The sequence below is a fragment of the Schistocerca gregaria genome, chromosome 7 (assembly GCF_023897955.1).
Source record: "Schistocerca gregaria isolate iqSchGreg1 chromosome 7, iqSchGreg1.2, whole genome shotgun sequence".
Taxonomy (NCBI): Eukaryota; Metazoa; Arthropoda; class Insecta; order Orthoptera; family Acrididae; genus Schistocerca; species Schistocerca gregaria.
This window is the reverse complement of record NC_064926.1, coordinates 253,606,374-253,891,898: the sequence shown is the minus strand read 5'-3', so window position 1 is coordinate 253,891,898 and position 285,525 is coordinate 253,606,374. Positions and strand designations below refer to the sequence as shown.

The window sequence follows — 285,525 nt, the reverse complement described above, 5'->3', positions numbered from 1 at the left end:
TATGTTATAAATATTCATTAAAACAATAAAAGCTTTTTCAAAATGTTAATACATAAAGTAATTGATTAGATTAAAATATTTTCGAAAGGTGGACATAAAGTTACCTCCCTCTCCTAGCCATTGGTTTTGCATGGGTTAATTGTTACGAACACGATAACTCTTCCCATCACGCCTCACATGATAAGACGTGTCCAGCCAGAATGTTTAGCCAGCTTTCATTTTGCACAGTTAAAACGTAAGACTTTTTATTTGATTTTAAATATTTGTTTTCAGGTTATCAGTTTATAAATATAATTTCCTACATGGAATGAAAGCTACTGCCCAGGAAAAATGGTAATAGGTTGGATTTAAAACTTGGTTTGGTTCTTTAAGATATTTTATGTTATAGGACAGATGATAAAATGTTTGTTGCTGCTTGCTGAACTCCTTTATGAACCACAAACAACATTTATAACAGGTAATAAAGGTCATTTTTCCTAAAGTGTTATACGTATGAACATCAGCATTTTTCTCAAATTGTGATAGATTATTTATGACGAATTTCATTAGGAAATTTGTTTTGGTCAGAAGGCTCTAGGTCTTTGAACAGTTAACTACATGACGACGGTTGCTGCTCGCTTTTATGGAATCACTACTTTATCTCTGAGTGATGGGTTGCCCCAGAAAAATATTCCATAAATCATTATTGAGTGGAAATATGCAAAATAAGTCAAGAGGTTGATCCACCTGTTTCCAGGACTAGCAATTGCATGAAGAGCAGAAGAACGTGACTTTTATTGTTTAAGAAAGTCAGTAATATGCTCTTTCCGGTTCACTATTTCATCAACATGCACCCGAAAAATGTGGAGCAATTATTGACTCTTGTTCTTGCGGTACATCACCTGTTGGTATGACTATTTTTTGTTATATAGAGGACCACTTCCTTTAAAGGAGATTAACACTATTATTCAGTGCCAATTATTAACCATTGTTATACATCCTTGAGGCTTCACATTTTAATGTACATATGAATTTTTTCCTTAGAATTTCTACTTATTCTGTTTAGTTTTGGTTATGTGACCACGTAACTCGATAACATTCTCTTAAAGTTTTCCAGATGCACCTTTAGATGGGACACTTCTTCCGAAACCGGGTACTGTAGCGATTCTGTTATTGTCAAGTGGAAGGTGATTACATATATAAGGAGCTGGAGTGGCTCAATTCATATGAAAGAACAAACAGCCTCTGCTGCAGAACTGAATTTTTATTTTATTTATCGTCCAATGATGCGTTTCGTCTTATACAATGCATCTTCAGACTGGCTGGCAAAATATAACGTTAAACACATAGGATACCACGCATACAAATGTCCCTTGAGGAAACCGCCTTGGTCAGAATGGAAACGCCTTAGAAGTGGTACAAGTGTTTCTCAAGCAGCACAAATTAGCGTAGAGCCTTGTCTCTATACTATGTTGGTTAATCTTGAAATCATCACGCCAGTCATAAGGTATGTAAGTAGTGCTACTGTAAACAACTGTCCTTAGTGTTTTATCATTTCATTTTCCCCATGACGATATTCTTAATTAGTAAAAGTTTGGAATACTGTAACAGATCTTCGCCTCTAATGGTTCAAATGGCTCTGAGCACTATGGAACTCAACTGCTGTGGTCATCACTCCCCTAGAACTTAGAACTACTTAAAACTAACTAACCTAAGAACATCATACACATCCATGCCCGAGCCAGGATTCGAACCTGCGACCATAGCAGTCGCACGGTTCCGGACTGCGCGCCTAGAACCGCGAGACCACCGCGGCCGGCTCTTCGCCTCTTTTAATAGACTGTACGTAATTCGCAGGGTACGAAAAAAGGCTACCCTTCATGACAGTCAGAAACCACTGGATTTGATATCGAAAACACAAGAAGAATGTATTCAGTATAACGAAATGATACGATGCCAGTCTTACGTCACGAAATAAATTACGAGTAACGTAAGACACGACCGCTTCTGCCCCTGCGATTCCATCACCATCAAACAACGAGTGGTATGCGGGATGCCTCAAAGTAGGCGAAGCGGAGCACATCAAAATAAAATCCACATCTTCCGCCTGGAATATCAATGACTGTAGTAGAATTTCTAAGGCTTTCATTTGTTTTCTGCCATTGTAAATATTTCACCGTTACTGACAGGCGAATGAAAGTTGCGTTTTTAGAGAAAGAGTTTTGGTATTTGTGGATCTGAGAGAAATTACCTGAAATACTTTATTATGGAGGTGAAAACTATGTCATTGATGCTTTTGGTGGCGAGGAATTTTTCTCTTACGCAAGTCACTCAACCTTTTTTTTCCCTGGGAGTGTATTCTGTTCATCATTCACTACACTCTGCTACTCATACAGACTGGGTTTCCTATGAAATTCACCTCCCCCATCAGTGATAGTAACCTTTCCGTGTAGTAGTATCGTGTAATGGTGCTGTCTTGCAGCAGTTCGAGCGCTTGTTTCTTTCAACCGGTGGAGATGTGGTTACCGTCTTTCACGTTTCGGATAACACGTAATTAGAATATATACTTCTAAGTGCTGCTGCTCAATGCTGCGAACTCTTATTTCAATTCAGTCACAAGCGGTCACTATAATAAACTGTGCAGACTGGCACTAGAAGTTTGCTATACATTATAGTAATATCACTCGGAAACTAAAAAAGCGTTGTTTCGGAACTGAAGTGGAAATGCCATTATTTCCCGCTATAAAACGGCAACGGTAGTGTCTGACAACAATCCGACAATATTCTAATGCTACGCTACTCACCAAGCGGCTGTATGTCGTAACGGAATATTAGTCTGCAGTGAAACGAGTGCTCAGTCACCCCTCCCTCTGCCCTCTACTCCATCCTCGATCCCCAACGGAAACGGTAAGAAAAGCCACGGGACAAAGCCGTCTTGATTATTTGACGTTAACAGTGAACGGTACTTACATTATAGTTGTTAATAAACCATGACTTACATATATTTAGCTAGATGTTAAAACGGTCGGATGAGTGGAGAGATCAGTTATAGGTAAAAAAGTGATGATATTACACTATGAGGACTACACCAAGCGATCACTGTGACGAACCATCTGGAGGGGGTCACAACAGTTTATTAAAGTTTCTTTATTCTAAAACTACGCAAAAGAATGTACAGCATACTCTCTGAAGTGGTTTGACACAGGACTTACTTTCTCCATGACACTACGAACCTGCAGTGGTGCAGTCGAAAACTTCCACATTTACGTTTTGGAAGTCTTATCTCATGCACCATATAATCCAGAGGACTTACGTGGTAGCAACAACCTAAGCGCACGTCAATTCTCTTTTCTGGAAGAAATTTTTCGTTGTTGTACATGAGTAATTCAACGGTTGAATGAGGAAGGCTTTTCCCACACGAAGTATCTAGGCCACCAAAATGCCGGTGACTGCCTCCTAGTACTGCAAAAAGTGACCAAAGTAAATAAATGTGACGATAAACAGAAACTAACATTCATTAAACGTGATGATTATTAAAATACACCATGAGCTGCCCTAGAAATGTTTTATTTGCCAAAACAGGTTTTCGCATTTACGAGTATAACCCACCATCAGTGGCATCTGATGGAGAGTAAAACAACTGTATGTGCATCGATTTCTGCAAAATGATAACTGTAATATACAGCAGTAATATAAATCTACTTTACACTATTCGCTTTTAGAACAATGACATGGTTGTAATTTAATACGATAGGATCTGAAATATGTCTTATAACATATACAATTTGTTATGCACGAGGGTGAGTCAAATGAAAATAATTTTTTAAATATTGTTTATTGTGCAGAAGTGGTAAGTAGCTTTATCACTTTTCAACATAATCTCCCCCACGTTCAATTCAAGTCATACAGCGCTTATAAAGTGTATAAATTACTTTAGAATAAAATTATTTTGCTAGTCCGTGCAACCACTCAAGCACCGCGTGGCGTACCTCTTCATCAGAACCGTACTTCTTTCCTCCCATTGCGTCTTTGAGTGGTCCAAACATACAGAAATCACTTGGGGCAAGGTCTGGTGAGTATGGTGAATGAGGAAGACACTCAAAATGCAGGGCTGTGATTGTTGCAACTGTTGCACGGGCAGTGCGGGGCCTTGCATTGTCATGTTACAAAAGGACACCTGCTGACAGCAATCCACGTTCCTTTGATTTGATTGCAAGCTGCAGATGATTTTTTAGGAGATCTGTGTATGTTGCACTGGTGACAGTGGTCGCTCTAGGCATGTAATGCTCCAAAATGACGCCTGTTTCGTCCCAAAAGAGTTAGCATAACCTTAGCTGCTGATGATTCTGTTCGAAATTTCTTTGGTTTTGGTGGTGAGGAATGGCGCCATTCCTTGCTCGCTCTCTTCGTTTTCGGTTGGTGGAAGTAAACCTAGGTTTCGTCCCCAGTAACGATTCTTCCAAGGAAGCCACCACCTTCTCGGTCAAAGCTCAAGTAAGTTCTTCACAAGTATCAACACGTCGTTTCTCATTCCAGGAGTCAGCTGCCGTGGCACCCATCTGGAATACACTTTGTGAAACTGGAGCACATCATGCATGAAGTGGTGTGCTGACCCATGACTAATCTGTAAACATGTTGCAGGGTCATTCAGTGTCACTCAGCGGTTTTATTCCACTATGGCTTCAACTGCTGCAATGTTCTGTGGAGTCACAGCTCGTTGTGCGTGACCCGGACGAGGAGCATCTTCCACTAAAGTCACACTATTTGCGAACTTCCTACTCTATTCGTACACTTGCTACTGTGACAAACATGCATCATTCTTCGATGAATTTCAGTAGGTTTCACACCTTCTCTACGCAAAATCCGAACAACAGAACTCTGTTCTTTCCTGGTGCTAGTCGCAAGTGGGGCGACCATCTTTATACTGATACTACAACGGTATGTGTGCATCTGCACCATACTGCCACCTACATGCCATTTTGCACGCTGTTTGTAGGACTCTTACCAACTTACAGGATAACAGCGTGAAATTATGATTTGTTATTAGAAATTCTTGGTAATGTTTGACATAAATGCCATATAGAGTAGACTGGAACTGACAGGTCCAGAGTCCACATTACTTGTCTTTGTTATTTATGTATGTCTGTGACATGCATTCATATAAATATGTAAATTAAAATTTTTCACAATTGACATGTGGAGGCAGTATACACAAAAAGTGTAAGATTGGTGAATAATTCAACATATAACGTCAAATTAGATAATTTTAGTTTCAGGAAATTGAGTCCAAAACAAAGTTTTTTGATGTACTGCTTCCTCCGTAACTGTTTGTTAATTACGCTGCTTGTTTGTTTTGTGATATGGATGTATATTTGTTGTTCTTCTAGAACATTTAATAATCCGCCTTTTTAGGCCTTTTGGAGAATGGTGATGGTTTTGTTAATGTCATAAGCAGAATGCCTGTATTCTCTTACATGAGCACTGAATGTTAAGGGACAGGTTTCCCTAAAATTAGTAAGTGCTCCAAGTCTCGATTTGAAGTTTCTCCTTGTTTCCCCAACGTAATTTGATTCGTTCCATCCAAAATTTTGACATACGCTACCTGATCAGTAGTATTTGGTCATCTATTAGTAGACATTAATATGAAGTGTGTCTAAACTTCGATATTATGGCAGCTAGAAGCCTGGTGTGGACACTTTTAACGTGTGTTTGAAAGTCTTTGGAGAAATGCTAACACTTTCTTCCTTAAGAGATAAAGCCAGAGGAAGCAGAGATATTAGCCGTTTCGGACTGCTGCGAAGTAGACATTCTAACTTTTTAGAAAACAATTCCATTGCGTGCAGCTCAGGAGCCCATTTCAGGAATATTGTTGAGAAACCGTTGGCCTAGAGATGCTGCTTGATGGCATGGTGTATTCTTATGCTGGTACCAACAGTCGTTGTCTCAGAATGATCCCTGTACTGTACGCAGTACACAATGCTATAGAATGTGTTTATAACCTTCCGAAATTCTTCGCTTGAACACTGTAAGGAGACTATAAAGGATGAAAATCAGTAACACGACTTCCGCCGCAATTCACTGTTGGCACTACACATTCTGGCTGGTAACATTCTCTAATCATTCGCCAAACCCAAACCCTTCCATCGGATTGAAACAGGGTATAGCGCGATTCGTGACTCCAAACTACTCGTCTCTAGTCATCCTACATCTTGTAGCTCTTTACACCACCACAGTTGTCGCTTAGGGTTGACTACAGTACAAGGTGTTGCTCTTCCATTGTACGTCAATTCTTCAAATTCTCTAAGTACAGTCATAGTGCTAGCTGAATTCCTGGGTCCAATTTGCAGTTCACGAATGATTTCTTCCGCTGTTTCCATGCGACGTTTGACAATCACCTTCTGTAAGGCTCTACTTGCCCTGAGTAAATCCTGCGTAGTCTTGCTTTAGCTGTGATTGTTACTTCGTTTTTCCATTTGACAGTAACGCCACTAACAATCGACTGGGGAAGCTTTGGCAGTGTGCACATGTCTATGTGAATCCATCCCTCAGATGACTTCTAATAACTAATCCTCATTCGAAGTCAGTGAACTCTGCTGACCGATCCAGTCTGCTGTTACTGCTGTTTTACTGACAACACAATATTTTCCGCCTTTTTTCATACTGCCGAGTCAGCCTCTCGCTTCATCTAGTAGTCGTTCCGCATTACGCAGAGCTGTACGTATACTTTGGGTCAGATAATGTGTACTCTCTGTTGTTGAAGGGAATGTCAGTACGGTATGGAACCACATTTTTTTAAAAAAGAAGAGAAAAAACAACTTTTCCATAATATTTCATTGCGTAACGGCATTTTAACACTGAGAAAATAAACAACTCGAAAGAGGCGTTGCAACAGCCACTGTAAAACTGTTAGTAATTACAACAATGCAAAATGACACACCGTTTATCAAAAAATTTTAAGTTTGTACAAATGACTTTCAGGAAAGATAAACAGTAAGAGAATCATTGTTAACAAGCTCCCAAGTTTCCACACAGTAACTCACAAAAGAGCTGAAAACAAATGGTATGTCAACACATGGCTACTATAGTTCAACTCTGTTATCTTGGCGGCTCTCGCACGCCCGGCCAGACGTGGGAGATTGCTGTGTTGCCAGTTGCACACGACGCACGCGCCAGTAGAAGCAGCGCCATACTATAGCATAGTTCGCAAGCTTACGTTTAGGGAGGAGCGCGCAGTTCGTGAAGTAAAGCCACCACGACCGCATTAACCCTTTCGCTGCTACCAAGACGTGCTCCCTGCATTCCGCGCTGTGCGCGATTTTGTCACTGCACTGCTCGCCTGTGCAGACACACCGTGTTCCGACTGCTTTGACACACTTATCATTCGATTCCACAAAAACTACTTGGCCCAAAAATTAGATTTTTACACATCTTCTTGACTGATACCTTCCCCCATAAATGACTTAATTGTGTTTCGATGTTCAACGCAGTTATTATGCAGCATTAAATGTAGTAAACCATTGCACGAAATTTTAAAGTGTTTGCAGAGGTAAAAGTCTATAGAGTATACTTCCCGTATGGTCTATTTTGGTTGCCACAATGTTGAGAATGAAATGTGGACAAGATACCTAAATTTCATATAAAATTTTGGTTGCCACAATGTTGAGAATGAAGTGTGGACAAGATGCCTAAATTTCGTATAAAATTTACTGTATAACAATATCTCATTTAAGTACCACATAGGTGTCGTATGTAATATTAAGAAATATTCCGTCTTTCGCGATTGTAACAAAAGTTTTATTTGCGCTGAGCACGTTTGGCTTCATTTTAAAGCACTTCAATCAATCAAAAGGAAGTAGACAAAATACATTAAACAAAACTGTGGACTTGAATATACCGTCTATCAGTGAAGTTCTCTGACCTATGCCAAATATAATTTTTGTGTGTGGCACACACAAACATCATTTATTTGCTAAAACACTGATCAGCCAACACAAACGTTGAATATTGTATTACCGCAGCACAAAACTACGAAAGGTGACTTGGCACAGATGTTGGGAAGGAAAACATAGGTACAAAGAAGGTAGCTGCGAAGAAACCATGGGTAACAGAAGAAATACTTCAGTTGATTGATGAAAGGAGGAAATGCAAACATGTTCCGGGAAAATCAGGAATTCAGAAATACAAGTCGCTGAGGAATGAAATAGATAGGAAGTGCAGGGAAGCTAAGACGAAATGGTTGCAGAAAAAATGTGAAGACATCGAAAAAGATATAACTGTCGGAAGGACAGACTCAGCATACAGGAAAGTCAAAACAACCTTTGGTGACATTAAAAGCAAAGGTGGTAACATTAAGAGTGAAACGGGAATTCCGCTGTTAAATGCAGAGGAGAGAGCAGCTAGGTGGAAAGAATACATTGAAAGCCTCTATGGGGATGAAGATTTGTCTGATGTGATAGAAGAAGAAACAGGAGTCGATATAGAAGAGATAGGGGATCCAGTATTAGAATCGGAATTTAAAAGAGCTTTGGAGGACTTACGGTCAAATGAGGCAGAAGGGATAGATAACATTCCATCAGAATTTCTAAAATCATTAGGGGAAGTGGCAAAAAACGACTATTCACGTTGGTGTGTAGAATATATGAGCCTGGCGACATACCATCTGACTTTCGGAACAGCATCATCCACACAATTCCGAAGACGGCAAGAGCTGACAAGTGCGACAATTATCGCACAATCAGCTTAACAGCTCATGCATCGAAGCTGCTTACAAGAATAATATACGGAAGAATGGAAAAGAAAATTGAGAATGCGGGCTTTAGGAAGAGTAAAGGCACGAGAGAGGTAATTCTGACGTTACGGCTAATAATGAAGCAAGGCTACAGAAAAATCAAGACACGTTCATAGGATTTGTCGACCTGGAAAAAGCGTTCGACAATATAAAATGGTGCAAGCTTTTCAAGATTCTGAAAAAAGTAGGGGTAAGCTATAGGGAGAGACCGGTCATATACAATATGTACAACAACCAAGAGGGAATAATAAGAGTGGACGATCAATAACGAAGTGCTCGTATTAAGAAGGGTGTAAGACAAAGCTGTAGCCTATCACCCCTACTCTTCAATCTGTACATCGAGGAAGCAATGATGGAAATAAAAGAAAGGTTCAGGAGTGGACTTAAAATACAAGGTGAAAGGATATCAATGATACGATTCGCTGATGACATAGCTATCCTGAGTGAAAGAGAAGAAGAATTAAATGATCTGCTGAACGGAATGGACGGTCTAATGAATACATAGTATGGTTTGAGAGTAAATCGGAGAAAGACGAAGGTAATGAGAAGTAGTAGAAATGAGAACAGCGAGAAACTTAACATCAGGATTGATGGTCACGAAGTCAATGAAGTTAAGGAATTCTGCTACCTGGGCAGTAAAATAACCAATGACGGACGGAGCAAGGAGGACATCAAAAGCAGACTCGCTATGGCACAAATGGAATTTCTGGCCAAGAGAAGTCTACTAATATCAAATACCGGCCTTAATTTGAGGAATAAATTTCTGAGGATGTACGTCTGGAGTACAGCATTGTATGGTAGTGAAACATGGACTGTGGGAAATCCGGAACAGAAGGGAATCGAAGTATTTGAGATGTGGTGCTATAGAAGAATGTTGAAAATTAGGTGGACTGATAAGGTAAGGAATGAGGAGGTTCTACGCAGAATCGGAGAGGAAAGGAATATGTGGAAAACACTGATAAGGAGAAGGGACAGGATGATAGGACATCTGCTAGGACATGAGGGAATGACTTCCATGGTACTAGAGGGAGCTGTAGAGGGCAAAAACTGTAGAGGAAAACAGAGATTGGAATACGTCAAGCAAGTACCATTGTGTACGTGCCATACCTTTCATTGAATGAAGTGCTTTAAAAAAAGCCAAACGCGTCCGGTGTAAATAAAACTTTTATTACAGTCGCGAAAGACGGAATATTGCTCAATATTACATACGACACCTATGTGGTACTTAAATTAAATGAGATATTGTTATACAGTAAATTGTATATGAAATTTAGGTATCTTGTCCACTTTTCATTCTCAAAATTGTGGCAACTAAAATCGACCATACGGAAAGTATACGCTATGGACTCCTACCTCAGCAAACTCTTCAAAATTTCGTGCAATGGTTTACTACATTTAATGCTGCATAATAATTGCGTTGAACATCGAAACAAAATTAAGTCATTTATGGGGGAAGGTATCAGTCAAGAAGACGCATAAAAATCAAATTTTTGGGCCAAATACTTTTTGTGAAATCGATTGATAAGTGTGTCAAAGCAGTGGGAACACCGTGTGTCTGCACAGGCGAGCAGTGCAGTCATGTCAAAATCGGGCACAGCGCGGAATGCGGGGAGCACGTGTTTGCAGCAGGGATAGGGTTAATGAAGAGACAAAGCACTAGAAATTAAAAAAAATTGCATTCAAACGAATATAATTTTTTTTTACGTATTTTGTTCGATATAGTTCGTTGCGTTTGGTCGGGGCGGACGTCACAAGACATATGTTCAAATTGATCGTTGGTTCCCTGAGTCAGTTTTTTTTTTATTACAGAGACCACGCAGCCCTCTGACCGAACACGCTGAGCCACCGTGCCGGCATTATATAATTCGTGAAGTAAGGCACTTGTTGTTTTTGAGTAATGAAAGTATTTAGCACCGCACAAGGTTTGAACTCATAACCTTTAGCGTAGAAGCGCAGTACCTTAACCGTTACGCTAACGCAGCTCTCCCGATTATGGTACTTAATGAGGACTCTAACACATCAAGCAAACTACTGACAAACACTGTTGGTATGACTATGAATTACTCACGCTTCGTCGAAGTACAATAGGAAATAGACAATTACGGCTGTTCTTTATTGCGAAAAAGCGGTTCGTGAGATTGATACAAACAAACACCTTTCCTTGCCATCGCCTGAATTAGTAGTCTTATTGGTTGTTTGGTTCAATTAATTAATAGAATATGAAGAAATTGGTATAAAGAATGCTTTTTCCAAACTTTCTATAAAAGAAAGTCTGCTAACAAGACATTGCTTTTGTTCTGTTACTTTATTTATGACTGAACGTTTCTAAAACTGAAGACACTCATCCATGCTCTGCACTGCAGTCGAGATCTGGCAACGCCGTTCTCTGTTCATTGGATGACTGTGTTTTGTGACGTCAGATGCGCAGAACGAACCTAAACTCGGCCGCCAACATAAATGACGCGCACTTTAATAAATCACTCGATCCTTTCAAATCTGAAACAGACATAAAGTAACATTGAAACCAGATAGCAACAAATCGTTACGCCAGAAGGTCCTACAAGACCCTTACAACGTTGAAAAAAGAACTCTAGTTTGCGCACCACGTCATTGTGATTACTGTAGCAATCTAAAGGAAAACATACTGTTTCAACACTTGGGCCGTTAACTGAAAGCACACAATCCCGGTTTGCAGTATTATCAAGTAATGTTGATGCACATACATATCTAAGACAAATTTAACCGTTACCGAAGAAAGATAAGCAATGTTATGCCCGAAAAACTAAGCAAAATTGAGGAAGCAGAAATAAGAATCGTGCTGCCTCCGATGACGTAAACCTGCGACAATGATGACAGAGGGAAGCAATGATTCTTCAGCTGTTGTATGATCACGGTTTCGTTTGTACTCCCATTCTTGGCTGCAAATAAACATTGGCACCAAGGCAACCAAACAGGAAGCTGAGGGAAGCAATATTTCTTCAGCTGCCACACGATCGCCGTCTCCACAGCCATCGATAGTGCGACTTGTCGGCCCTCTGTCTATTGAGAGTGATCTCGTGACCCGAAGGTCAGACTATCAGTGACTCGAGGAAAGAAGGACGATGCTTTTAAGCGAGCCCGCCGAGCGACTCTGCACCTACAAGGGAGACGCTGGCCAACCAGTCGCTTGAGAACGCTGACCAACGAAGTTTCGTGAGCGGCAGGAATAGATTCTAACACACGTATGGCTCAAGAACTTTTGACGATATTGTAAGGTACTCGCGTCTTCACCCCATCCAATGTTCTCGATACATTTTTCTTCGTTTGTTTATTTAGCAGTTTTTAATTCGCTTGACATACTTCGGATGTGGCAAAATAACCAAAAATTTCTGGGAGAATTGCTTTATCATAAAGTGGCATCAGGACGAAATACAACAGATAACGTGCAGGACTTGGCGGTGAGAGCCCGGTGGGATGTGTCAGTTCAGACAGGATGTGTGATAGAGGCGAGAGTACTGTTAGTGAACACTTTAGCAGTTGCAGGAATTCCAGTCTACGGTAAACAGAGAGCTAAGGTACTACTCTGTGGAGATGGAAAATGTTACACCATGAATACCTTGACCAAACCTTACAACAATAGTACTCTTTTTTTTCAGAAATCAAAAAATATGGAAATGGCATGGGGAGTGCTCAGGACTGTATGGAGGATGTGTAAGGGCTTCCCAGCGAAACTTTAGCAGAGTACTCTAAACAAACTTGGCAACTTGAGGGACTTACAAGTCCTCCGGTTTTGGAAATTGAGAAATGTTCCGTCACTACCTTCCCATCATTTTACTTCGCATTCGAAAATGTATTATTGCTGAAGCAGGATTTACTTCATGCATGAAATAATACATCCGAAGATCGCCAGGGTAGCGGAAAACATTTTATACACTGACGGAGAAAAAATTGCAAGAAATAATTAATGTAGAGTAATGAAATTTCTGGAATACATTTGGCTATGTAAGATATTTAATTGATTAACGCTGCACGATCACAGGTTACTGTGCGCCTGAGAGAACACACTGCAAATGTGAAATGCTGGTACATTAATAACCGGTGGAACAGCCAGAATGTTGAATGTAAGCATGCAAATGCGTATGAATTGATTTGTACATGTGCCGGATGTCATCTTGTGGGATAGAGTTCCATACCTGTTGCACTTGGTCAGTAAATACTGGGACGGTTAATGCAGGTTGTGGATAACGCTGGATGGTGGCCCCTGCTCGACTAGAGACAAGTATGGTGATCGATCAGGCCAAGGCAACATGTAGATACTCCGTAGAGCATGTTGGATTACAACAGCGGTGTGAGCGCGAGCATTATCCTGTTGGAAAACATTTTCTAGAATTCTGTTCATGCATGGCTGCACAACAGGCCGAATCATCAATCCGACGTACAAATTTACGGTGAGACTGAGTGGGGTAACCACGAGAGTGTTCCTGCTGACATACGGATTCGCACTGAATACCATAACTATAGGCGTAGGTCCAGTGTTTCTAGCACGTATAGAGGTTGGTAGCAGGCCGTCGACTGGCCTCCTTCCATCCACCACCTGGTCATCAGTTGCTCCGAAGGAGAACCAGCTGTCATCAGAAAACAAAACAGTCCTCTACCCTCCCATTCAATAATCCCTCGCGCGACACCACTGATGTCACGATTAATGGTGGTTTGGGGTCAGTAGAATGCGCCCTACAGGGCGTCTTGCTCGGAACCGTCCTTGAAGAAAGGGCCTGGTTGTGATGCCAAGTGATGCTCACATTCCTGCTGGAGATGTTGTACGATGCTCACGGATATACGCGGAAAACGACGATCTCCTCTTTCGGTAGTGCCATGACTGAGCATGAATTTTTTGTGACCGTACATTCTTGTTACCACCACTGCCAGGAATCGTATACAGAGGCTTCATTCCTGCCAAGTCTTTGCTCAATATCGGAGAAGGAACATCCAGCTTCTGGTAGCCCAATTAGACGATCTCGTTCAAGGTCGTGGGTGCTGATAATGACGTTTTTGTTGTCTTAAAGGCATCTTGACTAAGACGAACTTAGCACTCCCATATCAGAGGTAACCAACGCTCCAGACCGTTACAGGGTGTGCTTAAAGCAAATCTGATATGTATGCCGTTAGTGGCGCTTCTACATCAGTTGGTATAAGAATAGATTTCAGATGTAGAGACGCGCCTACCAACTTTCGTTTACATCGCGTAACTCCTTAGTGTTGCGACTCTTTTTTCGTCTGTGTTTTTTCTGTGTGAACTCACAAACTTCAAGTTGGCTATTGTTCAGATTGTCTGTACTGTAACTCTGCAGTTATTTTGCATATATTCCATGAGGGGTTTTGTTGTTGCCGTTATCGACGCATTCACAAGAGGCTGTAAAATTCATACGGTTAATAATACGTACCTGGATAGTGACTCCTTAAGTACTGTACAGAAAGTTGCACAGTGTTCAACAAGTTTCATTTTCAGTAGGTGTTCGCGAGACCGAAAAAACTGAGAGCTGAACGCACAGGATTCGAGTCGAAGTTGAAAGATTTCCTTGTGGCACACTCTCGCTAATCTGTACAGACGTCCCACGTAGCATTTGGGAACATTTTTCTGTAATATGCTATTTAATCGTGCACTCTTTCACATTTTCTTGCTTTTTATTCTTTCTTTAATTCTTTTATTTATGGTCTGTCTAATCAGTATTCTTCTAACTAAGGACTGACTTGTTCCACGACTGGTACCTTTGGCTCTCCTGGTCTCATTGAACTTCATAACTCGGTCAATAAATAAAATGTATTCATCACTGAGCGTTACAAAGAAATGAAAAGAGTTGTGTGGCAAATCTGGCTTGAAGATCCTAGAGGGATGTTCAGCATCTTAGTGGAATGGACAAGTTTTTTAACTCATATCGGAGCTCTTCGCTATTTGTTGGTATTGTGAAGTTAATGCTACTTTCCGATGCAGATACCTGCAGTCAGCTAGTGTTGAGTGCTGCACGAGTTGTTGACGGAGAGGTTGAAGGCATGAATCGGTGAACAGTCTACTCAGTAATACCAGGGGAGACACAAAGCCTAACGGCGCAATACTATGCACGGAGCTCTATAAAAGGTGTCACATGTTGTCACTCAACGAGACAATGACTTTGTGAATTTAACACAATTCGTTAACTATAAGCTGTATTGTCGGATGAAAACGGATACTTCCATATCGAGCGCCACTGGTGTTCTGGTCTCGGTATATGGAGCAGTTAGTATCCTATTCCACGAAATTTCGGGCGAACTGCGAGATGTCGGAAACTAGCTGCTACGGTATTTTGGCGCAGAATCGTCTGGCCATCTTCAGGCGTGTATTGGCGAACGTAAACTATGCTCCCATATTCAAGACCTACCGGCGCATACACGACATACCCGAATATTGCTGCGCAGGCGTTACTTGTGCGAATACACTTCAACTATAGCACAAAGCGCTGCTCTGAGCGTCCTCTCTGAGTTCGTCTTATCGATATCAAATCGGTTATGATGGAGTTTGAGTATTCCCTTTATAAGATTTTACGGACTCTTATTGAATCTTTAAAGCATCTACCTTGTGCAGCTTTAAGTCATCCATGACCAATGATAGGAACATCGAGATTATGATGGAGGACGAAAGACGACTTTAAACATATGTTTTTTGTAGCATTCTGTTGTCGAGGAAACATATCCATTATATCGGAGGTAATCCTGTCGTCTTGCAGACCTCATCCATGTTTGGTCGTTCATGTACTTTAGTGTATCTGTTGAGACGAGAATCTATTTTATAGTAACGCGATTTCGAATTATTCCAGTTCAACCAGCAGGTTATCGGCATCTGAGATGGTGTGGGCTAGATGAGTGAAAATATTGAAAACGCCCACTGTCTGAGCCGGATGGGGGCAAGTTGGCCTGTAAACAAAGATGCACGGAATGTCCGAGTCTGCCATTGCTTCTACATTTAAAAATAGGAAACTTCCTTCACCATCTCCATAGTAAAAGTTACGTTATCGTGTGGAATTACAATGTTAAAGTACTCATGAGTTCAGGTCATCAATATAGTGTCAACATAACGCCAAAATGCTGTCGGCTTTAAAACTGCTGAGTCGGGGCTCTCCACGCCCATCAATATTCCATATCAATATTGACCATCAGGGGAGGCAAGCAAATGCTCATGATGGTGGGTCAGATGTGGCGAGTCTATCAAACAAACTGCTGTAAAGACGGAAACTACATAAAAAGTAAACAATAAACAGGCATTTTTCCAGATTATGTGACTTCAGTCTGCAGATAAAACCAGTAGCATTATATGTGTGGTGGTAGACGCTTGGCTACAGTACATTTAAGTAAAGACGCCAGGTACTTGGCTAAATCATTGATAGCTGCTCCAGTATTCCGAGATGTTAAAGCCCGCCGCACAATATTATGTTGTGACATGCTGGAACGTGCTATCCAGCTGTTTCAATACAAATACTTACGGTAATATATGTATAACGACACTTCCCACACATCACACTGGGGCGAGCCACGTGGGGAGTAGAAACACTGTATTCCGCTTACATAAAAACAACAGCTTCATTCACACTATACACAGAAACGAATCACTAGTGCGGCCGACGTAGTATCTGGATTACCACCGTTGAACTCATTAACGTACTTCCCTCGTGTCACCAGCGCCTTAAAGTACCTTCATTCGTTTTCTGTTCTATAGTGTCCAGTTCTTCTCTTACCATTATGAGGGCTGCCTCTCCATAAACATATATTACTTTGCATTTGTGAGCAATTCTTCAGCATTCGGCAGGGCTCTTAATGATTTTGCTCTGCTACAAATATTAGACGAGAGCGAATGCCCTTTTCGAAGGAAACGACTGACTCCAATTTTTATGTCCACCACCACGAAATCCTCTCCTGTGGCAACCTTTCCATCTCAGAGTAGCAATTGCAACCTACTTCCTCAGTTATTTGCTCGATGTATTACAACCTCTGTCTTCCCCTACAGTTTTTACCCTCTGAAGCTCTTACTGTTGCCATGGAACTTATTCCCTGGCGTCTTAACAGACGTGCTATCATCCTGGCCTTTTTCTTGTCAGTGTTTTCCGTATATTTCTTTCCTCGCCGATTCTCCGGATAACCTCATTGCTTACCTTATCAGTCAGCCTAATTTTCAAAAATCTTCTTGTGCACCACGTCTCAAATGATTCGATTCTCTTCTGTTCCGGTATTTTCCACAATCCATGTTTCACTACCATACAATGCTGTGTCCCAAATGTACATTCTCAGAAATTTCTTCCTCAAATTAAGTGGACTTCTAGTGACCAGGAATACCCACTTTGTCTGTGCTTGTCTGCTTTTTATGACCGACAGAGTACGACCATCAGTGTTATTTTGCTTCCACAGTAGCAGAACTGCTGCACTTCCTCTACTTCGTGATCACCAATTTTGATATTAAGTTTATCATTATTGTCATTTTTGCTACTTATCATAACTTTTGTCTTTTTCTATTTTACTCTCAGTGCATATTCTGTACTCATTAGACTCATTCCATTCAACACATCTAGCCAATCTTCTTCACTTTCACTGAGGATAGCAATACCATCAGCGAGTCTTGTCACTTATATTCCTTTCAGCTTGAGTTTTAGTCCTGCTCTTGAAACATTCTTTTATTTTCGTCATTGCTTCTTCGACGTATAGATTCAACATTATGGGCGAAAGAATACATCTCTTTCGTACTCCATTACCAGTCCGAGCATTTCATTCTTGGTCTTACAGTCTTATTGTTCCTTCATGGTTCTTGTAATCTGCATATTACCCGTCCTTCCCTGTAGCTTATCGTACTCCTCTTAGAATTTTGAACACCTTGCACACTTTCACATTGTCGGACGCTTTTTACAAGTGGACAAATCCTATGAACGTGTCTTGATTTTGCTTCAGTCTTGCTTCCATTATCAACCTAAACGTGTGAGAACTACCTCTTTTGTGCCTTTACCTTTCCCGAAGCTAATATGTTGGTCATCTAACCGATCACAAATTTTCTTTTTCATTATTATGTATATTATCCTTGTTAGTAGCTTGGAGACACGAGCTGTTAGGCTGATTGTGCGATAATTACCGCACTTGTCGGTTCTTGAAATCTTCGAAATTTTGTGAATGATCTTTTTCTGGAAGTTAGATGATATGGCTCCAGATAATACATTCTGCACAGCAAAATGAATAATGGTTTTGTTGCCATTGACTCCAACGATTTTAGGAATTCCGAATAAATGTTATATATCCCTTTAGCCTTCTAACATTTTAAATAGTTCAAAGCACTTTTAAGTTCTTATTCTACAGGTCATCCATGTCAACTCCTGATGCTTCTTCTATCACGTCAACAAACAAGTCGTCCCCCTTACAGAAGCCTTCACTGTTCCATCTATCCCCTCTGTTCTCTACATTTAACAGTGGAATTTACATTGCACTACTAATATTATTGTCTTTGCCTTCAAGTTATCCGAAGGTTGTTTTGACTTTTCTCTATCTTCTGTCTGTTCTTCGGACAGTCATTTCGCTTTAGATTTCTTCACATTTTTTATGCAGCCATTTCGCCTTAGCTTCCCAGCACTTCCTATTTGTTTCACTCTTAAGTAACTTCCATTTATGTATTCCTGAATCTCCTTGACCATTCTTTTTACTTTCTTCGTTCACCAGATGTTGTACTTCTTCTGTTACCCATGGTTTTTTTCGCAATTATCTTCCTTGTATCCACGCTTTCTTTCCACCTTACGTGACTGCCATTTTTAGAGATATCCATGGCTACTGAGGCATTCATTATGTCAGTATCTACAGCCTTAAAGAACTGCAAGCGTATCTCTTCATTTGTTAGTACTTCCTTATCCCATTTCCTGGCTCACTGATTCTTCCTCACTCTTCGTTACAACTAAATTCCGATCTGAGTCTACATCTCGGTATGTCTCACAATTCAGTATCTGATTTCGAAATATCTGCCTGTTCATGGTGTATTCCGACTGGAAGCTTCCCCTGTCTCCCAGCCTTATCCAAGTATACCTCCACCTCTTGTGAGTATTGAACAGAATATTCGCTATTACTAGCTCAAACGTATTGCGGAACTCAGTCCCTCTACTCTTTAATTCCCACTCTTTTTTTGATTCATCAGTCTTCTGACTGGTTTTATGCGGCTCGCCACGAATTCCTCTCCTGTGAAACCTCTTCTTCTCAGATTAGCATTACGACCTATGTCCTCAATTACTTGCAGGATTTAGTCCAATCTCCGCCTTCCTCTACAGTTTTAGCCCTCTACAGCCCCCTGTAGTACCATGGAAGTCATTCCCTGATCTCTCAACAGATGGCCTATCATCCTGTCCCTTCTCCTGGTCAGTGTTTACCACTTCTTTCTTCCCTCTCCGTTTCTGCGCAGAACCTCCTCATTCCTTACTTTGCTAGTGCACCTAATTTTCAACAATCGTCTGTAGTACCATATCTCAAATGCTTCAATTCTCTTCTGTTCCGCTTTTCCCACAGTCCATGTTTCACTACCATTCAATGTTGTGCTCCTAACGTATATTCTCAGAAATTTCTTCCTCAAATTAAGGCTTTGATACTAGTAGACTTCTCTTCGCTAGAAATGCCTGCTATCCAAGTGCTAGTATGTTTTTGCTGTCGTGCTCGCTCTGTTCATCATCGGTTATTTTGCTGCCGAGGCAGCAGAAATCCTCAGCTTCATCTAAGTTCTTCGCTGTTATAATTTCTGCTGCATCTCATTACATTCATCTTTCTTCGATTTACTCTCATTCCATGTTCTGTACTCATTAGACTTTTAATTCCATTCAGCAGATGATGTGATTCCTCTTCACTTTCACTCACGATAGGAATGTCATCACCGGAACGTATCATTGATATCCTTTCACCTTGAATGTTGATCCCACTCCTCAGTTTTTCTTTAGTTTCCATAACTGTTTCTTCAGATTGAACAGTAGAGGCGAAAGACTACATCCCTGTGTTACACCCTGTTCAAACCGAGCACCACGTTCTTGGTCGTCCACTCGTATTATCCCTATTGGCTCTTATATATATTGTATATTATCGGTTTCTCCCTGTAGCTTTCTCTTATTTATCTCATAATTTCGAACATCTTGCACCATTTTACACTGTTGAACTGTTTCTCAAGGCCCACAAATCCTATGAATGTGTCTTGCTTTTTCTTTAGTCCTGCTTCCATTATTAACCGCAACTCAGAATCTCTGGTACCTTTACCTTTCCTAAAGCGAAACCGATAGCATCTAATACATCCTCAAGTTTCTTTTCCACTCTTCTTTATATTATTCATGGCAGCAATTTAGATGCATAAACTGTTAAACAGATCCTCTGATAAATCTCGCTCTTTTAAGCTCTTGCAGCCCTCGGAATTGTGTGGATTGTATGTTGCTAGACGCATCAACGCAAACCAACGTGAATAATCGTTTTGTTGACACTTCTCCCCAATGATTTTCGAAACTCTGATGGAATGCTATCTATCACTTCTGTCATAATTGATCTTAATTCCTCCAAAGCTCTCTTAAATTCTGTTTCTAATACTGGATTCCCTAACTCTTCTAAGTCGAACCCTGTTTCTTCTTCTGTCATATAATCTTTCCTTCTACCTGCTCTCTCCACTACATTTAAGAGTGGAATTCTCGTTGAACTCTTAATGTTACCACACTTTCACACCTGCTTTTTAATTAACCAAAGGTTATTGTAACTTTCCTATATGCTAAGTCAGTCCTTCCGACAATCACTTCTTTCTCGATATCTTCACATTTTTCATGCATCTATTTCGTCTTAGCTTCCCTGCATTTCCTATTTATTTGATTCCTCAGCGACTTGTATATCTGTATTCCTGATTTTCCATGGACATTTTTTTACTGCCGTCTTCCATCGATGAACTTAAGTATTTCTTCTGTTACCCGTGGTTACTTTGCAGTTACCTTTTTTGTACCCATGTTTTTCTTTCCAGTTTCTGTGATTGCCCTCTTTAGAGATGTCCATTCCTCTTCAACTGTACTGCCTGCTGAGGTGTTCCTTATTGCTGCATCTACATCCTTAGTGAACTTCAAGTGTATTTCGTCATTCCTTATTACTTCTGTATCTCTCTTCTTTGCGTATTGATTCTTCTTGTCTAATCTCTTAAACTTCAGCCTCTCTTCATCACTACTACATTGTGATCTGGATTTACATCTGCTCCTTGGTAGACCTTACAGTCCAATATCTGATTTCGGAATCTTTGTCTGACCATAATGTAATCTATCTGAAATTTGCTCTTATCACCCGGCCTTTTCCAAATATAAGTTCTCCTCTCGTGATTCTTGAACACATTATTCGCTATTACTAGCTAACATTTATTACAGAAAATTAGTCTTTGTCCTCTCTCATTCCTTGTCCCGCGCTCTTATTCTCCAGTAACCTTTTATTCTACTTCTTCCCCTACAACTGTATTCCAATCCCCCATGACAATTAGACTTTTATCTCCCTTTATATACTATACTATACTTTCAAGATCCTCTTATACCTTCTCTATCTTTTCATCTTCAGTTAGCGCCGTCTACGTGTATAACTGATCTATCGTTGTCGGTGTTTGTTGTTGATTCTGTTAAGAACAATCCTCTCTGCCCTACCTTCTTATTCATAACTAATCCTACTCCTGCCATAACATTTTCTGCTGCTGTTGATATCACCATATACTCATCTGACCAGATCCTCATTTTCATTTCGTTTTACTGATCCCTACTGGTTCTAGATTGAGCCTTTGCATTTCCCTTGTCAAATTTACTACCACCCTACCACTTTCAAACTTCTCACACTCCACGTCTCGACTCGTAGAGTGCTATCACTTCTTTGATTACTCAATCTTTGTCTCACAATGATCTCCCCCTAGACAGTCACTTCCCGGAGATCCGAAAGAGGACTATTACTGAATCTTTTGGCAATGGAGGGATCATAATGACACTTTTTCATTTACAGACCACTTGTCCTGTGGACGCACGTTATTTTTCTTTAATGCAGTGGTTTGATGGTTTCAATGGCTCTGAGCACTATGGGACCTAAAATCTGAGGTTATCAGTCACCTAGAACTTAGAACTACTTAAACCTAACTAACCTAAGGACATCACACACATCCATGCCCGAGGCAGGATTCGAACTTGCGACCGCAGCATCAGGGCGGTTCTTGACTGAAGCGCCCAGAACCGCTCGGCCACCGCGACCGATTGTAGTGGTTTCCATTGCCTTTTGCATACTCATGCCTTTGATCATAGCTGATTCTTCCGCTTTTTGGCGCAGTTTCCCACTCTAAGGACAAGAGAGGACCCTTAAACTGTCGGCTCCTCTGCACTCTTAGACAAGGCCGATGTAAGAATGAGCCTTCGGTCGCCATTGTTCATTATTAATGAAAATTTAAGCGATGGCGGGCATTGAACCTGAGACCGATAACGTTCTGATTACTGCCCCTAGACCATGGTGCAATTCCACTACCAAGCCTAGATTCTACTGTACCCCTTTCTATTACTTCTTCCCTTACGACCGAATTCCAGTTCCTCGTTACTATTAGATTTAGATGTTCCTTGAGGTACTGAATTATCCGTTCAGTAGCCTCATATGCTTTCTCAAACTCTTCACCTAATGCTTGCGACTCCGACATGTATACCTGAACTGTTGCTGTTGGGGTTGGCACGCTGTCGATTCCGATGAGAACACTCCTGCCACCGACCTGTTCACAGTAGCTCACTCCCTTCCCGAACTTCCTATTTGTAACGAATAGTACTACCGTGATACCATTTACTGCTACTGCAAATATTACCCTATACCTGTGTGATCAGAAATGCTTGTCTTATTTCCATTTACTTCATTGACCCCCACTATGACCTCCACTCTGTCTAGATTGAGTCTCTACAATTCCCTTTTCAGATTTCGTATCATTCCGACAACGTTTATAATCTGACATGATCATTAGTCAAAAACGTACCTCCTACAGAGGTAGTGGCGATCAAACAGGTGTAAGAGTAAATCATACACCTCATGTCAGCACGAAAAGAGGCGCGTCATACGTAAATTTCCGAGTCAGACTGATACTGGAATTTACAATCATGGATGTGTCATTTGTATGATTTTATTGAATACTTGTTGTAAAATCAGGGCACGTTACTTAAACTTCTTTTGTATTTTAATGAGAAAGCTGTTTTAAAATAGTGTTGAACAATAAAACAGTGTTGACATCCGCGTCCAGAGGAAACAACTACGGAAACCAAGGATATTTACGGAATTTTGTGGATTGGGGAATCGGGAAATGAACTTTCACTGAGGTTCGTTTACTTGCCAGAAATAAAAATTATATTGATTCAACATTACTCATTTTTATTCGAGGTAGAAAGAAAAGGATGGTATTAGGGAAAGTCAGTTGCCCCAATGGGAGCATAGAATGCCTCCACTCAAAAGTAATCACGACACGCGACATGACATTTATCCCACTGGGAGATGAGGCGATCAAATCCTGTTTCGTAGATCGCACCCGGCCTCTAACGGATCCACCACCACACCAACTCTTGCACTTTCTCGTCCGACTGAAACGATATCCACGCATGTATTTCTTCAGATGGCCAAATACGTGAAAACGGCATGGTAAAGAATCCGGGCTGTACGAAGGACGTTTCAGTGTTTTCCAATGGACTCGCTGAAGGGTAGCGTTCTTTCGACTGGCCATTTGTAGGCTGGTGTTATCGTGCAATAGGATGACGCCATCCGATAGCATTCCTGGGCAATTTGACTTTATGGTGTGTCACTTTTCTTGGAAAGTGTCTTCGTAACGCTTTCCACTTATTGCGGTTTCATGACCGAGGAACTCGAAGAACAGAGAGCTTCTGCAGTCGAAGAGGAGCGTTAGAATGACCTTACTGGAACTTGTATGAACAGCTTTGGGTTTCTTTGTCGGGAGGGAGGTGTGATGTTTCCACTGTTGGATTTACCGTTTGCGCTAGGACTATCGGAATGTTGTCGAACGGAATCATCCAGTTGTACGATAACGGATGCCCCAGCATTGCCAACTGGACGATGATTCACCGACCTGGGTAGGAACACAGTGCAGCATCCTCCGAACAGCCGGGATCTTGGACCACGTGATTTTCACTTCTTTGGTTACCTGGAAAATGAAAGGCGTGGAGATCAGTTTCAGATGGACGAGAAAGTGCGAGGTTGAGCGCGGTTGCGGATGCGCCAGCAGCTCATGGCGTTCTATCAAACATGAACTGATTGCCATGTCTCCAAGGTGGATAAATATGTTAAAGAATGTAGGGATTACATTTAAATGGGCTTATTACTTGGCCCTGTTATAGCGGATGTTACGTTTTTATTTGACTGGCCCTTAAAAGTATCGTTAAAAACAAAATGAAAGCAAGAATTGTCAAGCTACAGTACCGTGAACCGAAACCTATCAGCTTCATTTGCACTCGGAGAAGCAAGTAGATCTTCTTCTCTGCAAGATTGAAAGGATAGTTGACAACACAGAATGTGCTCCATAACCACAGTTGGTGGTATCCAGAGGGAACTGCCATTTCTGCAGATTAGCCATAGATCTTCCAACTCCAGAAGGATGACAAACGAGTGACCGGTCGATCCAGTTCTGTTCGTACCCAAGTGGGAGGGTTTCCGTAGGTAGAGACGAGGCACAGTTAATCCGCAGTCGATAAACACGCAAATATTTTCTTGCTTTAGCTGCCGTTATTTGCAAGACGGAAGTGGTCTCGGGGAAACTTCTTCTAGACCTCAACCTTGTGGCAGGCGGAACATGCCCTTATAAAGGATAGCAGTCCCACTGAGCCTGATACGTTCTCTCCACGTTGGCAGCTACTTCACGACTAATTTATGGCGGCGCTATGCCAGCGAGCTGGTAGAGTTTTATAACACGTATTGATTTCAAAGCCTGTAATATGCCTATACATTTCGTTTGGCACATTTCGTTTAGCGTCTTGTCACCTAAGTTCTTGTGCTTCGAGTTGTATCATATTGGGCAGGCATCTTGTGCATCACCGTAATATGCTGCTGGTGCTATCTCTCTCAGGGTTTGCGTCAGAAGCGCCACGTGCTACCAGTGATCTTCTGAAAGTTTTTGTTTCTGGTTTCCACATTCATTCTCGTGTTCTCACAATGTTTCCTCGGTAGGAGTACGATCCATAGTGACTCTCAGGTATTTTGGATGTGTCGTGTTTACTAACTGTAATTTTTGCCATATGTTGATACGTTTTCGACGTGGCCGCATGCTGGTCTAAACGTAACGTTCTGTTCCACCCTTTCATGATCATGGAAGATTGGCTACAAGACTGACGCCAATCGCGCAGCTAGACTATTCAAACGTTCACTCAGTCTTTTGTTCAGTCTTTCGCTCTGTCGTTCCGAAATCGGCATCGAGGAAGAAATGTTTTTAGTAACGACAGCTGCAGTATGTGCTCTTAAACTGAATAAGAACGTAAAGTTAGCATGTCGTTCACGAAGGGCCCGCAATCCCTGAATTGGTTACTGAACAGAAAGATATTCTCCCATCTAAATCTTATATGAGAACTACCTGAAGGTTGGCGCAATTACGTACGTATTGACGTAGAAACTTGCTGTGAACTGTTTGTGCTTGTAACCCCAGAAATTGAAAAAGAAGATGATGGCAGCTGTCAGCCCCCCCCCCCCCCCCCCCCGAGATACTCACACCGCAACGTTAACGTTTTTAGCGACTGGCTGGAGATACAAGAACCTTGAGTTTAAAACTTTTTGAGCCCTCTCATACTAGAAACTGTGACCGTGTGGGTGCTATTCTGTCATTCTGCGCAACGGATTAATCTGAGATGTACCCTTTACCCTGTCGCTCCTGCAAGATGCTATTTCCACCCCCACACTACTACAGAAGTCAGACAGACGCTCCTAACGATCTAAAGAGAAATGCCTGAATAACTTTCAGCAATAAATATCTTCTGGAGTCGTCCGCTGTAAGGAAATGACAAAAAAAAAATTCACAAAATTTCTTATGTAACTAGTGGGATACTTGGGTACTGGAGTAGTGCTAGTTAGTGTAAGAAAAACATGAAACTACCGAAATTTATTATTTATTTTGCAAAATTTCTGAGTAATTACAATGGCACTCTTAGTTATGAACTAAACAAGTTACTTCCTGGTTCTTTTCGGAATGTGAAGTTACCTTTTAAGGATAGGATTCACTAATGAAATTTCTATACAAAGTTTGAGATTGTTATTGACTTGGCAGAATGGCTGAGAGCCGCGCCTACTCAACTTGCATATTTATCCGTTAGAATGTTGCTACTTACGGTCGAGGCTGTCGCATGTGAAATGCAGTGAAGTGTACTGTTGTGGAGGAAATATGGGGCTCGCAAGAGCTGTATCGCACAATACCGTAAGCTGCGATGACTGCTGTCTGATCTGCTCGCTGCTGACACATAAGATAACTCTCGTTCTATCTGGATAGACCTTCGCCAATCAAACTCTCCCTACGCCTTGATGAAATCAAGGACTCCTATTCGCCCCTAATCCAACTATTGGCGTGGTACGTCCGTCAGATAACCAGACCACCGCGATGCCACTCAAAAATTCGCTGGCAGGTGTTTAACTATAACTCTGTCCGTTGACACCACACAATAAGGGTGGTGACCAACACAGTGACCAACACTTAACCGCAAGGACTCAATATAGAGTCGCACCCCGATTCGGTATCGACAGAGCTGCTCTGCCAGTGAAGTACTGAGGAGAGACTTGTTCCTCGCTCTTTGAGTACACGTACGAGCGCACACGCTCTCGTTGAGTGTTCTCGCTCCAAGAGCGACAACGGAACGGCCCCTCTCCACACCAGACGTGAAGGAGTATATCTTTCGGTCTCTTCCATTACTTCTTCAGCTCAAGGCGTCAGGAATATCGTCTGCCAATCAGCATTGCTCTTCAAAAACGGGAAAATGAAGTATCGTTTAAGGCGACCAATCTGGAAATCTGTAGCATCGGCGGTTAGCGTTTGCTCTCTCCCTAAGAAAACCTCTGAAACTGCGTGCTATGTTTGTAAAGAATGCGTAGGCGGGGCGCACCCACACGATGTAGCGGAATTTGCTTCTAAGCCAAACACGGGGGCGTTCTGCCTTTCACTTGGGCAAACGTTGTCTGCTCTACGGGCTGTCGCCGGCCTACGTAGATAAGTTGAATCGCCCTCTGAAGGTACCGGCCTCCTGGCGTGCAGTTTGCTCTCCCGAACTAAAAGCCCCTGCAACCGTCGTGTCTTGAATGTGTGTGTGTACACCATACTCAAGTATTTCAATCTCGGTGCACACTTGCGTTTTACTAATTATTTGCATATCGTTTACATGAATTCATACAACACTGACTTTATCTTATCGAGTTTGGGTTCTAATGAAGCGTCTTGATGTGAGGAATATGATTGTGAGGGCGGAATATATATGCAATGAAGGTCAGGAGACCACAACATCTTACAAAACCTGTGAAGGTATATACAATGTTCTGAGAAAGGAATATGTACAAATGTTTCGCGTTTTTAAAGAAAAGATGTTAATAAATATAAATGGAGATTGTACAAAAACATTTCATAACAACACTTTACGTTTTTAAATAAAATATTAAGTAAACATTAACTGCTCCAAAAATTAAGATATGTAGAAATAAGTAATAAGATACGTAGAAAATATTTTGTGGGTATATTAGGATATACGTAATTCTAGATATCATTCCCGAGATTAATTAAGTTCTTAGATATTCCTGGTAAGCTCGAGACATTATCTACATTTATTAAATTTGTGTTTGAAGTAGTAATAGGCTGAATTGGATCACTGGGTTGTTGATAATCCATCGTACTACTGGGAAAATATGCCTCATAATTGTAAGAAAGCTGAGGTGAATTAAACTCAGGTGGAAGGACCAGCACAGTTAACAACTGCAAAGCTCTAGCAAATGCTTCCAATTCAACTTCAAACATTACATTATTAATGAGCTAACGCGCAAATATAATTTGGTTCCCCATAACATCATCAGATCATATAATTTATTCCCATATTTTATTCGTAAGCATCGGATCCATCATCAGGACGAAAAGTTTTCAGTTTGTCTCCAGGTAGTGTAAGTACTGAGCCGTGGCGCCATTGAATTAGTAGCCTGTTCTGTCTGGCGCCACTGGTTCAGGCGTAGTATCGACTATCCCTCTTGCGGTCCCACTGCCAATATCTATGAGGAAGAGTTGGTATCTGTGCGTTATGTCCTTAGTAAGTCTTTGCTTGCCGATACATATATGGGGTTGGCTGGCCCGAGAGGGAGGCACGAAGTTTGGGGAGTGGCAGTAGCGCCGCGACACGAGGTGGTCACGAGGTCAGAGCGGCCGAAGCCACGAGCTGCGCAAGGAGGGCCTGCACAGAGCGAAGACACTGGCGTACCTGACTGGGGTCAACCTCGACTACAAGCAGCAGGCCGACATACCGTCGGCTGGTTGGAAACATTCATGTTGGACGACCGCTCGTGGCCTGGCTGCCCTCTTCTACCATCGGCACCACTCAGTAACTGCTGCGCCGGAAGGAGTGGCTGAGCGGTTCTAGGCGCTACAGTCAGGAACCGCGTGGCCGCTGCGGTCACAGGTTCGAATCCTACCTCGGACGTGGATGTGTGTGATGTCCTTAGGTTAGTTAGGTTTAAATAGTTCTAAGTTCTAGGGGACTGATGACCTCAGAAGTTAAGTCCCATAGTGCTCAGAGCCATTTTTTAAGTAACACCTGCCACGCGCGGTGGATCCATGGAACTGCTTGCTGATAAAGGGGAGAAATATTCTGTAATCATCATGGTGAATTGTTTCATTGCCTACCGGCCCTCATTATTTTTTGGTTTGTACCCGATCTCAGAATTTTATTCGGTCGGCTCTTTGGTACGAAGATAGGCAGTAGTATTCTACTAAGAGACTATTAGTCTTGCCTTTCCTTTCTGGTTTGTACCCGATCATTAATGTGGTAAATAATCAGCTCTTGGTCGTAAATACAGCCGGAACGGTTGTACTAAGCCACAGATTTTCATTAAACAAAAGAGGGACCTTGTGGTTAGCTTTAGCTGATAAGCGGTTCAGTTTCTTTACTGTAATTGCATTTCTGAGTCATTAGTTATAATCTGAACCACCTGTTGTACTAACCTGTTCGTTTCTATGTTTGAAAGACCAGGTCATTATTGGTATATTTTAGCTGGATCTTGTGGTTCCACCGAGTGAGTTCTCTTGTAATAAGCGCACAAGTAATGTTTTAAGACGTTTCTTCAGAGCGATCTTAATAACTTTGAAAATATTAACAGACAACAGTCGCCGCCGCGCTGGTCTCGCGGTTCTAGGCGCGCAGTCAAGAGCCGTGCGACTGCTGCGGTCGCAGGTTTGAATCCTGCCTCGGGCATGGATGTGTGTGATGTCCTTAGGTTAGTTAGGTTTGGGTAGTTCTAAGTTCTAGGGGACTGATGACCACAGCAGTTGAATACCATAGTGCTCAGAGCCATTTTAACCATTTTGAACAACAGTCACCAGGTCTTTACTCAAAATAAAATTGTCAGAGGGACGGGTTGGCATCCAGTCGCACCTTGGTTAACGATTGAAATTAAGGGGTTGATTGCTTTAAAGTAACCCTTATCAGTGTCATATTGATTGCTAATCTGTTTGACCTTTAAGCACAGGTGCACATCTTAATCCTGAACCTTTCGACATACAGCTTTCAAATTAAAAATTTAGTCATCAGTTTTGAGTAATTGAATCACTCTTGTCATCAATGGTGCTTGTATAGTTTTCATGTGTCGCAGAAGGGCATTTAATAAGACAATGTGTGTCCAGCGCGGTAGTAAACACCGCTGTTTCACCGGATAAAGGGCGGGTTGCAGGACAGGAGGTCTTGTAATCAATCTCGTATTGTTTGCTGTTTTGCAGTGCACCACTTCAGATTTCTTTTGCAAAGATTAAAACCTTATTGAACTTAAGATTTAAGGTAAAAAATTCTACAAATTTTTCATTTTGTTAAAGAAAATTTTATGGTTAAATGCTTCAGTTATTTGTAAAACACGGTTTATATATTGTTTAATAAACAGGTGGTGTCAAAAGAAAGTTATATTAGTGGGTCCTCCTTCCACGTTTTCCATTAAGTAAGTTCCATGTATCAAGTACTTCTGTAGATACATCATTGCCTTTAAAGTGGTTTTTCTTCCGTTTGCTCGAAAACTTGTCACTATACTGTGAGAATTGGGGAGAAGAGGAGTTTGTGGCAGAACTTGACAAGAAGAAGGGACCGGTTGGTAGGACATGTTCTGAGGCATCAAGGGATCACAAATTTAGCATTGGAGGGCAGCGTGGAGAGTAAAAATCGTAGAGGGAGACCAAGAGATGAATACACTAAGCAGGTTCAGAAGGATGTAGGTTGCAGTAAGTATATTGCAAATTCCTCTCTTCCCTCTCGTGGTGTTAGGGACAGAGTTAATAGAACCTCTATATGCGACTCCACCTCCTAAATGAAATAATAAAAACCCGTTTATTTCTATCTATGACACAAAATATAAACGAAAATGATCCAGCCTTTGTTCTTTTCCGTTTACAAAGGGCGAAAAACAATCGACATAGCTGAAGAATTCAGAACGAAATGACGGTTTCTCCAATGTCTTGGTGTAGTAGACGGACTCGCACTACCAGGGCATAAAGGATCATAGTACGCCAATTACAAAAACATCCTCGGCATTGCGCTTTTGGCAATTGACAGTGCTATTTGTGAATTCATCTACTGTGATGCTGGCGAAAATGGCTGGATTTCGGATAGATGTACCACTGCAAACACAAAGTCTTATCATAAACGGAGCAAGGCAGTTTCAAGATTCCTAAAGCAGAGAAATGTTCAAAAAGTCATCAAATACTACTTCCCCCACGTGTTTGTCGGTGATGAAGTCTTTGGACTGCGATCAGATTTTCTTAAATCACATACTAGAACCAGTTTAAACCGAGACACTCAAATTTTTAAGTTTCATTTGTGGAACGTTGAAAACACACATTTGGAATTTTGCAAACTGCCGTAATTTTGATGTAAGAAACGTTGAATGATAAGGACAGTGTGCTGTGTATTGCACAATTTTTGAAGAAGACTGTGTTCTGCAAAACTATTTACCCACTGATATAACCGATGCAGAAAACATAGAGGTGGTTCTTTGGTATTCGGAACGAGATGCAGACCCGAAATTACACATCTTCAACTTGGCATACGTGAGCTAATTCTAGAAAGCACAAAAATAGTGAAGGATACCTTTAAAATATACTCCACGAATGAAGGATCAGATAACCTGGCAAGACAAAGCCATTGCGTAATTTGGATCGTGCTTGAAACAGTGAAATTCAAACGGGCGTTTATATCGTAATATTGAACTTACTACCCTTTCAAAAATTTGTTAATTATTTGACTTCATTGCGCTGTTTACGTTGCATACTATTTCCTTTTTTTAAAAATATAGTAAGAACCTCACTATAACTCACAAATGTTTATACTCCACATAATATTTGTGAGACCACCTCGATAGCTGAGTCGTCAGTGCGGCGGTCTATTATGTAAGTGGCCCGGGTTCGATCCCCGGCTGGATCGGAGAGTTTATCTGCCCCGGAACTGGTTGTTGTCCTCATTATCATTTCATCATCATCAGTGGAAGGTAATTCTGTATTACGAAAAGTAGAATTATTTTTTATTAGTTACCTTCTTTTCATAATCTTCTATGTTTGACAGTGATCTAGACGGTTGTTGATCTTCTACCTCCAAGCAGGAAAGTAAATCAAAGTGCCACAAACAAGGTTTATAAATTTCCTCCCGTTCTAGATCCAGATCTCATGGACGCTTTTATTTTTGCACTTTTTTTTTGGTACACTGTTAGAAATGAGTTGATCTTTTTTAGTGGCCAATTCATTTGTTACTTTACGATCCAATTTCTTGTACGTATTTACCAAGGATGTGTATGCATGGATTTTCTTGTCTCGGTTACTGTAATTCTTAGGTTTACTTGTCAGCGGCGAGGAAAACTTCGATACAGGTCTATCAATTGCTTGAAAAAATTCATGAGTCCAATTTCGTAAGCCAGCCATTTTGTTTCACACTAAAACACTTTGAACCTGTAGCGCCGCCAAGAGTAGACTGCAGGTTGTGCTAAGTTTGAACGATAGGACTGATGTGCGTCTGCATGCATAGACTTTTCGGTAGTCTTGCATGCATACATTAAGCTCGATCCCATCAGTTTTTGAGACTTTGTCAAACTTCATTCAGTTCGTACAAGACAAACTTCTATTCTTTCGTAACATTCTATTTTACAAATGTTTCATGATCGTGCAACGCTGACTACAAAATGTTGCTTGTAGACCAGATGAAATGCCAACAGTTGTGTTTTAGCTGGACTTATGAGAAGCTGATTGTTACAAAAACGCCCAGCTCTCTCAGAGCTTGGGCTTCGACATCTTTAGAAGTTTACTCTTGACTGTCTAAACCCAGATCATCGGTATGAACGAAAAACTGATTTCTATCATGGTGCCCCTGTGATGCCCTTGCATAGATACAAGGTTTAGAAAATCAAGTACCGAGTTGAACATAGGCACTCAATAATCAATTCAGTCGTCAACATTGTAAACATTACTAACAGTGCGCTTTGAGATGTCTGACAGTATAGTTCCATTTTTTTTCTGCTCGATATTTGATGGATGCAATAGTCTTCTTTAAGGACTGCGAGTCGTTTCATTTTGCATACTTCCTGCCCTGACTCCAACCAGACTGTGAGGCAGTGCTAATGGTGCGTCGCTATTTGTACCCACATGACTACACTCTTCGATGCTCAGTTGCTGCTGGCATGTTTTTGGTGCCTGAAGTGGTAGCCCATGAAATATACATTCCCTCAGTGTTTTCATTCTGATGCACGAGATGTCGAAAGAGATTTTAACAAAATGTTTTACCAGATCCTAAGCTTACTATAGATTACACCTTCGCTCTGGTTTTTAAGGTTTTCGAGGTCTCATTTTGAAACTCCTTAATTACACCGTCACAGGACTACAAGGTGCAACAATAAAGTAATGAGACAGATCTTTTTTTTGCAAGATGTGGCAACCCCGCAGGCTTGTGTAGGCAGAATATCTTTGACCTTGGTCTATAAGCTGCTTCTAGTCCAAGCGGCACATCGATGCAACTGCTCAGTCGTGAGTAGTTCTGTAATTAGCAAGTTTTTGTATCTGTTGTCACTGAAATGGAACCGCATAATATTGCGCAACGGTATGCCATTTCTTTCTGCATTAAATTGGGTGAAAACGTGACTAAAACGTACGAAAGGCAGAACGAATGTTGAAGATGAAGACCGCAGTGGACGACCATCACTATCACAGATGGAAGTCAACTTGGCCAGGATGCGTGAACTCATACGGCCTGATAGAAGATTATCCATGCAAATGATTGCACAAGAACTCAGCGTCAATCGAGAAACGGTTCGTCTAATAATAACTGAAGAACTTGGTATGAGAAATATTTGTGCAATAATGCTCCCCACCACACCACTACCGCGAGAAACACGTAAAAATGTGGCAGCCGATCTGATAGAACAAACGGAAACAAATCCAGAATGGTTGAGCCGTATTATCACTGGTGATGAAAGTTGGTTTTTTCAGTACCATACAGAGACAAAACGCCAAAGTTCGCAGTGGTGCTCAAAGGGCTCACCCAGACCAAAAAAGGCTCGCATGTCAAAGTCAAAAATGAAATGCATGCTTGTGTGCTTCTTTGATTAGAAGGGAATTGTTCATAAAGAGTGGGTGCCGCCTGGACAAACAGATAACCAATATTACTACAAAGAAATTTTAGAAAGACTTCGTAAAAGAGTTCTTCGTGTCCGTCCAACGTTGCTAAAACTGGATTCTGCCTCACGATAACGAGCCATGCCATACTGCTCTGTCAGTACAGCAATTTTTTACCTCAAAACAAATTTCAGTACTACCACAGCCACCTTATTCATCATATATCGCTCTGTGTGACGTTTTTCTACTTCCAAGAGTCAAAACGGCAGTCAAGGGACACTATTTTCAAACAACAGATGATGTCCAAAAAGCTATGACGAGGTTCTTGAAGGATATTACAGAAGATGAGATTTCAGAAATGTTAGCATCAAGGGCAGAAGCGCTGGAAAAAATGTGTGCAATCAGAAGGGAACTATTTTGAAGGAGACAACACTAAATTTGACTAAAACGGTAAGCAACTTTTTTTTCACGTCAGCCTCATTTCTTTACTGACGCACCTCGTATGTACCACGATGCTGGTCACGTCGTATCTCATAACTATGCTCTGGACAGTGCTCGAGATCATCGTACATTCTCCATTGCCATGAAATTACACACCGCACACATTTCACTTTTTTTTTCAAAAGCATGCGGAACAGTGAATATCAACAATATTAACTTCCGATCATGTACAACCTATTTTACACTAATACGGTTTCTGCGTATAATGTGGAATTTTAATCTTTCTTGGGAATTTACAACTTCATTTTCACTTACTCACTAACGAATTGAACTGTCACAGCTAAACTGTCATACAATGGCTTGTATAGTTACTAATGAAGTCTGTCATATTTAATAACGTGCAGGGATCTACGCAAAAAGCTTCGTTCGGCTAGATATTGATAACATAACGAAATGGTTCATCGATGTTGAAAGAAGTGCAATGAAGCTTCCCGTTTTTTTTATTTAAATTTGTTTACATTTATCTTTTTTCAGGTAACATATCTGCGTGATGGCAGTCCCCGTGACCGGACACGTCTAACCACTGTGACTCATTGATGTCTGAATACATCTTGGAGATTAATTTCTCAAAGATGCCACAGATATAAAATTTATCGTTAGTAATCCGTCAAAGTCTAAGATGAGCACAGAGAAGCTCATTATCAAAATACTGTGTGCTATCGTTCCAAAGCTATCAAAGCAGTCTTGTGGAGTGAGATACCATTCATAACGATTTTTCTCTTAGATTGAGAGATGAAATACAGCACTCTTGACGTATTTCGATAGATGTCGGTTATTATCTCCACCGGTTCCCATACGTATTATTGTTTAGGACGAAATAACACTTGTCGGCGGTGTAGTGGGGAATTCTTACCGCCGGCCGTTGTGGTCGAGCGGTTCTAGGCCCTTCGGTCTGGAAGCGCGCGACTGCTACGGTCGCAGGTTCGAATCCTGCCTCGGGCATGGATACGTGTGATGTCCTTAGATTAGTTAGGTTTAAGTGGTTCTAAGTTCTAGGGGACTGAGGACCTCAGATGTTAAGTCCCATAGTGCTCAGAGCACTTTTAATTCTTACCTTTACTCCTAGAGGGGGCTGAGACGATACTATAAGGTATAGTGATACCTCATAACGTCGTGTCGGACCTCCTACTGCCCGGTGTACTGCAACAGGTTGACGTGGCATGGACGCAATAAGTCGTTGTAATGAAAACTTAGCCATGTTGTCTCTGTAACCGTCCTTACAATGTCGTTGGTGCAGGATTCTGAGCTTCCGATTACATACCATAAACGGTCGATGGGATTTATGTCGAGCAATTTGGCTGGTCAACTCATTCACCCACATTGTCCAGAAAGTTACTCAAACAAATAGCGAACAACTGTGGAACAATGGCATGGGGCATTGTCATCCACAAAAATTCTATCGTTGTTTGGGAAAATGAGGCCCATGAGTGGCTTCAAATGGTTTCCTAGTAGCCGAACATAGACTGAGGGCGCAGACCACTCCACGTACACTCAGCCCATACCATTATGGAGCCACTACCAACATGCACAGAGCCTTGTTGACGACTTGGGTCCATGGCTTCGTGCGGTCTGCGCCACACTCGGACTCTACCGTCAGCACATGACAACTGAAATCGGGACTCATCGTAGCCGCCGTCCCGAGTCCAAACGATGTGGTCACGAGCCCAGGAGAGGTACTGCAAGGGTGTCATGCAGTTAGTAAAGGCACTCGCGTCGGTCGTCAACTGCCATAGCCCACTAACGCTGAATTTCGCCTGATTGTCCTGAAGGCTAAGATCGGCGTACATCCCACATTGATTTCCGCAGTTATTTCTCTCAGTGTTGCTTTCCTGTTAGCACTGACAAATCTACGCAAAACGTCGCTGCTCTCGGTCTTTAGGTGAAGGCATCGGCCACCATGTTGTCTGTGGTAAGAGTTAATGACAGATATTTCTTATTCTTGGCACACTCGCGATATTGTGGATTTCAGAATATTGAATTCCCTAACGATTTCCGAAATAAGAAGTCCCACGTGTCTAGCTGCAACTACCCTTATGCATTCAAAGTCTTTCAATACCGATTCCTTTACACGCATTCATTATTTCCTGTCGTTAATTCCTGTGAATTCCAGTTAATTCCTGTCGTGTGGTTGTAATTACGTCACAAACATTTTCACATGACTTACCTGAGTACAAATGTCGCCTCCACAAATGCACTGCCATTTCATACCTTCTGTAGACGACACTATCGCCGTCTGTATAAGTGCATATCGCTATCCGATTACGTTCATAACTTGAGTGTTTTAAAATATTAAACTGAAGAGCCAAATATCATGTGGGGACCAAGAAAGCAGGCAGAAGTACCGCAACACGACGTGGCATGAACTCTACCTATGTCTGAAGTAGTGCTGGAGGGAACTGACACCATCAATCCTGCAGCGCTGGCCATAAATCCGTAAAAGTAGAAGTGGTTGAGACCTCTTCTGAACAGCACGTCGCAAGGCATTCCAGATATGCTCAATAATGTTCATACACTCCTGGAAATAGAAATAAGAACACCGTGAATTCATTGTCCCAGGAAGGGGAAACTTTATTGACACATTCCTGGGCTCAGATGCATCACATGATCACACTGACAGAACCACAGGCACATAGACACCGGCAACAGAGCATGCACAATGTCGGCACTAGTACAGTATATATCCACCTATCGCAGCAATGCAGGCTGCTATTCTCCCATGGAGACGATCGTAGAGATGCTGGATGTAGTCCTGTGGAACGGCTTGCCATGCCATTTCCACCTGGCGCCTCAGTTGGACCAGCGTTCGTGCTGGACGTGCAGACCGCGTGAGACGACGCTTCATCCAGTTCCAAACATGCTCAATGGGGGACAGATCCGAAGATCTTGCTGGCCAGGGTAGTTCTAGAGCACGTTGAGTGGCACAGGATACATGCGGACGTGCATTGTCCTGTTGGAACAGGAAGTTCCCTTGCCGGTCTACGAATGGTAGAACGATGGGTTCGATGACGGTTTGGATGTACCGTGCACTATTCAGTGTCCCCTCGACGATCACCAGAGGTGTACGGCCACTGTAGGAGATCGCTCCCCACACCATGATGCCGGGTGTTGGCCCTGTGTGCCTCGGTCGTATGCAGTCCTGATTGTGGCTCTCACCTGCAGCTTGGTGGGCAGCGGAAGTGTTTAAACTCAGATGAGTCACCATGGAGCCACTTTGTAGCTATTATGGACGCGTGTGGTGTCGCAGTGCCCTACTAGTACTGCCCAACTCCGTCGGAATGCACAATGGACATGAATGGATGCAGGCGATCAGGCTGCGTACGTACGTGTCACCTGTCAGAGTCGTTTCTAGATGAGTCAGAGGTCCCACGTCATTCCAACTACACACGACCCACAGCATTACAGAGCCTCCACCTGCTTGAACAATCCGCTGCTGACATGCACGGTCTATGGATTCATGAGGTTGTCTCTATACCCGTAAACGTCCATCCGCTGGACACAATTTTAAACGAGAATCGCCCGACAAGGCTACATGTTTCCAGCCATCAACAGTTCAGTGTCGAAGTTGACGGGCGAAGGCTAGGCGTAAAGCTTTGTGTTGTGAGCTATCAAGGCTACATCAGCGGGCCTTCGGCTCCGGAAGGCCATATCGATGATGTTTCGTTGAATGATTCACACGCCAACATTTGTTGGTAACCCAGCATTCAAACCTGCGACAATTTTCTGTCAAGTTGAACGATTCTCTTCAGTCGTCGTTGTCCCGTACCTGCAGAATCTTTTTCCGGCCGCAGCGATGTTGGAGATGTGATGTTTTACGGGATTCCTGATATAGACGGTACGCCTGTTAAATGGTTGTACTGGAAAACCCCCACTTCATCGCTACCTCGGAGATGGTGTGTCCCATCGATTGTGGGCCGAGTATAGCATCACGTTCAGACTCACTTAAATCTTGATAATTAGCGATTGTAACAGCAGTAAATGATCTAAGAACTGCGTCAGACACTTGTTGTCTTATACATGCGTTGCCGACCGCATCGCCGTATTCTGCCTGTTTACATATCTCTGTATTTGAAGACGCATGCCTATACCAGTTTCTATGGTGCTTCAGTGTCTATCAGATTATGGCAACTTGTTCACAGTGCCGGCCGAAGCGGCCGAGCGGTTCTAGGCGCTGCAGTCTGGAACCGCGAGACCGCTACGGCCGCAGGTTCGAATCCTGCCTCGGGCATGGATGTGTGTGATGTATTTAGGTTAGTTAGGTTTAACTAGTTCTAAGTTCTAGGGAACTGATGACCTCAGAAGTTGAGTCCCATAGTGCTCAGATGAACCATGTACACAGGAATGTAATGAATATATATTGCTGATCGTTATGGATCACATGTTTGCAGAGTTCTGGCTAATATAACTAATGCACTGCTGACGCGGTTCAGAGACGATGCTGTCGTATCCGGCGACAAGTGAGTACTGGACAGAGAGGCATTGCGCTCAGGCGTAAATGAGCGAGCCGATGAGGTGGCTGGTGGAAACTCTGCTGGGTGTGTCTGCACCATAGTCTCTCATTCGTCGTTGTTTATGGCACCGACTATGTTTAGTTGTGGTTCCGTAACGAGGCACTAACCTTCCCTTGGCACGTCGCTCTTTGGAAGACACTATACTCATCATCCCACAAACATTAACCAAACGCCGGTCGGAGTGGCCAAGCCGTTCCACGCGCTACAGTCTGGAACCGCGTGACGCTACGGTCGCTGGTTCGAATCCTACTTCGGGCATGGATGTGTGTGCTGTCCTTAGGTTAGTTAGGTTTAAGTACTTCTAAGTTCTAGGGGAGTGATGACCTGAGAAGTTAAGTCCCATAGTGCTCAGAGCCATTTGAACCATTAACCAAACGTAATAACTTAACAATGACAGGGTAGTCAAAAATTAGGTTAAAAATCGACAAGCTAAATAGAGATTTTTGCGGTGAGGAAGAATACTTCGTTTCTATTATTATAGATAACTTACCATTTATAACAATGACAAGGCTACGAGCTTCAGTGCATGCATTAAAATGGCGCATAAAATTGTGATTTACTAATATCCTCTTGTGTGTAATGTAATAGGCAGCCAGGACCACAGCGAACAGTCCCGTTTCCTTTTCAACTTGGTTTCATAACTCAGATTCATATGACTCCGCCGAAACTCGTATTAATATCATATTGGGATGCTTCACCGTCCTGTGGCAAAATGCCCGTTCACGGAGAAGCCCAACCTCCAAGAAAGTGACAGAAGATCTCTGATGAACACTAAGTAACATAGACGGTTTAAACTAAGTGTCCAGAATTAAGGTTCAGTTAGTTCTCGCACAGTTCCGGACCATGATGTTACAGAGAAGAGATCCTGTTGAGGAGGGCATGGTGCATCGATTTTCATCAGTTGTATACACACACATAAAATGAGTAAATCTTGCGGGTAACTGTAGCCTCTTTCTCCCAAGCTCACTCACGCACACAATCACATCTGGCATCTTTTACGATTGTGTAAATATGGTTAGATATTCTGAAACTGTCCGTTATATTACACAGGGATCTGTGGCTGATCACTTACAAAAACATGAATGAGCCAGTGATGCTGAGAATACCTCATAATTTTCTTCCTAAAACCCAAGGACACAAAGTGGTCACTTCACAGAATGTTGCAATTCATACCACATTCGTGTCCTTGTCAATTAAAATGGAGGGAAAGTCTGTCGGTAAATTAACTGCTGCCCTCTTGTCTGTCTATGAATGCGATCTGTGCGCCAAAAACACCACACACTGATGGCCATACCGCCAGACCAACAATCTATGTGTGTCAGCGCTGTGCCCTGTGCGAAGATTCGGGGTGACCTCATTCTGTATATCTGGCTAGAAAGAGGTACGCCATGGACGAACAATAGACTTCGTTAGGCACAGCACTTCTAGCCACACTTCTTTCCATTTGCGCGTATATCGGTACCTCAACAGTGAGCTGATAGCGTTTCGGGGTACACTGAATTATGTGATTGTTGCGACACATTCCCTGGTGGCTGCTACATCTGCCACTTCATTTCCCTTAATGCTCATGTGACCTTGTACCCAGCAGGAAGAGACCCCCTCTCTTATTCTGTTTCTGCAGATCAGAAGGGCGTCCTGGATATTCTGGGAAACTTTATCTGTTCGATATAACTGATGCAGCGAGGTAAGGGCCCTCAGAAATTTTAAATAGACGGAGAATTTAGCAGTTGCATTATTTTTCATCTGCTCAAGTGCCCTCAAAGTCGGCGTCGAACATAGAGAATTCTTGAGATAGCCAGATGTTGAGGAGACAAGCAGGGTAAACAACTGTAAGTTGCATCTGCTTTTGGTTGAAGAAATTTGTTAGTTATCTGGCTTTCTGAATCATTCGGCATCACATTTGTACAATGCGATAGCACATGAGAGCAGAATCACTCACAAGGCACATGTGCCAATTTTTCAAATTTGCTAACCGTGAGCCTTTTGACACGTGTTCTATCGATACATCCTTTGCTTATAGATCACTGCTGAATGAAAGAATATGTTGAATAGGTTGGAACGATGTTAAAAGCTGTAAAATGAACACTCGATTTATTATTCCTGAAACCCATGAAAGACGCCCCTTTGTGACTTAATCACATTAGCTCTACATACTCAGTCCTACACTACCAGAATAAAAATTAGTACACCTTGAAAGGCGACGTCGATTTAACTCCGATGACGGGATATTCCTCCTCGAGGATGGTAGAGGCCGGCTGATGTGACCGAGCGGTTCTAGGCGCTTCAGTCTGGAACCGGGCGTCCGCTAGGGTCACAGGTTCGAATCCTGCCTGGAACATAGATGTGTGCGATGTCGTTAGTTTGGTTAAGTTTAAGTAGCTCTAAGTTCTAGGGCACTTATGGCCTCAGATTTTAAGTCCCATAGTGCTCAGAGCCATTTGAACCATTTGAGGATGGTAGATTCACTGATAATTGTTTCAACGTCGTTCGCCAACAGCATAGTGGCATAGCTGCCAGAGAGCCACCTGTGGCTACCCATTAAATCGCCAGTGCCCATGTGTGAAGCAAGCAGACAACCATACCACAGAGAGGCACTCGTGATTCCTACAGCCGGCTGAGAGTGTATCAAAGGGGACAAATTGTGCCCTTCCGAGTGGCCTGATGATCCTATACTGCACGAGCTGAATGTTCTGTGTCAGTTGTGTAAAGATACTGGTATCAGTGGTCACGTGAACATTCTCACACCCATATTCGATGTTCTGCGCAGCGCAGACGCCTGCCACGATCATTGTAAGGTCAGCAGTGGCAGATCGTACAGCTACCACAGCACACATAATAGGGCTTGTGAGCCCAGACGTGTCAACGCGAACTGGTTATTAGCAGTGGGCCTATAGGCGAGAACACCTACAGCCAATCTTCCACTGTGCTTGCATGCAGGTGATGGTCTGCGAGTACTACGTAGACCTGTTCAGTGCTGTCTCGTGGAGTCCATTCATCCAAGACACGCTGGCTCCACCCCAGGTAGGTGGTCTGGGCTGTCATAAGCAACAAGTGTCGGTCACCTTCCTGGAGGGGACGCTAACCAGCGGCCGTTACATGCAACTTGAAGGTGGTGTGTTGCTCGAACAGGATAATACTCGCCCACACACTGCCCGTGAACCTCGATGTGCTCTGTAAGAGGTGTAGCAACTTCCCTGGCCAGCACGATGTCCAGAATGGTCTCCAGTCGAGCGTGTGTGGGTGTAATGCGACCAGAAATTACTTGTCCAACTCGTCAGCAAACAATTCTTACGGATCTACGTTTACAGGTTGGGCACGGGTGTTATAACACACGCATCAAAAAAAAGTTTTGCATCACCTCGGTTCCGAGAGTTCCAGAACCTGAACAGAAAATTGGAATAGAGCTCAACATAAACATCATTTCCTTCCTTTTTATTGCTCATGAAAATCACACTTTGCGTGTTGCGTGTTGTACCATCGTACAGCGAGCCCTTAAGAGGTGGTGGTCCAGATTGCTGTATATACCGGTATATCTAATACCTGGTAGCACGTCCTCTAGCATTGATACATGCCGGCATTCGTTATGGCATACTATTCACAAGTTCATCAAGGCACTGTTGATCCAGATTGTCCCACTACTCAATGGCCATTCGGCATAGATCCCTCAGAGTGATTGGTGGGCCACCCCGTCCATAAACACCCCTTTCCAATCTATCCCAGGCATGTTCGATAGGGTTCATGTCTGGAGATCATGCTGGCCATTCTAGTCGAGCGACGTCGTTATCCTGAAGGAGCTCATTCACAAGATGTGCACGTTGGGGGTGCGAATTGTCTTCCAAGAAAGACGAATGCCTCGCCAATATGCTGCCGATTTGGTTGCACTATCGGTCGGATGATGGCATTCACGTATCGTACAGCCTTCCATGACCACCAGTGGCGTACGTTTGCCTCACACAATGCCACCCCAAAACAGCAGGGGACCTGCACTCACTGAACAGTGTCTAAGGCGTTCAGCCTGACTAGGTTGTTTCCATACATGTCTGCGACGATTGTCTGGTTGAAGGCATATGCGACACTCATCAGTGGATAGAACGTGATGCCGATCCTTTTTTTTTTTTTTTTTTTTTGTTCATCAGTCAACTGACTGGTTTGATGTGGCCCGCTACGAATTCCTCTCCTGTGATAACCTCTTCATCTCAGAGTAGCACTTGCAACCTACGTCCTCAATTATTTGCTTGACGTATTCCAATCTCTGTCTTCCTCTACAGCTCCCTCTAGTACCATGGAAGTCATTCCCTCATGTCTTAGCAGATGTCCTACCATCCTGTCCCTTCTCCTTATCAGTGTTTTTCACATATTCCTTTCCTCTCCGATTCTGCGTAGAACCTCCTCCTTCCTTACCTTATCAGTCCACCTAATTTTCAACATTCGTCTATAGCACCACATCTCAAATGCTTCGATTCTCCTCTGTTCCGGTTTTCCCACAGTCCATGTTTCACTACCATACAATGCTGTACTCCAGACGTACATCCTCAGAAATTTCTTCCTCAAATTAAGGCCGGTATTTGATATTAGTAGACCTCTCTTGGCCAGAAATGCCTTTTTTGCCATAGCGAGTCTGCTTTTGATATCCTCCTTGCCCCGTCCATCATTGGTTATTTTACTGCCTAGGTAGCAGAATTCCTTAACTTCACTGACTTCGTGACCATCAATCCTGATGTTACGTTTCTCGCTTTTCCAATTTCTACTACTTCTTATTACCTTCGTCTTTCTCCGATTTACTCTTAAACCATACACTGTACTCATTAGACTGTTCATTCCGTTCAGCAGATAATTTAATTCTTCTTCATTTTCACACAGGATAGCAATGTCATTAGCGAATCCTTAGCGGTCTATTAGGCATGTTGTTGGGCCCATCGGTACCGTGCTGCATGGTGCCGTGGTTTCAAAGGTGGACATCGCCACGAACGATGGAACTGAAGTTGTACTGCGCATCATGCAGCCTATTGCGCTCTGTTTGAATCGTATCACAACGTCCTGCAGCTGCACGAAAAGCATTAGTCAACACGGTGGCGTTGCTGTCAGGGTTCCTCCGAGCCATATTCCTTGGGTGGCCTGAGTGAGGTATGTCATCGACAGTTCGTCTCCATGTCCGAACAACATCGCTTTTGTTCACCCCGAGACCACTGGACACTTCCCTTGTTGAGAGCCCTTCCTGGCACAAAGTGACAATGCGCACGCGAACAAAAGCGATTTATTGACGTTCTAGGCATGGTTGAACTTCAGACAACACGAGCCGTGTACCTCCTTCCTGGTGGAATGACTGTAACTGATCGGCTGTCGGACCCCATCCGTCTAATAGACGCTGATTATGCACGGTTGCTTACATATTTGGACGGGTTTAGGACATCTCGGAACAATAAAAGGGACTGATACAATTTCCAACAGTTCTGGGAACCGGGGTGATGAAAAACTTTGATATGTGTACATTCCACGACAACATTCCCCATCCGTACGATTGGCTAAATGCCAGGGTCAGCACCTGCATTGTCGCCTGTGAAGGCTCTACCGCATACTAAGATGGGTGTGTCAACCTGTGTCGATACCCGGTACCTCAGCATCGCTTGCGTTATTGATTTGCAAATGTAATCATTTCATATACTCTATATGGACTTTTGTAACAATAAATCATGAGAGAATCGGTAACCACTCAAAGTATGTACTTTTTTTATTTCCTGCAGTGTATTCGGGACTGCCATGGTCTTGCTCTTGATGATATAAGATTATGAAATGAAACAGGATCTTTAGTGTGATCACACATGCGCATACACCTGCAACCCATTAGTTATAATGGTATAGGTGGGACTGACTTACTCACGCCCCGAAACTGTAGGTGGACACCCAGCCATGCCGTGCTCGTTGAATGGGGCACCCCTGCGTCATCGATGCTTCTGCATGGGGCGCAAAGGTGGGTAAGCAAAGATGTGAACTGTCAGGCACGGTATCGATACCTGTAACACAAAACAGAAGCTTACGCAATCCCATCTTTACAGTCGCCAGTTTTATAAAAAACTGATGGAGCTGTGCAACCTCACTGTATCGTAATAAACCTAAAATTTTGTGGTTCCAAGCCTGGGTATGGGTTTGTACTTGTCCCATAGCAAATGACTTCAGCTCATGCTTCATTCTGATCCCAAACGGCCCTGCTTCTCGTTCTGAGCAAAGGTTTTCCGTAGCTGGATGATCAGCAGTATGGTAAACTGGTGAATTGGGAGCAGCGCTAAGAGGAATTGGCGGCAGCTGGTGAGTGGCGGTTCCTCAACCTCTTCACACAGAGGATGGGTAAGGGGCTGGTCTTTTAAGCTTGATTAGTGTCAATGGTCTTCAGTCAAGAACGTCTCGCTGATCCATGCATTGTGAGTCTCAGTACCCGGACATGGCGACAGTAGCAGCTCAAAACATTTTGAACTTTGAAAGAGACCTCAACTGGGAACAGTGCCTTCTGTAAATTGTTGAGCATTGTAGTACGGTGCTGCGCAAAACATTCTACATTTACATCTACATTATCACTCTGCAATTCACAACTAAGTGCCGCCAGAGGGTTCATTGATCCACGTTGAAGCCACTTCTCACCCGTTCCGTTACCGAACAATGAGTGGGAAAAACGAACTCTTAAATCTTCTGGTGCGAGGTATATGACCATACTCAGAAAGGAACCTGACTTGCGTTTCGTGTTTTGTGTTCCTTATGATGATCATTTCTCCCTATGAAGGTGAGCGACAACAAGTTATTTTCACACTCTGAGGAGAAATTCGGTGCTTGACATTTCCTAAGAAGGCCCTACAGCTGCGGAAAATGCCTATGTTTTAATGACTGTCACCCCAGTTCATGTATCATATCAGTGGCATTCTGTCCGCTATTCGTGATAATACACTCCAGGAAATGGAAAAAAGAACACATTGACACCGGTGTGTCAGACCCATCATACTTGCTCTGGACACTGCGAGAGGGCTGTACAAGCAATGATCACACGCACGGCACAGCGGACACGCCAGGAACCGCGGTGTTGGCCGTCGAATGGCGCTAGCTGCGCAGCATTTGTGCACCGCCGCCGTCAGTGTCAGCCAGTTTGCCGTGGCATACGGAGCTCCATCGCAGTCTTTAACACTGGTAGCATGCCGCGACAGCGTGGACGTGAACCGTATGTGCAGTTGACGGACTTTGAGCGAGGGCGTATAGTGGGCATGCGGGAGGCCGGGTGGACGTACCGCCGAATTGCTCAACACGTGGGGCGTGAGGTCTCCACAGTACATCGATGTTGTCGCCAGTGGTCGGCGGAAGGTGCACGTGCCCGTCGACCTGGGACCGGACCGCAGCGACGCACGGATGCACGACCAAGACCGTAGGATCCTACGCAGTGCCGTAGGGGACCGCACCGCCACTTGCCAGCAAATTAGGGACACTGTTGCTCCTGGGGTATCGGCGAGGACAATTCGCAACCGTCTCCATGAAGCTGGGCTACGGTCCCGCACACCGTCTTCCGCTCACGCCCCAACATCGTGCAGCCCGCCTCCAGTGGTGTCGCGACAGGCGTGAATGGAGGGACGAATGGAGACGTGTCGTCTTCAGCGATGAGAGTCGCTTCTGCCTTGGTGCCAATGATGGTCGTATGCGTGTTTGGCGCCGTGCAGATGAGCGCCACAATCAGGACTGCATACGACCGAGGCACACAGGGCCAACACCCGGCATCATAGTGTGGGGAGCGATCTCCTACACTGGCCGTACACCTCTGGTGATCGTCGAGGGGACACTGAATAGTGCATGGTACATCCAAACCGTCATCGAACCCATCGTTCTACCATTCCTAGACCGGCAAGGGAACTTGCTGTTCCAACAGGACAATGCACGTCCTCATGTATCCCGTGCCACCCAACGTGCTCTAGAAGGTGTAAGTCAACTACCCTGGCCAGCAAGATCTCCGGATCTGTCCCCCATTGAGCATGTTTGGGACTGGATGAAGCGTCGTCTCACGCGGTGTGCACGTCCAGCACGAACGCTGGTCCAACTGAGGCGCCAGGTGGAAATGGCATGGCAAGCCGTTCCACAGGACTACATCCAGCATCTCTACGATCGTCTCCATGGGAGAATAGCAGCCTGCATTGGTGCGAAAGGTGGATATACACTGTACTAGTGCCGACATTGTGCATGCTCTGTTGCCTGTGTCTATGTGCCTGTGGTTCTGTCAGTGTGATCATGTGATGTATCTGACCCCAGGAATGTGTCAATAAAGTTTCCCCTTCCTAGGACAATGAATTCACGGTGTTCTTATTTCAATTTCCAGGAGTGTACAAAACAAGCTGCCCTTCTCTGAACATTTTAGTTGCTCTTCGTCAATCCTATCTGATGCAGACCCAACACCGTACAGCAGTACTCAAGAAGAGAGTAGACAAGCGCATTGAAAGCAGTCTCTTTGGTAGACCTGTTACTTTTTGTAAGTTTTGCTCCAATAAACCGGAGCCTTTGGTTTCCTCACAGCCTTATCTACGTGATGGTTCCAGTTTATGTTATTTCGTAATTGTAATCATTAGCTATTTAGTTAAATTAACAGCTTTTAGATTTGTGCGATTTATCGTGTAATCCAAATTTAGCAGATTCCTTGTAGTAATCGTGAGGTGTTCAGAGTCACTTACCACTGTTCGCTCCATATAGATATTTTGTGTAAATCGTTGTAAAATTCGTTTTGAACATTTGATGACATTAAAACACAGCATGTGACAGCATCATCTGCAAATAATGTACGAGCGTTGCCCAGATTGCCTTCTAAATCTTTTGTGTAGATCAAGAACAGCAAAGGCCCTATAAGATTTCCTTGGGGAACGCCAAATATTAACTTTGTATTACTCGAAGACTTCTCGTCGGTGTGAACTGACAGAAAATCTCGAATACAGTCACACAATTGAGATGATATTTCGTAGGCAGGCAACGTAATTAGAAGTCGCATGTGAGGAACAGTGTCAGAGGCCTTTTGGAAAACTAAAAATATGCAATCAGTTTCACGTCGCTGTGGTGTAGCACTTATTACTTCGTGAGAAAAATGATCTAATCGTGTTTAGCAAAAACGAAATCCGTATTGGCTACTTGTCAATACATCGTTTCCTTCGAGGTAATTGAAAATGTTCGAACACAGCTAATTTTCCAAAATCATTCTGCAGATCGACGTTAGCAAATAGGTCTGTAATTCAATGGATCATCCGTATTTCCTTTTCTGGGTATTGGTGTGACTTCTGCAACGTTTTACTCTTCGGGTGCGGATCTTTCTGCAAGTGAGCTGTTTATATTAGCGCTAACGATGGAGCTGTTGTATGACTATATTCGGAAACGAACCTGACTTGCTTTTGTGTTTTATGCTGCTTCGCTACACCGAGGGTATTTATTTCTACGTTATGCTGGCAGTTGTTCTTGATTCGAATTCTGGAATATTTATTTCGTCTTCTTTTGTAAAGAAATTTCGGAAAATCGTGTTTAGTAACTCTGCTTCAGTGGTACTATCATCAAGAACATCACCATTGTTATACAGCAGTGAAGGTACTGATTGCGCCTTCCTGCTGGTGTACTTTACATACGACCGCGAGATTTGAAGAGAGAGCTTAAACTATTAAATACATCTCACTTTGAACTTCGTGATTAATTTCGAGCTCTGTAAAACTTCGCCAGTGTTGGAGATTTTGCGTTGTTTTAAATTTGGCTTGATGTTTTTTGTTGGTTCTGCAAACAGTGTTCTGATCAGTTTTGTGTACCATGGGGGAACAGTATGATCTCTTATTTGTTTGGTATTTATATCTCAATTTCCGTCGATACCATATTTTTTATTTTAAACAACATTTGGTCTTCGCATACATAATCAGACTGAAAGGAGTGGATACTGCTTCTTAGGAAGGTAAAAAGCCAATTTTTATTAGATTTAAAACATGTATCTTGCACTTTGGGGGGGGGGGGGGGGGGGGTTTGGCAGTTACGGTATTCAGCCTAGCTACAACGATCTTATTGTCAGTAAACCCCATATCTGCCATGATGCTTATTAAGGATTATTTGTTGCTTAGAGGTAAGTACATGTACATTTTCGCAATCATTGACGCTTCGAGTGGGCTACTATTGTAACTGTTCAAAGTAATATTCTGAGAAAGCATTTAGTACGACTTCGTATGGCGTTTTATACCAATTGCCGACTTTAAACATTTAATTTCGCCAACTTATCTAGGGCAGACTGAAATCAAGACCAACTATAATTGTATGAGTGGGATACCAACTGGAAATGAGACTCAAGTTTTCTTTGAACTGTTCGGCTAGTCTGCCTTGAGAGTATCGGGCCGGTAAAAGGAACCAATTATTAATTTGTTCCGGTTGCCAAGAATAATCTTCCTGTGCGTAGTGGACCCCTCATCTATTTAGCAGAACTAAGACACCGATTACCCTATAATGCAATTCGAAGAATATGCAATCTACACAGTCGCAGAACCGACTGAGCCTCTGATTCAGATCCTCCACTCGGCTCTGTGCGAAACGACCATAGTCGTTTCTGTCGACAGTGCTACACATGGTGAGATCTGCCTTCGTCTCACAAGCAAGACTGGCAGTTTTTTCCACTTCAGCCAGCCGTCCAAATTCAGAGAGAATCTCTACTGAATCAAAGCGACACACATCCTTAGCACTAACAGTAGCCGCCACCTGCAGTTGGCTGCACCATGTGCTCTTCAAGGCAAAACGGATACATCTGTTCCATCCCTCGATTGACTCCTTTCTGTAGGCACACAGAGTGGACACTGGATTTCTCTCTCTCTCCATATGTCCATCACGTACGTAATGCTGGAGCTCCCATCGACCAGTAATCCCATCCTCTGTCAACCCCACAGCCGAAGGGCTTCCTCTGGAACAGAGCGAGCGACTTCATCTGGCTCGTGGGCTTAGTCAGCCACAGATAGGACACGAAAACTATTCGTCAGATGAACTGGAAGGAAACTCCTGTCGGCCACTACATCCACCCCCCCCCCCTCCCCACACACACACAGAGAGTCTTTCACAGCTTATCACACCTTCGAACGACCTCCCACTCGACCACTAAAGTATTCACCTTTTGCGGTAGCGGCGGTTGTAATAAACAGCGGCGAATATACAATCAGCAAGACCACTCGTTTAAGATCGTCACAGAAAATGTAATAAATGTAACCTCAGGTAATATCTGTGGGAGCTGGGAGCGAATGGTCACCAACTCGGCTCACATTTGAATGCAGCAATGACTACTTATACTAAAGACGACCTGATAAATATACAGAGACTCACGGAATACAAAGGCTAAAGAATACATACGAAATTTAAGATAAGTCGCTTCTTATAAGACGCTGTATCAACTCTGATGCACTGCCGCTGCTATGAGAGGTACCATTCGATTGAGGGATCTAACTGCTACAAGTGGCTCTTCAAACACAAAAATGACAGATGCAATGTGATCACTGACACAGCTGACCTGTGGGTTCACAATCGTTTGGCCCCATTGCTTCCACGAGTTACTTATGCCTGGGGTAAAGTAGTGCATCACCACTACTCCGCGCACTGTATTCTTCGAATTTTCATATCACAGGTAAGTTGATTGATGCTTTTTGATTAATCTTCTCTGACAGTCTACAACACGCACAAAATATGCAGTGTAGAACCTTTAACAGCTCACTGTAGCGTGAACGACTCATTTTTTCATAATTTTCAATCCACAATGGTAAAATGTTCCGGTTAAATAATGCCCGTTACGAAACTACAGTCTGTGCTTTTGTTTGAATTTGCAAGTACCATATCTTGAATGCATGATGCCTAATTGTTGCAACGACTAATGCTCCATCTTCAAGACATTAACTATAAACAGTGGTATTCTCCGATGCGGACACGTCGCAGACGATTCTCGTTTTTCACGACACTCGCGTCAAAACTACGTGACGAGCAGTTGTCAGGTTGGTTCTTATAAGCAATTAACATACATGTGATTCTCGCACACTGCTCGTTCAAGATGTTATACGTCATTAAATATTTGATTCCACCCATTGGTTCCTTATGTAAAAATAGGGTATCAGTGTATTATATTCACCTTAAAATTTTTGGACGTTCTGTAGTTACCCAAAGGAAACAGCTTCATATTCCCCATTACATAGATAAGGCTGCTGTTAATCATAGCCAATAGCATGTGTTTCTCATACATAGAGAACGAGGTAACCCCGTTCCAGTGAATCAAAAGTTTCACCCCAGAAGCACTGTTTGTTTATTGTCTGTCACTAATGCTGTACGCATCCACTCAGAGAGAAAGCGAGACCGCTCCCGTTACCGGCGGTGGCACGTACTTGTAACAGGTATGTAGCACACCGCAACAGACCGGAGTGACGTCGTCCTCCGTCACCTCACGTCACGTGGCATGATCCCGTGGCGTCTGGAGCGCGATAAAGCTGTCTCCGCAGCGACCACAAATCAGTGCCGAATTCAGTCCACTTGCTTACAGTATACGTATCAACTACCCTCTTGTTGGTGACCTGCGCTGTGAGCTTCAACTAAATATTGCGTTTGGCTGTGGCTAGATTTCTCTTAGCAAAACAACGGACTTTGGGTTTTTTCACGAACTTGCTGAGTTTCAGTGTTCTTTCTTTGAGCAATCGCAGCAAACCAGGAGTTAGTGTTATGTTAAGCTATCTACCACTCTTTTAACTGGCCGCTTTTTTAATATAAAGGGAACAGAGGCATCGTTCCAACGACTCTGAAACCCTCTGCCATTATCACAGTAAGATGGGAACTGCTGGTACGAAACGCTATTCAAGTATCACTTCAATGCAGGCCTAATATTGTATTTCCATACTAACATTCTAAATGGGCTCCTTAGCGAAAAAGTCTTTCGCTGCATGGCTTAATGCTACACTGATGTACCTAGCAGAGGCCGACATCCTGTTAATGAATTCTATAGGTCTTCTGCAAAATGTTAGCTACATCTTTGACAGCTTATTTGAGTCAGGAGTGTAAGCACTGACCTGAAGTAGAATAATATTTTGTTCGCTTCTTCCTGTATACAGTAAGCTTATGGTAGGATGAATGCCAGCAGTTCTGTTAGAAATTTGATGTAATTTCGAGGCATAAATTTTCCATAGGCAGCAGAAGGATCGCAGCAACGGTCCTCCTCACATTCTCTTTCACAACCGAACTGCGTCACCTAGAAGGGTCACAAGCGCACGAAAATGTTCTTGGAGTACCAGTCTCATCAAAAAACAGTGACATGAGCCCATTTTGCATGAACGGATGCACGGATGCGCGTCTTAACAAGATAAAATTTGAATGATTACCTGTTCGAGGGCTACTGTTGGTACAAACCCCAATAGTTAAAATAACTACGCTACATGAACAACGAACTTGTTTCTGCTGACCTGATAGAGTTCCACAGCTATCCAGGCTTCAGAGTGCTGGTGTGGAATAACAATGAAGTGATCAAGGAAAAGAGGAATAGAACAATGCGTACATAAGACTACAGACACTTTTTCACTTTCAACCTTCCTTTTCCATTCAAGCAGTCCACTGGAAGAGACAAATGTCTGGTAGGCGGCGAGAATCTGGTAGGAATACGAACTTAATGCACTTTGTATTTAAAAAAAGTTTTATTTGAAAAATAATGAAAAATCTTTAAAAGTGTACTTTATCTAATAGTCCAACATTATAAAATCTATGAAAACTCAAATCTAACTCCAAGTTGTTTGTTTTAGCGATATTTGAAAAGTTTACATTTGCGTAGTCTTTGCCGTCTTGTCGGGTAACGCTGAGCAGGATGGTGGTTAATACTGTGTAGTCTGTAAGTTTTAACAAATGCCACCATTGTTGACAATGCTCACACTGGACCTAACGATCTTTAAAGTTTTCACTGTAACCAATGCAATAAAATTCTCCTTCTTTTTGTATCTTGCCGTCGCAGTTGGCATATGAGTTTGATCTGGCAGACATATTCTCGATGTTCTTGCCACCCTCACCCCGCACTTTTTAATTCACAATAATTTCAAAAGACAAGCTTCATTGTATTTCGGACCTTCATTAATTGACTTGCCTTTTTACAAAAATGGTTCAAATGGCTCTGAGCACTATGGGACTTAACTGCTGTGGTCATCAGTCCCCTAGAACTTAGAACTACTTAAACCTAATTAACCTAAGGACATCACACACATCCATGCCCGAAGCAGGATTCGAACCTGCGACCGTAGCAGTCGCGCGGTTCCGAACTGCGCGCCTAGAACCGCGAGACCACCGCGGCCGGCTGCCTTTTTTTTTTTTTTTTTTTTTTTTTTTTTTTACAACTTTAATATGAAAGAAACTGAGTGGTTATTTTCTTCTTTGCACTGTCTTAGCTTTATCAGGCTCTCTTGAATAAACAAACTTCGTTTCCAGGCTTTGGATCGGTTGCGGACATAAAGTAACATCTTATTAATGACGTGGTTAGTACGTTTTCAGTAGATAACCACGGCAGCACAAGGTCAAGAAATTTTACGCGTTATGTAGGAAATGAAATGGGCACAACAGTATGCGCACAGATCAGCTGGAGGAAAATGCGCATATTGCGAGCAAGAAATGGCGTCGACAGTAAACACGTTTAATAATAATGATGGTCCTCCGTAAAAAAAAACAGGGCCCTGAGATTCACACAGTTTAGTCACCTAAATCAGCTAGTAATTTACCTTAAAACTTAGCTAAACACCATCCTCAACATACTAGATTACATAATAGTAAATGGTACAAAAGTATTCACCCTTTTGCGATAACGGCGGTTGTAATAGATTAACAGCCCCGAACATACAATCAGCAAGACCTCTCGTTTAAGATCTCCACAGAAAATGTTTAAGTTAGTAGTTTAATTACAAACAGTAACAAATGTAACCTCACTTCATATATCGCTTTGTGTCCTGCTTCCCGTTTAGATTAAGAATATATACGTACTTTACAGATAGCAGAAAACAGTCTTTATTGCTGAATCACTTACGAGGCATAGAACACCAACTTTTGCAGTGGTTATACTGTATACTGCATAGTTTTTCGCGTTGTTGTCAGCTCTCAAATTAAGCTGTTTGAATCGTGCAAGTCTTAACGATGTTAGAACGATTTATATCAATAGGTAGTTAGGCCTGCTGGCCTTGAAGTTGAGTGAATACGCTTCTTGCTGTAGAATGATGCACCTTATTCGTCAGGTGCTTATTGAGAGTTATTCTTGATTGACAATACTGAATATGTGGTGATGTTTCTAAGTGATATGGGATATATACATAGTGTAGGTGATTCTGGTACTTGAAATATTGTCACCATGTTCTCAAAATATACACTAGCATTCTTATTTAACTAAGAATACATTGTATACAATTTGGTCTTAGCTCTGAGAGTTTTTCTTGCCCTAATGAGAAGACTTAACGTACTTAGCGCTCGCCTAATCTAAAGTTGAATGCATTGCGCCATTTCTTGTTCTACAGGAGTGTAAATATGATTCTGACATGTAAACTTATGATCCACACTGCTGGCCATCCAAAATGCAACGACAACAAGGACAGAAGATATCACAGCAAAATTGATCAGGAGGATAAAACGTACAAAGATCGGATGACTGAAAATACAGCCCCAAGTGAAGTAAGGATGAACTCAGTACTAGGTGAAACTTCCTGACAACATCCTTTCTTTCATGAGTGGTAGTTCTGCAAGGTTCGCAGGAGAGCTTCTGTAAAGTTTGGAAAGTAGGAGACGAGGTACTGGCAGAAGTGAGGCTGTGAGGACGGGGCGTGATTCGTGCTTGGGTAGCTCAGCTGGTAGAGCACTTGCCTGCGAAAGGCAAAGGTCCTGAAACGTCCTGGCAGATTAAAACTGTGTGCATGATCGAGACTCGAACTCGGGACCTTTGCCTTTTCCGAGTTCCAGTCTCGGTCCGGCACACAGTTCTAATCTGCCAGGAAGATCCATATCAGCGCACACTCCACTGATGAGTGAAAATCATATTCTGGCAAAGGTCCTGATTTCGAGTCTTGGCCCGGCACACAGTTTTAATCTGTCAGGAACTTTCATATCAGCGCACACTCCGCTGCAGAGTGAAAATCTCATTCAGTATTAGGTGTTGCCGCCATTGCTGGCTATAACCGCTGCTACGCTCCTCGACACTGAATTAATGGATTTTCTGTTGGGTTATAGGAGTCCATACAGCTTCCATGCTGCTCCCACACATTGCCAAAGTTGATCTGGTGTAGCAGCGGGTGGTACATTCCGGGACAGTCGTTTTCCAATCAGCCATCAGACGTTTATGATAGGCGAGAGATCGAGGGAACAGGGAGGCGAAGGCAGTAACACAATCCGATAGGAGACGAAGAAGTCTTGAACAATGTGTGCGCATTGTCCTGTTGCAATATGGTCATCAGGAAGCTCCGAAGGTATTAGAGGATAACAGACTCCAACATTTATAGCGCTGGCTGGTTAGTATACCAGCAAAGTGTATTGGTGTGGTACAGGCGTCGAATCCAGTGCCACCCCAAGCCATAATACCGGGTGCAGGACCAGTATGGCGACACGCAAAGCAACAGTTCAACAGTCTGACGTCACGCTATCGTCAGGCACTAATTCGACCATCCTGGTCGTGCAGGCGGAATTGGGATTCTTTGGTAAAAAAAAAGTACCGTTCATTCGGTTGTCCAACTCCGTCGTTCGTCGCGCTATTGCCGGCACAAACGTCTGTGCCATTCACTCAATGTAACACGCAGCAAAGAAAGCTTTCCGCACTGTTCACTCAGCTGCAAACGACGTCGAATGTTACACACAGTCACTGCTTGTTGCACAACAGACCGAATTTGTTGTGATATGGTTCGTGATGTAGCAGAGTGATCCATCACTGCGCTGCGCACAATAAGCCTGTCATTACGTCTAGTGGTGCAACGAGGTGGGTGCAGTCGGTCCCGTCGGTCCGTCGTCGCTCCTGGATTCAGCTATTACAGATCAGCATCACACTTGCTTGGCTCCGTCTGACGGGACCACCTACTTCGCATAAGGATAATCCGCAATCCATAAAGGAAACTGTTCTTTGTCGGTCTAAGACTGAAACGTGTTCGAAAGACGCTCGCTGTTTTCCGTGAGGCATACTAAAACTGCTTAGGGAAAACAATGTCGCGAAGCAACAACTCCATTGCCTCCACACGGATGACTGTTGCCCCCTTAACGTAGCACTCGCAGATGGCGCTACAGGCTCTCGTGATGTGAGTTTGCGCTGAAATGCTCAACATATGTGTCTCTCGTCACCGTACACGCATGACGGAAATTTCACCTGATGTGGATGTACCCTTTAGGGTCCTGCATTTTGGGTGGTCAGCACTTTATGATGGTTATCTTACGCTATGATAGTGGTAGCAGGATCCAGGACACGCTTGGCTCCACTAAGGACAGGGTGGACGCATTACACACTGCAGACGTATACAAGGTGAGACTTGCAGGCCAAGAGTAACGTGCATTCCAGAACACGAGCGCTATATTCGTCTAGGGCAAAACAACAAATCTGCAATGGCAGAACGTCAGCAAGATTGAGGAAAAGAAATAAAATTCTGCGAAGCCTGTGTGTTGGCCAAGCAGCCGGTTATGACGAATCGCAAAATTAGAGAGGCCATCGAAATACTTAAACACCCTAAGTACATGAACAGTGAGGATGGACGGCACTGTAAACACGAGGCACGAGCACTACAGGCAAGTAACGCCCCCCCCCCCCTCCCCCCTCAACCGCGTCCGACGATTCAAATGGCTCTGATCACTACAGGACTTAACATCTGAGGTCATCAGTTCCCTATAACTTAGAACTACTTAAACCTAACTAACCTAACCTAAGGCAGGATTCGAACCTGCGACGTAGTGGTCGCGCGGTTCCAGACTGAAGCGCCTAGAACCGCGTCCGACGTCTGGCATTTGGTACACAGAGCCAAATTCTCATTCGACTGTGACCACCAAACATGGCACTTAAGGAGCCAATTGACAACAGAGGTTGCGTTCTCCCTCACCGCAATAACCTTTTAAAATAAAGTTTCCTCTCCTTCTTCCTTAAGAGACCTATGAAACCAACAATCTTTTTAAAATTATGACGCAATGGCATGCGCAGTGAACAGTAACAATAAAACATAAGGGACACTGCATAGCTAGAACTCACCAGTAGACCCAGAAAAAGGCCGCTGCAACCGTGTCCGAAACGGGGGTTTTTCTCCTGCAGTAGTTTTATACATTATGAGTCGGTACCATGCCCAGAATACTTTTTTGTCAATTAAATGTTCAAGTAGTCTGTAAATTCATATGTTTGATTTGTATTTAGTACATGGCTATTGAACTTAATGTTGCTCAGAGTTTGAACTGTTATTTTTGGTTACTTATCATTAGTATTGAACTATTATTTATTATACTTTACATATATATGAAGACGTAAATAATATATTAAATACTTTGTAAGTTGTTTACTAAAGGCTTTTGTCGGTTGTGAAAGTGTTGCGTTAAATCTACCTGAATATTTTTGTCTTATACAGTGTTGTAGTCCATAATAAACGCATCTACATGCAAAATATTTTTAAGATCTTGAAATGATAATACTGATTTAGGATGTCATGTTTCCACTTTCTCCTTCTATAATAGTGTTGTATGTTGTAGGTTGTTCCTCCCCCCCCCCCCCCCCCCCCCCCGCCATAAACCATAGACCTTGGCGTTGGTGGGGAGTCTTGCGTGCCTCAGCGATACAGATAACCGTACCGTAGGTGCAACCACAACGGAGGGGTATCTGTTGAGAGGCTAGACAATGGTACGGTTCCTGAAGAGGGGCAGCGGCCTTTTCAGTAGTTGCAGGGGCAACAGTCTGGATGATTGACTGATCTGACCTTGGAACAATAACCAAAAGCGGCCTTGCTCTGCTGGTACTGCGAACAGCTGAAAGCAAGGGGAAACTACAGCCGTAATTTTTCCGAGGACATGCAGCTTTACTGTATGGATAAATGATGATGGCGTCCTCTTGGGTAAAATATTCCGGAGGTAAAATAGTCCCCCATTCGGATCTCCGGACGGGGATTACTCAAGAGGAGGCCGTTATCAGGAGAAAGAAAACTAGCGTTCTACGGATCGGACCGTGGAATGTCAGATCCCTTAATCGGGCAGGTAGGTTAGAAAATTTAAAAAGGCAAATGGATAGGTTAAAGTTGGATATAGTGGGAATTAGTGAAGTTCAGTGGAAGGAGGAACAAGACATTTGGTCAGGTGAATACAGGGTTATAAATACAAAATCAAATAGGGGTAATGCAGGTGTAGGTTTAATAATGAATAAAACAATAGGAATGCTGGTAAGCTATTACAAACAGCACAGCGAACGCATTGTTGTGGCCAAGATAGAGACGAAGCCCACGCCTACGACAGTAGTACAAGTCTATAAGCCAACTAGCTGTGCAGATGATGGCTGGCCGGAGTGGCCGCCTGATTCTAGGCGCTACAGTCTGGAGCTGAGCCACCGCTGCGGTCGCAGGTTGGAATCCTGCCACAGGCTTGGATGGTGTGATGTCCTTAGGTTAGTTAGGTTTAATTACTTCTAAGTTCTAGGCGACTGATGACCTCAGAAGTTTAGTCTTTAGTGCTCTGAGCAATTTTTGTGCAGATGACGAAGAAATTGAAGAAATGTATGAGGAGGTAAAAGAAATTATTCAGATAGTGAAGGGAGACGAAAATTTAATAGTCATTGGGTGACTGGAGTTAGATAGTAGGAAAAGGAAGCGAAGGAAACGTAGTAGGTGAATATGGATTGGGGGTAAGAAATGAAAGAGGAAGCCACCTGGTGGAATTTTGCACAGAGCACAACTTAATCATAGCTAACACTTTGTTCAAGAATCTTAAAAGAAGGTTATATACACTCCTGGAAATGGAAAAAAGAACACATTGACACCGGTGTGTCAGACCCATCATACTTGCTCCGGACACTGCGAGAGGGCTGTACAAGCAATGATCACACGCACGGCACAGCGGAATCACCAGAAACCGCGGTGTTGGCCGTCGAATGGCGCTAGCTGCGCAGCATTTGTGCACCTCCGCCGTCAGTGTCAGCCAGTTTGCCGTGGCATACGAAGCTCCATCGCAGTCTTTAACACTGGTAGCATGCCGCGACAGCGTGGACGTGAACCGTATGTGCAGTTGACGGACTTTGAGCGAGGGCGTATAGTGGGCATGCGGGAGGCCGGGTGGACGTACCGCCGAATTGCTCAACACGTGGGGCGTGAGGTCTCCACAGTACATCGACGTTGTCGCCAGTGGTCGGCGGAAGGTGCACGTGCCCGTCGACCTGGGACCGGACCGCAACGACGCACGGATGCACGCCAAGACCGTAGGATCCTACGCAGTGCCGTAGGGGACCGCACCGCCACTTCCCAGCAAATTAGGGACACTGTTGCTCCTGGGCCATCGGCGAGGACCATTCGCAACCGTCTCCATGAAGCTGGGCTACGGTCCCGCACACCGTTAGGCCGTCTTCCGCTCACGCCCCAAAATCGTGCAGCCCGCCTCCAGTGGTGTCGCGACAGGCGTGAATGGAGGGACGAATGGAGACGTGTCGTCTTCAGCGATGAGAGTCGCTTCTGCCTTGGTGCCGATGATGGTCGTATGCGTGTTTTGCGCCGTGCAGGTGAGCGCCACAATCAGGACTGCATACGACCGAGGCACACAGGGCCAACACCCAGCATCATGATGTGAGGAGCGATCTCCTACACTGGCCGTACACCTCTGGTGATCGTCGAGGGTACACTGAATAGTGCACGGTACAAACAAACCGTCATCGAACCCATCGTTCTACCATTCCTAGACCGGCAAGGGAACTTGCTGTTCCAACAGGACAATGCACGTCCACATGTATCCCGTGCCACCCAACGTGCTCTAGAAGGTGTAAGTCAACTACCCTGGCCAGCAAGATCTCCGGATCTGTCCCCCATTGAGCATGTTTGGGACTGGATGAAGCGTCGTCTCACGCGGTCTGCACGTCCAGCACGAACGCTGGTCCTACTGAGGCGCCAGGTGGAAATGGCGTGGCAAGCCGTTCCACAGGACTACATCCAGCATCTCTACGATCGTCTCCATGGGAGAATAGCAGCCTGTATTGCTGCGAAAGGTGGATATACACTGTACTACTGCCGACATTGTGCATGCTCTGTTGCCTGTGTCTATGTGCCTGTGGTTCTGTCAGTGTGATCATGTGATGTATCTGACCCCAGGAATGTGTCAATAAAGTTTCCCCTTCCTGGGACAATGAATTCACGGTGTTCTTATTTCAATTTCCAGGAGTGTATATGTGACATACGTTAACCACAAACATTCAATTCAGATTAAAATGTTATTATACTGTAAATACAGGACACACTTCATGTGGATGTATTATTATTACATGAAATAGTAATAACAACAAAGGATATAAAATGTTTTAAAACAATATTAATAATAATAGTAATTTGTTTACATCAGTGGTTAGTAAGCTAACTGAAACTCTAAAGAAATGGAGAATAGTACAGTTTTTGAAGTGCGCTTTCTGAATGTTTGGCAACTCAGATGTTATGCAGTTGATTTTAGAAGTATAATTGCAACAATTTCAGACAACTTTTACAACATAAATATTTACACGATATAAAATCAATGCGTGCATTCACCACTATCAGTATTTCACGCGCCACTATGACTGTGAACCCAGGTCTATAATTACAGCTAAGCGTACACTTGCATGCGGGAAACTGCTACATTTTTCGTTCGTCTCCGACTATGTTAGGTAATACAGGTCTTCTGTTACCTATTCCTTACGCTACTTCCTGTGGTCTGCTCATCTTATTGAACCTTGTAGGACTTGTTGACGTCACCGGGGACGACCAGCATAAGAAAGCGCGCCTTTTGTGGACTGCAATACTTATCTTGTAATTGTTTATAATTCCTGGCCATTTTACATATCGGTAGCATTCATGCTACATATCGTACTAAAATTATCTGAGACATTTGGATACTGATATAAGCAAAAGTATAAACCATTTTACGAAAGCTTTTTTGGTATCATGGTCCACTTGACACCACTGTCCCGTCCCCTCTTGCAATCGCTCTCCCCCCCCCCCCCCACACCGCCCCCACCCCCCCTTCCCGATAACTGTTGGATCCGCTCTTGTTCTACTTCAGATCTTATTGTTAACGAGGATAACTCTCAGTTTATCTTTAAATAAAAAGTATGTCAATGGAAGATTCTTGGCGACCCCCAACATACTGGTCATTTGACTGATATCATAGGGTGCAACCTAACCACGGCACGTGATTCATCCGCCAAATGTTTTGTCTGAAATAGACACAACATCTCGAAGCGACTGACCACTCAGACAACACTAGTTAAATGCTACACTGCAGTACAGTCATACTGCAAGAGTTATAGAAGTTACGATACCGTGGCACATATCTTCGCTTCCTTCACAGTTATCTCGTATCTTACAGCACCTGGAGATATGAAGCCTTAAGTAAATCACTTTTCTGTTAACATTGCTTACCGTTTGATCTACAGCAAAGTGCCTTATCAGAATTCGTAAAGTCTGTTATCCATGTGAGCCTATCTTAGGATTTTATGTGAGTGTCTGACCTTCATTTATCTGTATGACTTGTTTGCCTAACACTGCCATTTTAAAAACACTTGCTACCATCAACGCAGTACTTTACAATGTGCGATCGATTGCCCTGAGGAATTATACAATGACTCTATACTTTTCTCACGCTTCAAAAGCAGTACTATAGCCCATTTCCGGAGTTCACCTTTAAGTTTCCATTACATTTGAGAGACAGAGTGATCGATACTTCAGCTTGAAACATATAGGAATGTGCTGAAAAGTAATGCCTCTGAACTTTTATTATGTTCTCATTATCGATTGAATCATTGCATCTCATGCATATTACTCGGCTGACTTTCCTGCTTTGCTGATGGAAGTTGCAACCCTCTGACGCTAGAGGGCTCCGAAGTGTAGCGTGAAACATTGTTGTGAGTAACGTAAGTATTCGATAGGTGAGAAACAGCTTGCTGTTATCGAGTTTCCAAACTTTTATTTGAAACCCATCGAAGAATGAGGTGATGATAGTATCGACATCAATAACATGCGATGTTGGGTTGTTCGTGCTTCAAATGACCCTGAAAATAAGACAGCATTAATGCAGTTCCACCACGAAGTATCACCGACGGCAAAAGTTTCAAGACCATGCCATCAGCAAACTTAATGAAGCTCACAGTGTTTTGCTTCGTTCAAGGTGTGGTGCATGTGGAATGCTTGCCTAATGTTACCAACATAGCTCCAACAAGGTACTGCGAGACCCTCAGAAAACTAAAACGACGAATTCGAAGGGCTCGTCCACACTGAAGCACCCTCTACTTCAGCATGACAATACCAGACGACACACGATACTTGCAACACCTGCAACAATTCTGCATCTTGGATTCTGTTGTGTACACAGTTCCGCGTAATCAGTGCGTACACAACTTTCCCACTAGAGCGCGCCTCGCTAAGTACAACAGCGCAGGCGCAGCGCTCGTCCATCTCCGCACTACGAGATGGCGCTGTACTAGAGACGGACCAAACTCTGCTTCCGCCGATCCGCGTTTTAATATGTAACGCAGTCAATGAGATTGCTGCTAACGTAGAACCTTTTCTCCTCGTGGATCACCCTCGCGCAGTGATACCTGAACGCTCGATGTATTATAGCGAGTGTACAGACCTCCGATTAGTCAGTCTGCATTAGTCTGGATTTGTCTGCACCAGTCTGTACCAGTCTGTATCAGTCTGTAGCAGTCAAGTTTCAGTCTGCACCTAATAATATTACCATATTCCTATACACCGCCGTGAAGATAAATGTGTAGACACTTTTGTCAAGTATCAGAGATATGTGAGAATAAGATTATAGTACCAAGACCAAAGGACTTCAGATTGTCAATTGTAAACAGTATCCAGAATCAAGTTACGTGAAGTCTATGCTTTTTATTATTTTAATTAATGTGTGTGAAAATTAATCAAGTTCTGTTTAAAGTTGGTGACCGTCAATCTGCTACTCTAAGCGTGCAAGTGGCATTTCTATCGTCTGACCTAACGGCAGAAGATAAACACGCCACGATAAGACCACGAGACATATTTCTCACACTCGCCTACTTCGTTAGAGCGACAAGTCAAATAATCTGATGGTGTGTGTACCGAAGGTCTTACAGTACGCACACCACAGATTCATTGTTATCGATCAGCGTCCATACAGTCCCAACGGCCAAACCCGATTTTCATCTTTTTTCGAAACATAAAGAACACCGTCGAGGATTTCACTTTGACAATAACGAAGTGGTGCAAGCGAAAGTGAGGTTGTGGTTCCGTCAATAAAGTCAAACATTCTACAATCACAGTCTCGTCTCTCAGCAGTCTGGGTGACTATGCTCGGAAATAAATACGTAGACACGAAGAGTGAGGAGATAAACTCTTAAAAACTATTTTTTAAAAAAACCTTTAAGAGGTTTGACTTGAAAAATTCGGAAGAAATAGTTTCAGTATATCACAGTAATTGTAAAAAGTAACGTGTGGCTACACATCTTCATTCGAGAAGACAGGTGATGCTAACTGTGTGTGTGCTGGTCTGAATCTCTTTGGTTATGAATACGTGCAGGTGCAGTATCTCTTGTCTCGCATTTTGTAGCAGACCACCATGACAGAAAATAGTTTAACGCTCCTCTTTTTCTTGTGTCATAGTGCTGCAGATTCGGCTTGGGTATTACGAATTTGGCATGGTCAATTTAACGAGTGGCCGAAAGCTACTACTGTCACCACCCCGTTATCATCCATCCCCACCATCCAGAATGGGTGTTCCCCAACAATTTGCGTGCACAGTCATTCATGTGAAACTGTGCGAAAGTGTTCACAATGTTTGTGAATCGTGTAAATGAGGCGGATTTTTGCTACTACCCTAGTATTCACCTACTGGGATGTGGGAAACCGCCAAAAATCCACAACCCCCATTATTCCGCTCCACTGATTCGATTCGGGCCCGCTGCATCTGTCCATCTCGGAAGCGGGGCCGCTATTCAATGAGGCGGATTTTTGCTACTACCCTGGTATTCACCTAGTGGGATGTGGGAAACCGCCAAAAATCCACAACCCCCATTAATCCGCTCGACTGATTCGATTCGGACCCGGTGCATCTGCCCATCTCGGAAGCGGGGCAGCTATTCAAGGAGTTTATTGTTAGAAGAAGAAAAAAACAGCAGAAACTTTGGTATCGAAGAAGACACTGAACATTCGCAAACTGAACTCATACCCTTCCCAACATTTTCTATGGTTGCTGGATTCTGTATAGGTGCCGAATGACGATATTCACTCTGGTTTAACGAAAAATTTGGTAGTTATAAAGAGGTGAGAGCAATAACAGCTTACCTATTCGCAAATATTGTCTACGACATCCACTAATGAGCGAAAACATCTTGATCGTTACCCACGGCGAAACTGATCGCACCTGCTGGGGTGGCGGGCATATGATCGGGTCAGGAAGCATGTAAGCATAACAGAGACAAATGAGGAATCGTTCAGACGACGACGATACAGGTCTCCAGTGCGAAAGTTTGCAGATGTAAGGGGCTGCTCGTGTCCGCATACGCCACCGTTCAGGCGAATGGCCGACTGATAAATTCCCCATGTGATTTACGCAGACCGGCGGGGGCAGTATAATGATATCGAGAACATTCGCCTGGGCTTTCATGGGACCTATGGTAGAAACTGAAGGCATCTTGACACCTGTGTACTACGTGAACATTATTTTCGATTGCCTGCATTCCTCTATGCTTGATGTTTTTCCAGGTGCCATCTTCCAGCAGCTTAACTGCCCAGCAGAAGGCCATAACAGTGCTAGAGTGCCTGTAGAGGTATGATAGTGAACTCTTTTCGTCCACGTTCGGCTTATCTGAACCCAATGTATGGCGCTACAGGATGCCAGGTCCTGCAACTACAACAAACCAATGACACATAAATTATGGGAAGTGCGTAGCCCGTGCGTAGACAGGCGTCTGCAAATTTACCAAGGATTTTCCTAATATATGTCATGCAGAATGGCTGCTATATTACGCTCCAAAGTGAACAAACACGTTGTTAATTAGATGGAATAATGTCTTGACTCATCGGTGTACGTTGAGTATCGCCCAAGGTTGAGAATATTCAAAGGAAGGAAAGATGTGACTGAAATAACTACTAAGAGATACAGTGTGTACCAGTGCAGCAGCCCCTTCTGGGCAGCTGTCTCAATCGTAATCACGGGGGAAGATGAACGCTATATATCGCTAACATGCCTGAGCTATCATTGAGCCTTATTGATGACAAACGGCGCCTGACGACCAAACTACTCTGCTAAATGTGAGTGAGTGGTTGGCATTAATGAACATGGTTAGCTCTGAAATTAAGATCTGCTGGGTTGTTAAACCGCGTCATATTTCTTCTAATTGACGGACATTTTGACCACTCTGCTAGGATCTTCTACCCTGTGGCGTTCACCGTTGACTGAACGCTGGTAGAGACCATTACCGCCTTTTCTTATAAAGGAGAGTTTTTCCGTGCATGAGCCGTGGGATTATTAGGTAAAATTCTTGTGACCACTATTGGTGGGCCATCAATAGTAAGTGATCTCGCACTAATGCTGAAGAATGGGGTTATTGGCGAAATCTCTTGTGGCTGCTGTTGGTAGGCCATCGTCATTGGTTAGAACGACTGTTTTCCGGCACTTATGCTTTAGAAGAGGTATTGGTTACAATTCATCCTGTTGCAGGTGGTGGGTCATCGTCACTGGCTAGAAGTGAAATGGGTAGACCAAGAGAGAGGAATGATTATTCAAAATATAGTTACCGGAAGGGTAACTTCAAGGGCGACGTGAAGCCGCATATTCATTTCCTTGGTGTTGGGAAGCTACGATGCCAGAAGCCTACAGGTTACATGCGTATTTAGAAATCTGAAACGATTCTTGGACTTTCTTCCATAACTGTTGCTTTCCTTAGTCAGCACACGTACGTTATTGAAACCGATATCAAGGCCACAGTTCTCGTGATGTTCCGATGTTGCAAATTTGAAACTTTGTTTCAACCGCGTGTGGCGTTCTTTAACAATCCCCCATTTGGATCTCCGGCAGGGGACTGCTATGGGGGAGGTGACAATGAGAAAAAGAGTGAATAACCAATGTGAGGATAACGTTTTCCAACTCAGGAGTGGAAACATCAGAAATTTGAACGTGATGTGGACGGTATGAAACCCGAAAAGGAAAATGCTGAGGCTCGATGTGGATACAGTGGGCGTCAGTGAAGTGAAATGGAAAGAAGACAAGTATTTCTGGTCATACGAGTTAGAATAATATCAACAGCAGCAGAATATTGTATAACGGTAGTAAGATTCGTTACGAATGAGAAGTTAAGGCAGAGAGTGAATAACTGTGAACAGTTTAGTGATAAGAATGTTGTCATTAGATTCGATAGCAAGCCGACACCCATAAAATTACGTCAGGTATGCATGCCGACGTCGCAAGCAGAAGACGAAGAGAGAGAGAGAGAGAGAGAGAGAGAGAGAGAGAGAGAGAGAGAGAGAGTGAAAAAAAAGGAGGGTACTGAAAGGTAAATCACTCCATTAAGGAAAGTGAAAATCTATTAGACCTGGGGTTTGGAGGAGAAGGAATAGAAGGATAACGGGAGAATCTGGGATTGGTACTAAGAATGAGGATCGAGGAAGAGTCACTCAGATCAGCAATAAATTTCAGCTAGTAATACCGAATACTCTGTTCAAGAATCACAAGAGGAAGAGGTACACGTGGAAAAGACCGAGAGATACCGGAAGATTACAGTTAGATTACATCACAATCAGGCAGAGAATGGGCTGTAAGATGCACTCAACGGCAGATATAGGCTCACATTACAATTTAGGGATGATGAAGAGCAGCCTAAAGTTAAAGTTACTAATCAGGAAGAATCATTGCGTCAGGTACTAAGGAAAGTAGAGATACACTTGAAGTTCTTTGAACCTATATGTACTGCGATAATAAAGAGCTCATAAGAAATACTTTACTTGATTGACGAAAGAAGAGCGTACAAAAATGGTCAGAAAAATTCAGGAACACAGAAACACGAATCACATACGAATGAAATACAAAGTACGTTTGGGAAACCTAAAGCGAAATGGCTACATGAGAAATGTGATGACATTGAAAATGATGTGACTGTCGAAATATTGCCTCAGCATACAGAAAAATCAAAACAACATTCATTGAAATTAAAGAAAGGGCGGGAGAATTACGAGTACAATGGAAAATCCACCATTAAAGTCAGAGAACAGGATGGGTTGGTGACAAAACAACATTCATTGAAATTAAAGAAAGGGCGGGAGAATTACGAGTACAATGGAAAATCCACCATTAAAGTCAGAGAACAGGATGGGTAGGTGGCAAAACTACACTGAAGACCTCTATGAGGACGAGATCTTATCTGATATGTGATAAAAGAAGAAACAGGACTCGACAGGAGAAAGATAGGGGATCTCGTATTATAATCAGAAATTAACAACAGCTTCGAAAGACGTAAGATCGAACAAGCCGGAAGGGATAGATAACTGTCAACCGGGATTTCTAAAATCACTGACATAAATGGCAACAATGGAGGTATACCATCCGACTTTTGGAAAAACATCATCAACGCAATTACTAAGACTACAAGAGCTGAAAGAATTATCGCTCAGTCAGCATATCTTCTCATGCATTCCAGCTACTGACAAGACTAATTTACAGAAGAGTTGAAAGGAAAGCTGAGGATCTATTAGTTGACAAACAATTTGGTTTTAAGGAAAGTAAAAGCACGAGAGGGGCGGTTGTCATGTTATTGATAATGGAAGAAAGTCTGAAGAAAAATCAAGACACGTTCATACGACTTGTCGACCTGGAAAAAGCGTTTGACAATGTAAAATGGTGCACAATGATCGAGATTCTGAGAAAAATAGGGGTGAGTTATAGGGAAAGACGGGTAATTTACAATATGCACAAGAAACGAGAGGGAACAATGAGAGTGGAAGACCAATGACGAAGTTCTCGGATTATAGAGGGCGTGAGACAGGGACTTGGTCTTTCCCCCTACTGTTCAATCTACAAATGGGAGAAAGTATAACGAAATAAAAGAAAGGTTCAAGAGTCGGATTAAAATACAAGGTGAAAGGATATCAATGATTGAAATCGCTTATAGAATTGCTAACGTCAGTGAAACTGTAGAAAAATTATAAGGTATATGAAACGGTACGAAAAATTATTGAGTACAGAAACTGGAATGAGAGTATATCGAAAAAAGTAATGAGAAGCACCATAAACAGAATAGCGTGAAACTTAACCTCAGAGCCGGGCGCGGTGGCCGAGCGCTTCTAGGCGCTTCACTCCGGAACCGCGCAACTGCTACGGTCGCAGGTTCGTATCCCGCCTCGGGCATGGATGTGTGTGATGTCCTTAGGTTAATTAGGTTTAAGTAGTTCTAAGTTCTACAGGACTGATGACCTCAGATGTTAAGTCCCATAGGGCTCAGAGCCATTTGAACCATTTAACCTCAGAACTGGTGATCACGAAGTAGGTAAAGTTAAAGAATTCTGCAACCTTGGCATCAAAATACCCTATGAAAAACGGAGGAAGGAGGGCACAAAAAGTGCATTCTTGGCCATGAGAAGCCTACTAGTATCAAACATAGGACCTAATTTGATGAAGAAATTTCTGAGACTGTACGTCTGGAGCACAGCAATGCACGGTAGCGAAACATGGACTGTGGAGAAACCGGAACAGAAAGGAATTGAGGTGTTAGAGATGTGATGTTATAGAAGAATGTTGAAAAGTAGGTCGACTGATAAGATAAGGAATGAGGACGTTCACCACAGAATCGACGTAGAAAGGAACATATGGAGAACACTAACAACAGACATTGACGGGATAATGAGGCATCTGTTAAGCCTACAGGGGCTCTAAAGGACCCAATTGTGTTGAGAAAGAAAAGGTTACATATGGTTGGTGGTAGCACGTTATTTTCCTGTTATAATTAGTTTATCTTGTAGCGAAACTGAAGTATGTAAGTTCAGTGAGATAGTGTGTGTTGAGGTTGTACTTGACAAATGGAATAAATTAATGATTGGTTCCTTTTATCGATCCCCGACCCCACGACTCAAATGATGCAGTCGCGGAGGAGGAGGAGGAAATTAGTGTTTAACGTCCCGTCGACAACGAGGCCATTACAGACGGAGCGCAAGCTCGAGTGAGGGAAGGATGGGGAAGGAAATCGGCCGTGCCCTTTCAAAGGATCCTTCCCGGCATTTGCCTGAAGCGATTTAGGGAAATCACGGAAAACCTAAATCAGGATGGCCGGAGACGGGATTGAACCGTCGTCCTCCCGAGTGCGAGTCCAGTGTGCTAACCACTGCGCCACCTCGCTCGGTATGCAGTTGCGGAACAGCTCAATGAATACCTGAGTATTATGTCAATCGTCTGCGAAAGTACCGGTGATAAATGAAAACATCTTTAGAAACTGTACTCAAAGCTTCCTCGGAAAATTATTTACAGCAATTAGTTCCCGACATATTCGAAGCATAAATGATTGTGAGAACATCCTCTCAGCAACAAGTAACCCAGACCAAATTGCAAACAACGTGACGGATACAGGGATTAGTGATCACATGGTCTTTGTAGCGAGACTGACCAACGCAAGTTCGTTTTGTATTATCGCAGAGTTGGGGAGTAAGTGTCACGAATATGACAAGCGACTTGTGGTGACAAACGCGTTTATTAATCTTCTTGTGAAATTTCAAGAGTGGAGAGGTAGAGAAGTTGTCAGAAGGTAATTCGAAGAACCCTCAGTCAGACACTTAAGTGTGAATTGCAAAGAAGTCCCTTCGATGTAGATGCAAATATAGAGCGTTGGTGGTGGCGGTCTGTTTCCCATAAACTTCTAAAAGCGTATAAACTGCAAACTGGGAAGTGTTCCATATCCTGAACAAAAGACAATTGGCAGTTGGAAAATTATTCAATGACAATTGGAAAACTGGTAGGTGCGCTACGATGGGAGTGCTTAAGAGCATGTCAGTTACCACATGGCAATAGTTCCCTTGGATGTACAGCGTGTGTGAGAATCGGCCGACGGCATCCTCTAGTGGTGGCATGAATGTGTATAGTGATGTACGCCTTTCAGCTGCAACCATATATGGATACAGTCTGGTGTCTCCTAGCTACGACCCACTGATCTCCACTGCCCAGAAACCTGTGTACCGAGTGATATCCAAGCTACAATGAAGGATCGCATCGAAGTCTCTACTCTGAAATCAAGCAATGAACCTCATCCTATGGAGGTACTTGTGTAAACATTCTCCAAAGTTTTCAGTGCACATAACCATAAATCTCATTGGACATTTAAGATTATTCTTCTCAAAAATCGGATTATGTAGTAGCAAATTTAATAGCTGTTTCATTACTCTGTATTTTCCAATACCAAAACCGAACACAAACACGATGAAATTTTCCTCTGAATGTTTTCCTTTATAATGGCAAGTTAAATTTCTCTAAAACTTGTAATCTTTATGTCCACCGGAGCTATCCTCTTGTGAGCGTCGTCTCTGAAAAGACCTTCATTCATGTGGCCAGCCAAAATCCGTGCTAGTTCCATCCCATCCTGGAAGACCATGATGCTGCACAGTCCGGCTACGGCGCGGCATTGTAGTGCGACGTGGACTGTGGAAAACCAGAACAGAAGAGAATCGAAGCATATGAGATTTGGTGCTACTGAAGACTCACCATTGTAAACATGACAGCAGAAAAGGAAATTTCTTTGTTGTGGTCTTCAGTCTTGAGACTAGTTTGATGCAGCTCTCCATGCTACTCTATCTTGTGCAAGCTTCTTCATCTCCCAGTACCTACTGCAACCTACATCCTTCTGAATCTGCTTAGCGTATTCATCTCTTGGTCTCCCTCTACGATTTTTACCCTCCACGCTGCCCTCTAATACTAAATTGGTGATCCCTTGATGCCTCAGAACATGTCCTACCAACCGATCCCTTCTTCTGGTCAAGTTGTGTCACAAACTTCTCTTCTCTCCAATCCTATTCAATATTTCCTCATTAGTTATGTGATGTACCCATCTAATCTTCAGCATTCTTCTGTAGCACCACATTTCGAAAGCTTCTATTCTCTTCTTGTCCAAACTAGTTATCGTCCATGTTTCACTTCCATACATGGCTACACTCCATACAAATACTTTCAGGAATGACTTCCTGACACTTAAATCTATACTCGAAGTTAACAAATTTCTCTTCTTCAGAAACGCTTTCCTTGCCGTTGCCAGTCTACATTTTATATCCTCTCTACTTCGACCATCACCAGTTATTTTGCTCCCCTAATTGCAAAACTCCTTTACTACTTTAATTGTCTCATTTCCTAATCTAATTCCCTCAGCATCACCCGACTTTATTTGACTACATTCCATTATCCTCGTTTTGCTTTTGTTGATATTCATCTTATATCCTCCTTTCAAGACACTATCCATTCCGGAAAAGGAAATAAATTTTCTAAATATATAGTATTCAGTTAACCGGTTGCATAAGTTTGATGTAAATACCTTGACCAGGTTTCAATAGTAGTACGAAGGAAGTCACCTATAATGATTTTGAACATACTGAACCGTGGCAGCGTTCATTTTGGCACGCATGCCACTCCACTGGCGCCACTAACCATTTGGGCTGCTGATATTGATCCTAGTCAAATGTCGGAGGCTAGAGTCTTTGGTTGAGAAGTGTGTTGTAGGTTTTTGGCGAGCAGTAGTACTAAAAATTGGCTGGAGGGCTCGTGGCTGTCAAGATCCTGATTCTGCCGGTCTCCCGGTCTCCGGTACGAGCCTCGAGATCGTGCGAGTGGTTAAATCGATCGAAAGCAAGCTTTGATGGCCGGATTAAGGATTGACAGCGGTGATTTGCATAAAGAGCACCAGACGACGTGTGCATCCTGGTCAGAAAGTTCCAGGCCACATCTGCAAGCTTAAATTTTACAACACCTAGAGATCACCTGAATGGATTGGAGGTAATATTACCCTTGCTTGGAATTCTTTAAGTCACGGCTCTTTCACACCTGAGAGGAGTTAAGTGTCGTTTTTTTATCGGTACTTGTTATCGTAAGACTACACCTGTGTTAACGCGCCTCCGGTGTGATTGCGTGGGTCATCATCGATCAGTATAACTGATATTAATATAATCAGGTCACGTGTGTGAAAATTCTCTCTTCTATATTGAATTAATGAATTGAAATTGAAACGTAACCTGTGTCGAAGGCATGGCACCTTTTATAGACGGGTATACCCTAGTGATTGGATTTACAGGCGCTGATATTTCACCTTGTTAATTTTCAAGCCATTTTAAGGACTGTTAAACTTATAACTTGTATGTTTAGTCAATTCCGAAATAAGTTAACATTGCCTACATCCTCTACATTGTGTTGGGCAGATTACTGCTCACCTCGCTTGTGTGTGGCAAGGTAATTCTGGCCGGACACTTCCGTCGTAGCACGACATCTAGGTAAGCCCACAATCAGGCACCTCTACCAGCTGCCTCGTATTGGCTCAAGTTAAGTAAAATTGATCGTTTGATATATGCCACGGCGGAGTGTCTCCAATTAATGCCGGAACTGTACAGCTATTCAGTATTGTGAATTCAGTTAGGACAAAAGCTTTAAAGCCTATTCTGCAATTACGAAGATCCTTGTCATTGTATTTGTGAGGCATCACGTATAAAAAAATAAAATTTCTAACTTACTTATTACTTATACTTACATAAATTACATGACGTTAAAATTGTAAACATACATGACGAGCTAAGGAAAGCAAGTCAAACAGTGAGACTATGGAAAAAAGGGCCTTCGTGGAAACAGTAAAACTTGTTACTGAGGTACAGTTTTTTGAAAGACACTGGTGCGAACGTGAGAGTACCAGCAAACACGGCGTAGAGTACGCTACTTACTGGGCGCTAATAGTGTGATAAACGCTCAGCTGTGAGAAATACGCAACTAGTACAATACTGCATCGATTCGATACATATTTAGTTGTTTTAATAAAACAGGATATATAAAAGATACAAAAGGAATAAAATAATTTTGTTAAAAATAACTACCACAATATGTAGCAAAAATGAATACATGGTAATTACATGTATGTACTGAGAATAAAGAACGTGGGCCCTACTGAACAGCATTTTTATCCAGATGCTACATCAAACGAAAAAAAAAACGAAAAAAAAAACGAAAAAGGGAAAATATTCTTTACACAAAATCTTGAAAATTAGGTGGTCTGATAAGAAATGAGGAGGTTCTCCGTGGTATCGGCCAGGAAAGGTATATCACGTAGAGAGGAAGACAGAAAATGAAAAACATTCACCGAATAATTCAGGACTTCTGTTGCGATTGCTACTCTCAGATGAAAATTTTGGCATAGGAGAGGAATTCGTAGTAGCCCACAGGAAACCACGCAGAAGACTGATGACTCAAAAGTATACTATAGAGCTGAAACTTCCTGGCGGATTAAAACTGTGTGCCGGACCGAGACTCCTCGCATGAGAGCTTCTGCAAAATTTGGAAGGTAGGAGACGAGGTACTGGCAGAAGTACAGCTGTGAGGACGGGGTATGAGTCGTGCTAGGGTTGCTCAGGTTGGTAGAGCACTTGCCCGCGAAAGGCAAAGGTCCCGAGCTCTAGTCTCGGTCCGGCACACAGTTTTAATCTGCCAGGAAGTTTGATATCAGCGCACACTCGACTGCAGAGTGAAAATCTCATTTTGGATACTATAGAGCTGTTTCATTTGGTATGAAGCTTATGCCTATGTTCTGTTAAAGAATTTTGACACCTAACAACTCGTGATTAATCAGGTCATTTTCAAAATATTTCAAGTTTAATTATTTTCTGTCTATGTAATCTTCTTATTCAGGTATATTTTTAATATTCTCAATCCCTATTAATTATTAACGTTCTACTTCATTTAATTTTAGATCTGAAGTTGACGAAGATTAAAAGTAATGAAAACTACTTATCAAGTGTCGCGCTGTGCAACAGAGACTGTTACAATCAAAATATACACTCCTGGAAATGGAAAAAAGAACACACTGACACCGGTGTGTCAGACCCACCATACTTGCTCCGGACACTGCGAGAGGGCTGTACAAGCAATGATCACACGCACGGCACAGCGGACACACCAGGAACCGCGGTGTTGGCCGTCGAATGGCGCTAGCTGCGCAGCATTTGTGCACCGCCGCCGTCAGTATCAGCCAGTTTGCCGTGGCATACGGAGCTCCATCGCAGTCTTTAACACTGGTAGCATGCCGCGACAGCGTGGACGTGGACCGTATGTGCAGTTGACGGACTTTGAGCGAGGGCGTATAGTGGGCATGCGGGAGGCCGGGTGGACGTACCGCCTAATTGCTCAACACGTGGGGCGTGAGGTCTCCACAGTACATCGATGTTGTCGCCAGTGGTCGGCGGAAGGTGCACGTGCCCATCGACCTGGGACCGGACCGCAGCGACGCACGGATGCACGCCAAGACCGTAGGATCCTACGCAGTGCCGTAGGGGACCGCACCGCCACTTCCCAGCAAATTAGGGACACTGTTGCTCCTGGGGTATCGCCGAGGACCATTCGCAACCGTCTCCATGAAGCTGGGCTACGGTCCCACACACCGTTAGGCCGTCTTCCGCTCACGCCCCAACATCGTGCAGCCCGCCTCCAGTGGTGTCGCGACAGGCGTGAATGGAGGGACGAATGGAGACGTGTCGTCTTCAGCGATGAGAGTCGCTTCTGCCTTGGTGCCAATGATGGTCGTATGCGTGTTTGGCGCCGTGCAGGTGAGCGCCACAATCAGGACTGCATACGACCGAAGCACACAGGGCCAACACCCGGCATCATGGTGTGGGGAGCGATCTCCTACACTGGCCGTACACCTCTGGTGATCGTCGAGGGGACACTGAATAGTGCACGGTACATCCAAACCGTCATCGAACCCATCGTTCTACCATTCCTAGACCGGCAAGGGAACTTGCTGTTCCAACAGGACAATGCACGTCCGCATGTATCCCGTGCCACCCAACGTGCTCTAGAAGGTGTAAGTCAACTACCCTGGCCAGCAAGATCTCCGGATCTGTCCCCCATTGAGCATGTTTGGGACAGGATGAAGCGTCGTCTCACGCGGTCTGCAAGTCCAGCACGAACGCTGGTCCAACTGAGGCACCAGGTTGAAATGGCATGGCAAGCCGTTCCACAGGACTACATCCAGCATCTCTACAAACGTCTCCATGGGAGAATAGCAGCCTGTATTGCTGCGAAAGGTGGATATACACTGTACTACTGCCGACATTGTGCATGCTCTGTTGCCTGTGTCTATGTGCCTGTGGTTCTGTCAGTGTGATCATGTGATGTATCTGAGCCCAGGAATGTGTCAATAAAGTTTCCCCTTCCTGGGACAATGAATTCACGGTGTTCTTATTTCAATTTCCAGGAGTGTATATGTGACATACGTTAACCACAAACATTAAATTCAGATTAAAATGTTATTATACTGTAAATACAGGACACACTTCATGTGGATGTATTATTATTACATGAAAACTGTTTGGTCGTGGTGGTCCAGTATAAAAAGTGAAACATACATTTGTTGTGGTGACCTTGTCCCGGGAAAAAGGCGTTGAAATTATAAAGCGAATATCTATACCTTCATGTGTTCGCTTGACATGTAACTCTGGAACTTTTACGTTCTGATGTCGAACATCAAAACTTAACTTCTCTGATCAGTAGTCAACTTTCAAAGCATCGTTTGATATATTGTGTTACTTATACAGAAATTCAGTCTCACCGTGTGATTCACAGCACAAAAAAATCAAAAGCAAACTTTTTGGAAATCCAGTAATTTTCACCCAGAAAGACGCAGAATTTTCAAATTCTGCTAAAATTACTCTGCAATGGTGAAAAATCGTGGAGACCTGTGATATCACCCTCAGGCTCGGTGAGGCTTCTGTCAGCGATCTATCGACACATGCGAAAAAAGGGATATAGCTCAGAAAATCATGTGAGGTTTAAGGTGGGTTTGGCACCACGTTTCGCAACGAATTCTGCCCAATATCACCATGGACGTGACACACGATGGAAGAATCGTCACCCCTCATCTCTCATCCACACCTCACCTATGCTGTTGACCCTTCTTCGATGGAGGTCAAAGTCACCTTGTCCACCGAAGCCATATTGCATCAGGAGGTGACAGAAACGTCCTCAGGGTAAACACCTCTTTCCTTGGGGTTTCTCATTTACACTCATTTCCTGTTGGGAAACGATACTTCGCAGTGCAGCGTGCAACAGAGCGAAATTTTTAACTACCTTTGACACTGTACAGCCATTGATCAAATGCTAGGCGCCTGAGTGCAGGCAAGCCTTAGATACCTCCCAGAATCTGCGTGCACACAAACAGGCGCTATAGAAACAGCGTAATACTGTACCACTCTGCCATAGCGTGTGGGCAAAGTCGCCTGCGCGCAGTCGGTCAAGGTTTGTCTCTATAGAGTAGCATATGTTTTTTAAAATAATTAATAAAGGTGTGCAGATGGAACTGAGGGTGTTACGGCACTGTGGGGGCTGCTTCGGATCAAGTTCAAAATTCGTCCATTGATTTTGATCGGTCTCTAGTAGTTCCGATTTGTACATCAGAGCAGAAATTGCAGTCGTGCTACATTCCAGAGGGATAAGATAAGGTGCAGTGTTGTTGCAGCGCCACAATGGCCTTAGAGAATGGTTGGATGTGAAGGGGGGAGGGGTGGGACGATAGTCAGCCATATCAGCCAGTGGGAGCTGTGGTTTCATTGTTGCTCTTTATACCACCTCCTGAGTCCGTTTCGTCCCGATAGTGAGCAGTGGCGTGCCTGAAAACTTTTCCTCAAGTACCAGTCAGAGAACCGTCTGATTTAAACGCAGGGTATCACTGTTTCGACCTCCATTGAGATAAAAAGTGCATATGGCGTTTGTGACCAGGATCCCCTATCTAGAGAATTTGGCCACCTGGTGCCTACGTATACCTTCCTTTTTAAATTAATTAATTATCTGTACTTTCGTTGTTAAAATCTACAGCTACCGTTCTCTTCTTCCACTTTCGTTTTATTTAAAAAAATTACCTTCTCCATCAACTTAGCATCGGCCATTTGATGGGGCGTATGAGAATCTTCCAAATTAGACACATCAATTGTAAACAGAATTAAAATTTCCGTCAGTGGCATTTCCAGTTTTTTAGTTGGGAAACATTTACTGGTAGAAGCGGAATTGGTATGCGCGGAACAAGAGAATTAAATGGTAATCCTATAATTTTAGCCCCATTCTGACGCGTAAGTATATAATTTGGCTCAAAGGTACTTTCAGCCTTTCGCTGGGACGTCAATTTCGGGTAGGCGAAGCTTCAAATAGCATAGGGTCGACAAAACAAAAAAAAAAAAGGACAGAGGTCAGAAGATCATATGAGGTGTACGGTGCGTTAATGACGTAACATCGTTACCAAATTTCCTCACAATTCTGTACAATGTCACTGTGGACGTGACGCGTGACTGAAGTCAATCACATCCCTCTCTCCCTTTAACAACATCTCACCCCCTTGTATTGTTGCCTTTTGGAGAGAAAGTAAGTAGCTCATGGCCTTGTGGTCAGTGTTGCTGCGTCTCGATTTCCGAGCTGCAAGTTCGATCCCCGGCAGAGTCGGGAATTTTCTTCTCTCGGAACTGGTTGTATATGTTGTCCTCATCATCATGTCATCACTATTAACGCTAAAGTCGTCGAAGTGGCGACGCACAAACCATTTCAGATGGGGATAGTTTGAGGTTCTACGTAGACCTTCTCACCTGAAATAGGTAGAAACAGGCCTTTATCAACCAACATGCTATATTACACATCCAAATACAGTATATCACTTCCCTCCACTCATAGCAAATTATTTTCACCAAACTCATTCTATTAGATTTTCATTTTTTTATTTTTCTTTGACATTTTCATTATATAAATTATATTCTAATCAACTAGGCAGAAACAAATTATATACAACCATTTTTACAATTGTTAAGCATTCAATTCGCTGTAAGCTTAGAGAAATCTTTATATATTATGTTCTTTATATTATTTTATAAAAAGCATTAACAACTGTATATCAATAAGACTGTAATAATGAGAGGTCTTGGCTCTAAGATTTACAAGTCTCCGACCCACCTTACATTTGAAGGCGGTGGGTTACTCGTACTGTTAATGAAATAAATAAATATCAAAGAATTGCCACATTCCCACGGAATACTGTGAACACCTACCTTTCGGAGTTCCAGGTCGTCATTGACAGATCCCCCCCGGCCGGCCGTGGTGGCCGTGCGGTTCTAGGCACTTCAGTCCGGAACCGCATGACTGCTACGGTCGCAGGTTCGAATCCTGCCTCGGGCATGGATGTGTGTGGTGTCCTTAGGTTAGTTAGGTTTAAGTAGTTCTAAGTTCTAGGGGACGGATGACCTCGGATGTTGAGTCCCATAGTGCTCAGAGCCATTTTAAACGTTTGAATAGATCCCCCTCAACAGCGACAAAATTTTTACTCATAGGAAAAAAAATCGTTACTATTGGGATCGGCTAAATACGATCTATAGCTGCTCCAGGCAGGTGTTTACAGGCTTCCGTGCGAATGAGGCAAATCTTACGAGTATATAGGGCAAACGACGCGTACTGTGTAAGATCGCACTATTGAACATCAGAGGCACACTCGCCTCCTTCAGCCTAGTTAGTCTTGACATCGCCGAGCATTGTATTTTCACTGGCCATGTAATGAATTACAGTGAGACAAAAACTGTGCCCTATACATCTTTTGGAGTTATATTGTTAATGAATCCTAGAGAGGCGACTGACAGTGAATATTCTATTAAACGAGACGGCGGTTTTCAATTGAACTCGACATGGAATCCAGTCGTTGAAAAAATTCGTGTCCTCCGTAGGTGGCGTAGCTCTGTGATCGAATTGCGGGAAGGCAATCGAATTGCTATCGATGCGGCGAGTTTTCACCACGGAGGGCGCGTGGCACAGCAGAATCGAACGCGCTCAAGTGACACACGCATATGCCGGTGGGGCCTTAAATACCAGAGCTCAGTGCATTTTCGCCAGTATCACCTGAAGATGGCCAGAAGGCTTTGTGCCGAAATACTGTGGCAGGATGCTACAGACATCCGGCAGTTTCCCGAAATTTTGTGGAACAATAGGTACGCTGGGAAAGTTTTAAATCACAAAATATGTTATTGTTTAAAAGAAAGTGGGAACCAGTTGCTTCAATCCTCATTCCACCTTCCTCATAAAACACGTTGTTATGAAAACGTATTTGCTCTTTTTGGGCTAGAAGAGAGTACCAGAGAGCCAGTAGCAGTAGAAGAGACAGGAGATAGTGGCAATGGGAGAAAAAGAGACAGTGATGGTGTGTGACAAAAATTGGCAGTACAGTAGAAAGAGAGGTGGGCGAAGACAGTAGCACTACGATCCACAGAGACAGGAGATATTGATGGTCAGTGAGAGACAGTGGAGTAAGAATCATGGATGGAGACAGAGGCAGTGGAAGCAAAAGAGAGAATGGAAACGAAAAATATAGATGAGTGACGACGATACATAGGCGTAGGGGGTGTAAACCCTCCAACCCGGCAAATTTCAACAGAATGGTACACGGAAGGGCGTATTTTGGACAGAAATTTTGAGCATGTAGCTACAGTGGAACTTGCCATAGGTGGGAAGGCTTGTTTGCTTCAGGGGTAGCAGCCATTTCAATATTCGCGGGGGCAACAGTCTTGATGACTGACTGATCTGGTCTGGTCAACCTGAACAGCTTTACTGTGCCGGTACTGTGAATAGCTGAAAGAAGGGGAAACTACAGCCATAGCTTTTCCAGAGAGCATGCGCCTCTACTGCACGGTTAAATGATGATAGCGTCGTCTTAGGTAAAATATCCCGGAGGTAGAATAGTCCCCCATTCGGGTCTACGGGCGGGAACTACTCTGGAGGATGTCGTTATCAGGAGAAACAATACTGACGTTCTACGAATCACACAGTGGAATGTTAGATTCCTTAATCAGTCAGGCAGATTAGAAAATTTAGAAAGTGAAACGGATTGGTTAAAGTTATATATAGTGGTAATTAGCGAAGGTAGGTGGCAGGAGGAACACAACTTCTGGTCAGGTGAATACTGCAAAATAAATACAAAATCAAATAGGGGCAATACAGAAGTAGGTTTAATAATGAGTAAGGAAATAGGAGCACTAGGAAGCTACTACAAATAGCATATTGAATCCATTATTGTAACCAAGATAGGAACGAAGCCCACACCCACCACAGTATAGAAGTTCATATGCCAACCAGCATTTATGATGAGATAAAACGAATTATTCAGAAAATTAAGGGAGACGAGAATTTAATAGTCGTGGGTACACGAATTTGATTGTACGGAAAGGAAAAGAAAGAAAAATAATAGGTGAATATGGCCTGGGGGAGGGAATCAAAGACGAATCTGCCTGATAGAATTTTGCGCAGAGTGTAATTTAATCATCCTCAATACTTGGTTTAACAGGCTTCACACTGATTGTATAATGGTAAGATAGAGGTTTCGGAATCAGATTTCGAATTATAAGATGTTTCCAGGGGCAGATGTGGACTCTGACCAAAATTTACTGGTTACGAACTGTACATAAAACTAAATAAATTTCAAAAATGTAGGAAATTAAGGTGATGGGACCTGGATAAACTGAAAGAAACAGAGTTTCAGAAGGAGTATTACATAAAACCTCTGTTTCTCTGTTTCTCTAGAGGTACATTTTTGCAATTTCTTCAGTTTTTATGTACAGTTCGTAACCAACAGGGGAAAGGAATACTGTAGAAGAAGTATGTGTACCTCTGAGAGATGAAATAGTGAAGTCATCAGAGGATCAAATAGGTAAAAAGATTAGGTCTAGCACAAATCATTGGGTAACACAAGAGATATTGAATTTAATTTATGGAAGGAGAATGTTTAATAATGTAGTATATGAAGCAGTGGAAAGGGAAAAGAAACGTCTAAAAAATGAGAATGACAAGGAGCGCAAAATGGCAAAGCAAGAATGGATAGACGACAAATGTAAGGATTTACACGCATATATCTCTAGGTCAGGGATAGATACTGTCTCCAGGACGATCAAAGTGGCCTTCAGAGAAAAGAAGCATCTACACTAATATCAAGAGCTCAGATGGGAACCACTCTTAAGCAAAGAAAGGCAAGCCGGAAGGTGGAAGGAGTATAAGGAAGGTCTATACGAGGGAGATGTACTTGAGGGCAGTGTTAGAGATGAAGAAGAGAAACACTAAGCAGAGCACTGAAAGCCTTAAGTCGAAACAATGCCTCGGGAGTAGACCAGGAGATGAATACATTAAGCATTTCAGAAAGATATAAGTAGCAGTAGTTAATCGGAGACCATAATGAGAACAGGTAGAAATATAATGTAGACATCCAGAATTTTTGCGATGCCGTGATATGGTGGAAACAATGTAGTGGTAAAGGGAGACAAAATTAGACATTGTAAGAGTTCAGAGGAGACAGAGGCAGTGAAATATACCGTAAACATGTGTCAAAATGAGGACGGCACAAGCCGATTCCTCACTTTTCTATCAGAGCACTGTAAACAAGAACTTATTCGCCGTTTTTGTGCTCCGACAAAAGCATTTTACAGCAGGTACTAGTGCTGCCGTGGTCTTCGGTTATCGTCTTTGATTAGTAAGCGAAACATCATTGGTCCCGAGTTCTAAGCCCACCACCGCTTGATTAATAATCAGTATTGGCTGCCGAAGACCTCCGGCATAGGCAGTTGACCCTCATTCTACCAACGCCTTTGTCAAAGGGGGCGAAGGAGCGGACAGAGGCCAGTGTCTCGGCCTTGGTGTGAGAAACTGCCCCTAAAGGCAGAAGAATCATCAATTATTAACGGAATGAGGATCCAGAAGGCAATGGAAACCACTAAATGAAAGACACATAACATGTATCCACAGGACACGTGGCCTCTTGTGTCATGTGTCTCTCCATTGGAAAAAGATCCCGGAATAGTCCTCCTTTCGGATCTCCAGGAGGGGACTGCCAAGGTAGAGGTGATAATGAGAAAAAGGTTCAACAAACAACGAAAGGATAGCGTTCTACGAGTCGGGGTGTGGACTGTCAGAAGCTTGAAAGTAGTAGGTAAGCTAGAAAATTTGAGAAGGAAAATGCTAAGGATAAAGCTAGATATAGTAGGAGCCAGTGAAGTGAAGTGAAAAGAAGACAAAGATTTCTGGTCAGACGAGGATAGGATGATATCAACAGCAGCAGAAAATGATATAACGGGAGTGGGATTGATTGTGAATAGGAAGGTAGAGCAGAGAGTGTGTTAGTGTCAACAGTTCAGTGATAGTGTCGTTCTGACAGCAAACCAAAGGCGACAACGATGTCGCAAGTGGAAGAGGACAAAAATTATAAGAGGATACTAAACGAGTAATACAGTATGTAAAGGGAGATGAAAATCTAATAGTCATGGGGGACGGGAATGCAGTAGAAGGGGAAGGAGTAAGAGAAAAGATTACAGGTGAATATGGACTTGGGACAAGAAATGAGAGAGGAGAAATATTAACTTAGTTCTGTAACAGATTTCACCTAGCAGTGTTCAAGAATCACAAGAGGAGAAGATATACTTGGAAAAGACCGAGTGACACGGGAAGATTTTAGTTAGATTACGTCATGGTCAGACAGAGTTTCCGAAATCAGATACTGGGATGTAAGGCTTACCTAGGAGCAGATGCAGAACCAGATCACAATGTAGTAGCGACGAAGAGTATGCTGAAGTTTAACAGATTAGTCAGGAAGAATCAATGTGCAAAGAAGTGGTATACGGAAGTACTAAGGAATGATGAGATGTGCTTGAATGTGTCTAAGGCTGTGGATACAGCAACAAGTAATAGCTCAGTAGGCAGTACAGTTGCAGAGGAATGGCCATCTCTAAAATGGGCAATCACGGAAATTGGAAAGAAAAAATCGGTACAAAGAAGGTAACTGAGAAGAAACCACGGGTAACAGAAGAAGTACTTCAGTTAATCGATGAAAGAAGACAGTACAAAAATGTTCATGCCAATTCAGGAAGACAGAAATACTAATCGCTGGGGAACGAAATAAATCGGAAGCGCAGGGAAGTTAACATGAAATTGCTGCATGAAAAATGAAAAGAAGTCGAAAAGGAAACGATTGTCGGATGGACTGACTCAGCATATAAGTACTCGTAAAAACGACCTTCGGTGACATTAAAATCAAGGGTGGTAACATGAAGAATGCAACGGGAATTCCACAGTTAAATGCAGAGGAGAGCGCGAATAGGTGGAAAGAATACATTGCACCTCTGTGAAGGGAAAGCTTTGGAGATCAAATAATTGCCTCGAATATTGGCACTAGAGCATATGTCAACCACTGTTCTTTAACTCTTCGTCTTTTCAACAATATTACTTTTGTCGTGATTTTCATTTATTGCTTTTTCTTACTGTAACACCTTTTATACTTTGTAAGCTTATTACAGACTATTGTAGCCCCCTTTTATTTTCGCTGTTTCAATTAATTATTGAAAACTAGTGTATGCTGACATTAGCGACTTCTGGTCAACTTACTACACAAACAGCTTGTGGCTACTGTACGGCAGCTTGTTTTAAACAGTAGTTTTACTGACAACATGACTCGTGCATGTGATGTGATTTATATGTATTTGACGATGCTGGTGCTGATTCCGCATTTAACAGTTGACTATGCCACTATGGCTGCAGTGCATTAGGACTTTGTTTAATGAGACAGGTATGGCTCTTCACATTTAAAGCGCACAAATGTAAATTTTGTCAGTACTACTTTTCAATATGCTCTATGTATTGTTCTTAAGCTGTATACAGTTTGCGAGTGTATTTATATTTTCCCATTTTTGCTGCAGATCTGATGATGGTCGTTAAAGACCGAAAACGGTAATCTGTTAAACAGCAAAGATTGTGGCCATAGACGTAAATTAAAGGAAACGTAAGGCAAAAGGGATTGATAACATTCCATCAGAATTTCTAATTTCATTGCAGAAAGTGACAACAAACCGACTATTCAATTTGGTGTGTGCAGTGGATGAGTCTGGCGACATACCATCTTACTTTAAAAAAATATCATCAACTCCTAAGAGTGTCAAAGATGAGAAGAACGAGAATTACCGCACAATCAGCTTAACAGCTCATGCGTCCAATTTGCTAACAAGAATAGCATACGGAAGAATGGGAAAAAATTGAGGATGTGCTAGAAAACGATGGTATCGGCTTTAGGAAAGGTAAAGGCACAAGAGAATCAATTCTAACGTTGCGGTTGATAATGGAAGGAAGACTAAAGAAAAATCAAGACAGTTTTACACGATTTGTCGATCTGGAAAAGCCGTTCGAAAATCCAAAATGGTGCAAGATATTCGAAATTCAGAAAAAATAGGTGTAAGCTATAGGGAGAGATGGGTGAGATATAATATGCACATGAGCCGAGAGGGAATAATAAGAGTGGAGGACCAAGGACGAAGTGCTCGAATTAAAAAGGGTGTAAGATACTGATATGTTCTTTCGCCCCTACTGTTTAATCTGTACATCGAAGAAGCAGTGATGGAATTCAAAGATAGATTCAGGAGTGGAATTAAAATTCAAGGGGAGAGGATATCACTGATAGGATTCGCTGATGACAGTGCTATCCTGAGTGAAAGTGAAGATGAAGTACATGATCTGGTGAATGGAATGAACAGTTTAATGAGTGCAGATCATAGATTGAGATTGATTCGAAGAAAGGCGAAAGTAATGAGAAGCAGCGGAAATGAGAACTGCCAGAAACTTAACATCAGCATTGATGGTCACGAAGTAGATGAAGTTAAGGAATTCTGCTACCTAGGCAGCAAAATAAACAATGACGAAAGGAGCAAGGAGGACATCACAAGCAAACTAGCACTGGCAAGAAGAGCATTCCTCCCCGAAAGAAGTCTACTAGTATCAAACATAGACCTTAATTTGAAGAAGACATTTCTGAGAAATTGGCAGTGACACATGGAGAGTGGGGAAACCGGAAATAAAGAAAATGGAAGCATTTGAGATGTGATGGTACATACGAATGTTGAAAATTTGGTGAGTGATAAGGTAAGCAATGAGGAGGTTCTGCGCAGAATGAGAGAAGAAAGGAATATGTGAAAAACACTGACAAGGTGAAGGAACAGGGTTATAGGACATCTGTTAAGACATCAGGGAAGGGCTTCCATGCTACTAGACGGAGCTGGAGGGGGAAAACTGTAGTGTAAGACACAGATTGTAATATAGCCAGCAAATAATTGAGGGCGTAGGTTGCAAGCGCTACTCTGTGATGGAGAGATTGGCACAGGAGAGGGGCCGGCCGGTGTGGCCGTGCGGTTATAGGCACTTCAGTGTGGATCCGCGTGACCGCTACGGTCGCGAGTTCGAATCCTGCCTCGGGCATTGGTGTGTGTGATGTCCTTAGGTTAGTTAGTTATAAGTAGTTCTAAGTTCTAGGTTACTGATGACCACAGATGTTAAGTCCCATAGTGCTCAGAGCCATTTGAACTACAGGAGAGGTATTCTTCGCGGGCTTCATGAAACAATTCAAAAAACAGATGACTAAAAAAAAAGTTATTATGCGTGGTTAAGTCGTCAGCCCTATGGTTGTTTTGTGGTGCTTCTGAATTCATGTGACATACTAGCTATCCGTTTGGACGTAACCGCGGCATTCTACTTCAATGTGTACTTACGTCTAAACCTTCCCCTCAAATTCTTTCTTTCCACTTTGTAACAGCCGAGGATCTTAGCAACGACTCATATCGCAATACGTCTCCAAACGTTCTAGCTCATCGAATATTATTTTTACTGGCCAGTTATTTCTCGCTGGCTTATTGTAGAATATGTTCACTACATATCTGCCTAAGTTAGCCCTTTTTCAGCAGTCTCTTGTACACTAAAATTCTGTCTGTTTCCTGAATTGGCCATGTCTGAGATACATGCAGAAATGCTATCCAAACACACCTGTTCCATTAACTTTTCCCTGGTCTCAGGATTTATGCTTTTGGATATCGACAGCTGCTTTCCTTTATAGATGCCTCTTGTACCTTGTTCAACCTTTTTTTTTCCTTTTTGGCATGTATCCCTTTATCCGTCCTTCTTCGGAGGTGACAAAATTTGTCTTCGTCTTCGATAATGTCACGTTCAACATATGGTCAATTACAATGTCTATTTGCTGCTCACCTGCTTCCATTTGCTTTTGTGTATGTGGATTGTTCAGCCATCGTCTAGCGTACATTCAGTTTTCCTACCCTCCCGACTCAGTTCTTGTTCACTTTCAGCAACCACTGCCATGCCATCAGTACATGCAAAAGTTTTGCAGCTATACTTGAAATGTTTTATTTCTGAAATAATAAACATTTCTCATCACATACAAAGATTTCCTTCATGGTGTTAGGTATGACTTTGAGAAAAATGGAATATTCTTAGTGCACATTTACTTCGGTCTTCTAACGTCCTCAAATTAGTAATCAGGGATAACTAGAATGGTAAGAGTCATACAAATATAAAAGTAGATGGTTTAAATGGCTCTGCGCACTATGGGACTTAACTTCTAAGGTCATCAGTCCCCTAGAATTTAGAACTACATAAACCTAACTAACCTAAGGACATCACACGCATCCATGCCCGCGGCAGGATTCGAACCTGCGACCGTAGCGGTCGCATGGTTCCAGACTGTAGTGCAGAGAAGCGCTCGGCCACCCGGGCCGGCCTATAAAAGTAGTCATTACATCTAAATCGATCCAGTACTGGTGACTAAGCTTTGAGAATGGGAAAGATCAGTCTTATAGAAGATTCGAGAATGTTATAACACTCCAGCTACAGGAAACGGTTGCTGCAAGAAAACCCCTCCATCGCATTAGTTTGCTGGCATCCTTGTTATGCAGCTGGAGCAAAGAAAACGATGCCATCCACATCTCCTTTGTCGATACCGTAAGTCAACTAGTGCAATACATGGTCAACACAGGTGGACATGTGTCGAATGGCTTGAAAGGCAAGCCATAGTTGAGAAGGGAGTGGAACAGGGTTGTAGCCTGTCTACGATGTTATTGGATCTGTACACCGAGAAAGTGCGACCATACGTCGCGGGCTGAAGATAGTTTAGCCACCAACACCAAAAACTATTTCAGACTTATCTAATACTGTATGCATCCTACAGATCTGAAGCGGGTGGTCCGCTTTCGCGACATACGAACAGCTGAGGTGAATAGGAGAAGATTCTTACATTGGTTTGTGATAAGAAAAGATGCTATCTCAAAGTTAAGAAATTTAATATATTAAGTAATTACTAGCGCTGTGACAAACTCTGTCATTAACAAACAGAAAAACCCGAATCTTGTAAACACTTGAGGCTGTCACTTGAATGTTACTAAACGATACGGCAACGATAATTACCGACATGAGATGCTGACAGTTCACTATGTAGTGTGCGACTTATAAAGGGCGTGATAGCGTTTGGTTGTAACATAGAAGTCATGTTGTCGAAACGAGCAGTGTTGCTGCTAACTGCGTGCCTGGCCTCCGTGGCAGAGGCCGCGCCGGGGGCAGCGGGAGCCGCCTCCCGCCGCCCCCGACTCCGCCTGCCGCGCGCTGACGCCGTCAACCAGTTCCCCGACGGCTTCATGCTGGGGGCGGCCACGGCCTCGTACCAGATCGAGGGCGGCTGGGACGCCGACGGTGAGTGGCGGACGCTGTACGGACAGCCAGTGAGAACGGGTGCGGGATGGAGGGGCAGGTCATGTAATTTCATTCTACCGGCCGTAACGGCTCCTTAAGAACGCTGTACGAGGGAGTTTTCCGGTTATTATCCGCACGTACTTGTAACATACCTGTTAGAGCCACCTATATGGACGTATGCAGGATGTCTCAAAGCTTTTGCGGCAAAGTGCAAAGGTGATACTGGCTTCACGACGATTATGTGGAGATAGAGAACTCATGGTCAGAAATGCCTATATTTTTGTGTCATGGACATACACTAAGTACACCACCTAACAACATAGCTCATAGTAATCGTTCAAAGAGACGACCGCCAGTCTTTGGTGTTTCTGCGAGATGTCCTGCCATAGTTCTTGGAGACCGTCCCCCTTGTTGCCAGCGAAAGGGTGTGTCTCAAAACGAATATGCATCTGAACAACACGTACCCTCATCGTTGGTTGGGAAGGGGAAGTCCTGTCCAACGACCAGTACGATCGCAGGATCTCACACATCTGTACTTTCTCCTGTGGGGTTAAGTCAAGGCGCTGGCGTATGAAGTCCCCGTAGAAACATACAAAGTGTTGTGGTTGGCAGGAAAGCCAACACCGTCATACTAGAGGAGGCCGAAAGGCACGCGATTTGGCTCACGCAGGCTGGCGTGAGGTCTGAAACAGGAAAAGGAAATTAGACTTCAGAAAAACGGACGTAGCTGGTGTAATACTTAACTTTAATCCATTAATGACGAACGTCTGTCTTGACGGTAAATGATTCACAATATCAATAGTAAATCATAATGGCGCCTTGCTAGGTCGTAGCAAATAACGTAGCTGAAGGCTATGGTAACTAACGTCTCGGCAAATGAGAGCGTATTTTGTCAGTGAACCATCGCTAGCAAAGTCGGCTGTACAACTGGGGCGAGTGCTATGAAGTCTCTCTAGACCTGCCGTGTGGCGGCGCTCGGTCTGCAATCATTGATAGTGGCGACACGCGGGTCCGACGTATACTACCGGACCTCGCCCGATTTAAAGGCTACCACCTAACAAGTGTGGTGTCTGGCGGTGACACCACATAAAGACCTGCTTGCTAGGGTCCATGTTGCTTCTCTCCTGGTGCAGCAGACACCAAGAATCTTTGAGAGAGTGCGGCAGAACTTCTTGCGCTGTTGCCATGCATGACTGAATGCACTGAGAATGGCGGTCATCACTTTGAACAATTACTGTGAGCCATGTCGTTCTTATGCGAGGTATGCGGGGTATACCTCGCATAAGAACGACGTCCATAACACAATGAAGACGCATTTCCGACCATTGGTTTCCTGCCTCTATATAATGGGATGTGGAGCCACTACCGCTCATTTCAGGTTTTATCCAAAAGGTACAGTAATCAGAGGAGAGTACCTACACACGTTCCTGGTCCGTTTGTGTATTGAGGGAAGGAAAAATTATTGTCCCTGTGCCTCTGTACGTGCCCTAATCTTATTCTTAAGACCCGTGCTAGAGATACGCCATGGAAGGGGCACAGTGTTCGCCCAGTTTACATGGGACAGAGATTCTCTACATTTACCCAGAAGGATTTCGGGAGAGCTACGTTGTATTTCTTCCAAGGATCCCAATTTGAGTTCTCTGAATATTATGTTACACTCTATTCTGGGCTAATCATACCTGTTACGGTCCTAGGAGCACACATCTGAATGACTACGATGTCTGCTACTCAATAAAAACAAGGTCACATTAGAGTTTAGTCTGTGGTTTGCTATATGAATACATTGCATTTTCCCACGACCTTTGCTACGGATCTTCCATTTTCCTAATGCTGATTTCATGTGAGTGGCTCATTTCAAATCGCTTTCTCGTATTGTCCCTAAATGACTGTAACAGTAGGTGGGAATGGTGGTTCCAGGTTGAGAGGTCTGCACAGCAACATAGCAAAAGACTTTTTTAATATCAGGATTAAAAACGAAACTCATTAAAGAGAGGACCATTCAGTTAGCCTTATAACTTTGTTACCACAATTTATCAAAACCCCAACCCACAATCGTTAAAGAAAAGCAATACAAAGAAACTTACATGAAAAGCGTAACAATTTACAAAAATTTAAACTATCACAATAGCTACTTGGTAAGACCAGAATTAACGGAATTAGCCTTGAGATGGTTGGTTCACAGCATAATCTACATTCCTTTTAAAACAATATCTTTATTAAGGGCGCAAATAAGGCTTACGGAGGCAAAAATTTGACGACATTCAAAGAATCATTTCCTACCACAGAAAACGTACAAGAATAAAAATTGACACTCTCAAACAACTTGTCTTCTTGTATTGGATAAAAATATAATCTACCATAAAAACTACTTTTACTCTTTTTTAAATTGTTACAAAATGGTGGCTGTTCAACAGTAATGTCGCAGCATTTACCTCATATCTGGTGTAGTATTAAACTATTAATGGAGTGTTCACTTTATTGGCAAAATACGTACTTCAAATTATGAATTTAGATTTTTAAACTTTTTTCACATTGTAACATATTTGAACTGCAAAGCTGTCCAACAGAATAACTTGATTATGCTTGATTCTGTGGACATACCGCAAAAATTTCAAAGCTTTATGTTATTTAGTTTTTGAGTGATAAGAGAAACGGATCCAGGAAATGTGAAGTCCGGGAAACGAGCGATGAACATTGCTGATACATTTTTCATACCTTTGTTGTACATACAATGTAGGTGTACAGAAGAGCATCAGCTTCACTCATATACAGAAAATTAAATACTTCAACATATGCAGTATTCTTTCCTGCATTTTTCTGTTACGTATTCTTCAATAAGTATGTTATAGTTTCCTCGTGGGTGCCAGACTGGGACTCGAAAATGGGATCTTTCCCTTCCGTGGACAATCGCTCAAATGGCTGGGCTATCTAAGCACCACTCACGGCCCGCCGTCATAGCTTTATTTCTGGTGGTAACTCATTTCCTGCCTTCCAAACTTCACAGAGATTCTGCATATCTGGGAAACTCGCACTCCAAGATCAAAGGATCTTACGCAGACTTCTCTGTCATAGGTTAGGAAATTGTTTCCACAACGAGTTTTCACTGTGTAGGGGAATGAGCACTGACTTAAAACATCTTGTAAGATTAAAACTATGTGCCGGACCACTATTCGGATAGGCACATTTTCTCAACTGGCTGTACTGACAAGGACGTCTCATGAGCCGCTTCAAGCTTCACTTCCGGCAGTACCTCATCGCTTATTTTCCAAACTTCACAGAAGTTCTGCTGCATACTTCGTGTAATTTGCGATCCTGTAAGAATGTATATGGTGAAGACATGACTTAGCCTCAGCTTGAGAGATTGTTTCGAAAATGATTTTTCACTCTGCACCGGAGTATGCACTGATTTGAAACTTCCTGGCAGATAAAAACGAGCACTTGATCACAAAAGACACGAAGGCTCCACGTTTGAATCACACAGTTTTGGTCTACCAGGAGGTTTCAATGCACACTCCGCTGCAGACTAAAAATTAATTCTGGAAGTGTCATCTGTTTTTGACCAGGTTATCTGGAGGTCATCCTTGGTTGTAAGGAAAATGCTGGAAATTAAAGTCACGTAGCAACTACTGCAAAATTGTGCTTTCTCTTCCCCTAAACCAGTATGTGAAGAAACCATGATTCTATAAGAACTCAAAGAGCATGTTCCGTCTTGAGGGGCGGAAAACGAGAATTATAATAAAAGCCGATTTGCCAAGACCATTGAAACACATTCATTCCACAAATTTATGTGGGTTTACGAAATTTGTTTTGGTATCTGCATTGTGTTTATGTTTCTGGTATCTCAAATTTCTTTCTTTTTGTATTGTAAAGGGACGAACCAATTATTATGCTGCTCCAACAGAGAGAGAACTTCTTGAACAGCACATGCACAAAGGACTCCATTAATCTGTCGTTTCGCCATTTACAGGCAAGGGCGAGAACATATGGGACCGTATGTTGCACGAACATCCGGAATATGCCAAGGGCGAAAACGGAGACGTTGCCTGCGATTCTTACCACAAATACGCGGAGGACGTGCAAGCAGTCAAGAATCTGAACGTGAGTATGAAAAAAGTGTCCTTATATTATTGTGTGTGCAGGACACTGTTTATGATCAGCGCTGAAAACTTTCGCCATATTATTTCGCCATCACTACTTTATCCAGCTTTGAGTGAATTAATAAGCTTTTGCTTTAGTAGGAGCTGAACGAATGAAACCTTCGTATTAAGTTCTTGGTCATGTAATCACATACGGTAAGTGGCAGTCATCTAAAACCTGTAGCCTTGTCTCACTACTTCAACGACGAAACTTAATAATTTTAAGAGTGTCGAAAATCATGTTGTAACATCATGAGCTGTTTTGAAAAATATTTGTTATTGTTGCTAATATCGGTTCTTACTAATCATTATCAGCCAATAGCTGTTCTTGGTCAAATGTTTGAGAGGACAGAAAACGGATTTTCGTACACAAACGAAGATTGGTTTATGAACAGATTGGGTGTACCAAACTGACCAGTAGTGATTGGAGTGAAGTTTCGTAGCCAAATGACAAATGGACAAATGAGGTATCAATCTGACCAGAGTGAGGTGTTCTCAAAATAAAAAAAATAAAAAAAAATTCAAAATAAAAAAAATACTATGGACGTAATCAGGATAATTAAGAAAAATCTATCACACAAATACATTTCAGTACTTCTTAAAATTCTAAGTTGAACATTGAACATCAAATCTTCGTCCGACACCTCGTGTGCTTTCTCTTATCTATATTCTCTAAATAATAATACTGTTGAATACCGATCGATTTTTAAATATATTGTGATTCATGCTTCCTGAACAAGACATGAAATAAAAAAAGACATATGTTTTGTGAAATAATTTATCTAAAAGTAGGAAATATTATATAAACATTCGACGCGCCTTTGAATGATGATCGATATCATAGCAGCAAATGACATGCTGGCTGCGAACTTAAATTTCAATGTTAGAAGCATCTAAATTTAAACAATACTAGAGGATAGGTGTCTAGTGGATGATGTAGACCATAATATCGGCTGTTGGGTCGATTTGACATATCATAATGGCTTTCTCATGTTTCTGTCATCTATGCCCGAAGTTGTAAAAAAAAGTTCAAACAAATTTTCAGTCTCAAACTTTTTCAATAGAAAATCCTTCTAACATCAGGAAAAAACATATACGTGGCGTAAGAAGTAAGGTTTTCTTTACAAATGCTGTCGAAATGGTTGTTCTTGCTGAAAGACTTTTCCCGATAAAAATATAAATATGAAAATGGGAACCGTAAATCACAGAGCAGTTCCATACGAACTGCGGATTCTACTTTGCGCTCTTTCTATGCAGCTAACATAAGAGGGCTCCAATTGATATGGTTCTTTGTTCACGATTTTCAAAATTTAAGTATTTGAATATGCAAACCAGTCACATTTTTGCTTCGATGTTCGGGTTGCTGCATGTGATTTCGAGCATTATTGAAGTCAAATTTATCTCTATCTATTTTCTTTCTTACGTTCGACAACTTATTTCACAAAACAGTTCATAGATTATTTATTCTAGATTCATGGATTAACCATTTTTATTTACAGTGTGTATGAATGCGGAAAAAAATGTGAAGAATCCAAGACACAGAATTTTAACATTCTACAGACAATCCAATATGTCAGCAATATTTTAGTATAGAGCACCCAACCTATGGACACTTATATTAAGACGTTTAACAGTAATCTTCTAGCGGTTAAAATGTCTCCAGAACATAGATACGGTGTGCTAATTTAGGATTCATATGTTTCATTTTGTAAACAATACGTAACCGTATGTATTGAACACTGTTGTCCAGTTCATAGTCTTGACTTTCTTACTGTGAGGGAATTCGTGTACGTATCCACACAGAAGTGTAATCGAAAATATTTTTGTACTTGATGATCATTAAAAGCAATAGAAACTTCAAACAATAACAAAAATTTTCAAACATGGGGATTGTCTCTGCCCTGGGTATGGGTGTTTTGTGTTGTCCTCATCATTTCATCATCATCAACATTTGTTAGAGTGACTAGATTGGGTTGTGAAAAGAAAATGGACTGTGTTAACATTGGGACGTTGTACAGGCGCTGGTGACCGCGCAGTCGAGCATCCCACAAACCAAACATCATCATCATCATCATCATCAACATCTCATCGTCTTTATCCTATGTTGTTCGACAGCAACGTGCAATAATCACTGATAGAAGACAGATGGCGACGCTAACTGTGAAGGGTATATATCGTTGTAAGTGGTAAACAATACATTCGTTGTCCTAATGCGGAAACGAGGTGAATTATATGACGTCCAGAAGGTTTTCAGACGCAATGGAAACATTTCCGAAACGTCTAAGTTCGTAAACTGTTTACGTGTCACCGTAATTAAGGAATACGGTGCATGGGAAAATGGAGCTACCCAGAAACTGCTCAGACGCGACTGTAGCGAACCGTGGACCACACTAGGGTGAGCGGCGTCTGCGAAAATGTGTACAGGCTGATGGATGTGCAACTGTTGAGCAACTGACAGGCTAGATGAAGCAAGGGGCTATCAACAGTGTCTCCTCAACGACTACCCAGTAGACGTTGTTGTGTAAGGCCATTGCAGCAGGCTCTTCCTTCTTGCACACATACTGACTACTGTTCACCAGCGACGAACGCAACTGGACGTCCACTAAGTGGCATTAGGTGGCCTTTTCTGATGAATTATGTTTTATGTGCCATCGGACATATTGCCGTCAGAGTGTATGGCGTGAAACGTCCCAAAGCAAAACCGTGCTGCAGTCGTCGAAAGCATCGAGGCTGGGAATGTTATCGTGAAATTGTCTGGGTTGTCTCGTCGTTCTTGGCTCAGTGGATCAACATAATATGCATCTACTCTTGGGGATCATGTTCATCCCTACCTGCGGTTTGTTTTTCCTCGGCATGAAGGCATCTGTCACAGAACAATCGAATATGTCACTGTGGTGTGCGTACTGTAAGACCTTTGGTACACACATCATCAGATTATTTGACTTGTCGCTCTAACGAAGTAGGCGAGTGTCAGCAATATGCCTCGTGGTCTTATCGTGGCGTGTTTGTCTTCTGCCGTTTGGTCAGACGATAGAAATGCCACTTGCACGCTTAGAGTAGCTGATTGACAGTGACCAACTTTAAACAGAACTTGATTAACTTTCACACGCATTTATTAAAATAATAAAAATCATAAACCTTACTTAACTTGATTCTGGATGCTATTTACAACTGACAATCTGAAGTTCCTTTCGTCTTGGTACGTTAATTTTTTTCTCACATATCTCTGATACTTGACAAAGTGTCTATTCATTTATCTTCATGGCTATGTGCAGGAATATGATAATCTTATTAGGCGCAGACTGAAGATTGACTATAGACTGGTACAGACAAATGTAGACTGGTACAGACTAATGGAGACTGATACAGATTGATGCAGACAAATGCAGACTGACTAATCGGAGGTTTGTGCACTCATTATAATACCTCAAGCGTCTAGGTATCACTGCGCGAGTGTGATCCGCGAGAAGAAAAGGTTCTACGTTAGCAGCAATCTCATTGGCTGCATTACATATTAATACGCGGATCGGCGGAAGCAGAACTTGGTCCGTCTCTAAGACAGCGCCATCTCGTAGTGCGGGGCGCACTCTGTTGGGAAAGTTGTGTATGCGCTGACTACGCGGAACTATGTACACAACAGTTACACAGCTCGCAGTTTGAGAATAAAGCACAGAGGAACAAAGTAAAGAGATAATGTACGTGAACATAAGCAGTAACATTCTTGGACATAGGAATTAGACGTGTTCTGCAGTCTGTAATACCTTCGCCCTGAACCGACCAGACGACATGTCATGGCACGTGACTGCACGAGACTGTTAAAACATTAGTGAGCAACCGCGATCTATGAACGCACTCGGAGATTGGTCGGATCTGTGTCAAGGCTGACAAATCTCACATTTTAGCGACATAGGTGGGACCATTAGAACGTCTAGTGGCCTGGGCCTTCAGTCACCAATATCACGCTATCAAAAGTTGTCCTTGTCATGACCCAGACGGGCAGATCCGTCATTGAATTCATAAGCTGTCTGCTGGGGGCTGAAGGCAAACAAACGGATGCCTATGTACACTATAATCTTAAATAACTAGCCAGAAGTCACCGAAAGCCTACTTGTTATTTTTATAAGGTGATTACTGTGCTTGTTACTTTTCGTAGGTGAATAGTAAGCTAATTGTTTCTCGAAGGTGAATACTGATTTGTCCTAAATTATCTTATAATTCGTTAACTGCTTCGAAGCAACAATCGTTTAATTAATGACAGCCGCAGTGGCCGAGCGGTTCTAGGCAGTTTGGAACCGCACGACCTATATGGTCGCAGGTTCGAATCCTGCCTCGGGTCTGGATGTGTGTGATGTCCTTAGGTTAGTTAGGTTTAAGTAGTTCTAAGTTCTACGGGGGGCCGCATCAAACCAGTCAGTAGACTGATGACCCAAAAAAAAAAAGTTCTACGGGACTGATGACCTCACATGTTAAGTCCCATAGTGCTCAGAGCCATTTGAACCATTTTAATAAGTAATCACATTGTACAATCTCTGTACTTCAACGTTTGTAGTTCTATGGGAGTATTTCCTTAAACTGATCCCCATCTTATCATTTGAATGGATATTCACTTTATTAACTGAACTACGTAAAATGGCGTTTGAACTTAGGGGCTGCATTTTATTGTAAAGAGTTTGTAATATCTGAATGTCCTTAAGAGAGCACTCGCGCTATACGACACAATTAAGACATTAAATGTAGCATGTGAGATGTAAATGACTACAAATAAAATGCAATAGAGAGACTGCGCTCTGAGTGCTGTTTACTAAAGGGTGAAATGAAAGTTACATGACGCTGTTGGCCGACATTCAGATGGCAGTATGCGTAGCAAAACCGGTGCGGGCGTAGTTCACCAGCTGGTAGCGTTGCACACATTTCGCATTTCGAATATAATCAGCTTTCATGACACTGAGAAGCTTATGTCCACGAGTCGCCATGGTTTTAGAAAGCATCGCTCGTGCGAGACTCAGCTTGCTCTTTTCTCACATGGTATACTACGAACAACGGATGAAGCGCAACAGGCAAATGCCATATTTCTAGATTTCCGGAAGGCTTTTGACACGGAGCTTCATTGCAGGCTGTTAACTAAGATACAAGCATACATAACAGGTTCCCAGATAAGTGGGTCGCTTGAAGACTTTTTAAGTAACAGAACACAGTATGTTGTCTTCGACGGTGAGTGTTCATCACAGACAAGTGTGTCGTGAGGAGTGCCCAGGGAAGGGTGATAGAGTCTCTTCGATGTTTGGCCATTGACGACACTTAATGGCGCTAGTCCAAATCAAGAACACGAGCCCCAAAGAAAGTTATAATGTACTCTAAAAATAACTGCTGTCACAACAAAATATTGTCCACGAAGTTTACGCCATGTATCCACAGGCATTCGTGTGACGTCATGAATTGTGACAAATCATTTTATAAACTCTGATCCTGCTGTTCCACAGATAAATGAAGTCGTTTGAATTATTCGAAAAGACACCACGTAATTGCATTTCTCAAAAATGAATTACGGGCAACTGTATGAACATGAAAATCCTCTCCTTTCGAATCTCTAATGTATTTCACTAACATCTGTAGCTGAGTAGCAAGTGTAGCCCTCTGCCGCAGTTTGTGTGAGAAGCTCTGCCTGGCGGTCTCCTTCGTTCAAAAATCTACATTTATTCAAACAATATTTGCGATTCTGGACGTTTTCCCGGCGTAATGAGTACTGCATGAAGTTTAACGTTTGCAGCCGGATGACGTAGACTTTTGGCTACGATATTTCGGCTGGCAAACAGTCAGCCGTCATCAGGAGAATGTGTTACAGCGTAGATTGCTTTATACCAAATGTTGGTGCGGGGAAGCATGCTCATTAGTTGCCTTTACATGAGCGCCCTACGCCGAATTATGCGTGCTCTTCGAATATTTCTCCATCTATGGCGCGCAGGTGTATGCGCAATGATGATTCTGCATAGGTGCCCTTTGTCGGAAAAAGGGTCTGCAGGGTTAAAAATGCAGGTGTGAAAGTATTAAAATTAACCATACAATGTTTTCTTCCTGAAGCTATAAAAAAATTACCGGGTCCCACAGTCTGTTCAGTTAAAATCCTACAGAGTTGACAAAAGGGTAGATGGATGGGAAAGTAAAACAGCCGTATTCATCTCAAGTGAATTATCCCGACATTCATTTTAATTATCGTTACCACTACCAACCAGTATAACAGCGGGAAAATAAAGAACTAACACCTAGAAGAGTTCTTGGGAATGTGAAAATTGCTACATAATACTGCAAGACGTCAACAGACGGGATGATTGAAAGCTGTATGCTCGAAGCGATAACAGGCCGGGAAATAACGCGCGCTTATCTGAACGTTTCGACGCGTTACGAGAGCGGTCGATAGTTGCACGCTTGATTCCATTCGTGAGAATGGCCCGCTGAGCTGGCGAGGTGTCCGACAGGCTTGCACGAGCCCAGTTTATGTGGTCAGTCTCTCCCGGTTTGTGGTTGTCTGACCAGAGCTACTGTAAAGCGGAAGGTTCTTTGTGATAAATTAGGGAAATTTAACAAGCAAAGTAACTAAAAAGGCATTTATTGAATGTATGGTTTTGACAGACCTATGCTGTTGTCATCGAATCTACAAAAGGATGACAGTAAAATAGTTTGCAACCGTGTTTTGCAAACCGATAAACTGTCGTGCTACATAACCTATTGAATTTAACATAAGCTCATACTCTAAAAACTTTTACCACGGTTTGACCATCAGTGCTGCAAGTCGCTTCACACTGCATAAGCGTTTTCCTTGACCATAAAGATCATTACACGTAGGGCAGCCAGGAACGTATTATTCACAAACATAAGCAAAAATAAGTTTTTATGATCGTCACTAGCTGGCAAGTGACACAGAAGCGGTGTAAATACAGTCCTGGAAATGGAAAAAAGAACACATTGACACCGGTGTGTCAGACCCACCATACTTGCTCCGGACACTGCGAGAGGGCTGTACAAGCAATGATCACACGCACGGCACAGCGGACACACCAGGAACCGCGGTGTTCGCCGTCGAATGGCGCTAGCTGCGCAGCATTTGTGCACCGCCGCCGTCAGTGTCAGCCAGTTTGCCGTGGCATACGGAGCTCCATCGCAGTCTTTAACACTGGTGGCATGCCGCGACAGCGTGGACGTGAACCGTATGTGCAGTTGACGGACTTTGAGCGAGGGCGTATAGTGGGCATGCGGGAGGGCGGGTGGACGTACCGCCGAATTGCTCAACACGTGGGGCGTGAGGTCTCCACAGTACATCGATGTTGTCGCCAGTGGTCGGCGGAAGGTGCACGTGCCCGTCGACCTGGGACCGGACCGCAGCGACGCACGGATGCACGCCAAGACCGTAGGATCCTACGCAGTGCAGTAGGGGACCGCACCGCCACTTCCCAGCAAATTAGGGACACTGTTGCTCCTGGGGTATCGGCGAGGACCACTCGCAACCGTCTCCATGAAGCTGGGCTACGGTCCCGCACACCGTTAGGCCGTCTTCCGCTCACGCCCCAACATCGTGCAGCCCACCTCCAGTGGTGTCGCGACAGGCGTGAATGGAGGGACGAATGGAGACGTGTCGTCTTCAGCGATGAGAGTCCCTTCTGCCTTGGTGCCAATGATGGTCGTATGCGTGTTTGGCGCCGTGCAGGTGAGCGCCACAGTCAGGACTGCATACGACCGAGGCACACAGGGCCAACACCCGGCGTCATGGTGTGGGGAGCGATCTCCTACACTGGCCGTACACCTCTGGTGATCGTCGAGGGGACACTGAATAGTGCACGGTATATCCAAACCGTCATCGAACCCATCGTTCTACCATTCCTAGACCGGCAAGGGAACTTGCTGTTCCAACAGGACAATGCACGTCCGCATGTATCCCGTGCCACCCAACGTGCTCTAGAAGGTGTAAGTCAACTACCCTGGCCAGCAAGATCTCCGGATCTGTCCCCCATTGAGGATGTTTGGGACTGGATGAAGCGTCGTCTCACGTGGTCTGCACGTCCAGCACGAACGCTGGTCCAACTGAGGCGCCAGGTGGAAATGGCATGGCAAGCCGTTCCACAGGACTACATCCAGCATCTCTACTATCGTCTCCACGGGAGAATAGCAGCCTGCATTGCTGCGAAAGGTGGATATACACTGTACTAGTGCCGACATTGTGCATGCTCTGTTGCCTGTGTCTATGTGCCTGTGGTTCTGTCAGTGTGATCATGTGATGTATCTGACCCCAGGAATGTGTCAATAAAGTTTCCCCTTCCTGGGACAATGAATTCACAGTGTTCTTATTTCAATTTCCAGGAGTGTACAACGACAACCATGTACGTACACTAAGTCTCGCTAGATTGGTTGACTGGATTATTGTGTTGCATGTAGCATAAAACCTTGACACCTAATTTCTTGTAATTTGTATTACATCATAAAGGTCCCATTTTTATTTACATTATGTCCGCCCCGATAGCTGAGTGGTCAGCGTGATGGATTGCCGTCCTACGGGCCCAGGTTCCATTCTCGGCTGGGTCGGGGTTTTTTTCGCTCATGGACTGGGTGTTGAGCTGTCTTCATCATTCCATCCCCATCCTGCTCCTAGCGGGGCCTCCCGGCCAATGACGCCAAACGTTCATTTCCATTTCCATTTACATTATTATCCAATCAAACTAGGAAAGATATAGAAATTGTACTTATAATCTCTGTATTTGCATAGATGGCTACTCCACGTCCCTGGAGAAGGATAAGTGTTATATCCCGCGACGTCCGGAAGTGTGGCCAAGTTCCTGTAGCAGTGCGATATCGACGTACGATGCTTATATCACCCCATGCAGTAGATGAATTTTCACGTGCCCCTCCATGGAGGGAAACTCCATCAGCGGAGAGTGAAGAGGGGCGAAGCAGCGGCGAGTCTCGCCATACGCCACCTGACGGCTTTATTGTCGTCGCAATTAGGTCCCCGTCTGCAGTAACTGCAGTAAGACATTTCCTGGGCAGATGTGGACTCTGACCACAATCTATTGGTTATGAACCGTAGATTAAAAATGAAGAAACTACAAAAAGGTGGGAATTTAAGGAGATGGGACCTAGATAAACTGACTAAACCAGAGGTTGTAGAGAGCTCCAGGGAGAGCATAAGAGAATCATTGACAGGAATGAGGGAAAGAAATACAGTAGAAGAAGAAGAGGTAGCTCTGAGGGATGAAGTAGTGAAGGCAGCAGACGATCAAGTAGGTAAAAAGACGAGGGCTGGTGGAAATCCTTGGGTAACGGAAGAAATATTGAATTTAATGGATGAAAGGAGAAAATATAAAAATGCAGTAAATGAAGCAGGCAAAAAGGAGTACAAACGTCTTAAAAATGAGATCGACAGGAAGTGCAAAACTGCTAAGCAGGGATGGCTAGAGGAATATGTAAGGATGTAGAGGCTTATCTCACTAGGGGTAAGACAGATACTGCCTACAGAAAAATCAAAGAGACCTTTGGAGAAAAGAGAGCCACTTGTATGAATATCAAGAGCTCAGATGGAAACACAGTTCTAAGCAAAAAAGGGAAAGCAGAAAGGTGCAAGGAGTATATAGAGGGTCTATACAAGGGCGAAATACTTTTATGGAAATGGAAGAGGATGTAGATGAAGATGAAATGAGAGATACGATACTGCGTGAAGAGTTTGACAAAGCGCTGAAAGACCTGAGTCGAAACAAGGCTCCGGGAGTAAACAACATTCCATTAGAACTACTGACAGCCTTGAGAGAGCCAGTCATGACAAAATTCTACCATCTGGTGAGCAGGATGTATGAGGCAGGCGAAATACCCTCACACCTCAAGAACGATATAATAATTCCAATCACAAAAAAAGCTGGTGTTGACAAATGTGAAAATTACTGAACTATCACTGTAATAATTCACAGCTGCAAAATACTAAAGCGAATTCTATATAGACGAATGGAAAAACTGGTAGAAGTCGACCTCGGGGATGATCAGTTTGAATTTCGTATAAATGTTGGAACACGTGAGGCAGTACTGACCTTACGCCTTATCTTAAAAGAAAGATTAAGGAAAGGCAAACCTACGTTTCTAGCATTTGTAGACTTAGAGAAAGCTTTTGACAATGTTGACTGGAATACTCTCTTCAAATTCTAAAGGTGGCAGGGGTAAAATACGGGGACCGAAAGGCTATTTACACATTGTACAGAAGCCAGATGGCAGTTATAAGAGTCGATGGACACGAAAGAGAGGCAGTGGTTGGGAAGGGAGTGAGACAGGGTTGTAGCCTCTCCCCGATGTTATTCAATCTGTATATTGAGCAAGCAGTAAAGGAAACAAAAGAAAAATTTGGAGTAGGTATTAGAGTCCGTGGAGACGAAGTAAAAACTTTGAGGTTCGCCGATGACATGGTAATTCTGTCAGAGACAGCAAATGACTTGGAAGAGCAGTTGAACGGAGTGGACAGTGTCTTGAAAGGAGGGTATAAGATGAACATCAACAAAAGCAAAAGGAGGATAATGGAATGTAGTCGAATTAAATCGGGTGATGCTGAGGGAATTAGATTAGGATACTACTTGGGGAGCAAAATAACTGATGATGGTCGAAATAGAGAGGATATAAAATGTAGACTAGCAATGCAAAGAAAGCGTTTCTGAAGAAGAGAAATTTGTTAACATGGAGTCTAGATATGTCAGGAAGTCGTTTCTGACAGTATTTGTATGGAGTGTAGCCATGTATGGAAGTGAAACATGGTCGATAAATAATTTGGACAAGAAGAGAATAGAAGCTTTCGAAATGTGGTGCTACAGAAGAATGCTGAAGATTAGATGGGTAGATCACATAACTAATGACGAAGTATTGAATAGAATTGGGGAGAAGAGGAGTTTGTGGCACAACTTGACAAAAAGGAGCGACCGGTTAGTAGGACATGTTCTGAGGCGTCAAGGGATCACAAATTTAGCATTGGAGGGCAGCGTGGAGGGCAAAAATCATAGAGGGAGACCAAGAGATGAATACACTGAACAGATTCAGAAGGATATAGGTTGCAGTAAGTACTAGGAGATGAAGAGGCTTGCACAGGATAGAGTAGCATTGAGAGCTGCATCAAACCAGTCTCAGGACTGAAGACCACAACAACCACATCTGCAGTAACTCAGTCCCCAGAGTGTGGTTCGAGTCATCGTCGACATCGTCACTTACGCCATCAACGGTGCTGTCGGTGAAAGCGTTCTGAGGTTCCTCCTTGTTCGTAAGAGAGGAGAACGTCTCGGTGGCAGTCATAATGGTGGAGTCCGTTGGTTCAGGGGCACGTAGGCGAGCAGGCACAGTAGGTACCGGCACAGCCAGAGCCGACGTTGCATTGTCGTCGCTCTTGACGTCGCGCAGATTCTCTGAGTCCTCGTCGTATCGGACGGCCTCTGGAGTCTCAGGGGACGTTCGTTGTGTCGGTCCGAGGCCGTACGTCGACTCTTCTTGCCTCTTTTGGGTGAAAATTGTTTGCATGTCCGTCCCAGAAGACGGTATTGGTAGAAGGCCGTCGCAGGGAATATAAGTGAAGGTCGTACATATCATCGACCGGGATGGGATCATAAGTCGTCGCCATTGGTAGTGGCGCAGGAGTAGGGTCAAATTGTGAAAGTGACCAGTCGACCGCGGCGGTATCCGTAGAAACTCAAAAGGTCATCGGTAAGTGATCTTTGGTCGAGTGTAGTTGTTGCAGAAGGTGACTCGTAGTGTGGGTTTTCGGAAATGGTAGGTCATGGTTGTAGTACACGTAAGCGACGGCCGCTGAAAGTAAACATCAGCGAGGGCGCGCGCTCCGCAAGCGGTAAAAATATAACGTCCGCACTGCACAGCTGCTTAATCCGGACGGCCAGCTGAACTACCCGAGAATGACTGATGACCCGTCCTCGTAGCCTTTCTTCGGGAAGAACCTCGTCCCCTACCTTCCATGCTTCATAGACTTTCTCCTGCAAATCTTGCGGATTTCCCACTCCCGGAAGAATGGATACTGCCGAGACATCGCTTATCCATCGCAGAGACCCCGATTTCGAGTCTCCGTCTGCCAAACAGTTTTAATCTAAGTTTCAGATCTTTGCCAGATCCGAATCGGGGTGTATTACGCATGTATACTGACCCCTCGGAATGACATCTTGCCACTGTTAACTAGATCTTGCGTCCTATTACAGCTATGTATGGCAGCTACACGAAACGGAATTACTATGGGGGAGACACTTGCTTCTACGTGGCGTCACAGAATCTCTGTGTAAAGCTATACATACATTTAGAAAAACGGATGGTAGGAAAACTTTATATCAATATACGTTCTCTTCTTTCAGAAAACAAATGCTGCTTGCTTTGAGTTTTATCATTTTGAGACTACTGGCAGGACAAAAATCATTTTTTTGCTGTCCTACTTTTCCAATCTTGGGTGGGCCTTTTCATATACATTTACATACTTCATGTTCATGGCTCTGAGCACACTGGGACTTAACACCTGTGATCATCAGTCCCCTAGAACTTAGAACTACTTAAACCTAAGTAAGGACATCACACACATCCATGCCCGAGGCAGGATTCTAACCTGCGACCGTAGCGGTCACTTGGTTCCAGACTGACGCGCCTGGAACAGCACGGCCATGTTTCATTCTTTGTCTGCATCTACTATTTTCCACCTCCACTGCCCATTCCGTCATCGAGGTTAGTGTTGGCACAAGGGTGCCCATACGACAATTTTAGGTGGGAGGGGGGGGGGTAGACCTGGGGGGCCAGTCACATTAATGTGTCCACCTTCTATGTTCGACGTCAGGCGGCAGCACTAGTAGAAGTAAATAAAGCGTGGCAGGCAGTTGCGCAAAACAGTGCAATATATGTCGCAATGTGAGGCGTATTTGACACACAAAGGGGCACAAATATTAGGCTTCGGGCCGTGGCTGGAAGCATTTCCGTAAGTACTACGTCTGTAAACTGTTCCCGTGCTGCCGTGGTTAAAGTATACTCCGCATGGTAAATCGCGCAATCCGAAACCGGCGCGAGGCCACAATGGTGGACCTCGGGCCATAGGGGTGAACGACGCAAACAAATTTGCAACTGTTGGGAAACTGACCTCTGAGATGAACCAACAGTGTCTCCCCAAGGACCGTTCAGCAAACGTTGCTGCATATGGGATCCCGCAGTACGTGCCAGCTTCACGCTCCCTCGCCGACTGTTGTACATTGGCGACGAAGGATGGAATTTGCAACAGGTGGCCTTTTCAGATGAATCACGTTTTATGCTCAATCGGGCCCATGGTCCTTGTCATGTACGACGTGAAACATCCGAGAGCAAACGTCTGAAAGCAGGCACCCCATGCGTTATCGTCTGGGACACATTCCCGCGGCACGTCCACGTTGATCTCGTCATTCTGGAAGGCACAGTGCATCAACACAAGAAATACGCATCTATCTTTATAGACCATGTCCATTCCTACACGCAGTTTGCGGAGCTGGCCATGGCACTGGAGTCGGCATGGCAGCACATGGACGGTTCTCGATCTTCCACCATAACCGAGTCCATCGACATGAGGTAGCAAATATGAGGTAGCCAAGAACGTGGCAGTGTGGGTTATCCTATGCCAAGATTGCTTGGTAGCTACAACAGGAAAAAACAATTAATTAGCAGGAGTACAAGATAAGAAAGTATTTATTACTTAACTTTGTTGTAGTCCATGGTCGGTTGGTTGACAGTTATAGAAGACGCAACTAGATTAAGCGTCTGTAGGATGACATAATATACAAATCTTGCAGCGACGAATTAATCTCTAGCTGGCCACTGTGGCCGAGCGGTTCTAGGCGCTTTAGTCTGGAACCGTGCTACTGCTACTGTCGATGGTTCGAATCTTGCCTCGAGCATGGATTTGTGTGATGTCCTTAGGTTAGCTAGGTTTAACCCTAGGACGCCCTAGCATTTTTTTGTAACTTGGATGTCTAAGGGGGGGAGGGGGTTCGGCGAGCCCACAGGTATTAAATAAGTTAACTGACGAAAAATTACAACTTTCAAAATGGTTTGTGTATTTTAACTAAGGCATGGGTTTATAAATGTTGTTAATTGTTATAAATATAGGATTGAGTGAATAAAAAATTGACATATTACAACACAAAATACAGGTGTGTTCATATACAATAAACTACTCTGAGTTCTCAGCTTCAAGGCAAGAGACACACTTCACAATTTTTTTCTGAATGTGTGTTACACACATGTTTATGACACTGTCCACAATATGTTTTGGTTTACTTAGATGGTTGTACTTGTGCTTCCTTGTTTTAGATTCTCATACTGAAATATGGCACCGACCTTTCCGTGCAGGGGGCTGACGTGCTTCTGTTGTCACTCCTTTGATTTTCTTTTGTAGAATAGCCTTCATTGATTGAACAATTTGGTTACATAACCCTCTTGTATTGGCACTTCTTTCTTCTACCTGCAATTTCACTAGTTCCAACCCAGCTTGTAGAAGATAAAGTTTCCATTTGTTGTGTTTCTTTTCAGTCCATCTTGGATGTTGCTGGATGAATATGGTGGTTGCAATGATAGCACAAATGTCGATGAGAGAGTAGAATACAGAGAGAGGCCATCTCTTTGTTCCCCTCTTGCAGGTGTATATAAGCACCATTTGATCAATGGAATCAATTCCACCTTTAGTGGAATTATAATATGCATTTATCTCGGTTTTATTCTTCCCTCCTCTAACAGTGCCTTTATCTTGGTGCATTGTTGACAACATCAGTAAGTTTTTACTTGGTTTCGTTTTTGCTATGTAGAACACCAAAGTTACTGGAGGTCTACCTGTTGATGGGTCTGTGGAAAATTGATGAATATAGCTCTCGATTTGACGTGTTCTTCATTATGTCTGGAATATGCTTCCTGTTTGACTGGAGAGTTCCTACTATAGTAACTTCGTAGTCTTGGTGTAACTCTTCCGCCAAATCCACCGTTGTGTAGTATCGGTCTAGAGTAATATTTCGACCAGTATTTTTGACAGGTGATTCCAGACGTTTGATGACAGCTGCTGAACCCCGTTCTTCTTTCGACTAATTCTGAAAATTACCTGCATAGGATTTCATATTCAAGACGTATCTGTCAACTGCATCGGACATCATGCGTATAAGGATGCCATACTTGCCCGGTTTTTCCTTCATAAATACTTTGAATGGGCAGTTCCCTCTAAACCAGCTGAGCATCTCATAAATGGTGAGGTGGACCCCTGGTTTATACAATAGTGAAAACCTATCATTCACTTTGTTGCAAACATCATGGATTGCTGTGAACTTGTGTGCTTCCCTGCGTAGCTAGCGGGTACTTTTGTCATCAAATATTATGATTGCAATACGTTCCTTGAAACGTTCTCTTGCCATAATACCCTTGTAAACTGGCCGACCCATTAGGTCTGACCGAAGATCGTGTACACTGACAGAAGTGTCCTTATTTGCTCCCATAAGTATCAGGATTCCTATAAAGGCATACAATTCTTTCTCATCAGTCAAAGTAACATTTCACCTAACTGCCTCTTCATTTGAATGTTTTACTGTAACATCCTGATGTCAGGCGTAAGAAGTAACTTCAAGGCTTCTCCAGGCGAATGGTAAACACCAGCTGGAGTTACTCCTGCCTGCTCTCTTACTATATTAGCAACAGACCTCCGAGGAATTGTAGGTTGTGTGGTTACGTACCTTCTTCCAGACTTGGCCACAATAACATCCTGATGGTCACTGCCTGAAGCTGCGCTATCTTCTCTAACATCCACATCACTTTCCCGATCTGAATCATACTCCATAACACCATCCTCATATTCGCTTTCACTCCCTGAGTCAGAATCTCCATGTAATATTGCATTCAGAACTCTTTCTAAAGATGGAGTCACATATTCTTTTAGTCATTTCTAAGTCTGAGTGTGAACAGTAGGGAAGTGCACTAACTCACTGCAAGTTTACAAGATAAATAACAGCTGACTTGCTCTGAAAGTAAACCGATTGTTGTGAACATCAAGAATACCAACCAACAAGAAACTAACTTGCATTGTTGTAGAGATGAGAAATACGAAATGCTACAAAGGGAAATTTTCTATAGCATGGAAGCCTAGGGAGAAGGGGGGGGGGGGGGGGGTTTGAAGGACCCATAATAAGTTTATTTATTTTTTCTTCCAAAGCAGAGGAATTTTCTATAAAATATATTGACACTAACGTTTCATAAAGTAGGCAACAAACAATAACTGAAAGGGAATAGGCATATGTAGTATGAAAGTTACTTGGGCAAAAGCAGGGGACATAAAAATACTGTGGGCTCAACGACCCCCCCCCCCTCCTTAGGCGTCCTGGGGTGTAGTTCTATGTCTAGGAGACTGATGACTTCAGAGTTAAGTGCCATAGTGCTTAGAGCCATTCGAACCATTCGAATTAGTCTCTTGTAATCTTGAATGTCGAATCGGGTAAATTTGAAGAAGAGAACTGGGCTACAAAGACTCGAGGGCAGCAATGACTGAGCTGCAGACGATGACTAACATCGGCGCTGGCTGACCACTAAGCGCGTCTACGAACTGTAGACTAGCACAATTACACTACACTCCTGCTACACACGAAGTGGCCTAGCGTCGCCTCGCGGCGAGCGTAATTAGTGCGACTGGCTGTGCCCTCTTTGGCTAGCACAGACGTTCTTCTGTTCCGTTTATCGAGAGAATCGCATCCGGCGGATCGATCTCTCCGGCGGCGGTGTGGTCGTATGACTGACGACATCACACACATCTCTGTCGTTACCTTGCATAACCACATTTACTCTTTTCCCGAACGTCTCGCAGAGGTCCGTGTCGCAAAATATGGTTATTCTGGCGTTTAACAAGTGGTCACGTTAATGTGACCGGGCACTGTATTTTGGAAAACGTTAGCGACTTGTAAGTAGCCATAAAAATGTTCCCTTTGCGACTCTGTTAAAAATCTGAGTAATACCGGCTTTAAAATCATTATCTTGACAGAAAATCACTTGACTATATTATATTTTTTTCTTCTCCTCCTCAGAGCTAGACGGAGAGAGAAGAGACTCCCCCCTTTTGTATCCTTGTTCCTGCATACCGGGACCTACTTACCTATACGGTCTTCTCGTAAGAGTTTACAATAAACTTCTTTTCTCACGTATCACGAGATACTTTTTCATGCTCCAATCGGTGCGAAATGGACTGGAAACCACAATGAAAATAAAAAACATATCAACATGTACAACATTTATCTTCACTTTCTAGCTAACATACTTCGTACCTAGTCGCCGCTCCGACTTAGACATTTGTCCTAGTGTGGTACCAACTTTGCAATAACCCCTCTTAGAATGGAGCCTCCTGTACTTTCTTCCAATTCCCTGCGCTGCTCTGGAGCTTGTTCTCTGAGCCAAAATTCTGTCCTCCTAGCCAGTCGTTCATGTGAACCAAAAAATTAAACTCAGAGGGACTCAAGTCCAGGATGTATGGTTGGTGATCAAACACCTCCCATCGAAAACGCTGCACAAGTGTCTTCGTTGGACCTGCAGTGTGCAGCTGAGCATTGCCCCTGAAGAAAGACACACGTGTTAAGTTTTGTGAGCTGCATGGGAAAGACAGAGTTCGGCATGAAGAGACAGAATGATAGTACTTGCTGGGAGATTCTGCTATCTAACTGTCTTTAACTGCTCGCTGTGCGCTCGGAACTGGAATGTGCGACGTGATGCGATCTATGGGTATGTCAGAGACATTGCACTGCACATGTCCACAAAGCTTCATCGGATTTTCACTTGTGAATTTCGCGACTGTAAAGAGCTTGAAAAAAAATTGCTTTTGTGTTTTTAGTTATTCATTATCAATTACTTTTGTTAACAGCCTTCGGTAATAACAAATTTTTCTTCTACGCATTCACGGTTATTCACGTTTCACTACCATACAGTACTTGCTTCCAGACATACATTTCCATATTGCTGTTTACTACCAGTTGAGATCTTTTAAAAAACAAAATTTCTCTTGCCTGTTTCAATCCACTTCTGATATTTTCCTTGCTTTTCGTTTACGATGTAGTATTGCTTCCTAGATAAGAGAATTCATCTACCTGTTCCACTACTAATCAGGCTGTAACTTGTATAACTGCACATATGTTTATATGTAGTACCTACTTGTTCCACTACTAATCAGGCTGTAACTTGTATAATTGCACATATGTTTATATGTAGTACCTACTTGTTCCACTACTAATCAGGCTGTAACTTGTATAATTGCACATATGTTTATATGTAGTACCCACTTGTTCCACTACTAATCAGGCTGTAACTTGTATAATTGCACATATGTTTATATGTGCTACCTTAGTAAGTACGCACATCAGTGCGTTGGTTCTTTTACCTCTGCTTCGAACAGTCTTCCCACAAATGTAGCTGCATCACTACATGGACTACCACTGTCAGGATAGACTATTGTTGTGCGCCAACGCATTCAAACTTCAGCCTCTGACCTTCTGCCCAGACGAAAATAAACATTAATGGCCTAGTCTTGGTACGTGTGATTGGAGGTCCTACCCCACTTAAAAGCATACGAACTGTATTAACTGTAATCATCAATCTTCAAATGACCTAAATACTGATGAAATGTTGTTAAATACATCATCGTCAGTCACCAACAGAAATATTTTGACTCATACCCATTCACCCTGTGTAAGATGTATGAAAAAGGGCTTTTCAACTTTGGAAACACATTTTGATTTATTTCTTTAACCTACATGGATTCTGGGTCAGTTTATAGAAAAACACATCGACTTTTTACCAAATTCCTAAACAAGTTAAAAGTGAATTCCGTTGATTATGTGTCACACATCCCATCTGATATCGATTTTTTTACCAAACTCGCTACAGCTTTTCGGGTATAACTTTTGCAATTGTGAAATAGATTCTAACTCCGAGTTCTGACAGAGAAGCTGGTAAGGTTGGAACAAACAATGTAACGCTAACGATTCCCCAAAAGAAAACGTCAGGAGGTGTCAAGACCAGTAAATGTAGGGACCATGCAATTGGCACACCTCTGTCCATCTACATACGTGGAAAATGGACGTTTAGGATATCGCAGGTGCCTTACCAAACTGTCAAACCCTGATCTACCTTCCTTCAGGATGGAGAAGATGACACCTAGTCTGCATGTCTTATGAATAAATTTGGACGAATTTTCAAAGCGCTAAAGTGCTTTTTGATACATGATATATTTTCTATTTTAGTTGTTCACATGCACCCATCCCAGCAGCTGAGCTCGTTACACAGCTCGGTTGCGGGACAGGGTTTGAGGGAGAGGGAGGATAGATCCCTTGGAGTAACGAGGGGGGGTCCATATGCCAGCTAGCATTTAGGCGATTTTCCACATGCACCAGGCTGTTAAAAAGTACCACCAGTTACACGAATCTCAGAAACATAACATTTCACCAAGCTATGTGCAGTAGTGGTATACCAAGTACCTGAGGCATATCGGAGAGGAAGAAAAAAACTAAGAATTCGTGACTCCCTTCCTTGAGGTGTCAGAGATCATAGGAAAGCTGCCATCAAGATATGTCCGATGTTTTATAGTTACACAGATGATGAAGGTAATTAGAACTGAGAGGATACTGGTACTGTTCTACGGGTTTTGAGAGAGGCCTTCACTCGTTTCGTATCTCGTTTTAAAGAGTGGGTTGACATTTCATTTCTCTACAGAAATAGCTACTTCGTCTTTGTACTAAGCGAAAATTACACTCTCTATTGGCATGTAGATATAGGCTTTCCAAAGTTGAATAATGAAAATTCTGGGTTAGTTACTTTGCAAGGGACACTGGCGTTTGCCTTTCTCAACCCAGCAAAATTCGCGCTTCGTCTCTAAAGATATTTTTGGTGGTGGTACAGTAAGTAACAATTTTCCTGAAACTTCGTTGCAGATGAAACCCTGTCCCGGACCGAGAATCGAACCTGGGACCGTTTCCTTTCGCGGGCAAGTACTCTACTTCCCCTGGCAAATCTAAACTGTGTACATGACCGAGTTTCGAATTCTAAACCTTTGTCTTTTCCGGGAAAATGCTCTAGATCTCCGAGGCGGTAGGTAAGCCATGTCTCTGCAACAAGTTTTCCTCCAGGAGCACTACTACTGCAAGTTCCGTACGAGACCGTCTGTGAAGTTTAGAAGCTAGGAGATGAGGTACTGGCGGAAGTAAAGCTGTGAGCATGGATCAATGAGTCATGCTTGCGAAGCACTGTCGGTAGAGAACTTGCGAACGAAAAGCAAAGGTTCCGAATTCGAATCTCCATCTGGCACACAGTTTTGATCGTCCAGGAAATTTCAAAACGTCGAACACTTCAATTCAGAGTGAAAATTTCGTTCTGAAACAAACATCTTTTCTTTCTAAGTCGATCTTTGTTAGTCAGCACCAGTTGCTGTGGTTCTACAGAATATCAGCGAACAATGCATATTTTCTTAGGACCCAATAACCTGGTAACAATATAGCTTTCTGTGATTTAGCTAAGTTACAGTTTCCGACCGTTTTCAGACATGGTAGAACTCCCAGAAATGGGACGCAGAATGTCCTTATGAATTGTATTTTGAAGGAAAATATATAATTATATTCATACGTCAATGAGTAAAAATATTAAGGAGCAGTGGAATTTGAAATTATATATGTATAAAAAAATAATAAACGTAATTAATTTTTAAGTTGTACTTCACAGTATTTACGAATATAAGTGACTAATGCTAGCTTCCACGAAGCTACTATTCGCACAATTTTTGTTCCAGGCAAATGTGTATCGTTTCTCTATTTCCTGGGCTCGAATTTTACCAAACGGAGATACAGATGTAATCAACCAGGCAGGTCTGGACTACTACAACAATCTCATCAATCTGCTGCTGGAAAATGGGGTCCAGCCACTGGTGAGTAGTCCAGTTTCAAGACAGCAATAATACCGGTTAGTAATTAGTTGTCATACATATTATGTGCACTTTCTACCTGCTAGACATCCGTTACCTCTGCGATTAGAAATGAACATTTTCGTACCGTAATTATTATGCTGTTACAAAATATACCCATGCGAGTGCTGCTCCAGTGTCACCATCGGGCTGTGAAGTTACAAATTCCCGTGCGATGAGCTACACAACTGAATATTCCTTCAGACTTTTCTTGAGTAATAAATAGCTGATTTTTAATATTTCTGTACCAGAGAGTCCAGGTATTCTTAAAATAACATTGACAATAGTTTCAAGAAATCAACATTAAAAACGTTATTTTACGCGAGTTCAAGAAAATTAAGAACGTTGTATATTCAATCAAATCCTCCTCCGTCACGTTGAATTTTTGTAGCAAAGCAAACAATCGTAGTGGGAGCCTTACGTACCATTTACCAACAATTCTGGACCAAGATGGTTGATAGTCTTTTAATTATTTACATTATTCTTGGATGTTGCAGCACAATTTTCAGATATATATTTCTTTTGAACTATGCACGTAAACAGCACGCATTTCACTGCCATAAAAGCACAGCTTTAGTTCAACACACAGTAATAAAAATATATCTTTTACCAATATTTATTTTGTAGGCTTCAAACGCAACTGACATGGCGACTGTCCAGCTTTGCTTGACTAGCACTGAAATTATCGATACGTTCGTTAGCCACATAGCAAGGTCCAAGGTATTAAACACTTGAACGATGACGGCAGGGAGAAGATTTGTGCCCGGTATGTTTCTTTTGCAGGTGACGATGTACCACTGGGATCTTCCCCAAGCACTGCAGTACATTGGCGGCTGGCCGAATCCCATTCTGGCAGACTATTTCGTCGAGTACGCTCGGGTTCTCTTCGAGAACTTTGGCGATAGGGTGAGTGCTACAAAACGAAACTACCAGATAACTGTTTCATCCATTATGGCATCCATTTTGAGGGTAGCGATTGCTAGACTAAATGAAAATATACATTTTCAACATTTTACATTAACCACTTTGTTTTGGGGCGATTTCACCATCATTATAAGGTGAAGTGTATCTTTCACTTCATCACTCTTAGTGGAAATCGGTGATGAATTTTTATAGCAGAATGCCATCTAGCACCTGATGAGGGTGCTGACGCCAAAAGAGTAGTGGAAAAAAGCAAACCTTGCTTATGGTAAGTTCCTGACATTATTTTCCGATTCTTGCAACCGAGACTCTACAACTACCCACCCAGTCAAGTTCGGTGTAACTTCAAGTGACTAACTAATTTAAACGTTTCTTCAAGACGACCGTGTTTTCAGCTAATGTGAATATAAGGTTTCATAGTGAAATTTACTGAAGAAGTCTGCATTTTCGTGTACAGAAGTCTTGTGGCTGATACAGAATGAGTAACACTCAAAACAGGAAACTGAAAATCAGTCTCTTGAAAACGCACAGTGTTGTGGTTCCAGAGCATTCTCATGTAAACATCTTTGTTTTGATGTAGCAAACATGGGAGAAAACTCGGTAATGAACAAAAGTTGCATTGCGAAAGGTTGCAGGAAATACCTTCTAAGACGGTACCATAGACCTATTGGTTAGAGTTGTTCAGGGAATAAAAGGACAGATGCTATGCTCATTGCCACTCGGTTTCACAGAACAAATTTAATGCAGAAATGAAACCTGTCACTGCCCGTGGAGCACCACAGCGAAATCGAAATAAAGACAAAGAAGCCGGGTGCAGAACAGAGCAAATTCTCTTACAAAAAATGTTCAAAATCAAAATTCTTCTTTCCGTGTCTTTCCAGACGATGGGCCAAATGATTATTGTCGCATTTTTGTGTCTGCTGAAGAGCAGCAGGTGTGATATACTTAACTGCTAACATAATTTGCAGCAAATTCAGACTACCATTTGATTATACACAACGCGAACCGACAGTAAAACTGTACTACAAAGCAGATTTATGCGCAGTTTGATAAACGAAAAGCAATATGTAACGTCATGGCTCCTTTGGTCTCTAGGTTGAGAAAGATAACACGGGTTCGTCCGAGAGAGGGCTTGAGTGTTTGACATAATGCAAGGAAAGTGTGTAGAGGGGCTCTTATAGTAAACGACTTCCTATTTTTAGGCACGAAATAGTTTCCAAGTGATACGTAACGAGTGCTATAGTGTATGATTCATTAACGCGATCAAGCATAATGGAATTGTAGCTGTACATTTTGTCATGCCAACAGATTAAAATGACACAATTCGTAACAAAAGTACTTTAATCGACAAAGGAAATCGAAAGACGAACCGTTAATGTCTTACAAAAAGAAAATATGGATGAAAGTCAACATAAATCTTGAGCAACGTGCGGAAAAATTAGATCGTTGGTCGACATCACATGTTTTTCAGTATCTGATCACGAAGTTTAGTTTTTTGGAACAACAGAAACACATTTGACTACAAAAATTCGAGAAAAAATTTTGTAATGCTATGGCAATACAATTACTGTTGTTTGTGTACGCCCGCTTAGCTGGATGGTAACGTGCTTGCCTCCCATGCAATGGGGCAAGGGTTCGATTCCCTGGCGGGTTGGAGATATTCTCCGCTTGTGGACTAGGTGTTGTGTTGTCATCATCATCATTTCATCCTCGTCACTGGCCCAATGTGGCGTCGAATGAAATAAGACTAGCACTGGACGGCCGAACTTCCCCGAATTGGACCTTCCGGCCAACAATACCATACTCTCATTTCATTTCCATTTACTGTTGTATGGAAGCCGGATTTAAATATGCTATATGACAGACGTGGGCACGGGTAAAGTGCTTGGAAAGACAGGAGTAGTGCACATAAGCAGTGAAGATGCTCACAATGATTTGAATATCATGCTATTAACGATGCTATTAAGCAGTGGAACAATAGCTGAACACAGAGATGAACGAGAAATAAAAAAAATTAATAAAGTAAGTGATGACGTAGTAGAAGAAATCCTGAACTACAATTCAAAAGCAGTTAGACACATAGAGCGACCAAGGACACAGTGGACATAAAGTCTGGAAGTCGGAGCTAGGAGATACGAATACCTTCTATGCAAACTTCGACGACAGTTGTTTAAATTGCATGCGAACAGGTTACAAAACATTTGAAGGTCACATGAACTGCTCCGTTTCCGCATTACGACAACTGCACTGTTTGCCCCCACTCGCCTTCTTCCGACATGCCTTATATAATCTGCGCAGCTAGTGCTGCCACCTGCTGTCTGAGAGTGGTTATTGCACGTTGTCGTCGAAAATAAGCTTTGGTCACATTAAGGTGATTGGACCACTTAGTTCAGTAGTTCTTACTCTCGGGCGCGGAATCAGGCGACAATGTTTCCTATTAAAAGATGAAGTTCCTGATGAAGTAACGGGCTTCGGAACAATAACTGAAGTCATACATGGTATCCAGCAAAGAAGTCCCTAATTTCAAAATTAAATATCTCGAAAAGTAAAAGCGATAGTGGAGAAGATATGTTTATTGTGAATTCTGCATAAATTTTATGCAGAGCTTATACTGAAGTTCTGAAACAGTTCGAAAAGTTATTAACAGATGGCGCTGTAGTCGTAAAACGTAGTGCCCATAAATAGTGGGCTCAGCTCAGAGGGATCAGTTCCACTGTTGAAACATGAAAAGACGTTAATGTACCGAAGCGAGAGGTTAAACTCGTGTATTCCATTGAACAATGTGTTTACTGTGCGGAAACAAGGCGCAGTTTGTAAACATGATTTAATGTTCCAAAAGTGCCCAATGCGGAAACCATTCACGAGCTCCTAGCCAATTTCCAACGGACAGACAGCGAGGAATGTTGGCTCTGGGAAAACCGTAGCTCCCCTGAAAATGTAGCCACGGCTTCTGGAATCATTCAGCAAATTCCAATGAAATCCATCCGAAGAATAAACAGCAGCAGACACTAAGTTGAAGCTTTCGAGAACACAGAAAATACTAAGACAGGGCGTACACATATTCCTGTTCAAAATTCAAAGCCACCAGTTCATACCTATACCAGAAGTGCAACAGTAGGCTGACTTTGAGAACCAGGGACTCATACTGACATACATAGTTTTAAAAAGCACGAAAAGGGAGTTATTAAAGGCGCGAATAAAGTGAACAAGTAACCTAATGATAATAGCAGCGAGACGTACGTGTGCGGTTAGTTCAAATGGTTCAAATGGCTCTGAGCACTATAGGACTTAACTTCTGAGGTCATCAGTCCCCTACAACTTAGAACTATTTAAACGTAACTAACGCAAGGAAATTACACACATCCACGACCGAGGCAGTGTTCGAACTTGCGACTGTAGCGGTCACGCGGTTCTAGACGGTAGCGCCTAGAACGTGCGGTTAGTACACAGAAGAACAAGCTCATAGAATGCATGTTTACCGACGAGATGAAATTCTACAATGGCTGGCACATTGCACTTATTGGATCGTTTAATCTATGGTAAGCCACGGAAAGATATGATATTCCGCTATGGTTAGTAGCATATAGTCTGTAGTTCAGAACTTTTCGTCTTCTTTAAGGTTAATAGTTCGGAAGAACCTCTGACATAGCCGACAAAATCTGTTGTAAAACTATGGAACATGTATTATTTTAGTATATTATGAACGTATTGGAAAACGAGAATCTCCTCAATAGGAACAACGTTGATACAGCAAACCGAAGCCTTACGAAACCAAGCTCCATCTCTTCATCCATGGAATGCACGGCGTTGTGAATAATGGCGTCCAGGTTGAAAGCAAGTTTCTCCATTTCCGAAAGCTGTTCGATGAAATTACGCAATATTTATTAGAGTGTAAAATACAAGGTAACGTTGTACTGAACTGTCTTTATGAGTGGCTTGATAACATCCTAGAAGGAGGCCTCAGAACATCTTTCTTAACAGGACGATATCGGCTAAAGCAAAATTACCTGTAGGTGCATCTCAAGAGATCCCCACGTAAGTGTTTACATTTAAGAAGTGCATTAAATCTACTGAAATAAAATCACTAGACGAATGGGGAAGAAATCAGTGTTAATCTCAGACGACAGGCGTCACGGGATGCAGATATGGAGAGGCATGTGATCAGCACACCGCTCTGCCGGCCGTGTGTCAGTTTACGAGACCGGAGCCGCTACTTCTCAGTCAAGTTGCTCCCCAGTTTGCCTCACAAGGGCTGAGTGCACCGCGCTTGCCAACAGCGCTCGGCAGACCTGATGGTCACCCATCCAAGTGCTCGCCCTTCCCGACAACGCTTAATTTCGGTGATCTGACGGGAACCGGTGTTACCACTGTGGCAAGGCTGTTGGCAAGAAATCAGTGAAGTAGATAAAAAAACTAAACCGTTCAGATGTGCTGAACCTATAGTGTAAGAAACATGTAGTGACAAAAGAAGCTAACCCAGGGCTGAACTGAAACCGAAATTCTCTCCATATCACAAGCATTCACCAAAATAATGTTCCATAAAACTACATCGTGATTTTTGAAATTAAATTGGTTCACAAAGAATAAACTTTACTATAGCTGGTACGTGTAATTGGGTGCATTACTTTTTCCATGAAGAGATTAAAATATACCTCCGTCTCACCCATTTCTTAAGTAAAGTATTGCTGTCTTGTGCTGCCTACTGCCATTAACGAAATGTTCATTTAAGACATTACTGTCATCAATGGTGTTCACATGTTAAAATGATGAACTGCAGTAATTTTTAAGATTTAAAACCACATGCTTCTATGTGCACAGAGGAAAGAAATGATTGTACAGCTGGAAAGAGGATGTCGATTTTGATCCAATGGCAGCATATGCCACTTGGGGATAGTAAAGCACTCCGTCTTCAGGCCACAAGTGGCCTACCGGGACCATCCGACCGCCATGTCATCCTCAGCGGGGGATGTGTGTAGGAGGGGCGTGGGGTCAGCACACCACTCTCCCAATCGTTATGATGGTATTCTTCACCGAAGCCGCTACTATTCGGTCGAGTAGCTCCTCAGTTGGCATCACGAGGCTGAGTGCACCCCGAAAAATGGCAACAGCGCATGGTGGCCTGAATGGTCACCCATCTAACTGCCGGCCACGCCCGACAGCTCTTAACTTCGGAGATCTCACGGGAACCGGTGTACCCACTGCGGTAAAGCCGTTGCCACGTGGGGATAGTATATGTACTGATAATAGTTTCAACGTCATTTGGCCTCAAATAGCGTGGTGTCATAGTAACCAGTGCGCCATTTGTGTCTACCCTTTAATAGGTAATGTTCACAGCCAGAAGGCTCAGAGTGTTGTAACGTGTGAAGCAAGCAGGAGACCATGCCACGAAGACGCACTCGTTCTTCCTACAGGCAACTGAATGAAATTGGAAGGGTATAAATTGTGGTGTTCCGAGTTTAGGGATGGTAATTAGAGAATTGCCATACAAGCTGGACTTGCTGCTACAGTCGTACAACGATGTCGGTATCAGTGGTCGATCAAAATTATCACACCCCTACACGAGATTCTGGAAGACCTCTCAGCACAGAAGATAGCCAAGCGTCGCACTGTAAGAGCAGCAGTGGCAGACCGGACGGCTACCACAGCACAGATAAGACAGTTTGACAGCCCAGAAGTCGTCAACATGACTGCGAACAGGTTATTAGCGGTGGGTTCAAATGGTTCAAATGGCTCTGAGCACTATGCGACTTAACATCTATGGTCATCAGTCGCCTAGAACTTAGAACTAATTAAACCTAACTAACCTAAGGACATCACACACATCCATGCCCGAGGCAGGATTCGAACCAGCGACCGTAGCAGTCATTAGCGGTGGGACTATTGACACGTTCAGCTCTAGCTCATGTTCAACTCACGCTACAGTACCGACGTGCACTGTGCCACTGGTGCTGTCAAGGATCACTTGGAAGGTGAAACAGCGGTCCATGGTCTTCAGCGATGAAAGCGGAGTCTACCTGCCTGCAAGTGATGGTCCTTTGTGTGTGCGATGTCGACCTGGTGTCTGCTGTCTCCAGAGCGCTGTGTAGGACACACTGGTCCTACCCCAGGCCTTATGGTCTGGAGTGCGATAACCTACAACTCTCGGTCACATTAGATGTTTCTGGAGCGGACGCTAACTGGCCGGTATGTGTAGAATATTGTTAAACCAGTTCTTTTGCCGTTCTTGCAAAAGGAAAGAGATGTGTTGTTCCAACAGGTCAATGCTCGCCCAGATGCACTGCCTATGAAAACGTGCTTTGCAGGGCGTGCAGAAACATCCCTGCCCAGCACAGGGCCCGGGCCGGTCGGAGTGGCAGTGCGGTTCTAGGCGCAACGATCTGGAACCGAGCGATCGCTACTGTCGCAGGTTTGAATCCTGCCTCGGGCATAGATGTGTGTGATGTCCTTAGGTTAGTTAGGTTTAATTAGTTCTATGTTCTAGGCGACTGATGACCCCAGAAATTAAGTCGCATAGTGCTCAGAGCCATTTGAACCATTTGTCTCCAATCGAGCAAGTGTGGGATACAACGGGCGTCTCACAGAACTACGATAACAAGTCGATCAGGTGTGACATAATGTATCAATAATCTCGACCTGCACGATCAACTGGATGCCAGAGTCAGCGCGTGCATTGCCACCCATGGAGGCTATACCACGTACCAATACGGGTGTTTCAGCCAGGGTCGATACCTAGTACCTCAGAGCCTCTCGTGCTACTGATGTGCGTGTGTAATCATTTCATGTACTCCATATGCACTGTTACAATAATAAATCTTGAGTGAATTGGAAACTTCTAAGAAGACGAATTGCTTTTCTTCTGGCAGTTTATCTTCGACGTAAATGTGGGTTTTTGGAGAATATCGATAAAAATGCAACGTTTTGTAAATAGCATTATGAAACGTGGTTCAAATGGCTCTGAGCACTATGGGACTCAACTTCTGTGGTCACGAGTCCCCTAGAACTTAGAACTACTTAAACCTAACTAACCTAAGGACATCACACACATCCATGCCCGAGGCAGGATTCGAACCTGCGACCGTAGCAGTCGTACGGTTCCGGACTGCGCGCCTAGAACCGCGAGACCACCGCGGCAGTAAACGTGGGTATTTGGAGAATATCGGTAAAAATATGCAACACATTTTAAATAACATTGGTAAGTGGTCATATGATCCGGCTGTCCCATCTTAGTGCATTCAGTTGTGCTCCAAATGTATCACCTGCTGCAGAGTAATAATAATCTGCGGTTCAATGGTCGGGCGCAACGTTTTTCAGTTGTACTCCACTTAAACGAGTTGTGTGTCTCTACGCCATTCCGGCAGGTGTGGCCGAGCGGTTCTAGGAGCTTCAGTCTGGAACCGCGCGACCTCTACGGTCGCAGGTTCGAATCCTGCCTCGGGCATAGATGTGTGTGATGTCCTTATTTTAGTTAGGTTTAAGTAGTTCTAAGTTCTAGGGGACTGATGACATCAGATGTTAAGTCCCCTAGTGCTCAAAGCCATTTGAACCATTTTTTACGCCATTTATCGAACCGAGGAGAGGGGATCTAGAGCTTAAGTGGAATCCGAAACACACGCTATAGCTGGTGACACCTCATACTGCTGAGAGCTAGATTAAACGCAGACTGAAACTTTCCGTTATGTGGTCAGGCTACGAACCCGCGACCTCTCGTATTAGGGTAAGCCACTTCGTTCGCTGCCGACTCCCTCCTCCCCTCCCCCCTCCTATCGCTCAGAGATGCTAAGCATTTTACTCCTACATACACGTGGAAAAATCTCTAGCAGCAGTGTTCAGAAATCACAGGTGGAAACACCAGTGACATTGACAGAGATAGCGTAAAGATTAAGGTGACTACTGACGGTAAGCGAGAAATCCGCGCTCAATGCCGGGTGTGTCATAAATTTCTAATTGTGACGAGATAATCCTCATGTTTACGCCTGTCACTGAAACTGTGACTTATCGTGCAGGTGAAGTTCTGGATAACTTTCAATGAGCCTGCTGTGTTCGTGAGTGGCTACGCCAGCCAGGGAGGGCAGGCCCCCAGCCTACCTGCTCCAGGTATCGGCGATTACCTGTCGGCCCACACGGTCATCAAGGCGCATGCGAGCGTCTACCACCTGTACCAAGAGCAATACAAGGCCACGCAGCAAGGTAAGTTCTGCAGGAGAGACTGTACCGATGGCCATAGAAGTTGCAACACTGCATCTCTTATTATTGTGGGTGGACAGTAGAGTACGTGTTATCACCAGACAGCCATAACTATGGGTTCTTTGATTGGTTTGGGAGATAGGTCATCCGACCTACGAGAGTTGTCCAGAAAGTAAGTTCTAATCGGTCGCTAAATGGAAACCACAGTGAAAATCAGAAACATTTTATTTGCAAGAGTTAGCTACACTTTCTAGCTACTTCTCCACATAGTCGCCGCTACGACTTAGACATCTGTCGGAGCATTATACCAAATTTCCTACACCATCGTCATAGAAGGCAGCCTCCTGTGCTTTTCGATTCTTCTCTTACGGACCTATAGCGCGTAGCCTGCGCCCAAGTATTATCTTCGTATCCAGCGTTTCATGTGAACAAAGATGATAATCAGGACGAGCCAATTAGGGCTGCATTGTGGGTGATCGAACACTTCCCATCGAAAAGGCTGCAAGAGGGTCTTCACTGCCCCTGCGGGGTACGGATGAGAATTGCTGTGAAGAAGGAAATGCGTGGCAGTTGTGTTAGGTGGGCTGCATTCATTAAGGCGAAGCTTCCTAGCGGGCCCTCCTACATGGCGGGAGACATCGTTGTTCTAGACACCTTTACTGGCTCACAGTGCACTCACAACGGAAAAGAGCGTCTTGATGCGATCGACAGACGTACTAGAGACACTAACCAACACACCTGTGCAAAGCTTCATCGGATTTTCACTGTGGTCTCCACTTCGCGACCGATCGGAACTTATTTCTGGACAACCCTGCTACAGTGTATGAAATTTTAGATCATTTTATTACATGGATGAATAAAAAGGTTTACTTAACTTGATACAATCCTTTGCCACAGGAGTGCCTCATAATTTACAAGTACCATAGACAACTGAAGCATTGCTGGATGCAAGAACTTGAAGTACAATTTTCAACATTTACGAAAATACATTTCCAACTTGAGACTTCTATAACACTTTAAACCTAACCAACGATATTGCCAGATTTAATTGAGGTCAGAAACTGGACTACAGAGATTCCTTGCCTGCATCTGTATTGACCTCAATGCATGAGCAGTGCTGTGCCAAGGAAGAGGGCGTGTCTTCTTCGTTGCGGATTGCAGCGCGGCATCGCTAATGTCTGGGGTATCGACGTGCCGTTTCCGGTTCTGGTGTTGCACCAATACCATAATAGGTATCCATGATTTAATTGGGAGTACACAGGACGCGATATTTAACAACTGTAGTAACAACAGCGCTAACCAGGATGGGGATCGAGTCAAAATGAGCTTGTACAACAGGTATGCAGGTGGGTCATGCCATGTTGTCTGAATACTATTCCACAGTCAGTCAGTTGCCATGGCTAACAAATGATAGTGTGCCAGTCTTTCAGCTACCCATGACCACCTGTTTTCAGTGAGTGATGGCCCTGGAGAACGTGATGGTTAGGCCAACAACCGAACTTGGGAAAGCCTCAGATCCCGGTGTCATTCACAGAGAATTCTTCTTTTGCACTGCAGCAAACATATGAAAAAGTGGCTGGCCGAATTCTTCACAGACATTCTACGAACGGGCAACATACCGCATGAAATGAAACGAGCGAAAGCTGTAGCCTTACCGAAACCAAGTAGAGCAAATATAAGACAGAAAGTTATCGACCCATAACTTTATTTAATCTGTTGTATAAGCTCCTGGAATAAATCTTTTGCACTATTATCTGTCGCAAGATGTTCGAATACATGCCTGCTGAACAGGGAGAATTCATACCTAACCACAGCTACACAGGTCAAGTCCTCACCCTAACAACCCTCATAGAAGTCGAGTAACAGAAGCGAGAGACGTCATCAGTATTACTGATTGCTCTGAAAGCTCCATATGATACTGTATGAGCACAAAAGTGTCACACTGAATATTCTGCAACTCATTCCAAGTCTAAAACTTGTCAGTCTCTTGAATGATACGCTCAGTAACCGATTTTTCGAAGTACTTATGGGCAAGAAGATGAGGTTACAGAAGACGCAAAGCAATGGGATACCACAAGGACCTGTTCCGATCCCTCTGCCATTCACTTTGTACATATCAAAAATGCCTGGAAACACATCAAGGATGTTTGACTATTGGGAGAGGGCAGAGAGATGTTGAAGTTACGCTTCAAGACATATTTCCCACAGGTGCGCGACTGGAGAGATATCTGGTAATCGAGCAGGCCAAGGCAGCATACCGACCGCCTGCTGGCGAGCGCTATCCTGTCGGAAAGCACCCCCTGGAATGCTGTTCATGAATGATACCACAACTGATCAGGTCACCAGATTGACTTTCGTTGTGTTACTGTGGCGCCGACTGCTGCTCAAATTGCTGCTGCAGATTCAGTACGATGCCCCAGAACCACATGCCGAACGCCATAGTTCCCAACTACATAGTACCTTGTGGCTATCCCAAATGTGATCTTCTTGAGATTGTATATTCTTCTGACCACTGCTGCCGGCATGCACACTGGCTACATTTGTGCCAAGTCTTTATGCAATACTGCAGAAGAAATATCTAGCTACTCGTATACTATTACACGATCTCATTCAAACTCCTTGAGGTGTTCCTAATGGCGCCTTTGTCGGGTTAAAGCCAATATTGAGTAACATCAACTCTGCTTGCCAGGTTGAGGTTTGTTATGTTCGGCAATTATGGTACTGCAATTTTAATGTTTAGTCGTTCTGTGACGTGCTGTTAATAATTTACATTCATCTTGGAAAGCAGTTTGATCACCTGGATATTACCACTTTTTTAATGCTTGAGGAAAATTATGCTAAAAATAAAAATAAAACAAGATAAAACACACATACACAATGCACCTAAAACCCACTTCCTCTCCATCCCCATCCCAATATCCCAGTAATGTAACAAGGTGAGTTCTGGCTGAGATATCAATGTTATCCTCAAGGTAACAGATAATAGAAGAATGCCAGGAATGCTCTAACCCTCCAGGCACTTGACAGGATTACATACCTTGGGCAGTTGTGAATACTAAAAGTCAATCATCTGCTGTGAGAGGTCTAGCCAAGATAAACCTAGGACAAGGCTCCCCTGTCAGCCAACAGAAATCCTACTCCCTTCTTACACACCATTTTATAAAAGACTCTGTAGTGAAAGGAAGAAGCAGAGTTATCCTCCTCAGAAAACAGTCGTATAAAATATAAGGTATGTACATTGATGGTACGGTGTGTGAGTGGGCTACACTATGGGACAGTAATATGTACACTTACAGATGGTGATAGTATCTTGTAAACAAGGTATAAAAGGAGAGTGCATTGGCATAGTTGTCATTTGTACTTGTGTTATCAGTGTGAGAAGGTGTTGAACGAGATTATGGCCGCACCACAGGAATTAACAGACTCTGAACGCGAAATAGTAGGAGGAGCTAGATGTTTGGGTCCTTCCATTTCGGAAATCGTTGGGAATTTAATATTCCAAGTTTCGTAGTGTCAAGAGTGTACCGAGAATACCAAATTTCAGACATTACCTCTCACTATGGACAACTCAGTGGTGAGCAATTAAGTGGCCTACGGCTTTCACTTAACGACCAAGAGCAGCGGCATTTGCGTGGAGTTGTCAATCTAACACACAAGCAACATGACTTGAAGTAGCCACAGAAATCAATGTGGGACATACGACGAACGTATCCATTGGGACAGACCTGCGAAATGTGGTGTTAATGGGGTAGAGCAGCAGGTGACTGACGTGAGTGCCTTGGCTAGCAGCATAATACTGACTGCAGCGCCTATCCTTCCCTCATAACCATATTGGAAAACCATGGTCTGGTCAAATGAGTCCTGATTTAAGTTGGAAAGACCTGATGGCAGGGTTTGAGTGGGGATGCAGACCCCACGAAACCATGGACCCAAGTGGTCATCAAGGCACTGTGTGTAATAGTGGTGATTGCACAATGGTGTGGGCTGTGTTTAGGTAAAATGAAATGGTTCCTCTGGTCCAAGTGACTCGATCATTCACTTGAAATGGTTATAGAGTCTTAAGCATGGCTGCAGCAGAAACTGTGTAAATGGAATAGAACCATCTTTCAGTTGCGGAAGGTAGTAGTCAAAAGCTCTTCGTCTAGGTTTCAACTCATATAAATGGGCTTTCTTCAGAAGTCTTATTACGTTTTACATGCTGACCATGACGTGCCAGCAATACGTCACTGGTCACACTTGGAGACATTTGCAGCCACCCATGATCTTCATATACCCAAACAACGATGGAATATTTATGAATAACAACGCACCATGTTACCAGGCCACAATTATTGGTTGGTTTGAAGAACGTTCTGTACAGTATACGAGAATGATCTGGCCACACAGGTCGCTTGGCATGAATCCCCTCCAACATTTATGAGACGCAATGGAGAGATCAGTTTATACACAAAAGTCCTGCATCAGCAACACATTCGCAATTGTTGGCGGCAGAGGCAGCATGGGTAAATATTTCTGCAGGGGACTTCAAACGTCTTGTTGAGTCCAAGACATGTGGAGTTGCGGCACTCTGCAGGGAAAAAGGAGGTACGACACGATATCATGAGGTATCCCACGACTTTTGTTGTTACCTCAGTATACTAAAAGTAATGATGCGCTTTTTACTGTAAGCACTCCCACCTTCCACTGCTATTTGCTGTAAGTTTACCGATTTTCCCAAAATAACCACGCCTCTATTCCAAGAGATATGTAAAAATGTGATTTTAAATGTTGAACCATTGTTGCAGCAGACTATTTCAACAAAATTCACCGATAAACATGTACCACATTATGATATTTTAACAAATACTACGTATATTAAGTAACACAATTCTGAAATGCAGCAAAAAATGTGCCCTGTGTTATGGATCTGTAATATCACTATAAGACTGTCCCTAGTAGATTCACAAATCGTAAATATACGCTACAAGTAATTACCGCCTCCGCAGGAGAGATAATACACTTTTATTTATAAATGCGAGGGGGAGACCACATCCTGTTGTCCCAGCTCTCTGCCGCTGCCTTTACAACTCCTCTCTTCATTGCAGCCGCCTATAGTCGAGAGGGCGTAAGAAGGTCAACAACAAGTTCTGGCTCTGTTACCAGCTTCCAAGTGCGAAGAACTGACGGCTGCGACCAATAAAAGTGGCCAACTACAGATCTGTCAGAACACTGAGGCTATCCCATGGAGCCGTTTAGAAAATCAGGTGACGTTATTGGTTAAGGTGATAGCGCGAAGCTGTATTGGAGCTCTTGAGTTGGGTTGTCTGGGGGAAGAGACCAAACAGCGTTGTCATCGGTCTCATCGGATTAGGGAAGGACGGGGAAGGAAGTCGGCCGTGCCCTTTCAAAGGAACAATCCCGGCATTTGCCTGGAGCGATTTGTAGAAATCACGGAAAACTTAAATCAGGATGGCCGGACGGGGCGTTGAACCGTCGTCCTCCCGAATTCGAGTCCAGTGTGCTAACCATTGCGCCACCTCACTCGGTTGTAGTTGTTGAGTCAGAGTGCTGTTGATAACCAGCCCAACACTTAGCATAAGATAGGAAATGGTAGAGAAATTCACTTTATAAAAAAAAGGTATGTGAAGCAATGATGCAAGTACAAGAAAGGTTAAAGAGTGGATTAGAATTCAAGATGAAAGGACATCAATGATAAGATTCGCTAATGACATTACTATAAGCGAAAGTGTAGGAGAATTACGGGATATGTTTAATGGAATGGTCTAATAACTAGAGATTATGGACTAAGAGGAAATCGATGAACAAGGTGAGGTAGCAGAAATGACAACTGCGAGAATGTTAACACAAAAATGGTAAATCACGAAGCAGACAATATTATGGAATTCTGCTACCTATGTAGCAAAGTAGCCCATGATGACGAAACAAGGAAGACATTAAAAGTAGACTGCCACTGGCAGAAAGGGCGTCTCTTAGTACCAAACATAGGCATTGAGGAAGAAATTTCGAGAGTGTGCGTCTGGAGCACAGAACTGTGTGATAATGGAACATAGAGTATGGTAAAATCAGAACATAAGAGAATTTAAGCATTTGAGACGTGGTGGTACAGGTGAATGTTGAAAATTAAGTGTGCCGATAAAGTAATCAAAGAGGCGGTTCTCCGCAGAACCGTCGAGGAACGAAATACATGGAAAACACTTACGTGAGGAAGGGACTGGATTATAGGACATGCCCTAGTACTAGAGGGAGCTTTAGGGGGTAAAAACCTTAGAGTAAGACAGATATTGGAATACATCCAGCCAATAATTAAATACAAAGATGAAAAGTTTCCCGTAGGAAATGAATTCCATTTGGGCCACATCAAAGAAATTCGAAGACTGAGGACACAAAAAATGTGTAGCAGTCCCTGGTGACCATACATGACCGACGGGGTAGCAGGCTAAAGAGAGTGCACCGCTGGCACTCGTGAGTTTGTGATACACGTTCCACAGCCGCAGATCCCCACCAGTCTCTGGCCACGACAAAAAGCGGCAGGCCTATGACACGTGGAGAGATCACCCACCCACGCCCTTTGTGTGTTCTGGGAGGAGGAAAACTCCTCTCCCTTCACTGAACCAATAAGAATCAAGTCTCTCTCCCTGTCCCCTCTTAACTCTAGAGCCTCATTGTTTCTTCCCAGTCCGTTGCAGTTAGAGGAAAGGACAGCAGCACCAGAGTTATCCTATGGAAAAACTGTTTGAGATCAGGGTATCTCATTCTTAAGTCACTTACATTGCTGTATTCCATTCAATTCCAGAACAATTATGTTCTTCCTTGTTCCATCGAACGCTTAAAGTACATCTTCTGTTATCGTATGTTCCTTTGCAATTACCTTCTTTGTAGTTATACTTGTCTGTCGAACTTCTGTAAGTGGCCTGCCTAGAGACGTCCATTCTCAATGCACTGGATTGCCTGTTGTGTCATTCATTATCGAGTATGTACCGTGTGATCAAAAAGTCAGTATAAAATTGAAAAATTAATAAACCACGGAATAATGTAGATAGAGAGGTAAAAATTGACATACGACCTTGGAATGACATAGGGTTTTATTAGAACAAAAAGAAAGCATTGCTAGACTCGTGAAAGATCTCTTTCGCGCGTCTTTTGGTGACGATCGTGTGCTCAGCCGCCACTTTCGTCATGCTTGGCCTCTCAGGTCTCCAGACCTCAGTCCGTGCGATTATTGGCTTTGGGGTTACCTGAAGTCGCAAGTGTATTGTGATCGACCGGCATCTCTAGGGATGCTGAAAGACAACATCCGACGCCAATGCCTCACCATAACTCCGGACATGCTTTACAGTGCTGTTCACAACATTATTCCTCGATTATAGTTATTGTTGAGGAATAATGGTGGACATATTGAGCATTTCCTGTAAAGGACATCATCTTTGGTTTGTCTTATTTTGGAATGCTAGTTATTGCTATTTTGATCAAATGAAGCGACATCTGTCAGACATTTTTTGAACTTTTGTATTTTTCCGGTTCTAATAAAACCCCATGTCATTCGAAGCATGTGTGTCAATTTGTACCTCTCTATCCACATTATTCCGTGATTTAAGTAGTTTTCAAATTTATACTGTCTTTTTGATCACTGGGTACATTCTTAGACAACTTTCAATGCGTCTCATCTTTCCTGAGTACCTTAGTGTTCCCTTTCTTTCCGCACTAACTTTTCCGGACGATTCTCATCGTTACCGAACTATGATGCTAGTCTGTATATGCTCCTGTGTACGCTTTACAACCCAATATCTAAAACACGAATCTCTGTGTTACTGTGACGTTGTTGTCGTTGTTGTGGTCTTCAGTCCTGAGACTGATTTGATGCAGCTCTCCATGCTACTCTATCCTGTGCAAGCTTCTCATCTCCCAGTACCTACTGCAACCTACATCCTTCTGAATCTGCTTAGTGTATTCATCTCTTGGTCTCCCTCTACGATTTTTACCGTCCACGCTGCCCTCCAATACTAAACTGGTGATCTCTTGATGCTTCAGAACATGTCCTACCAACCGATCTCTTCTTCTAGTCAAGTTGTGCCACAAACTTCTCTTCTCCCCAATCCTATTCAATATTTTCTCATTAGCTATGTGATCTACCCATATAATCTTCAGCATTCTTCTGTAGCACCACATTTCTAAAGCGTCTATTCTCTTCTTGTCCAAACTATTTATCGTCCATGTTTCACTTCCATACATGGCTACACTCCATACAAATACTTTCAGAAACGACTTCCTGACACTTAAACCTATACTCGATGTTAACAAATTTCTCTTCTTCAGAAATCCTTTCTTTGCCATTGCCAGTCTACATTTTATATCCTATCCACTTCGACCATCATCAGTTATTTTCCTCCCCAAATAGCAAAACTCCTTTCTAATATAATTCCCTCAGAATCACCCGACTTAATTCGAGTACACTCCAATATCCTTGTTTTGTTTATGTTGATGTTCATCTTATATCCTCCTTTCAAGACACTATCCATTCCGTTCAACTGCTCTTCCAAGTCCTTTGCTGTCTCTGACAGAATTACAATGTCACCGGGGAACCTTAAAGTTTTTATTTCTTCTCCATGGACTTTAATACCTACTCCGAATTTTTCTTTTGTTTCATTTACTGCTTGCTCAATATACAGACTGAATAACATCGGGGAGAGGCTAAAACCCTGTCTCTCTCCCTTCCCAACCACTGCTTCCCTTTCATGTCCCTCTACTCGTATAACTGCCATCTGATTTCTGTACAAACTGTCAATAGCTTTTCGCTCCCTGTCTTTTACCCCTACCACCTTCAAAATTTGAAAGAGAGTATTCCAGTCAACATCAAAAGCTTTCTCTAAGTCTACAAATGCTAGGAACGTAGGTTTGCCTTTCCTTAATCTAGCTTCTAAGATAAGTCGTAGGGTCAGTATTGCCTCACGTGTTTCAATATTTCTACGGAATCCAAACTGATCTTCCCGAGGTCGGCTTCTACTAGTTTTTCCATTCGTTTGTAAAGAATTTGTGTTAGGAATTTGCAGCCGTGACTTATTAACCTGATAGTTCGTTAGTTTTCACATCTGTCAACACCAGCTGTCTTTGGGATTGGAATTATTATATTCTTCTTGAAGTCTGAGGGTATTTCGCCTGTCTCATATATCTTGCTCACCAGATGGTAGAGTTTTGTCAGGACTGGCTCTCCCAAGGCTGTCAGTAGTTCTAATGGAATGATGTCTACTCCCGGAGCTTTGTTGCGACTTAGGTCTTTCAGTGCTCTGTCAAACTCTTCACGCAGTATCATATCTCCCATTTCATCTTCATCTGCATCAACTTCCATTACCATAATATTGTCCTCAAGAACATCGCCCTTGTGTAGACCCTCTATATACTCCTTCCACCTTTCTGCTTTCCCTTTTTTGCTTAGAACTGTCTTTCCATCTGAGCTCTTGATATTAATACAAGTGGTTCTCTTTTCTCCAAAGGTCTCTTTAATATTCCTGTAGGCAGTATCTATCTTACCCCTAGTGAGATAAGCTTCTACATTTGTCCTCTAGCCATTTCTGCTTAGTCAATTTGCACTTCCTGTTGATCCCATTTTTGAGACGTAATCCAGTTGAAATTGTCCCTTGTTTCCCGACCTTTTCAAAGCATACTGTTCCCTCCCCTGATTCTGGGACAGTTTACTCGCCTTTACTGCCTGAAATTTGTTGTAGTAGTCTAGCAGGCTTTCTTTTCTCTCATTGCTACTGTCAAACGCGTTTACTACAGTGACTCCTCCTTCTATTCGTTCCTTTATCTCAGACCTACAATAACTGTCATTAATGGATTTTCATGTCCCCTTCCATAGTGAATTACACATCAGGCAACCTCATACCTTTTTTTTATCTCTACATCTTCTGACTGAGACATGGGCGTATACATCTGAACTATTTTTGTTGGCGTTGGTTTGCTTTTGATTGTGATGAGAAGTATCCTGGCACTCTTTAGACTCTTGCTTTCCTCTTGCCAAGTCGTGTTACCCTTTCGTTGGTCTTTTAACTTCCCTTGCCAGTTGCCTCCCTGCCCCTCCCTCCGCCTCCCCCCCCCCCCCAAAAAAAAAAGATCCGAATGAGTGAGTAATCCTGAATATTTTGCGGTTGGAGAGATCACCAAGTTACTTATTCAGTTATAGATATCATGTTATTGTGAACAAACTTTATGTGTCTGTAATGATACGGTTTCCATTGCCTTCTGCATCGTCCTGTGATTGATTGTCGGAGACTCTCCTAACTTTCAGAGTCAGTTTACCACTTCAAGGGCAATGGTGTACGAACGCCGAGATGGTTTGTTTCAACAGCTGGTGCTCGTACTCCGTCTGCGTGACCACGACGTCGAGCAGACATTACGATGTAGGCTCAAAGTTTTTATTTCAAGTACTAAACATTTCTTCTACGAAAACAACAGTATTTACTAACGTCAGAGTTAAACTGAGTATTTGATTATATTACAGCCGTATTAGTCATGCACTCTTTTTCAAGCACTGATCATAGTAACCCACTTCGATCGGAGTCATAATTTCGGGCCACGAATGACGATGATATTCGCAGCTGTGGAGTGACAGGCAGTCGCAATCGATTTGCTAGATCAATGAATTGAACGATAAAACTTCGTATTTTTCTTATTTCAGGTTACGTGGGCATCACGCTGAACAGCGACTGGAACGAACCAGCCAGCAACTCAACCGAAGACATCGAAGCAGCCGAACGCGCCCGCCAGTTCCAGGTATTGTTCACTTTCAACGAAAAGTCCTCTGAGAGAAGCGTCTCTTAATTCTATACCTGTCAGAGACGCAGCGTTACTTCAGATTTGGTCTTTCGAACGGGAGTCAGTGGCGAGCAAACTGCTGCTATTACTCCACCTTTTTTCTTCTTCCTGAGACAAGGAAGTTCTCATTCAGACGTCTCATGTGTATGGCAAGTCCATTCCATAGCGTCTTTTGTCGTACCCTTATTCCACGCAAGTCCATTTCCATTGTAACTATCGACCAGCTTCTGAAAGCATGTCTTGAACATCCTGAACCAATATCACTACCTAAGAATTTTCAAAGCTTGTCATTTATAGGAAGATAGCAACTTGTTCTCGAAAGAACAGTTACTGTTGATGACCGTGCGGCTTTTCTCTGGAATAAATGATGACTAACTGACAACCTCAGCTGCCGACAGGTGTTGTTGATATACCTCGATGTGGACAGCTGAAAATGTTAGCTCCGACCGGGACTCGAACCCTGGATCTCCTGCTTACATGGCAGACGCTCTATCCATCTGAGCCATCGAGGACACAGATGAATAGCGCGACTGCAGGACTTATCCCTCGCACGCTTCCCGTGAGACTCACATTCCCAACTGTCCACAATTCTACACATGTATTGTACCTTATAGACATTTGCCCACCCACTTATCACTCGCGCACGCTTTGGCGACTCCCGTAAGAGTTTGGGCAACCTGTGCGCATTCACACAGACGAAGGTAGCCTTTAACTATATATACGAAGACAGTGGGTGGGCAAATGTTTATAAGGTACAATACATATGTAGAATTGTGGCCAGTTGGGAATGGGAGTCTCACGGGAAGCATGCAAGGGATAAGTCCCTGCAGTCGCACTATTCATCTGTGTCCTCGGTGGCTCAGATGGATGCCAGTCGGCTCGCAGCCGTGATAGCGTGCGGAGCTGCTCCGCGCGCCGTCCGACGCTCCGCTCTCGGCGGTGTTTACTTCCTCGTCGCAGTGTTTGTGTCAATCGAGTCCAGTAGTAACGTACACCATGGCGCACTCGTATCGCCGTGCAACGATCAAAGTAACGTTTCAGGCCGACCATCCGCGACCCAGAGCTTTCGAAGTCGAGACTGGAATAGAAGGCAGAACCGATAGAGGTACTCAGGGTACCCTCCGCCACACACCGTCACGTGGCTTGCGGAGTACGGATGTAGATGTAGATGTAGATGTAGATGTAGTTCATACGTGAGGATCTACGTTTGAACCCCCAGGACGTAATCGGCGTACATTTCTCCATCACTGGAAGTGTGCCGGCCGCGGTGGTCTCGCAGTTCTAGGCGCGCAGTCCGGAACCGTGCGACTGCTACGGTCGCAGGTTCGAATCCTGCCTCCGGTATGGATGTGTGTGATGTCCCTAGGTTAGTTAGGTTTAAGTAGTTCTAAGTTCTAGGGGACTAATGACCACAGCAGTTGAGTCCCATAGTGCTCAGAGCCATTTGAACCATTTGAACTGGAAGTGTTGTCTACATCAAGATGTCGACGGAGGAAATTTGCAATGACATAATTCACCGTCATGCTACCGAATTGAAATTTAAATACTCTGATGGACATATTGGTGCAGTGACAATCGCCCATGCTGGATTCGGTCTCCGGACATTGCGGGTGTTTGAGCTCCCGTTGGAGGTGCCTCAGGATATGGTCATTGCCGCTTTCCAACCATATGGCACCGTCTTGGGTCACGTCGCGGAGAAGTGGCAAACATTTACGACCTACCCCGTATTAAATGGCGTCCGGCAAATAAAAATTGAGCTGACGAAACATGCCCCATCGTACCTGCTGATTGGCGGTGTCAGGGCCATCATCATGTACGATGGACAGCCACGAACGTGCGCAGGATGTCGCCAGGAGGGACATGTACGTTCCGAATGTTTACACCGCCGTTTAATACAGACGCCGTTACGTGAAGAAACCCAGGCTTCGACGGTCACGTCCTTACCTATCACCTACGCCAAGGTTGCGCAGGACCCCGTCGTACCAATCTCGATTGCACCAGCAGCATCGTCAACGCCACCAGCCGCAGCACAACGCGCCGACGACACCAGCACGGCGTCGCCTCCAGTGCTCGCTTCAGGACCGCCCGGGTTACAGACCGAAACCATGGACGTCGACCTCGGTGTCGTGCCGACGTCTGCCTTTGTCCAGACGGGTTCGGCGTCAGACGACGGGCGACCACATTCTTATTCAGAAGGGCACATCAGAAAACAGCGGTCGCCTCGCAAACACAGGAAACGACGACGAACGCCTTCCGATGACGCCCTTTCTCACACGACCCCGGGAGATGTCGACCCGATGTCTGACGGTGATCTCCCACATTGCGGCCAGTCACGCGATGTGGCAGCAACAGGCGCCCCTCCTGTGACTCCTACTCTCCCAGCCAATGACGTGTCCTTGCCGTTGTCAACTAATGATGACGGCGGTCCCCCTGCCACTTATGTTGCGGAATCCACAACACCTGTTCCGGCAGTACGTGACCGTCACATGTCCACTTCGTCAGCTTCCTGGGTCGATGACGTTGAAAAAGAAGTGGAACAGACTGCCAGCGTGTCTGCACAGGAGTCCACCTCGGCCCCCCGCCAATAATTATCACCACTACGGGACCACCGGTGGGTCTCCACCTGCTGGCTACTTCTACCGCACGTTCTGCAAATACTGAGGATGGCAGTACACAGCAATATCGTATCGCCACGATGAATCTTGCCACCATTCGTGCCCCCCATAAACTGACCATGTTGAGAGACACTATTTACTCTGCGGATGTGGATATAGCACTCTTACGAGAGGTGTTTGTGGCTGACTTCCTAGTTCCCACCGAATACAACGCCCATGTTTCTCCCGCATCCGATACCGGTAGTGGCGTCGCCATCCTGCTACGCGACGGACTCCCTGCAGAGGACGTCATCTACCTCCCCACTGCGCGAGGTATGGCCCTCACACTGTTCGGCGTGCGTATTATTAATATTTACGCTCCGTCGGGCACTGGCCGCCGTCATAACCGACAATTTTTTTTTTTTTGACGAAGCGTCACACCCCTTTTCGCCGGTCCGCAGGACGATTTGGTACTCGTTGGGGATTTTAACCCCCGGACCAACTCCCGCGACATTCCCCTTGTGCACCTCTCTCAGTGGTCATCGACCGTCTACGACTTGTTGATACAAGGAAGAAGCTCCACGGAATTCAACCGGGCTATACATTCCACACCTCTCACTCGTCAAGCCGCATAGATCGCATCTACGTTACCCGCTCCCTTGCTGATGGCACACGTCATGCGGAAGTCTGGCCCTTGGCCTTTTAAGACCATGATGCGTACCTCTGTGACGTCACCCTCGCCCGACAGCAAGTGTGGCATAGTCGTGGTCTGTGGAAACTCAATGTCGCTCACCTGACCTCCTCCGACTGTCGCCGTATGGTCGAAGAAGCGCGGGCACGCTGCCACCATCGTCGAGAAGCCTATGACTCCACCATATCATGGTGGCTCTCCTGTGCAAAGCCGACCCTCAGGAAGACTCTGATGAGTTATGGAAAGGAATTAAAGGCGTGGCAAACTAATACCCTGCACTTCTGCTACAACATACTACGTGACTGCGCGACAATGCCTTTCTCGCCAGCACGGCAGTCGATGGTCCATCGCACGAAGGCGCAGATCTCCTTGATCATGCGGCGTCAATTGGAAGGAACTGTAGTCTGTTCTTGTGCTTCTAATCGTATTCCTCAAGAACGTCCGTCGATGTACCACCTCCTTCAGGAAAGACAACGACGACGACGACGGTATTGTCACAGTGGTTATGCGCCTGTTGAGTAGTGCAACCTCTAAAATAATGTACAATGGTCGCCTTACACCGTCCGCGGTCATCGCACGATCTGTACGACAAGGCTGCCCTCTTTCCACGATTTTGTATGCTTTCGCCTTGGAACCCCTCCTCCAGGGCACGCACCAGTGTTTGGAAGGTATGGCTGTGCACGGCCACCATTTTTGTTGTACAGCCTACGCAGACGACATAGTATTATATCTGCGCAGTGAAGATGAAGTACGAGCAGCACTGACATGGGTGGCGACTTACGGCGAAGCGTCGGGGAGCTGCCTCAAGGCGTCAAAATCCAAGGTCCTACTCACTGGTGAGGGCTTGCCGGAGAGATGCGTTGCCCCCCTTAGTGTCGCCGCCACCATACGGTGTCTTGGACCTGATTTCACAGCAGACCTGCGCCGCTCAGCGACTATCAATGGTAGACGCATGCTAGAGACAGTCAGAGCAAATCTCGCAGATCACCGGCTACGAGCTCTCGACCTTATCCAACGCGCGCAATACTTGAACATGTATTATGCTTCCCGTATACCACACGTGGCTCAAGTACTACCAGTCCCAAATCTCCTGGCGAGACGACTGTTGATGGCTCTCGGCTCATTCGTCAGCTCGGGGATGTTATTCAAGGTGCAGTATGAATCCCTTGCACTGCCACGAGATCGTGGCGGGGTGGGACTCATCCACGTGCCTACTCGTGTCAGGGCACTATACGTCAGCTCCCAACTATAACTTTGGCACCGTTGCCCGCAGAGCTTTACTAGCCTCCTGCTTCACAACTTTGCACCGGCCTCCTTGTCCGCCTCAGTACTGGTATCGACCATTCCAGCCCCCTTTTATTACATCCAACGATTTTTCCTGGAGTTCAGTTATACCTACCGGTCCTTACCACTTACACGTTTGTACCTCACGAAAACAGTCTCCGAATTGTTACAACAGTGCCGCCCGTCCAACCCCATCGAACGTAAGTATCCATAGTACGTGTGGCGACACATATGGAAGGCGATCCATGTGCGTTTTCTTGAATCAGACGTTCAATCAGCGTGGTACATCACCGTGAATGGCAAACAAGTTAACCGAGATCGTCTGCACCGCATCCATCTCGCCGATTCATCCCTCTGCACCCACTGTGGAGTGGATGACACGGAATGTCCACCGGTTCCACTGTGGCACAGTGTTCGACGTCTGGACACTTGCGCGGAGAATTTTGGCGTTTCTTACTCGCCAGACACCGACTCAGATCGACGTCCACATGCTTTTTACCCCGATAAGACTTTCTACCCCTCCGCCACAACTCACTCTGCGAATTGGATCTGAGGCCACACGATCCACCATCTTTTTACTTCAGGCGACAAGTCTATGTTAGGATATTGGACTTATCTCAACGAACGACACTTCGTCCTGATACGCAACCCACGCTATAAACAATATTTTTCCAATTTCTTACGGAGCACTTTCGATGACCCACCTAGCAGCTGGAACGTCCAAGCCCTGAGAAGCTGAAAAGTGTATAAACCGAGCCGAACTGAATAGATCTGCTACCCAGAACCCACGCCTACGCCATGAGAAGATACGTTTGGACGAGCTGGCACGCTGTAGGCGGAGGCACTTCAGGAGCTCCTGAAAGAACTGGACTTTAACTACAAGTCGCAGGACGACTTTACGTAGAAAAAAACTCTTCCTTATTTATTCCTCATAATTTGTTCTTAAAGGAAAAAGAAATTTGAGTCTGGCTCTGAAAAAAAAAGATTGATAGAGCGTCTGCCATGTACGGAGGAGATCCCGGGTTCGTGTCCCGGTCGGGGCACACATTTTGAGCTGTCCACATCGAGGTATATCAACAACACCTGTCGGCAGCTGTGGTTGTCAGTTAGTCACCATTTAGCTTGTCAATTGTCTCCGTAATACTAATCACATTAAAATTAAGGAGAAAGGCATTACGACTTGTTAACACAACGATTACCAAGCATCATCTGAGCGTAACTGGGCTCTTTGGAATCTGGTGTAACTCTACATTACCTGTTTATCGTAGAGTTAGAAACCATAGGCACGTCATTAATGACGGTTGTGACGTAAGCGGCACATCAAGTGATACCTCCCAACCTCATTTTTCAAATTTAGAAGGCAAATTACACATAAGTGCTGATACGTTACGTATCTAAAGAGAAAACGAGACTTTTTGAATAATCCACTGTCTGTAACACGTGATGATATTTTATTTATTTGTTTGTTTCAAGAAGATAGTGGATCATAACCCTGCAGCTACAGTTAATATATGGCTAAACTCGAGTTTTTAAATACTATTCACGTTTCGTTATGATATCATGTGAGTAAAAATTAGACGTTACAGATGTACAACACAGTTTCAATATAACGTTGAAAGTATATTTTGTATCAGGACCAGTAACGCACTTCTGTGCTGTGAAACAAATTATTCTTTACTTATCTGCGGACTATGCAAATGAATCACTCAAAGTATAATTCAGCCCAACCTAGGAGTAGGTTTTCAGTTTGCTAGTTTTGCTATTCTTAATAATTAGCAACCACTGCTGTACAATCACAATAAAGTCATGAAATGTTCAATTGACTCTTTTATTAGAACATGTTACGCGTTTCGAGATTACACCCATCTTCAGACGTCACAAACTTCAACTCCTTCCTAACCAACCAGGCGTACAGCCATGACCACTCAAATAAAGTGTCGAATATCATATGACTGCGACACAAGCGTGTGAGTCGTACACTGTGGCGTTGGACCGAATTGTAGTGGCATTTAGTGCAATTGTGATATCGTTAACCCACCTTACAGCTCACATAGAATTCTAAGTTCCGGCTTTTTTTGTTAGTACGTGTCGACACCTTGCTATCTGAAGCGTCTCCGAGCCCGAGGATGATGTTTCAGGGCTCCACGCTTTTGCAGCATTACAGAGGAAGGCAGTAGGCGCCTTTGAGCCAAATTTCGAACCTTTGCGACGTAGTGACCCTTCAGTTGTGTCCCACAGAATACATCCAGAAAATGAATTGATCGCCAAGCACAGTACAACTGCAGATAAACTGTGGCACCAATACACGTGGTAATGTATAGTGCATTTGTCTCTTTGGTCCTCAGATTGGACTCTACGCTCACCCCATCTTCACCGAGGAGGGCGACTACCCTCCAGTGATGCGGCAGAGGGTGGACGCCAACAGCGCCGCAGAGGGGAGGCCACGCTCCAGGCTGCCTTCTTTCACCAGTGACGAAGTCGCCTACATCAAGGGTTAGTTACTTAATTACCTAGTTACATGTTCCACAGATAACAAGAACGAATTTTTTGTCGAAATGATATGCAATGAGTAGATTCACTGAATGTGCGTAGATGATCAGTTTCGGTTAATTGTTACATGCTGCCCGTTTACATGTTCCACCATGGCACACTGGCCGAAATTTGGCACTAATGAACTTATTGTTTTTGAGTCATACACGTGTAAGTACGCGCAGCAATAGCTTTTTTACAGGATATTAGTTCCTAAATAACAACTGGATCATGGAAGAGGGGGAGCTCACCTGAGGAACTGATACATGGTTTGATTTAAGAATTGCTATGCCAACTGTTAAATATTCCATGTTTTTGGGAAAAAGCTCATACATTTTAGATGATGCATATTGGACTAGTTTCTGAGCCACTGAGAGTTTAAAGGATGAGTAATAAGGGTTATTTCTTTCTTCTTCTGCTGTATGAGTGGATATTGCAGATCTGCTCTAATTGTGGTTGATTACTTACGAGGAATGTCTGTTAGCGAATATTTTTGTTCTGTAGATGCAGTTAAAAAGTCCCACTTCTTGCAGAGGTACCTACAAGATCACTGCACGTCAAGGAGATATATAACGGTTACAGCTCGCTCTATTGCTATCAATTTTTCATTTCTAAGCCATAAGTTTGTCCACGAAATTACTCCATAAGACGTTACTGAATGGAAAGGTACAAATTACGTGACATATTTGAATTGATTGTTGCCAAGACCAGAAATTATGCGAAGAATGAAATTGGGAATGTTTGAGCTGAGTAATAGTTTTTATCTTACAGTTCAACTTTTCATCAACATGCACACCAAAAATTAGAAAAATTTTACACTATTTACTGACTCCTGTACATGTGCTACATCGGTTGCTTATATGTCTCCAAATTTTGTGCAGAACAGCATATAGTATGTTTTCTCAAACTTTAAGGAGACTTCACTTCAGGAGAAACTCTTGCAGTTATTTGGAAAAAAAGTTCTTAAGAACTACTTCCGTTACTTCCTCTCTAATGAGATTTATCAAAATATCAGTATCTTTTGCATAAAATACCAATATCATTTACATATACACTCCTGGAAATGGAAAAAAGAACACATTGACACCGGTGTGTCAGACCCACCATACTTGCTCCGGACACTGCGAGAGGGCTGTACAAGCAATGATCACACGCACGGCACAGCGGACACGCCAGGAACCGCGGTGTTGGCCGTCGAATGGCGCTAGCTGCGCAGCATTTGTGCACCGCCGCCGTCAGTGTCAGCCAGTTTGCCGTGGCATACGGAGCTCTATCGCAGTCTTTAACACTGGTGGCATGCCGCGACAGCGTGGACGTGAACCGTATGTGCAGTTGACGGACTTTGAGCGAGGGCGTATAGTGGGCATGCGGGAGGCTGGGTGGACGTACCGCCGAATTGCTCAACACGTGGGGCGTGAGGTCTCCACAGTACATCGATGTTGTCGCCAGTGGTCGGCGGAAGGTGCACGTGCCCGTCGACCTGGGACCGGACCGCAGCGACGCACGGATGCACGCCAAGACCGTAGGATCCTACGCAGTGCCGTAGGGGACCGCACCGCCACTTCCCAGCAAATTAGGGACACTGTTGCTCCTGGGGTATCGGCGAGGACCATTCGCAACCGTCTCCATGAAGCTGGGCTACGGTCCCGCACACCGTTAGGCCGTCTTCCGCTCACGCCCCAACATCGTGCAGCCCGCCTATAGAATGTAATTGTAGAGCCCTCTTGTAATTTGCAACACTTTCCTGATTTCAGAATGCTATAATTATTTTTTGTCCACCTTAGGCTCTCAGACAATGTTATGCAGATAAGCTATATTACGTCCCGTAGTACATTCCTAACCGGATTCGGCCTGTGACCAATTTCAAAAACAGTTGCACCGGAAAAAAACGTTTCTAGTTGTATTTAAAATACTGCAATGACAGTCATTTCACCGACGCTACTGCATTTGAAAGTGGTCAGACGAGGAACCTGGTGAGCAGCGTACTACGTCATGCCACGAAGTTTCCTAGCATAGAAACTTGTAGCAGCAAACCAGGGAGATGACAATGGTATTTTAATTCAGAAATTTATTCGAGGCTGTGAATCCAGAAATGAGTAAATTAATTTTGTTAAGTTGTTTCCAAATGTGATTTTAGGGCTTGAAATTTCAAGAGACAAAGTGAAGGGAAAACAGAAACAAACACTTTCTAGGGCCATCTATCACAGTGTTTCCATGGGCTAACGTTAGTAACGAGCAGAAGTTATAAGATTAATATTACGTAATTAAATACATTTTATGACACATAGTAGTGCTGAATTATTATGGGCATAAAAGAAGGGTATGACTAAAATTTTATGTCATATTTCTCAAATACAGAAGAAGAAAATACACTACTGGCCATTAAAATTGCTGCACCAAGAAGAAATGCAGATGATAAACGGGTATTCATTGGACAAATATATTATGCTAGAACTTACATGTGATTACATTTTCCCGCAATTTGGGTGCATAGATCCTAAGAAATTAGTACCCATAACAACTCGCTCTGGCCATAATAACGACCTTGATACCCCTCGGCATTGAGTGAAACAGAGCTTGCATGGCGTATATAGTTACAGCTGCCCATGCAGCTTCTACACGATACCACAGTTCATCAAGAGTAGTAACTGGCGTATTGTGACGAGACAGTTGCTCGGCCACCATTGACCAAACATTATCAGTTGCTGAGAGATCTACAGAATGTGCTGGCCAGGGCAGCACTCCAACATTATCTGTATCCAGAAAGGCCCGTAAGGGATCTGCAACATGCGGTCGTGCATTATCCTGCTGAAATGAGGATTTCGCAGGGGTCGAATGAAGGGTACAGCCACCGGTCGTAACACATCTGAAATGTAACGTCCAAAGTGCCGTCAATGCGAACAAGAGGTGACCGAGACGTGTAACCAATGGTACCCCATACTATCACGCCGGGTGATACGCCAGTATGGCGATGACGAATACATGCTTCCACTGTGCGTTCACCGCGATGTCGCCAAACACGGATTGCGACCGTCATGATGTTGTAAACAGAACCTGGATTCATCCGAAAAAATGACGTTTTGCCATTCGTGCACACAGGTTCGTCGTTGAGTGCACCATCGCAGGCGCTCCTGTATGTGATGCAGCGTCAAGGGTAACCGCAGCCATGGTCTCCGAGCTGATAGACCATGCTGCTGCAAACGTCGTCGAGCTGTTCGTGCAGATGGTTGTTGTCTAGCAAATTTCCCCATCTGTTGACTCAGTGATCGAGCCGTGGCTCCACGACCCGTTATATCCAAGCGGATATGATGCCTGTCATCTCGACTGCTAGTGATACGAGGCCGATGGGATCCAGCGAGGCGTTCCGTATTATCCCCCAGAACCCACCGATTCCATATTCTGCTAACAGTCATTGGATCTCGATCAGCGCGAGCAGCACGTCGCGATACGATAAACCGCTATCGCGATAGGCTACAATCCGACCTTTATCAAAGTCGGAAACGTGATGGTACGCATTTCTCCTCCTTACACGAGACATCACAAACAGCGTTTCACGAGGCAACGCCGGTCAACTGCTGTTTGTGTATGAGAAATCGGTTGGAAACGTTGCTCATGTCAGCACGTTGAAGGGGTCGTCACCGGCGCCAATCTTGTGTGAATGCTCTGAAAAGCTAATCATTTGCATATCACAGCATCTTCTTCCTGTCGGTTAAATTTCGCGTCTGTAGCACGTCATCTCCGTTGTGTAACAATTTCAATGGCCAGTTCTTCTACATTAACCCGTATCCACATATCTGCATACGCTCTCTGAATAAACTTACAATGGTTTCATACAAAATAAGCTACAAGAGCATATCTCGGTACAAACAGTAAAGGACCTACTACAACATCTCCATTCCTCTTCCCAAAACTTTGAAAATCTCAGATTCTCAAATCTAACTCACCATGATCCTGTTACACTGATATAAGTATCAATTTAAAGAGAACAAGAGTATGTTACGGATGCTGATTAGTACCAAATTCTTGCCGGGTTAATACCATGATATCTCAAAATAGTTTCACGCTTTACCGCTTGTCACTGGGTAGCTCAGAACGAATATACGTCTTGATTCTAAAAGTAGCACTGTACCTTTAGTTTTGTCCTTTCAGTTCGAATAAGCTTTTTTAATTTTTTTTTAATGTTACCAGCCATTATCAAGAACTTCATATAATACATGCCGTTACTTCCCGTACTATCTGAGACAAGAATGGTCTACTAGTGTCATCACAATTTCTCGTAATCCAATAATTTTGCCGTATTTCTAGTTAGGAAATTACTGTATTCGATCAACGTTAGTGGGTCCTACTTAGCAACTATAAGGATCTATACGCAGTAGTGCAATTATGCACACAGTTTTTATTCTTTGTATGGGCCCCCATTTTTAATTGATTTCCACTATATGATCAAAAGTATCAGGACATAACTAAGTAACGCAGAATTCAACACTAGATGTCACGAGCCGCGGGCATGGTCAGTATTATAGGAGACGAGGAAGATTGCAATGTCAGGAGAGGAAGAGTAACAGCAGACGGATCGGTCTGGACAGCTCATTGATTTCAGACGTCGTTTAGTCATTGGATAACGCCTGTGCAGCAAGTCCATTGGGAACATTTCAAGCCTTAGAAAGCTGCCCAGGTGGACTGTCAGTCAGGTGATCTCGAAGTGGAAACGGGAAAGAGCAACCACAGTTAAACCAAGATCAGACAGATCTGTACGTACCGAGACTGTCGAGCTTTGGAGAGGGTGGTTATAAAAGTTACATGCAATCGGAAGAAGGAATTACATCACTCGTGTGTGCCAAGGTGATACCAGTAGTCCATGGCTGCAAAATCAAACTTTCGTCAAGCATAGTGTCAACTATTAAGTACGGAGATGGTTCTGTAACGGTGTAAGGATATTTTTCCTGGCTGGCGCGTCGTCCCCTTACTGCGCTTCATAACGCGTTAAATGACATGTAAAAATTTTGCCAAGCTGTGTAGTTTATATAGCAGAAGAACAGAATGTGATATTGGCATGACTGGACTCCCTGTTCTGCGAAAATTGACATAATGTACTTGGAGATAGAGTCCGCAATCACTGTATTTAAAACTGATTTACTATCGAGACATATCATAAATCTGTTGTAATGCAGCCTGTTATAAACCAGCATCTCTGAGTCACTGGTTTCTGGACAATAACCTACCTGAAATGGGTTGATCTGTCTGGAGCCCTGACATGGATCCAATGGAGCATTTTTGGGATGAATTGGAACGTCGACTTCACTCCAGACACCAGCCTCCAACATCATTACATTCTGTAATAAGTTTCCTTTAATTTACATCTATGGTCACAATCTTTTCTGTTTAATAGATTACCGGTTTCGGTCTTTAATGACCATCATCAGATCTGTCTCATAAAAACAAAGTCCTAATGCACTGTTGCGATAGTGGCATAGTCAACTGTTAAATGCAGAATCAGCACCAGCGTCGTCAAAGACATATAAATCACATCACATGTACGAGTCATGTTGTCAGTAAAACTACTGTTTAAAACTGTTTAAAACGGGCTGTCTGTTTTAAACAGTAGTTTTACTGACAACATGACTCGTGCATGTGATGTGATTTATATGTATTTGACGATGCTGGTGCTGATTCCGCATTTAACAGTTGACTATGCCACTATGGCTGCAGTGCATTAGGACTTTGTTTTTATGAGACAGATCTGATGATGGTCATTAAAGACTGAAACCGGTAATCTGTTAAACAGAAAAGATTGTGACCATAGACGTAAATTAAAGGAAACTTATTACATATACGGGTCACTGTGTTTTTTCGCGAAAATGTCGCATCTTGTGAAATTACGTTCTATACCTTCCCCTCTTGAGGAAGAAAGAGCTGCCATTCCTTCACAGACGTTCATACACCTTATTAAAAGTGTCGCTAGCGGAATTCAAGCCGTCACAAAGGCGGAGAAAGTACAAACTCTTTAGTAATATTAACCATCAGGTATCAGTTAATTATCTAGTTGCAAGTTCCATAGATAATTCGAATGAGTCTTTTATCAAAATACGTCTACCCACACCATAGAAAACGTGAGTCAGTTTACAGGATACGTATCATTTTTAGGGTTCTGTACCCAGTCGGTAGAGACAGAGCACGTACAGCATTAGTTTGTTGTCCGTCTGTCTATCAGGCTGTTCGTCTGACTTGACGACACGTGTTCTATGGAATAGGTAGATGTATCAATTTGACATTTACGTCACATACTAAGGACCAAACCACCGTGGTAGTGTAGAAGACGTAAGCTTGAACGTCTGTGATCACTCAGACGATACGGCCATTTATGTCACAGTTTTCACACTCGCAGACTCATTCATCAAAACCTATAGGGTACTTCCCGTTCGCATAGAGCCATGACATTTGGATAATAGCTTCAGTAAAGTAAAAAATCGGAAATTTTTTAATTTGTGGTTATCAGATGAAAAAAGAAATGTATACTATATGGTCTATCTGCTCTTCCATGTAAATACGTACACCTTCTCTTGCTGTTTCAACTGAACCATTTAATCATATGTTTGCTGCTACATTTAGAAAGTGACTGTTAAAGTTACTCAAGCCAGTGAATTATCAGTCACAGATTCGTCATTTAGTCTAATTGTGGTATCTTGAACACTGCTTGACAACCACAGGGACAATATTCCATATAGTATTAATCATATTATCTGCGTTATTTATTTCTGTCCGGGCTTGCATACTTATATACACCTCAATGACTTCCCTCAGAATGCTAAAGAATTTTATCGTGATAGGACGTAACGTCACGTCTTGACTTAAATGAAGCTGTTCCTCTCACGTCAGATTTTAATTCCCTTAGTTACACTAGGCTTACTTGTTTTTAACCGATATTCTGGATAACATTTTAGGAAAGCAACTTTCTAATATTGACACAAATTTACTGTGGAACAAACTGAATTTTACGTTGGCATCTTTTCCTATATGTACCTCATCCAGTGCCGTCTCTATTATCTCACTCTTAAAGCATTGTATCCTGTTCTCACTAGAAAGCCTCACTGCCTTGTATGAACCTGTCTCAGGTTGTAAGGTGTCATAATGTATAATTCCATTAAATGTCCGCCATGATCAGATGGTACATTAACAACTGGGTACACAATAATTTTTTCAGCCTGAGCATTGTGCATGAAAATGTCATCATTCCATGTCCTACTAATTCGTTGCACACGAGTTGGTCAACTAGATTAAAACACCCAATTGATGATGTTGTTTATTTTTCTTGCTAGTCTCTCGTAATAAATCTACACTGAAATCCACACAAACCTTTGTTTCTTCTTATCTGATACGTAGCTCAATAAGGCATCGAGATTGTTCAGAAATAGCTCAAAGTTTCCTAAAGGATATCTGTAGGCTGTTACAATTCTCAGACGAGTGTGTTGCAGTAACACTCACGAGCACGTGCTTCTAGGTTCTGACCGAAATAAAAACCATTTATTTCAATATTTCAGACTTTGTGTCCGACTTGTACGTATGTAACAAACAACTCCTACTTTTCTCACGTTAACTCTAGACGAAAGCAATGCTAGAGTTTAATCCCTGATACTGAACTTCTCCATCCCAGTGGTTACGTGGTGTTCAGACGGGCACAGAACATTTATCTTGTTTTTCAACCCTCTAGTGTTCTGACGAAACAAATTAATTTTAATTTTCTAGAAACTATTACATATATTATGGTCTTGTTTTGTTCTAACGTCTTTCTCTACTGTCTGTCTCTAACCTGAAGCTAATCAAAGAAATTTGCTCCTTTGACTGTAGAACTATAGAGATTTTGTCTCGTGTGCTTGTAGCCCCCCTTACACTTCCTGCAAGATGCTCGGTTAATCTTCTCTTCCCCTTCATCTTCCCCTTCCCCAACCCCTCCCCTTCCTATTGAGGAGCAGGCCGTAATTTCTGTATCCACATTTCCGAATTACACCAATGTACATGGCACAGATATGAGACTGCATTTATTTCAGTCATAAGCAATGCTCTCAACTCTTTGTTAAAACGGCTGACAGCTGTGTTAACTCAGAATTTGTCATGGTGCTGTAAAACCTCGTCAGGCCACACACGACTGTATGCTGTTGCTTCTCCTGTATGCTCCCGATCATCTTTGATGCTATACTCGAAATCGTTAGCCAGGCTGTTTCCTCCTCCTCCTACTCCATCAAAACCTCTGACCCGATGTTGTGACCCGGTATTTTACACCTAGCTTTTCCTTTAGCAATTAGTCCACGCCTCTCCCGTGATTGCTGCCTAACATTAAGACTCTTTCCTTTTTACTTGACTTTGCTAACGACCTAGCCTGAGAGTCTACTAGATCCTACTTACAAGGGAATCTCCCCAACGCACCCTCCCTCAGATTTGGTTATCAGTTGGCACAGTGGACAGACCTTGAAAAACTGATCACAGATCAATCGAGAAAACAGGAAGAAGTTGTGTGGAACTATGAAAAAAAAAAGCAAAGTACACAGAGTAGTCCATGCGCAAGATAGGCAATATCAAGGACAATATGAGCCCAGGGGCGCCGTGGTCCTGTGGTTAGCGTGAGCAGCTGCAGAACATGAAGTCCATGGTTCAAGTCTTCCCTCGAGTGAAAAGTTTACATTCTTTATTTTCGCCAAGTTATGATCTGTCCGTTCGTTCATTGACATCTCTGTTCACTGTAATAAGTTTAGTGTCTGTGTTTTGCGACCGCACATCATAACGGTGCGATTAGTACACGAAAGGACGTGCCTCTCCAATGGGAACCGAAAACATTTGATTGCAAGGTCATAGGTCAACCGATTCTTCCAAAGGAAAACACATCTTATATATTCTATACGACACTGGTGGTGGCATGTGCATCACATGATAGGAATATGTTGTTGACCCACCTAACTTGTACACTTGGCGAATGGGTAAAAAGATTCTTCTACCTTGCCCGATTTAGGTTTCCTTGTGGATGTGATAATCACTCCCAAAAAAGTGATGAAAACATAAGAGTTTATCACATAAACTGAAAATAAAAAATTTAGTTTTCCAGTCGAGGGAAGTCTTGAACCACAGACCTTTCGTTCCGCAGCTGCTCACGCTAATCACGGAACCACGGCGCCACTGTGCCCACATTTTTCTTGATACTACCTATCTTGCGCATGGACTACTCAGTTTGTATATTTTGCTTATTTTTTCGTAGTTCCACGCAACTTCTTCCTCTTTTCTCGATTGATCTGTGTTCGGTTTTTCAAGGCCTATACACTGTGCCAACGTATAACTAAATCTGAGGGGGATGCGATGTGGAGGTTCCCTTGTTAGCCAAAAAGAACTGACTGAAAAATCTTCTTTTACTTCAGGTGACAAGTCAAACTGAATTGTAACCGAATTTTCAATGTAATTTCTGAGGTTTTCTCCTTTTGCGTATTACTTCTCACCTACTCCAAAGTTCCCACTGTCTCTTTCCCCCTTCAACATATCTAATTCACAATATGTCACTTATAATTTTGCCTGAAGGACACTAGTCTTTCATCCCTTTTCCACAGTTTTTTGTGTCTACTACATAATTCACAAATCCGTAGAATATCCTCATCTGACACTTCATTGGTTTCACCCCAGTCAAACATTAACCCACTACTCTGACACGTTTGTCCCATACCAATTAACCTACGACAAAATCCACAGCTGTCACAAATTATGCTACCCTTACAGCAAAATTAAACTATAGCAAATAGTACTTCATAAAAGGCTGTTCAGGCTAATTCGGACGTAGACTAACATACGGCATGTTGTTCTGAGAGCGCAAGTGGCTGAATACTGTTGCTCGGATACTCTATCAGGATCACTAATAGCTAGTGTCACTATGGTACGACAAAATCATGACAGAAATAACTTACACAGTATTTTGTAGACTGCCTGTTATTACGGACTTATCTCCCATATGCGTCAGAATTATTCTTTGCATTTTGGAAAACGAGCACATTGTGTAATACTTTCTAGGAACATCGGATTTCTTCGGTATCAACCATTACACGTCGGTACTCACGGCATCAGGTGACGCTGGAACCATACCGTCAAAGGACCACGATGCTGGCGTCATCAACTACGGTGACGACTCTTACCCTCACGGCGCTTCTGGCTGGCTCAGGGTAAGACATCGTCAACGATGAGCTGTTGTACATTTTGCTTCGTTACATGGAAAGTGAGCCCTTCATGTTTCTATTTCTGGAGCGATGGATTCTTTGGTGTCATTGAATACATGTAGTAACTGTGATCCTAGTATTCAATTCGCAAACAAAGTCAGTGGCGAATGTCACTCCAGTTGTCTTAAAAAGAAATATTACATTTTCTTGTTGTTTCCTTTTATAACACTATTAAGTTTCTTTATTTCTTTATTAATATTGTATAAACGTATTTATTTAGTTTCGAGAAAATGAGTATTTTGAGTTAGCGTTAGCATAATGTTTACCGAGATGGGTTAGTATGTGGAAGAAAATGTAGCATGGTTTTTTCAGAAAATATGATTTCAGCATTCACCTTAATCGACTTAGTAAAAACAATAGAAAAATTGTATTTGGATTGAGTGGTAGCAGGCTTTGTCTGCGGGTGGAATAGCGACCGTAAGAAATACAGTTGTGAGGTAGCAACAAGACGCTTACAGTTTTTTTTTACCAGTCTGTATCATCAGATGCGAATATCTTCAGAAATGTAGCAGCCAACGGCCACGCTCTAAATTTACCTGTTTATGCAAAGTGGCAGCGTCAGATATTTGTACACAGCCAAACGCTTACAATGTGTGGCCATGGCTGATAAATTTGTGAAGATGCCCCCATCTGCCGAGCGAAACAGGTAATAATGAAGTGTGTGTGTTGTGTGGGTGCTTCAGAAGTTTATTTTAAATCTTGATTACCGAACGTGGACATCAATCCTCCTTTCCCGGAATGCGAGTTCATTATATATATATATATATATATATATATATATATATATATATATATATATATATATATATATATATATTCCTTAACGTGCGTCCTCGATTCTTCAGACCGAGCGAGGTGGAGCAGTGGTTAGCACACTGGACTCGCATTCGGGAGGACGACGGTTCAATCCCATCTCCGGCCATCCTGATTTAGGTTTTCCGTGATTTCCCTAAATCGTTTCAGGCAAATGCTGGGATGGTTCCTTTGAAAGGGCACGGCCAATTTCCTTCCCAGTCCTTCCCTAACCCGAGCTTGCGCTCCGTCTATAATGACCTCGTTGTCGACGGGACGTTAAACACAAACCTCCACCACCACCGATTATTCAGCTTCTTCCATCTAACTTTCTTCTGCATTGCTGCCATGCACTTCTACTGTTGTATCGTCATTGTCATTCGGTAGCAATTATTCCTCACAAAGGGCGATCAAAAAGTTTTCATTTGAGGGCATTGCTGTGGTGTTTAAGCAATGTATCGCAACTCCGGTGAGGGTGAATAAGCATCGACAAGTAGCCAAAGGATCAGTGTGGTATTCGAGTCTTCCCGAGGTGTGTGCAGTCAACTTGGCAAAGTGAACAAGGAGCAATATGCTGCTTTCTTTTCTTAGCAGTCGAAGAACAAACCCGGGTAGACAAGCACCGGGCAGTGAAGAACGTCTATGGGGCAGCATGCCTGTCAAAATCACCGTTGTGGAATGGTACGTCAAGTTCGTTGTTGATCACGATTCGACACAAGAATCTGGTCGATCTGAGAGGCTAATGCTCGAATGCCTACTGGCCGTCAACATAGTAAAACAGCTATACAATTAGAACACTATTTACGTCAAATACAACTGTCAAACAAAAATAAACTTTACATGGTACTGAGGCGCTTCCTCCGTTCCAGAACAGAATATTTTACTTCCATCTTACTGCCCAGTTGGGGGGGGGGGGGGATGTTCCTCATCCATATGCCTTTACAAGGAGTCTGGTATCACTGATGGTATTGCTCAGCTTGGCCGAAATATGTCTTTAATTCGCTGCTTAAGCAGCGTACCAGGAATGGAGCTTCCACCATTCACAATGCTGCCGACTTTACCCAGACTGAAGTTATTTCAGTCGTATGTACGCCTGATGAAAAACTGTGAAGAACCCGGAAGATATTTTCGGATGACAATGTAACATCGTACTCCTACACATCATTGGCGGTTATATAACTGATTAGATTTTCAATTCTCTGTGGCAGCTAGGACCATCAAGTGTTGTTCGTGTCCAGTGTTGTTACCATGCCTGTCAGGGTGTGTTAAGGGCGTGAACAGCAACAAACGTAGGATGGACACTGGGAAGGAGAAGGAGATAATGCACACTTTTGTGAGATTGCCTCAAAATAGCAGACAGTTTGCAATGGTCATCCATATGAATCTCCATTTCATCGGCTTGTTGAACTGTGCAGCATCCGTATTTGTCGGGCTTTTGGATGTGGCAGTGACCCGACGAAGGAATGCATAGGAATGTGATGGCAGGCACATTCGCCGCCACGGTTCCAGGCGAACATAGCTGAACACCACAAGGATCGCCATATTGGCGCCAAGCACATCGCAGCCCCTTCGCATCTGGGTCTTCCGGTCGAAAACAAACAATGACCGAGAAAACAATCTGTGTCATCCCGCACCACTAGGCCAGTAGGAGCCTGAGTGAAAAAATATTATCCTATGCATATATTGCATAATCACCACAACACATACTACTGTATTTTGAGTGGTCCCCTGTAGGTGAAGCATGGACTGCTGACGATCAGAGCCCATTGACTGGGAAAATTACATGTTTATCATAGGGGGCAGAAGCAAAGACTCATGTGAAGTTATTCTAGGAGCGCTCTCAACATACAACCTTGAGCAATTGGTTAGAAAACCAACTCGAGTTGGGAACATATTAGATATCTTGGTTATAAACAGGCCCGATATTTGTGAGGAAGTTAATGTAGAAGAAGGTATTAGCGACCGTAATATCGTTGTGGCTTATACGTAAGCGGACGTTGCAAAAAAAAAAAAAAAAAAAAAAAAAAAAAAAAAATTCTTGTTTGGGAAAGCAAATAAAAGTGCAATTAATGAATATCTTCACCGCGGGATACAAAGATATTGAGCTACTTTCGTCGGAATTTAAAGGTATTATTCACCACCTGTTAGAGAAATACGTGCCTAGCAAAAATATAGGAGAGGGAAAGGATCCACCTTGGTTCAAAAAACATAATACGAAGTTGTTGAGAAAGTTGAGAATTTTGCACAGTGGTTTTAAATTTAGTCACTGCCCCGCTGACTAACAGAAGTTCCGTGAAATGAAAGCATCTGTCAAAAGGTCAATGAAAGATTCTTTTAAAGGATTTGAAAGCAATATATTATCTGCAGATTCTAAAAATATCCCCAAAAACTTTTGGTAGTACGTAAATTCAATGAGTGCTACAAATAATTCAGTACCTTTTCTTCCTGACAGTACGGGAAATGTAACGGATGGTGCTAAATTCTGAACATAGCTTTCAAAAACTAGTTTACGGTAGAGGACTGCAGCACCATTCCCCTTTCCATTACCGAACAAACGCAAGGATGGCTGCCATAGTGTTTATTCTACCTTGGATTGTAAAACAGTTAAGACCCTTAGAAGCCAGGAAGGCATCTGGCGCAGACGATGTTCCCGTAAGATTTTATGTTGACTATGCTACAAATATACACTCCTGGAAATTGAAATAAGAACACCGTGAATTCATTGTCCCAGGAAGGGGAAACTTTGGTGACACATTCCTGGGGTCAGATACATCACATGATCACACTGACAGAACCACAGGTACATAGACACAGGCAACAGAGCATGCACAAAGTCGGCACTAGTACAGTGTATATCCACCTTTCGCAGCAATGCAGGCTGCTATTCTCCCATGGAGACGATCGTAGAGATGCTGGATGTAGTCCTGTGGAACGGCTTGCCATGCCATTTCCACCTGGCGCCTCAGTTGGACCAGCGTTCGTGCTGGACGTGCAGACCGCGTGAGACGACGCTTCATCCAGTCCCAAACATGCTCAATGGGGGACAGATCCGGAGATCTTGCTGGACAGGGTAGTTGACTTACACCTTCTACAGCACGTTGGGTGGCACGGGATACATGCAGACGTGCATTGTCCTGTTGGAACAGCAAGTTCCCTTGCTGGTCTAGGAATGGTGGAACGATGGGTTCGATGACGGTTTGGATGTACCATGCACTATTCAGTGTCCCCTCGACGATCACCAGAGGTGTACGGCCAGTGTAGGAGATCGCTCCCCACACCATGATGCCGGGTGTTGACCCTGTGTGCCTCGGTCGTATGCAGTCCTGACTGTGGCGCTCACCTGCACGGCGCCAAACACGCATACGACCATCATTGGCACCAAGGCAGAAGCGACTCTCATCGCTGAAGACGACACGTCTCCATTCGTCCCTCCATTCACGCCTGTCGCGACACCACTGGAGGCGGGCTGCACGATGTTGGGGCGTGAGCGGAAGACGGCCTAACGGAGTGGGGGACCGTAGCCCAGTTTCATGGAGACGGTTACGAATGGTCCTCGCCGATACCCCAGGAGCAACAGTGTCCCTAATTTGCTGGGAAGTGGCGCTGCGGTCCCCTACGGCACTGCGTAGGATCCTACGGTCTTGGCGTGCATCCGTGCGTCGCTGCGGTCCGGTCCCAGGTCGACGGGCACGTGCACCTTCCGCCGACCACTGGCGACAACATCGATGTACTGTGGAGACCTCACGCCCCACGTGTTGAGCAATTCGGCGGTACGTCCACCCGGCCTCCCGCATGCCCACTATACGCCCTCGCTCAAAGTCCGTCAACTGCACATACGGTTCACGTCCACGCTGTCGCTACCAGTGTTAAAGACCGCGATGGAGCTCCGTATGCCACGGCAAACTGGCTGACACTGACGGCGGCGGTGCACAAATGCTGCGCAGCTAGCGCCATTCGACGGCCAACACCGCGGTTCCTAGTGTGTCCGCTGTGCCGTGCGTGTGATCATTGCTTGTACAGCCCTCTCGCAGTGTCCGGAGCAAGTATGGTGGGTCTGACACACCGGCGTCAATGTGTTCTTTTTTCCATTTCCAGGAGTGTAGCACCATTCTTATCTATCATCTATCAGAGATCATTAGAACAGCGGAAAGTTCCAAGGGACTAGAAGAAAGCCCAGTCATAGCAATCGATAGAAAGTGTAGAAAATCGGATGCATATAATTAACGGCCAATGTCGCTGACGTCGATTTGTTGTAGAATCATGGAACGTATTTTGTGTTCAGACATAATGACATTTCTAGGCTCTGAGTAGCTCATCTGCAGAAAACAGCACGGTTTTAGGAAACAGCAGTCTTGCGAGACACAGCTGGTCCTCTTTGTGCATGATATACAACACGCTCTAGATACCAGCTCCCAGGCTGATGGCCGGCCGCGGTGGTCTCGCGGTTCTAGGCGCGCAGTCCGGAATCGTGCGACTGCTACGGTCGCAGGTTCGAATCCTGCCTCGGGCATGGATGTGTGTGATGTCCTTAGGTTAGTTAGGTTTAAGTAGTTCTAAGTTCTAGGGGACTAATGACCACAGCAGTTGAGTCTCATAGTACTCAGAGCCATTTGAACCATTTGAACCCAGGCTGATGCCATATTCCTGGACTTTCGAAAGCCGTTCGACTCAGTTCCGCACTGTCGCTTGCTCCATAAAGTGCGCGCTTACGGTCTGTCCGTTGTCATATGCGGCTGGACAGACAGGGAGCAGTATGTCATCCTGAATGGGAAGACTTCAACAGAAACAAGCGTAACATCAGTGTATCCCAGGGCAGCGTAAATGACCTGGTGGATGACATCGGAAGTTCACTGAGGCTTTTTGCAGATGATGCTGTGGTGTATCGAGAGGTTGCAACAATGAAAAATTGTACTGAAATGCTTGATGATCTGCAGCGAATTGACGCATGGTGCAGGTAATGGCAATTGAATCACAATGTAGACAAGTGTAATGTGCTGCGAATACATAGAAATATAGATCCCTTATCATTTAGCTACAAAATAGCAGGTCAGCAACTGGAAGCAGTTAATTCCATAAATTATCTGGGAGTACTCATTAGGAGTGATTTAAAATGGAATGATCATATAAAGTTGATCGTCGGTAGAGCAGATGCCAGACTGAGATTCATTGGAAGAATCCTAAGGAAATGCAATCCGAAAACAAAGGAAGTAGGTTACAGTAGGCTTGTTCGCCCACTGCTTGAATACTGCTCAACAGTGTGGAATCCTTACCATACAGGGTTGATAGAAGAGATAGAGAAGATCCAACGGAGAGCAGCGCGCTTCGTTACAGGATCATTTAGTAATCGCGAAAGCGTTACGGAGATGATAGATAAACTGCAGTGGAAGACTCTGCAGGAGAGACGCTCAATAGCTCGGTACGGGCTTTTGTTAAAGTTTCGAGAACATACCTTTACCGAAGAGTCAAGCAGTATATTGCTCCCTCCTACGTATATCTCGCGAAGCGACCATGAGGATAAAATCAGAGAGATTAGAGCCCACACAGAAGCATACCGACAATCCTTCTTTCCACGAACAATACAAGACTGGAATAGAAGGGAGAACCGATAGAGGTACTCAGGGTACCCTCCGCCACACACCGTCAGATGGCTTGCGGAGTATGGATGTAGACAGATGTAGATCTGTTTGATGATATTGACAGCGGCATGAGACTGTTTGCCGACGATGCTGTAGACTACAGCAAAGTAGTATCACATGAAAGCTGTGAACAAATCAATGAGGATATGCAGAACATAAATGCTTGGTGTAATGACTGGCAGTTATCTTTCAATATTAGTAATTGTAACAAAGCGGAAATCCCTGTCAATGTACGAGTACAAAACAAAGTCCCCGTGTTTGGAAGCGGTAACATCCATCAAGTATCTGGGTATGACCATTCGAAATGATCTCAAGTGGAACCAGCAGATTACACAAGTAACGGGTAAGGCGAACTCGATATTGCTATTTTTTGTTAGAATCCTGAAACGATGCAGTCCTTCAACAAAGGAAATTGCTTACAACACTTTAGTTTGTCCAGTCTCAGAGTATTGTCCTTCTGTATGGGACCCTTACCATTTACGTCTGATTCAAGAGATTGAGAAGGTCCAAAGAAGAGCGGCAAGATTAGTGACTGGTACATTTAGCCATCGCGAAAGCGTTACAAATATCATAGAAAGTTTGAAGTGGGACACGCAGATAGATGACGCTCTAAAAAGAAAGCGCTGCTTACTAAATTCCAAAATCTTATCTCCGCCCGGGATGTAGACCATATATTATTACCACCAACTTTCATATCGCACAATGATCACCATTCAAAGATAAGGGAAATAAGAGCTCTTACTGAGGCGTTCACACAGTAGTTTTCCCGTTAGTCGAACAAACGGGGGGACATGACTTTGGGGCGAATAGTGCCCTCCGCCACACACCGGTTGGTGGCTAGCGGAGTATATATGTAGATGTAGACGTAGATGTGATGTGGTCAGCAATGAATAGTGGTTCAACAGTATCCCACGTGACCATCGTTAACGAGTATGGCGGCGGCCTGGGGATAGGTCCCATTATTCCAATATTATGAAGAGTACAACGGTTATATTCCTGGCCGCATGATTTGGGAAACCATCAGATATGACTTAAGGTCACGACTGATACCGACTGAGAGAAATCTGAAGGCACAGCAGAACGTCATGATATCCTGAGTCCTCTCAAGTGACAGTACCGTGTTGCCATTTTTCATACTCTTCTACACCTGCCATGTGTCACTATGATCTGTGTCTGTAATGTTGGGTTAATCGCGTGGCTAACGAGATCTCCAGATCCATCCGCTACAGAACGTGTGTGGGACCAGCCAACTTGAGGCAGAAGAGGACGCGATGGCTCTGGCTCTGTGACTCTCTTCCCAACCGTATCAGTGCATGTATGAAGACCAAGAGGGGGTGCCACGTGTTATTGACAAGCGGACTCATAGTGCAATTTTCTTTTAATTTTTATAGACATAGTAATCAAAACATGACATACTGCCACAATGCATGCAATTTAATTTCATTCCTCCTCCCCCGCTGGTGCATCACTTTTTTGTCGGGTGCTCTAGGTCTTACTTTGTGCAGGTAGGCACAGGGAAGTGTTTCTTTGATTAACATAGTTACGAATCGTCTCTCATATTTTACATTCGCTTAGGAGAGCCTGGTTTCTTCCAAGTTTAAGCGCATACACGTTCCCCGCAAGGAAGAGCAGGGTTTCATTTTCATTCAGTTGTTCCAGGAAACAGTCGCAAGAAATGTCTTAAAGCTATTTCAACACAATAAACGTTATTAATATTCTACGCCTTTGTTCTTTGTGTATATATGTTTGTAGCTGTCTGGCGCAAGAGAGCTCCAAATTATAGGGTGTAACATAGCGGTATGTAGCGTAACTATGTGGGTGCTGTGGGCTCCAATCGAGTATCTAATTCGAAGAGTTCATCCACACATGAAGCACACTCGCCTTCAACATTTCAGTGCCACACCACACATGAATTCTGCGACATCTGCAACAATCCGACACCTTCGGTTCATTGTCATCGATCATAATGCACGTAGTCTAGACTTAGGCCCATACAATTTTTATCTGTTTCCGAAACTTATCTTCGAAGGCATCACTTTGATAGCGATGAAGCCGGTCAGAGTGGCCGAGCGGTTCTAGGCGCTCCAGTCTGGAACCGCGCGACCGCTACGGTCGCAGGTTCGAATTCTGCCTCTGGCATGGATGTGTGTGATGTCCGTAGGTTAGTTAGGTTTAAGTAGTTCTAAGTTATAGGGGACTGATGTCCTCAGAAGTTAAGTCCCATATTGCTCAGAGCCATTTGAACCATTTGATAGCGATGAAGCGGAGTAGTGCAAATGAGTTTGTGCCTCCGTCAACGAAGACAAATATTCTACTGTGAAGGCATCAACAAATTGGTCTGTCGTTAGGAGAAATAAGTTTGTCGTCAGGGTGACTATACCGAGAACTAATGTGTAGACATGAAGACGAAAAATGTAGAATGTTAATAATGTTTGACTTATTTTTCAGCATGCTTTCGTAGTCTATTTCGATGGTTGCTTTAATGTAATTGCTTATTGATAACAGTGTATAGAGAATCTCGTATACCCTTAGTGTATTAAACAGTTATTTGATTTATCTGGGAACCAGCACGACGTTGCTGTCCTTGTAGACTGTTGTTGATTGGGTAACGAAAGGTGCGAGAACAAGAAATATGGTACTTGGTTTCTACGTCGCTGCGTATGTATATGCGGTGGACGCAGCTATTGTGAAGTAATTGTTTCACCGACCACCCCACTGTGACTGATTCTCTGTCAGGCCTTCAAAGTAGCCAACTGCAGACATACCTTGGATCCTAAAACTGACTGCTTCCAATCCTAGTGTCAGTAGCTCGTGGTCTAGTGGCTAGCGTTGCTGCCTCTGGATCACGTGGCCCCGGGCTAGGATTCAGTCCAGGTTGGGGATTTCCTCTGCCTGGGACTGGGTGTTTGTGTTGTCCTCAACATTTCATCATCGTCATCGTCATCATCATCCGTGACAGTGGCTGGATTGGATTGGGTAGAAATTGGACTCTGTAAAAATTGGGACTTTGTGCGGGCGCTGGTGACAGCGCAGTTGAGCGCCCAACAAAGCAAACACAATCATCATCCAATCCTAGTTACGTAGACCACGTTTGCATGAGCTACTCTTTTCCTCCTAGATATGCCGTATTATCGTACGTATGATCACATACACATATTCTATATCACTCCTCCTACAATACTCACGAAACTAGTAAACTAGACTGACTTCTTACTAGAAATGTGACTTACTTGACTTTTTGAACGAAAACTGTTTAAATCCTTTTGTTTGTTCAACAGGTAATCCCTTGGGGATTCCGTAAACTTCTGAACTGGATTGCTGTTTCATACCCAGAATATCCCATATTCGTAACGGAGAACGGCTACTCGGACTGGGGTGAGCTGGATGACAAAAATCGTACCAACTATTACACGGTGAGTATTTAACTGTTACTGCGCATGTTTAATTTGAGCCGACACTTCTACAACCGTACACATGAAGACAAGACGTATGGAACTATTGCTCTGTAGCAATATTTGGTTACAGACTGAAGAATTATGTCAATCATACCTTCCTGTTATACGGCTGTCAAGTTTGGAGGCGTTGTAGTACGAATTTTTCTATCGTTAAAGCAAAATTTCTTCTAATATCTGTGCTAATATGTAAAAATGGTGTGGTGGTGTACATGCGGCACACATACGTGTGTGTGTGTGTGTGTGTGTGTGTGTGTGTTTGTGTGTGAGCGAATGAGTGAGTGTTTAATTCAAAAGTGTGTGTGTGTGAGTGTTTTTCATTCACTGACACATACACTACTGAACCGATAGTGGTGAACATAGCAAATAGGTCTGGCTGATGCACAGTTATTTTAACAGGGGTACAAAAATATTGTATCAGTACTACTAAATTAGTAAGATCACCGTACAAAAATAAATAATCGCTTTAAAAAAGCAAACAAAACTCTTCGGTACTCTATAGGTAGTGTAGAAATGGTACCATGCCGCCATTTGACTCTTCACCGCTTGAGTAGCGCAGAATCATGACGTGGTTTGTATGTGTCATTCGACTGTGTGCTAACAGGACGCTAAGGTCGACCTACGTAGAGACATTATAGAATCTCGGAATATACAGGGTTGTTATAATTAAACGTTACCTACTTACGAGGGCCCGCATTAAAAACAAGTGATCTTACGATAATGAAACGTTCAGTAAACATTTGTAAGAACTTGCGAAAGGGAAGTAATGAATAAACCAAGCAAAGAAACACATTTTAATTTCTACATCAGAGGGTAACATCTATGATCTGCGTAAAATGTTTAAGTTCCTGGTACAAACGTTGCTCATTGTGACCACTGTCTCCATGCACGACAGGCCAGAAGTCTGTACGGATACAATTTCACAAATGGTTGCAGCACTTCTCGGCCGGTGGACCCTGGAATGTTCGGCTGTCGTAACACAGCTCGTGCACTGCTTGAAGATCGCACATTACATCCAGCATTCTCAGACACGGCAGCAGGAGCTTCTTCAACAATCTGTGGCGCAATTGGCCGTCAGCCTCACCCTGGTGTAGTTCCCATATCGTCAGTGAATTCGAGCTTCCGAATTACGTTTTACAACCTCGGTGCGGACAAAGACCTCTCCTTACTCCTTTTATGCGCCTACACTCACGAAGATCAATAGCGTTAAAGCTGTTGGTTTCTTAAAACAGCTTTACGAATGAAGTCCTCCTCACCTGCAGTGCAGACTGATGCTTCTGTTTCAACCCACTATCGCCCTACCAGTACCGGCTCCTAGTCATGCCACTAAAAAGTTGTTGTTGTTATGGTTTGATGCAGCTCTCCACGCTGCTCTATGCTGTGCATGCTTCTTCATCTACCAGTACCTAATGCAACCTACATCTTCTGAATCTGCTTAGTCTCTTGGTCTCCCTCTATGATTTTTGCCTCCACGGTGCCCTCCAGTACTAAATTGGTAATCCCTTGATGCCTCAGAATGTGTCCTACCAACCGATCCGTTCTTCTAGTAAAGTTGTGCAACAAATTTCTCTTCTCCCCAGTTCTGTTCAGTACCTCCTCGTTAGTTATGTGAACTACCTCTCTAATCTTCAGCAGTCTTCTGTAGCACCACATTCCGAAAACTTCTATTATTTGCCTGTCTAAACTTTTATTGTCCATGTTCGACATCCATACATGGCTAGACTCTATACAAATATTCTCAGGAAAGACTTCCTGACACTTAAATCTATGCTCGATGTTAACAAATTTCTCTTCTTCAGAAACGCTTTCCTTTCCAGTGCCAGTGTAGATTTTGTATCCACTCTACTTCGACCATCGTCAGTTATTATGCTTCCAAAATAGCAAACCTCATTTACTACTTTAAGTGTCTCATTTTCTAATCTAATTCCCTCAGTATCACCCAATTTAATTGGACTACATTCCATTATCTTTGTCTGCTTTTGTTTATGTTCATCTTATATCCTGCTCTTCCAGCTCCTTTGCTGTCTCTGACAAAATTACAATGTCATCAGCAAACCTCAGTTTTTATTTCTTCTCCATGGATTTTAATGCCTATTCAAAATTTGTCTTTTGTTACCCTTACTGCTTTTCTCAACATACAGATTGAATAACATCGGCATAGGCAACAGCCCTGTCTCACTCCCTTCCCAACCATTGCTTCCTTTTCATGCCACGTTGACTCTTAAAAGCTGCCATCTGGTTTTTGTACAAATTCTAAATAGTCTTTTGGTGCCTGTATTTTACCCCATTCCACCTACAGAATTTGGACTGTCACAAGCTTTCTCTAAGTCTACAAATGCTAGAAACTTAGGTTTGCCTTTCCTCAATTTATCTTCTAAGATAATTCGTAGGGTCAGTATTGCCTCACGTGTTTCAATATTTCTACGGAATCCAAACTGATCTTCCCCGAGGTCGGCTTCTACCAGTTTGTCCTATCGTCTGTAAAGAATTCGTGTTAGTATTTTGCAGCCATGACTTATTAAACTGATAGATCGGCAATTTTCATTCCTCTCAACACCTGCTTCCTTTGAGATTGGAATTATTATATTCTTCTTGAAGTCTGAGGGTATTTTGCCTGTCTCATACATCTTTCTCACCAGATGGAAGAGTTTTGTCAGGGCTGGCTCTCGCAAGGCTATCAGTAGTTGTAAAGGAATATTGTCTACTCCTGGGGCCTTGTTTCTACTTAGGCCTTTCTGTGCTCTGTCAAATTCTTCGCGCAGTATCATATCTCCCTTTTCATCTTCATCTACCTCCTCTTCCATTTCCATAATATTGCCTAGTATACTGCCCCTGTACAGACCCTCCATACTCTCCTTCCAACTTTCTGCTTTCCCGTTTTTGCTTAGAACTGGTTTTCCATATGGGATCTTGATATTCATACAAGTAGTTCTCTTTCGTCCAAAGGTTTCTTTAATTTTCCTAAAGGCAATATCTACGGGGTTATGTCAATTATTACCGGCAAAGAAGTTTTAAAATTTTATTGTAATCAAACAGGAATCTTACAAGAACATCATTTACCGACATAGTCTCCTTGCGTTTCAACGCACTTGGTCCATCGTTGCACAAGCTTCCTGATGCCCTCATAAAAGATGGCTCTCAGTTTAGCTGCGAGCCAGGAATGCACCGCTTATTCCACTGCTTCATCCGAGGCAAATCTACGGCCCCTTAATGCTGTTTGAGTGGAAAAAACAAGTGACAGTCAGAAGGGGCAAGATCGGGACTGTAGGGAGGATAATCCAGTACTTCGGTTTCTGGAGCGATTAAGAAGTGTGGGCAGCAGTATGCGGACGGACATAGTCGTGCAACAACACAAGACATTTTGACAGCAATCCACGGGGTTTGCTTCGAATTGCAGGCTTTAGCCTGGCAGTAAGAATCTCACTCTAACGTGCACTGTTTACTGTTGTGCTCCTTTCCCATAATGTTCCAGTACTGCACGTTGTGCGTCCCAAAACACTGTAAGCATCAGTTTTTCTGCGGACGGTTAGGTCTTGAACATTTTCTTGCACGGAAAATTTTGATGTTTCTATTCTATACACTGCCGTTTACTTTCCGGCTCGTAATGATGGATCAATGTTTCGTCAGCAGTAATGATCCTGTCTAAGTAGTTGTCCCCTTCGTTTCCATAGCGATCCCAATGTTTTTTTGCAGATGTCTAAACGCGTTGGTTTATTCAAATATATGAGTTGTTTTGGGACCCATCTTGCACAAACTTTATGAAACCCAAGTCTGTTGTGGATGATTTCGTAGGCAGAACCGTGACTAATTTGCAGATGATGTGCCACTTCGTGAATAGTTAATCGTCTGTCTAAGAGAATCATTTCACGTGAACGCTGAATGGTTTCTTCATTTGTGGCGATAAGCGGACGTCCGGCTCCTTCATCGTGCGTAACACTTGTGCGACCATTTCAGGATTTTTCCATCCTTTCGTAGACACTTCGTGGTTGTAAAACACCGTTCCCGTACTGTACTGAAAGTCTTCGATGAATTTCGGTCCCTGATACGCCTTCCGACCACAAAAAACGGATCACAGATCGTGGGTCTTCTGTGGTGCAAATAGACTACGGAGCAGCTATGATTAACAGCACGGCAGCAATAACGAAATTAACCTAGTAGCTTGAAAACTGCAAAGATATAACAATAAATAAACAGAGCATGCGTCAGCAACGCTAAACCACAGTACTGCCAAAATAAACAAAATATAACTAAATTGCGGATAATAATTGATGGTGAGGTCTTATGACACCAAACTGCTGAGGTCATCGCTCGATAATAATTGACTTACCCTCCTATCTTACCTCTCTTGATATATGCGTCTACATCCTTATATTTGTTCTCTAGCTATTCCTGCTTATCCATTTTGCGCTTACTGTCGGTCTTATTTTTGAGAACTTTGTATTTATTTTTGCCTCCTTCAATTAATGCATTTTTATATTTTCTCGTTTCATCAATTAAATTCAATATCTGTTCTGTTACCAATGGATTGCTACTAGACCTTGTCTTTTTACCTATTCAGTCCTCTGCCGCGTTCACTATTTCAGTTTTCGAAGTTACCCTTCTTTTTCTACTGTATTTCTTTCCCCTGTTCTTGTCAATCGTTCCCTAATGCTCTCTCTGAAACTCTCTACAACCTCTGCTTCTTTCAATTCACCCAGGTCCCATCTCCTTAGATTCCCAGCTTTTTGCACTTTCTTCAGTTTTAATCTACAGTTCATAACCAACAGATTGTGGTCAGAGTTCACATCTGCCGCTGGAAATGTCATACAGTTTAAAACCTGGTTCCTAAATTTTTTTCTTACCGTTATATAATCTATCTGAAACTTTCCAGTGGCTCTAGGCCTCTTCCAGGTATACAACCTTCTTTAATGAATCTTAAACCAAGTGTTAGCTATGATTAAGCTATTCTCTGTGCATAATTCTATCAGGCCGCTTACTCTTCCATTCCTTACACCCATTCCATATTCACCTACTACTTTCCCTTCTCTTCCTTTTCCTACTATCGAAACTTGTACTGCAGTGGTAGGCGTGGGCCTCGTGTTTATCTTTGCTATAATAATGCGTTCACTATGCTGTTCCTAGTAGCTTACCGCGCTGCTATTTTTTATTCATTATTAAACCTACTTCTGCATTACCCCTATATGATTTTGTATTTATAACCCTATATTCACCTAACCAAAAATCTTGTTCCTCCTGCCACCGAACTTCACTAATTCCAACTATATCTAACTTTAGCCTATTCATTTCCATTTTTAAATTTACTAACCTACCTGCCCGATTAAGTGATCTGACATTCCACGCTCCGATTCGTAGAATGCCAGTTTTCTTTCTCCTGATAACGGCATCCTCTTGAGTAATCCCCGCCCGAAGATCCGATTGGGGGACTATTTTATGTCCGGAATATTTTACCCAAGAGGACGCCATCATCATTTAACCATACAGTGAAGTTGCATGCCCTCGGGAAAAATTATGTCTGCAGTTTCCCCTTGCTTTCAGCCGTTCGGAATGTTGTGGTTTTCAGGAGAGCGAACCATATGGTTAAAGAAGGCCGAAATGCACGCGTTTTAGCTCACGCAGGCTGGCGTGAGGTCTGGAACATGACAAGGGAATTAGAATTGAAAAAAACGGACGTAGCCGGTGGAATACTTAACTTTAATCCATTAATGACGAACGTCGCTCTTTATGGTACATGATTCACAATTTCAATAGTACGGATACTGGCGCCTTGCTAGGTCGTAGCAAATAACGTAGCTGAAGGGTATGCTAACTATCGTCTCGGCAAATGAGAGCGTAGATGTCAGTGAACCATCGCTAGCAAAGTCGGCTGTAGAACTGGGGCGAGTGCTAGGAAGTCTCTGTAGACTTGCCGTGTGGCGGCGCTCGGTCTGCAATCACTGATAGTGGCGACACGCGGGTCCGACGTATACTACCGGACCGCGGCCGATTTAAAGGCTACCACCTAGCAAGTGTGGTGTCTGGCAGTGACACCACACGCAATACCAGCACAGCAAGGTCGTTTTCGTTAATGTTACAAGGCCAGATCAGTCAATCATCCAGATTGTTGCCCCTGCAACTATTGAAAAGGCTGCTGTCCCTCTTGAGGAACCACAAGTTTCTCTGGCTTCTCAACACATACCCCTCCCTTGTGGTTGTACCTATGATACGGCTATCAGTATCGCTGAGGCTCGTAAGTCTCCCCGCCAACGGCAAGGTCTGTGATTCATGGGGTGGGGGTGGGGGGAGGAAGGGGGGGGGGGTTACTAACAAGTACCAGCGGAAATACTGCACCTCACAGTCTGAACATCATTCCTGTGAAGTTGGATACGGTAATCAGTTTTCTGTCTACACTGGCTTAACCAGAGGAAATTTGATTATAAACACCCTGCAGATGTTTTGGACACGGCCAGGCCACACCGAGAGTGAAGCTTTCTAGTTTGTTTTTTGGTGCACCAGCGTCAACGTCCAGTGTATCTGCAGTGAATGGTGTGCCTCTCGCAGCTAAGCAAAGAACATAAACCAAAAGAGAATACGAGTGTCACGCCTCGTCTACAAGAAACAATTTCAAATCTGTCAGGAATGTTTGGTGCAGTAAACTCGGATCTCAACTAGTTTCGGAACGAAAGTTGTAAACGGCAATAAGTGAGATGGACGGTCGCAGTAGGGTACCTCGGCATAGGCTCTTGCTCCCAGCAAAAACTGTCTGTGCTGAGTGTTGGCACGTTTTATCGTCCGAAGAGTTGCGATTTGTCCTCTGTCCAAATGGTACAACGACTACTCAATGAGCCGCCTAACCTGCATTCTGTGGGGAGGGCAGTTAAGCCCAGAAGTGGTCCTGTGATGTTTCAATAAAAACTTTGAAATGTATGGGAGCAAGATATTAAAAAAAAACCTAAAGCGCCGTGTGTTGGCGGGACAAGAGAAAAACAAAATAATTCAGAGAACTACGTAATAGCAACTACTACTAAGTTATTCATTGTCATACGGCGTTGCTCGTTGACAGACAGCTACAGATTAAGAACATCAATAAAACAAGCATGTAACTATATTTATTGTCTGCACATAAGGCTTAAGAATTCCCATTTACTGCGGTTATTACCAGATATTTACAGGTGAGGAATGTCGACTGACTAGACTAATAATTATACTTAACAACTGCACAAACGGCTTAAGCTTTATTGACAAATGTCTACTACAGCGAAGCCATTTCGCGTCATGTAATTTTCTTTTTCTTCTCCTTATCTTCTCCTAAGGATTAGGCCTTTGTGACATGTTCCGGCTCCATAGGATATATTACTATCTTTTCTTTGGTCTTTCCACAGTTCTTCCGACTGGGTTCTATCTACATGCTGCTTTTTCTAGTCTTCTTTCACTCACACGTTCTACATGACCTTTTTATTTTTTTGTGTAGCTATATTTTATCATTTAGTTTATGCATTTGAAACTCTTTTCGAATCTCTCGATTTGTAAATCGATCTCGTTTGGAACAGACTTTTACAGAATTTAGAAATTTCATTTCCGCTGTTTTTATGTGGCTTCTATCTTCATCGCTCATTATCCCTGACTCACTTTCATAACGCAGCATCTACATCTACGTGATTACTCTGCTATTCACAATAAAGTGCCTGACAGAGGGTTCAATGAACCACCTTCAAGCTGTCCCTCTACCGTTCCACTCTCGAACGGCTTGAGGGAAAAACGAGAACTTCCACTTTTCTGTGCGAGCCCTGATTTTTCTTATTTTATTTCTCCCTATATAGGTGGGTTCCAACGGAATGTTTTCGCAATCGGAAGAGAAAATTGGTAATTGCAATTTCATGAGAAGATTCCATCGCAACGAAAAACGTCTTTGTTTTAATGATTGAGACTCCACGTATCATGACTGTGGCACTAGTCCAACTACTTCGTGATAATACAAATCGAGCTACCCTTCTTTGTACTTTTTCGATGTCATCCGTCAGTCCTACCTGTTGCGGATCCCGCACCTCACAGCAATACTCCAGAACAGGGCGGATAAGCGTGGTGTAAGCAATCTGTTTAGTAGACCAGTTGCACCTTCTAAGTGTACTGCCAATGTCTTGCAGTGTTTATTTTGCTCTACCCACAACATTACCTTTGTAGTCGTTGCAATTTACGTACTCCCAAAGTATTTAGTTGAATTTACAGCTTTCATAGTTGTGTGACTTATCGCGCAATCGAAACTTAGCGGATTTCTTTTAGTACTCATGCGAATAACTTCACACTTTTCTTTAGTCAGTGTCAATTGCCACTTTTCGCACCATACAGATATCTTCTCTAAATCATTTTGCAAATCGTTTTGGTCAGCTGAAGACTTTACAAAACGGTAAATGACAGCATCATCTGCAAACAATCTAAGACGGCTGCGAAGATTGTCTTCTACGTCGTTAATACAGATCAGAAACCTTAGAGGGCCCATAACACTTCCTTGGGGAAAGCCGGATATTATTTCTGTTTTACTGGATGCTTTCCGTCTATTACTACGAACTGTAACCTTTCTGACAGGATATCACGGATCCAGTCTCTCAGCTGAGGCGATATTCCATAGGCATGCAGTTTGGTTAGAAGACGCTTGGGAGGAACGATGTCGAAAGCCTTCTGGAAATCTAAAAGTATGGAATCAATTTGACATCCCCTGTCGATAGCACACTTTACTTCTTGAGTATATAGAACTAGTTGTGCTTCGCAAGAACGATATTTTCTGAATCCGTGCTGACTACGTGACAATAAATCGTTTTCTTCGAGACTCTCCATAATGTTCTAATACAGTACATGTTCAAAAACTCTACTGCAAATCGACGTTAGGGATATGGGCCTGTAATTCTGTGGATTACTTCTACTTCCCTTTTTGGGTGTTGGTGTGACTTGAGCAATTTTCCTGTCCTTAGGTACGGATCTTTCTGTGAGCGAGCGGTTGTATATAATTGCTAAATACGGAGCTATTGTATCAGAATACTCTGAGAGGAACCTGGCTGGTATACAATCTGGACCGGAGGCCTTGCCTTTATTAAGTGATTTAAGCTGCTTTGCGGCAGCGAGGATACCTATTTCTGTGTTTCTCGTCTTGTCAGTTGTTCTTGATTGGAATTCAGGAATATTTACTTCGTCTTCTTTGTTGAAGGAGTTTCGGAAAACCATGTTTAATAACTCTACTTTAGTGGCACTGTCATCAGTGACTTCATCGTTGTCATCATGCAGTGAAGGTATTGATTGCGTCTTGCCACTGGTGTGCTTTTTGTATGACCAGTATCTTTTTGGATTTTCTGCCATATTTCGAGACAGAGTTTCGAGGTGGAAATTATTGAAAGCATCTCTCATTGAAGTACCCGCTATATTTCGAACTTCTGTACACTTTGCCACTATTGAGAATTTTGCATTCTTTTAAATTTGGCATGATTTTCTCGCTGCTACTGCAACAGCGATCTGACTCGTTCTGTGTACCATGGGTGATCAGGTCATCACTTATTAATTCATGTGGTATGTAGCTCTCAATTGCTGTGGATACTATCTCTTTGAAATCATTCCACAGCTTTTCTACGCTTACATGATCGGATCTGAAGGAGTGCTGGCTGATCTTAAAAAGGTGTTAAGAGCATTTTTATCAGCTATTTTAAATATTTATACTTAGCGTTTCCTTTTGATGGTTGTTGGAGTTGCAGTATTCAGCCTAACAGCTTCTGCCTTTTGCTCGCTAATCCCTGTATTCGTCACGTTACTCACTATTTCTCCAGGATTATTTGTTACTCAGAGGTCAAGTATGCTTTCGCAACCATTTACGTTTCTAGTGGGCGCCTGAGCTAATTGATCAAAATAATTCTCTGAGAAAGCATTCACTACAATTTCGGATGACTTTTATGCCCACTGCCGGCTTTAAACGTATAATTTTTCCCGCATATCGAGAGTAGGTTAAAGTCACCACCGACTATAGTCGTATGAGTGGGATACCTACTGTATTTGTAATCAGATTCAAGTTTTCTTTGAATTGTTGAGCAACTATATGTTCTGAGTTGGGGGGAGGGGGGGGGGGGGGGTTCGGCAAAACGACTGTATTAATATTTTAGTCCAATTGTCAAGTATAACTTCTACCCATATTATTTAGCAGGAACTATCTACTTCAATTTCACTACAAGGCAAACTGCTTCTGGCAGCAATAAATACTCCACCACCGATTGTATTTAATCTACAGTTTATGAACAGTGTTAGATCGTTAAAAAACATTTCTGCTGAACTTATTTCCTGCTTTAGCCACCTTTCTGTGGTACTGTAGAATTCGAGCTGAGTGTCCTTGCGGGTTTAGTTTTTTAATGTTCGTTTTACGGTTCCGCATATTATATCAGTGTCTCTGTAGTCGTCAAACGATATATTGTATCAAAGCAGCTAAAGTTAGAGACTTGATTTATTAGTTTTATATTTATTTTTTTCTCTTAGTTGGTTCCTTTCTCTGAAAGCCATGAACTTATGAAATACTCGGAATATAATGGGTTGAGCACAGGTGCGCCTCATGCAATGCTGTTTGCAACCCATCTACTGTTTTATCTATAAGCAACAGATTGTCAGTAGCGTATTAATAAAATCGCTTCGTCCTGGGTTAGTACCATGTGCTAAAAATGTACTTTGTTGTCACTTACGAATGGGGTCGTCTATATATATATTAAACAGTAGAAAAGAAAGGCTACATCCTTGTCTTACTCCTTGATTTATAATTAATGCCTGCTGTTCTTTTCCTTTTTGCAGAACTATCTGTGTGGTCAAACACAGTCTGTTTCATGATGATATAAGATGTTTTGAGTATCCATGTATTTGTAATATTTCCCATAGTATCTTCCTATCTACCCTGTCGAACGCCTTTTCAAAATCGACTAATGCGATAGATGTCGGAAGGTTATTGCTCTCCGCTTCACTAATTTTCTAATTTTTGTGTCCATATTTCCTCGCAAGATCTTCTTTACTTAAACCCATTTTGATATTCAGATAATTTGGCGGCTGGTGCGGTTTGCAAACGAGCGTTAAGTATCATAGCATATATTTTGTATCCTGTGTTCAAGATACTCACTCCTCTGTATATTTTTGTGCTGGAGATATATCTCCTTTCTTGAACACTGATACTATATTTGCTAGTCTCCACAATTCCAGCATTCTGTTTCCAAGCCAGCACATTTTTATTCATTGCTAATATTGGTATTTCAGTAGCATTCTCTCATATTTTAGTAGTTCCGTAGAAATTCCTTCTGAACTGGGGCGTTCGCGTTTTTTGATACCCTTTATGAGCCTTCCAACTCTTCTACAGTTATAGGATCTATGCATTTTATTTCCTACAACTCTCTTCTTCAATCACCAGATTATCACTCCATGCAAGATATTAATAGTGTTTCAGCCAGTCATGATTTTCTGTTATATCTTTTTTCGCAGTATACCTCTCTGTGCTATTCAGGTTTCGAGAAGCCCATGCACATATTTTCTATTTGGGTGATCAACCTATTCCATCTTTCTCCGTGTACATTCATTATCAACAATTATTTGTAAGCTTTTTGTTCAGTGTATAAAAGTAAAGGAAACAACGTACAATAGCAGGTTAGCCGCCACCAATAATTACTTATAAGTTCCAAATGGAGTTCTCCACCAGTGACAAAACTGAAGGAAAGAAAGTATAATATCTTTTACATCATAAGATCTTCACTTAAAAACAAATAAAAAGAATTCATATTGTCTTCCCTACCTTCTGATGAAGGATTAAGAACAATATTCCGCCTGGTTTGTTTGTCTTGTTCCCACGGCAGTATCGATGTTGTTATCGGTTCAGAGTTGACCCATGATCTCGCGTGTTATCTGAAACGTCCTGTCAATAGCTCCGTACTTTGAGAGGGATTATCACCCCTTCTGAGAATGAAGAGGGAATGGATTGACGAAGGAAAATCACCTGAAAACGTAATTCTTACGAACGTGACTGCAGTTACGCTATCCCTTCTGCGCTTTCAGTTCCGTAGAAGAATTATTGAAAGTGTAAAACGTGGACGGTAGGAATTACTAGCTCACACCTGTGTATCTCGATGTAAATTTAAAATGATTCGTCCCACACCATTACGATTTATCATGCAAAATTGCCAGTGTAACACGAAACTAACTTAATAAGAAAGTCCAGTGCGTTATACCCTGTTGTAAATATATAAGTTTCATCGGTGGAAGAAATTCACTGTTGGATATTGATATCCTTATGACAAGCTACTTCAAATACCAACATCATTGTAACGATGCAATAATAGCAGTTTTATCACCAAGCTTTTCTCGCTAAAACAATAATGTTGTGAATATAAGTAACTTTAAAAGTCTCCAGGAATAATTGTTCCTGTTGTTTCAGAGCTACCTAGCAGAAATGCTGAAAGCAATCAATGTTGATGGCAACAACGTTATTGGTTACACAGCCTGGAGTCTGCTTGACAACCTTGAGTGGAACGACGGCTATGCGTAAGTAATAGTTCTATTGTTACACGTTTTGTTTCTACGTCCCGTTGCTGCAAACTGTGCTTTGTTTGAAGCCAGCCATTGTCTCGTGATGGTGCCTGATATAGATTCCTCCAAAACAATAGAAATAAAAGCAGTGGACACAAGAAGAAACCAGAAATCGAATATAGAAATAAGGACGAAACTTGTTGTTTTAGTTGTCTCCAATTCGAAGACTACTTTGATGCACCTCTCCATGTTATCTTGAGCAAACCTCTTCACCTCTGTGTAACTACTGCAACCATCTTTCGCTTAAACCTGACTATTTAAGTCAAAGAGTTGTCCAAGTTCCAATCCTTACGCTTCTACATCTACATCTACATACATACTCCGCAATCCACCATACGGTGCGTGGCGGAGGTACCTCATACCACAACTAGCATCATCTCTCCCCGTTCCACTCCCAAACAGAACGAGGGAAAAATGACTGCTTACATGCCTCTGTACGAGCCCTAATCTCTCTTATCCTAGTTTTGTGGCCTATCCGCGAAATGTAAGTTGGCGGCAGTAAAATTGTACTGCAGTGAGCCTCAAATGCTGGTTCTCTAAATTTCCTCAGTAGCGATTCACGAGAAGAACGCCTCCTTTCCTCTAGAGATTTCCACCAGAGTTCCTGAAGCATTCCCGTAACACTCACGTGATGATCAAACCTACCAGTAACAAATCTAGCAGCCCGCCTCTGAATTGCTTCTATGTCCTCCCTCAATACGACCCGATAGGGATCCCAAACGCTCGAGCAGTACTCAAGAATAGGTCGTATTAGTGTTTTATAAGCGGTCTCCTTTACAGATGAACCACATCTTCCCAAAATTCTACCAATGAACCGAAGAAGACTATCCGCCTTCCCCACAACTGCCATTACATGCTTGTCCCACTTCATATCGCAATGTTAGGCCCAAATATTTAATCGACGTGACTGTGTCAAGCGCTACACTACTAATGGAGTATTCAAACATTACAGGATTCTTTTTCCTATTCATCTGCATTAATTTACATTTATTTTAGTTAGATGCCATTCTTTACACCAATCACAAATCCTGTCCAACTCATCTTGTATCCTCATACAGTCACTCAACGACGACACCTTCCCGTACACCATATCATCATCAGCAAACAGCCGCACATTGCTATCCACCCTATCCAAAAAATCATTTACGTAGATAGAAAACAACAGCGGACCTACGCCCTGGGGCCCTCCAGATGATACCCTCACCATCGAGGACAACGTACTGGGTTCTATTACTTAAGAAGTCTTCGAGCCACTCATGTACTTGGGAACCAATCCCATATGCTCGTATCTTAGCTAGGAGTCTGCAGTGGGGCACTGAGTCAAACGCTTTCCGGAAGTCAAGGAATATGGCATCCGTCTGATACCCTTCATCCATGGTTCGCAAGATATCATGTGAAAAAAGGGCGAGTTGCGTTTCTCAGGAGCGATGCTTTCTAAATCCGTGCTGATGCATGGACAGCAACTTCTCAGGGTCAAGGAAATTCATTATATTCGAACTGAGAATATGTTCGAAAATCCTGCAGCAAACCGATGTTAAGTATATTGGTCTATAATTTTGAGGATCCGTCCTTCTATCCTTCTTATACACAGGCGTCAGCTGCGCTTTTTTCCAGTCACTCGGGACTTCACGTTGGGCAAGAGATTAACGATAAATGCAAGCTAAGCAAGGAGCTAATGCAGTAGAGTACTCTCTGTAAAACCGAATTGGAGTCCCATCAGGACCTGGCGATTTATTTATTTTCAACCCATTCAGCAGCTTTACAACCCCAGGGATATCTATCACTATGTCCTCCATACGGGAATCTCTACGAGACTCAAACGGCGGTATGTTTGTACGATCCTCCTGCGTGAAAGATTTCACAAATGCCAAATTTAAAATTTCAGCTTTCGTTTTGCTGTCTTCCGTTGCCAGGCCATACTGATCAGTGAGTGACTGGATGGAAGCCTTCGACCTGCTTATTGATTTTACTTAAGACCAGAATTTCCTTGGGTTTTCAGCAAGATCTTTTGCTAAGGTATGACGGGGATGTGGTTGAATGCTTCGCGCATTTCTCTTTTTACAGCAACACGAATCTCTTCTAACTTTTGCCTGCCCTCGTTCTCCCGATCTTTCTTGTACCGCGACTGCAGCTGCCTTTGCTTCCTGAGCATTCTCCGAATTGCGCTGTTAAACGGCGGTGTGTCTTTTCCGTCCGTAACCCAATTTTTCGGCACATACTTGTCCAATGCGTAATTTGCAATGTGTTTAAAATTTTCCCATAATTCTTCCACGTCCATCGTACCGTAGTATCACAAAATTTAATTTTCCTTGATGTGTCCTATCAACAGATTTCTTAGTTTATTTGAGTTTCTTTTCTTACTGCCTCTTTATTAACTACCTGATTTATTCAACACATCTTCACCGTTCTTCCGTAGCATCACATTGCTAAAACGTGTGCTTATCGCACATGTTTCACTTCTATAGAAATGAAACTCCACACAAATAGTTTTAGAAAATAATTACTAACATTCAAATTGATATTGGCAAGCATCTCATGCTATTGGCAGTTTACATTTTGTATGTCGGCCATCTTTGCTCATTTTATCCCCAAAAAGCAACACTAGTCTTCTGTTTTTTACATCTTCTTTTTTTTTTAATCTGTGTGTTGTACGTACTGTCCTTCGAAGTTTGTCAGTCAGTGTATTGTGGGTAAATCACTTTGGGAGAAGACCACAGGCGTAACCACAGGAAGACATTGTCCAAGAGGCCGATAAGAACTGTGTGACCAAGGAAAATGTAAAAATCGTAACTATTTACAAAACCTAACACGTGATGAAAGAAGAACACGGCTCCACAAAACAAAGTCATTATAAATTACGACACTCAGTGCATGCCTCAACATATCATTATCATTGTTTCGCAACTCTGTTTAAGTTATTTATAATGGTTGGTTCTGAGTTACTTGGCTGCTACAGATACCCTACGGCAGCAGATATCAGAAATGCTCTGTGACCAATGACAGTGTTAATTTCTGCTGGCTTTCCTATTTAACCTTGTGTGCTACCTACTGAAGATTAGTTGACTGCAGCACGGACGCTTTCGTTTTCCTCTAATATTATGTTGTGAGATTTTACAAGGCACCAACATCATTCTCTCACGTAAATGTACGAGACACGTGTTAGAATAAAACTCCCATCCTGTCTCTCAGGGCAGGTTATAATCAGATACATTGCACACTTAGGACACGTTACCGACTTTACTCAGTATAGTCACGAGGAAATACAGCTTCTTAAGCACAGGAGATGCATTTTTTTTATCTGGAGCATAATTTACCAACACTGACTTAAAAGATAGCCCACCTCCCTATTGTGACCAAGGTCTTAGAGAGGTTTTACAATTAAGAATTCCTCTGCCCCACTACCAGCTCACCTCTTACATCACTGAAAAGTCATTGACTCTAAAAGGGTCATTAATCCAACGGACAGATGTATGTAGATCATGAAGATTATTAAAACATAAAGTATCTCAAGATTACACGTCCAGCTGGGCACTGATCCGGCAACATAGCCAAGGTATAAACTTGCACCAAAGCAGAATCATGAAGTTACACGCCATCTACCTACTCAGTAGAATACTAAGCATGCCTCATAGCAACGAGTGTTTGAAAATTTGATTCTATTATTCAATAATCTTCCTTACTACAAACAAGCTACTTCATTTTCCACTGAAATTAATGTGCAAAACAGAACGAGGTATGTCCCGAGGGAAAGACCAGCAGAAAGGAATCTGAAATTATAAACGAAGATTTGATAGATTATCATCAACTGACTTATTCCTATGTAACTGCTGTCAGAAGTGTCAAACGGCGTTACTCAACACACGGTTCAGTTTCGTGTGTAAGACAGTATCACCCTAAATTTGTAATTCTGATTTTGCAAGTGTGTTTGCAGCTTTCATCTCCGCGCTGTGTGTGTGTGTGTGTGTGTGTGGTTGTGTGTGTGTGTGTGTGTGTGTGTGTGTGTGTGTGTGTGTATGGGTCAGGAACAAAAATATTAGCAAAATCATTTGATAGTTTTCATTTCTTTGTCCCAAACAGTATACTACCAATGTAGGGCCAAGGTCCAATTGTACTGTGACTATTCAGGTATTCTAAAACTTACTCATCCTCCAGCATGGTCTATATGTAGGCCAAGGCTGTCACCAACCTAATCATCAGAAAAATTCAGCCAAAATTGTTCGCTCGCAACTTTTGCTCATAAAAGCGCTCATCACTTCAGATTCACTACGAAACAGTCGCTGAATCACCGACGCTGAAGCTGTACATCAAAAGAACGTAATGACAACCAAAATAAACTGGATACTGAGGCTACAACAACAATAATGGAAACAAGGCGAGAAAACGGAAGAAAAATAGCGTACACACACACACACACACACACACACACACACACACACACACACACTGTAGCGCACGCTCTAGAAACGGACACAGTCAGACAAAACTATTTCGAATTAAATAATGTAGATGCGATTAGACAATGAGTTTAGTAGTTACTGTACTTGATAATACTCAAGTTTCAGAGAATTCAGCATGAGTACTTGTGCAATGCAGCTGATTAGTAGTTGGTTGAAAGTAAACAAGTTTATGTACCATTGGCATTCACTGTGTACAGACACTATGCAAACTGATTAGTTTACAGTTACGTAATTTCCGTACTAAGTTGAACAACGGAATTATTTTGATGAAACATAGTTTTTGTAATATTTTTGATGAATTAAGTTACTGAATAGTTTTACATGCAAATAATTACAAACGTAAAGATTAACCCCACACATTTTCGTATGCATATTCCTACGAAATTACAGGCTCGCACATTGTACTAAACTATACACATCCGCCTTGATTTTAAACCAGCACACCATTACGGGAATGATCTTTGAAATGCGATTCAGCGATCAAACATTTTTCGCACACATGTTATTTTGCACTGTTTCACATTGTATTGCCGTTTCTGTTGAATAGAAGCGTGATTAGGCAAATAATTCCTGCGACACAAAAGGAAGAATTATAAGTTTCGTGGTAAATGTTAGCTGTTGGGTAACTGTATATTAAGCTAGTACTCTTGCTGGTCATATAGATGACTTAGCAGATAGATACACTAATCCTATCACCATTTTCGTGTCAGACTATTACTTCCGAGGCATTTATTGTCTTCTCCAGTGTTTACGTTTTCCTCTTTACCTGAATAACTTGTTGTAATTATTAACTCCTGAAAATGCAGTTAACCATTTCCTTAAGAGTGACGTGAACTTTTAACTACAATTTCTTCGTTGTAAAATTCATCTACCTGTTTTCAGAGGTGAAATACAGATATTCATTTGCTCGAAATAATATAAGTTAACCACTTCTATGTGGTACGTTTAGAACATTTGAGGAGTGGTAGCTTATTAACTCTTTATTTCAAAGTTTATTGCTATTCAGAATAAGTATGGAGCAACAATGCACTGTCATGTAATTAATTCCATTGGAAATAAGTCATCTTTTCTTTTTCAGCATTAAGTTCGGCCTGTATCAGGTCGACTTCAATGATACCGAGCGTCCCAGGACAGCGAAGGATTCAGTGCAAACTTTAGCTCAGATCTACGCTAACAAGGAGTTACCCATGGAGTACTTCCAGTGACAAAATGTCCATGTATCCTTTGAGATATGTCGCAAGGCGCCAGTAACTAAGAAAGTATAAAAATTGTACTTGATCCTGAGACTACAGTGCGCAGTTTACCATAAATATAAAATAAAAAATTAATTAAATCTTTTATTTGTCTTAATTCCTCCGCCTTCTTATAGCATGTTGCCACTGAATCGTCAAGGAATGCATTGTACAAGTATGTGCACCTCTGGATAGTGCGAAATTTCGCTTACTAGTCCTTAATGCTTACTGCTCCAAATGTTCCCTGATTTGGTTCATTTACAAAAATAGATTATAATTATCTGTTATTAAATCTGGAGATATTACGCTGACTGTTTCCCCTATTTGGCTTTAACAGGAACAAAAACTGATCGATAAACAACACAAGAGGGACAGATTCATGTGAGAAGCAATCTTCTTTATCCTGTAAGTGTAGATGACGTCTCCATTAACGATGAGGAAGATACCTACATTATTGCATACGAAAGAAGGCCCACAAAGACACTGTAGACCTATTAGTTACCAATAAGGAAACTAAACAAAAAAGCTGCAGCTTATATTTAGTGAACATATGCAGCATTGTATAAAAGTTTTCTGAACTTCTTTGGATCAAAATAAATGCAGTTTTTTGAGACGCACTGTACGTATGCGTAATAAAATTGAACAGTTATATTCAGTAAGAAATAAATAATGAACATTCTAAAGACTTTCCACTAATAAGATTGCGGTAATGTTTGAGAAAACACAACCCACCTCTTTGCGTACAGCCAAAAATTTAAAAACTTTGACTTACTTACCATATCGACAATAAAAAACAAACAGCTTAGAATTTTGTAAGGCTGTACTCGTAAGCTGATGTATTGATGAAAATTTATAATTCAATACAAAAATCGTACAGCAGATATATCAAACCTTATAGCTATAGAAACGTTCTCCACAAGTAAAAGATGTCAAATTTGCGGACAAACGATTCGATAAGTTAACAAATTGGCATGATTTTATTCATAGATTTCCTACAGTATTGTTTTGAGCTCATCTTTCAAATTGCAAAAACATTTCCAATACTCTAATCTAATCAACTAGAATTTTGTGCGGTTTTAACACTCATTTTTAGACATCTGCCTTAGTAGTTTTGAATATTAACAATAGTTTCGCTGAATAATTTTACTCACTAATGAAATTTGTTTCCTACAATCAATTTGAAAATGAAAGTGGCATTGTTGTTCACAAACTCCGTCCGAGCAGGTGTGAAGACCCAATGGTAGTGACCGGCCGCCGTGTCATCCTTAGCCCACAGGTGTCACTGGAAGCGGATATGCAGGGGTATGTGGTCAGCACAACGCTCTGTGTCAGTTTACGAGACCAGAGCCGCTACTTCTCAATCAAGTACCTCGTCAGTTCGTCTCATAAGGGCTGAGTGCACCCCGCTTGCCAACAGCGCTCAGCACACCTAATGGTCAGCCACGCAAGTGCTAGTCCAGCCCGACGGCGCTTAACTTCCGTGATCGGACGGGAACCGGTGTTACCACTGCGGCAATGCCGTTGGTATCACAAATACAGTACTACTGCATTAACCTCCACTAAATCCAAATTCGACTCAGACGTGAAATGCTCTGTAATCTTTCCACTGATATACAATTCCTGTCACACAATACCATTGTTACTAAAAGATAATGTAAATGCCATCTCCTTCCACAATGATTTTTTCACTTTGTAGCGGAGTGTGTGTTAATATGAAACTTCCTGGCAGACTGAAACTGCGTGCTAGGCCGAGACTTGAAATCGGGACATTTGCCGTTAGAGGAAAGCGCTCTACCAACCCAACTATGCAAACACGAGCCGGATCTGTCCTTACAGGTTTATTTTCGTCAGTTAGAGTCTCGGCCTAGCAGACTTTTAATCAGCCCTAGGAGTTTTTGGCATCACCTGCAACACATTTATTATTCTTGGGGAAACAGTGATGAGAAATAACTAGTGAGTTCCACACTTGTGAGTGGCATTTTGTAGTCAGCCTTACGAGCCTACTATTCTCAAATGCCTGTGTTGTTCGAATAAATTCCAAAATACACTGAAGCGCCAAAGAAACTGGTATGGGCATGCGTACTTAAATATAGAGATATGTAAGCAGGCAGAATACGGCGCTGCGGTCGGCAATGCCTGTATAAGACAACTGTCTGGCACTGTTGTAAGATAGCTTACTGCTGCTATAATGGCAGGTTACCAAGATTTAAGTGAGCCTGGACAGGTATTATAAAATGGTTCAAATGGCTCTAAGTACTATGGCACTTAACTTCTGAGGTCATCAGTCCATTAGACTTAGCACTACTTAAACCTAACTAACCTAAGGACATCACACACATCCATGCCCGAGGCAGGATTCGAAGCTGCGACCGTAGCACGAGCTCTGGGATACAGCATCTCCGAGGTAGCGATGAATAGGGGGTTTTCCCCCGCACGACCATTTCACAAGTATACCGTGAATATTAGGAATCCGGTAAAATATCAAATCTCCGACATCGCTGCGGCCTGAAAAAGATCCTCAACAACGGGACCAACGACGACTGAAGAGAATCGTTGAATGTGACAGAAATGCAACCCTGCCGCAAATTGCTGCAGATTTTAGTGCTGACCAATCAACAATTGTAAGCTTGCGAACCATTTAACAGAATATCATCGATATGGGCTTTCGGAGCAGAAGGTCCACTTGCGTACCCTTGATGACTGCACAACACAAAGCTTTACGCTTCACCTGGGCCCGTCAACTCCGACATTGGACTGTTGATGACTGAAAACATGTTGCCTGGTCGGACGAGTCTCGTTTCAAATTTTATCGAGCGGATAGACGTGTACGGGTACGGAGACAACCTCATGAATCCATGGACCCTGCATTTCAGCAGAAGACTGTTGAAACAGGTGGAGGCTATGTAATGGTTTAGGGCCTGTGCAGATGGAGTGATATGAGACCCGTGATACGTCTAGATAAAACTCTAACAAGTGACACATACGTAAGCGTCCTGTCTTACCGCCAGCATCCATTCATGTTCATTGTGCATTCCGACGGACTTAGGCAATTCCAGCAGGACAATGTGACACCCCAAACGCCCAGAATTGCTACAGAGTGGCTCCAGGAACACTCTTCTCTGATTAAATACTTCGGATGCCCACTAGACTCCATAGACATGAACATTATGAGCATATCTGTGATGCCTAGCAATGACTGTTCAGTTCTCCACCCCCTCGTACTCTTACGTATTTATGGATATCCCTGCTGAATTCATGTTGTCAATTCCCTTCAGCACTACTTCAGACACTAACCGAGTCAATGCCATGTTGTTTTGCGCCACTTCTGCGTGTTCCCGAGGGCCCTAAACGATATACGCCAGGTGTACCAATTTCTTTGGCACTTCAGTGTATATAAATATGAACAAAGGGAACATACACTGAGAAGAAAACAGAAGATGCGTTTGAGATGTGGTGCTACACAAGAACGTTAAATTCTATGGGGCCATAAGCATAGGAAAGAGGAGGTTTTCCGCAGATTCGACGAGAACATGAATATGTGACGACATTGACAAGAAGGACAGGAGATACCTTCCATAGCACTTGACAGATATGGGGAGGACAAAAAATTGTGTATGAGGGCCGAGGCTGGAACATACCTAACAAATAATTGAGGACGATGGTTACAAGTGATATTCTGAGGCGAAGCTGATGGTACAGAATGGTAATGGTAGCGTCTCACACAAAACCATTCATATGACTGATTCCGCAAAAAAAAGTTGATCATGAAGCGATAAAGGATGCCTGATTGTGTCATGTGAGTCTTTCTGTTCAACGTTTTCCATATCCGTCCAGTGTCGGTATCTATTCTTATTGGCTCAATGTCCACCCTGTATGTGCAAACTATCTCGTTCAAAGTGACGAGAAGTTTGTTGATTTCATCTAGAGGATATTGGCTTCTCATGACCCGTGGTATGCAGGAGCGGTACTGTTCATGCTCTGCCTTATTTTTTTTATTGTCATATACACAATACAAACGCAATACAAAGGGCACACATCTCGGCTTTACGTACACGTAACTGGAACGTATACGAGTAAAATTAGTTGAAGTACATTTGCGTACAAAGTCCAATTGAGTGTGCCACGACGGTTACAGACAGATAGGTTACAAACCCAGATTCTGACAGAATTTAAATACTGGAAAGTACACACAATGTAATTGAAACAAGCCAAGCAAGACAACAACTTATCAGGGCGAATGAAACCCCACCGATCACACCAACAAAGGAGTAAGTCGTGGTAAGCTGTATAATAGCGACGTGTACCAGAGCCGTAGGGACATCTGAAATGGTATGAGAAAGATTCCATAGCATAAGTGAAAGAGAAATTAGTGAAGGAGGTATTACGAGAGATTGATTAGATGGTTACATGGTTATTTGCTAAATTATTCTGGCAAGTGCGCAATGGAACATTTTCTGTCGTCCCTGTGACGTAAACCGTGTGATAAATGTTTGGAAACCATCTAACATCGTACGGATTTAATGGTGCAGAACTGGTCATGTGGCCCATCACCACTAACGAAGTCTTGGTACTATTGTTGTGTAAGCGCCGTTGTGTCTTACAGAATCAGCATAGTGAGATGGTACGACATGAAGACGTGACAGAATAGCAGAACTAAGCTCTCGTTTTTGAACGTGCTTCTGAATGGATTTTCCAACGTGTCTACTACAAATGCTGTACCACTTTCAGCCATTATACATTTGAAGCCGGATATCCCCTCAGTAGCCAAACAACACGGAATGTGGGCTAGAGCACGGAAGGTGACTAGACTTCACGGAGGAGGTGGTTCTCTGATGTTTTGAGAGAGTTTTTTGTACAATGATGTACGTTCACTCATTCACTTCAACGTGAAGGTAAATCAAGATGTTTACTTCAACATTCTCTGTGATCGTGTGTTGCCCTATCTTCTGCAGCTTCATTGTGAGCACGTTGTGGACACTCCAATTGCCAAGGTGACAACAGCTGCGTGTTCAGTGCTACACGCGCTCTTTCCTGATCTGACTAACACTCCCGTACACTGTCATACCTAGAGTAAACAGAAACAGCTAATTCACACGCTCTTAATCCTATATGTAGCATCAGCGCATACACAATTTGGTAATTCTACGTGGTACGTGGTTTAAGCATCTACGAGAAATCTTGATCAGCAAACCCTCTCTCTCGTAGAAGTGAGACCGTTATCAAATTTAGTGGCAGCGTTCACGTGATTAACATCATGTTCCTTTAGGGGTAAGTGCGTTTGTCATGATTCGTGAGAGGACAATTTATACGGACAAAAGTAATCACATAGTAAAATTAAGATATACGAAAGAGATTGAGAAGAATTTATCAAACTGGTATGGTGACCAAACTCAAGGTATTATCAAAAAATATGAAGAGATGCCACTGTGTTGGTCCTTAATATAATTTCTTTATCATAAAAAATATCTAGCTATATATGAAATGGTGGCACTTTTACTACACTTAACGGACTATGTAACACCAAAATATCCTCAGTGTCTGAAAGACCACAAGATTCAAGATTTGCTGAGGAATCGTTAGCACTTTTCAACCGGCTTCTTTTCGATCAGCTAAATGTTTGTGGGGCAGCAATGTTTCGTAGTAAACAAAATACGCCAGGACAGTGTCACAGCAATTAAAAAAGAATGTCAGATTTAAAATAACACAAAATCCTCGAGGCTGGTGATCTTTTATAGCTTTTAATAGTTTCCACTGCGAAACTCAGTCTCGAAAACTGACAGAAAATCCAAGAGTCTCTCGTCGATAAGAAAAGTACACCAGTGGCAACACATAACTAACACTTCCATTACGGGACAGCAATGGTGATGTTACGGACGACAGCGCACTAATGTGGATTTACTAAACACGGATTTTCGACATTGGTTCAAATGGCTCTGAGCACTATGGGACTTAACTTCCGAGGTCATCAGTCCCCTAGAACTTAACACTACTTAAACGTAACTAACCTAAGGACATCACACACACCCATGCCCCAGGCAGGATTCGAACCTGCGACCGTAGCGGTCGCGCGGTTCCAAACTGAAGCGCCTAGAACCTCTCGGCCACTCCGGCCGGCGATTCGAAATTCTTACACGAAAGAAGAAGTAGTAAATATTTTAAAATTGCAATCAACAATTGCCTGCATGAGTAACTTAGCACATCGCCTCAGAGTAGCGAAGCATCTTAAGTCACTTAATAAACATAAATCTTCTGCTTCAGGTTGTATACCATTTAGGTTCCTTCTGGAATATCTCGAAGAATGGTTCGTAACTGAGAGACTGAAAGTTGTACAGGTCACAACAAAACGCAGGAAAGGAAACATAATAGTAAAGCAGGAGTGATATTTGGCTTTCCACAAGCAGGTATTATAGCCCCTGTGCCGTTTCTAATCCTTATTAACGATTTAAGAAACAGTTTCAGCGTCCTCTTAGATTGTTTGCAGATGAAGCTGCCGATAACAATCTAGTAAAATCACCAGAGGATCAAAACCAATTTTAAAATTATTTAGACTAACTGTATGGAACGAAAAGGGACACTTGAACTCAAACAATAAAAAGTAAGAAATTCAATAAGTATTACAAACAATTTGTTGAGTAACGGTTGCACCATAAAGAACCCAAATTTAAAGGCTTTCGAACCGAATATAAACCTAGGGACTATAATTACGAAAAATACTGACACTAACTCAAAGTGAATATTGAATGGGAGGCGAATCAAAGATTGCGTTTTATCGCCAGAACACTTACAAGAAGCAACAGATCTCCTAAAGAGACTCCCTAGACCATGACTGTCCATTGTCTATCGAAGTACTGCATCGCGGTGTGGGGTTCATGGAGGACATGGAAAAGTTCAAAGAAGGGCAGGTCGTCTTGAATTATCGTGTTCAGGAGACAGAGTGTCATAGATATGATAAGCGATTTGGCGTTTCTCGCTGCGGAGACAAAATTTCGAGGTATTTCAAATTCCAATTGCTTCCTTCAAACGAGAAAACATTTCGTTAACTCTCACCTACATAGATAGAAATGACCATAAAAATAAAACAAGAGAAATCAGACCTCACACTATGGTCTTTAGGTGCTCGTGTTACCCAAGTGTTATTCGAGAGCGGAAAGATGGAGAAATAGTCTCAGAGTAGTTCTGTGAACCTTCTGCTAACCCCTATGTGTGAATTGCGTACTAATTTGTGCGTATAGATGTAGGTGTCAGAAAAGAAGGCAGCTAAACAAAGTTAGCGATTTTCTAAAGTCTCTGCGCCATGTTAATAAAATGAATATATTGATTACCGTGCAACATATCGGGTCGGCAAAACAGTGTGTAATAAGTCCAGCGCCTAAACCCTCTCCATACTCTTTCAACTAAGTCGAAAATAAATAAAATAATCTTCGATTCTAGACGTTTGATGACTAGGTGTCCAGTGTAAAATGTAAAAACTAAGATAATGTTCGTAGAAGAAATTTAAATTCAGTGAAAAAATTACAAAAAAAAAATGGTTCAAATGGCGCTGAGCAATATGGGACGTAACATCCGAGGTCATCAGTCCCCTAGAACTTAGAACTACTTAAAACTAACTATCCTAAGGACATCTCACACATCCATGCCCGAGGCAGGACTCGAACCTGTCACCGTAGTGGTCGCGCGGTTCCAGGCTGAAGCGCCCAGAACCGCTCGGCCATACCGGCCAGCTAAAAAACTACAGAAAACCATCAAATTCAAACTCAGTCTACGCCATTTGCTTTTTCTGTATTGACTACCTGCAAGAGCAACAGTGGAGAACATGCAGCAAGTGTGAAATACACTCTAAAAGGGAAAGAAAATACGACGTGCCACGAAGGAATTATTAAACAATGTCGGTAGATGTGATTAGACGTACAGACAAACGATTACAATTTCAGAAGAATTTTATGATATGTTCAAGATAGAGAGCATCACAAATTGAGAAAGTCATTAACACAGTGGTGCAGCTCTGGCCCTTACGCAACCAGCTATTCGTTCCCGCACTGAGTGTTAGATTTTCTTGTTAATTGTGTGCTTTAGTCACTGAGACTTTAAATCATTTTTTTATGTTGAAGATTTAATTAATTTCGATTTTAAACATTTGTGTGCCTGTTGCACTATCAGGTGTTTACAATGGTGAATGATGTAATGAAGCAATGAATTAAGATTTTTATGAACACTCGGTTAAGAAACTGGATTGTCCTATTTATCAGGCAGATACACTAACTGTTGCACCACACTGGCATTTCAGGTACTACAGCTGCACAGATTACATCTACATCTACATCTACATGACTACTCTGCAATTCACATTTAAGTGCTTGGCAGAGGGTTCATCGAACCACAATCATACTATCTCTCTACTATTCCACTCCCGAACAGCGAGCTGGAAAAACGAACACCTAAACCTTTCTGTTCGAGCTCTGATTTCTCTTATTTTATTTTGATGATCATTCCTACCTATGTAGGTTGGGCTCAACAAAATATTTTCTCATTCGGAAGAGAAAGTTGGTGACTGAAATTTCGTAAAAAGGTCTCGCCGCGACGAAAAACGTCTATGCTGTAATGACTTCCATCCCAACTCGTGTATCATATCTGCCACACTCTCTCCCCTATAACGCGATAATACAAAACGAGCTGCCCTTCTTTGCACCCTCTCGATGTCCTCCGTCAATCCCACCTGGTAAGGATCCCACACCGCGCAGCAATATTCTAACAGAGGACGAACGAGTGTAGTGTAAGCTGTCTCTTTAGTGGACTTGTTGCATCTTCTAAGTGTCCTGCCAATGAAACGCAACCTTTGGCTCGCCTTCCCGACAATATTATCTATGTGGTCCTTCCAACTGAAGTTGTTTGTAATTTTAACACCCAGGTACTTAGTTGAATTGACAGCCTTGAGAATTGTACTATTTATCGAGTAATCGAATTCCAACGGATTTCTTTTGGAACTCATGTGGATCATCTCACACTTTTCGTTATTTAGCGTCAACTGCCACTTGACACACCATACAGCGATCTTTTCTAAATCGCTTTGCAGCTGATACTGATACTGATTAGCCTGATACTGATTAGCCTAGTATATATCCCTATTCCAGTAAAGGAGAGCCTCTGATGTCTGATGTGAGTTTAGGTGAATAGCAACGGGAGGAGGCATGAACTGGAATTTGTATTGGGGAAGGAGACATAATAGGGTGATAATCATTGAAGCTGTGCGAATTGTAGTGCCATTGTGCTGCATGGTTAATGCATCTGCCTAGTAAGCCTGAGACCTGGGCTCGAATCGTGGTGCTGGCACAAAATTTAATTCGTTGCTTAGCCTAGATCATCATTGTAGACAAAGGTGAGAGTAAGTATATCTCAGGAATGTCAAATGAATATGATTAATATTTCACCCACCTGAATTGCAGGCAGGATTAGTCTCATTTCACTCTATTTCGATACTGAATAGCAATTGGCTAAGACGTGAACAGGAGTTTGTAATGGGGAGGAACACATACTAGAGTAATACATCCGCCCGTGGTGCCAAGGTGGCGCAACAGTAGGCGCCTCTGGCTAGTGAGCATGAAACCTTGCTTCAAATCCGTGCAGTGGTTGAAGGTTTGATTAATTGCTTTAGCCTACATCCTAATTGTACATAACCGTGAGACTCAGTATGTCTCAGGAACATCATCTATATAAGGGGCGTTCAAAAAGAAACGAGCCGAAGACATAATTACTGAAACCAAAGATTGAATATTACAAGTATTGACCCAGCGTGGCATAAGGCGGTGAATGGCTGTTTCGCAAAATTCCCGTGGCTGAGATGTTGACCAGTTCGGCACGTACAGGTGGACGTCGTCGTCCGAGGTGGATCGTTTGGCCCTCAGAGACTTTTTAAGGGGACCACAAATGGCGTAATCACAGGGAGAGAGGTCCGGACAGTATTGAAAGTGGCCGAGAACCCCCCCCCCCCCCCAACTCAAATTTGAATTTCTGCAGGAGTGTCGTGACTGTGTTGGCCGTATGAGCATTTTCATTGTCGTGGAGCAGAATGACCAAAAATTTGAGACTGCCTGGTCGTTTTGATTTGATCGCTTGGTGAAGGGCGGTCAAGGTTTGCGAGTAACGCTGGGCATTCACTGTTGTCCCGTGATGCAGGAAGTGAATCATAAGGGGGCCATCTTGGTCAAAGAAGAACGTCAGCATAAGCTTTCCTGCACTCGTGTGGATGACTAATTTCTATCATGGAGGGAGACGTCGTAATTCGTGTAGCTCTGGTATCCGTAGTGCCAGTGTGGAGCAACAATTAGCGCATCTGCTCAGTAATCATATCTGGATTGGAATCCTGGATTTTTAAAAATTTTGAGTCATTGTTTCAGTCTACACCACTATTGTAGATTATGGTGAGACACAATACGTCTGACGAACATCAACCGTATCTGATTAGTCATTTGTAAATGATTAATTTAACAAATAAATGTTCTCAGAGTACTAGTGTGTGCTTCACGTAAACTATTTGTGTCTAAATTTATTCGCGAAAATTTTCCGCTGACAGTAGGCTCACTCGCTTACCTCTCTTGGAGGCGGCCGTGATGACCGAGAGGTTCTAGGCGCTGCAGTCTGGAACCGCGCGACCGCTACGGTCGCAGGTTCGAATCCTGCCTCAAGTATGGATGTGTGTGATGTCTTTGGGTTAGTTAGGTATAAGTAATTTTAGGTTCTAGGGGATTGATGACCTCAGAAGTTAAATCCCATAGTGTTCAGAGCCATGTGAACCAGTTTTGAACCGCTCTTGGATCAATTTCAGTCTCCTTGAATACTACATCAAGATTCTGTTTAATGACGTAAAATGTCGTTTATGTTTTATTCTCAAATTCTCAACACTGCAATTTTTCAGTCATATTCAGTGCGCCTGCACAATTTTAGCATAAGGAAGTATAAAACAAAGAACTTCATCCACCTTCAGTCTAGACTCCATCGGCCCCAAATATCTTTCGGTAACTATCACAGATATCTTCTATTACAATCAATGACAGTCTCAGTTCGTTGGGTAAAGGAGGCATACAGAGTACTTACAAGTGAACTTTCGTTACTTGGTAGGACCCTTGTGAATAACGAGTGATTGTAGGACAATGAAACATTGTAAGAACACGTGGAAGGGAAATAGTGAATAAACCATAGAAAGAAATGCATTTCAGTTACCACCCAAGAGAATAAGACCTTGCTTACGATCCAGCTTACAAATGACTATGAGCACTATGGGACTTAACTTCTGAGGTCATCAGTCCCCTAGAACTTAGAACTACTTAAACCTAACTAACCTGAGGACATCACACACATCCATGCCCGAGGCAGGATTCGAACCTGCGACCGTAGCAGCAGCGCGGTTCCAGACTGTAGCGCCTAGACCCGCTCGGCTACTCCGTCCGGCTGCAGCTTGCAAACGTTACTCAATATGACGGCCATCTGCATCCACGAGGGATTGCTCTAGTATTGCCCGAAATACATGAGGTGAAAGGTGGGCTAACCCCTCACTGTGCTCATCCTCAACCTGCAATGTGTGTCCTGAAGATAAATCGTGTCCTGCAAGCAACGCCACAGACAGAGATCACAGGGGCTAACATTTGGCAGTCTTAGTAGCTACACAGTTGGCAACGATCGGCCAGGTACACCTTTCTGCAGATGTGTTACGGAGTAACTGAGTGATCTCACGACCAATGTTAGTGGAGCTCAGTCGTGGATGAAAACATGTAAGTCCAAAGCTGCTCTCTCCCATAGAGCAGGACGAATCAGACCGCAGAAATGTGTGCTGTTCTAGCTGCATGTAGTTGTTTCCTGGGATCCGAGTTTCGCCAAAGTAGTCCAGTACCAACGCAAAACAGCAAAGCATGACATTAACACTAGCAACAACGCAAGTTCTGCATCATAGAGTCTGGACATCATAACTATGAAATTGTATGTTCATGCAGTAAATAGTTTTCCATTCACAATTTGCCAAGTAGAGAGAGTTAAATTACAACCATCCTGTAAGTGTAAAGTGATCATATTGGTTCTTCATTCTAGATTAGATCAAACTAGGAACATTGGACCTCATGCTTTGACCTGATCAATAACATAAAATATTTCAGATGTTTTTATTGAAAGCGTCTTGATCACAAAAATTAGAAACAGCCAGTTATACTACTGAACAGTCAGCGACAGAACCATTCAAGTTATCGTAGTTCTGGTCGCGGAATGCTATCAAGATAATTCTAAGAAAACATTTGTTTTCCATAGAAGATGTGTAACTTCACGAGAAAGAAACTCTACCACAGGCGTCAGTAATTTCTCCAACTGTTACCGAGTGTGTGCCTCTTGACTACAATTCGGAAATATCAAGATTAAAGTACTGGTTCAGATTGCAAATATTTTTCTAGTCACCGCATGTCATTGGTACCAGCTGGTACTACACAACGGGTTCTTGGAGAGGCGCCTCTCCATTTGGAGCCTTGGCTTGAGGATGGTCGTATAGACCTATGCTGGTAACCAGAATTAATATTATTTACTTTTTTCATTTTGCAATCTGGACAGTTCTTTTATTAAAATATGAAGTACTGTCGCTGTGCTCCGTAGTGACATCAAACATTATTAGCGTCCTGATTAAGATTTCCCATAGTTTCAAGAAAGGTGAATGACGGGAAGTTAGGTTTCTAAAATGGCTCGAATTATTTCCTTCCCGATCTTTGTCCAACCTGAGATTGTACTCTGTACCTAAATACCTTGCTGTCGATTAGACGATGAATCTCTACCGTTGTCCTCCTATGGAGATTCCATCCATATAACCTTCTTTTTCTCAGTCAATTTATGTGGCATACAGGCAGAAATGATCTCTGCTGACTGAAGACTTTGTGAATGATAAGACTAATAACTGTCAGACAATAGCCAGTTTTGTATCAGAGTACACTCCAAAACCAAAAATAAATAAATAAGTAAATAAAAATAGAAACCTTAGTAACATGAAGGAATTATTCTGAATCGGACGGAAAGCGGTAGAAGTGACGTACATGAGCAAGTAAACAGATAGTTACATTTTCAGAAAAAATAGGATGATTTAGTCAAGACAAATAGCCTCAAGAACTTAGTAAGTCAGTAATACGTTTCCTTACCTCTGCTCCTTGTGCAACCATTTATTCGGCTTGGCGTAGTGTTGTTGGATGCCGTCCTGAGAGACACCGTGCCATATCCTATCCAACTGACGCGTTAAACCGTCAAAATCACCAGCTGGTTGGAGGGCTCCGCTCATAATGCCTTGAAGTTTCGTAATTGTGGAGGGATTCGGGGACCTTGAATGTCAAGATATGGTTTTGCAAGCGCTAAAATAAGCAGTGGAAAATATCGCCGTGCACGGGTGGGCATTATCTTGCTACAATGTAAGTCCAGGACGGCTTGGCATTAAGGGTAACAAAACGGGGCATACAATATCGTCGGCTTATCGGTGTGCTGTAAGGGTACGCCGAACCGTCACTCTTGGCTGTCGGGCCGTATGGCGGCTGACATAAAATGATCTTCAATTCTAGAAGTTTGATCAGTAGGTGTCTAATGTAAAGTGTAAAAACTAAAGTAATGTTCGTTTCGTAGGATACATTTAAATTCAGTGGCGAAACTGAAGAAAACCGTCAAATTCAGAGTCAGTTTAAGCCCTTTCCTTTTCCTGGGTCGACTGCCTACAAGCGAAACACGTAAAAAGTGCCAAATAAACACTAAAAGGGAAAGAAAATCCTACGCACCACGAAGGAATTATTAAAAACGTCGGTAGATGTGATTTACGTATATAGACAATCGTTTATAATTTCAGAAAAATTGTATGTTTTGTTCAAGAGAAAAAGCTTCACAAATTGAGAAAGTCTATAAAACATTGGTCCACCTCTGTCCCTTACGCAATCAGTTACTCGGCTTCGCATTGACTGATAGTGTTGTTGGATGTTTTGCTGAGTTGCAAGAGTGCGGAGAGGTCTCAGTTACTGCACTTACTCCTCACTATTTCTACCAAAGTGGTAAGTCGCACAGTAATCAATATACTCATTTTATTAAAATTGCGCAGAAAATGTAGAAAAACGCTAACTTTCTTTAGCTTTCTTCTTTTCTGGCTTCTACATCTATACGTATAAACTATCATGCAATTCACATGCGGTTGCTTAGCAGAAGGTTCACAGAAATGCTCTGAGACTGTTTCTCCATCTTCTACTCTCTAGTAACAAGTGGAGAAAACAAACACCTTTGGACCATCGTGCAAGGTCTGATTTGCCCTGTTTTATTATTATGCTCATTTCTATCTACGTAGGTGAGAGTCAACGAAATGTTTTCTCGTTTGAAGGAAGCAATTCGAAATTGAAATTTCTCGAAATATTGTCACCGCAGCGAGAAACGTCAAATCGCCTATCATGTCTATGACACTCTGTTTCCTAAACACGATAATACAAAACAACCTTCCCCTCTTTGAACTTCGTCGTTGTCCTCCAAGAGCCCCATACCGCTATGCAGTACTCCGACAGATGACGGAGAGCCGTGGTTTTGGAAGTCTCTTCAGGATATGTGTTGCATTTTCTAAGTGTTCTGCCGATAAAACGCAGTCTTTGGTTCCCCTTCCTAATAGTAGGAATGAAGGAAGAAAAATACTAATTAGGGTTATGCAATACAATTCAGGTGGTAATGGCAAGTACTCCGTTCTAGAACAGCAAGAGGAGTACGTATACTTCGAAGGGGCCGGGAAATACGCGAAGATTTTAGCTAGACTGCATCATTGTCAAGCAGGCAGTGTGAAATCAGATATTGGACTGTGAGGAGTAAGGATCAGCAGAGGTAAACACAGATCAAAATTTGGTAATGATGAAGAGTAGACTGGAGTTTAAGAGACTAGTCAGGAGGAGGCAATGACCAAAGAAGTGGGATACGGAAGTACTAAGGAATGAAGAGATTCTCCGGGATTTCTCTGAGGCTGTACATAGTGCAGTAATGAATACTTCATCTGGCAATTCAGTTGAAACTGAATGGACCCCTCTATAAAGGTCAAACGCAGAAGTTGGAGAGAAACATATAAGAAGAGAGAAACACTTAGGTACAAGGAAGGTAACTACGAAGAAATCATGAGTTTCAGAATAAATACATCAGTTGTTCGATGAGAGAAGGAAGTACAAAAATGTTCACAGAATTTCAAAATACAGAAACACAAGTCACTTAGGAACGAAATAAATAGGAAGCGCAGTGAAGATTAAGTGACTTGACCAGCGAAAATTGTGAAGAATTCGAAAAAAGTATTGATTGTCGGAATGACTGACTCAGCATGTAGACAAATCGAAGCAACCTTCGGTGAATTAAAAGACAGGGCGGTAACTTTAAGAGTGCAATGGGATTTCCACTGTTGACTGCAGAGGAGAGAGCATACAGATGAAAAGATTACATTGAAGATCTCTGTGAGGGGATGACTTATCTGGTATTGTGGTAGAAGAAAATGTATTCGATAAGGAAGAGATAAGTGATCCAGCATTAGAATTGGAATTTAAACGAGCTTTCGAAGACTTAAAATCAAATAAAGCATAACATTTCATCAGAATCTCTACAAACACTGGGGGACGTGACAACAAAACGATTATTCACATTGGCTTGTAGATTGTATGAGACTGGTGTTATACAATCACATTTTTTGAAAAACAGAATCCACGTAGTTACCAAAACTGCAAGAGCCGACAACTGTGAAAATTATGGTACGACGTTGTAGTGCCTATGTCATTCCGAATCAGGATGCAAGAAACAGGCACTGCGGTGATTACAGTCTTCATTAAATTGGACTTGCAACTGCGAATATGGACTACAATCAGCTGTATAATGGAATGGAGACAGAAAAAAATTGTACCAAACTTGGACTCGAACCCGAATTCACCGCTTACCGGGATCAGTCGCCATACCGTTTGGATATGGGAGAACGATTCATGGCCAGACTCAAACTTCCGTGTATCGTCAACGATGTGGCTACAACGTGTACTCGTACAAGCATTATAATTATTCTCGCAATGGAAAGACATTTTACTTGAAAGTAGCTTGCCAGTTCCCGGCAGACAAACGCGATATTGCAGTGCCTATTTATTCCGAATTACAAGTCAAGTTCCTTCGGACTAAGTTGCTAAGTACTCTCATTCTCTAACACTGAATGAATGTAGTCTGCGTGATCTGTGTGCCCTTAGCTATGCTGCCTCAAAGACAAATACACAGTTTCTAAATGTAATGCTTGTCTGTTCTAAATCTGTAACATAAGATTATACATCTTAATGAGTAGAATGTGAAAGCATTGAAAATTTTTTAATTCGGTCAGATATTGCACGCAGATTGAAAAACAAGTATCTGTGGACCGTGGAAGCAATTAAATAGGCAACTTGCAACGACGAACGTGCACCTTGCTCCGTGCAACGGTATAGTCGATTAGTAATTCAGAAATCTCTCACAGGAATATCTTAATGATAATTAGATTAAAACATTCCGTATAAAATGTGCTTAATATTTATTGACCATAGAAACGATGTTGTATTTCTTCCGTATATCAGACCAACAAATAGTACGCCCGAAATCCAATGGATCGTTAATTGCGTAGCAAAACTTGAAGAAACATAAGAAATTATAATCCACTACAAATTTTATAAAGTTAATTGTTATACAGAAGAGAAGATTTTAGGTTTTTCAAACCAAATGTTAAGACATACTTTAGCTACTTGTTTCTCTAGATCAAGAATTTGCTCCTCTGGTTGCTCCATTGCTTGAGCAAACAGTGCCAGATCATCTACAACAGGGAGAGTACAGTGAGGATTCAGAAAGGTTAGACACGCTCTGAACAAATACTAAAGCCCAAAAACATTTGGAATACCACAAATGAAGCACGAAGACGTACGTAATTTACTTCATCGATATCAAGAAGAAATGTAATTTGGTTGATAGAGAATGCCTAACATCACATTTGGAATACCACAAATGAAGCACAAAGACATAGGTAATTTACTTCATTGATATCAAGAAGACATGTAATTTGGTTGAGAATGCCTAATATCAGTAATAAAAGAACTCGTTTTCAATTAGAAAGCAAGTAACATAGTAAAAGCCACTATTACAAACACATTTCAAAAGCTAACTTCATAGAAGAAGTACCAGACCCGCCTGAAATAAAAAGGAGTATCACATGGGGATAGGATTTCTCTCTTGAGAAAGTAACCAGAGAATAGAACAAAACTGGAACGAGAGGAATAAGACTTAGTTGAATAAAGAAGAACTTCAAAATCAACTGTATTGCCTTTGCAGATTATCTGGCCTTGTTTATTGAAATAATGCAGGAAACAAAGAAACAAATAATTGGACTAGAGAAACAAGCAGCTAAAAGAGGTCCTAACATATTCTTGGCAGAAACTAAAATCATGACAAATAGCTAAATAAAGACCTAAATATCTAAGAACATAAAACAGATATAGTAAAGTGGGAGTAGATTAATTCGAATGCAACAGAACCCAAGACAATAGAATCCAGGAAAAACAAACTTGATAAAACCTTCCACCTGACAAAAGAGACAATCAACAAGAAAGCCTTCTCGTGGGGATCCAAAATCAACCACTATAAAACAGTGATCAAGCCAGAAGTATTGTAAACAGCAGAAACTCTGATCATTAATCACGAAGGCTAGAGAGAACAACTGGAATTGAAAGAAAGCAAAATTTAAGACAAACCATAGAAAATTTCAGGCTAATAAATAGTGTACACCAAGAATGATTCTCATCAAAAAAATTTAAACACTCTCAGATACCCTGCGAAAAAGAGACTAAATTCTTACGGGCGTCGTCTGACAATATACTATAGATGGTGAAACGAAGTTTTGGTTTCTTCTACAACCGCATAACGAAATTTAGTCCATTTACGGAAAATGAAAAAGACCTAGAAGAATTAAAATTTGCACGCATCTCATTGCTCGATAGAACGGCTCAGTTAAGTACTAAAGAATAGAAAATAAGGTTTTATGACAAAATTACAATTAAGTCGACACCCATTAGCTCGGAAGAGGAGGAAAGAAGAAGGTCAGATGGAATGGAGAAATAGTAGGCACAGAGGAAAGAACAACACGAAATAACTGACTAACCGTAGTCCAAAGAGGGAAAAAGAAAAAGAAGAAGAAAAAGACAAACGTATATTAAAATATCTTCGTCTTTCAGATCCACAATATCCGAAAATAAAGATTAAATTTATTGATAGGGTACAAATTGAAGTACTGATATTTTAACATATATTACTAGGAAAGATGAAAAAAATTAGGTAAGAGTGGCTATTTTTGGCCTGCATCTTGTAATAAGTGGCAGTAGCGCCGCACTTAACCAGTAAGCAACAATCACGAACATGGTAACACTCCGTTCTCTTTGATATCTTTGATCCATCAATGAAATATCATAATGTAAGCACTAATCATGTTCGTCGCAGATTGTACGTTATAGTGATGGAAAGATCTGAACTGTTTCGTCGCATCATATCCGTTCCAAAATTGTGGATGTGCACTGAGCCGTCTGGGGAGATTACAACAATTCTGTTGAAGACACAGCCAGATGTCTAGTACCTTACAATTTTGAAGAGGAATAAGACGCGGACTGACAGCTCACAAGATCCCACCGCAGTGGACATAGATCACGAAAGTCTGCAGACATGTTTATTATTAGGAAACCTACAAGTATTACATTGAAACAATTAATACATGTGCACCAAATCATCTACAAGTTGCTTGAAATTTTCTCTATCGGAGTTTCTCAGAAAACATTCTTAAAGGATTTACGCTTTATTTTCACCTTGCCATTTACCACTAATTCCAACTGAACGTCGTTAGAAAGTTATCTGATCTGTGAACTGATAAATACACATGCTTCATCGACCCTGAGCCACGGTACTTCTGACGGATGTGAATTCTGATATAAAACTTTTATAATAGTCTTCGTAAGCCCCATTCTTATATACAGTGTCGAGGGAAAACTTCACTTAGCTGTATCAGTGACTTATGCACAACATGTACTCATGCATAACATTTCATTTCAGGAGTAAATGACTGTCTCTTAGACCATCTTTTCTGCGAATAGTGTTTGTAACTAACGAAGTTTTCACCTTGTCATTTACCACATATGGAACAACAGCCCAGCTGTAGCCGTAATACTACTGTAACTTGAAAAATCCTCACAATTGTCCTTTGCTATTTGAAACAGCATGTCAGGTTACCTTCACTTAGGAACGTGGGTGCCCTCGACGACTGTTTTATGACTTTCAAATTATAGAGCACAGCACTCTGTCATCTTTTCCTTGCAGGTTTTATTCGACAAATCTAGATTTCTGGTAGTGCCTAGCCATTATCAATGTATTTCATAGTATCATGTTTTACTACGACAGTCACCTGTTCTTCGGGCTTCAGGCTTCTGTCAGAAGCACGAACAGCACACGACTAACGTACTGCAACAAGCATTGACACTATGAAATGCATTGATAATGGATAGGGACTACCAGAAATCTAGATTTAGCAAATAAAACCTGCAAGGAAAAGATGACTGATTGTTGTGCTCTATCATTTGAAATGAAGCAACGCACTTGTATCAGAATGTTTTTCATAACTGTAAATGTCCCTTTTTTGTCATTACCGTACATAATAGGAATGGCTCATAAAGGTTCTACTCCGAGACATAGTGTCGATGAACAGTCACCACTGACAAGACTGTGCATCATATTCAGCGCAACCTCCAGATCATCTGTGCCCATGTAGTACTCGAGGATACCTTTCATGTACAAGAATTTTTCCCGTCCCTTACTTCTGTTGAGATATACGGATAGTATCACAGAAACTTCCACTGTTTTGACGTCATAGGTTCTGTCTTATTTTGAGGATGTTCCGAATCCCTGATCAGATTAATAAAAGTCCTTTGTGTCTGAATAAAAGTATTTTTATAACTATCAGCTGTGTACAGTTGTTGCAAGTTACCTATACAAAGTAAGACTGCCCTTGTGTCATCTTGTAAATCAAGGAATTACTGATGGGGAGGCTGCATCTCATGAATGGGACGTTGTTTGATCTTCAACTGTGGACTCATTTAAGTTCAAAGAAACTATTTGTGGGCGTTTTGGTACATTCAAGTTGTTTCTCAAAAGGTATTATGGCAGCTGCAGGACGTATATTAGCTTGTGCAAATCATGGTATTGTTATTTTTTTGGAAAGTCCTTCGTTCATTATGGTAGCCTCACAGAAATAAGACCGAATGTAAGAATCTCTTTTATTCACAAACGTATTAATCTTATTTGGACGAAATATTAGAGCTAACAGCTTTGTCTCTAATGATTCAGCACAGAATTTTCCTTGTTGCGAAAGGAAAACAAATAGTCACTTACATCGAACAAAACAAATGCTTGATGAAGACTTGTTAGTTTCGCAACAATGTAGTTAATGGTCCTTAAGTTAGTTAAAATGACAACAGTCAATAAAAGACCACAATGAACTCTTGATGATGACTTGACTTTTACTTTCTCTAACAAGAAAATTAGTCTTTAGTTCTGAAGATGAATCCTTAGAAATAATATCTCGAAATAAAATCTCTTATGTGTAATTTATCTGCCAAACGCAATCTATACACTTGTGAATATATGTAGTGTATTTCAAAAAGATCGAGTGCTCCAGGTTAACTATGTCGAATTTCATTGAGCAAACAGGCACTGAGACAAAACAAAATTAGCAACACGAAGGAATTAACCGAATGGGACGGAACTCGGTAGATGTGATGTACATATACAGACAGACAAATGATTACAGTTTCAGAAAAATTGGATGATTTATTCAAGAGAATGAGCTCCACGAACTGAGAAAGTCAATAACGTGATGATCGGTCTCTGACCCTTACGCAAGCAGTTAATCGGCTTGGCATTGATTGATAAAGCTGCTGGTTGCCCTCTTGAGAGATATTACGCCGAATTATATCCAATTGGCTCGTTTTCCGTCAAAATACCGAGTTGTTTGGAGGACCCTGGCTATAATGCTCCTAACGATTTGCACCTGGTGGGAAAAATTGGAATTAGTTTTCCCCATAGTAAACCAATTCGGCATTAATGCATTAGAATATAAATCAAGTTTCGTTGCCATGTGATAATAACAGTCCACACTGGACCTCTGTGAGTAGCTGCACTTAAATTACAACCATCCAGTACCTGAAAGTTTACAGCATCGTAACGAAATAACACTCTACACTACACTAAATGAAACGTTGAGCCTGAAATGAAACTATTGGTGTTTGGATATTTCTGTAGTACGTTAATGTCAGACTATCTTCGTTGTTGTTGTCTTGGTCTTCAGTCTGAAGGCTGGTTTGAAGGAACTCTCCATGCTACTACGTCCTATGCAAGCCCCTTCATACCTGAATAACTACTGCACCCTACATCCTTCTGAATCTGCCCAATGTATTCATCTATTGACCTCTCATGTCTTGGCCTCCCTCTACTGTTTTCATCCCCCGGTCTTCTGAGACTCACTTCCCTCTAATATTAAATTCGTGACCCCTTGATGTCTCAGAAACTGTCCTATCAACCGATTCATTCTTTTAGTCAAGTTTAACCACAAATTTCTTTTCAGTGCCTTCTCATTAGTAAAGCGATCTACTATCTAAAATTCAGCATTCTTCTGTACCCCAAAGTCCCAAAGGTCTCTGTTCTCTTCTTTTTTAATCTGTTTATCATGTTTCAATTTGATGACTACACGCCATATAAATGCCTTTAGAAAAGACTTCCTACCAGATCTACACTCCTGGAAATTGAAATAAGAACACCGTGAATTCATTGTCCCAGGAAGGGGAAACTTTATTGACACATTCCTGGGGTCAGATACATCACATGATCACACTGACAGAACCACAGGCACATAGACACAGGCAACAGAGCATGCACAATGTCGGCACTAGTACAGTGTATATCCACCTTTCGCAGCAATGCAGGCTGCTATTCTCCCATGGAGACGATCGTAGAGATGCTGGATGTAGTCCTGTGGAACGGCTTGCCATGCCATTTCCACCTGGCGCCTCAGTAGGACCAGCGTTCGTGCTGGACGTGCAGACCGCGTGAGACAACGCCTCATCCAGCCCCAAACATGCTCAATGGGGGACAGATCCTGAGATCTTGCTGGCCAGGGTAGTTGACTTACACCTTCTAGAGCACGTTGGGTGGCACGGGATACATGCGGACGTGCATTGTCCTGTTGGAACAGCAAGTTCCCTTGCCGGTCTAGGAATGGTAGAACGATGGGTTCGATGACTGTTTGGATGTACCGTGCACTATTCAGTGTCCCCTCGACGATCACCAGAGGTGTACGGCCAGTGTAGGAGATCACTCTCCACACCATGATGCCGGGTGTTGGCTCTGTGTGCCTCGGTCGTATGCAGTCCTGATTGTGGCGCTCACCTGCACGGCGCCAAACACGCATACGACCATCATTGGCACCAAGGCAGAAGCGACTCTCATCTTTGAAGACGACACGTCTCCATTCGTCCCTCCATTCACGCCTGTCGCGACACCACTGGAGGCAGGCTGCACGATGTTGGGGCGTGAGCGGAAGACGGCCTAACGGTGTGCGGGACCGTAGCCCAGCTCCATGGAGACGGTTGCGAATGGTCCTCGCCGATACCCCAGGAGCAACAGTGTCCCTAATTTGCTGGGAAGTGGCGGTGCGGTCCCCTACGGCACTGCGTAGGATCCTACGGTCTTGGCGTGCATCCGTGCGTCGCTGCGGTCCGGTCCCAGGTCGACGAGCACGTGCACCTTCCGCCGACCACTGGCGACAACATCGATGTACTGTGGAGACCTCACGCCCCACGTGTTGAGCAATTCGGCGGTACGTCCACCAGGCCTCCCGCATGCCCACTATACGCCCTCGCTCAAAGTCCATCAACTGCACATACGGTTCACGTCCACGCTGTCGCGGCATGCTACCAGTGTTAAAGACTGCGATGGAGCTCCGTATGCCACGGCAAACTGGCTGACACTGACGGCGGCGGTGCACAAATGCTGCGCAGGTAGCGCCATTCGACGGCCAACACTGTGGTTCCTGTTATGTCCGCTGTGCCGTGCGTGTGATCATTGCTTGTACAGCCCTCTCGCAGTGTCCGGAGCAAGTATGTTGGGTCTGACACACATTTGTCAATGTGTTCTTTTTTCCATTTCCAGGAGTGTATATTCGAAGTTAAATAACTTCTTTTCTTCAGAAATGCTTTTCTTGTGATTGCCAGTCTACGTTTTATATCCTCTGTACTTCGTCAGTGGTTTTGCTATCCAAATAATAAAACTCATTTGCAACTTTTTCTTACTATAATTCCCTCAACATCACCTGAAATATTCGATCACATTTCAGTATTTTCGATTTGCTCTCATATACTCCTTTCAAGACAATCTGTTCAACTGCCCTTTCAGGTCCTTTTCTGTCTCTGTCTCTGACAGAATTACAATGCCATCGGCTAAACTCAGAGTCTATATTTCTTCTCCATGAACGTTAATTCCTTCTTCAAATTTTTCATTGTTTTCGTTTGCGGCTTTGCTGCTGCCTCACTCATTATTCAACCACTGCTTCCCTTTCATTCTCCCTTGACGAACATAACTGTCTTCTGGTTTCTGTGAAGTTGTAAACAGCTTTTAGTTCCCTGTATTTAACTCTGATACTTCCAGGATTTCCAGGGGAGTACTCCAGGAAACTTTGTTAAAAGCTTTCTCTAAGTCTACGAATGCTATAAATCTAGGTTTTCCTTTCCTTAACCTTTATTTAAGTCTCAGAGACAGTGTTTTGCCATGTGTTCCTCCCTTTTGTCCAGAAACCAGACTGATCTTCGAGAGGTCGGTTTCTACCAATTTTCACATTCTTATGCAAGGAATTCGTGCTAGTAGTTTGCAGCCATGATTTATCAAACTGATTTCTAGGTAATGTTCACACCTGTCCCCAACTGATTGTTTAGTAATTTGAATTATTACGTTCTTGAAATCTGAAGGTATTTCATCTGTTAATACATGTTACCCACTAGCGAGGTGGTGCAGTTGTCAGTACATTAGACTCGCATTGGGGATGACGACGGTTCATACCCGCCTCCGGCCATCCTGATTTAGGTTTTGCATGATTTACCTAAATCGATTCAGGCAAATTCCAGGATGGTTCCCTTGAAACGGCACCGTGATTTCCTTCCCTAATCCAGTGGGACCGATGACCTCATTGTTTCGTCCCTTCACCAAAATCAAGATACCAACTAACATATTGTCCACCACAATTCTTACCGCAATTATTTATTTTTCTGTTATTTCTGCTGTCAACACTGGTTCGCTAACTTTTGTTAGCTACGTTATAGTAATATCTCTCGCAAATTTTCCCACCTATTTGTTGTCAGAACACGTTAACTGTAGCTGTCTTTGTAAACACCATTGCGGGGACGAAGATCTTCCATGTATTTTTTGTACAGAGGGATACAACTGGAAAACGCACGCCCTAGGTAAAGAGAAATTACTTATAGAGCCGCCTCACCTCCGCCTCTCCCCACCACGTACGCACATAAATGGAAAACAAATAGGACAAATGGGATTTAGTCACAAGATGAATAGCTAGAGATATGGTTGTCAGAGTGAGCATGCGGACGCTACAACCTATAATTAGATAGCGCTGGACCAATCACCGCTGCCAGGGTTATCAGGAACGCTGTGTTTGCCACAAGCTATAAACGGTAGCCGTAGTAGGAATAAGCGCACTGGGGCTTCCGGACAAAGACAGAGATGGTGCCGACGAGGACTCTGCTGCTGCTCGCCGCCGGGCTCGTGGTGGCCCAAGCGGCCGCCGTGGGCAACCGGTCGGCCATCCGCATCAAGCGGGCAGACGCGGTCAACAAGTTCCCGGACGGCTTCATGTTCGGCGCAGCTACGGCAGCTTACCAGATCGAGGGCGCTTGGAACGAGGACGGTGAGTGGCCACTAGTTAGCCCACGGCTTCACGCGGCATTTCACACCAATAATGGTTCTCAGTGGTGTTGCAACTTACACCACTGTGTGAATAAGTTATCCCCATATAAGAGAACAGTGGGCTCCTTGGAGAAAGAGTGTAGACTTTGTGCTGAGAAGTCACGTGACTCTCTACCGCTGACGCCTCAGTCATCGGTGGTATGTACACTATGTGATCGAAAGAATAAGGCGTCCCCCAGGGCACACTGTTAGATCCTTAGCTCTCTTCATTGTATGTAAATTATGAGTCAACAGTTTTGTCCTGCTGCAATGTGCGCTGATGATATCCAATTGAATCTTCGAGCAAAACCAATAAATCTGGAGACAGTTATTGAGAATCTCATTACTGACTGTGTGCACAATCACAATGGGCACAGGGTATAGCTCAAAGTATACCTAGAGACACTGACTGGTCAGTAAGTGTGGTATTAACAGTCCATGAGGACATGATTCTTAAAGAAAACTGTCGTACAGAGTTATTATTGTGAGAAATTGTTTACTTATTAGGCTTGGCTTAAAAGAGCAAATTACTTCTGTTCAAATTATAGAGTAAATATCCTACCGTTTATACCAGCTAAGCTTGATAACGGCTAATGACCGAAACAATTGGCGAATTGTGCAAAGTAAATGAGAGCTGAAGGTTTTACCTTGGATTTTAACATTCTAGTCTCATTAACTAGATTTATCAGGAATCCCTACCATCGTTAGTCGTAAATGGGATATATGCCAACTCCTCTCCTTCAGCAAAGAATCTAGCAGTAATAATACTGGTGGACCACTGAATTGGACTAAGCACTCAACTACAATGTGCAAGAAGGCATCACCATCTCTCCAAGCGTTAAAGAAATATATAAAGCTAATCCTTCGTGAACTGTAAAAGAAATTTGTACAAATACTTATATTTCCAATTATTGATCTCAGCGACGTTACCCTGCAATTCCTAGGCCAGGAAAGCTCGCTGCGCCTGGAACTGATTATGAATGCCTGTGTTCGCTATATCTGTAATGTTTGACTCTTTGATTGTATTTCACCATCATATGTACAGTTAGTTTGCCTGTGTGCACACAAGAAAAGAGATATCCAAGACCACTATCTTCTCCATTGTTCCTCATATCTCTCTTCCACCTTAACGACAAGGCTGAAATACCCGTCCCATCACAGCACTATCAACTCTGTCCCGTTCCATCGTTCAGCCACTTTCTCGAAGTTCTTGTCATTGATAGGAACTCCACACTGGAATATCTCCTCGTATTATATTAGAGGACTGAATAATATTTCCACCTTCAAAAGACAGTGATATACCTACTAAAGTGACAATATGGATTACAGTTCTCCCTGTACGCACTCATAACCCTTGTACAGCCTTTTCTCCAACCAGATCTTCCTCTTTCCCTAGTAATCTTAAGTGGCGCAGTCTCCTTAAATTTCCTTTCCGCAGTACTCGCCACAACAGAAAAGATCTATCTTGTACATCTATAAATTCAATTTTTGTCACTATCATTATTGTTATTATTGACATTATTATTATTATACTATTATCACAATTGGTGCTACTAGCTCCAATACTGCAAGTACTGCCGGAACTAACTTTATTAGTTCGTAATACTGTTTACTCACATTGCCACTTCAGACACTCATCTTTTTATATTATTTTTTATATTAAAATTGTATTTCTTAGGGCACTGTGATGTAGAAAAGATATTGTAAGTGTGAAACAATAGTCCGATGTAGGAGAAGGCCTGATGACCTTCACCGCATCAGGTTAAATATGTAAATAAAAGGTATCCAGGCAACAATACTGAGGAGACTTTCAATGAGATGTCTGAATAACTTCGGAGTAAAGGCAAACAATTCTTCTGCAAGAGCCGAAACCAGAGAGGGTAGTGGTTCTGGACGCTAGCGTGTAGAGTAAAGTCGATGTTACTACTCATTCCTTTGGGTTGACGCCACTAAATTTCAGGAACGTCATTATCTACAATTCATTGTCTGCAGACGTTGCTTAATGACGATACGTTGTCATGTTACGTAAACATTGTCTCCTAACTGTTGGTTGGTTTTTTTTTTTTGGGGGGGGGGGGGGGGAGGATATCAGACAGCGAGGTCATCGGTGTCATCGGATTAGGGTAGGAAGGGGAAGGAAGTAGGCTGTGCCCTTTCAAAGGAACCATCCCGGCATTTGTCTTGAGCGATTTAGGGAAATCACGGAAAACGAAATCAGGATGGCCGGACGCGGGATTGAACCGTCGTCATCCCGAATGCGTCCTAAATGTTCCTCCACTGTCCGCAGTATGCAATGCTGTGAAAAGTATTGGTATTCTTCTGCATTTAGCGTTTTCTTAAGCACCAGAGGCGGACCGCCCTCTACCCAAGAAAACATTCCCATACCGTAAAACCACCTCCTCCATACTTCACTGCTGCCAGTGCAGATGATGGTAGGTAAAGTTCTCCAGGCAATCGCCATACCATCACTCTTCCAACGGACCTCCACAGGGTATAACGGCTATTCAACACTCCAGATCAGTCGTTTCCAGTGATCCACAGTTTAGTGGCGTCGATGTTTGCACCACCTAAGCATCGCGCAGCGCTGAGTGCAGAAATGTGGGGCTTTTGAAAGGCTCTGTTGTATCCCTTTAATCCATTTGGACTGCGTATGGTACATTAGAACTCACGAATGATTACTTTCACTGATTTCATGCGATTTATACAACCACGCACCGAAATGTTCGACTTTCAGTGCATGAGGTCCGCTATGGGTTGAAATTTCTGTGATGGATTTGTTATTCAATCCTCGTTCACAATCACTGAGCTCTCCTGACAGAACTAGTCTGCTGTTAACGCTTCTTTACACGCTGGCAGGTCTCCGTCTCGTGACACCTCCTGTTATGTTTCGCATTGCATACGGGTGTCCAAATACTACTGATGAGTCGGTGTTTGTCTCCAGACTTTACGGCGGTATATGCATGAATCTTAAAGTGCCAAACACATTCAAACTGCATGGCTGACTGGGACTGGTGGGAATCTACTTGTCATGCTGACATATCCGGCCCATGTGGCCGAGCGGTTCTAGGCGCTCCAGTCTGGAACCGCGCGATCGCTACGGTCGCAGGTTCGAATCCTGCCTGGGGCACGGATGTGTGTGATGTCCTTAGGTTAGTTAGGTTTAAGTAGTTGTAAGTTCTAGGGGACTAAGGACCTCAGATGTTAAGTCCCATAGTGCTCAGAGCCATTTGAACAATTTTTTTGCTGACATATCCAGCCATTCTCAGTGTACGCTCTGCTGCAAAATCAAAAGTCTGTCTGAAAACAATCCCCTAAAATGTGTGAAAATCATTTCCGCGGTATCTTCTGGGAGTGCTAGCACTGCAAGCCAATAGGAGAAAACCTTAAGAAAGATTGAAAAGTTAGAGAGAGGTACTGGGCGGCTCATGAGTCGTGCTTGAACAATCGACTCAGTAGAGCACCTGCCCGCGAAAGGGCGATAGGTTACGATCCAGTCTGCGCCTGCCTTACATGTGCAAATCGCATGCCCGGATCGATAGTAGCAGTTTCGAAAAAACAAATGTGCCTGTGAGCCCGTGACTGAAGTCCCCGGATTTTTTTGTGTTTGAATGCAGACTGTCACGTGTGTCTACAAGAAGTGATGAACCGTTTGCATGTAATGTTAGGTATGAAAGGTGACTGTATAAAGACCCCAACCGACAGGAAACAGAGTCCTGTGTCAGGAAACGCTGCTATCAGCTAATCCAGGTGCATATCAACCGGTTTCTGGGCGAACATTGCGAACGGAAATGCGTTTAATGGAAAGTTGGAGCCCGTCACGTCGCAAAAATGCCATTGTTCACCGCATCACATGAAGCTGCACGTGTACAGTGGGACAGTCAACATAGAGACAGAATAGTAGCTGAATGGCAACGTGTAGTGTGGTCGAATGAGTCTCGATTTTTCATCTTTTCGCATGATGGAAGGCGTCAAGAGCATAGACGACCCAAAGATGCGTTTAATCCGAAATGTGTGGAGGGTGTGGTTCAGGGTGCACGTGGTCTTTCGAAGGGTATTCCTACAATGTCTTGAGCCATTCTCTCAGGTTACCGTAAAAATTATCCAGCATGTACTCTTTAACAATCTCGGTGCCGTAACCTTTCCTGCACATCTCCATAATGAGGAGCTGTTCGCTGGGATACTCCCGTCTTCCAAGATGACATCAGCGATGCACTCACAAGTTCCATGTCCGACCTCGACCGAGCGCGACAGTTTCAAAGAGAGGATGCGTCAATGAACCCATGTCCACTCCCCGGTAGCTGAGTGGTCAGTGCGACGGACTGTCAACCTAAGGGCCCGGGTTCGATTCCCCGCTGGGTCGCAGATTTTCTCCGTTCAGGGACTGGGTGTTGTGTTGTCCTAATCATCTTCATTTCATTCCCATCGACGCGCAAGTTGCCGAAGTGGCGTCAAATCGAAAGACTTGCATCAGGCGAGCGGTCTACCAGACGAGAGGCCCTCGTCACACGCCATCATCGCCATCAGTGAACCCATGACTGAAGTTGCCCAGCGCTGCTGGTACGAATCCCACAAAGATGTCTGGGATTATCTGGTACCTCGAAGGAAGCTAATCACCAATCAGTAGCTTCAGCCGCGTATGACTGTAATATCTCTTGCAGCGGTCTCTCCGCGATATTTTCAAAAATTTTATAAATTATATAACTCAGTACATATCTCAAAATATCTCTTCTTATCTTACCGATTCCTAAACTTTAATATACGATGATTATCAGTGCAATGTAGTTTCAAGCCATATTACTCCTTGGAGCGTGCATTTACTCCACGGAATAGCTTCTCTGCTATCTATGTTTTCTCTTATGAAAAGAATGATTGAGATCTTGCCGATTAGCCGTGAAAGAACAAAGATGTATATGTATGTACTGTACATGAACTAAAGTAAAGTAAGTGTGTTCGCGTATTATTTAACTGATTATGATCGACGGTGTCTGCTTACTACGCTGTGTTCCACGGGATCAGTGGGGAACGTCTGATTTACACTGGACGAACCTGCCGTTTTGTACGCTCAAGATATCCAGTTTATTACTTTCAATAAATGGGCTAACACGGTCTTACCAGCAGATCTCCGGTCTTCCCCATGTGATCACCGAAAGTTAATAATTATTACAAATGTTTTCAGGAGATCGACTGACAATTTTCGTCGCAACGAGACTTCTAAATTGGTTCACAGCCTTTTTTTTACTATCCTGATCAGTGAAGCTAAATCAGGCCGGTGTGCGAGAGGTTTTTAAATTTCAGATACTACAAAAAAAATTAAATGACGTACCTGAAGAACTGAGGCCATTACCAAGTCTAGATAAACTTGAACACGGTGTAAGCGTGATGAACGAAGCAGATGCCATTTTTTTTATTTCTTTTCATAAATCTGTCAGCTTTCGTGCGTATTGTCATTGATAGTAAATTTTTTCGAGTCGTTAAGCCGCGTCATATTTTAGGCACCCAGGAACGCCAGTGGAACCCTCAAGGTAATCCCAGTAGAGAACCGAATAAGTTGGATGAGGAATACAATGTGCCGATGTGGCTGGAGGGGTACATAGCTCGAGACTCTTGCAACCTTTACTAACAAAAGCATCATTTCCGCAGTTTTTCATCTTTGTTCCTAATTTTTTCTGTCAGTAGTCTGTGATAACAGAAATGTTACCTCCGCTATCGGGTGGAGAAATGTAGGGTCCCCCTGAATAGGTCAGGCGTGCACTACACGCCGGAAGCGGCTACGAGGGTAGCGGAGTACGTGTGGAGTGCACATGGGTTTTTTTTAGGTTAGAGAATTCCCTCCCTAGGCCCGACAAGACGCCTCCTGAGACGCGGCAAGGCAGGAGTAGGCAAAATGCAACAAGGAATAACAATATTAATGTGCTAATAGTAAACTGCAGGAGCGTCTATAGAAAGGTCCCAGAACTGCTCTCATTAATAAACGGTCACAACGCCCATATAGTACTAGGGACGGAAAGTTGGCTGAAACCACATGTAAACAGTAATGAAATCCTAAACTCAGATTGGAATGTATACCGCACAGACAGGCTGGACAGTGAAGGGGGAGGCGTGTTTATAGCGATAAGAAGTGAAATAGTATCGAAGGAAATAGACGGAGATTCGAATTGTGAAATGATTTGGGTGACGGTCACGGTTAAAGCAGGCTCAGACATGGTAATTGGATGTCTCTATAGGCCCCCGGGCTCAGCCGCTGTTGTGGCTCAGCACCTGAAGAATAATTTGGTAAATATTTCGAGTAGATTTCCCCACCATGTTATAGTTCTGGGTGGAGATTTTAATTTGCCGGATATAGACTGGGAGACTCAAACGTTCATAACGGGTGGCAGGGACAAAGAATCCAGTGAAATATTTTTAAGTGCTTTATCTGAAAACTACCTTGAGCAGTTAAACAGAGGACCGACTCGTGGCAATAACATATTAGACCTTCTGGTGACAAACAGACCCGAACTATTTGAATCAGTTAATGCAGAACAGGGAATCAGCGATCATAAAGCGGTTACTGCATCGATGATTTCCGCCATAAATAGAAATATTAAAAAAGGTAGGAAGATTTTTCTGTTTAGCAAAAGTGACAAAAAGCAGATTTCAGAGTACTTGATAGCTCAACACAAAAGTTTTGTCTCAAGTACAGATAGAGTTGAGGATCAGTGGACAAAGTTCAATACCATCGTACAATATGCGTTAGATGAGTATGTGCGAAGCAAGATCGTAAGAGATGGAAAAGAGACACTGTGGTACAACAACCGAGTTAGAAAACTGCTGCGGAAGCAAAGGGAACTTCACAGCGAACATAAACATAGCCAAAGCCTTGCACACAAACAAAAATTACGCGAAGCGAAATGTAGTGTGAGGAGGGCTATGCGAGAGGCTTTCAATGAATTCGAAAGTAAAGTTCTATGTACTGACTTGGCAGAAACTCCTAAGAAATTTTGGTCCTATGTCAAAGCGGTAGGTGGATCAAAACAAAATGTCCAGACACTCTGTGACCAAAATGGTAATGAAACAGAGGATGACAGACTAAAGGCCGAATTACTAAATTTCTTCTTCCAAAATCTGTTTCACAGAGGAAGACTGCACTGTGCTTCCTCCTCTAGATTGTCGCACAGTTGACAAAATGGTAGATATCGAAATAGACGACAGAGGGATAGAGAAACAATTAAAATCGCTCAAAAGAGGAAAGGCCGCTGGTCCTGATGGGATACCAGTTCGATTTTACACAGAGTACGCGAAGGAACTTGCCCCACTTCTTCCAGCGGTGTACCGTAGGTCTCTAGAAGAGAGAAGCGTTCCAAAGGATTGGAAAAGGGCACAGGTCATTCCCGTTTTCAAGAAGGGACGTCGAACAGATGTGCAGAACTATAGACCTATATCTCTAACGTCGATCAGTTGTAGAATTTTGGAACACGTATTATGTTCGAGTATAATGTCTTTTCTGGAGACTAGAAATCTACTCTGTAGGAATCAGCATGTGTTTCGAAAAAAACGGTCGTGTGAAACCCAGCTCGCGCTATTCGTCCACGAGACTCAGAGGGCCTTAGACACGGGTTCACAGGTAGATGCCGTGTTTCTTGACTTCCGCAAGGCGTTTGACACAGTTCCCCACAGTCGTTTAATGAACAAAGTAAGAGCATACGGACTATCAGATCAATTGTGTGATTGGATTGAGGAGTTCCTAGATAACAGAACGCAGCATGTAATTCTCAATGGAGAGAAGTCTTCCGAAGTGAGAGTGATTTCAGGTGTGCCGCAGGGGAGTGTCATAGGACCGTTGCTATTCACAATATATATAAATGACCTGGTGGATGACATCGGAAGTTCACTGAGGCTTTTTGCAGATGATGCTGTGGTGTATCGAGAGGTTGCAACAATTGCAAATTGTACTGAAATGCAGGGGGATCTGCAGCGAATTGACGTATGGTGCAAGGAATGGCAATTGAATCTCAATGTAGACAAATGTAATGTGATGCGAATACATAGAAAAATAGGTCCCTTATCATTTAGCTACAAAGTAGCAGGTCAGCAACTGGAAGCAGTTAATTCCATAAATTATCTGGGAGTACGCATTAGGAGTAATTTAAAATGGAACGATCATATAAAGTTGATCGTCGGTAAAGCAGATACCAGACTGAGATTCATTGGAAGAATCCTAAGGAAATGCAATCCGACAACAAAGGAAGTAGGTTACAGTACACTTGTTCGCCCACTGCTTGAATACTGCTCAGCAGTGTGGGATCCGCACCAGATAGGGTTGATAGAAGACATAGAGAAGATGCAACGGAGAGCAGCACGCTTCGTTACAGGATCATTTAGTAATCGCGAAAGCGTTACGGAGATGATAGATAAACTCCAGTGGAAGACACTGCAGGAGAGACGCACAGTAGCTCGGTACGGGCTTTCGTTAAAGCTCCGAGAACATACCTTCACCGAAGAGTCAAGCAGTATATTGCTCCCTCCTACGTATATCTCGCGAAGAGACCATGAGGATAAAATCAGAGAGATTAGAGCCCACACAGAAGCTTACCGACAATCCTTCTTTCCACGTACAATACGAGACTGGAATAGAAGGGAGAACCGATAGAGGTACTCAGGGTACCCTCCGCCACACACCGTCAGGTGGCTTTCGGAGTATGGATGTAGATGTAGATGTAGATGTTCTCATTTTGATTTTCAGTTCAGTCTCACCACGTATTTTTTCCATTTATCTTATCATCCTCTTAGAGGTAACTGATGTGAAGAATCCTTTTTGTATGGCAGAAATTCTGCTCGTATCTTTTACGGCAGATGAAATCGACTTGGCATTTTTTGGTGCAAGGCCATGGCTTCCAGCTACAGCTTCGAGATTTTGTTTACTTTCTGATGTGAAGTGGTGGACTCACTGGTTACATACTTCAACAAGTTTTCTTTGACCGGAGCCGCTACTATTCGGTCGAATAGCTCCTCAAATGGCATCACGAGGCTGAGTGCCCCCCTCCCCAAATAAGCTACATTAAAAAAAAATGTCTAAGCGCTGCTGGATTTAAATAACCGCATTTTGGTGCACGTTCACAAATGCGGGTCCATCTTCCACAAATATTCTAATTCCTGTTAGAATAAGTGTCAGCTCTTTTTTGAGACTCTAACTGCAGACTTTCTTCTACCACATTTCAACATGTGTTTTGGACATCTTGATATCCTTCAATGCATGTGGTGTACGCCCCAGTAGCTGAATGGTCAGAGTGACGGGCTGCCGTCGTAAGGGGCCCGGGTTCGATTCCCGGCTGCGTTGGGGATTTTCTCCGCTCAGGGATGGGATGTTGTGTTGTCTTGATCATAATTTTATCCCCATTCGGCGTACAGGTCGCTCAATGTGGCGTCGAATGTAATAAGACCTTCACCAAGGCGGCCGGACATGCCCCGTAAGGGGCCTCCCGGCCAATGACGCCAAACGCTCATTTCATTTCCAATGGAAGTGGTCCTGGCTGAATACAGACTCTCGTGTCCAACTGCTGAAAGTGAAACGGCAGACTACTCATGCCCTTGTACCAAATTTGTAGCAGTACTATTAGCAATAAACTACCCTTAACAAAGAATCTCCACACGGCACTGAATTCCAGTTGTGACGCAATTGAAGTCTTCGACAATACTGAAAAATCTCACGGGGAAGTAGATAACCGTGCTGGAACTGGGAAAACGATCATCCATTACAAACATCTTTCTGTTGCGCAGGCCGCCTCCAACGCTACAATGGCCACCGTCCATTCATGGTGGCGATTCAGGTGTTGTAGCTAGAATGTTACTTTTCGGCTTTATGCAATGCACTAACCTGATTGCGCTGTTATGCTTCATCAGAAGCGCTTACCGACCGTCAGTTTCAGGAAGAAAATCAAGGAACACTTAGTGACTCGTCTGCACTGTCCAAGAGACGAAAGTAGCGCTCTCATATTTTATGGAACATCAGTAAAGGGTGAAACCAACCTGACCAAAAAATAAATCTCGTGTCTGTTTCATACCTACAGTGTAGTAGCTCATAATTGCACTGTTACGACACTCGTTCATACTTATGTAATATTGTATAAGATGCACTGTAAAATAGACGAGCTAAAAGCTGTAAAATGAAAACCACTGAATGGCTCATAATGCTATTGTGTAGGGGGGATGATGTGATCCCCATAAGAGGGATGAAGTTCCAAACTCGCCGCTAGACGGACATGGGCGTACACCTACGCGACGACAGAGCGAACTCGTGCACACGTCGACCGTCTGCTGGATCAGTAGTGCTAAAACAGCGAAATTGAGGCTTCAAAAGAAGAACAAAGTAGTTTAGTGCGTTTCCTTACAGCGAGAGGATGCAGGGAACGGAAATTCCAGGGTCACACAAGCGTAGGGAGAGAACTGTGTGTTAGTTGCATTCCCGACACTGAATCCCATCTCTGGGGCCATGGCTACCACTTTTAACTCACCGACAATCGGGACTTCCACGCGCTGGACAATGGTATCGGTAATGGGGCGTGGTCTTGCAGATTGCGCTTCATTCGCCAACGACGTCCGTCCTTCCATGTATCACGTGTGCCACGCCTTGGCCCCTGCAACGGATAAGGAGCGCTCTTCGTACACTTGTGCCCTTGATTGTTGAATTTCCGTTCACTGCACTGCTTGCGCTGTCAGGAAACGCACTACTCCCCTTTGCTTTCCTTCTCAGGCCTCCATTGTGTCCAGCACGACTGACCGCAGTGGAGGTTGATGCGTGCAAGTGCTCGGTCTGTCGTTACGTGGTAGTTTACCCAGGTCTCTCTAGCGGCGAGTTTGGGGCCTAAATGTTTTTATACGGATCACACCCTCTTTCGTAAGCAACAGTATTGTTTCATATTACAACCCTCTTATTCGTTTAATTTTGAATGTACCTTATCAACTGTCACAAATTGTGAAGAGGACGGCCAGTATCTTACGGAAGCCATCTACTGAAAGATCAAAAGTCATTTTTGTGATAAAAACCGCTTGTCAACTGAGGCCTTGTCTATGTTCTCCAAATACTCATGAAGTGATTCTGTAACCTCGATCACCCTGGGTATAATTTTATCGATAGCACTGCGTTCTGGTACACTGCAAACACGAACGATATGCATCATTATCATCATCATCGTCATCGATATCATGGATCGACATCATGAAATGACATTACCTATCGACCTGTTGTGCTTCCGAACTGTTAACACCAGCAACTCCTTTTACTCTGGGATCATACTACAGCGCAACTCAGTGATTGTGTTACTTTCCCCAGTGTGGACGTAATCACTTCAGCTTATATATCTCCTGTAACTGACTCGACCTTTAATTGCTAATATCAATGTTCTTCTCGTAATCGTTCTAAATAACGGAGAAACCTAATTTCAAACAATTTAGTTTCACAAATAAAAATTTGTTCGCAGTAGAAAACTTTTAATTCTTAGACCGCAGTTTCCGTATTACAACTGAAGTAAGATAATTAGTTTCGGTTCGCATGTAAAATCATCTTCGGAAAATGTAGAAAAGCGATAAAACGCATAGGAAAACATTAATAAATACGAAGACAATGACAGCACGTAGTGTAAAGATATCACAGGGAACAAGCCACTGTCTACACCATAATCTTGCAGGATGGCGACGATAAAGAAAAATAACTATTTGCATGAGGAAAAGTCATTTCAAAACGTATTATTTACAACAGTGTAGCAAGTATTATTACGAGAACAATATATGCAACGGCTCCGGTTTTGGAACCGTTGCGTGTCCTGTTTTCACTCATTATTTGCAGAAGTGCAGCAGGTATTAGAGTGAGAACAGTATATGCAAAGGCCCTTTTGCATAATGAGCTTTCGATACAATTTTTACTCACGCAACTGCCCGTTTTCTTTTACTGTCGTCATACTGCACCATTACGGTGTACAATCCGGCTTGCTCATGGTGATATTTTTTAAATACGTTCTGTCATTCCATTGGTATTTACGAATGCATGTCGTTGGATGGTAACAGATAATCGTGTTCCCCAGTGTATGTCACTGATTTTTCCATTTTGAGGGATCTGAAGATGGTTGTTCATTACAACCAAAACTAGTAATGGTACTTTAATTATAATAGGAAATTTTGCGGAGTAGGCATTAAAAGTTTATTGCTTTGAAATTATTGTATTTAATAAACCACATTGAGATCTCGCCCTGACATTTCAGGCTTCACGAATTCAGTTTGTCTTATTTGGTGAGAAGCGGCGGAAGAGTCATCAGTCGTAATATTAGTTTTATGCAAGCCTAAATGACGTGTCTTCCTGCGGCAGCCTCCTCACCACAATAGAAAACAATTTCAATCGTTTGTTGGGTATATTCCAATATTGTTCACCTTCTACAGCTTTATACTCTACAGTTTACTATTTAAAAACAGTCGGAGGTTGCACAATGTTCTTTATTAACTCTTAAGCTAATAAAGATCACTGTGCAACCTGCGACTACTTTTTTAAATGGGAGCAAGAGAAGATTTCTGTACCACAACACCAAAATGGAATTAAATAATTTTTACATAACAGCTCCGTCTAGTTCCGTAGAAGTCATTTCTTGATGTCGTCCTGTTCCTTCTTCCTGTCAGAGTTTCCCACCGATTCTGTGGAGAACCTCCTCATTTCGTATCTCATCAGCACATTAAATTTTCAGCAGCCTTTAATAGCATCGCATAATCCTTCGATTCTCGCAGTTCATGATTCACATCCATAGATGTCTAAGCTCCAAACGTACATTCACACAATTTCTTCCACATTAAGGCTAATACGAAGTGTCCACGAATTCCCGCTATTATTTGCCAGTGCTACCCTGCTCTTTATGTGCTCCTGTAACTGTATATAATGTCAGTCTTGCATACTTTACACTTTAACTTTCGTTGCATTTGTAATTGTGTTGTAACACCTCCATCTTCTTGCACTGGTAGAGTTGTTTTGTTTGCCTTTATTCGGACGTTCCATGTGTTTACTTACAGGCAAAGGTGAGAACATATGGGACCATATGTTGCACGAGCACCCGGACTATGCCGCAAATTGGGATAACGGAGACGTGGCGTGTGATTCGTACCACAAGTATGCAGAGGACGTTGAAGCCCTCAAGAACTTGAAAGTAAGTATCAATTGATAAACGGTCGCTCACCAATACTACAATTATCGATGTCAACAAATACCTCATACTGGACTGTGACTGTAACACTGAAGAAGAAAATAGAATTTTGCTTCACTCATAAGAATTTTGTTTCATCCACTAAGAGTCTCGATGGTTAAAACATTACCCTTACGTTGTAGGCATTACTTAGAAAAGTTTCCTAAAGTACGAGTACTGGCGATTTCTTGCAGCAGCTCGAGAACTGGCCATGAGGTTGTGTTGTGACAGGTGAAAGGCATATGCCATATTTCAGACCGGCCGAAGTAGACGCACATTCAGTTTTTTTTTTTTTTCATCCAAAAATCACCATTTCCTTTCACCTGAGGATGGCGGCTTGACCGTGGAAAAGTTGAAACGATTTAAATGGATTTTTCATCTGCAGTATTATTTTACATGCCAAGTTACACGACCAGAAACTAGTCGAACAAAATATAAATTTACATTTCTTGCTGATAGACTCAATTTCATAGTCTATTACACAAAGGGTGGTATGGCTTCGGTACTTATTTCTTCAGAATACCTATCACACTTGTCTTAATACTTGTTTCATCGACTTCGATACTAATGTAGAAGATATCTGTCTAAAACCCCTGTTGCTATCTCTCTATAGCGTATTACATCCCCTTCTGAAGTGTCAACACATACAGTTAACCACTTTGTATGTTTTTCCATGTGCGTATTGGATAATAGAAATACTATGAGGCACGGTATGTAGCTTAAACTCCATTAACTTACCCTTATCTATGTGATATATCCTTTGGAGTCACAATAATTGTTGCAGTCTTCCTCTTATCCCTATTTCTTGAATTTACTCAATAGGCATTTTTGGTAACAAGGCAACTTTATTCCAGAGATTATCAATGAAATTATCTGGTCAGTCCCACCGCTCTTTCATATGGGGTACACAGATCTACTGAGATCCTAGCATGACGACTCTGAAATACTTAAACGAGAGAATGTGGTTGTAGGGGAAGAAGTGGAAGAAAGGGTGTAAGTAGGCTGTTTAGGTTTTTATGTTGGTAACACCACGTAGCGCTCTGTATGAAAATCACTGACTGTGCTGTGTGCAGTCTGTGGCTGGTTGGCATTGAAGAAATAGTCGCTATTGTACTGTTGGGCAGTTGGATGTGAACAGCTCGTAGCGTTGTGCAGTTGGAGGTGAGCCGCCAGCTCTGGTGGACGTGGAGAGAGACATGGCAGAATTTTGAGAACGGACGATCTGGACGTGTGTCCATCACAAAGAGTAAATTTGTAATACTGTATATCATAAACTGATACATATATGATGACTTTTGAACATTATTAAGGTAAATACATTGTTTGTTCTCTATCAAAATCTCTCATTTGCTAACTATGCCTATCAGTAGTTAGTGCCTTCAGTAATTAGAATCCTTTATTTAGCTGGCAGTACTGGCGCTCGCTGTATTGCAGTAGTTCGAATAACTAAGATTTTTGTGAGGTAAGTAATTCATGAAAGGTGTAGGTTATTGTTAGTTAGGGCCATTCTTTTGTAAAGATTATTGAAAGTCAGATTGCGTTGCGCTATAAAAATGTTGTGTGGCATGCCCAGGATCGAGTACACATTCAGATCACAACTTCCTTCTGATGACGAGAAGGCTGAATTTTAAGAGAATAGTAAGGAAGAATAGACGGACGAAGACGTGGGATACGGAAATACTAAGTAATAAACGCTGGAAGTTCTCAGAGGTTGTACATACTTTGATAAGGATTTGTTCAGTGGACAGTTCAGTTGAAGAGGAATGGACATCTATAAACAGGGCAATCATAGAAGATAGAAAGAAAAACAGGGGTACAAAGGAGGAAACCATGTGTAACATAAGAAATTTTTCATTTAATGGATGAAAGAAGGAAGTACAAAATTTTTTAGGGAAGTGGAGGCAACAGAAATATACGTCACTTGGGAACGAAATAAAGAGGAAGTGTAGGGAAGCTCAGGCTAAATGACTGGACGAAAAATGTGACGAAATCGAAAAAAAATTGTTGTCCGAAATATTGAGTCAGCATGTAGAAAAATCAAGACAACCGTCAGTGAAATTAAAAGCAAGATCGGTAACAATAATAGTGCAATTGGCGTTCGCTGTGTTAAATGCAGAGGAGAGACCAGAGAATTACCGCATAATCAGCTTAACTGCCGCTGCATCTAAGCTACTGACAAGAATCATATACATAAGAATAGAAAAGAAAATTGAGGTTCCGTTAGATGAAAATCAGTTTGGCTTTAGGAACGATTACGGTCCCAGACATGCAGTTCTGACGTTGTTGTTGATGGTGGAACCAAGACTTAAGAAGAATCAAGACACGTTCATAGGATTTCTTGACCTGGAAAAAGTGTCTAATAATGTCAAATGGTGCAAGATATTCGAAATTCTGAGGAAAACAGAGATATGGTATAGGGAAAGAAGGGTTATATCCAACATGTACACGAACAATAAGAATGGAAGACCAAGAACGAAGTGCTCAGATTAAAAATGCTGTAAGACAGGGGTGTAGTCTATCACCCCTACTGTTCAAGCTATACGTCAAAGAAGCAATGACGGAAATAAAAGACTGTTTCAAGAGTGAAATTAAATTTGATGGTGAAAGGAACGATACGATTCGCAGTGACGTTGTTAACCTTTGTGACAATTACAGGGTAGGCTGAATAGAATGAACAGTCTAATGAAAACAGAATATGAATTGAGAGTAAATCGAAGAAAGACGAAAGTATTGAGAAGTAGCAGAAATGAGAATAGCCAGAAAATTAATATATGGATTGTTGATCACGGTGTAGAAGAAGGTAAGGAATTCTGCTACCTCGGCAGCACAACAAGTAATGATGGTCGGAGCAAAAAGGTCTTATCTGGCCAAGAGAAGTCTCCTAGCACCAAGCAGGGGCCTTAATTTGAGGAAGAAATTTCTGTACATTTGGTGAACAGTATTGTATGGTGGTGAAACATGGACTGTGGGAAAACTAGAAAACTGTGGGAAAATTTTAAAAGAAGAGAATCTACGACTGGTCTGGTGTAGGATCTTTTATTGTCTTTCGAACTGTGTTGCCTATATCGTGCAACTGATAAAGCTTTCACAAAACAATAGGACGAGCACTAATAACGTGAATTTGTCTACCTTCTTAAAAAACTTGAACTGATTTGCACAAGACTAAAACATAGAACGGGCGAACATAAAGAAACTTAGATAAAAAGCGTTTTTTGCACGTTTAATTCGAATGAAGTTAGATTTTTGACAGTGAGTTCCCAGTTTCAATTTTTATTAATTTGATTTATTTTAAACCGTTTCAGCACATTCAGTTCACTTAATAACGAATTTTACGTGGTACATTTAGCTCAACTTTAAATCACCGCATTTCGACAATGAATTTGAGGCTATATATTTATCTACTTTAGTGCAAAGCCTAAATCCATTCGTACAAGTTTAAAGTATAGAAGTCACGCGCATCAAAAGTCTCCCAGAAGAATGTGTTTTTGTGGATATTTTTGCACCCATAAATCCAGATGGAACATACAGAAATGATGCCATTAGGTCAGCATTAATTTCAGCCCAATTAAAATATTTCGCAAAAGGAATTAATTGATTTGCACTATTTTCCTGGGCGCCAGTTTCTTTTTGTCGTCAAAATCTCCCTCAATGTACTACGTCATAGCTACAGTAATACAGATGTTCGGGATAAGCCTCAAATATGTAGGCAATGGATTCGTAAGTGAGTAATTCGGAACTGTTGCTGACCCAATATGATGCGTCGTTTACGCATATTGACAACATTGCAGGTCACACTGAGCAGCATCTGCAACACTCCGAGCAAAATATAAATTAAAAGGTCCCTTCTCGCGTCAGCGAGGATAATGTTCGACTACCTCTCACCTGCTTAAGTTTAACCACCTGCTGTTTAATGTTATTCATGTATTGGACAGTTCACTATTCTACATAGAAGTTCAGCACTTACAGGCAACTGATGTAGCTGCTGCGCTACTGATTTTGTGCTTCAGCCGAACTAATATTTCGCCAAGTACGGTAATGGAGAGAAGTGTCAGGGTAAAATATGTAGGGTAAGACGGAGGTTCGACTACAGTAACAAGGTTCAAGAGGATCTACGTTGCCGTACTTATGGTGAGATGAATAGGCTTAGGCAGGGTGAAGTTCATCAAACCATCCTTTGAACTGAAGACCACAAAACATTAATCTGTTATTTTTCCGTAAAGAAGTATCGTATAAGACAACATTATTTTAAACTATTAAAGCGAGTTGGTTATATCACTTGGCAATGTTGTTCACATAGGTTACAGTTATCACTGTTGACTTATGCGTGAAGTAAATGAAGCTGTGTACAAATGGTTATATGGATAGTGTGTATGAAATTAAATGCAAATCATTCGCGAAAGCATTGAAAATAGAATCAAACTGTTAATCATTTATAAAGTGCTCTGCTGGAACAAGCTACGCCTGTGGGAAAGAATAGCCAATGAGGATAACTTCGCAAGTATATATGGGATGTTGCGTACACTTCTTAATTCGAATTAGGGAAAAAAACAGAAACGTAGCTCTGCTAAAGGATTGAGAAATCTTTTTGAAAACAAGAAAAAGTTGTTTATCACTTGCCTCGTAATCAATAAAAGATGAAACACTATTCCAGACGGACAACTTGTGTTCGAACTGATAAGAAGTCTAAAAGCAGCAGATTATTGGAAATTGGTGGTAAGTCCTATGGGACCAAACTGCTGAGGTCATCGGTCTCTAGGCTTACACACTACTTAATCTAAATTCAACTAACACCCATGTGCAAGGGAGGACTCGAACCTCCGACGAGGGGAGCCGCGTGAACCGTGGAAAGGCGCCCTACATCGCACGACTACCTTGCGCGGCAGCAGCAAATTATATTTCAGTTTAGTATTGTGAAAGTGACCACTGGCCATGGTGTGTTAATACGATTTGTATAGGCACCACGTGAAGTATATCCCACTGCATTTCTGATCTCTCTGCAACAAGAGACTTGCCCAGCTTCGCAGCTGTTATGCATCCCGATATACTTGGTTTTGTGCTACTAAAATACTGCGCGAAAGTGTTGCCTACACAGCGATCCAGTGATTCTACGAGGTAGGCAGTGGGTTGTCAAAGGTTTTGTGCCACTCGTTACTTCCGCTGTTCCATCAACTTAGAGTCCCGGAATGGACTTCAAACGTAGTCTCATTATCGACAGGTATTCTCTCTCGGGGATTCAAGTAGGGGACAAATCTGGTCACTTCATGGTATAAAAATGTTTGATGTTGAAAGAAATTCATTCAGCAATAAATTATCACATATGAACCACACTATAGGATCGTGATAGTGACACTGCTAATATTACGAAATCCATCAGGATGACCTACTGCGCCGGAGCGGAGTTATTGAACGCAGTTTTCCGAAACCAGGGAAGACGAATGGAATATTCCTGAATTTGAAACACTAACAGCTGCTAGCATGAGTTTCTTAGAAGGAGATACCTTAGGGGTTGCGAAGCAACTCAAATCGCTTGATACGGGCAAGTCTTCAGGTCCAGATTGTATACCGATTAGGTTCCTTTCAGATTACGCTGATACAGTAGCTCCCTACTTAGCATTCATATACAACCGCTCTCTCACCGATAGATCTGTACCTACAGATTGGAAAATTGCATCAATTTTAAGAAGGGTAGTAGGAGTACCCATCTTACTACATACCTATATCATTGACGTCGGTTTGCAGTAGGGTTTTGGTGCATATACTGTATTCAAACATAATGAATCACCTCGAGGGGAACGATTTATTGATACGTAATCAGCATGGTTTCAGAAAACATCGCTCTTGTGCAACGCAGCTAGCTCTTTATCCGCACGAAGTAATTGCCGCTTTCGACAGGGGATCTCAGGTTGATTCTGTATTTCTAGATTTCCGGAAAGCTTTTGACACCGTTCCTCACAAGCGACTTCTAATCAAGCTTCGGGCCTATGGGGTATCGTCTCAGTTGTGCGACTGTATTCGTGATTTCCTGTCGGGAAGATCGCAGTTCGTAGTAACAGACGGCAAATCATCGAGTAAAACTGAAGTGATATCATGTGTTCCCCAGGGAAGCGTCCTGGGACCTCTGCTGTTCCTGATCTATGTAAATGACCTGGGTGACAATCTGAGCAGTTCTCTTAGGTTGTTCGCAGATGATGCTGTAATTTACCGCCTAGTAAGGTCATCCGACAACCAGTACCAGTTGCAAAGCGATTTAGAAAAGATTGCTGAATGGTGTGGCAGGTGGCAGTTGACGCTAAATAACGAAAAGTGTGAGGTGATCCACATGAGTTCCAAAAGAAATCCGTTGGAATTCTATTACTCGATAAATAGTACAATTCTCAAGGCTGTCAATTCAACAAAGTACTTGGGCGTTAAAATTACGAACAACTTCAGTTGGAAAGACCACATAGATAATATTGTGGGGAAGGCGAGCCAAAGATTCCGTTTCATTGGCAGGACACTTAGAAGATGCAACAAGTCCACTAAAGAGGCAGCTTACACTACACTCGTTCGTCCTCTGTTAGAATATTGCTGCGCGGTGTGGGGTCCTTACCAGGTGAGATTGACAGAGGACATCGAAAGGGTGCAAAAAATGGCACCTCGTTTTGTATTATCACGTAATATGGGGAGAGTGTGGCACATATGATACGCGAATTGGGATGGAAGTCATTACAGCAAAGACGTTTCTCGTCGCGGCGAGATCTTTTTACGAAATTTCAGTCACCAACTTTCTCTTCCGAATGCGAAAATATTTTGTTGAGCCCAACCTACATAGGTAGGAATGATCATCAAAATAAAATACGAGAAATCAGAACTCGAACAGAAAGGTTTAGGTGTTCGTTTTTCCCGCGCGCTGTTAGGGAGTGGAATGGTAGAGAGATAGTATGATTGTGGTTCGATGAACCCTCTGCCAAGCACTTAAATGTGAATTGCAGAGTAGTCGTGTGAGATTGTATTTTTTAAAAGTAGAATGTGTATTCATCTAAACTCGTTTTGCAAGTAATTTTCGTATTTAAATCCGTTAAGGATATGTAACTAACATAACAAATTAAGTTATTGCAAAGAACGTCTCGTGTACTGATACCTTTTTGTTTCCGAAGGTTGAAAATAGATCGCTGACTATGAAAATAGAGTAAACAGGTTTCACAGAGTTACACTTCAGGGCCATTATATGGGGTCACCCACTAATGTTACTACGCTTACTGTGGGACAAAATGGTTTTTAAATATCCAAACGTTTAGTAGCATATGACCTCACAAGCCTCCAAGTAAATATGGATAAGTAGCAGTCCATAAATATATGCAGTAACATATGGTGTCCACAAGTTTTGAAATCAATGCGATGGAAGCAGCTCTTGGCCAGTAATAAATACAGTAGAGATCATAGTAGGTTCACGCGTACGCCGAATGATAATGGACATCAGGTACCATCAAATTTGGAAGTAATCAGTGTGTCCAGAATTAAAGGTTGATAATCATTGAAATTGTTATAAATAACTTTGAATATTTGTGGAATTTGCTACAAAATTAACGTCAAGGATGAAACGACTAATAGAGGAAGAATGTTAATCGAGCGATGCGTTTGGTGTTAACGGCAGAAATAACAATGCTAATAACTTTGGATTTACTAAGTAATAAACTAGTCTTTAGTTTCAAATAGAGAATGTTCAGTACATACTTTTAGCCTGATAGCTTTTCGTATCAGTTCGTCACATAGGTGGAGGCCTCCGCGTACTATCGGGTTTTTACTTCATGGCTATAATCTGAGGTACTGCATCCACAATGGCTGATGGAGCTGGTATACGACGATTAAGAATTGAAGTTTCTAATTCCAGTTCAATTTTTCGTCAATTTTAGGTGATGTTGTCTTTTATAAGATACTGTGGTAATCTTGATGTAGCGTTCGAGCATATGGCTGTATGTGACTGCAACATGTACCACATAATTCATAACTCAGGATAAATAACGCTCCTTTTCAACACCTTGTGCCTATCACGGTAGAGTGTTGATACTACTATTAGTTCACAAACTCCTCCCTCCCCCCCCCCCCCCACACACACAGACACACACAATTTATTCGCAGCTCTTTTTTCATACTCCAAGAAATAGAGTGGACTATTTTAGAAACGACGTCTTCTCGACTCGTTATTCTTTTCAGCTATTTATCAGGAGAGGTGGAAGCCGGCAGAGGGTTACCGGTTTCGGCATGTGTGTGTGTGTGTGTGTGTGTGTGTGTGTGTGTGTGTGTGCAGTTCGTATTCGTACCGCACACTCATTATTTTAGTTGCAAATGAGCGCTTTGCGTCTGTAACACATACGAAAACATCATTGAGGATTGCCTTGACCGTCAAAGTTATTCAAGTGATACTATTTTCGTCCATCAGCTGTAAGTGTTGTTTCGGTCCGCACTGGAGTGTTCACGGAAAAAGCCATCTCGACTTCACAACCACTTCCCATGTTACAAAAAGGCTTATTTACACATTAAACTATGATTTAGATATACATCTGTAATCGCGAAGCAAGAGTGATTCTAATGATTAGACATCTTAAATATAAAATAAGGAAAAAAATTATAAACGCTCCTCATACGTGACTCATTATAATCTGCGCAGGCAAACACGTACCGCTTTTCCATCTCGTGGTCGAGGATCTTACCGAGTGGAGACGTTGACAACATCAACCAAGCAGGTATCAACTACTACAACAACCTCATCAACTTGTTGCTGCAGAACGGGATCACACCTCTGGTAAGTGTTAGAAGAACTAACAATAAGGCATATTTCCTTATTTAATCCATGTGCAAAAATTGTGTTATTTCCGATAAGGACAGAAGCTGAAGGATGAATTAAAGTTTTTGCCGCGACTAGGATTTGAACCTGGATCTCCTACTCTCTAGGCAGATGGCCCGTTCATTGAACTACTGTAATACTGTGGCTGCCACAGATGTATGGACTATCCTCCTCCAGTGCCCGCCCTAATCCGTATTTCAATCCACACTTTTCAGCCCATTTCACCTTCTTAAACAGTCAGTATTGCCGAGGCTTTCAGACACTGGAATAGCATTCCACCTTTGTACCTAATAGAGAATCTTACCTGTAACTCAGGCATAATGTGATCTGTTGATCTGATTGAATTACATTTTCCTGGAGACAAGTGAGTCTCAACGTTATCTCCGATAAGGATAGAAGTTGAAGCAGTGAATGAAAATTTGTACCATAGGCGAGACGTGAACTCAGCTCTGCTGTTTACTATATACAAAACCTGGGATGCTATTTCAAGGTATGAGAGCCACAGTAATACTGAGGATTTAAGAGGGGGCAAATGGGCTGAAGGTGTGAATTACAGTTCGTATTATGGTGGAGCAGGGGAGTCAGAGCAGCTGTGATAGCCACAGTGTAGTGGTTAGCACGTCTGTCTAGTAAGCTGGAGAGCTACGTTAAAGTTCTTGCAGTGGCAACAATTATAATTCATAGGTTCAGCTTCTATCTTTATTGAAAATAAAGTTTAAGCTCAAATGTTTCCAAAAAAGTGTAATTCCGTCAGATCAATAGAAATCGTATAGAGTTCGCAGCTATATCATACTTGAAATACTGAAATTTACAGAAATATAATCGTATAGTGCTACAAGTTTAGGCAGAGTTGACTAGAGCTACTGGCAGATTGTAGCCTTCTCCCTCGCTGCTTCCTCACCCATTTTAACCATGCTACCAGTAATTCCATTCTTTGTTTCTAGTTGTTTTAATAATGTTCTTAATTTTATATGTTTCTTGAGAAGCGTTGTGCGTTATTCAATACTAAGCCACTTGAAACATACCAAATGGAATATGTTACACATTATTTTCCCCTTGTGATTTTAATTAGAAATTATCTCTCTCACCATCTATGAATCAATGGAATGAAACTGTTCAAACTCACTCTGATGTTTGCATACAGTATCTCTGGAATGTAAATAAATTTAATAGTCATGTAATTTACCTTACCTCTGCAAGACGGTATCTTGGGTGTTAATAAACAGCTTCCGCTGTATTTAATTCTTTCTTATTGGATCGCTAACGGTTTTGTGGCACTGAAAGCCACGCCTTCAGGTGAACATAAACTACAATAATAGAGCGGGAAAATCTCGGAATCTTTTTACCCAACATTCGTTGTCATTCAGAACAAAACACCGCTGAAAGGCCGTATGTCATAGAATAAAACAGTCGGATTCTGATATAGTGGATGGGTCCGCTTTCCGATGTACACGGAATCACTAACAGGGAACGCGGCCGCGTGCTCTGTCATACCGAACTTTAGCGGTGTTTTGCTCTGACGGACAATGAATGTTGTTAAAAAAAGTTCCGGCATTTTCCGCCCTAATGTTTTATTCGTATGTTCAGCTTAACATGCGGCTTTTAGTGCCACGAAACAGGTAGTGATTCAATTACAAAGAACTACATACAGCTGAAGCGGTTTATTAATCCCCAGCACGACTACCCGTATCTGTGGTTAACCTACCTACAAGGATGTCTTCAAGAAGGTTCTGAATCGAAGTCCAGTTCAGAAGATTAACTTGCGGTGTTTTCTGTAAAAAAAATAGCAGGAACCGTAATGGATTCTCACTCGTTGTAGAGAATGATATCTCCATCTCCAAAGACAACTTATGCCCCATTAAATAACCAATGAGATCTGAATGCACACCTTACTGCACAGTACTCCTTTTCCACCTTCCACCTTTTCCACCTTTCACTATCGGCTGCTGTCTGCGTGAAGTCTTCTGTTTTAAAAATTAATGTGCTATGTTGTCATTATTATTTCAGTTATTATTATTATTTAAATTATTATTATTATTATTATCAGCTGTACCTGTTTTTATTGTTATTATTTCTTAACAATGTTATTCTACAAATGACTTCGATATATCCGAAATGCAAATGTCTTAGATTCATCGGAAATGGTTTGGAATCAGCTTTTCAATTATATTACTGACAGAGCTGTTACTATCTATAATTATTTAAGTAACTGTGACGTAAAAAGTATTATATGAATAGAAATCTGGTCAGATCGATTAGTGGGCCTGAATATCATCATTTAATCTCTTTAAATAGATAAACCAATAAAATAAAAAGATATGATAAATAGTGAAGGTATCAGATATCTCACTCTTGTGAATTATGGCATTGGAAAAAACATATTTTGTCGGATACATGAATAAAATCCGTAGGTGGAGCAGTAACAACGAGGAAAACTCAAACCTTAGCTCACCACACAGTTTTTCATTTGTGACGCTGGCATTGCTCTTACAGAATGGATGACAAAACTCAAAGCCCGAATTTTTAACAGAGGAATTAGTACAAATATTTTTATTTGTGACACCATGTTTACAGATCTTCTTGTTATATTACTCAGTGAAAAGAAGTAGCTCAAGCGTATGATATCCAAAATTGTATACTAAAAACCAATGCAATGTCCTTCACATGATCCCCGCCACCAACCTCAGTGAAAATGTGTCGATCACTTTTAGTACTAGTTACGGTCTAAATACTTTTTAAGGAAATATTGATCTGGTCGTCCGTATCTGACAAGGACAGGAATCACTCAACCAGTCTGTTGCTCACCCGGCATTAGGGGAAGAAAAATTGATCTGGGAGTCCTCACAACACATAATTTTTCAGTAACACATAACTGTCAAACCACGATCACCCTATTAATTTGTACTAAAATGCTGAAATATGTTCCAGAACTGAAAGGATAGTCATTGTGTATGCTGCTAGAATAATCTTTCTCGTCAGGGATGTCTTTCATTAGTGCTAAATAGAGTCAGCTGCACGAAAGGGCCGCACTGCACTCGGTACTTCTATAGTCCGCTTCCTGTTCCTTGGGACGTTAATGCATATTGAAAGGAATTTTACATCGCAGTCAGAATAACACAGGCACTGCAATATAGTATTTATCTGCCTATTCCGGCCAAGCGACTTTCAAGTACAACGTCTGACCTATATGGGAATACACATAATTGATGTACGAGTACAGGTCGTACACGTATGGTTGACGACATGTGGAAGTTTTGGCCTGGTTGTGAGTCATGGATGGATACTCAAATGCTAAGGCGACCGTTCGCTATAAGCAGGAAATCCGTATTCGAATCCCAGCCAGGCACAGATGTTCATTGTCGTCATTACATTCTATAGTTGATGGTTGTCCTTCTTCGCAGTTGCGAATGCATTTAATCATTATCGTACAACACGTGTGTTATTGTTCCTTACACCTGCAGAGTTTTTCACCAACACCAAACGTTTTCTGATATACACTGTGCACTAATATTCTATGCGAATACCGTAGAATATGGGCGTTCTTACCCCAACTGCTGTTTCCCTTCAGGGGAGCGAAATATCCAGCAGTAGAAGAGCGTAGAACATGGGTGTAACCACCCCAACTGCTTCCGGCAATCTCGAGAAGTAGATTCACTATTGAGCCAAGTTTCTTACTTATTCTGCTTCAGTGTCACGAACCGACCTAGGTAGAAAGGGTTGCATAGTTATGCAGTATTTCGATTACGTCGAAGTCATTTGTTGCTTCCTTTAAGCTTCCGTATTACTTAGATGAAACGCAGTAACAGTTATATTTCGGTTTCAAATATGTCATCATTTATTGAAGTAATCACTAAGATTCGTCAGATTACTTATCAGCACATTCTCACACTGCATATGGTCTTTACTCTGGGAGTAAGTTTTCTGCATGCGAGATTTTCATGAAGTCCTTGTCTGTCATTTCATGGATATACAAGGTACACAGAATGAAGGCCAGAAGAAGTCGGCTTTTCGTTGATCTGTTTTGACTGCGACGGCGGGTTGGAGTAGCAAACAAGAGACCATATTGAAGTTAAAATCTTCTGCGTTATTAGATCGCGTCATATTTCTACTAAAATGCTCGACGTTTCGACCCCTCTGCTGGGATCTTCCTCACGATCGATCCTATGGTGTCCACTACTGCTAGAACGTCGATCATAACAGTGTTCTAGCAGTAGTGGAGACCATAGTATCCTGAGGAAGATCCCAGCAGAGGGATCGAAACGTCGATCATTTTAGTAGAAATATGACGCGGCCTAATAACCCAGATGATTTTAACTTCAATGACAACGGCCACGAAAGCCTGCAGAATTACATAATAGAACATATTCTTAAGGAATGCCCACTGTGAGCATTGACGCCTATATGAGGACCCTTACACTAAGTGACTCGGAGTGCTCTGAACGGGTTGTCACATTTGGACATTTCCATTTGATTCAAGATACTTTTGTGTACTTGTAAAATCGTACGATAAATAATAAAATACAGAATCGTTTCAGTAACTCAGGTATACGGCTAAGTTGAGACTGTTCTTAAACACAGTTCCAGTAAATACCTTTTACGTTGCATTCGTAAGCTATGGAAGTTAGACAAAGCAAACATATTTCCATTTGGCACGTTTTTTTTCAGGTGACGATGTACCATTGGGACCTCCCCCAGATGCTGCAGTACATCGGAGGATGGCCGAACCCCGTTGTGGCTGACTACTTCGTAGAGTACGCAAGAGTGCTGTTCGATAACTTTGGAGACAGGGTAACGTTTTCATACAATATAGAACGTTTAGTCCATATAGAGGTCAACGACCAGTTTTCGCACTTACACACAGAATTTTGGTGTAGATCATAGTTACATCATTTTACAGTTTTCCTTGCTGACTCGCTATCATCACGTCATGTAAAAAAAGTAAAACATGAAAGGAGGAAATGTGGTATTGGAAAAAAATCGCAACACCAAGGAGGACTTGTGCGACTTAACGAAAGTTGGCAGGCGATTTTCTACATCTTAAAAATGAAGTCTGTTCAAATTTCGCCTCAGTCGCATAAGAATGGCGCTCGCAGCGCCGCTCTGAGAATGCGAATCAGAATTGCTTTAAATAAACGTTGTAACCATCGTGAGCGTTAGTTGCTTTTGAGATTGGAAGTAGTGAACTGATGTTACTCAAGAATGCCTTCAAAGCGACAGAAAAGCTGTTATCAGCACCTCACTGAGCTTGAACAAGGTCATGTACACCTAGAACTACTTAAACCTAACTAACTAAGGACATCACATACATCCATGACGGAGGCAGGATTCGAACCTTCGACCGTAGCGGTTCAGTGGTTCCAGACTGCAGCGCCTAGAACCACTCGGCCACTACGGCCGGCCAATCGTCTTCGGCGTAGGGCTCTGGCGCATCGTAATGCATCTGCAGCACAAATTTTAACAGTAATTTTAGCAGCAATTGCCACAGCACGAACTGTTCAAAATACGTTACTTCAAGAGCAGCTGCGAGCTAGACAGCCTGAAGCGTGCATTGCGCTGTCTCCAAACCACCGCAATGTGGACTTCAGTGGGGTCAAGTTAGAGCTCATTGCACTACAGGGTGGAGGTCTTTTGTGTTTTTAGATGATTTCTGTACAAGTTATGGCTGCGTGTTGGTTAGAAGGACGCCACTTGAAGACCAGCAACCAACCGGTGCGTGTGCTAGACAGACTGGACCTACAACGGGAGTTACAGTCAGGGGTGCCATTTCGTATGATTGTAGGAGCACTTACGTGCTTCTGTCTGTCAGTGTCCATTCGCGAGGACAATTTGCGATGCTTGGGTTAGGTTGGGTTGTTTGGAGGAAGAGACCAAACAGCGAGGTCATCGGTCTCGTCGGATTATGGATGGACGGGTAAGGAAGTCGGCCGTGACCTTTCAAAGAAACCATCCCGGCATTTGCCTGGAGCGATTTAGGGAAATCACGGAAAACCTAAATCAGAATAGCCGGAAGCGGGATTGAACCGTCGTTCTCCCGAATGCTCCCGAATGCAAGTCCAGTGTGTTAACCACTGCTCCATCTCGCTCTTACATGCTTCTCCCGAGCGCCCTGACTGCACATTTGTACGTCAATATGGCGATTCGACCGGTTGTTCCATCGATGAACAGCATTCCAGGACGGATTCCCAACTGGAATTTACGTCCAAATATCGCTGTTGTAATCCAAAAAGCTGTAAGGAGTGTCTACGCATCGAATTGGTCAGCACGATTACCAGTTCTGTCTTCAATCGAGCACATACGGGACATGATCGAACGACATTCCAGCGTCATTTAAAAAAAAAGCATTAAATGACCCTGTATTGACAGACCAACTCCAACAGACATGGAACTCCATCCCGAAAATTTACATTCAGCACCTGTAGAACACAATGCATGCACGCTTGCATGGTTGCATTCAGCATTCTGGCGACTACAAACGTTATTAATGTACCAGCTTTACACATTTGCAATGGTTTACCTCGCGCTTACGTTAACCTGTGATTTTCTAATGTTAATCCCTGAAATATGTGACCTAGGCAGATTAATGGTCGAAATATAATTAATCTACATTAAATACATTTTGGGGTTGCGATTTGTTCCGTCAGTTTAATACGATATTAACAACTGGATAGGAAACAGCATCATGTATCGTTAATATCAGCGAAGAAGCATGAAAAATATTAATGGATTTTTCGGCCACTTCTTGATGAAGCAATTTCATATTTAAAACAAACAAACTGTGGCTTTCTACTAATACTTTGTTCATTTTGAAACGGTTTCCGTCTTATTGGTCCATCATAAGGAAACAACTGAGTAGCATCCACAAGAGACTATACTGTGTGGAAATCCAAACGTTAAAAACAATGATTCTGTCAACACAAACAGAATCTATTGGCCATGATATCACGTGAAGAAGTCAGTTTCAGTGATCATATTCTTTTCCATGTCTTGGTACCACAGTTAAACTGCCATTATACATTACAGTGGTTGTTCCTTACAATTTTCAGTGCAACGTTCATACATCTTGTATATTCTAGTAAGGTGTGTTTTCGTTGTTGTTGTTGTTGTGGTCTTCAGTCGTGAGACTGGCTTGATGTAGCTCTCCATGGTACTCTATCCTGTGCAAGCTTCTTCATCTCCCAGTACCTACTGCAACCTACAGCCTTCTGAATCTGCTTAGTGTATTCATCTCTTGGTCTCGCTCTACCATTTTTACCCTCCACGCTGCCCTCCAATACTAAATTGGTGATCCCTTGATGCCTCAGAACATGTCCTACAAACCGATTCCTTCTTCTGGTCAAGTTGTGCCACAAACTTCTCTTCTCCCCAATCCTATTCAATACTTCCTCATTAGTTATGTGATCTATCCATCTGATCTTCAGCATTCTTCTGTAGCACCACATTTCGAAAGCTTCTATTCTCTTCATGTCCAAACTATTTATTGTCCATGTTTCACTTCCATATAAGGCTACACTCCATACAAATACTTTCACAAATGACTTGCTCGCACTTAAATCAATACTCGATGTTAACAAATTTTTCTTCTTCAGAAACGCTTTCCTTGCCATTGCCGGTCTACATTTTATATCCTCTCTACATCGACCATCATCAGTTATTTTGCTCCCCAAATAGCAAAACTTCATTACTACTTTAAGTGTCTCATTCCCTCAGCATCACCCGACTTAATTCGACTACATTCCATTCTCCTCATTTTGCTTTTGTTGATGTTCATCTTATATCCTCCTTTCAAGACTGTGTCCATTCCATTCAACTGCTCTTCCAAGTCCTTTGCTGTCTCTGACAGAATTACAATGTCATCGGCGAACCTCAAAGTTTTTATTTCTTCTCCATGGATTTTAATACCTACTCCAAATTTTTCTTTTGTTTCCTTTACTGCATGCTCAATATACAGATTGAACAACATCGGGGGTAGGCTACAACCCTGTCTCACTCCCTTCCCAACCACTGCCTCCCTTTCATGCCCCTCAACTCTTATAACTGCCATCTGGTTTCTGTATAAATTGTAAATAGCCTTTCGCTCCCTGTATTGTAACCCTGCCACCTTTAGAATTTGAAAGAGAGTATTCCAGTCAACATTGGCAAAAGCTTTCTCTAAGTCTACAAATGCTAGAAACGTCGGTTTGCCTTTCCTTAATCTTTCTTCTAAGATAAGTCGTAAGGCCAGTATTGTCTCACGTGTTCCAGTATTTCTACGGAATCCAAACTGATCTTTCCCGAGGTCGGCTTCTATTAGTTTTTTTCCACTAGTCTGTAAAGAATTCGTGTTAGTATTTTGCAGCTGTGGCTTATTAAACAGATTGTTCTGTAATTTTCACATCTGTCAACACCTGCTTTCTTTGGGATTGGAATTATTATATTCTTCTTGAAGTCTGAGGGTATTTCGCCTGTTTTATACATCTTGCTCACCAGATGGTAGAGTTTTGGCAGGACTGGCCCTCCCAAGGCCGTCAGTAGTTCCAATGGAATGTTGTCTACTCCGGGGGCCTTGTTTCGACTCAGGTCGTTCAGTGCTCTGTCGAATCCTTCACGCAGTATCGTGTCTCCCATTTCATCTTCATCTACATCCTCTTCCATTTCTATAATATTGTCCTCAAGTACATCGCCCTTGTATAGACCCTCTATATACTCCTTCCACCTTTCTGCTTTCCCTTCTTTGCTTAGAATTTGGTTTCCATCTGAGCTCTTGACATTCAAACAAGTGGTTCTCTTATCTCCAAAGGTCTCTTTAATTTACCTATAGGCTGTATCTATCTTACCCCTAGTGAGATAAGTCTCTACATCCTTACATTTGTCCTCTAGCAATCCCTGCTTAGCCATTTTGCATTTCCTGTCGATCTCAGTTTTGAGACGTTTGTATCCCTTTTTGCCTGCTTCATTTACTGCATTTTTATATTTTCTCCTTTCATCAATTAAATTCAATACTTCTTCTGTTAGCCAAGAATTTCTACTAGCCCTCGTCTTTTTACCTACTTGATCCTCTGCTGTCTTAACTACTTAATCCCTGCCTGAAATATTTCTTTTATTTCATCATACATTTCTTCAATTTATTCGTCATCTGCAGAGCTAGTTGGCATATAAACTTGTACTACTGTAGTAGGTGTGGGCTTCGTATCTATCTTGACCACAATAATGCGTTCACTATGCTGTTTGTAGTAGCTTACCCGCATTCCTACTCATTATTAAACCTACTCCCGCATTATCCCTATTTGATTTAGTGTTTTTAACCCTGTAGTCACCTGACCAAAAGTCTTGTTCATCCTGCCACCGAACTTCACTAATTCCCACTATATCTAACTTTAACGTATCCATTTCCCTTTTTAAATTTTCTAACCGACCTGCCCGATTAAGGGATCTGACATTCCACACTCCGATCCGTAGAACGCCAGTTTTCTTTCTCCTGATAACGACATCCTCTTGAGTAGTCCCCGCCCGGAGATCCGAATGGGGGACTATTTTACCTCCGGAATATTTTAACCAAGAGGACGCCATCATCATTTTATCATACAGTAAAGCTGCATGCCCTCGGGAAAAATTACGGCCGTAGTTTCCCCTTGCTTTCAGCCGTACGCAGTACCAGCACAGCAAGGCCGTTTTGGTTAGTGTTTCAAGGCCAGATCAGTCAAGCATCCAGACTGTTGCCCTTGCAACTACTGAAAAGGCTGATGCCCCTCTTCAGGAACCACACGTTTGTCTGGCCTCTCAACAGATACCCCTCCGTTGTGGTTGTACCTACGGTACAGCTATCTGCATCGCTGAGGCACGCAAGCCTCCCCACCAACGGCAAGGTCCATGGTTCATGGGGGGGGTTCGTTATTTAGTGAAATTGTTGTTTAGTTAAAAGGTGTTGATTTGATGGTCGCTGTTTTTTTCCTGCAAGAATCGGTCTGTATTTCGTAAGCAGCCATAGCCCCAAAATGTCAGTTTTCGACCAAACAGCGCTAACTGAACGCGTTGGGCTCATAGCAAGAATGATGAGAGGTTGATTCGATATTTCGTACTTAATATTAAGGCCAAAGATTTATATCTGTTAAAATTTATCTATTTAGTTGTATGGCTAGCCCCCCCCCCCCCCTTCGGGCAGACCGTTCGCCACTGCGGCGACCTGCAGTAGATGAGGATGATTGGATGATGATGAGGACACCACTACACCCAGTCCCTGGGCGGAGAAAATTCCGGGAATCCAACCCTGGCCCAAAGGATTGACAATCTGTCACTGTGACCATTCAGCTACCGGGGGCGGACGTCTATTCAAAGTCTTTCTGTAACTAATTTTTGGTTTAGTCCCAATAAGCCGAAACACGGTTCCAAAGAAACACATTAGTACAGCAAAAACATTAGTTGGCTTGTTTATCATCATGGTATATGAGAGACGTAAACCCAATGTATCTTGTCAAAACAAACAAATCAGACAAGTGCCAAATTGAATATAGTGGCAAGTAACTTAGGCAAAACCAGACAGCACCCTGGCGACACTAGAGTCACGTTACCGACAGCCATCTTACAGAGTACTAAACCGATGGTGCACTTGTCCACTGCAGTAGACGTTAATGTCGCTTCCTTGGCGTTATTAATCAGTCCTGACGCTGAAGTTGCTCGCAGTTCACTCAAGCGAATATTTCCTATTGGTGCTGTGGTCTGGCCGGCCGCGGTGGTCTAGTGGTTCAGGCGCTCAGTCCGGAACCGCGGGACAGATACGGTCGCAGGTTCGAATCCTGCCTCGAGCATGGATGTGTGTGATGTCCTTAGGTTAGTTAGGTTTCAGTAGTTCTAAGTTCTAGGGGACTGATGACCACAGATGTTAAGTCCCATAGTGCTCAGAGCCATTTTGTTTTGCTGTGGTCTGCCAGTATTTGCAGTCCTCAGGACGACTAAAAATTTAAATTGAAACAAATAATACCTCGGTCACAATTTTATTCTTATTTACCAGGTTTCAACTCTTCCAAGAGCGCCTTCATCAGAATTTAGATCTTCCTTCTAAATATTTTTGTAACTAAAGCCCTTCTGGTCTGTTATTTATTTTATACATGGCATGTAAGTACCGTCTCTGCCTTGTGTTGTTAGTCATTACTTAAACTTTTTTATATAAAATTTTTTTTTCTTCCGATACATTTGTAATTATAGACCCTGACCCTTTAAATTTCTAAATTCTGATGAAGGCACTCTTAGAAGTGCTGAAACCTGGTAAATAAGGCTAAAAAATTGTGACCGAGGGCTTATTTGTTTCAATTTCAATCTATAAACGGTCACTAAACCCAGCAGCCATGTTCAAAACTGATTAAAAACACCAAAGAAGCGACATTAACAGCTTTCCAGTGCTGTGGACAACGGCACCACAGGGTTAAACAAATAAGCTTAGGGACAAGATAACATGACACGAATACTTCAGAAATTAAAAAATACGTCAACAATATCAAGTCTTCATTATATAGACGGCAGATATTTATTGTTAATTATCTAATGAAATGAATTTTTCCAATCAAGCTACCTCACCGATTCCATGGGGAACTTCCTCATTTCGTATCAGTCCTCTTAAGTTTCATCTTTCTATAGCATCAAATCAAAAAACGGTTCCATTGTCCTCACATCCGTTATTCTCAGACTGAAATCAATTTCCGTGCAATGCTGTGTAGCAAACACACGTATTCAGAATTCTCTTCCTTAGATTAAGGCCTGTGTTTCATAAACTAGTAGACATATTTTATCCAAGAAATGCCTTCTTTGCCTGTGTTGTTTTTCTTTTAATCACCTCCTTGCTCCGTCCAACAAGAATTATTTTGACTCTAAAGTAGCAGAATTCCTTCACTACGTGTACTTCAAGGCCCCCAATGTTTACGTCTTTCTTCGGTTTACTCTTAATTCATATTTTGTGCTCAGATGTCTGTTCATTCCTGGCTTCCTGTAGTTCTTCCTCACTTTCAGTTGAGTTACAAGTGGCATCAACAAACGTTGCATTGAGTTCATTTCAATCTGAATTTTAATCGCACTCGTAAAACTTTCTTTTATTCCCTTAATTTCTTGTTTGTTGTTCAGACTGATCATTGGATCTCTGCCTTGCACCTCTTTTAAAGCAAGAGCTTCGTTCTTGGTGTTATAGTCCTTCTTATACATATTTCACATAACGTGCATTTGGTGGCTATTCTCCAATGTTTCCAATAAATGCATGGATACTTCCATTAGTCTTTGTATTTGGGCCTCTCTGTACGTGCGGTACTAGAGAAGGTGATTGATTAGCATTATGGATTTTATGTTTGTAAAGGTCATACCGCTTCTTCTACCGCATTGTTCCAAATCATTAATTCTGTTGCTTTCGCTGCTGCATTTTCGGCAATTAGGTAATTCACTGAACATCAGCTTGTGAAGTTCAGACGCGTCCTGACACTAAACTCGTAACGCTCAGTGGAGTTGCGCTTTTATGTACAGGTAAAGTGGTGGATCACGTTCAATGAACCGGCTGCGTTTTGCTACGGCTACGCCAACATGTATTCGCACGCTCCCAGTATGCCGAACCCAGGAATCGGTGACTACCTCACGGCACACACCGTTCTGAAGTCGCACGCACGGGTCTACCATCTGTACCAGGACCAGTATAAGGCGACGCAGCAAGGTGAGTATATGTCTCGCACAGTCTTCACCATCCGTTTTCAGATGTAGACTACACCTGAAGAGCTTATTTCAATAATGGTACAAGTCCATTACCTCCATTTTTCTGCCTATAATGCACCACTATTGAAATAAGCCCTTCATTTCTTTCTTGGGATATCAGGTTCTACCTTGCACTGGACAGGATAAAGGAAGGGTCCCACTTGCTCTTCTACTCGGACGTTTGGCCATACTTAGAGCTGAGAATGCAACGATTTCTACTACGTTAGAGCACTTGCCCGCGAAAGGCAAAGGTCCCGAGTACGATTCTCGGTACGGAACACAGTTTTAATCTGCCAGGAAGTTTCATACCAGCGTTCATTCCGTTGCATAGTGAAAGTTTTGGAAAAATCCCCCACGCTGTGGCTAAGCCATGTCTCCGCAATATCCTTTCTTCCAGGAGTGCTACTTCTGCAAGGTCTGCAGGAGAGCTTTTAAGAAGATTGGAAGGTAGGAGACGAGGTACTGGCGCAATTAAAGCTATGAGGACAGATCGTGTCGTGCTTGGGTAGCTCAGGTAGTATACCACTTGCCAGTGAAAGACAATGGTACCGAGTTCGAGTCTCAGTCCGGCACGTAATTTTAATCTGCCAGGAAGTTCCATATCAGCGCACACTCCGCTGCAGAGTGAAAATTTCCTTCTGGAAACCTTTGTATATCTCAGTATGGTTGCCTTAATATTGACGTGATGATTCCTATGCGTTATAAAGCATTGAATCTGAAGTTGTTTCCATACTTGATACAACACACTGATGTAAGTGATAGTGACTTGTAAATATATTCGTTTACCATTGTAGGAATAGCTCGCCTCCACCGCTTTGTTCCCTTCGTTGCCCCAGTGGTGAACAATAAATTGCTACTTTCGGTTCGGTAGAGGTATACGATAAATTGCTGCTTTCGATTCAGCAGACATTCAATAACTCTTCTGCAACGGGACTACAGGACCGGTGACATCAACAACCAGAACTTGCGATCCGCGCCCTTATTGAAAAACCACGTGTCGTCACCCATCCGCGGAGCACAGCGCGACAGAGAAAACTAACGTCAATCCGTGACGTGTGCTACGGGCCACCATCGAAACCACGACTTCCATGAAGATGACGAGGGCGAAATTCTGGTTTATCTAACAAATCCCAGGACCCACTGCATGAGAACCAGTCGAATTTGAGTAATTCAAAAATCCTTAACCCTTGATATCTCGTGTGATGTGTGTCAAAATATTTATGTCTCCTTGGCGATCTTTGCACACCTTGTACGGTTGACCGTATATTACTCAGTTTTGTCAAGCACTGTAGTGATGGGAACAGTAATTTGTACACAGGGTATAGAACCGATTCCTCAGGTTGTATCGTTCGTCATCAAACCTGATAAATCCATTCCCACAACATAAAGTTCGAAAGAGGCACATCACTCTGCCAAACATTCTACAAACGAATCAAATGTTACAGGTTATGTTGGCATCACACTGGACAGCAACTGGTTTGAGCCGTCAACCGACTCCGCAGAAGACCAAGAGGCCTCCGAACGCTCTCTGCAATTCCAGGTATAGTTACAATTTCCTCCTTTTAGCTACAGGATACAAGGATATTGCCGCTCATATTTGCAGACTGACGCACGCAGAGGGTTGCCACGTGACATGTGAAAATGCACGCAGCAGTGTTCTGGCGCCCATTCTCAAGTCCCGCGCTATTACAGTCCCGCACATTCATATGATGGAGTCTGAAGGGGAACTGTGGCGTACCATTTAAGGAAACGCGCAGTTCAGTACTTTAATAAAAATCCCATTTTGCTACTAATTAGTGATGTGAGGTATCGATAATGAGATGGCATCGATTAATTTCTTGAGAACCAAAAAAGAATCGGACACACTCCCTAGGAACGCGAATTTTCATCGGTACATACTATTGCTTAGCAGTAGTCGACGATGCTCGTGGTGTACAATTATCTGCTTTACTTTATGCGATTTTCGTAGTAAACCTAACAGGTGGTTTAGAAGACAATGGATCTGATTCACTATACTTGTAAAAAGGTAGGATGACATGCTGATTCACTCCCCTATCCTTCGCCTGTTTGGGCTTCTGCAATTAGCAAGTCACTGACGGAATTTTCTTGCGCGTTCTCTCAGCATTTATGACTGTCATTGGTCTTCCTATCTAGAGTTAAATACCAATACCAGATGCGAAACCCCATCTGGAATGTTCTTAGTATTAACATCAGTATAAACCTGATATGCCGCAAAGTCAGTCTTGCAATAGTATTGTGTTATTATGGTCTTAAGTGGTTCCTGTGAGCGGTCTGGTGTTCGGCAGTTGTGAGCGGAAGCTGCTTGTCAGAGATGCGGCATCTGCACAAGATTAATTCTGCGAACTGTTCGAACTGTTCGACACCTTGTAGATGCACAACACCACAGAACGAGACTGTCAATGATAACCACTCACGATGCTTATTGCAGATGCAAGTGATGTTTAATTACCAACAAATAAACCCCCAAAAATTCATAAACGAAAGGAATGAAACACTTATCTTTCCTGGTTAATCAGAAAATGTTATGGATAATGACACTTGTTTTACACCGGGACGCCGACGTAGCAACTGCACAGTTCAAGCTCATAGAGCCTTATGATGATATTTATTTAGCGCCCCATCAAATTGTTGTGTAAGTAGGCTGTTTAGGTTTTTATATTGGTAACGCCACGTAGCGCTCTGTATGAAAATCACTGGCTGTGCTGTGCGCAGTCTATGACTAGTTTGCATTGTTGTCTTCCATTGTAGTGTTGGGCAGATGTTAACAGCGCCTAGCGTTGCACAGTTGGAGGTGAGCCGCCAGCAGTGGTGGATGTGGGGAGAGAGATGTCGGAGTTTTGAAATTTGTAAGAATGGATGTCATGAACTGATATATACATTATGACTATTAAGGTAAATACATTGTTTGTTCTCTATCAAAATCTTTCATTCGCTAACTCTGCCTATCAGTAGTTAGTACCTTCCGTAGTTTGAATCTTTTATTTAGCTGGCAGTAGTGGCGCTCGCTGTATTGCAGTAGTTCGAATAAGGAAGATTTTGGTGCGGTAAGTGATTTGTGAAAGGTATAGGTTAATGTTAGTCAGGGCCATTCTTTAGTAGGGATTTTTGAAAGTCAGGGTGCGTTGCGCTAAAAATATTGTGTGTCAGTTTAAGCACACTCTTGTATAATTTTTGTAAGGGGACGTTTCATAGTTGTAGATCAGAAAAAAACGGTTATATTCTTTAAAGTTAGTCCTTCACTTACTGATTAAAAAAAATTGCGATCCACAGATCAAGGGAAATTATAATAACAATTCCCCTTGTCATCGATAATGAAATCACTGTGCATGGATTTACAAACAGAAAGAAATCATCCGGTCATGAGACTAAATTCCTGTCTATACTGAATGAACAAATTCTGACTTTCTAACTCTGAGCAGTATGCAAATGCAATAACACTGGAGAAGATAGACCCGCAACCGCAATACAAGAAATCCCCTACAAAAAGGAGATTTGCGTCATGAAAAAAACACTAAAATTGTGAGTTGGCCAGATCAAAAGCAGTGTAAATGCTGACCCCCATAGTTACTCAAAAAGAATAGCGGAAGAAGCGCCTGGTTGGGTCGGACACCTCATGATATCTCGGCGATGAGACGTCACCTGAACGGCGAAGGCTACGTCGAACTGGACTCTGTTTGCTTGTCCTTTCCTTTGTTCTTCATTATTCCTACACGCTGCCGATGGAGGCGAGGAATCGTGAGTATTGCACCGTGACAGTCGAGAATTTATCTTTACATTTAAAATAGCAAGGGAAGGCTACAGAATTTTCGCCAAAAGCGCTTGTTGATTTTCTGTAGGTTTTGGTACTGGACGGGCTTTCACACCAATTGCCTGAAAATTCGTCTGGGCGTAAAATACAGCTCGTTCTCACAATGTGTGCGATCGTATGACGACGGCTGTTTTTCTGCGTATACTTCTAGCTAACGGCGACGGCGTTTCTGACTACCACCACCGACCACTTGTATTTTGCACGGCTCTGGAAAGGCGACTTACGTTACCCCGCCCTCTAAAAGCGACTTCTCTGCCACCCAACCTCCTAAGCTTGCAGAAGGCGTTTCTCACCATGTTCCAGTAACGGGAAATTTAACGAGCTTCTATCACCCAGTTCCTCCGTTCAGAAAATTTCGGATAGTAAAACAGCAATACCTATGTTTCTGGTCGCTTAGTGAATTGTGACTAACAAGTTACGTCAGAGTATGACTAATGTTGCTTAACAATGTGTCCAGTAAAACATTCCGAATATGTACAGCACAGATAGAAATTAAATCAGTGTATCCGCAGCGTTGTAAAAATGCAAATTTCTCATTCGTGATAGCCTGTCATGGCCACGAAAAGACAGTATGTCGTCTAGAAACTTCTGAACTCTGCTGCCCATGTCTTGTAGTCACTAGTTTTAATTCCTGAAGATGATTGCGGTGAAAATCATGAATATTTGAAATGACTTGACACGGCCTCAAAGCAGGAAGGATTCCAATCACGGAAGTATCCGTGTTAGGGGTAAATTCCTTATTACTGTCCGAAAGTGAAATATGACGACTGTGCATGTCGTTTCAGAGAGGGGTAGACACTGGAAGATCGAGAGCAGTTCTCCCATGAGCAGCTACATACTGAGACTTATGTCAATGTAGTAGTCTCATTCGTGAGCCTCATCTCTATAAACGTAGGTCCATGAAGTATCTCTCCAAGCTGCGAAGACATTTTAAGAACACCTTTGAGAGCAGCATACCAGTAAAATGGAAGCACCATAGCCACTGGATAGAATCAAGGAAAACTGGAAATATCTAAAGGAGAGCAGGTGGTCTAGTCACGGGTTCCCATAGCAAGAATGAGGGCGTCATGGTAAATCTTATCAAACTCCAGCCACAAAGCTACAAGAGAGGCGCTGTGCAATACCGAGAGGCTTACGATTAAAATCTGAAAGAGTACACGCCAAGAATAATTGCGCTACATGTTAATTTTTGCGTATAATGGCTGTGAAATGACCATGAGAGTACTAGGAGACATTCATTGTGTCCATTGTGAATGGTAAACTGTAACTGTGGTTTAAATTGACAATTTATGTGGGTGTAATATTCCACCACTAGCTTTTTGAATGAAATGCAATTTATTGCAACAGTAACTAGTTGTAGAGCCACTGCAGACTCACCTTCAGATGGAGATTTTGCAGGAACATTATTTTCTGGACTGCGGTGATTGCGCTGCCTCGCAGTATCCATGATAAATACGTTCCGATAATGTACGTTTTAGCCATCTTTCACAAACACACGCACACGCACACACACATACACACACAATGTATTTAGATGCACTGTTTTGTCGAACCAGACCAGACCTTCACTGATGTAATGTGGTCACTATAAACGTTGTTCATTTAATGATACCCTGTGAATAGTTAAATGCACCTCACTTATTCTACATTTGCACATTTTGTGATTTTATTTTTCTGTAAAATACATTATGGATTCTTCTTCCATTACATACTCTACATCTTTCAGGGTCCCTTCACTGTAGATCCACTGTTGAACCAAAAGTACGCATATTCTAATCGCAGTATCTATGGATTATACATTTTTCATCATTTCACAATATGTAGACCATTGTAAAACCATTTGATTAATTCTGATAAACAACTGGAACTGCATATATGCTGGGGAAAACTTGAGGTTCACACAACTCACCTTGATGTTTATAGTCTCTTCGTATAGCCAGACGGGGGGATGCCAGTTATGCTGTGAATGGTCTGGGAATCTCTTACCCTTCACATACAGTACAAAGCCTGATGGAACAACGAATTTAATTGGATACGTGATGTTCCATCACGGATATATACAGTAAGAGTGCTTGAATTTATGAATGTATTTCAATTATGTTATTACTTCCTTTTCTGTATGCAAAAAAATCCTCATGATAGTAGTGTGTGCTAGTTTATGAAGATTTGCCAATATGATATCTAACTTACGTATGTTGACTAGTGAGAATTGTACTCGGGGCATTATTCGTAAAATCTCAATCTATGTCGTCACTGACTGCGAAAGTACAGATGCCTTGAATATCATACATAGTGAGAGGTGTTACACATTAAGAGCTATGGTCAAATAGCAAAGCGCTCGGCATTTCATTCAGAGTTAGTTCTTAAATGCTATGTTACAATCGCAAGTATAAATAGTTTTTCACTATTTGTTTGTGAAAGTGGGCAATAGGCAGGAGATAAAAGTTGATGCTGTAATGTCCTACCTGACGACTCATAACAATGGAGTTTAAATAAATTCATTATAAGTAATGATAAAATTAGTATTTGGAAACAACATACTATTGTAAAGCTTTATTCTTCATGTCTACATATTTATTTCCCAATAGAGTCACACTGGAAATGAATATATTTCTCCCAACGAGAGATAAGTTGTTGATACCGTCACTGTAGACTGTTTCACATCGTTCACGGAGTCACAACCTCACCTATGCTTGCACCGCTTCACCGATATCAAAGTGAAGTCCCCTAACATGTTCTTCAAGTTCTGGAAACGCTGAACCTGAACGGGTCCATGTCGGAACTGTTTGGAGGATGACAGATGACAGTGAATCCAAGGCGTTGGATTGTTGCAGATGTCACAGTGCTCTGGCGTTGTCATACTGAAGGAACGAGTGCTCCATGTGTAGTCGAACTCTTTGAATTCGTTCTTTAAGATACCAGATTACAGCACGCTGTTTCTCACCTACCGTTACAGGTATACTACCCGGCGCTATGTTACACGCTACATTTCGGAGCCTTATAGCGGCATAGGGTTACAGTTCGCTTCAACTAAGACGGAAATTCAACCGAGTAGTATGTGTGACATGTAATACCTCAAACAATATTGATAACAGAGCAAAATATTCGGAGGCATTGCTTTTCAAAATGTCTTCATATGGTGAAAGCATCAGATACGGAAAAAAATCACACAGTGATAGAACAGTTCCAGCGCATACCCATGAAATAATAAATACAAATAAATAATAATAAGTTGTATCAGGTAATAGAAATAATAAAATTTTATTTAGTTTTAAGTAGCTCGCAAACCAAGCCGAATGTTTCATTATCATCAAATGACTTGCAACACAGCGTACATGGTCGCCAAGGCACACTTGTATCCATACTAGCTGTCTTGGATACACAGTAGTATAATGGTGATCTTTTCAGACGAGAACTATTATTTAACTTTTGTATCGGGGCAAGGGAGGAAAGAACGACGACAAAGACTGAAAACTCATGCACGGGGCATGTATGGATTCTTAAGATAGCTACCGCAAATATTACTCCTGTTGCAGATTTCGATATTCCACTCGTTTAGTACTTTGCAGAGCCGTAATCCAAGAAGACATATTACTCCGCAAATATTTCTGTCATCAACCTATCTTTACTTGCCCCATTGTTAATTTATATATTTTGCTGAAAGCCATACTAATTTTTACTTATTCTCTTAGGACAGTTCATTATTTTTAACAAATTCTTTCATTTCTTTTGATTTTACGTTAACAGGAGAGGTTTCCTCTAAGGTTATATTGGGAAACACCGATACTTTTGACAAGTAGCATTTGAAACAAAACAAAAGTTTATAACAGTGGAGTGGCAATAATAAATTACAGCTTTCTTTGAACATTACATGTTTTACATGTATTTACAGTTCCATTTCTTTACGCGAAATCTGTCAATGTGTATTATATTTCTTCCGATTGTACATGAGATTTGATTTATTTCATAATAAAAGCACGGTCTTGGTTTCTCATTGACGCGTCATCCTTTTGGAGCATCATCAGGATGCGTACATGTAGCTAGATATGAAATCAATCCGTTCTATAGCCATAAAAATTGTAAAATGGACGCAATTGTAACTGGATTTGTAATCTATCTGTAACATCCTGCTACAGTGGAATGGATTAGTTTTTTAGAATCTGATTTTTTTTCACACTAGATTGAAAGTTTGTCAAATGAAAGTGTACGTTTCTAGACAGCCTTTCAAATTTCAGACATCTCTGACGTATATATGAAGACCGAAGCAATGAATGAAACTTTGTCCCAAGGCCGGTATTCGATCCTACGTTAAACGGTACTCTAAACTAGCACAAAGGCTTCGCACAACCGTTTCATTCTAGGCTGAGGTGCTATTCCAGTACTGTTGGAGAGCCCCGGCATTGCTATTTAAGTGTAGGGGAATACCACGTGGTTTGAGGCGTGACTGGAAAATTCAGCTGAGGACGGAAGTGTTCTACAGTAGCCAGCGTGCAAAGTTTGTGAAGTGGTTTGCGGATTTGCCTAGTGAGGAGAAGAGTCAAGTTCGAATTCCGTTCTTGGTACAATTTTTCATTGGTCCCTTCAGTCTCCATATCTACATGTTAGAGACTTGTAAAGATCTCTAGAACCATATTATTTCATATGATAAAACCATCTAGACTTGGGCATCAAGATAGATCCCCCATTTCATTCCATGCTGAGGAGTTGTTCCAGTATAGTTGCACAGTCTCATCAATGCTGTTTGAGTTTGGGGAAATACGAAGTTGTCTGGTTGTCTGAAGCCTGAATGGAAATTTGAGATGAGGAGGGAGTCATGCCATTGTAAACTGCGTAGATGTGCAAAGCCACTATGCCAGGGTGGCGCAGAGTTTAGCTCATCTGCCAAGGGAGCAGGAGACGCAGTTTCGAATCCTCACCTCGGTATAGATTGTTTTGCTACTGCTTCACTCTTCGTATATACTCTACATTAAAAGTTTCTCGTGCTTCTCCACCATGTGATCTCGTCTTATGGAAAACCAGGGAAAGGTATCATTAGAAGGTTCAACCTCATTAATTTTTAATGCGCATTTTATTCCTTTTTGTTCAGCGCTTGATTTGTTATTTCATACAACTCGATTATATCGTTATTTACTGGTGTTATCTCTGGTATCATCTCTTCAGTTTTTGATTGGACGACATGATTTCACGTAGTTTCAAAGCTAACAAAAAAAATATGTTTTAACAACGAGTTTTTAATGATAAGCTGAACGTGGTCGTCGCATTGGCGTTGTATTAACAATAACGCTGTGAGCAAGTCTCGATTAGCTTTTGATATTCATAATGGTGTCTCCTCCTGACGCAGCTGGGAGAGTTCGCGCACCCCATCTTCAGCTCGGACGGCGACTACCCTCCGGTGATGCGGCAGCGGATAGACGCCAACAGCGCTGCAGAGGGAAGACCACGTTCCAGGCTGCCCTCTTTCACCGCCGATGAGGTCGCCTACATCAAAGGTGAGCTTGCTGCTTCGTAATTACGTGGTGCGTGCGTTTACAGCTAGAACTGCGTATCACTGCTGATACTGATATACACTGTCTGATCCGGATACCTATTACTGGACAATATACTGAGGTGATGGAAGTCATAGGATAGTGATATGCACGTATGAAGACGGCGTACACAAGGCATTCAAGGTATACTCTGGTGGTCCATGTGAAAAGCTTTTCGACGTGATTGTGGCCACATGACAAGAATTAAGACTTTGAATGGTGGTTGGAGCTAGACGTGTGGAATATTCCTTTTCGGAAATCGTTAGCAAATTCAGCATTCCGAGATCAACAGTGTCACAGTTTTGCCGAGAATACCAAATTTCAGTCTGTACCTGTCACGACGGTAAATACAGAGGCCAACGGCCTTCAGTTAACGATCGAGAGTAGCGGCGTTTGCGCAGAGTTGCCAGTGCTAACAGACAAGTAACACTGAGTGAAATCAATGTAGGACGTAGGAGAAACGGATCTGTTAAGACAGTACGGCGGGATCTGGCGAAAGTGGACTTTGGCAGCAGATTATTTACGCGAGTGCCGTTGGTAACAGCACCACATCGCCTGCAGCACCCCTCCTTGGATTGTCACCATGTCGGTTGGACGCTAGACGAATTGAAAACCTTGGTCCGGCCATGTAAGTCCCGATTTCAGTTGACGGTGGGGTTCGAGTGTGGCTCGGACCCCACGAAGCCATCGATTGCATTTGTCGACAAGGTACTGTGCAAGCTGGTGGTGGCTCCATAACGGTATTTACTTGGAAGGGACTGGGTCCAACTGAACCGATCACTGACTGGAAATGGTTATGTTCGGCTACTTGGAGACCAATAGCAGCTGTTGAAGGATGGAATTTTTGTGGATGACAATGTGTCAGAATTTTTCACGTTTGTTTGATAAGCATTCTGGACAATTAGAGAGAATATTTTGACCATCCAGATCACCCGACGTGAATCCCATCGATTATTTATGGGACATAATCGAGAAGTCAGTTCGTGCACAACATTCTGTAGCAGGGACACTTACTCAATTATGAAAGGCTACAGAGGAGTCCAGCCCACGTCGAATCGTTGCACTACGCCGAGCAATAGGAGGTCCGACACATTATTAGGAAGTGTTTCACAACTTTCGTCACGTCAGTCTAATGTGAGATGTATCTACCCTTCGCCTCTACGAACACTTGAATTCAGCTGATAAAACTTTCAATGACCTGGAGGAATGGCAGCTCGTCCTTCATCATGAGAGAAAATTGTACATGGCAGTCTTGCTGTACTTTGGGGTCTGGAGAAAAGTCGACTGCTAACTCATCTAAAAAAAGTCACAGTGGGTTCATGTTTAGACTATGCGCAGGCCAACCCATTCGAGATGTATTATTGTCCACAAGCCATTGTCTTACAGATGCGCTTTCTGACAGCGTGCCTTATCATCCTGCAAATTCTTCACTTGTATGGTCACAGTGTACGTAGTTGCTTTATAATTCTTGAGGGTATTTTTGGTCTGTCGTTGCAACTGCAAAAATATGTGATTTTTTCACCAGGCGAGTTTCGCTTTATTGAGTTAAAGCATCATCAGTGGTCTGCAATTATGTTATTTACATTTTGACTTGCTTTTTAGATCGAAAAACAGTTGGTTAGGAATAGGCTGATTTGCTCTTACGGTGATTTTTCAGAAATCAGCCGAAAAATATATATAGGAGTAAACGAAACGGGGGAGTGGACAATAATGAGGCAAGCAGATAATCCTAAAAAACGCAGACCCCAAAGTCAACTGTTTCCCCGACACGACATATGCGCAAGTGCAGTCGTGCCGTTATTAACCACTGTTAATGTCACGACACTATGTTAAAGCGAACAGCAAACGCCCTGTCCACTTGTAGCATTTGCAGTGGTTTGTGTGGTCCCATACATATTTTAAAATGAAAAACTGGCTACATTACCAAATACTGCCGATCACGTCTTTCATGCAACGATCAGTGTCCACAGAAACTGTTTCCCGTTCCGAGCGAAGTGTTTTCTGAATGCGGAATTTCACGTGTCCATTCGACTCAGTGGTCCAAATTAGTCTAGTGCGATATTCGTTTTATCAACATGTATTAACAGAAGTAGTAAAACACGAAGAATAATCAGTACTCCAGCAGTGAGCGCTGACTGCAACAGACACTGAGTCGCTGCTCAATTAGTGTTTAATTTTCGTGTTTAAAAGGTATTGCTAAAATGAATGATGCACTATCGTAATGTGAAATCGCTCATTCGATTCGACACTAAAAACCCACTTTAAAAATCATTTGGTCGTAACTGTAAACAAACCTAGACTTCCTGTCAGCGTCGTGCCTCGTACGAAAGACTTGATGGGCAGTATTTGTCTGAGCTGACTACAGCTAAACTTCGCAAAAACTAAATTGCAAATATCTGCCAAAATGAAACCAGAAAAAACAAGCCTGACGACTTTAGCAAAGACACAGTGTACACATTATGAATTCGTGAAGTGTATCTGGTTTTTATACAAGTGTATCAAATTACTACACAATTATTGATGTACGTGTGTGACCTCTAGTGTGATGCAATAACCTGCTTGTGATCTACAGGAACGTCCGACTTCTTCGGTCTCAACCACTACGCCACATCGCATGCCAGGAATAAAGTGGTTGGTGCCGTTCCGTCCAAGGAGTATGACACTGGCGTTGAACTGTACCTCAACCAGTCTCTCCCTCACGCCGCCACTGAGTGGCTAGTGGTATGCTGCTTTCTTACATTTTTATTTTAAATCTATTAAACTAACATTACTCTATAGGTAATTAATGTTGTCGCACGGTTGTCTCTACGTTCTTCAACCACGTTTATGAGTGTCATGTGAATCATGGGTAAAATAGTTTGCGTGGTGCAACAAGCAGATAGATATTTTGTCACTCTTCAGGTAAAACAGGACACATGGAAGCTAAAACTGAAATAATATGTCTCTGCCATATCAAAGGAATGTTGTGGATGTTTGTAATATCCTTTCGAATGAAGCGTGCTTTGTAAACTAAACTACCTGGAAGCCAGGTTTTAAAATCCAACAATAACAGAATTTTAACTTTAGTAAAATTTTATCTACAAGGACTGACCCAGATGGTGCAGTACATATACGAGAGGGATCCAATAAGCAACGCATGACATTTGTTTCTGAAAGCATGTTTGCTTTATTCAAAATTCCAATACACCGTATTATTCGCCAAGCTTTCAACACAATCTCCTTTCAGTGCGATGGCATTACGCCGCCTTTGCTACTTACCCGGAGGACATGGTTCCACCCAGCTAGTCGACGTCGGAGCCTACATCTTGCTTTAAGAATAGGCTCCCCATTATCCACGTACTTCTTCCCACAGAGTGCAGTCTACACTGGGCCAGACGATGCTTCGTTACTGTTTACGGTCTTCTGTTACGCGGTGAGGAACTCAGAGAGCACACACCTTTGGGTACCTCAGCTGGTGGACGTGTGTGTCAGCTCTACCAATAGAGGCGGTAAGCTGTGCAATGAAGTATTCTACTGCGATTCGTCGATCACCTAGAATGAGAATGTCCACACGTTCCAACACAGCAGGAGTCACACCTGTGTGCGGCCTGTCGGCACTTGGGAGATCGAATAGGCTTGGGCGACCTTGTTGCGATAATAGCACACACTTCGCCCAACGACTCACCGTGCTTTCGTTCACGGTCAGGTCTCTGAAGACACTCTGCAAGCGCCCACGAATATCTGAGATGCTCTGGTTTTCCGCCAAAAGAAATTCAGTGATACGGAAAGTGCCTCCGTTACAGACGGCATTTCGAAATCTACGTGTTGTGCATCAACCTATCGGGAATTCATGAAACAATAGGTGGTAAAGCAAGATTTTCCACAATATCCCATAAAAAATTCCACATTTTTTTCAACCGAAACTAACTGAGGAAAAAAAATGTTTACTATTCCATATTTAACCCCGCTCGTATGTCTACATACATACTCCACAAGCCACTATATGACGCAAGACGAAGGGTATCTTGTACCACTGCGTCATTCCCTTTTGTGTCCCACTGGAAAACAGAACTTTAGTACGAACCTGATTTCTTTTATTTTGTCGTCGCTGTTCTTACATGAGGTGTACCTTGGTGATAGTAGAACCGTTTTGCAAAATATAACAAATACCAGTTGTCTAAATATCCTGAACAGTCTTTTGCGAGGAGAACGTCTTCAACCCTTCAGAGATTCTCATTTGAGATCACCGAACATTTCGGTAATACCCGCATGTTGATCGAAGTTACCCTTAAATAACTTAGCACCACGGCCCTGGCCAGAAAAGGGACTCGTATTCGAGAGGAGGACCCATCAAATATCCATTTTCCCATCCATTTCTGTATGTTCTGTTATTTCCCTACACCTCTTAAGGCAACTGCAAGAAAGGCCTTGACGCAGCTTACTTTCTTTCCCATCCTCCCTAATCCGTGGATGTGCTCCTTCTCTAACGACGCCATCATCGACGGAATGTTCAATATTCCTCGCTTCTCCTCTTTATATGGCTGTTGTAGTCTCAAGGACACAGATGGTGGCATTTCCATGACCCAGTTTAGAGTACAAAGCAGGTTATTAGATGTTATAGAAACAATATATAGGTCGTATATTTATCACTTAGCGTACAATTGTCCACATTACCGTTTTAGTTCAAGCAGGCAATTATTATGTCATTGGAAGAAGATGTAAGAGCAGTTAATTCATACGTGTACACGATCACGTTTAATATCCAACAGCAGCAATAATTTATACTTTATCAAAATGTCTTCTTCTTAACAGTAGCAAATATTCGCGGAATGCAGGAAGTTGTCTCTCGAGAAAACTACAATATGGACCTATGTCAGCAAATGTAATAAAATGGTGCACATCACGATGTTATTTATTTCATTCCTATCAGTTTTGGTGCCTCAGTATGCCATCTTCTTATTTCCAGTCGTATACAGCTTGTTATTTCCTACAGGTAGTCTGGAAAACCAGTTCATACATCTTGCCCACTGATGAATCATGTATACGATTGGAGTTAATCCCCTCAGCATCAGTTAAGGCCTGGAGGTGGTGCACTGAAGCACGGAAACTTGTGGCCATATGATAAATAACATCGTGATAACGACTCTAAGGGTTCCTTTTATTACGTAAGTGAAACGCCGAATTTCCACAAACCTGTAATCAGATCAATGGACACACACACAAAAAAAAGGTCTGTAAAAGCCAGCTGCACATGCAGCTATTATTTTTTTCATCTTGATAAATGAAGACCAGCAACAGCTGTTAAATAATTATTTATTGTAACAAACGTGTACGCAGATTGTAGCTGCATCTTCGAGTATACATCATCAATTAATATAAAATCCAGACCAGGGTTAAATGGAAAACTGTATGCCCTGAGCCAAATCAAGAGAATCTTGGGTCGTCCATCTTACCCTGGTCTGGATTTCATATGCATTGATGATGTATACCTGAGGATGCAGCTATAAGCTGGAAAACAGGCCGTCAATGCAGGATCATTTAATAGCTTTTCCGGCTCTTTATTTTATTTATTTACTTGAGTCATCAGTCTTCTGGCTGGTTTGATGCGGCCCGCCACGACTTTCTCTCTTGTGCCACACAGACTAGCAGTTGTAACCTACGTCCTCGATTATCTGCTGTCTCTATTTCAATCTCTGGTTTTCTCTACAGTTTTTGCCTTCTACGGCTCCCTCTTAATAGCATGGAAGTCAGTTCCTGATGTCTCAACAGATGTCTTATCAGACTGCTCCTTCTCCTTGTCAGCTACGGTCGCAGGTTCGAATCCTGCCTTGGGCATGGATGTGTGTGATGTACTTAGGTTAGTTACGTTTAATTAGTTCTAAGTTCTAGGTGACTGATGACCTCAGAAGTTGAGTCGCATAGTGCTTAGAGCCATTTGAAACTTTTTTCTCCTTGTCAGTGTTTTCCACATATTCCTTTCCTCTCCGATTCTGCACAGAACCACCTAGTTCCTTACCTTATCTACCCACCTAACATTCAACATTCGTCTGTAGCATCACATCTTAAATGCTGCGATTCTCTTCTGCTCCGATTTTCCGACAGTCCATGTTTCATTAGAATACAATGCTGTGTTCCAAGCCTGTATTCTCAGAAATTTGTTCCTCAAATTCAGGCTAATGTTTGATACTAGTACATTTCTCTTGGGCAGGAATGTCCTTTTTGCCAGTGTTAGTCGCCTTGAAGTCCTTCTTCCTCCATCCGTCATTTCTTATTTTGCTGCCGAGGTAGCAGAATTCCTTAATTTCATCTACTTCGTGACCATCAATCCTGATATTTCCTCACTGCTCTCATTTCTGCTACTTCTCATTACTTTCGTCTTTCTTCGACTTACTTTCATATAATTGTTCTTCACTTTCACTCAGGATATCAATGTCACCAGCGAATCGTATCATCGATTTGCTTTCTTCTTGAATTTTAATTCCACTCCTGAGCCTTTTCCTTATTTCCATCATTTCTTCTTCTATGTAGAGATTGAACAATAGATCCGTGCATTTCGTTCTTGGTCGTTCACTCTAATTATTCCCTCTTGGTTCTTGTACATATCGGATAGTACCCGTCTCTCCCATTAGCTTACCACTACTTTTCTCAGAATTTCTAACATCTTGCACCATTTTACATTGTCGATTGCATTTCCAGCGTGACAAATTCTATGAACATGTCTTGATTTTTTCTTAGTATTGCTTCTATTACCAACCGCTACGTCAGAATTCCTCTCCGGTCCCTTTACCTTTCCTAAAGCCAAACGGATCGTCATCTAACACATCCTTAACTTTCTTTTCCATTCAGCAACTTGGATGCATGAGTTGTTAATCTGACTGTACGATAATTCTCGTACTTACCTGCTCTTACAGTCCTTGGAATTCTGTGGAGGATATTTTCCCGAAAGTCAGACGGTATATTGCCACACTTATACATTCTACACACCAACATGAATAGTCCTTTTGTAGTCACTTCCTCTAATGGTTTTAGAAATTCCGATGGAATGTTATCGATCCCTTATTCCTTATTTGATCTTAAATTCTCCAAAGCTCTCTTACATTCTGATTCTAATACTGGATCCCCCATCTTTTTTAAATCGACTTCTGTTTCTTGTTCCATCACATCATCCAAATCTCCACTTTCTTAGAGGCCTTCAATAAACTGTTACCACATATCCGCTCTCTCCTCTGCATTTAAAAGAGGAATTCCCGTTGCATTATTAATGGTTCCATCTTTGGTTTTAATTTCATTGAACGTTGTTTTTCACTTTCCTATAAGCTGAGTCAGTCCTTGCGACCATCATTTATTTTTCGATTTCTCCGCAGTTTTCATACAGCCATTTCGTCTTAGCTTCCCTGCAGTTCTGTTTATTTCATTCATCAGCGACTTGTATTTCAGTATTCCTAAATTTCCCTGAACATTTTTGTACTTCCATATTTCATCGATCACTGGAAGAATTTCTTCTGTTACCAATGGTTTCCTTGCAGTTACCCTCTTTGTACATACGTTTTTCTTTCCAGCTTCTTTGATTGACATTTTTAGAGGTGTCCATTCCTCTTCAAATGTACTGCATACTGGAGTATTCTTTAGTGCTTATCTACTGCTCTAGAGAACTTCAAGGGTATCGCGTTATTCCTTATATAATTATTCCGTAGCCATCTTCTTTTCGTATTGATTCTTCCTGACTACTCTCTTAATCTCCAGCATACTCTTCATGACTACTACATTGTGATCTGAGGCTATATCTACTACTGGGTACGCCTTAAAATCAAGAATCTTATTTCGGACTCTCCGTCTGACCATTATGTGATGTAATTGAAATATTCCCGTATCACACGGCCTTTGGCAGGTATACCTCCTCCTCTTGTGATTCTTGAACAGAGTATTCGCTATTACTAGCAGCAACTTTTTACAGAATTCAATTATTCTTCCTCCTCTCTCATTGTCTTGTAACTTTTTCTTCTACTCCTTCCCCTACGATTGCATTCCACTTCCCCATGACTGTTAGATTTTCATCTGCCCTTGGGTTTGGTGTTATCCTTTCAATCTCCTCATATACTCGTCCCTCTCTTCATCTTCAGTTTGCGATGTCGGTATGTATACCTGAACTATCGTTGTCAGTATCGGTTTGCTGTCGATTCTGATAAGAGCAACCCTATCAATGAACTGTTCACACTAACATACTCTCTATCCTAGCTTCCGGTTCATAACGAAACCCACTCCCGTTATACCATTTTCTTCTGCTGTTGATATTATCCTATAGTCATCTGACGAGAAATTCGTGCCTTCGTTCCATTTCACTCCACTGAGTCCTACAATATCTAGATTGAGTCTCCGCATTTCTCTTATCAGCTTTTCTAGCTTCCCTACCGCATTGAAGCTTCTGACATTCCAGGCCCTGACTCGTAGAACGTTATCCTTTCGTTGGTGATTCAATCTTTTTCTCAGGGTCACTTCTCCTTGGCAGTCCCCTCCAGAAGCATTATTCCGGAATCTTTTGCCAATTGAGAGATCATCATGACACTTTTTTTCAATAACAGTATTTTTGTAATTTTTATTTCAATCTTATTTTGTTAGTTATTGTTTGTTGCATTTGTTTGGGTCGGACGTCCCATGACATCTGTTCAAGTTCAGGTTGATCCATTTACGCAGTATTTTTGTTACAGATCACTAGACCACCGGTACAACCTCTTTATTCTGTCTATACCAGATATATTTCCCAGAGTATGAAGTGTTTTGTAAATTCCGTTTTGATTAATACACAAAATAATAGCAAAGAAAACTGAGAATCTGTTAGATGACGATCAGTTTTGATTTAGGACATTTAAAGGCATGTACGAAGTAGTTCTAACATGCTTAATAGTGGGAGTAAAGCTCAAGAAGAGTCCAGAGACTCTGTTGGCATTCGTCTACAAAATAAAAACAGTCTGAGAAAGTTAAACGATTTTCAGAAAAATGGATATAAGCCAAAGGCGAAAGCGAATAATACATGCAGGAGAAGGGAACAATCAAAATGTACGACCAAAGGCAAGTACCCAGATTAAAAAGGGGTTAGGCGCGCATGCATTCTTTCCTACAACCTGTAAATCGGGAAGTAATGATGGGAATAAAAGGAAGATTAAGGAGTGGGATTAAAGTTCAGTGAGAAACGATAGCAATCGTTGCATAACGACATTATCCTTAGTGAAAGTGAGTGATAGTTAAAAGACATGTTGAACAGTATGAACAGGCATATGAGTACAGAAAATAAATCGAGCATGTAATGGATGTCTATACATTCTGCACGGATGAATTAAGAAGCAGACTGTTAAGGCAAAGAGAACATCCTTCGTTGAGAGAAGACTAGTATCGAGCAGTGGCTTTCATCTCAGGAAGACATTTCTGAGAATCTATGTCTATTGCACAACATTATATGAAAGTCAATCTTGCGCTGTGGGATAACCGAAAAAGAAGAGAATTAAAGTGCTAGTGAAGTGATGTTACGAAGAGTGCCGAAAGTGAACTGGACTGAGAAGATAAGAACTCAAAGAATCAGCAATGGGAGGAATATGTGGAAAACTATAACAAGGAGAAAGGAAAGAATGACAGAACACTAGTCACGGAACAAGAGGAAGCCTTGAAAAACAAAATAGTAAAGAAAGACGTATATTTGTTACATAGGGACGCTTGGTATAAGCGCCACTCTCAGATGAAGACGTGGCACAGGAGTGGATCTCGTGGCGGGCCCCATCGAACCAACTAGAAACCGATGACACAAAAAATTTATTACACGGCAGATTATGGTATTGTGTTTCAGGTCATTGTCATTTATTTTCGGAATATTTTAGGAGAGAAGTGACCTCGTGCTCTCATTACTGGATTAGCTTGATAGCTCATCGTAACAACTGTTGTAGTGCTCTTCCTCGTGCTTCATTAGGAACTTGTTTTCTGAAAATTATTATTTCCGAAATATTCAAGTGCTTGTAATGCCAGCCTATAAAATAATTCCTACCTTACACTTACTTTGAGCACCTGTGGTGCCTATAAACCACCAACATACAAGAAAAAAGCTGTGGAAACGAAGTAAAAGATGTTCAACAGTTACAAATGCAGATTTGGTGGTTAACTATGTATCACCAGTAGACTGCAGTGGACAGTTCCAAGGGTGGCTAATTTTGATGATAGCGACATGTCACTTACTAGAATATCGAGCTACTTTCAAGCACTTGTGGGGTTGCTTTATAACAAGAACTAAACTGTCAAGGAGAAATAAGTTTGTAATAAAGAGAATCTAAGAACACTGGAGAGAAATTAGACATTTCCAGGAGAACCACACTAATAGCATGTAACATACTAGCCTTTATAGAGTCATAAATTCGGCTGTCAAGAGAGCCGACAAGTTCCTTGAAGCACGCTGCATCTAGTTAAGGCACTCTACATCTACATGGATACTCCGCAAGCCATTGTACATTGCATGGCGAAGGCTACCAGGCGTACAACAGGTCATTTCCTTTCCTGTTCCATTCTTAAATACAGCCAGGGAATAGTGATTACATGCCTCCATATGAGCCCTAACTTCTCGTATCTTATCTTGCTGGTCCTTAACAGCAATGTATGCGCCGGCCGTTGTGGCCGAGCGGTTCTAGCGGTTACAGTCTGAAACCGCATTGCCGCTACGGTCGCAGGTTCGAATCCTGCTGCGGGCATGGATGTGTGCGATGTCCTTAGGTTAGTTAGGTTTAAGTAGTTCTAAGTTCTAGGGGACTGATGACCTCAGCAGTTAAGTGCCATATTGTTCAGAGTCATTTGAACCATTTTTGAACCGCAATGTACTTTGGAGACAGTAGAATCGTTCGGCAGTCAACTTTAAATGCAAAATAAATAAATAAATTACAGATTTACCTCCGGATAGGACTACACCTTCCATAGTTAACAAATCAAATTCATCGGGGCGTCGGTACCCGCAAAGTATTGCGTCATTTCAATTTTGGAAAGTAGCGACTCGTCTGTCTAGTTCATACTGTTGCGAAGTGCGTTCTGCTACTTACTGTACAATGGCTTACGGAGTATATATTTTGATGTAGCTTTCTGAAAAGTTGGTGATTCACTTGGATCGATAAAGCTATCCTTCCGCAATGAAAAAATCGCAAGTGCATTACGGTGCAGAAGCGTGTAATAGATCGCTGTAGGTTTTTATTGGGAAGAGACGGATGTTAAGTGGGGTCAATAAAACTAATAAACTGCGTCCTTATAGGTGGAAAACTGTTTTGATCCTGGAATTGCTGTAAACTTACATTTCAGTGAACTGTTATACCGACTTTTTTGCGTAGAAAACTAACGGAATAACAAGGAAGGGATGTATTAACTGTTAGCTGTTTACGTTTACCAGTCCACTGATAAACCGTCGGAATATTTCCGAATACAGTTGTAGTGGTACTTGGCATTTACAGGGTGACAATTATTGAACATAGGAAATTAACGTAAATTATTTACAAACTACGGCGTGCACACACTTTATTCAGTATGTAAAAGTCACTACAGATTTTCGGATTTGGGTTATGACATGTTCGAAATCTCTGTCATGATTGGCGTTCATGTGGCGCAGACGAATAGCGTGGCCCGCTAGAGTGTCGGTACAGCTATGATCTCGCTGACTTCCTGAAAGGCTGTTTTCACGTCAGCAGTGAACCAAACCATACAGCGCTTTCAGTTTGGAATCGCCTATCCTTCACTACAATCACTTACGACCTGTTCAAATGCCATATAAAGAATGTAAATGGCATTAAAATCTAGATGCTCCATAGACTACGTGGATTTATTGTCATGGGGTGAGTATTGAATAGTTTTAGCTATTTACAGTACGTTCCTTGATACTTATTTAGTTGTGACCTAATGCAAGTAAAAAAGAACTTACTTCTTGTTTTTCCTGAGACGCCAGTAAAATTTGGTTCTCGTTACCTCCATCTGTTTGTGTTACGCTTAGTGAACAATATATGAGAGCCTACTTCGATGTCTTTTGGGTTCCATTGTAAGATTATTGACTTTCTGTATCTTAAGTAATATAATAAATTTACTTTAGCAAAAATTTCTCCTGTTTCTCCTTGAACAGGTGGCTCCCTGGGGATTCCGTAAGCTTCTCAACTGGATTGCTAATGAATACCCAGGATATCCCATATTTGTTACGGAGAATGGATATTCCGACAATGGCGAGTGGAACGATGTGAACCGTACCAACTACATTACCGTAAGTTATTGCTCGATTCAAAATATTTTCTTCTTTTCTGTAACTTTTCCTTACAAACCGTTTTAATTATAATACTTTCATCGTCATATAGGGATGGCATCTTCGACTACTAATCCACAGGTCGTGTGTGCCGGGTTCGATCACAGCTACTGCTTACATTATAAATAAAAATCTTCAACTATGGTTTAGTAAAAGCAGCCATCGTCGTTCTGTGAACGGCATTGTCAAAGAGGGCGGAGGACCAGAAGGAGATTATAGGGGTTGTGGATTGTAAAACTGCTTACAAAAACGGAATAATCAGAATAAGTTTTATAAGGAGGCACTCAGTTAAGGATACATAAGTTGTAACCACAGGAAATCATGTTTATAATTTAAAAAGTAACGCGATGGTCTCTCCAGTGGCAATCGACTCCACTGTAAATTCCAATTCAGTATTCTTATCTCGCACAGGGAATTTCCAAGGAAGAAGTGCCTATTAAAAGAATAAAAATCAAAATAGGGTGTGATTCAAGGAGAGTGAGAGCAGAATTTACAAAGTCTAAATGTAGTAAGGATATACTAACATAGATTTCATATCTATTTGCAGACAGTAAAGTGAAATGGTAAGAATGGAAAGACAAACCATCATAGGTTAATAAACAAGTTCAAAAATTTTACAATGGGAGGAGAATTCGGTATACAGTAAATAACAAGTTGAACAAGGAGTGTACAAGTTTCATCGACAGGATTTTACTGATAAGTATCGAATCCAGACCAACACCAACAACGGTAGCACAGATTTACATGCCTAGTCACAAACAGAAGACTGCTAGATATAGACTGTGTATGAAGGAACTGATACCGTATCTCATCACTTAAACTGATACTAAAATCTAATAATCGGCGGCTTGAACACTTTAATATGTGAAGTAGCGGATAACACCGCTGTTGGATAATACGATGTCGGTAACAAATGTGGGAGATGAGAAAGACTCAGTAAGGTTTGGTGTAAATTTCTGCTAGTAGTAGTTAACACATTTCTCAGAATCGCTGGGGGAGGGGGCATACTTGCAAAAATACTGGAGATATGACGAGATATCTGCTGCATTACACCAGAGTAATATACTGGAATGAAATGCGTAACCACGACGACCGATAAACTCGGAGGAAGCATAGGAGGATCTTTAGGAAGAATCACCCGACTAGAATGTTGCAAACTGAAGCTGCGAGGAAAAGTAATCATGTACTCGAAATTCGATGACGCTATAGATAACGTATGATGCCCTTTTCTTTGACGTGTTTTCCGAATATATTTAATTCCTCGTTTTGTTCCGTGTTTAAAGAAAGTATGAATCCTGTTGAAAATGCGAGAACACGCGCAGACAACACTGACATATCACATATTATTTTTACGAAGGACTCCATCTTGCAGAGTTTGCTTGACGATTTCTTTCCGATGTGAGCTAAATTGTATTATCTTCTGAGGACAGAAAATTAATTTGCCAAAACTAGTCAAGAAGTTAATTTAATAAAAAATTTGTGCATCTGACAACAGAATATTTCTGTTCTTAAAACGTGCTTCACGGCTGCTGACTGACAGCCAAGAATAAAATTTTTACTGTATGGCAGTCCACCATGCACTATGGGAATAAAGACAGTCAAATGGTTTGAGATGTACAGCTAGCATGGACACTTTCGCAATTTCAACAGTGAACCTCATTGTGGTGCACCGGAATGAGCATAAAGTCTTTCCCTGATTACAGAAATTTATATTTATGTAATTACGCTGACAGGTGGAGAACTTTAATCATAGTTCCATTGGATACTGTGAATGACTTTCAGTTTGTAATACGCATTTTATACATTTAGATTGACGTGACTGTTAATATTCAAATACGTTTGTGGAAAATATTATATTTCTTTAAGTTAAAGGTCAGCTGCCGTTCTCTACACCCCCACCTTGTAGTCCTTACATTTACCTCAATCCTTCTACTCTAATGTAGCTGTATGTCGAGGGAAAAAAAATATATGGGCCATCTCTCAAACAAAATTTTATTTCAGTGCAAAATTCTAGTCCAAACAATTCAGTATCCAAAGCAAATACAGCTTAAGTCTTCCATAATGAGGTATGATTGATGTATGATGGCAGTAACATAGGCAGTCACGAGTTAATGTGTTCAGAAAACGACGGCAAGCAGGTCTGAAATTACAACAGTGTTTAATAGGCTAGTCTGAGATTAAAAAAATCTACTTTGTTTCTGAGCGGACAACACTCCCTGCGGATTCTTCCAATGAAACTCAGTCAACCATGTACATAACACGCGATTACTTTATGTTATCATTCCACTACAACTGGCTCCTTATGCATCTCTGGTGATTATTCTAACATGCTGTAACTACACGATATTATTAAAAAGTTCTTTTAAACATTTTTGTTAAAATCTTCTAAAAACTTCTCGAAACCATATTACCTGTTTATAAGTTTGCAACCATGGGCTAGGGCAGAGGTTCCCAACAAAATTTTCGTACATGATTGGTACCTTGTCATATCACAGTATCAAGTACCTAAAAAAGCCAAATTAAGAGTCTTTTTATACGTTTTCTATTTTTCGTACTTAGAAAAAACATTGACATTTTCATTATCGAAAAAAATATTGAGCTTAAAACTTTTCCAATTTAGCCATCATTGTTTTTGTTAAATTTCTGATTGTTGCTCAAAATCATTGTCTTCAAATCTGAGTGTTTAGTATAACAAACTCCTTAAAAAAATAAAAATTGAGTATGAACTGAAAATGACAGGAACAAATTAAAATTGAGTGTATTGGTCTTTCAAGTGTACTACACTTGAGATTGCATTGAGTAGACATGTGTGAAAAATATGTGTGAAAAATAAGAAAACACTAATTTCATACAAGGTATTATTTATTTGAAAAAATACAGTTACAACATAGTACTCCATTAGTATACAGTCAGTTTTTATTTTCAGTTCTTAATGACATGAGTTCAATCTAACCTTTGAGTCCATTATTTCTGAAATATTAGGTTGCAAACTTGAAACATTCACTCTGAAATCCGACCGCATGTCGAGCCGATTCCTGTATTTCTTTTTCATGAAACACGTGGAAGAAACTGCTTGTTCACACCAATATGTGGTTGCAAATGGAAGGATATTTTTCATTGCCTTATCTCCACGATTCTTGTAGTCCTTGCATGCCGATGCCCAGAAGTCTGTAATTTTATCACCGATGAAAATGTTTATCATCATACCACATCTGGACAGATCCACAAGTTGATCTTGCTCATCTTCAGTAAGGCCTTGGATTTTGTCTATTTCTTCACAGCTGAAGGGATTTCGAATCCATCTGTAGTCAGGGTCAGGTTCAGGGAAATGCTCTCTAAAAGTGGTGGCTGCACTGCGTAGATGCTCGTCTACATTGATCTTGATCTTGGTCAGGCAAATTCTCCTCTGATGACTCCAAGGATTGTTTGAAGTAGGAAAGTTAGTTAGTGACTCATTTTCTATCCTTGGCGCCCAGATATGACACTTTTTGACCATAGCACTAATCGTATCCTCAACTTTGAACATGTCTACACTTTTTCCTTGCAAACTGAAGTTTAACACATTCAAGTGTTCAGCTAAGAACGCAACTGAGCAAAGCCAAGAGAAGTTAGTGAGAAAATCCGCGTACTTTGTGTCAAGAAGGAAGACACGCATCTCGTCTCTAAGTTCAAAAAATCTTGACAAGATCCTACCTCGACAAAGCCACCTTACTTCCGTATGAATAAGAAGTTGCTCATGCTCACTGCCGATCTCTTTACACTCTAGGAAGAAGCTAGACGCAGAAGTTAGTCCGCTAGAGCTATTCTCATGCAGGAAGCGGCCAAAACGAAAAATCTGTTATCATACGAAATGTATTTAATGTATCTTTTTGTTCCTAAAGCATCTTGCGGACCCCTCTGGCATAGCTCGCGGACCCCTGGGGGTCCGCGGACCACCTACTGGGCTATGGGAAGCGCCCTTCATTAGTAAACAAAATGGTCTCGGTCCCCGGTTCGCTACCGACCACAGCTTAAAGTTTAAATAAAAATCTTCTGCAGTGGCGGCCGAAGACTTCCGGCATAGGAAGTCATCCTTATTTATCTAACGGTGTTGTCAAGGAGGGTGGACGAGCAAATAGAGGTTCAGGCGACTCTCTTGCCCTATGGGTGGGAAACTGTCCTTAAAGGCGGAAGAATCAGTAATGATCAACGACATGCAGAAGGAAATGGAAACCACTGCGTTAATGGCCTATAACGTGTATCCACAGGACATGTGGCCTCTAAGTGAAAAACTTTCGTGATGATCTATCTATTGGCAAAAAATTCCGGACGAGGCCCCTTCGGATCTCCGGGAGGGGACTGCCGAGGGTGAGGCGACAATCAGGAAGAGACTGAACAACCAACAAAAGGATAACGTTCTACGACTCTGGGCGTGAAATGTCAGAAGTTTGAACGTGGTAGGGGAGTTATAAAACTGAACAGAAAATACTAATGCCCAGTCTAGATATAATGGGGGTTCACTGAAGTGAAGTGTAGAGAAGACAGGGACTTCTGCTCATGTGAATATAGCATAATACCAAGAGAAGCAGAAAATGGTATAACGGATCAGGAAGCGTTATGAATAGAAAGACAGGACAGAAAAAGATTTCCTGTGAAGAGTTTAGTGATATAGTTGTTCACATCAGAATCGACAGCAAACAAACACTGGCAATGGTAGTTCGGTTATACAAGGTTATTGAACGGGTAATTTAGTACGTAAGGGAAGATGAAAACGTTACAGTGTAATATGGTTTTAGGGGAAGGAGTATTAGAAAGGGTTAGATGAGAATATTAGTTTGCTGCTAGGAATGATAGAGGAGAAGGACTAATTCAGTTGTGCAATAAATTTCAGCTGTTAACAGCGAATACTATGTTCAATAATCCCAAGAGGATGATGTATGCTCGGAAAAGAGTAAGAAATACGGGAAGATTACACTATATATCATGGTCAAGCAGAAATTCCGAAATCAGATACTGGCTTCTGAGTAGTACCCAGACGCTGATGTAGACTCTTATCACAATTTAGTATTGATGAAGCGTAGACTGAAGTTTAGGAGACTATTCAGAAAGAATTAATGCGCAAAGAAGTCGAATACGGGAGAACTAAGGAATGAAGAAGTACGCTTGAATTTCTCTATGGCTATGGACACTCCTCAAAGGAAAACTCAGTACGCAGATCCTTTGAAGAGAAATGGACATCACTAAAAATAGCAATCACAGAAGTTGGCAAAAAATCGTAGGTACAAAGAAGGAAAATGAATAACAGAAGAAATACTTCTGTTGATCAGTGAAAGAAGGAAGTACTAATACACTCAGGGAAATTCAGGAATGCAGTGATACAAGACACTTAAGAACAAAAGAAAATGAAAGCGCAGGGAAACTAAGGCAGAATGCGTGCATGCAAAATGTGAATAAGCCGAAAAAGAAATGATTGCCAGAAGGATTGATCCGACATACAGGAAAGTCAAAACGGCATTCGATGATATTAAAAGCAAGGCTGATAACTTAAAGAGCGCAATGAATTTCCACTTCTAAAAGCAGAGGAGAGAACAGATAGGTGGAAAGAGTGCATTGAAGGAATTTAAGGGGACACGATAGAAGAAGAAACAGGAGTGGATATAGAAGAGGTAGGGGATCCAGTAGAATAATCAGAATTTCGAACAGCTTTGGAAGACTTAAGATCAAATAAGACAGAAGAGATGTATTGCATTCATCAGAATTTCTAAAATCACTGGGAGAAGTGGACATAAAACGAGTATTCACGTTGGTGTGTTCAATCCATTAGTCTGGCGATATATCATTTGATTTTCGGAAAAATATAACCCACACAATTCCGAAGATTACAAGAGCTAACAAATGCCAGAGCCATTGCACAATCAGCTCAACAGTTATACACCCAGTTGCTGACTAGGATGAGGTACAGAAGAATTGGAAAGAATATAGCGGATGTGTTAGAGGGCTATTAGATTGGCTTTGAGCCATTGTACAATCAGCTCAACAGTTATACACCCAGTTGCTGACTAGGATCATGTAGAGAAGAATTGGAAAGAATATAGCGGATGTGTTAGAGGGCTATTAGATAGGTTTCAGGAAAGGTATGGGCACCAAAGGGCAGTTCTGACGTTACAGATGATGAAGAAAGCAAGACTAAAGAACAATGAAGACACTTACAAGGGGTTTGTCGAGCTGCAAAACGCGTTCGACAAAGTCAAATGGTGCAAGATATTCGAAATTCTGAGAAAAATGGGGTTAAGTTATAGGAAAATGTGAGTAATATACTATGTGTACAGGAACCAGAGGAGTGCAATAAGAGTGGAAGACCAAGACGAAGTGCTTGAATTAAAAAGGGCTGAAGTCAGGGATGTAGTTATTCGCCCATTCTGTTCAATCTATCCATCGAAGAAACAATGAGGAAATAATGGAAAAATTCAACAGTGGATTTTAAATTCAAGGTGAAAAGATGTCAATGATAATATTCGCTGATGAGATTGTTGTGCTCATTGAAATTGAAGAAGAAATACAGGCTCTGTTGAATGGAATGAACGGTCTGATGAGTACAAAATATGGACTGAAACTAAGTCGAAAGAAGAGAAAAGTAATGAGAAGCAGCAGAAATGAGAGGACCGAAGAACCTAATATCAGGATTGGTGGTCACGAAGTAGATGAAGTTAAAGAATTACGCTAAAAAAAGAAGACATGATGGACGGAGCAAGGAGGATGTAAAGAGCAAATTAGCACTGGCAGAAAGATTATTCATTGTCAACAGCAATCTGTTGGTTTGAAACCGGAATGTGCGTCTGGAGCGCAGCATTGTATGGTAGTGAAACATGAACTGTTGGTAAAACGGAACAGAAGAAAATCGAAGCATATAAGATGTGGTGCTAAGGAAGAATGTTTAAAATTAGGTGGACTGATAACGTATGCAAAGAGGAGTTTGGCAGATTTGGCAAGGAAAGATATATATATGGAAAACACTGACAGGAAGAGGTGACAAGATGGTAGTTCACGTGTTAAGACATCATGGAGTAACTTCTGTGGTTACAATTGGAGCAGAAGTAGGTAAAAACTGCACAGGAAGAAAGAGATTAGTGTACACTCAGCAAATAACTGAGGATATCGGTAGCAAGTGCTACTCTTGTACGAAGAGGTAACAGGAGAGAAATTTGTGGCAGTCAAATCAGACGAGTCATAAGACGGATGACTGAAAAAACACCACTATTCGAAGATAAGAAGTTATCGGTTTCGCGCTATTGTGATCTTCTCCTCAACATGCGATTGTAATATCGGTCGTATATAATCTAGGAATAAAGTATTTTGTACAATAATGAGTATTTCTGTCTAATTATTGTTATTATTGAGGGTCAATTGCCAATCCCTGCACCAAGCGTCAATCCTGTTCTGGTCTGACTGCATTTCGCCAAAGTTTTCTAGCTTTTCGTCTTGACTGTATTCATCTGCAAAATACCTCGCGGGAGTCCTGAGGTTATCCACTAGGTCATTTATGTACAGGGTACAGCAGGTGTCAGTGCACATTTTTGTATTTGCGACTGAGGATGGTGCACCTAACAATATTACATCAGCACTTACGTCATTTGCATATTACTAATTATATCCTTTACAGGTTATATGTTTTTTGGTTGTTTAGTACCTCCAAGTACATCTGGCAAGTGCAAGTCATTAATGTTTATTTTCCCCTGGGTAGCAAGTCAGGTGTTGAAGGGTGGATGCATGGACGCTAAAAGGTTAGTCTGTACTGATAGGTGTAGTCCACCTAATGGTGCAATACGACTGTACAAATAGAAATATCGGTACCTATACACTATATATCGTGAATAGCAGTGGACCTACAATACTGCCTTTGGGTACATCTGTTTGTGTTTGAAGATAACTCTCTGTTATGAATGACATACTGTGCGCCGCTAACTAGGAAATCCTCCACTGTCTGTATAATTATGATCGTAAAATTTTTAACTTCATATTCATTAATTTAAAGTATGTCATATTACATTAAGAAGGAAAAATGTCATTTAAAACGACAAAAATATGTTGAATTTTCTCACTACTGCTTTCAGAGCTATATGGCGGAGATGTTGAAGGCTATCAACGAAGATGGCATCGATATTTTCGGTTACACAGCCTGGACTCTCATGGACAATTTCGAGTGGTCATGGGGATACACGTGAGTTCTGCCTGTCTACATCGATACTTACACCGACATTTCCATTGATATTCTCTTAAACTGAAGTTTTATGACGTGGTTATGCAACACGCTTTCCTTCCTCTTTCTTCTTAATACAGAAAACTTTTGAGTCTTTAATTTACTCACCTTGAGTGGTAAGGAGCAATCTGTATTAATTAGCTGAAAGAAGGAGAACTGCATAGCCAAGATCGCTTGTAAACAACCTTTATCCCCGATTACCCAGTTCGGTAAGCATGATTACGAACTTCAGACGCCGATAAAAGTTTATTACATGTTCCTATACCAGATGTACAAATACTGTTTCTAAAATCTTGCCAGGTATGTGAGGGATGAGAGGAGAGGTGCGCCGGCAAGACAGGTTTAAAACTATTCTGTATATTGTTGTTATAACCCTGACTTGCCGGTGCATCGTTCATCTCGACCCCACATACCTGGCAATGTTTTAGAAAGAGTGTTTGTACAGCTGGTACAGGAGACAGTAACGATGCTTACCAAAACCGGTAATCGTGAATCTTGGCGATCTTAGCGAAGAAATTCACCCTCTCTCAGTTTCTGAGACTTCTTAACTGACTTGATTCTTGTCTACTTTCGTGGGAACGGCGAGATTTTATTACCTTTGAGAATTATTTGTCTTTTATTTTTATTTTTCAGGGCCAAATTTGGACTCTACTACGTGGACTTCAATGATGACGCGCGACCGAGGACGGCTAAGGACTCGGTTCAGACCCTAGCTCAAATATACTCTAGCAATGAGCTACCAATGGAATATTTTAACTAATTCTTAAAGATGTCTTTAAGCTGTTAAGTTTATTGTATGTAATAATGCTCCAAAAATAAAAATGGAATTAACTTCTACTACACTGATTACTAATAACTTCACACAAAAGGCATGTTTGCTTTTCTTTGTCGTTGTATCGCATGTGTTATTCTATGCCTGTAATAAAATGTAAAACTGTCACGAATGTCTGTTTGTACAAGCTAATCTGCAAAAATGCGAAACAAATTTTTATGGGATTTTTGCAGGTAAATTGAGTGTAGCTTGGGTCAAATGCAGGCTTTACTTAATCAAAACCGAATGATGAAATAAAAAGATATCGTGGTTTAAAATTTTATCTAAAACAGTCGTATTTGTCTGTTTCTCTGAACACACCGATCTCCAAAATTGCATGACAAATTTTCATAGAGTTTACACAGGTGCCTGGAGCGTAACTAGGAGTAATCATCAAAACCAGATCACGGAAAGAAAAGCTATCTAAAAACATCTGTTTAGCTTACAAGTTCAGGATTTAATCATCACAGCGCAGTAAACCAGAAAACCGACAGATGACACTTTTAGTTTTTTTAAACTTAGTGGCAAATATATTTTCAGAAGTTTACATCAGAGGAAGAATTAAGCGCAAAAATCTTATCTTTACGAGCGCAAACTAATAGTGAATTGTCTATAGCCGTAGTTAAAATATCATATTTCTATGACAAAGAAATATGATCAAATATTCGTCAAATTTCTTTGAGAAAGCTCTTCGACATGGTGCTAAAAAAGGGTATTACACTGCAGTCAAATTTTTCGTTAGTTTTCAAGATGGGGATACGCGCTGCAGTTTCTAGCACCAAAATTGCACTGTGTGTGTATTTGCAACCCGTGGTTTCTTAATACATGAGAGAGGTGCTTTACTTTACAACACAGGAGTCAAATATCACATTGCACATTTATCAAAATGATTCCAGAAACATGTGAAGTGGTTTATAAGGTACTGAAGGGGGTATATGTGAAGGTAAATAAAAGTTTAGTACACTAAATGAGCAGGAAGAACTATTTGTAATTTTTAATAATTTAATTAATGTAATTAGTGTTCCAGCAACTACAAAATTAATACATGGAACGAAATAGATGAACACGTTTTAACTTGTGTCAATTAGAGTTCAAAAATAGACAAACTAGAATGGAAAGCTAAGAAAGAATTTTTTGTTTTAGAGTGTGACCACATCCTCTATTCCGCCTCGCTAGCAAGCTCCTAGGATGTTTCCTGATGTAGAGGTGGTTGGCTGTAGCTGTTATTGTGGACATGAAGTCACCTGCTACATATTTCACCTGCCCATCAACACACAACTAATAGCACGCACCGTGCCCCTGGCTGACCCCCACCTCAGTCGAAGGAAGTTAATTAAAAAAAATAAAAAAGAGTCTAAGGAACAAACCAACTTTGAAGATTTGTTTGCAAGCACACTACATAGACGAAAAATAGCTGTAGCGACGCCAGCGATCCAAGCGATTACATTTCACTTTGCACTGAACAGAAGACGAACGACTATTATGATGAAATCTACTGTGAAGCCCTAGATTTGATCATATTTGTTTGACTACAGGCGAGATTTGACAAAGTTCCCTATTACACCATCAAATTTCTTTGACATAAATATTAGACACATCAGCTTCGAGAAAAGAAATATGATACTGTAACGCCGGCCTAAGGTATACAGATATACTGATTTCATTTTGGTTTTAAGAACTTAACATTGCTTCCCTCCCTTCGGTGGTTTTATTTATATTGTTGCATAGAAACAAAGAATTTATTATTTTTGATTTGTGATTTGGGTACCTTGGGAAGCAACCTCCGAGTTTCCTTTGCTGCCATGGGGCGATATGCAAATAAACTATTTACTGAACTCGCAATTCTATTATAAATGCCCCCTCCCCAATTTCTATTCTTGTGCGCGTAATAACATCTGACTATGCAGTAGAAGCCTCTGTTGAAGAATCGGATTGGGTGAGGTCGCTTGCCTCATAGGAAGTTGTGGTGGATGTAAATTATTAACATCGAGTTAACCCCACCAAAATATTTGGCTAGGTTGTAGGATAGGGTTGGTGTGACGATGTAGGTAGTCTGAAATATCGGGAAAGATAAACATATTTATTCCATTTGACAAATACATACACTAACAAATTGAATTAATAAGGTAATACCTCTTGTAAGTGGACAAATTAATATCTTAATAAGGAGGAAGGAGTATAACACTAATCTATAAAACCTATCAATGCGGATTGACACTTCCCCCTTACTGAACGAGAGCACAAGATTCTAGGCCATGTCCTTTCCATCAGTATATAATCACAGAAATAATGTAAGAATGTGTTGTGGTGGTCAGTCTGTCAATGGCCAACAGTTTAACTTCTATGGGGCTGATCGTGTTACACGCCGGCCGGGGTGGCCCAGCGGTTCTAGGCGCTACGGTCTGGAACCGCACGACTGCTACAGTCGCAGGTTCGAATCCTCCCTCGGGCATATATATGTGTGATGTCCTTAGGTTAGTTAGGTTAAGTAGTTCTAAGTTCTAGGGGACTGATGATCTCAGAAGTTAAGTCCCATAGTGCTCAGAGCCATTTGAACCATTTGATAGTGTTACGGCTGGAGCTACGTAAATGACCTATTCTGCTCATCTGCTCCATGACAGGTTCCCCTGCAGGCTGTTCTCATCGTTTTGTCATGCCAACCAGGTGTGATGCCTCTGCGACCACAGTGGCGTACACATACGACACAATTAAGCGAAATTATCCATAGTTCCGGATAAGGTACACACCTACTCCACAATTATCGTCCGGTACAGAGTACTGCGTCCTTATCCAGCAGACCTGAAACACAAGTCACCTATTTCTACCAAAAGTTTAGTACGGCATGCCGCTCCAGTGCTGTGGCTGTCCAAACGCAACTGTTTTTCACCAATGAGTGTGGGGGAAACATAGCTTAAGTCACGTCGATCTGACCAATCGCGGTCACCTGTGGAAGTCGCCGCTCATTGAAAAACTTTCCAGACGCTATCTTGGCGCCAGAGTGTAACCGGACACATTCACCTCCTCGGTATCACTCTCAAAAAATATCGAATGGGGGATTTGTGGAGGCACATTCCTTGCTGGCATTGACACCTGCGACTTTTTCGTGAGCCCAGGCCGACACGCCGAGGGGGAAACAGCGTCTCCCTTCGTTATTCACTTTGAGCAGACATTCCGCTTGCCTTGCAGTGTTTTGCCGGAAGTGACACCTGCCTGTCGGGTGGCATCAAAGGCCTGCCGCTGGAGATTGCACTGGCGGTGCCAACAATCACCTCCTGGGGTGCTGGCGGTTGTAAAATTCACCCTGATGGCTTCCCGCCACTAGCACCCAGAGTACAATCCCGCACGAAACTCTATCCACAAAAGTTATTTGCACTTAACGCAGTGCAGTACATTCTCATTGTTGATCCCTTAGTCAACTCCGTTAGCATAGCTCAATCGACCGCAGATTCGTTCACATCCACGCTGCTATTCGTCTTTACTGACCTAATTAATTACTCAAAAATGCAATGTGTCGATTGATATGGGCGTTGCACCCTCAGTGCATAGCCCATAAAGTTTGCCACCTTGCATTGATCCCTCCTTACCACTAGAATTTTGCGTCGATCTGTACACAGCTTAGAGTAAGATAGGTGTGGTACAGGCCTAATAAATTTCTGCATGGGTAGACTACATACGTCACATTTGGTACAAATGCAATCATAAATCAAAGAGAAAAGAGTGGGTACCAACCGTCATGCACTCCACAAGTGGCCCAAAGGGATCATCCGACCGCCGTGTCATCCTCAGATGAAGATGCGGATACGAGGGGCGTATGGTCAGCTCACCGCACTCCCGGTCGTTATGATAGTTTTCTATGACCGGAGCCGCTACTGTTCGGTCGAGTAGCTCCTCAGTTGGCATCACGATATTGAGTGCTTCCCTATAAGTGGCAACAGCTCATGGCGGCCCAGAGGGTCACCCACTCAAATGCCAGCCATGCCCGACAGCGCTCAACTTCGGTGATTGACAGGATGCGGTGTATCCACTGCGGCAAGACTGTTGCCTACGAATGGGCATAGTGTAACATATATGCACAAATTGGATGAAACACAAGCAAACAATGTACTAAAGTAATCAAATTAATCGTCAATGATGACACCTGTATATGTATAAAGGGTGGCCCTAGGGCTTATCTCTCCCGCCATTGAGGGCGATGTAAGGCGACACATTGTCTGGGAAGACGTATAAACATGTTGGTGGCAGTAATCATAAATAAGTTATAAAAATTAATTTATCATGAAATACTGTATTTGACACCAAGTCTGGTAAGAACATACTGGTCACACAATGAAGAGTAGTTCTATAAGTAGGCTGTTTAGGTTATTATGTTGGTAACGCCACGTAGCGCTCTGTATGAAAATCACTGACTGTGCTGTGTGCAGTCTGTGGCTGGTGGACGAGGCAATTCTTCATGCAGTTGACGAGAACCCTAATGTCAGCGTTAGAGAAGTTGCTGCTGTACGAGGTAACGTTGAGCACGTCACTGTATGGAGAATGCTACGGGAGAACCAGTTGTTTCCATACCATGTACAGCGTGTGCAGGCACTATCATAAGCTGATTGGCCTTCAAGGGTACACTTCTGCGAATGGTTCATCCAACAACGTGTCAATCCTCATTTCAGTGCAAATGTTCTCTTTACGGATGAGGCTTCATTCCAACGTGATCAAATTGTAAATTTTCATAATCAACATGTGTGGGATGACTAGAATCCGCACACAATTGTGCAATCACGTCATCAATACAGATTTTCTGTGAACGTTTGGGGGCATTGTTGGTGATGTCTGATTGGACCCCATGTCCTTCTATCTACGCTCAATGGATCACGTTATCATGATTTCATACGGGATACTCTACCTGTGCTCCTAGAACATGTGCCTTTACAAGTGCGACACAACATGTGGTTCATGCACGATGGAGCTCCTGCACATTTCAGTCGAATTGTTCGTACGCTTCTCAACAACAGATTCGGTGACCGATGGATTGGTAGAGGCGGACCAATTCCATGGCCTCAACACTCTCCTGACCTCAACCCTCTTGACTTTCATTTATGGTGGCATTTGAAAGTTATTGCCTACGCAACCCCGGCACCAAATTTAGAGACTTTTCGTGCTCGTATTGTGGACGGCTGTGATATAGTACCTTTGCCTTTCGCGGGCAAGTGCTCTACCAACTTAGCTACCCAAGCACGACTCACGACCCTTCCTCACAGCTTTAGTTCCGCCAGTGCCTCGTCTCCTACCTTCCAAACTTCACAGAAGCTCTCCTGCGAAACTTTCAGAAGAAGCACTCCTGGAAGGAAGGATATTCAGGAAACATGGCTTAGCCACAGCCTAGGAGATGTATGTAGACTGAAATTTCAAGGTTCCGAGTTCGAGTCTCGGTCGGGCGCACAGTTTTAATCTGCCAGGAAGTTCCATATCAGCGCACACTCCGCTGTAGAGCGAAAATTTCATTCTAGAAACATCCCCTAGACTGTGGCAAGTGATGTCTCCGCAACATCCTTTCTTCCAGGAGTGCTAGTTCTGCAAGTTTCGCAGGAGAGCTCCTGTGAAGTTTGGAAGGTAGGAGACGAGATACTGGCGGAAGTAAAGCTGTGAGGACGGACCGTGAGTCGTGCTTGGTTAGCTCAGTTGGTAGAGCACTTGCCCGCGAAAGGCAAAGGTCCCGAGTTCCAGTCTCGGTGCGGCACACAGTTTTAATCTATCAGGAAGTTTGACGTTAACACTGATTCGCAGGACATAATCGGTGTCCACCTCTCTATTGCGAGCAGTGTCGTTTACAAGTTAGTCAGTGAAGATCTGTGAACCAGAATCGTGTGTGCAAATGCGAACAATCGCAAATTCAAACAATCCGATAGCTGTACTGGGGCAAGCCCTATCGACCACGTGGAACTCGTCTTCTGTACGCTACGAGTTTACGAACTCCCGTTCGAAGTACCAGCGGATATCATCACCTCGGATTTCCAATGTTATGGAAAAGTAGTCAACCATATAACCGAAAAGTAGACCAATTTTTCAACATACCCAATCGTCAACGGGGTACGACAGATTAAAATTTAGCTTTCGAAATACATGCCGTTCTACTTTGTCATCGGCTGCAATAGGGCGATTCGTATGTTCGAAGGACAGCCGTGTACTTACCATGTTATTACTCCGGTTGTGGCCAAGAAGATCATAACAGGTCGGCATGCCTACAACAGCGGACTACTCAAATCCCGACTGGTGAAATTGTGACTTCTCCTACGGTCACGACCCTCTCCCTAAACCACGCAGCTGTTACACGGACGCCGCCCCATCCGAAGACGACCATACTCATCAGGTAGACGCTCCCGACAGGACGAACATGGTGGAGTCAGAAGTACTGGACTCATCTACTATGACGGCGCCCCATTCAGAAGACACTCAACGGCTGACTTTGCAGGTGGGTTAGATGAGAAGATGGACACTGACACGTAGGTGGTGCCGATACTGCCTCTCTTCCCAAGAACAGAACAGCTGCAGAGATCTACCCACATTCGATACTGAAACAAACGTCTACGAACAGAGTTCTCCGTGGAGACACAAGAAACGGCGGCGAGCTCCGTCAGACGACTGTCTGCTGCGAATGTCTGAAAAGGCGTGTGGACAGTTCGACGGTGGTGACGGGGATACAGAGGTCGCACTCGCGCCACACCCTATAGATCGCATTATCGACGTCTTCAGTCCTTACAGCCGCTCTGTAAGGCAGGATCGCTTGGAGATATCCGCCACAAATTACCACCCCCCAGTCAGGCGGAGTTGTGCCAAGAGCCACAGCTGAGATATCCCATCCACCGTCAAGGCGATTGGGCGGATAATTGTGAAGAAGATTCATAACACCACGCGAGTGATTTCACCCCATCAATGTTGATCCCTTGTTACTGCCGATGATCGCACTGAGACACCCTGACGTAACGAGCCCACACTGCTTTCGGTTGTGCTGTTGGCCAATACGTGCGTTATGAACCGACTACAAACGTATCGTGTTGCGACAATTAACATTAGCACTATACGACTTCCCAGGCATGTACGGCTAGAGCACATGCGTGTCCCATGTCTCTCTCAAAGGTTACTGCGTTGCTATACTTCTACATGAAGGTACAGCGGCGGACGACATTCACTGTACCACAGGGCCCGAAGAATGGCAGTCACAGTTCTGAATATAAGGCTTAATAAAATATACATACCTAATGGAACGGGCAGAGGTCGAGAATGATCATGTTTCTTTGCGAAAGCAGTCGCGCCGCTCTAGCATAGCCGCCACGACCATTTAATGTTTGGGGATGACTTGGATTGCGTCCTAGCTTCCAGACACCACATGCCTCGACATAATCCGTACTTGGAACTCGGACGCTAATACGGGACCTGCAGATGGTGGACACTTGGGAAAATATTCGCTGGACACTTAGGAAAATATTCGCTGCCATCGACCTCAGTTTACACACTCCACGTGTCACTCTTCCAGTCGCATTAACCGCATTTATGTTCCACGTGCTGTCGGCGCTGACATGTACGATGCGGAAGTGTGGCCCGCCGCCTTGAATACGGGCCAACACCCGTTGTCGACAACAGGTGTGGACTAGCTGCAGTTAGTGGAAGTTAAACGCCGCTCGCCTGGCTTATCCAGATTCCCGCCAAGCCATTGAGGATATTTGACATTTGTGTGTAATCCGTCAGCGTGCATATCCTACGTCGATGCGCTGGTGGCTGGACTGCCCTAAACCGGCCATGCGACGTACGTTAATAAGTTATGGTCGAAATTACGCAGCTTGGCGCAGACGTACGGTTCACTTCTGTTGTAAGGTACGGCGGGACTGTGGTAACATGACGCCATCTCCGGCAGCTTACCACGCTAAGGCTCAGACCATCGCCCGTACGCGATGACACATAGCGGTGGCGGTAGCCTGATCTAGGACATAGAATAGAATAGAAAGTGAACGACCGTGAACTAAACGCCGCTGACGACCGCTGACACGGTCAACTGACTGTAGGACTATCGCCATGTGTCCTCACAACAATACGTAGACAACTCGTTCCACGGCTCTTATTCATAGCTTTATTCAGCTCAGACTCCTCATACATCGGCATTAGTAGTTGATTCTTCTACACTGGAGGCGTGTTTGCTGCAAGAAATTTTGCAAGAGATTCCTTTGGTAAATGAGCAGCAAATAAGTTTCCTGGGAATGACAGCCTTCCCTTAGAATTTCACCTGAAATTTAAACGTATATTGACCGCCCGATGAACGGACATCTGTCGCGAACTTCGCGAACTAAAATCTGCAGACGTGCCGCTCCCTGCAACCTTTGTGGAGTGGATGATTACACCAATTCAACAATCCGTCCGGTGGGTCACGATACAAGCTTTCCATCCGCTGACGCTCCTGACTTGTGATCTCAAGATCTTTCTTAGACTGCTGGAGGCACGTATACGCCAGATTTTACACAATTTCAACCAATCAAACGTCGCTTGGAGATGAGAATAACATTCAAACAACACTCAATGAATAGCGTGACACGATCGCGGGGAGAGGGCATGTCTGAAGGGTGCATTGGCGACAGTTGCTTTCAGTCAAGCCTTTCTCACGTGGGCCTTATTTGAAAGCTACATATGCGATACCCATCCCATGGCCTTTTATCACAGTTGTGATGCGACTCGTCCGTGGCACGAACTCTAAGGTAATCGTCAACGGACGCATTCGCCGCCCCTAACGATTTGTCGATCTGTACGGAAAGGCTGCTGTCTTTCTACATTGTTCTATGTTGTGGCCCTCGAACCACTATTATGCGGCTTACGGCTACTACTAACGGGTACGATGTTACGATGTCACACATCCCGATGTAAAGCGTGCGCGGACAACATGGTGATTGTGATCCGAAATGGCGACGATGCAGGTAACTCACTGGACTGGGTCGCTACATATGGCATCGTCTAGGGTAGTCGTGTCAACGTCCCCAAACCAATGGCTGTGAATATCGTGGTCGTGCTGCCTGTTGACTGTGCCACCCCACCTGCTCAGAGACCATGAAATGCCTCAGCGTAGATTTTACTGACAATATACGACGCATCCACTGCTCACAGACTTTTACAAAATGTTCGGTCAGGGATTGCCTACAAATCAACTATAGACACTTGATATTTTACAAAGGGCTGCCTATAAAGTTAGCTCACTTTTTGGTCCTCTGTGAGTTCAGGTATTCTTTTCAGGATAAGGCACGATACGATAAACGGCAATCGCGATAGGCTACAATCCGACCTTTATCAAAGTCGGAACGTGATGGTACGCATTTCTCCTCCTTACACGAGGCATCACAACAACGATTCACCAGGCAACGCCGCTCAACTGCTGTTTGTGTGTGACAAATCGGTTGGAAACTTTCCTCATGTCAGCAGGTTGTAGGTGTCGCCACCGGAGCCAACCTTGTGTGAATGCTTTGAAAAGCTAATCATTTGCATATCACAGCATCGTCTTCCTGTCGGTTACATTTCCCGTCTGTAGCACGTCATCTTCGTGGTGTAGGCATATTAATGGCCAGTATTGTAGGTTTTCCTGCCAGTGATGATCCAACTGAACAAAGAGTCCTGTAGCGCACTGCCTGAATAACTGGAAACTTGTTGTCGGTTAATAAATAATTCAAGAACAGTCTTAATCTCATTTATTATTGTTATAATATCGCCAACCGGTTTCAACCGGACGTAGGGGTCATCTTCTGGGCGTTTACACCACTGGTCGGCCGTTATGTTGGTCGAGATCCAATGACTGTTAGCAGAATATGGAATCAGTGGGTTCAGAAAGGTAATACGGAATGCCGTACTGGATCCCAACGGCCTCGTATCATTATCAGTCGAAATGACAGGTATCTTATCCGCGTGGCTGTAACGGATCGTGCAGCCACGTCTCGATCCCTGAGTCAACAGATGAGGACGTTTACAAGACAACAACCATCTGCACGAACAGTTCGACGACGTTTGCAGCAGCGTGGACTATCAGTTCGGAGACCATGGCTGCGGTTACCCTTGACGCTGCATCACAGACAGGAGCGCCTGCGATGGTGTACTCAACGACGAACCTGGGTGCACGAATGGCAAAACGTCGTTTTTTTTCTGATGAATCCAGGTTTTGTTTACAGAATCATGATAGTCGCATCGGTGTTTGGCGACATCGCGGTGTACGCACATTGGAAGCGTGTATTCGTCATCATCATAACGGCGTATCACCCGGCGTGATGGTATGGGATGCCATTGGTTACACGTCTCGGTCACCTCTTGTTCGCATTGACGGCACTTTGAACAATGGACGTCACATTTCAGATATGTTACGACCCGTGGCTCTACCCTTCATTCGATCCCTGCGAAACCCTACATTTCAGCAGGATAATGGACGACCGCATGTTGCAGGTCCTGTACGGGCCTTTGTGGATGCAGAGAATGTTCGACTGCTGCCCTGGCCAGCACCTTCTCCAGATCTCTCACCAACTGAAAACGTCTGGTCAATGGTGGCCGAGCAACTGGCTCGTCACAATACGCTAGTCACTACTCCTGATGAACTGTGGTATCATGTTGAAACTGCACGCATGGGCAGCTGTACCTGTACACGCCTTCCGAGCTCTGTTTGACTCAATTCCCAAGTGTATCAAGGCCGTTATTACGGCCAGAGGTGGTTGTTCTGGGTGCTGATTTCTCAGGATCTATGCACCCAAAATGCGTGAAAATATAATAGCATAAACACCCGTTTATCATCTGCAGTTCTTCTTGGTGTAGCAATTTTAATGGCCAGTAGTGTAGAATTAAAAGATGATGATAGAACAGTGCACAATTCACCGTAAGATATTCAGCGTAGGATATTCCTTAGACAGAATGAGAAGTCACATCTGGATGATAAAGTTAGCCGGCTGCTGTGACCGAGCTGTTCTAGGCGCTTCAGTCCGGAACCGCGCTGCTGCTACCACGCAGGTTCGAATCCTGCCTCGGGCATGGATGTCTGTACTTAGTAAGGTTTAAGTAGTTCTACGTCCAGGAGACTGATGACCTCAGATGTTAAGTTCCATAGTGCTTAGAGCCATTCGAACCGTTTGATAAAGTTATGGGAGAGTTTCTCCATGACCCTTTGCACTGTCCTGCGGTATGTTCTCCTTTTTAATTTTTCATCTTAACTGAGGAAGGATACTTGGCTATTTTTATTTCCAATCCAGTACACAATGCACACTTTATTGGTGGTATGGATTCCATCATTCGATTTTATTTCATGGCTTCCTTACCAACGTACTTGACTCATTATTTTGCTGCGTCAGCAGTTATGTACTAAGTTCTGTCAGTCCCCTCCACTCATTTAGCTCCCAATTTGATGCAACAACTGCACTACTCAGTTTCAGTCTTTTCTGATAAAACAAAAAAAGACAGAGGAGGAGGCACATTTTTCATTTGGTCCGAAAAACATAATTTTTCATTTTATGATAAGTTCTTAAAAAAGAAACAAAACAAAAATTAAAGTGGGAAATCCGGTTTCGAGCCCCTGTTCGCCATAAATTTTTACTATCTTGATTCCATTCTACAGCTGGAGGTGGTTTATATTCGCAACTGCGAATACATTTCACGCCTTTCATAGCACTTGTAGTCACCACAGTGGTTGTTGCTTTGGACATGAGGGGGTGTCGAAGGAAGATTGCATCGCACTTCTTCGGAAACGAAATGTCCGTAGGAAGGACAATTTCAGAATAAAGTGAAATGAAAACAACTTTCCGTAAAATTAAAGGAAAGCCTGTTGAAGTTATCGTAACTATCAATAGTGATTTTATTCTGCTTATTCTAAATCTCAGACATTGTAAAAATATATTATGTACCTCATAAAACATGACTCTTGTTTGCAATACTAGGTTTGCCTGTAGGAGGAAACAGTTTGATGAGTCGCTTATGGCTGGCCAACCTGGAGCGAAATGCCGCAAGCGTTACTGGGGATGTTCAGTTTGAGCGCACACAGATATTTGTAGTTAGACGCTGTCGGTTGACATGGGTCCGTGTGGGAAGACACTGCCTTGCTTGATTTGTATATTAAGAAGATTAAGAAGTCATTTTCTGTTTTGAATTCAGTGATAACGTGTTAAAAATGTTTGACTATTTTCTGCTTCGTCCTGCAAGACTTAGTGTAGCGGAATTTATAGAATTTTCCCAATTTCAGCAAGCATTTCTCCATATATTTTAAATCGTCCACTGAAAGTGTGTTAATGTGGCACGTGTTATACGCACAGGGGTCGTGTGTGTCCTGGTTTACAAAGTAATTCTTTAAATGCAATTGTATTTCTTTCATCAAAAATTCTGAAGTTACTTGTTATTCAACAACACTTCTTTCAATTTCCATTAGGCTGTTCCGTAAGTTAGCAGCGTGTTTACTCTGCAAGTTGGTATTGCTGTTGCTATGGGTTTATTTACCAATAACGATTTTTTTTAGTTCACTGTTGGTATCTGAGTTAATATATTGTGATTTGGAGATAGTTATTTGAGCTGTGGACACTAGAAAATGGAGTTCCAAAGGAGAAATCGGAACATTTCCGACAAATTCTTCTGTTTTAGTTCAGTGGAGGAGCGACAGCAACGGAAACATTTGCACCGTGTATGAGGATAATACCATTGCACAGAACAGGTGTAATCATCACTGCCGATATATATTTTCAACAAATGAGACGTCTTGCAGACGCAGTCCAAGAACAACGACCAGGAAAACTGCGTGAAGTGATGCGACTCCACAATACAGTCCGCCGACATTTCCCTACACTGGGTTGGGAAGACATTCCGTACCCACCGTATCCACCTGATCTCAAGCCCTCAGATTTTTACCTTTTCCGCTCTCTATCGCACATTCGTCAAGGGTTTTTCTTCCGTGATGAAAATGCGCTCCGAAAGTGACTGGACCAGTTATTCGCCTCAAAACCAAGTGATTTCTACAGTTGTGGAATGGAAGAGTATTCCAGCAGTGACAGACTTGTAAATAGTGAAGAAGAATATATTATTGGTGACTAAAGTCCCTGTTATGTGTATCTGTTGTATTTATTAAACTTATGTACCAACCCCATAACATCCTCAAGACCAAATGTGCCCTTCGTAAATGGCTTCAATCTATCGAACAGAATGTTTCAAAATTTTTGCCTTCGGCAGATATACAAGTTTTTCTCAACCATGACCACAATTACCGTATGCGATTCTTAAGGCTGCTGGCTGCAGAAAGGTTAATCTATTACTTACATGTTCTTTACAAGGCACATTGTAAGTCAGCAATTGGACTTACAGAGAGAACTGATTGTACTCGCTTTTATGCGACGTGATGGCTTTGTGTATTTGGATTTCGGAGTTATAGACAGAGAAGCTAAATGAAGAGTAGGGTCAATAGGCGCTACAGTCTGGAAACGCGCGGCCGCTACGGCCGCAGGTTCGAATACTGCCTCGTTCATGGATGTGTGTGATGTCCTTAGGTTAGTTAGGTTTAAGTAGTTCTAAGTTCTGGGGGACTGATGACCTTAGAAGTTAAGTCCCATAGTGCTCAGAGCCATTTGAACAATTTTTTGTGCCTGACTTGGCTACAAGTAGCGTTACTTATAAATGGTTCAAATGGCTCTAAGCACTATGGGACTCAACGTCTGAGGTCATCAGTCCCCTAGAACTTAGTACTTAAACCTAACTAACCTAAGGACATCACACACATCCATGCACGAGGCAGGATTCGAACCTGCGAGCGTAGCGGTCGCGCGGTTTCATACTGTAGCGCCTGCAACCGCTCGGCCACCCCTGCCGGCCGTTACTTACACGTTATTAGTTTAAGGACCTGTGCTTATCAGAACTTACAAGTGGCCATTGTTGTTCCTAATCACCGAGTTTGTCTAAATTTATGGTCTAAACTGGGCTTTGCCAGGAATGCCCTCTTTGCCCGTGTTAGCCTGCTTTTAATGTCACCTTGCTTCTTTCGTTATAGGTAATTTTGCTTTCAGGGTAGCAGCGTCAACATTGTGATCACCTATTTTGATACAGTACGAATTTTCTCGCTATTCTTGTCTGTGCTACATCTGATAACTTTTGTCTTTTCCCGTTTACTCTAAATCCACGTTCTGTAGTTCCTCTTCATTTTCAGTGATGACACCAGTGTCATCAGGGAATATTATGACTGATAACCTTTACCTTGAATATTAATCCCACTCTTGAATCTTTCATATCCGATATTGATTTTTCTAAGTATAGATTGAACAGTAGGGGCGAAATACTACATCCACTCTTTCTAATCCGAGCACGTCGTTTTTTTTCGGTCCTCCAGCCTAACGGTTTCCTCTTGGTTCTTGTTCAAACATATTGTATATGACCAGTCTCTCCCTATAACTTGCTCCTATTCTCCTCAGAATTTCGAACATCTTCCACTGCTTCCCACTGACGAACGCTTTTTCTAGATCGACAAATCTTATGTCAGTGTCACGATGTTTCGCCAGATCTGCTTCGATTACCTAGCGCAAGAACAGATCTGCCTCTCTGGTGACTTTACATTTTCTAAATCGAAACTTACAGTCATTTAACAGATCCCCAGTTTCCTTTTCTATTCTTCGGTGTACTATTCTTGTCAGTATCTTGGAGCATAAGCTTCCTGTCAGTAGCTTGGACCATAAGCTGTTAAGCTGATTCTGCTGTGGTTTCCTCACCTATCTGTCCTCGCTAAGTGTGGGTGATATGTCGTCACACAGTTACTACGCACCAACTTGAAAAGTTGTTTAGTAGCCACTTTTCACCATTCATTTGACAGTTTAGATCCGTCCCTTCTGTGTCATTGGATCTCAAGTCATCCAGAGCTCTTTTAATGTCTGACTAGTATAGGATCTCCTATGTATTCTTTACCGACTCCTATATCATTTTCAATCACGCCATCAGACAAGTTCTCCCCCTCATACAAAACTTCAGTGCGCTCTTTCCTCTTAATGTTAGGATTCAGCGAGGGCTTTTTTATTATAAATTATGCTGAGTCTATTCTCCGGACGATCATTTCTTGTTCGATTTCTTCACGTTCTTTCTACGGCTATTTCACATTGACTGCCGTGCGCTTTTTTCTTATTTATTTCCTAGTGGATTTGGCTCGAATGGCTCTGAGCACTATGGGACTTAACATATGAGGTCATCAGTCCCCTAGAACTTAGAACTACTTAAACCTAACTAACCTAGTGACATCACACACATCCATGCCCGAGGCAGGATGCGAACCTGCGACCGTAGCAGTTGCGCGGTTCCGGACTGAAGCGCCTAGAACATCTCGGCCACACCGGCCGGCCCTAGTTGATTTGTATTTTCTTTAATATTCTTATATTTCCTTATTTCAACGGTTAGTTAGCAAATACTTCTTCAGATTCAGCTTCCTTCTACCTATTACTAACTGTCGAACATCAATGATTGCCCTTTTAATAGACGATCACTATCCTTCAACTGCGTATTGTAGTGTTCCTTACAGCACTGTTCACAACTTCAAACTCGCGTCGCCATTCTACAGTTCCTCAGTATCGCACTTTCATCCACACTGATTCCTCTCTATAAGTCTCCTAAACTACAGAGCATTCTTCATTATTACTAAATTGTCAACTGAGTCCCTGTCTGATCCTGGGTGACACTACAGTGCCTCTATATGACCATTCCGTAATCCAGCTGGAATCATCCGGTGTCTCCAGGTCTTTTTACAAGTATACCTCCTCCTCTTGTGACTCTTTGCTATCACCACCTAAAATTTAGGCACATATCAATTAATCTTTAATTCCTACTGCCAAGCCAATGTTCTCTCGTAATGTTTTCTTCAATTCTTTCTCTTACGACCGTCTTCCTATCTCTCTTATGTTATATTTACACTTCCCTTTTTCATAGTGAATTCAATATCCTAGTGTACTTTCCCTGCCTCTTCATCTGTTGTTTGCGACCTTGGCATGTACCTGTACTATTGTTGTAGGTTTTGGTTTGCTGTAGAATCTGATGAAGGACAACACTATCACTAATCTATTCTTAGCAGCTCACTCTCTGACGCACTTTCCTGTCCCTCTCGTTATACCGTTTTCAGCTGCTGTGGCCGGCACTCGTCTGACCAGTAATTTATATATTCCTTCCATTTCACATCACCGAATGTGCCGCTACCCCTACCCAATATATTATGACCGTGTCTTTGCATTTCGCCTTTAAGGTTTCCTAGCTTTCTCACTACGTTCAAACATCTGACATTTCAGGCTCCGACTCGTAGAATGTTACGGCTTCATCGATTATTCTACCGTTTTCTCATTGTCACTTCCCATTGATTCCCTCCCCAGCCTCCAATGAGCGCTAATTCCGAACTCTTTGCGAAAGGAGATGTCGTCATAACACATGTAGACCTTGTAGTTACGTGTAAAAACTGTGTTGTAGATTTCCATCTAAATACCACGTAAGGAAGTATTGCTTGTAAGATCTAGTTATGAAGTACCACGTCATAGAGGTACTCTTCTCATTTGAGTTACATTGTTTGCTCGCACAGGGTTTCTTGCCACGTGATTTGGTTAAATTACTGTCACATCTTATTTTCTGAGCGTTTATTAAGTTTTCCAGAAAGACATTACCCTGTCCAATACTACGGATTCTTGATATTTTGTAAGTTTGGTTAAAGACAAATTTTTGAAATTTGGCCAACTGTTTAGAGGTCTTATAGTGACATTTGTGGAGAAGAAGGCCATTAATATTTGCTTCACTTGTTTGTTTGGCGTATGCTTGTTTGTTAACAGCCCTGCTTAGTCTTCTGTGCTTCGGGACCTGTTTTTCAGCGACTGACGGCGGATGGGGGTTGTTGCTGTTATGCACCGCCTTGGTGTTAAATGGCAGTGTCTGAGGCGAGTTCGTGATTGCCTTAGCGTGCTGGTATGCGTGGCTGCTAACAAATTTTAAATAGTGGCTATATTACTTAATGTTCTGGTCTGTGGAATCTTATTTAAAGTTTCACGTAAATGAGTGTATCGCCTTT

At 42.6% G+C, this 285,525-nt stretch overlaps 2 protein-coding genes across 2 annotated transcripts; both read left to right on the top strand.

The window, feature by feature from the left end:
* The first annotated feature begins 87,329 nt into the window (after positions 1-87,329).
* On the top strand, positions 87,330-178,142 carry LOC126282010 (myrosinase 1-like). Its single transcript, XM_049981401.1, has 11 exons — positions 87,330-87,538; positions 91,506-91,636; positions 112,481-112,615; positions 113,435-113,557; positions 121,576-121,759; positions 132,429-132,523; positions 139,480-139,627; positions 149,705-149,853; positions 159,614-159,748; positions 172,197-172,303; positions 177,884-178,142. Exons 1-11 carry the CDS (start codon positions 87,337-87,339, stop codon positions 178,008-178,010), a joined length of 1,536 nt encoding a protein of 511 aa, XP_049837358.1. The 5' UTR covers positions 87,330-87,336; the 3' UTR covers positions 178,011-178,142.
* A 24,681-nt stretch (positions 178,143-202,823) lies between these two features.
* On the top strand, positions 202,824-268,771 carry LOC126282118 (myrosinase 1-like). Its single transcript, XM_049981585.1, has 11 exons — positions 202,824-203,043; positions 216,108-216,241; positions 224,925-225,059; positions 229,767-229,889; positions 237,579-237,762; positions 239,246-239,340; positions 246,971-247,118; positions 249,727-249,875; positions 259,261-259,395; positions 267,525-267,631; positions 268,304-268,771. Exons 1-11 carry the CDS (start codon positions 202,860-202,862, stop codon positions 268,428-268,430), a joined length of 1,521 nt encoding a protein of 506 aa, XP_049837542.1. The 5' UTR covers positions 202,824-202,859; the 3' UTR covers positions 268,431-268,771.
* The last annotated feature ends 16,754 nt before the right edge of the window (positions 268,772-285,525 follow it).

Coding starts and splice junctions, on each gene's coding strand:
- LOC126282010 (XM_049981401.1), top strand. CDS start 87,337: ATGTTGTCGAAACGAGCAGTGTTGCTGCTAACTGCGTGCCTGGCCTCC. Junction 132,524..139,479: donor AACGCGCCCGCCAGTTCCAG/GTATTGTTCACT, acceptor TTTGGTCCTCAG/ATTGGACTCTACGCTCACCC. Junction 172,304..177,883: donor GAGTGGAACGACGGCTATGC/GTAAGTAATAGT, acceptor TTTCTTTTTCAG/CATTAAGTTCGGCCTGTATC.
- LOC126282118 (XM_049981585.1), top strand. CDS start 202,860: ATGGTGCCGACGAGGACTCTGCTGCTGCTCGCCGCCGGGCTCGTGGTG. Junction 229,890..237,578: donor TCGATAACTTTGGAGACAGG/GTAACGTTTTCA, acceptor TTTTATGTACAG/GTAAAGTGGTGGATCACGTT. Junction 259,396..267,524: donor ACCGTACCAACTACATTACC/GTAAGTTATTGC, acceptor TACTGCTTTCAG/AGCTATATGGCGGAGATGTT.